Source organism: Mesoplodon densirostris, chromosome 17 (genome assembly GCF_025265405.1).
Source record: "Mesoplodon densirostris isolate mMesDen1 chromosome 17, mMesDen1 primary haplotype, whole genome shotgun sequence".
In the NCBI taxonomy this organism is placed as follows: domain Eukaryota; kingdom Metazoa; phylum Chordata; class Mammalia; order Artiodactyla; family Ziphiidae; genus Mesoplodon; species Mesoplodon densirostris.
This window is the reverse complement of record NC_082677.1, coordinates 30,929,499-31,217,856: the sequence shown is the minus strand read 5'-3', so window position 1 is coordinate 31,217,856 and position 288,358 is coordinate 30,929,499.

The window sequence follows — 288,358 nt, the reverse complement described above, 5'->3', positions numbered from 1 at the left end:
AGAGCATGAAGTTGTTTAAAATTCTCAAGTAGGTTTGCCTTGCTGTCATGGCAAAGGAGTGTGAAACCTTATCCTGTTTTAGAGAGAATATATCCCTTAAGCAGTGTATAAAAATAATTCTGGGTTCAACGGGATACTCATTTATATATTAAGTACATCTGTTTAGAATTAAGAATGAGATACCATTTCTAATATTGATTCCAACAGAGAAATATGTCTAAATTCAAAACATCCATATGTCACATGCTTCATGGCATAATGAGAAGTATGAGCATAGAATAGGGGATCTTCACACTTGACTCAAGCTCAGGTATCAGGAATTTCTAACAGATAGCAGAATATTTCAAGCACCTGTCTCAAAGCTGGTGAAAAATATAGAGACTATGCCCACTGAAGGTGATGGTGCACATTAACTTGACCTAAATGTGATGGGATAAAAGGCAAACCTACATTTATATTTTATAAATATTATTTTTTGGAGAATCACATCCTGGATGTCATTACATTTAAGCTGAAGGAAAGATTTTGCTGATTTAATTCAATATCTACCCTTTAGAACTGTCTAAAGAGCAAATGATAACCCCACATACTGGCATTTTATCCTCTGATGACAAAATATATAAACTAACTAGAAATGTAAGTCTTATTTTCTTCCTCTTCTAGCCTACCAAAGTGGTCAAAAGGGATTAGTACAACAGCAACAAATATAAAACAAGGAACTTTTGTAAGATAATTTATATTTATGAAGTTTTTTCACATATAAACTATTTTTTTTTTTTTTTTTTTTTTTTTTGCGGTACGTGGGTCTCTCACTCTTGTGGCCTCTCCCGTTGTGGAGCACAGGCTCCGGACGTGCAGGCTCAGTGGCCATGGCTCACGGGCCCAGCCGCTCCATGGCATGTGGGATCCTCCCGGACCGGTGCACGAACCTGTGTCCCCTGCATCGGCAGGCGGACTCTCAACCACTGCGCCACCACGGAAGCCCCACATATAAACTTTTGGCTTATCAAAAGAACTCCGTAAACCTGTTGGGGGGTGTCATGATTATTCTTCGCACTTTGAAGATAAGAAAATGGAATTATCATAAGTTACATAACTTGTAACTTAGTAATGAGTACAGTCAGAACTGTAATGAGTACAGGTTAGTAACGAGTATAGTCAGAACTCATTTTAAGCCTTCTGAGACCATTACAAAACCCTAATTTGTCTAGAAAAATAGAAAAATGAGATTTCTGAAAACCTCTAGATTATACAGTTTGGGAACATAGATTCTCATCTTTGTATGGACCTCATTAAAATTAATCAAGTGTTATTTCACCAAGTTCTTATTGTGAGAAGTCTGTCTCATGTGTTAATGCTGAGTACTTCCATAAAAAGAGCAATTCATTTACGCCTTATGTAATATAAAATCAGCTGCCTCTGAGATTTGTAAAATTAGAATACATAGTACTCCCAGTATGTTAAGGCTTTTAACATATGAGGAAAGAGAGCATCTATACTTTCCTGAAAGTATTTAACTATTCTTTAATCCCTAAAGGTTGGCCAATTAGGATTGCCAGTGAGAAAAGGGAACTATATATTGTGTATTCCAGGCCAACAGGCATTGTTTTTGTTGTCATTGTCAGTGAGTGAATGGAAGGCTGGAGGGTTAACTATTCTTGAGAAGGAAAAGCAAATGTCTCAGTAAGAAAAAACAGCCTCAATTCTTGTGGCTCTATTTTGTTAAGGTTAATCTGTCTCTTACCTTTTCTCTCTAGGTAAGTTGTATTCTCTAATTCTTTGCCATTCTCGAAATGAGGATTGGTTTATTTATATCTAATGCTAGCGATGCAACAGGCATAGCTCAGCAAAGTGCTAGAGGAAACAAGGCGTGATCTTCTCTGGCTTATGTAAATGGATGGTTTGACTCAGGCCATTACTACTGTGACATTAGTGACTACTTCAACAAGCCTCTGGAGGACAGAGTCTGAATTGTTCCTTCAAGAATTTACTTGGCACGAGCAATTTTCTGCATTCAAAATAGCTTGTCCTATTAATTGGATATTACCCAAAAGCTTCCTCTATTATAGAAAGAGTGTGATTTTCTCTTAATGTTAGATTTTTGTTCTAAACTGTATTTGCATAAACAGGGCTGGCTCTAGGAAATTGCTAATGAGCCTTTGGATACAGTCATCTGAATGTTTTCTAAATTTTCTTTGCTGACTTAGAAACCACATACTACCCAATTAAAGAAGTGTGCAAAACATGGCCCATAGACAAATTGCCCAATTCAGGTGGCACGTAGCTTGCTCAGACCTTGTTATTGGGAAAGAAAAACCGAAGAGAAAAAGAGACTAAGGGGTGAACTGCTCAGTAATCTTGTCATGCACCTCATGCCACACATTCATTAGAGCACCAGATATTTTAAAGCTGAACACGTAGATTGCTACTCACTCGTAGATACTGGTTAGTGAATGAGAATCCTTGCAGTCTCTGAAGTAGTTTGAGCAATGAAAAACTCCAGTGGGCTAAATGATTACAGATAAAGCAGAAGTTCATGGATTCAACATCATGCCCATGATCATTTGGATCTTTTTCACTTTATGATATCAGAGCCTTGGAAATAATTTTTGTGAGCATTTGTTAAGACATCTGAGTTCTCCAGACATGTTGTGACTTCTGCATTTAAAAATAGCTGAGCAATGTCTCCTGCAATATTTATGGCAAATGTGTGTTTAGAACGTTGATTATAAAAATGATTTTGTGGTATCTACTTCATCTCTAAAATCTCCTTGCAGTACCAGATAATATCATCTGATGGGAATTTGCCTGCATGCTCTACTATTGATTCCTTTGTTTCCCATAACTCTGGGTTTGTCTATAAATGGGAAATGAATACAAGGATTTATCATTCATGAGCTCCCCCACCTTACTGGAGATTTCAATGATTCCATCTCACTGACCTCTTTCTTTTTTCCTTCTGAGTTGAGAAAAATATTTTAAATGACATTAATTACATGAAATTATGTGCATATACATATATCAATTACATATATCAAATACATATATATATATTTATATACATATACACACATATATAATTCAGACCTGATGTAAGCATTTGTAGTGCTAACCCCCAACTCAATCCAAATTATATCAATTGTCCATCAGTGCATTTAGTAATTGGTAGATCAAAGCAATCATAATGATTGTCTGCAAACAATAAACAGTATGGCTTCCCTTGTGTGTAATAGCTGACAATCAGCCTAAGACACAACCAAGAAATAATTAAATTTAAGGGATTTGTAAGCAATTATTATCATAAGAAATTATTATTTACATAATATCACTAAAATCTTGATTAACAGTAGATTAGATATAAAAAGCAAAACATTAATGATCCCTAGTGGTGTGCAGTGTACCAAAAGGGATAAAGGTAATATGTGTGGCAAATGCTGATTAGACTAGAATCTAAGAATCTGAGTTCTAGTCCCTTCTCTGACACTACTTGCCCTGGGAATATCAGTGTATAATTTATCCACTGTGGATTTGGTTTCCTTAATGAGATTGAAATGCAGCAGCTGTAAATGTGGTGGCATCTTAGATACAGAATCTATTGTTCACAGCTTTAAAATTCTGTATAAAAATTTAAAAATTCCAACTACTATTTGATTGAAGTAATAAGACAAAGGGAATGCATAAATCCCAACATAAGCAAAGAGCTTGTTAATAATCACAGATATGCAGGAAGCTGTGGAGCTAGAGAACCTTGTGCAGGAAATGGGAGGGTGTTTTACAGTGAAACTCTGAGGGACCAAGCAGCAGCAGGTCCCAGAAAGAACTTACAAAAATATGCTCTCAAAGGTTAGTTACCCATCCTGAATTGTAAATGTCGGAGGTACAAGATGTTACAAGAAACTTTCTGCCCAGGAAATGTAGACGATGAAGACATGTGAAGTATGTTTCTGGTAGGTTTCCAGTGGAAGAGACTGGGGAGGAGTCCTGGGATAGAAAATATCAGAATTTTTAGTAAAATGACATGTCTTAAGTGCATATCACTTACCTTGGAGTCCAGCACGAGTTGGTTACAGTAGTCAGTGGAAACTTGGGCGGCACAGGCAGGGACAGAAGGCTTCCTGAACCTATCTGTCTTCAAAAAGACAAAATGAAAACCTATATAGGGGCCATATTTTGATAAGACATTTGTTCATCTAGGTAACAGAAGAGGCAGCCTTTGAGAAGGAAAACCTGGAGGGCAATCTTGGATGCCATCACCCTCACCACCAGCCAAGGAGAAAAATAAAAATAAACCAAACGGTGCAACTGGTTCAAAAAAGCCCGACTCCTTAAACTATTGGTAACTAAAAGGGATCCAGCACAACAATCCTATAATAAAAGTTGTTGGGAAGAGCAGTAAAACTTACTGAGAGAGGAAAAACACTGATTGGCAAATACGTTGTTGCATATTAGAAGAAAAATTTAACTGAGGATTCCACCATGAATTATACACAGGAAAGAAAAAGACAAAACTCAAATACAACAACTCAGGGAAGATATGGCTTGAACCTGAGAGAAGCAGTGTAAGGGGACTGGCAAAATTGTGACCTAGCAAAATTCAGGAAAGGAAATGAAGGAAACTCTTAAGAATAGATGAAATTGAGTGAAGCCCAAAAGAAGAGATGATGTGGGACACAGTGGAAAATATGGAGAAGAGAAATGAGGAACCCCCCCTCCCCAAAACAATACATGCACACAAACACACACACACAAACACACACACAAATAATCAAGGAGTAAAGGAAGAGTTAGAAAATGAGAGAAGACAGTGAAAAAAGAATGTATCACACCAATGAAACAGAATGAATGTTTCAAAATATAATAATAACAGGAACCCTTTAATCTACCTATTGAAAGTTCCACTGTATACCAGGGGAAATGAAATATAATGGTTAATAGTAAGATATATCCTAATAAAGTTATTGGAATTTTAAAATAAACATTTTGGCAGAAGAGGCAAAAAATCAAGTCACTTGTAAAGTGAAAAAAAAAAAAAAAGAAAAGAGAGCTTTTCCTCAGGCGACTCTAGCCAATTATTCAACTCTAAAAGACACTGGGTTCAAAATATTCTTAAGAAGATAAGGTTGAGCCAAAGATTTTATACCCAACCAAGATCTTTCAATTATAAAAGCCACAGAAAAATAGTTTTTATTTTATTTTTTCCCCCAAGAATCTCCTGAGGAATCTAATAGAGAATGAATTCAGCCTACCAAGAGTTAGGGTTGAAAATTTAGCCAAAGCCACAAGAGCAAGCAATAAATATATTGAACAATAAAACTAAGTTATAAAGGAAAATGTAGACCAGAGTGGCAAAATACAGTATAAACATGATTAAACAGCTAAAAATATTGAGAAGGGCATGAGGAGAAAAGTTGAGAACTTACAGGTTGCCTCATGTGTTACAGCTATAAGTCAAAGCATAACATAAACCTGACAAATCAATTAGTAGAAGTAGTAGCGTATTTGACTGTACACAGTTGAACACTAAGAAAGAGTATATCATAGTTCAAATCTTTGAATATAAGAGAATGATAGAGAAGAGAAGAAAAGGACAGAAAAATATTATTATTTTTCATAGGATGAAACTAATAGTTACTCTATACAGAAATACAGAACTAAGGCATGATATAAAGGTAATCTCTGGAACAATCACTGAAACTTTGTAAATATTAGAAAATGCAGCAAACAGGGAGAAAACAGAGAAAATACATTTAAAAAGGAAAAAAAATACCTGCAAACATAGATAAACATAAAATAATTAGCAAGAATTAAGATCAGACATATTCTTCCCATTAATACATGTAAGTGATTATAACTGATCTATTAAAGGAAATGAGAAAATACTTCAGTTTATATTACAAAGCAAAAACTAAAACTATGAAGTATAAAAGTGATTTACCAAAAACAATGTTATATAAATCTTGAAAAATTGAGCAACGTTGTTTCAAGTACATGCTTCCAGCTAAAAAGCAACAAAGATGACAAATAAAGGCACTTTATAACACACAATGAGGGAAATAATTTTGAAAATCTATATACCAGATTACATGACAGCAACTTGGTCAAACAAGAAATAAAGGAGGCAGAGGGAAAAATAACAAGAAATATGAAGCTTTAATAAATCTCTCTAATTTAAAAATAAATTATATGAGACAAAATAAATCAGAATATATAAAACCTTAGTACTATAATTTATAAAGATATCTGGTTAAGCTTTATTTAACCTCAGTATCCTATAAATCAGGAACACACTTTTTTTGAATTCCATGGGATAGGTATATAAAATAGATAATATATTGTGTGTGTGCGTGTGCGTGTGTGTGTGTGGAGAGAGATAGAGAGATTTTAAAGAATTTTCTCACGTGATTGTGGAGGCTGACATGAGCAAAATCTGCAGTAAATACGGGCAGGCTGCAGACCCAAGATGAGCAGATCTTGCAGCTTGAGTCCAAAGACATCGAAGGCAGAATTATCTCTTCCTCAGGGGATTCAGTCTGTTTTCACTTAAAGTCTTCAACTGATTGGATGAAGCCCACACATATTATGAAGGGGGATCTCAAAGTCTAGTTATTTAAATGCTAATCTCATCTAAAAAAATACCTCACAGCAAAACCTAGACTAGTGTTTGACCAAATATCTGGGGACTGTGGCCTAGCCAAGTTGACACATAAAATTAACCATTAAATTTAGATGTGTGTGTGTGTGTGTGTGTGTGTGTGTGTGTGTGTGTGAAGTATGAAATAAATGTTTTCTAATGCTACAAATTTTTTGGTAAATTCATTTGCTGATGTTACACCAGTCCATAAAAATAGGTACTTCAAAATATATTGACAGGTGTCTCTGTTGTTAGACTTGGTGACGTCTGTTCCTATTATCCCAGTATATTTCCCCTCCTTCTTCCTTTCAATATTAGAACCATTGCACTGCCAAGTTTAAATGGGTACATGGCTACTCACTTTAAAAACTAAATTATACAGTAACCCTTGTAGCTAGTTATCTCGAGGTCATTTAGTTTTTCCAATTAGATACAAATGGAAAGAGTGTATGCACCTTCCAATCTGCATCTTTAAAAATGCAGTTACTTACTGTTCCTGCTTTTTCTTCCTACTTTCCTCAGGCTGGATGCCAGAAGTGGGAGTGCCTCAACTAGAAACAGAAATTCCATGTGGAGATGGAAGCGAAATAAAATAGAAAGAACCAAGGTCTCAGAATAACCTCATGGTACAGAACTATCCCACTCTCTCCTAGATCAGCCAGATGCTTATGCAGAATATGAGTAAACTTCCTTGTCTAAACTATATCTGGAGTCTCTTTACTATTGTAGCGTAGTCTTTATTCGAGTAATAAACAGTACACTTTTTACAAAATTTCCATTTTACAAGTAACGCTGTGATGCATATGTCATAATTTTTTTCTGTATTTTTGATATTTAAGAACTTCTATTTATAAATTGCTTTTTGAAAAGATTGGATCCACATGTACTGCCACCTTCTGCTTATAATAATAGTGATATCATTGAAACCTAATTCCATGAGACTCCTTTATGACCTGAGAGAGATCAAAGCTATCTTCTCTTTGTGTTTAATCAGACTTTTTAAATACTCTATTCACTCTGCTTCTTTCCCTTAACTCTTAGAATTATTTAAGTATAGGAAATACCACTGAAGTTGAAAGGGCTGGAAAAGAAAAACTGCATTTGGTTTTCCTTCAGGGCTTAGAGGAAGAAAATAATCATCTTCATTGCACGGTATTTTTCATCTTTAACCTGACTTTCAGTAATTAAAACCTCTAATTACATTAATTAAAAGGCTACTCTAAGATTAATTGTATTTGGAGGGGAAAGTATTAAGGAAAATTTCTTTTGGATTTTCCTTTGACTTCAAATGTTTCTTACTGTCGACTCAGTTCAAATGGCCCTCCATGTGCTGCTCTGATTACACTGTTCTTTCTATTTCAGATGAAGGGAAGCTCAAAGTCCATCTGGAGCTTTTATCTTTAAACCTTCCACCCACCTCCTTCACCCTGTGTTGCTTTGACCTACAGTCAATTGGACAATTCTATTATTGTAAAAATGCCCTGTTGAGAATTTATAATTTAACCCTATTTTAATTTTGTTTATATGAATATTTTTCACAAGTTTTTAGAGACCAAGATTTCTGACAGCAGCCACGTTCCCACAAAAGTAACAGTGACTCAAGTGGTGAAGATGAATCCCCGGCAAGTGCTGATCACAGCATATCTTAGCTGGCGGCTTGGGGAGTTCCAAGCCTTCTTTCCCTTGGCCTGTATTGCTCTCAAGGAGCCAGCAGGTTCCCAGACATTTGCTCAGGCCCAAACTGTCATGACTGAGACAATTAATGTGGTAATGAGCGTCTGGCATCCAAAGTGTTATTTCCTGCAGGGTTTGTCACATATTTCAGAGAACATTGGGAGCAAGCAAAATTCTGCTTTGTCCCTTCCCATCCCCAAATTGTTGGCCCTTGAAAACCCCATACGTTAAATGCATACCAGGGGAACAGACGGACAAAATAGGGGGAGAAGGGAGCACTTGAAATTTCCGAGATGGAAGATGAGCTCGTGAAAGTGGGGTGATACCGAGAAAAGAGGTCAAAGGGACTGTTAAATATAATTGTTTTCTCTACTGCCAATTTCACAAACTAACATTTCTTTAATTCAGATTAACTCTAAATTTCAATACATATTTATGGGAGACTAACTTTCCTCCTGAGAATCAGAGGGTCTCACCTTTTCTGTACACATGAAACTGTATCATCACGTTGAAGAAGAGTGCACAAGACTGAGAACAGATCTCTGGCAAATTTCTGACACAAACTTACAGTTTTCTAGGCATCTATGTCTCTGTAACTGAACTCGATTTTAAGATAGGGAAGTGTTTCATTTAAATTGAGAGGTGAGAAAAGCTACGGAAGTTTCACTGCTATAAAATTTCCTGAAGCAAATCTGCAGGATGTATTTTCCTCTGATGGGGTTTCAGTGCCATGTGTAATAACTATTCTCTGAAACAAATATAGCAGACTCATCAATGTGATACATCTTTTAATTACTAAATTAACTAAACATTGATGATGGAAATCAGAAAATAATAGATAATGCTTGGGGAAGTGGTGTAGTTTGTTAGGGCCATTTTCATCCCTTTTTAGCATTTGGGATATTTTGTAATGAAGCTGAGAGTGTCCATGTCAGGTTTAATATTCTAAGGCTCTATGACCTGCATGACATAGCAGATTCTCCAAGAGTGGATAACTGTTCTCGTTAATAGGTATCTTCCCATTATGTATGACCCCATGGGACATCTGGGGTATCCACATGTACCGTTGGGAACACTTTCAGGAGAGTAGTGCTTTGTGAGTGGAGCTTCATAACTGCAATGCAGTGGCTGTGCAGATGGCCACATTTTCCTAAATCCATGCCCTTTTTCTAGCTCTACAGCCTAAGAAATCTGACATAATGTAACTGTCTCCATATGTGCCCACAGAGATGGAACCATTGTCTCTTGCTTAAAAGTCTGCATACCTGGGCTTCCCTGGTGGCGCGGTGGTTGAGAGTCCACCTGCCAATGCAGGGGACACGGGTTCGTGTCCCAGTCCGGAAAGATCCCACATGTCGTGGAGTGTCTGGTCCCATGAGCCATGGCCTCTAAGCCTGCGGGTCTGGAGCCTGTGCTCTGCAATGGGAGAGGCCACAACAGTGAGAGGTCCGCGTACCGCAAAAAACAAACAAACAAACAAACAAAAACATACCTTTCTCCATACCTATGGCCTGGACAATAACCCACAATATTTCACTCTCTACATCCCTTAGTCTCTTACACACAGACCTACAAGGAATACAGTATCACCATTTGAAAATAAATTTTTCTATACTATTCATAAAAATACAGTTAACTTACTGAGATGGTGAAAGGGAGAGAGAAAAAGAGCAAGAGCAAGAAAGATAGAATGGGGCGACATAGTAATAGTGTTTGGGTAATCTACTGTTGCCTAAAAGCTACCTCCCAACTGTGGCTTGAATATAGCACCATGCTCAGATCTCTCATCAGTGACAGACTGCTGGGGCCAGAATCATCATGTATCTTGTTATGGACTGGAAACATCAAACAGCTAGAGGATGGAACACCAGCCCTCCGTGGTCTCTCAAGCTCTATGTTATTTCTACAGCATGGTGGCTCAGGGACTTCTTCCATGACTACTCAGAGCTCAAAATACATGTGATCCAAAAGAGAGAGAGAGTCAGAAGGGAACTTTACCACAATGTATAAATTAGTCTTAGAAAGCACACAGCAACTTCCAATACATTCTATTTGTTAGAAGTGAGTTATTAAGGCCAATCCATATTGGGAGAGGATTAAACTCCACAAAAAGTAGGATGGGTTGTCAAAGAACTATCAGATGTATCTAAAAACCACCACAAATAAAAATGTCATTTATTTTCTATTTTTAACATTAATCCTCACAATAACAATACGTTAATGATAATATCTATACTTTTTCAGATGCTTAGTACATGCCAGGCATATTAAGGATATCATCTGCAATATATCCTCTAAAGTAGCTACACTAAATAAAAAAGTAGCTACATTATTATCCTCAATTTAAAGATGAAGACTGACATTTAGAGAGGTTCATAATGTGCCCATGGTCCTACTGCTGGTAGAGTTGAGAAATAATTTCTACCAGTACCTTCATACCCCAAAGGACTCTCTCTTCAGCAGTACCCTCTACCCACTACACCAACTTACATATCCTTTAACTTGATATTCTACATAATGTTGATACATGGGGCAGGCATCCTACATGATTTTGCTTGTTCTTTGGTTATATCATTTTACATCTTGTTAATCTAGAAATCAAATATTTACATTGAATGAAAATGCTGTTATGGATATAAGAGATGTCACTGCTGTTCGTGAGCTCATGACACACTCTCAGAGAAAGCAGTGGATAGTAAAAGAAATTAACTTGTAGAACCACTAATTTATGTTGACACAGAGTGAAACTGAAAATAAGGAGGTATCTGTAGCTGATAGGTAACACCTGGAAAAACTGCTGAGTGGTTCTCTCTTAATGGGAACATTCTGAAGTACTGTATGACAGATGACAGTATTGTCCACTATTATTGCCTCTTCTTCAGCAGGAGTTATTAAAAGAGCCTCTAAGCCAAGTTGCTTAAATCATCCATAACATTCATGTAAACACCCACCACAGTATAACCAGGTACATCATTCTGGGGAAGCACGACAACTGACTAGGGGCAAACAGTGTGTTAAAACTAGCCATGAATATATCTTGCATAATAATGTAAGAATCAAATATACTATATACCAGTCCTAGAGGTTTGAAATGATGTGTATGTGTACGATGATGACTTCATTTTAATGACTTATGCACTAATAAAGGATAATAAGAAAGATCAGTCATGGCACTTAAGCAATTCTTAAGTATTCTTCATTTTACTGTTTCATGATATTTTACCTTCAAGCTATAGAAAGTCAACTAAAGATTTTAAATCTAGTAATAAAGAACTATTCACAGTCAATTTTATATATACTTAAAGGATCTGAGAAGCTGAATATGAAAAACATACTCTGCACATTTTAGTCTAATATTATATTAACTACATTACATTTCCCACATGTTCTAATCTTTAAGGGTTACCACCTTCACTCTTAGATTTGAAAATTACCTGTACCTTCAATTCATAGATACTTAAAGATAGAGTGTTAGCTTTTGGTTATTAAAACATGAGTTTTGAAAAATTAGATTGACTTGGCATGAATGAGGGATTTTAAGCTAAGAATTCAATGGATAAACTCAGTCTTTGTTACTCAGTCTGTGATACTTAGGGCAAGTCTCTAAATCACTTAGTGGTTCGGGTTCACATTTAAAGATTGTACTATTAGAGATTGTATTTCAAATGTACTTTTCTCTAGAATGTCTTATACATGATATGCAAGCTTATCTTTGAATACTGGAGGAAGAAGAAGCATCATCACTCTGTAAATTGGGAAATGAGACATACTCAGTTTATATGACTTATCACAGAGACAGTTAATAAAACATTTCCTGGACGTCATTCTCCTCCCCCACCCCAACAAAAGTACATCTACTGACCCTCAATCTGGATTTCCGTTTATTAAATCATTTCCATTAATGGAAATCAGAAACACAATAGCAGGAATTGTTCCTCAGTGCACCAAGATTGACTCTTTTACTTTACCAAATATTCAAAGATGAAAATTAAGGATCTGTGTAGTTTGGGTAACACTTCTAGCAGGGGTGACATGTAAGCCTTCTTTACATCCATCCTTCTTCCACATAAGGAACACTTATTTTAGAGGCATTAGGGTTAGAATTAGACTACCAAGTTCTAATCACATGGGAAAAAATACCTAAAACTCGCCTTTATTCTTAGATACTCCACTATAAACATTATAACACCATTTATTTAACATTATAAAACTAAATTAGATACTCCACAAATTCAGGGTGAATACACTATTTCATCTTTTTTTTACCAGTTACTCCCTATACATTGACATGTCTTATTATCATAAACTTCACTTTTTGCAAGTAATACTTCCCACTCCAAAATTATCCATAGACTCAAAGGTCTTTTTTATTGTAACAGAAGTTAGAATTTTGCATCCAAAGTCCAAATGTCTCTTTCTTCAATTTTGCCACTGTGATCTAAACCAACATGATTTTTCTCTTGAAACAGTATCCTAAATTATTTACCTGAAGTCCCTCTTGTCTGTTCAACACAAAGCACCCACCATGATAGTTGTTTAATGTAAATCAGATCATATATTTCCACTTCTAAAAAAATTTCATGGCTTTCCATTGCACATGCAAGAAAATTCAAACTCCTTAGCATGGGCATAAGAGTCTCATTGTATGACCCTTGCCTACCTCTCCAAGTTCAGCCCCTACTACTCTTTGCTGATATACCATGAGTCAACAACATTAAACTTCTTTCTGTTCCTTCAATACCCCGATATTGTTTGTGTCTTTAGAACTTTTGAACTTAGTGCTTATTCTTGATAGAAACCTAGGTCCAAGAATGCTAAGTGTGGCTTCTTTATATCACTCAATATAATGTGCACACTTTCCTTCTCCACAAACCCAGCCATTTTCCACTATACTAGTTAATTTTTATATTGTTTTGACAGTTATCATTAAGATAAATTTTTGCTTCTCACTTATTTATTTCCCTATTACCTCTGTCCTTATTACTAGAATCTAAGTTCCTGAGAGTCAGTTTTCTAGATTTCTAGAATATGGAAAATTGTCTGGCACATAGTAGGCTTTTGTTAAATGTTTGATGAGTAAATCTTTAGTGAATTTTTAAATAAATTTGAGGCATAAGCTGCCTGATGAAAATCTACCTCCTTCACCACTGCTATTGCTTCATGTTGTCACTAAAGTTAGATGCAGGAGACCAGACAGGCAGACCAAGGACTACTGACTAAAACAAATGGCAAGAAAAGACCAATAAGTCCTCAAGAGTCAAGGTGCTGGAGGAACAAGGCATAGCTTGGGCTGCTGATGTTATAGGAGGAATAGTCTCCTCAGGACTCACTGAAGATGCTGGAAACTCTGCTAGGCCTGGGCTGTGAATAGTTTTCACGTTTTATCCTGATTAGGTAGAATTTTGCCACTAAAGTCTGTTTCTACCAGCTTTCCTAGGCATTGTATTGCTTCGCCTTAATTATTCTTTAAGCACTCACAGTGTTTGAGTGTGTGTATTATTTTAAAGGAGGAATTTGATCTTTCTGCTGAGTTTTTGCACCAGATGTGGCTTACTTCTTCAAAAGGACTCTCCTTCCTTCCTGCATGTCCAGCAGACAACTCCCATCATTTGACTTTCTGGACAAACATCTCTGATTTTTGTCAATACAAATATAGTTCTAAGCCACCAGAAACAACAAACAGCAGTAATAATAACAGCAGTTAATAACAAGAACTAACAGTTATGGCATGTTTAATATGTGCTTGACACTATACTGAACACTTAAACAATATGAAGTGATATTACTATTCCAATATTATAAATGGAGAAACTCTTTATCAGCCAAAGTGATATTTTTTAAATTGGAATTCTTACCATGTAACTTTCTAGCTTAGAACTCTTAGATAACTTTTCAGTGTTCTTGGAATAAAAGGAAAACTCCCTTAATACAGCCCCCAAATACCTACAGGTCCCATCTTTCCCTCTAGCTTCATCTCACATCCCAGCCCTCCTCACTCTCTGTATTCCAGACACATTGGCATCCTTCATGGTTAGCATGTTTCCTCATAACCTAGGGAACATTGCACAGGCTAGTCTCTTTCCTTGGAACCCTTTTTTCTTGCTCGCTTCTCAACTTTACAATTGCTTTTTTGAATATTTGATTAACGTCTGCTCCTCTCCATTTTTTCATCTTCATTATGAAATCATTTTTTAAAATACCTGAGAGTTTGGATATTTACATGATAGAAGAGTATGCCAATCTGTTTCATTCCAATTCCTGACCCCTGCCCCAACAGCTCCCAATGAGCCATATCTTTTACTAGTCTTTGCTAGTCATGATTTTGTGCAACCACTCCCCTTGGATTTGTAATCAATAATTATTTCAGAAGTAATACTGTCAAGTTCTGAGCCTAATATGTAAGAATGCCTGTTAACTTTACATTTGTCTTTTTATCCATGGTGGAAGCCATCCACCATGTAAGAAATATTAGTATCCTGAGACCACACATTACAAATCCAATCTAGACTAATAGAGACACTGCAGGGAGAAAAATCAAGACTCCTGCTTGAATAGCTCCGGCAGAGTTCCCATCTATCAGCCAGTACAACCTTGCCAGATGCTTGAATGAGGCCATTTTGAAAATGGATCTTCCAGCTCCATTTGAGCTTCATTTGCTGATGCCACATGCAGCATAGAAAACCTGTCTCTTCCACGTTGTGCCCAAATCAGAGAACTGTGGGCAAATAAGTATCTGTTGTTGCTTTAAGACTAAATTGTGGAGTGGTTTGTTACATAGTAATAGACAAACAAAGTGAAAAGGAAACATTATTAGTTGACAGCCCAAAAGGCATATGCTAAAGTTGAAGTGGGTAGTGGAGGAATCAGAAGTCATCTTGGCCTACACGGGGACTCATATTTTAGAAGTTTGTTTTGGAATAAGAAGAGACTTTGGAATATCTGCAAAACTGGTAAGAGAAAATTGAGAGTGAAAAGTCTTAAAACAAGTTTGCTAACATTAAAGATATATAACCTTTTGAGAAATTTTCTAAAGAAGATGCAATAAAGATTAAATATTTGAATTGTATTCTTTGGAAATGATTTCAAGCCAAGGATAGATAATGAAGAAAGAGCTTTAGGTTACTCTTAATAGAAATGTCCTTAGAGATGTTTCATTTCTAAAAAAAAAAAAAAAAATTTCCATAAAAAGGATAGGCAGTGTTATAGAATCATCACTTCATGCTGCTTACACACACATTTTATAGTGATTTTAAAATGAATTTATTCAATTTGAATAAATTATATTCTGAAAATATTGGTTTAAATTGGACTAGTGAGGTTCAAATAAATAGTTATGAATAGCTATGGATTTCAGATTATAAACTCAATTGTGCACAAAACATAACTCCATTTTCTGCATCTGAAATTAACTTTCTTTTATGAGCTCTCTTCCTTGGGATGGGAGAATTTGAACACTTTCAGTTCAGGGTCTATTCTACTCTGTATGCTGAGTTATGTCAGGGTTCCTTAGAAGTTCATACAGTAGCATTTTATGGGAATTTCTGTCAGTCACTCTTGAGTTCTTCATTTCTATATTTGCTAAGAATGTTTCAAGGATGACTCTCAATATTAGGATACAAAGAATCAATCTAGAAAAAGCTATCATCTCTGGAATCAATTGTCTTCAGGTTCAGATTCTGCAATTTCATTTCACTAGCTGTGTAACTTTGAGCACATCAAGCAAACACTTTGAACTCATTATCTTAAGTGGAAAAAGGGGAATAATTATACAACCCTCTTCTTAGGACTGTTGAAGGGATAAATATAAAATACATCTAAGAAATGTATTATACAGATATGGCCATAGTAAACTCCTAATGCATATTAGCCGTTGTGCTTCACGAAGGCGTCTCCTGAAGAGTTTTCATTTCCAAGGTATGAATAGTGTCTCCACAGAGCTCCGTTAGGCAGGGTGAAGGGAATTAGTCTCCTCCATATCACAGTGGAATGCAACCACTTATGGGTAGAATCATTGTATGCTTCCTCTTTTTTCTTACCCTTCTGGGAGACAAGAAAAACACATTTCCAATTAAAGCACACCAGAAAATGTTATAAACCAAATGTAATCACCAAAGTTGGAAATCTACCAGGAAACCCAGAAAAAAGAAAGAAAAATGGCAAGCTTCTATTACAGAGGAACTCTAAAAGGGACACTGATTTAGTTTATTTCAGTTCAATTAAAAATCATCTTTACCTATTGCATATCAACCACCTTGATATTCTATAATGTATAATGACAGAATAAAACTAAGCACAGAGTCCTTGTTCTCTTTGGGGAAATAATGCATATTCATAAAATAAATATAATGATCTTAATAAATAGCTGCATGGAGCACTTACTGTATACAAAATACTATCAATATTTTTGCTTATTTTCTTGTATTTAAACTTCACAAAACATCTATGAAATGAGAAATCTGGGGCACCAAGTGCTTAAGTGACTAGTTTAGTTTCATATACCTATAGAGTGGCAAAACTGAGATTTGGCTGAGGCACCTTAATACCAGAGCATTCTCTCTTCACCAATACACTGTGCTACTACCTTTATAATTGATCTAAACAAAAACTAAAAGCAAACATATAATACACGATATATATCTCTGTGTTAAAATACAGAGAAGGAAAATTTCCCATCATATAGGAATTGCAAAAAAGGCATTGAAGTATATTTCCATTTGATGAAGGCTTTGAAAGATGGGTATAAAGACAGGCTAAAAACATCAGTAAGAGTGGTTTAGGTAGGGGAGAGAATAGATGAGCAAAGTTATGGAAGAGGGAAAGTATAGGGTATGTCAGGAGATAAATGAAGTTGCCACTTTAGGAAGAGTCTAAGTTAAACAGGCAACACAGAAGGAGATGATTTTGCAGATAGCAATGGGAACCATAAAATGTCTATGTCTGAAGACTTGTTTTCTGTAGCTGATGGGTGGTGGACTGCAAATTGAAACATAGGATCTGTCAAATATAGAATGAAAATAATTGCCTAAATATTTACCTCCTTACCTATTATTTTCCCCCTAGACAGAAGGACTATAAAAAAGTAATAATAAAACATTTTTAAAGGTATCCAAACTTTTCTTCACATGAAATATCTTGTAGAAATAGTATGGAACTATATATAAAGGTAGAACTACCCTTTTTAACAGAGGAAGCAGGGGAAGGAGGTATAAATCTGCCCATCTGGCTAATCTTCTTCTTTCTGTTTTTTCTCTGAACACAAGGGCTCTGTGGAATGTATCTGAAAAGTATAATTGTTAACCTGTGACCAAAATTATGTAAAAACATAATAGTTTTACTCACTTTATCTATTATTTTATCTATTTTCTCTCATTCCTTCTATTTCATCTACTTTTACATTATTTTCTTGCTTTTTTTTTTTTCCTTTTATTTTTCTACTCTTGAACTGGTCACTATAGGCTATGGTCACTTAATTGCAATCATAGGCAAAACTGTTTGGGAAAGATCCTGATCCACTGGCCCCTCAGTGTTGGCTATTGATGCACCATGTTAAATGCTACCAGTACTAAATTAGAAGAGATATTTTTCCTATAATCTGTTCAGTTCTTCAGTGTAAAGGTGCTATTTCAGCATAAATATGTACTGGCTTACAGAACATGGTGCCAATGATGTCAGTCAAGCCTAAAATTCTGATTTTCCCTAGATCAGATTTGTATAGACAGGATGGACTTGTCAGATTAAATTAGAGCTTCTGGAACTTATTTTATTTGGTCATTCCATGTAAAAATGGTCTTAATATCATTTATTCCTTCATTAAACTTACATTTTCTGGGAGCTTACCTTGGGTATGAATTTTGTGCAAGACACTGGAGCACGATGATATATTTTTGTTGTCCCCTGACCTCTAGAATCCCATCTTGGAAACTCTAGCTATATTATATACATACTGCAGAGGCGGGGGGGGAGATATCCTAGCGCTTCAGAATCACTCAGTGTTGCTAACTGCAGCAGTTTTAAAGATCTTGGATGGATTGCATATGCTTGATATGGCAGCAGCAATTCATCTCCATTTTGAAGATAGACCATGGTAAACTGCTCTGACAGGCTTCCCTCATTTGGTTTATTTTTCTGAGATGCGTAAAATGTGGACTGAATACTGACTTATCTAAGAGTGATGTGGTACAAAAATATCTGCAATTTCTAAACACTTTATAGTGACTAAAGTTCCACATAATCATTAAACACTGTTAATATTAAGTACTTTATGTAAAATCATTCAAAATTACTGTAAATATTTAGACATCAGAGAAAGAGTATAAAGTTAGTACATTGACTTTTCACATTTTTCAATCAGAAAATAATTTCCCAACCTCTGTATTCTGTAGAAGAATCCAATTTAAAGAATTACAATAGTTTTTGAACAAAGATGAGTGGGTAATTAGAACATTCACATTTTCTAAGACAGAAAAGAACTAGTTTTGAACAATGAATTACATAATTGTGTTATATTTGAGAAGGATAACAGGTTGTTTTTAAATGGATTGTTGTCATTCCAAATTGCTGTTGAGACTGACTCAAATAAGAGCTTCCTAGTGTTATGAAATCGAATGCAGATTGGAACATATCCTTATAATTGCACAAAGCAAGGTACATCATTGGTCAGTTCAAATACAAATGCATATGTTTATTCTCATGAATAAAGTAAAAATTATAAAGTACTTGATGTGTGTTGATAGTAATAACCTTTTCCCTTTTTCTTATTGTCTCGTATTTATTGACTTTGAATAAAATAAGAGAAGAGAGGTTTCTTATTTCTCCATCTTTCTGTTGAACTACAAAATACTCTCACCAGAACTATTCTATAAAAACATTTATTTTTCCATTCAATTACCAAGCAATAGGCTAAATCTTATATTTTAGGAGTGAAAAAAAGCACTAGATATTAGTAATACAATCCACTAAGTTAAGAGAATATATGAAATATTTATGAGTCAGCAGATCACTGTGACAAATGAAATTGTTGGATCAACCCACAAATGGGCCATGCCAGTGAGCAGATAGATCCGACGAACATGTAAGAGTACTGTTAGGTGGTCCTTTCTCTTGGATGGTAGGCATAAACTATGTATTATATATGGAATTGACTCAAATAAAATATGCCAGTAGCTTCTTCCAGAGTAATTTCACATAAAAATGTACTTTATAAAACAAAGCAAAAAAAAAAAAAAAAAAGACAACAACAAAAGCAGGTGTTGCCCAGAGGGCCTCTCACATATTGCTATTTCCTTCTTGGCTTCATTACTAAAATTCCATACTGGCATTTCCTATTTATTTTTGAAGGTTCTAAGAAATAGTTAATGTTTCATGTGGTGTTTCCAGGAAAGCTATAATGAAGTCTACGGATTTATTTTGCATAAAAGTGTGGACTATTTAGAATAATTGAATTCAAATTCTGACCCTGACTTTTTAAAATTTTGGGTTCTTCAGCAAATGAGTTACAGAGAGTCAGGGTTTTCTTTTTTTTTTCCTCTTCCCTGTGTTTATTTATTTATTTATTTGTTTATTTATTTGCTTATTTAACATCTTTATTGGAGTATAATTACTTTACAATGGTGTGTTAGTTTCTGCTTTATAACAAAGTGAATCAGTTATACATATACATATGTCCCCATATCCCTTCCCTCTTACATCTCCCTCCATCCCACCCTCCCTATCCCACTGCTCTAGGTGTTCACAAAGTATCGAGCTGATCTCCCTGGGCTAAGTGGCTGCTTCCCACTAGCTATTTATTTTATGCTTGGTAGTGTATATATGTCCATGCCACTCTCTCACTTTGTCCCAGCTTACCCGTCCCCCTCCCCATATCCTCAAGTCCATTCCCTAGTAGGTATGCATCTTTATTCCCATCTTGCCACTAGGTTCTTAATGACCAGTTTTTTTTTGTTTTTTGTTTTTTTTAGATTCCATCTATGTGTGTTAACATATGGCATTTGTTTTTCTCTTTCTGACTTACTTCGCCCTGTATAACAGCCTCTAGACCCATCCACCTCACTACAAATAACTCAGTTTTTTTTTTCCTTTTTATGGCTGATATCCATTTTATGGCTATGATATCCATTGTATATATGTGCCGCATCTTCTTTATCAATTCATCTGCTGATGGACACTTTGGTAGCTTCCATATCCTGGCTATTGTAAATAGAGCTGCTGTGAACATTTTGGTACATGATTCTTTTTGAATTATGGTTTTCTCAGGGTATATGTCCAATAGTGGGATTGCTGGGTCGTATGGTAGTTCTAGTTTTAGTTTTTTAAGGAACGCCCATACATTTCTCCATAGTGGCTGTATCAATTTACATTCCCACCAACACTGCAAGAGGGTTCCCTTTTCTCCACACCCTCTCCAGAATTTATTGTTTGTAGATTTTTTGATGATGGTTATTCTGACCAGTGTGAGATTATATCTCATTGTAGTTTTGATTTGCATTTCTCTAATGATTAATGATGTTGAGCATTGTTTCATGTGTTTCTTAGCAATCTGTACATCTTCCTTGGAGAAATGTCTATTTAGGTTTTCTGCCCATTTTAGGATTGGGTTGTTTGTTTTTTTAAATATTGAGCTGCATGAGCTGCTTATAAATTTTGGAGATTAATCCTTTGTCAGTTGCTTCATTTGCAAATATTTTCTCCCATTCTGAGGGTTGTCTTTTCATGTTTTTTTATGGTTCCCTTTGTTGTGCAAAAGCTTTTAAGTTTCATAAGGTCCCTTTTTTTTTTATTTCCATTTCTCTAGGAGGTGGGTCAAAAAGGACCTTGCTGTGATTTACGTCATAGAGTGTTCTGCCTATGTTTTCCTCTAAGAGTTTGAAGTTGTCTGTCCTTACTTTTAGGTCTTTAAACCATTTTGAGTTTATTTTTGTGTATTGTGTTAGGGAGTGTTCTAATTTCATTCTTTTCCATCTAGCTGTAGAGTTTTCCAAGCAGCACTTATTGAAGAGGCTATCTTTTCTCCACTGTATATTCTTGTCTCCTTTATCAAACGTAAGGTGACCATATGTGTGTGGGTTTGTCTCTGGGCTTTCTATCCTGTTCCATGGTTCTATATTTCTGTTTCTTTGTCAGTACCATACTGTCTTCATTACTGTAGCTTTGTAGTATAGTCTGAAGAAAGGGAGCCTGACTCCTCCAGCTCCATTTTTCTTTCTCAAGATAGCTTTCTTTGGCTATTCTGGGTCTTTTGTGTTTCCATACATATTGTGAAATTTTTTGTTCTAGTTCTGGGAAAAATGCCAGTGGTAGTTTGATAGTGATTGCATTGCATCTGTAGATTGATTTGGGTAGTATAGTCGTTTTCACAATGTTGATTCTTCCAATCCAAGAACATGGTATATCTCTCCATCTATTTGTATCATCTCTAATTTCTTTCATCAGTGTCATAATTTTCTGCATACAGGTCTTTTGTCTGCTTAGGTAGGTTTATTCCTAGATATTTTATTCTTTTTTCAATGGTAAATGGGAGTGTTTTCTTAATTTCACTTTCAGATTTTTCATCACTACTGTGTAGGAATGCAAGAGATTACTATGCATTAATTTTGTATCCTGTTACTTTACCAAATTCATTGATTAGCTCTAGTAGTTTTCTGGTAGCAACTTTAGGATTCTCTATGTATACTATCATGTCATCAGCAAACAGTGACAGCTTTACTTCTTTTTTTTCCAAATTGGATTCCTTTTATTTCTTTTTCTTCTCTGATTGCTGTGGATAAAACTTCCAAAATTCTGTTGAATAATAGTGGTGAGAGTGGGCAACCTTGTCTTGTTCCTCATCTTAGTGGAAATGGTTTCAGGTTTTCACTATTGAGGACGATGTTGGCTGTGGGTTTGTCATATATGGACTTTATTATGTTGAGGAAAGTTCCCTCTATGCCTACTTTCTGGAGGGTTTTTCTAATAAATGGGTGTTGAATTCATCAAAAGCTTTCTCTGAATCTATTGAGATGATCATATGATTCTTGTCCTTCAATTTGTTAATATTATGTATCATGTTGATTGATTTGAGTATATTGAAGAAGCCTTGCATTCCTGGGATAAACTCCACTTAATCATAGTGTATGATCCTTTTAATGTACTGTTGGATTCTGTTTGTTAGTATTTTTTTGAGGATTTTTGAATCTATGTTCATCAGTGATATTGGCCTGTAGTTTTCTTTCCTTGGGACATCTTTGTCTGGTTTTGGTATCAGGGTGATAGTGGCCTCGTAGAACGAGTTTGGGAGTGTTCCTTCCTCTGAAATTGTTTGGAAGAGTTTGAGAAGGATGGGTGTTAACTCTTCTCTAAATGTTTGATAGAATTCGCCTGTGAAGCCATCTGGTCCTGGGCTTTTGTTTGTTGGAAGATTTTTTATCACAGTTTCAATTTTAGTGCTTGTGATTGGTCTATTCATATTTTCTATTTCTTCCTGATTCAGTCTTGGCAGGTTGTGCATTTCTAAGAATTTGTCCATTTCTTCCAGGTTGTCCATTTTATTGGCATAGAGTTGCTTGTAGTAATCTCTCATGATCTTTTGTATTTCTGCAGTGTCAGTTGTTACTTCTCCTTTTTCATTTCTAATTCTATTGATTTTTAGTCTTCTCCCTTTTTTTCTTGATGAGTCTGGCTAATGGTTTGTCTATTTTGTTTATCTTCTCAAAGAACCAGCTTTTAGTTTTATTGATCTTTCATATTGTTTCCTTCATTTCTCATCTGATCTTTATGATTTCTTTCCTTCTGCTAACTTTGGGTTTTATTTTTTGTTGTTGTTGTTGTTCTTCTTCTTCTTCTTTCTCTAATTGCTTTAGATGTAAGGTTAGGTTGTTTATTTTAGATGTTTCTTGTTTCTTAAGGTAGGATTGTATTGTTATAAACTTTCCTCTTAAAACTGCTTTTACTGCATCCCATAGGTTTTCAGTTGTCATGTTTTCCTTTTCACTTGTTTCTAGGTATTTTTTTTATTGCCTCTTTGATTTGTTCAGTGATCTCTTGTTTATTAAGTAGTGTGTTGTTTAGCCTCCATGTGTTTGTGTTTCTTACAGATTTTGTCCTGTAATTGATATCTAGTCTCATGGTGTTGTTGTTGGAAAAGATACTTGATACGATTTCAGTTTTCTTAAGTTTACCAAGGCTTGATTTGTGACCCAAGATATGATATATCCCAGAGAATATTCCATGAACACTTGAGAAGAATGTGTATTCTGTTGTTATTGCATGGAGTGTCTTATAAATATCAATTAAGTGTATCTTGTTTAATTTATCATTTAAAGCTTGTGTTTCCTTATTTATTTTCATTTTGGATGATTTCTCCATCGGTGAAAGTGGACTGTTAGAGTCCCCTACTAAGATTGTGTTACTGTTGATTTCCCCTTTTATGGCTGTTAGCATTTGCCTTATGTATTGAGGTTCTCCTATGTGGGGTGCATAAATATTTACCATTGTTATATCTTCTTCTTTTATTGATCCCTTGATCATTATTTAGTGTCCTTTGTTGTCTCTTATATTAGTCTTTGTTTTAAAGTCTATTTTGTCTGATATTAGAAGTGCTACTCCAGTTCTCTTTTGAGAGAACTGTCCTAGGTCCCTAGGTCTGATGTGGGTCTCTTGTAGACAGCATATATATGGGTCTTATTTTTGTATCCATTCAGCCAGTCTGTGTGTTTTCCTTGGAACATTTAATCCATTTACATTTAAGGTAATTATTATTATGTATGTTCCTATTACCTTATTCTTCATTGTTTTGGGTTTACTATTATAGGTATTTTCCTTCTTTTGTGTTTCCTACCTAGAGAATTTCCTTTTGCATTTGTTGTAAAGCTGGTTTGCTTGTGCTGAATCCTCTTAACTTTTGCTTGTCTGTAAAGGTTTTAATTTCTTCTTCAAATCTAAATGAGATCTTTGATGGGTAGAGTAATCTTGGTTGTAGGTTTTTCTTCTTCATCACCTTAATTATTTCCTGCCACTCCCTTCTGGCTTGCAGAGTTTCTGCTGATAGATCAGCTGTTAACCTTATGGGGAATTCCTTATGTGTTATTTGTTGTTTTTCCCTTGCTGCTTTTAATATTTTTTCTTTGTATTTAATTTTTGAGACTTTTATTAATATGTGTCTTGTCATGTTTCTCCTTGGATTTATCCTGTATGGGACTCTCTGTGCTTCCTGGACTTGAGTAACTATTACCTTTTCCATATTAGGGAAGTTTTCAACTATAGTCTCTTCAAATATTTTCTGAGTCCCTTTATTTTTCTCTTTTTCTTCTGGGACCCCTATAATTTGAATGTTGGTGCATTTAATGTTGTCCCAGAGGTCTCTGAGACTGTCCTCAATTCTTTTCACTCTTTTTTCTTTATTCTGCTCTGCAGTATTTACTTCCACTATTTTATCTTCCAGGTGACTTATCCGTTCCTCTGTCTCTGTTATTCTGCTATTGATCCCTTCTAGATAATTTTTTATTTCATTTATTGTGTTGTTCATCATTGTTTGTTTGCTCTTTAGTTCTTCTACGTCCTTGTTAAACTTTTCTTTATTTCCTCCAGGATATTTACAAGACTTTTGGATCATCTTTACTCTCATTATTCTGAATTCCCTTTCCGGAAGGCTGCCTATTTCCTCTTAATTTGTTTGGTCTGGTGTGATTTTGCCTTGCTCCTTCATCTGCTGTGTGTTTCTCTTTCTTCTCCTTTGGCTAAACTTATTGTATTTGGGTTCTCCTTTTCACAGGCTGCAGGTTTGTAGTTCCTGTTATTTTTTGGGTCTGTCCCCAGTGGCTAAGGTTGGTTCAGTGGCTTGTGTAGGGTTCCTGATGGAGGGTACTAGTGCCTGTGTTTTGGTGGATGAGGCAGGATCTTGTCTTTCTGGTGGGCAGGTCCACATCTGGTGGTGTGTTTTGGGGTGTCCTTGTCCTTATTATGATTTTAGGCAGCCTTTGTGCTAATGGATGGAGTTGTGTTCCTGTTGTGCTAGTTGTTTTGCATAAGGTGTCCTGCACTGTAGCTTGCTGGTCGTTGAGTGGAGCTGGGTATTGGTGTTGAGATGGAGATCTCTGGGAGATTTTCACCACTTGATATTACATGGAGCTGAGAGATCTCTTGTGGTCCAGTGTCCTGAACGTGGCTCTCCCACCTCAGTGGCACAGCCCTGATGCCTGGCTGGAGCACCAAGTGCCTGTCCTCCACACGGCTCAGAATAAAAAGGAGGAAAAAAGAAAGAAAGAAAGAAAGAAAGAAGAAGAGAAAATAAAATAAAATAAAATAATAAAGTTATTAAAATAAAAAATGAAAATATAATTATAAAGAAAAAATTAATTAATACAAAAAAAGAACCCTAGGAAAAATGGTAAAAGCAAATCTGTACAGACAAAATCACACAGAGAAGCACACACATACACACTCACAAAAATAGAAAAAGGGAAAAATATATATATTGTTGCCCTCAAAGTCCACCTCCTCAATTGGGGATGATTCATTTTCTATTCAGATATTCCACAGATGTACATCAAGTTGACTGTGGAGATTTATTCTGCTGCTCCTGAGGCTGCTGGGGGAGAAATTTCCCTTTCTCTTCTTTGTTTGCAGAGCTCCCGGGCTTCAGCTTTGGATTTGGACCTGCCTCTGTGTGTAGGTCACCTGAGGGCATCTGTTCTTCGTTCAGACAGGATGGGGTTTAAGAAGCAGCTGATTCGGGGTCTCTGACTCGCTCAAGCCAGGAGGAGGGAGATGTACGGTTGCAGGGTGAGTCTGTGGTGGCAGAAGCTAGCATGACGTTGTACCAGCCTAAGGCGTACTGGGCGTTCTCCCAGGGAAGTTGTCCATGGATGACGGGATGCTGGCAGTGGTGGGCTGCACAGGCTCCTGGGAGGGGAGGTATGGACAGTGGCCTGTGCTTGCTCACAGGCTTCCTGGTGGCGGCAGCAGCAGCCTTAGCATCTCATGCCCGTCTCTGGGGTCCACTCTGATAGCCATGGCTCACGCCCTCTCTGGAGCTCCTTTAAGCAGCGCTCTTAATCCCCTCTCCTCACGCACCAGGAAACAAAGAGGGAAGAAAACGTCTCTTACCTCTTAGGCATCTCCAGACTTTTTTCCGGACTCCCTCCTAGCTAGCCGTGGTGCACTAACCCCTTCAGGCTGTGTTCACGTCACCTACCCCAGTCCTCTCCCTGTGATCCGACAGAAGCCTGAACCTCAGCTTCCAGCCCCCTCCTGCCCTGGCAGGTGAGCAGACAAGCCTCTCAGGCTGGTGAGCACTGGTTGGCACTGATCCTCTGTGTGGAAATCTCTCCACTTTGCCCTCTGCACTCTCCTCCTTGTTGCTGCACTCTCCTCCACAGCTCTGAAGCTTCCCTCCTCCTCCACCTGCAGTCTCTGCCAGCAAAGGGCCTTCCTAGTGTGTGGAAACCTTTCCTCCTTCACAGCTGCCTCCCACTGGTGCAGGTCTCGTCCCTATTCTTTTGTCTCTGTTTATTCTTTTTTCTTTTGCCCTACCCAGGCACGTGGGGGAGTTTCTTGCCTTTTGGGAGGTCTGAGATCTTCTGTCAGTGCTCAGTAGGTGTTCTGTAGGAGTTGTTCTACATGTAGATGTATTTCTGATGCATTTGTGGGGAAGAAGGTGATCTCTGCATCTTACATTTCCACCATCTTGAAGCACCTCCCTTGTTTTCTTTTTGCTTAAAGCTTAAAGTAAATCACCAATAGAGTGAAAAGGCAACCTGGGAATGGGAGAAAATATTTGCATACATCAGTTAAAGGGTTAATATCTAAAGTATATAAGGAACTTCTACAACTCAGTAGAAAAAAAGCAAACAAAATCAAAAAAAATAAGACCTAATAACACCATTAAAAAGTGGGCTAAAAACTTGAATAGATATTTCTCTAACCCTTGTGCACTCTTGGTGGGAATACAGAATAATGCAGCTGCTATGGAAAACAATATGGACATTCCGCAAAAAAACTAAAAATAGAACTACCATATGATCCAGCAATCTCACTCCTTCATACTTTTGCAAAATAGCTAAAATCAGGATCTCAAATTGATATTTGTACACCAATGTTTATTGCAGCACAATTCACAGTAGCCAAAACATGGAAATATCCATCAATGGATGAAACAATAAAGAAAAATGTAGTAGATATATACAGTGGAATACTATTCAGCCTTAATAAAAAAGAAAAGAATATTCTGAAATATGTGAAAATGTGGAAAATCTTGAGGATATTATGCTAAATGAAACAAACCAGTCACAGAAGAATAAATATTGAAAATCCACTTATACGTTATATTTAAAATAGTCATGTTCATAGGATCAGAAGGTGAAATGTTGGTTGTCAGAGGTTGAGGGGAGGGAGAAATGAAAAAACTACTCTTCAAAGGGCATAAAGTCTCAATTATGTAAGATAAGTAAGTCCTAGAAGTCTACTGTAGGAGATTGTGCCTATAGTTACCATACTGTATTATACACTTAAAAATTTGTTGAGAGGGTAGATCTCATGTTAAGGGTTTCATCACAATAAAATAGCATTTAAACAAATAAAAAAATTTAAATGTCAATAATGCATATATTAATTTATTTATGAGATTGTGAGGTGCATTAATGAGAAAAAGAAATATTTGGTAAATTGTAAAATACTAGGGAAATTTTCACTTATATTTGGCAATGTAACTCAGTTGCCAGAGGCATGAGCTTTGGTCTCACACAAAACTAAGTTGAGGTGTCAGGGTCTGTGTATTAACAGAAATGTGGCAAGTTAATATCATTGAGATTCAGTTTCTCAATCTATAAAACGGGAAAAGTAATATGTACCTCACTGAGCCATTCTGATGGTTTAATGATAATGCACACAAAGCTTTTAACAAAAATATAAGAGAGGGATTCCCTGGTAGCACAGTGATTGAGAATCTGCCTACCAATGCAGGGGACATGGGTTCGAGCCCTGGTCTGAGAAGATCCCACATGCCGTGGAGCAACTAGTCCCATGAGCCACAACTACTGAGCCTGGGCATCTGGAGCCTGTGCTCCACAACAAGAGAGGCAGTGACAGTGAGAGGTGCATGCACCATGATGAAGAGTGACCCCCGCTCACCGCAACTAGAGAAAGCCCTCACACAGAAACGAGACCCAACACACCCAAAATTAAATAAACAAATTTGTAAAAAAATATAATGTAAGAGATGTAAAAGCCTTCAAAAATAGTAATGTTTGCTTCTCTAATTATATTAGTCTTATCACTGTTATTTTACCATTAAGGGCAGAATTAACAAAAATGATACTTTTAAAATGTCAAGTGACAAGTTAAAAAAATTCCAATTTTACTGAACTTGTGCTTTTCATTAGAGAAAAGAACATACTGTATTGTTGAGGGAGATTTTAACATTTTCTCCTCAACTGAAAATCAGTTGAGCCCTTTTAGGCACCCAGCCTGAGAAGCTCAGGTCAGGATTCTATGAATATCTCAAACATATTTTACCTGAATTTTCTACTTTTCCTTTTCTTTGAATTATGTTTTATTAGTGTTCAATTTATAAGATTGGAAGTTAGAATAAATGATTAAAACCCTCACTTAATGCCTGGGACATTATTAGAAAATAAGAACTGACAAAATAAGTGTTGGTGTTCTCCAGATGCTGAATGTTGAGGATGAATCATCTGTTCCAAGAAGATGGAACACCTGGATTAAGAGCATGGAGGTGGGGTGATGGTTGGAAACACTGGTGGGAGGATTCCTATCTGTAGCACCCTATGAAAAGTAAAGATCAGTTGGTTATACTCCTTTGAGGACAAGTAATTTGAGATTTCAGATGAGAATAATTGAAGGCTTATATTTCTGGTTGCTTATTGAAGAAGGTAAATGGTTTTGCCTGACTGGGAGAAGAAATGGAGGTATGATCTGATGAAAAGAGCAGCTTAACCTCCCTTTATGTGTAAATGCAAGAAGGTAAAACATTTTATTTCCTCCTCTTCACATCTTCTCCTACCTCTCTCCTTCCCTAATCCTGCTTCAAATTGAAGTTAGGATTACTAAAGGACATCTTTGAAACTCCTTGAAAGAATGTACATAAATATGCAGAGGAAATGCAAATGGGAGCTTGATCTTGGGTGTGGCTTTTTAGAAATTCATCTCCAACACCAGGGTGGCACTTCATCATTGCTCCCATCCTCTAAATTCAGCCCTCATGGTGCTTCCCATCTCTCCCAAGATCCTGAAAATATGAGCCTGCACAGGCCTGTGGCCAATCCAAGAAGATGTAGGAACTTGAGTATAAGCAGTGGACATCTCTCTGTTGTCAAAAAGAGGATCTCCACCCACATCAACTTAGAATGGAAGACCAATCTTCTACACCACTTTGAGGATCCTGGGTGGGTGAGTTGAATTTTTAAAAGCCACTGTTGAATTCTGACTCTGTATTTTGGAATATGTCATTTAAACTAGAATTGTGACTTGCATGCGTTTTGTGGTTTCCATATGGTTCTTGACAGCATAACAATAATAATAATTGGTCATGATAAATGAAAGGAATAGAGTTTGTATTTAGCCTCATAAAACTTTCTCTTTGGGAGGTATATTTCATGAACTATACTGCCTGTATTTATGTTTAAGACAGTGAATATTATCTGATTATAGTGCTCCCTAAAATTCTACAAGTCAGGCTGATCTCTATCATCAGCATTTCCCCTGAGATTTCAAGAGGCACAGACACTTCTTGCAATTTAGCCCCTGATCAAAAAGGTTATTAGTGAATTTTTTCTCAATGAAATATTTTATTTATATTCCAACTTTTCCCACAAGATTTAACTTTTTAAAGGCAGGTGTTCTCTAAAAGGAAAATAATTTATGTTAAACTCTGTAGAAAGTATTTCAATGTATAGACTTGATATGGTGGTTACAAGATGCATATTAGAATGAATAAAAATTATATGAGATAAAAGATATTAAACAACATTAATATGACATTAAAAGAAACATTAATACAACATTAAAAGAAAAAGTAGCATACCTTGGATGTTTAGTTTGAGCCAGAATTTCTGATATGCACTTTGTGGATGTTTTATCTTAGTCATTTAAGTCTAAATGGTAGATAATGTTGGCACCATGTTGTAGATATGGAAACAAGAATGTGAAATTAAGAGCATGATGAATTATAAAGCTAGAATTCAAACCCCAAAACTGTATGGCTCCAAGTGCATTGCTCTTTGTACCAATATTACTCACTTTTCTAGAAAGTTAGATATGAGCAAGAATACATCTGACACTAAACCCAGTAAACACATTAAAAATTATATACTAAGCTCAGTAAACACATTAAAAATTATATCCCTTTTTTTAAAAAAAAAGATAGTTTGCTTTTACTTCTGATATCATACTGATGACAAACTTTTATTTCTCCTTTACCACACAGGGATGTTATTCTAACAGTTAAAATTTTTGTTGCTAATAGGATCTGTGTGACTCTGGCACTGGTCTATCTAGTTCTGATGTGAAATTTCTTTGGAAATAATTCTAAGATTAGGAAAGTTATTAAGTCAATTTGTTCATAGACATTTTTCACCTTGAGTAATTTTGCAGTAGTAGACAACATGTTGGAATGGTAGATTTTAGGGCCTAATGATAAGATATTAAGGTTCAAAAGAATAGCTATAAGTAAAGAAAATATTTTTGTATGGGCTAAAGTAATCTATTGAGTATATTTGGGCTGTATGTCAAAGATGATAATTTCACCAGAGAATTATTGTATACAGAATTGAGAACTTATGATGTTAAATTACTTTTAATATTCATTCATTTTTTAAGAGACTATCCATAAAATGTGATGCTATTGAACATGCCTCTCAAAAACAAGTTTTATTTAACTGCATTTCTAATATTTTAATGAGCTTTACCACATTAGTCTCTGATATCAGTACTTATTACAACCATGCTTATGTATTATCTACTTTTTAGTTTGTTTTCTATGCAGGATCTTTCAAGTATTTTTAGAAACAGAGAACATGCTCTGTTTTGTTTTTCTCATTTAAAAGTCTTTCTAACACTACTGTGTCTACATTATGTGATTGGACTTTTAATAAATTATTACAAAGAAATACCTCAAGTAAAATTTTAGGTATATTTGCATTTTAACTCTGGAGAATATTTTCCTATGTTTAACTAACTTACAATAACCTATTGAAATTAGACCAATTTAACCCTTATCTGAGTGCTGGCTGAATTTTGGAGATTTTTCCTTCTATATGTCTGATAAATTTTTGTTTGTTTATTCAGGATTTAAAAGTATTTATTGAGTGTCTACTGTATGCTTACATGATAAGCAAACTGGCATATCCCTTCCATTTTTAGAATTTACAGACTAGTGGTAAATAAAGACATAAACCAAATTAATCTAAAAACTACTTAATTACAAACCTTGATAAGTGTATAGGAGCTCTAAGAACATTAAAAAACGAAACAAGACAATATAGAATGTCAGAGAAATATTCTATTAAATAATAAAATTTTTACTCTATGTTAACTGATAAGTAGAAATTTAGGAATAATTATAGTCTAAGTAGAACTTCCACTTTGGCTATAATGGACTAAGTTTTGGAGAAGAAATTATCTTTCCAATAATAACTAGAAACACTGGTTGTAATATCAAACAAAACAAGCAAAACCAAAAAAAAAAAAATGCCACCAAAATATCTTTTGAAAGTACCTGGGAGTTACTTAGGCAACCAGACCTTAGGGGAACACAATCAGAGAGACAAGACAATTCACCAAGGTGAAACTGATATTTGCTGATTTATAAATAGATGATGCCTGAGAATCTTGACAAAGCGTTTTGAAGTAGAACTTCCAGTAACACTGCTGAAAGAGTGCTGGGACACAAAATTTGGATTTCAGGGAAAGGATGGACCTTTGTATGCCCCAGGATGCAAGAAAAGAATCCGGACTTGCTAACTCCTAGGAGTGAACTATAATGGGACTAGACAAGATCTGAGTGTCTGAACACCTCCATCTGAGACAAGATTAAGATATAATGTGATCTGCCTTTAACCTAACTCTTTGTTAAAAGCAAAATTAAATTCTCTATAGAGAAGATACCATTATGTAGAGCATCAACAATTTCATTACAGAATTTATAGCATTCAGTCAAAAATGATCAAGAAACAAAACCAAGAGGAAACAGGCAATAGAAATAGGCCCATTGGGAGAAACCTTCAAGAAGACAGAAGAGTAAGACATGGAGACCACCTTCCTCCCCATGAATATATCAAAAATACATCTACACATGGTAAAACTCCTACAGAACACATACTGAACCCTGGCAGAAGACCTTAGACTTCCAAAAAGGCAAGAAAATCTTCACATAAATGGGTATGGCAAAAGAAAAAAAAAAAGAGACAAAGGAATAAGGATGGGACATGCACATCTGGGAGGGAGCTGTGAAGGAGGAAAGGTTTCTGCACTAGGAAGACCCCTCACTGGTGGGGATGGGGGGAGCTTCGGAGCATCAAAGGAGAGTACAGCAACAGGGGTGTGGAGGGCAAAGCACAGAGAATCTCACACAGAGGATCAGTGACCACCAGCACTCCCCAGCCTGAGATGCTTTTCTGCCCACCTGGGCAGGTGGAGGCTGGGTGCTGAGGCTCAGGCTTTGGAGATCAGACCCCAGGGAGAGGACTGGGGTTGGCTGCATGAAGACAGCCTGAGAGGCCTAGTGCGCCACAGCTGAGGGAGTCTTGGAAGAAGGTTGGGCCTGCCAGAGAGGCAAGGAACCACTGGTGTGGGTTACATGAATAGAAGGGCAGGCCCACCATAGGAACTTCTTGCTCTGTGCACTCACAGATGGCAGAGCACCACCTATATGAGCTCCAGGGATACATGCAAGCTACAGTTGTTATCTCAGATCCCAGAGGTGTGCATGATTGCTAACACTGCCACTGTTGCCACCAAGGATATTGTGAGCAAGCACAGGTCACTGCCCACACCTTCCTGGGAGCCTGTGCAGTCCAACATTGCCAAAGGTCCCACGATCCAGGCCCAATTTCCCTGGTAGAGCACAAGGCACACCTCAGGCTGTTACAACTTTCTTCTGGCCTCTGCCACGATAGGCACTACCCACACAGCCCAATTGTGACTGCCATATCCCTGTCTCTTCCCAGCCCAAGGGAGCAAGTGAGCCCTAATCAGCTGCTGCTTTTTCCCCCTCTTGCCTGGTCAGCGAACCAATGCCTGAGGGTGATCCACATGCAGAGATGGGACCAAAACCAAATCTGAACTGCAGGAGCAGTGCAACCAAAGGGAGATCTCTCCATGCAGCCTTAGGAGCAACAGATTACATATCCGCAATTAGCTTCGTGAACCCTGCATCTGTGGAATATCTGAATAGAAAATGAGTGTTCCCAAAATTGAGGCTGTGGACTTTGGGGACAACTGTGGAATTTGGGGGCAAGTACACATGGGAGTAAGGTCAAATCAGAGTCTGAGCTAGCCCCAGAGTGCCCACAGCAGGTCCAGAGGCCTACCTAGGGGTATTGGAGGAATCCTTGTGTAGGCAGGGATTGGATGTGGCTTGCTATGGGGACAAAGACACTGACAGCTAAGGCCACAGGAAAATACTATTATTATTACTATTTTTTAATGTTTTTCTCTGTTGTTCTTTTTTTATTTACTTTTTTCTTTTCTTCTTTTATGCTTTTATTTTTAATGTTTTTTCTATTTCTACTTTACTTTTTCATTATATTGCATCTTTTCATATTTTTGGTTTTTTCCTTGTTTTCCTTTGTTTTCACCTTTTTAACTATATTTTATACTTTTCTATTTTTACTTTATTTTTTTGTTGCCCTGTGTTTTTTCCTTTTGTTTTCTTCTTGCTTTTCTTTTATTTTTTTATCGTTTTTGTGTGTTTGTTTTATGTTTTCTTTGCCTATTTTAATTTGCTTTCTGCTTTTGATTTGATTTTTTGTTTTTGTTAGTTTAGTTTTTAGTGTTTGTTTTCAGTTTTGGTTTTGTTTGTTGCTCCCTTCTTTTTGTTTTCTTTTATTTTGTGTGTGTGTGTGTTTTTTGTGTGCTTGTCTGTGTAGTTTTGCTTTTACTATTTGTCTTGGGGTTTTGTTTGTCTGTTCATTTTCTTTTCTTTTCTTTCTTTTTTTTTTTTCTTTTTCTTCTGTGCTGTGTAGCTTGTGGGGTCTTTGTGCTCCAGCCAGAGGTTGGGTCTGAGCCTCTGAGGTGGGAGAGCCAAGTCCATGCCGTTGGACCACTAGAGAACTCCTGGCCACATGGAATATTAATTGCTGAGAGCTCTCCCAGAGGTCTCAGTCTTAACACTAAGACACAGCTCCACACAGTGGCCAGCAAACTCCAGTGCTGAACACCTCATGCCAAACAACTAGGAAGACAGGAACAAAACTCCACAGATTAACAGACAGGCTGCCTAAAGCCTAAGTTCACAAACATCCCAAAACTTAGCACCACAGGCAGCCCTGCCCATCAGAGGGACAAGATGCAGCTCCACCCACCAGAACACCGGCAGCAGTCCCCCCTAGCAGGAAACCTACCCAAGCCACTGGACCAACATCACTCACTGGGGACAGACACTAGAAATAAGAGGAACAACGACCCTGCAGCCTGTAGAAAGGAGATCCCAAACACAGTAAGTTAAACAAAATAAGAAGACAGAGAAATATGCTGCAGATGAAGGAGCAAGGTAAAAACTCACAAAACCAAATAGATGAAGAAGAAATAGGCAGTCAACCTGAAAAAGAATTCAGAGTAATGTTAGTAAAGATGATCCATAATCTCAGAAATAGAATGGAGAAAATACAAGAAAAGTTTAACAAAGACCTATGGAGAACAGTACAGAGGTTCCTTAAAAAATGAGAAATAGAATTGCCATATGACCCAGCAATCCCACTACTGGGCATATACCCAGAGAAAACCATAAGTCAAAAAGACACATGCACCCCAATGTTCATTGAAGCACTATCTACAATAGCCAGGTCATGGAAGCAACCTAAATGTCCAACAACAGATGAAAGGATAAAGAAGATATGGTACATATATTCAATGGAATATTACTCAGCCATAAAAATGAATGAAACTGGGTCATTTTTAGAGACATGGATGGACCTAGAGACTGTCATGAAGAGTGAAGTAAGTCAGAAAGAGAAAAACAATATTGTATATTAGTGTGTATATGTGGAATCTAGAAAAATGGTACAGAGCTCTCAGCAATTAATATTCCATGTGGCTGGGAGTTCTCTGGTGGTCCAATGGCATGGACTTGGCTCTCCCACCTCAGAAGCTCAGACCCAACCTCTGGCTGGAGCACAAAGACCCCGCAAGCTACCAGTTTGCAAGGCAGAAATAGAGACAAAGATGTAGAGAACAAACGTATGGACACTATGATGGGGAAAGGGGGGTTGGGATGAATTGGGAGATGGGAAATGACATATATACACTACTATACATGAAATACATAACTAATGACAATCTGCTGTATAGCACAAGGAACTCTATTTCACTTCACTGTACAGTAGAAACTAACACAACATTGTAAAATAACTATACCCCAATTTAAAAAAAAAAAAGGCCCATGGATGATTTAACTATCAAAGGAGTCAGACATTGTCATTAAAGTAACTGTAATCAATATCTTCAAGAAAATGAATGAAAAAATAGAGAACTTCACCAAAGATCAGGAATAGAGAAAAATAATAAATTGGATATACTAAAATTAAAAGATATAAAACGTCATTAGAATTGCAGTAAATGAGTTTAGTAATACATTAGACACTGATTTTTGAAAGGATTATTAAACCGGAAGATGTCAGCATTAAATATATTAAACCATAGAAACACAAACATGTTAAAAAAATTGAGAAAAGAGGCACAAAACAAAAGGTGACAAAATTGCACTCAAAATATATGAAGAACTTCTGCAAATCCATATTAATTTTAAAAAAGTTCAATAAAAATTTGGACAGAAAACAGCTGGGAAGTAATATGAATATTTTCATGTTTCAGAAAGTTAGAGGTTTTGGGGCAAAAAAACCTCCATTTTGGGTTAATGGATGGATCTTAAAAGTTAAAAAAATACCAGTAAGTAGTGAGGATTCCAGAAAGAATTAACTGCTCTAGGCATGTTATTTATATTTCAAAATAGGATAAAATCTGAAACTTTGGAAACCTTGTTTGTTTTACCTCCCTCTCCCAATATATATAAACATTTACTTATGCTCCAGAACATAAAACTCCAGACATCTCCCCTTTTTATTCTCAAATTGGAAGTGTTTACATTAAAGAGATTACATTCCCTTTTATCTCTCAGAAGAGGGTAGAAGCTGGACAGCATACATATAAGCTACATGAGGTTCCTAACTTCAGAGTTCCTTTCTTGTGACTTTAGAAACCCTCTTTATATTGAAGAGATAATAGCATTCACATTTTCACTGCAGCACTGTTCACAGTGGCTTAGATGTGGAAACAACCTAAATTCTTATAGAGGAAGGACTAGATAAAGAAAATGTGATATATACATAGAATGGAATACTATTCAGCCTTACCAAAGAAAGAAATTCTGCAATATGCATAAATGCCCATGGACCTTGAGGCCATTAGGTTTAGTTAAATAAGCCAGACACAGAAAGAAAAGTACTGCATGGTTCCACTTACATGAGGTATCTAAAATAATCAAATCTGTAAAATCAAAGACTAGAATGGTAGGAACCAGAGTCTGGTAAGGGGGAGGGCATTACTGGGAGTTATTAACAGGGATAAAGTTTTGGTTAAGTAAGAAGAATAAGTTCTAGAGATCTTCTGTACAACATTGTACCTATAGTCAACAATAATGTATTGTACAGTTAAAATTTGTGGAGGATAGATCTTATGTAAAGTGGTCTTATTACAATACAGTTAAGAAAACTAAGTAGACAAACAAATAAATAAATCAATCAATCTTTGTTGCAAAGAAAAAATAATAATAAAACCCCTTTGATGTACAAGCAGACCTGCCTGTCTGGCTCTTATTTGCATTGCTGTAGAAAATAATAGGGCATTGAGTACTGGTGCAGTTATTGCTGGAAGTAATAATAATCCTTCCCTGCTCCAGAAACCTCATATTTACTTTTAGAATAATATAAATAAATGTAGACATTAAAAACTTACTATAAAAAGCTATTTATAAAAGAGGATGTGCAAATGGCTAATAAACATATGAAAATATTCTCAGCCTCATTAAGCATAGGGCAGTGCAACTTGAAACTACAGTGAGGACAACTAACCTGGTGAAAATTAAAAAGACTGATGACATCAACTGTCCTGGTGATATTGTAGAATTATTGAAACACTCAAAACCATGGATAGGCATGTATGTTAGAATGGCCACTTTGAAAAGTTGTTTGGCAGTACCTAATAAAGTTGAACATTGGTGCATCTTAGATTGCTTGGTGTAGTACTAACAAAAACAAAATAAATGTACATGTAAAAATGGTCATTACCATTTGTAATATCCAAAATAGCCCTAGTCTAGAATCAATAAACAGTAGCGCCTTTACATAACCAACAAAATGCCAATAAATATGCAAAAGACATAAAGAAAAATAATCCTTACATCATTATTTATTTATAATCATTCCCAAATCGGAATAACTTAAATATCCAATAAAAATACACTGGATGCATACTGTTGTTGTCATACAATGGAAAACTACATAGCAATGAAAATCATGAACTAACACAGTTATGTGATTGTGTCTAGAAAACATAATGTTCATCAGAAGAAACAAAATGGCACCTTTCACATGATTTTATTTGCATTAATTTCAGAAATAAGCAAAACTAATCTGTGATGAAAGACGTCAGAATGATGCTTACCTTCAGTGAACCAAGGAATAGTTACTGGGAAAGAGTGAAAAGGTGATTCTAAACTTTTATTTATTAACTTTATTACACTGATGCATTTATTTTGTGACAGTCTATATATATGAGCACTTATAATTTCTGCTCTAGTGAATATTATACTTTACTTTTCAAAGCAGTTTATTTAGAGTAAGCACAATTTGGAATATCAAAATCTTACATTTTAGATAAAAATATTTTATTTCCAGCAATAAGGATGGACATAGAGATTATCATAAGTGAAGTAAATCAGACAAATACAAATATCATATGGTATCACTTATATGTGGAAGCTAAAAAAATGATACAAATGAACTTATTTACAAAACAGAAATAGACTCACAGACATTGAAAACAAACCATGGTTACCAAAGGGGAAAATGTGGGGAGGAATAAATTAGAAGTTTGGGATTAACAGATACACACTACTATATATAAAATAGATAACCAACAAAGGCATACCATATAGCACAGGGAACTATATTCGATACCTTGTAATAACCTATAATGGAAAAGAATCTGATAAAGAATATATATATATATATATATATATATATATATATATATATATATATATATATAAAACTGAAACAATTTGCTGTACACCTGAAACTAACACCACATTGTAAATGAACTATACTTCAATTTAAAAAAAAATAATAAGATGTTAGATTTATATTATTTTACCTCATTTTTATTGGAAGGAAAAGTTTTTCCAGCTTTCTGACCTTTAATGAGTTTAAGCATGTAAAATATAAAATGTTAAAACTATCTTATTCATTCCAAAAATGAAATGCTTGTTTCGAACAATTTTTTAAAACTGTAAAAAGTTGATTACAATTTAATCTTTAACTTTTGGTATGTGGACAAGATGAAGGGCTCTCCAGTGTTTTCTGGAAGCAGAGAAGGATTCAGGACATCAAGTAGTTTTTGGATTACAAATCTCATATTCTATTTTCACACCTCTTTAGGGCTTTGCTACAATTGGTTTTCTTGCATATCCTCTTTTTGAGAATGTAAGTGCATAGCAGAAATTATATATATATATATATATATTTTTTCAGACTCCCAACCACTGTGCCACCGGGGAAGCCCCAGGAATTATATTTCTTATATGATGTTAAATTCAAATGTTAAACAATGGAATTTAAGGCCTGTAACAGGACTACTGAAATGAGTTCCATGTATACGAGAGATACTTTTCTTATATTGACTCAATTAATTTGCCTCAAATCTCTCCTCTAATAAGTAATAGAACAAGAATTCTAACCCAGTTTGTCCAGCTCTGGAGCCCATACAAATATCACTGTGTTGCATCTAAACTCATTTAATTTTCAGCGTGAAACTTGTCAATTCCAAATATGAAAATCTTCATCTATAGACTTTTACAACAGTGGGTCTCATTTTAGGATAGACTGCAGCTCTTAGTCTGTATTAAAATGGATAAAAAAGGAATAGCTCCTACTACTACAGCAAGTGATATATTAAAAAGGTGTTACATAATGTTAGGGGAAAACATCAGTGAAGATCTCCTGAATACCACCCTCCCAGTCATATAAAACTACCAGCAAAAGAAAAAGTGTTCACCATAACTTTTCTTGAGCAACCAATGCATGCTACTCTTACTCTAAGATAAATGCTTATCAGGATAAAGGAGAATGAATAACCTAGACATTCCCTGTTTGAGGCATTTTATGTAGCTCTTTTTATTATGTACTTCTTCCTAAATCCATTAAAGAGTAACTCATTTCAACAAGTGCAGGGCTGTGACTAGTTTTCATGAAGATAAGGCAGCGTTTGTAATTAAATTTCACCAGAGACCCACCATCTTGCCCTAGGGAAAAAAATAAAAGAACTGACAACCCAGCCCTAAGCATATAATAAAAGGGTAGGAAAACAAATTCCTTCTTGATGGAATGGTGAACGGAGTTTCCTTATTGAAGCTTGGCTGAGGACATTTTCTTTCGCAAATATCACCAGTCTCTTAGCAATGTCAGCTCCTGTTCCCAGTATCCTTCAAGTCATTGAAGTTTCTGACATTGTGGCAAACATCAGAAAATAGAGCCAGTGGTAGTGGCTATTGCTTAAATTTGTTCTTTAAAAGGGAGAAAAATGGTATGCAAATCCCTTTGACCATATTCTGTCTCCAAATCTGTGGACCTTATATCTTAGCATAATTTTAAAAATTAAGGTGTCAACTGGGGATGGCACCTCTAAATTGGACAGACTTTAAATCTCACAGGAAGTGCAATGGCTTAGAAAAGATGGTAGGCAGCTGTCTTAGTTTATTCCACCTGCTATAACAGACATAAACTGAGTGCCTTATAAACTACAAACATTTACTTCTCATAGTCCTGGGGGTTGGAAATTCAAGATCATGGTGCCAGCAGATTCCTGTCTGGTGAGGACTTCCTGGTTCATGGACAGTCATCTTTTTGCTGTGTTCTCACATGACAGAAGAGGGCAAGAGATATTTCTGGAGTCTCTTTTATAAAGACACTAATCCCATTAAAGAGGGCTCTGCTCCCATTATGTATTCACCTTCCAGAGGCCCCACCACTTAATACCATGGCTTTGGGGGTTAAGGGTGTCAACATATGAATTTGGAGGGAGACTCTGACATTCAGACCATAGCGCCACATCTTCAGATTGTTCTCAAATCAGGAAATGACTCAGTGAAATGGAAGGCAAAATAAAGATACATAGCATTCAATGTGGGGTCAGAACCAGAGAGCTTAACACAAGAGGAGCCAAGTGTTGTGAATTGAGCTCTGTCCCTCCCAAAATATATGTTGAAGTCCTAATGTCCAATACCTATAAATATGAGCTTATTTGGAAATAGGGTCTTACAAATGTAATGGAGTTAGATGATATTGTATTTGACTAGGGTGGGCCCTAATATAATCTCATATGGTGTCCTTATAAGAACAGGAGAAAGAGACAGAGGCACATAGGGGAAAGATGACCAATGTTCATGAGAGGGACAGAAATAGAAGTGAAGTGGCCAAGGAACACCAAGGAATGAAAGCTGTCACCAAAAGCTAGCAAGAGACAGGGAAGGATTCTAGCCAGTCTCAGAGGAAATATAGCCCTGCTGACAATTTCAGACTTCCACCCTACAGAACCATAAGACCCATACATTTCTATTGTTTTAATCTACTCAGTTTGGGGTACTTTGTTAGGGCCGTCCTAGGAAACCAATATAGCACATGACCCACGTCATCAGCATAGATAGTCATCATGCAGGGAGCAACCCATACAGAGGTGGTGCAGGAAACACATTTTAAATACTGCCATCAGCTGAGATTGGGAACAATTTTTCATGTGACAATAGGTCTATGTAACATATTAAGATCTTTGGCTTAGAGGGTATAGACCCAATAAAACACCTGAAAACTTAGGTAAAAATGAAATCCAGGGGGCTTCCCTGGTGGCGCAGTGGTTGGGAGTCCGCCTGCCGATGCAGGGGACGCGGGTTCGTGCCCCGGTCTGGGAGGATCCCACATGCCGCGGAGTGGCTCGGCCCGTGAGCCATGGCCGCTGAGCCTGAGCGTCCGGAGCCTGTGCTCCGCAAGGGGAGAGGCCACAACAGTGAGAGGCCCGCATAGCACAAAAAAATAAAAAATAAAAAAATAAAAAAAATGAAATCCAGAATGGATACATGTTCCTCCACTGACTACGGGCTTTCATTTATTTCTTACAGTAGTATAGAAACACTAGAAATTAATATTAAATTCTCATTTTTACATCATTTACAGTATACCATATGTGTAAATGCCTTAGTTACTTGTATGGTAAAATATGTATTAGTCTCATTTTAGTATATGTGTTTAGTCACTGCCTAGAAATAAACAATATAGTTATATTACAATATTTTAAGGAATAGAAACTTTCCAAATATTAAAAAAAAATATGATGCCTTCACAGATTGTGTGGCCAATTTATATGTTGCCAAGATTCTATAGTCCACAATATGGGTTAACTGATGTAAATAGCAGACTGTAGGGAATATTTCTTGGCAGTGTTAATTTTGTTTGCATTTCAATGCTCCACATTACACCACAGATTAATTCTGAGTCTAGAAAATGTAAAATCCAAATTCACAAATGAAAATGTATAAAGCTAACTCATGGAATTAAATGGACCAAATAGAGTTCTGTGTTACTCTGTATGCACAGTGAAAAATAGGACTCAGTAAATATGGAGAATTTTAAAAAAATCTTCATATCTTTAAATTTTCACATTTTTCTACTCAATAATGACATTTACTAATTAAAAATGACACATTACTCATATATTCATCAGCCTAATTTGGTCTATACCATGTAAAAATAGGTTACGAGCAGATGTGACTAATAATCTACTGCCAAATATCAGTTGCATAGCAGAAAATGAAGAGATATTTGCCCTTCTGTCTCCCTCACATATATTTAATGTAAGCAAATTGTGGAATTTCTTAAAACACTATAGTAATGGATGCAAAATGAACATACAGATTGCACAGAACCAAATTTCAAATAAAACATTTACATTAAAACTGAAAATTTTATATAATATATCATGTTAACCTTAATCTATATATATACTATTTTTTTATTTGAAAGTAATGATCATCTTTATTTAGAAATACTCTAAAATATAATACAGGTTTATGTAGTAAATATTGTAGACTCAATACACTGTTGTCAGTGTGATAATAGTTATTACTGAGGTTAAGATATAAACTATATCATCTTAGAAGAAATATAAAACATCTTTTAAAAAGCTTTTATTAGAGAGATCTACCTATCATACATTGTATACATATATAACTATATTAATTAATTCATTACCTTTGAACAGTTTTGTATTATAGTCACAGGTTTAGTAGACAAATGTGTTAATCTCCTTTAAAGTTAACATTGGAGGACGTCTCTGGTGGTCTAGCAGCTAAGACTTCATGCCCCCAATTCCGGGGGCCTGGGTTCCATCTGGTCAGGGAACTCTATCCCACATGCCACCACTAAGAGTTTGAATGCCGCAACTAAAGAGCCAGCATGCTGCAATAAAGATACCACATGCTGCAACAATTAAGCCCTGGCCCAGCCAAATAAATAAATAAATAAATATTTTTAAAAGAGAAATATATGGTTAATATATATGATTAATATATGTAAGATTTTGCCATTGATTATTTTTCTATTTTCTGTTTCCCTAATCCATTTGACTCATAAGCAAAATCATCATCAATGAATCACTGAGTACCCCTAAGGACTTAGCAACATACTAGGTGTTTGATCATTGAACACTATAAAGAATATGCTTAGTTACCATTCAGTTGAAATGCTGAGTGGTCCATTAGGCAGAAATGAGTAATTCATCCATCAGAGCCATCCATGGTAAATGATCACTCTGACAGTTCATATGTTGAACATGAGAGCACTCATGAGAATATATGCACCGGATGATGTGATTCTAACTTTTCTGTTATTCCAAAAGTCTTCTCTTCAGTAAAGGGCTGTAAGTCAATCTTAAATCACTTGTGCTATCCTTAGCATATGCTGTAACTAATTCTGACCCACCCATTATATCTATAGAAAGGTATCTCAAGTGTTTTGATTTATAACATGAAGCCACTAAAACCGTACATAACATGTGAGTAATCTGGAATTTGAATCATTAAGGGAAGAAGCTATAAGGACATTAGTGACATTTACAGTATTTGAAATATCATAATTTGCACACTAATGAATAACAACATAGAAAATATGCCATAATATAAATTTTACTGTACCAAATCTTCTGTTACTCAAAAGCAACTGGATGTTAAATTATATTGAGTGAGATATCACCTGAAAATAAAAGAACTGGACACAATGACAGCCTTTATACATATTCATGACTAAATTATTCTTGTATTCATAACACTAAATATTAATAATTCTACATACTAAATAAAAATCTTTTATAGTTATATTAATTTGTACTATAAAAATATTCCAATTAATACTAAAAGTGAATACTACATACTAAAATATGTGTAAATACTAAGTAAATACTAAAAATGGATAATTTATATTGAGTTTAACACGTTCATCACATTGGAAACTACAGTGGACCCAGTTAACAATAGTGATGATTTTAATGAATATAAATAATAATGGTAACCCATGGAGTCTTCACCTCTATGTTTGAACACTTTGACAGTAGAGATTAGTGTGACATAGATTATTTGGAAAATAAAAATGTGTTAAAAAAAGGGAAGAACAAACAAATGAATGAAAATAAGTATAAAACCAAAAATAATTAATATCAGTTTATTAAAGTATATGAGCATTTTGTTGCATGTGATTGGAATTTATTTTTAAAAGTCAGGAATATTTGATTTGTACTCATTTAGGAGGGATGGGCAATAATTAGTAGTTCTGTTTGTTGCTTCATACTAGATCAAATATTAAATAGACTTACACTGAATTTATCTATATATCTACATACCACCTCTCTATATAAGCCTCTAATTTATATGTATTTAATATATATGTTGTATATTTAAAATATAAGATCTTAAATAATCACAATTTTTAATGGCTGCATAGAAAGAGAAAAATGTGTTAAGTGAGGGAAACACACAAAAAAAGAAAAAAAATGCAATATAAAATCCTCACAGAAATCTTATATGACTAATTAGAGATTTGTCTTCATAGGTTAAAAAATATGTAGCTATTTTTAAACTATTTTATGAACAGGATCATTTCTGGAAGAACTAATTCATTTACTTACTCACTCATTCAGTAAAGAAACCTAGTAATTATTGAGTATGTCCATGTGTCAGACAGTGGAATATAAGCTCCTTGAGGGCAAGAATTTTTGTTTTGTAACCTTAGAAAAGGGTCAGACACACAGTAGGTGTTTGATAGAAAAGGGTCAGACACATAGTAGGTGTTTGATAGGTATGTGTTAAGTGAGTGAATGAATGCTAAGTGCTAGCATATAATGATGAATAGATCATGAACAGCCAATGTCTTTCCAGTTTTCCAGTGCCGTGAGTGAAGTTCAATGATGTTCAAAATTACTATTATATATTTTTTGCAAAGTTCATAGACATCACCCAAAAGCACATCATATTTTGGTTCAGCAATATTAAAAATAAGTTAACCCAGATGCAAGATGTTAAACATCAGGGGCAAGAAAATGGAATTGCAAGAAGGGCCAGATTTTAAATGAGTGGTTTCCTTCCAAGAAGTCCCTTAATGTCTATGCAAAATAAAGGGATCTCCAGGCCTCCTGTCCCTCTCTTTATACTCCCTCTTCATTAGCAAGGTGTCTTCATACATGCGTCAAGTACAGGCTATTTAAGAAAGATCTTGACTATAAAAGTCAAGTGGATTTAAGCACAGATTGGCTGTTTATTCACCCCCAAAAAGATCCTCTAGGGAAAGATAAGGATTGATTCAATAACCCAGGAGAAAATTCAGTGGTAAGCATATCAGCTCTTCAGAGGTATTCCAGTAGTCAGATATTAGATCCACATTTTAGTGTGTTTATTGAAATGTTAGAAAGAATTATGGAGAAATTCAAAATAGTCAATTACATTAACATATAGAACATATAAAAAGTCAAAGAAACAGGAAGGTTTTTTGTTTACTTTTTAATGAAGTGTCCATGAAGTGGTGATTACAACCTTCAACCGTTTTATAAGGATTATGTTGCAAACTATAGGAACAAGTAATTGTCTATTTCTATCAAAAAATGAAAAAGAAGCACAGATATAATATGCATTACAGTTAATTTATTAAACGTTATAAATTTATTCACAGTGAAGATTTTAAAACTTATAAGGTTTTAAAATTTATAAGTGACTTATTTTGAAAAATGACAGTCTCTCATTGAAATATACTTGTGAATCATATATATTTTCTTCTTCCAGGTATGGATATAATTCTTCCCAAAACAGAGGAGTGGACCTGCTATATCATTGTAGATCAACACCCAGGCCACGGACCACTACTGGTCTGCAGCCTGTTAGGAACCAGGACGCACAGCAGGAGGTGCGCTGAGGGATAGAAAGAGAAGCTTCATGTGCCGCTCCCCATCGCTCGCATTACAGCCTGAATCATCCCCCACATCGCTCGCATTACCACCATCCCCCTCATAGCTCGCATTAACGCCTGAACCATCCCCCGCCATCTGTGGAAAAGTTGTCTTGCACGAAACCGGTCCCTGAGACCAAAAAAGTTGGGGACTGCTGCTGCAGGTCCTTTCTAAAATGAGACGTTATCATCTTAATACTCCCTCCATTAATTAATTACCTTCAGTTAGCTAAATATGCTCTTTGTTTCTCTTTTACTTACTCAACTATGAATGTTATCTTGCTGAATTTTGTATGTTTTTGTTAAGTTATCTAAATATTCAAAGGGAACAGTGAGCAGTAGCCAAAATGTAGTAACTCACGTAGGGTACCCAGGAACTGAGTAGTATTAAAATAGATCACTAGAATCCATACATTTTGAATTTCCAATTTCAATTCTAAAGTTCTTTATTTCTTAAGTCTGTTTTTTGGGACAATTTACAGGAAAAAAATACTTGTTAATAATTGGCTTTAAAATACTAATCATAAGAATTAAATGTCAATTTAGATTTTAAAATGAGCAATTCTTAGTCTCTGATTCCATAGTAATGCTCAGATGACATATTTGGAGGGACCTTTAAGGAAAGCGTGCCAGACAGCATTGTGGGGAAAGAAGGAAACATACCTACACAGAGCCATTTTAGCATCAGCATTATTGATTTCCATGTTAACTGAGCCCTTTGAGAGCTCTCCTTCAAAGCCATAAATCAGAGAAAGGTATACAAATCATCTAGATTCTTTCTAAATGAAAAGAAGATGTGATATGATTTAAAAGGGCAGGGTAGAGATGTATAAGCAGGATCCCTATGATTAATTCTCTAAAGTAAACTTTATTATTTAAGAGCTATTTGATGATAAAGAAGCTGATTTTTTTCCCAGCAGTGAGGATTAGATTTACATGGTGTCATAAATATTGACAACATTATGTTAGTCAAGCATTCTGATTTTTCTTTCTTTCTGAGAATTCTATAGAAATAGGATTATATAAACATTTTTAATATAGATGCACCCAGGACTTGGAATGATGGGACCAGTGACTCTATGACTATTAAGTTGTTTTCATGCTGTTAAATATTATGCGTAACAGTGGGATCTGAGGTACAAAAGGCTGTTTCAGGATCTCTTACTACAACTCTATTTTTCCTACAATTTGTACATAGATTAAACTTAATAGTTTTGATTCTTTTCCCATGTTCTGTAAAATATAAAGCTAATACATGAAAATGTTAAATGCATTTATTTTTTTAGAATTCTAACTAAAATCTAAAACTGAAGACAATAGCTTTAAATACCCACCCATTCTAAAAAAAAAAAAAAAAAAAAAAAAAGGTTTTCCAATAACTCCATGCCAGTATTTATTAACAGGTAGAAAAGCTGGTCAAAACAAAATCCATTCCAAAAGAATGATATGATAGAAGACTAGAAAAGTGAAAAAGATTCTTTCAAGTGAATGTTTAGAGTAGAATGGAGATTTCCTGTAGAATGGTGAGCCTGACCTCTCCCTGCCTGTCAGGATTTTGACTATGCCGTGGCATTGCAACTATGAGGTTTTGCACCATACAATACTTAGAGCAGATTGACGTGGGATTGATAGGGATTGGCACACACATGAACATAGAAAGTGATGCCTGTTTTCCTTTACCAGAAGTTTAAGACAGGAGTCTGGCTGGAGACACTCAGACAAAAATGCTATAAGAGAGATAACAGAAATTTTCCCATTTGCTGAGGTCAGGATGCATGAGGTGTTGTGGGGCTATCAGAGCCCAGCAGCTCATCCTGAGGAGACTGTTTTGGACTGCACAGGACAGGTGATCCAGCAAAGAAGAGGATTTGTCCCAGGGTCAGGAGAAGAATGGAACTCATGATGTAGCATGGGAGCACTTCTCCCATGAGGGAAAGAGTTAGTGTGATTACAACCAAGAGTGGATCTCTGCATTCCACAATGGCTCCCATGAAAGAATCAGACTTTGGATGCCTGTCATAATGGCAGCATGAGGCCAGTCGTTATCAGCTAACATAAAATTAGAAACAATCCTAAATCTGTCAATACTTAAACTGGTACTTGGTTCTATTCCACCAGTTACTTTTATTGTAGTCTACACTCATTTCTAAATGTTACATTTGAGATAGAACTATGGAAAACTTTAAGGTGTCTGAAAATCATGCTTCATAATGGTCAATGGAAAAAATATGGTGGCGAGGAAAAGAGAAATACAGATAATGGAAGGAGGGATGTGATGAACGTATTCAGATATTTAAAGTATTCTTATGTGGAAGACAGATTTTCTAAGTTCAAACTTAAAATCAATGGGTAAAAGATAAATGAGTGAAAGTTTTGGATAAATATAAATAAAATATCTAGTAAGAAAAAAGTCTGTTAAGGAATAACCTGTCAGGGAATTCCCTGGCAGTCCAGTGGTGGGGAATCCGTGCTGTCACTGCCGAGGGTTTGGGTTTGATCCCTGATCAGGGAACTAAAATCTCACAAGCAGCGCGGCATGGCAAAAGCAGAAGAAAAAAAAAAAGGAACAACCTGTTACACAAAATATTTTTCTCCCATCACTGGAATTATTGAATCCAAAACTAAATTATCATAGATGGAATTTGAAGAATGTAATTGACCACATGATTTTTAAAACATATACCTCAGTTTTCCAAGGATGTTCTAGCTTTCCCTTCATTTTCAAAAGGGTCCATATAATAAAATAAAAATATGGTCACAGTTTCTAAAAGGCCCTTTCCAAATCTAAGAGCTGTTAATGTATTCTTTGGATAAAAGTCACTGATCTTCTTTGAATTTCATTCTTCATATACAATAAGAGGATAATATACACCTAGTTTCCTTTTTGAGTTATTTTTGAATCAAAACTGATAGCATCTTAGGAAGGAATTTTAAAATATTACATACTTTACAAATTTATATCGTTTTGCATCTATTAGTTTCACTGTTTTAATCATTTCATAAAAAGGGTTTAAAGTCCATATATTTAGCAAAGTCCATGTATTTCCTGCAGCTGAATGACTTGAAAAATATCAATGCATCATGGGTGAGAATTTTGAGACACTCTCTCTCATTTAAGAACATATTTAGAGTTATTTATATATATATTTATACCTATATTATTCACCTGTGGCCAAGAAATTTAACAGAGCAAAATTAGTATTAAAATATTGATTGAGATTATGTTAAACTATACACGCTGGGTTGATTCTCTCCAAACTGTCAATTGAAGAACACTGAGTTTACATTAACCAAAGATGCAGAGAGCTATGTTTTGTTTCATTTGCTTAGTATTTGTACAATTTTCACTGAGCTTCCTAGAACAGTGACAATAGAGCTGTGATACTAGATTAACAGAAGAAACTGTTCTGATCTAATTTTACCATTTTATCCATATTCCAATCATTTCTTGAATTAAAAATAAAACTATCCAGCTCTACATTAACCACACACTCCTGGTTCACTTCTCTTACCTGATAAGAGGAATTAAGTACTCTCTTGTCAATCTGTAGAAACAGTAGTAGGCAGAACAAAGAAGACATTAATATTCTTGGGTCTACTAAAAAATAAAATAAAAAAGGTAACCATATGTCCTATTGGAAACAGTCTTGTTTTACAGCATTGTTCCAACATCCTGTCCCCTTACTACTCCTTTTGACTTACAGATGTATACTGATTAAGGATTAAGATGTTCAAAGAATATATTTCCTGGTCAATTTATAGGAAAGAAAGAAAAAACAAAACAAAACATTTAAACCAGTTGCAAAAGTTTATGTATAAAAATTAGTTTAATTAGTTTTTTTTTAACTTTGCTTTATGGATACTTTGAAAAGTTTCACCATATAAATCAACTAAACTTTTGGAAGGCAGATACATATTTATTTAGTCTGTACATGATATATCTTCCCAAAATAGTTTGATAGTTCCCTGAGAATAAGATCCATGTCTAAACCTCTCAACACATTTACATTTTCTAAATAAATTTTAAATCAATGAGTGAAGATGAAGGAAGAGTGAATGCAAATTCTATTAGAAATTTAGGAGTAAATCTGGAAAAAATCAGTCTCAGCTTCAGAAGAGTTGTCCATGGGTAAATTGCAATACATTATAATTAAGTATAAGAGTCATGACATTATTCAGAAATACATTCACAAAGCCATCTGAAATTATGTATGTCTCTAAAAATAGACTAAGTACTGACATAATTTGCTTTTCAGCTTAGCCTTTTTTGTGGAAACATCTTTGTTGTAATAAAAACTGAGATGATTGACCTGACCTGAGAGAAATAGCTTCTGTTCTAATGGATGTAAGGCAATGGCAAATAAGCATGAAAAGACAGGGGCAGTTTACAGACTGTCCCTCCTCTGAAAATATGAGATTAAAAAAAAAGAGTTGAAAAAAGAACATTTCAGAAGAAGCAAATGCCACTATTACAGTGTCTATTAAACACTGGAATTGTTTAACAGGGGGGAAATACTAATTAAGATTGCACTTCTACCAAGCAATATTTACTGTAGTTGAACGGGATGAGTTTTAAAGCAGCTCAATCTCATTTCCTTGTTAAGATTTTCATACAGAAACCCAGCGTTCTCGGATTTAATCAGACTCAGCTCCCTCGCTTTCCCCTCCCCTCAGGAGAGAAGAAGCACATTGGGTACTCCACGACCTCAAGAGATTATTGATCTATAAAAATGTTTTTGCCTTCCCACAACCTCCCAGCCTATGACAATAATTATGATGGCTGCTGCAGAGTTGTATTGCTGTTAAAAATGGCAATAATAATGATGGAATTAAATCCTCTTTCCTATGTATAAATGCAACACTTATTTCCATCCATTTTGGAGAGAATCCATTCTTTTCTAGCAGACATGTCTATTTATCATTCGTAAATACACTGTAAATCTTCTAATAATTAATAACTACTAGAGCTCAGTTCCTTAAAAAATGAATGTATATAAATTATGAATCACCTGTAACTGAATTCATTTTTCCCTTTCCTCAGCTGTGAAGCCAAAAGGAAAGGGAGAAGTTGTCAAATATGCATGTAATTAAAAAATGTGTTTCTCTTTTAAATATTTTTGTTGTTTAGGTTGGCTTTATTTTTTATTGGACTAGTTCCTTAGAACCATCACTTGACTCCCATTTTCAGAGGGTATATTTAGTTATGTTTGGTTTGTCAGGCACAGTTTTTTGTTTTAAATGTGAATTTCCTTTTATTATGAAATGGATACAGTTTATTTAGGAAAAAATTTAAAAGAATCAAAATAAATAAATATAATATTATACATAGCTACCATGTAGTTTTTGCAGTATATCCATCTAGAGTATTCTCTGCATGCATATCTACACATCTATACATCTGTATCACTATCAATATCAACATAGAGGTAGGTATGTTGGTGGGATTATACCATACACTGTATTTTTAATTGAGTTTTGTTTTAATTAAAACACATCCTTCACATTATTGCAAGTTGAAAGGTGTATTGTATTGTATACTTCATTGTTACTTAAAGACTTCAGGCTATTTTACTGAATAGGTAATTTAAGTAACCAAAGTTATAATTCATTCCATAGTTTGTTTGTCTTTAGTCACTAAAAAGTGGGCAGTAATATACCAAATAATGCATTTTTTACACTTTCCAACTTACATATTCTTAAATATTCATTGATATTTCTTCCTTCTTTTGTTCCTATGCTACTCTATATGTTAGCTACAATTTTCATCTTTTAAAGAAAACTGGGTTTCAAAATGGTTTAGCAGCTTGTCCAAAGTCACACAGCTAGTAACTGATTACAAGACTTGTTATCTGCTTTCAAAATTAAGATGTAGTTTCTGGCATTTGGCATAAAGTTTACAAATGGACAAAATTATGAGTGAGGAATAAGTGTATGAGCTCTAGAGGATCCTGGCTGAAAAAGTAGAAGTGTTGGTAAAGTTATTCTGAATTTGCCAAGAATCTGTAACTTGGTTTCTTTTTGGCTCAACTTTTAATTAATTAATTTATTTATTAAAAAAACATTTTTTAAATAGGGTATAGTTGTTTTACAATATTGTGTTAGTTTCTACAGTACACAGGAGTTCCCTGTGCTATACAGCAGGTTCTTATTAGTTATCTGTTTTATACATATTAGTGTATATATGTCAATCCCAATCTCCCAGTTCATCCCACCCACACACACACCCACTTTCCCTCCTTAGTGTCCATACATTTGTTCTCTATATCTATGTCTCTCTTGCAAACCAGTTCATCTGTACAATTTTTCTAGATTCCACATATATATATTAATATACAATGTGTGTTTTTCTCTTTCTGACTTACTTCACTCTGTATGACAGTCTGTAGACCCATCCATGTCTCTACAAATGACCCAATTTCACTCCTTTTTATGGCTGAGTAATATTCCATTGTATATATGTACCATATCTTCTTTATCCATTCATCTGTCAATGGACATTTAGGTTGCTTCCATAACCTGGCTATTGTAGATAGTGCTGCAATAAACATTGGGGTGCATGTGTCTTTTTTGAAATGGTTTTCTCTGGGTAGATGCCCAGTAGTGGGATTGCTGGATCATATGGTAATTCTATTTTTAATTGTTTAAGGAACCTCCATACTGTTCCCCATAGAGCTGTATCAATTTACATTCCCACCAACATAGCAAGGGAGTTCCCTTTTCTCCACACCCTCTCCAGCATTTGTTGTTTGTAGATTTTCTAATCATGCCCATTCTAACTGGTGTGAGGTGATATCTCATTGTAGTTTCGATTTGCATTTCTCTAATGATTAGTGATATTGAGCAGCTTGTCATGTGCCTCTTGGCCATCTTTATGTCTTCTTTGGAGAAATGTCTATTTAGGTCTTCTGCCCATTTTTGGATTGGGTTGCTTGTTTTTTAAAATATTGAGCTGCATGAGCTGTTCATATATTTTGGAGATTAATCCTTTGTCCATTCATTAGTTTGCAAATATTTTCTCCCATTCTGAGGGTTGTCTTTTTGTCTTCTTTATGGTTTCCTTTGCTGTGCAAAAGCTTTTAAGTTTCATTAGATCTCATTTGTTTACTTTTGTTTTTATTTCCATTACTCTAGGAGGTGGGTCAAATAAGATCTTACTGTGATTTATGTCAAAGAGTGTTGTCCCTCTCTGACTCAACTTTAGAGTGGAGAAAATTTTTTGTGAGTAATAACTATAAAGCTTAATTCTCAGGTGAATTTAAATGCATAATATACTACTTAAAAAACTGTACAATTCATTTGTTATTTATCTTTAACTTTACTTTGACAAAGTAGGAAAGTAAGACCAAAATTTTTAAATGCCAGTGTTCCCAACATTTCCCTGATAATATGTGTGCATTCTTAACATTATCCAGATAGTATGTGTGCAAGTATGGGATATCCATTACAATATTTGAAATATGTAATATTGATATATGAAAAAAGCACCAAAAAATGAAAAAGAAGGAAGAACACCATTAGTTTACTCCATCTCCTGTGTTAGGCTCAGCCATTTGAAGATATATGCTGTATAGTGGTCATTTAAACATGAAAATATGTCTCAGTTGTATTTTCATTTTCTTCACAATCAATGGAGTGTCTACACTCCACTCAAATTCTAATTCTGGGAAGAAGAGGAGGGGTAAGGTGTGCTTGTGTGGAGGCGGATGCTGCTTCAAACAGCAGTTACTAGAACACTTAATGCATCCATTAGCTTTTAATTCAGAAATGATAGACCTTTATCCAAAAAATATTTTCACTCTCTGCTTGATTATTCCAAAATCTTGAATGTAATAATTTTTGTGTTTCTATGTTAAGTGTGTCAGTGTGATAGCCGACTAAAGTTTAAACATCACTTAATCTGAGCTGAAATCTCAAACCTTTTTTTTTTACCAGCATGTTGTAGTACAGGAGAGGGATCAGATAGGAGGAAAATTTGACCCATACTGCAGAATTTAGCAGAAAGTGGATCAGAGGCTTCTGAACAGAGACAATCATTATAGCATGGCAGCAGTTTTCAATTTTTTTACCTTTGTTGTAATATATATATATATATATATATATATATATACCTTTATAGGTACCATATTAACAACAAAACTCTGACAATAAAAATATTTAAGTATTTGTATTGGGAGCCAGAAAGAGATGTCAATCTGAGGATACAGTATTCTAGGCTTCAACCAGATGCTGAGGGTAAAGCCCAGAGGCACATTGGGCCACAACAGCTTTACAGAGGGGAGGACACAGGACACATCCCTGTGGCCAGAGGCAAGGTTAAAGGAGCACACAGGGATTTAGCCAGGCCTGAAGTTGCATCCACCACTCTGAAGAAAGGCCTGCCTGTTTCCCCAGCAGACCGCCCTGGAGAAGGAACACGACTTTGCTTGGGGGATTGCCTTACTTAACACAATGAATGCAATCCTAGAGGCAGAGAATTTAGCTCAGTTTTGTCAGAGAAAAACTTTTTAGTGATAAGTGGATGAACTCACAGCTTTTAAGCAACTACTTCTAAAACAAGGTCAGGCAGAAGGATCAAGCTTCATCAAACAAGTAAGAAATACCCAGCAAGGAACTTCCTGAAATAGTGAATATAACTGAAACTAAAACCCAGAAAGTTCAGGTACAAAAGGAGATCTAACACAGAGAGAGTACCAAGTATTGCTAATGAGTAGGTTTATTACAAAATTACTGATTAGAAATATTTTCAGACGCTGGAAGGGAGCCTGAGTTGTTTCTGTGCATTCTTAGGTGTTTATCTGGAACAAAATTCATTGCCCTAAGTTATTTTTGCTAATTTTGAATACTGACACTAGGTTTTAACCTTAAAAATCAATCATAAGATTTTAGGTATAGATACTGAAAACAGTATAAGATTAACAGTGAAACCAAGCAGTAATCTGTGGGGCTCCTGGGCACATAAGCCTTTCTGTGTCCCCTTCACAGAGTTCCAAAGGACAGGTTCAAACAGTTGCTAATCAGGGAAAGGAAGGGATGTAGAGATAAGGGAGGAGCAGTCAAGAAACAATACTTCAGCCTTGGGACAGGGTCCTGGCCCCCGTCAAGGGTTATACATAACAATATCTTTGAGCTCTTTTGCAGCACTAAAAACTGCACCAAATAGAAGATGTTACCTACAATACTTAATGAAGCATTGTTCATTCCAGAGAAGGTTCACAGTTTGCCCATTATCACCTGATGCCAGATGATCTCTGGATTGAAGAATGAGGGTCCTTCATGAACCCTTAATCTTATCAACAACACTGCCCCTTTGAGGCATGAGAGAGATGGGCCCCCAGAGCAAATGGTTTGAGTTCGTTCCTTGTGGACCGATACTCCTAGATGGGAATAACAAGACAATTGAGAGAGGAGGCTGGGCCCTCTCCAGATAGAAAATAAGAGACCACATATTCCTCATTCTTGAAGTCAGGAGACCTCCCTGACTACACATGCACAGAAAGGCTCCTTGGAGGTCAAAAGTGGAGTGATGCTAAGTGATGGCAACTAATGCTCACTACCCATAAGCCTCTTCGGTAGAATCCATCTTGGCTAAAAGCCACGCACGCACACATGGGAAAATCCTGAGGTACACCAAATATGGACTCTGAACCAGGCAAATCAAAATGATTGGTCAAAGTAAACCTAGAAGAAATGCCCCATAAAAGTGATTCAAACTGCCATGAGGGCGTGACTCTTTCTTTGAGCCTACCTGTGTGTCTGTTTACACGTATTGTACTATTTTTTTCTCCTAATAAATACTTTACTTGTTTCACTACTTTACGTCTTTGTGGGAATTCTTTTTCTGCAAAGCCGTACGGCCAGGGCCTTGTCACTGACCACTGGTCTAGTGGCTAGGATTCAGTGCTCTTGCCACCACGACCCGACCTCAATCACTGGCCAGGAACTGAAACCCTGCTTCAAGCCACTGCAGGCCAAGGCCACCCAAGATCACTTTGACTATAAAACTCCTCACAACCCTCACCTCCTGGGTTGGGACACAAGTTTTGAGGGCATTAGCCTGCTGTGGCCCCTTTTGCTTGGCAAAGCAATAAACCTATTCTTTTCTACTTCACCCAAAACTTTGTCTGCAAGATTTAATTCAGTGTTGGGATACAGAAGATGGATTTGGCTTTGTTACTTTTAGTAAATTGGCATGGAATTTTTGATACATTCATAACTATGTAACTGCCTAAAATAATAGTAATGTTATCAAAATTTGGAATAAAGTTAACAATACTACATAAAGGTAGGGGCTAGTGAAAATAATCATTTAATCTGTAGAAATATGGTCCAGCTCTGAAGTCATATCTACAAAATTGTTCCAATTTGCATGCTTTTAATTTAGCATAACTTTGTTTGAGCTATAAACAGCCATGCAAAAAACAGTGATAAGTGAGGGTAGTACAACATAATTGTAAAACTAATTCCCAGAATGTGACCTTATTTAGAAGTAGGACCTTGCAGATGTAATCAAGTCAAAATGAGGTCATACTGAAGTAGTGCAAGCCCTAGTTCAATATGACTGGTGTTCTTCTAGAAACAGAAGAGACTCTGAGACACAGTCACATGATGGGAGAACACCTTGTGACAATTGTAGCAGAGATTAAATTGTTGCAGCTGCAAACTAAGGACAAAGATTTGCAAACAAAGATTACAAGCTAACCAAAACCACCAAAGAAGGAGAAAGACAAGAAAATATCCTCCCCTACAGGTTTCAGAGGGAGTATGACACTATAGACACCAGGGCTGATTTTGAACTGCTAGCCTCCAGATCTGTGAGACAATATATTTTGGTTGGTTTAAGCCACACAGCTTGTGATACTTTTTTATTGCGGCCCTAGGAAATTAATATACCTAACTTCTAAATAACCATCTCATCAAATTACAGGATAATGTGAAATATGCAAATAATTTAACAATATTCAATCTTATTAACTATGTACTTTTAGGATATAATTTACACACAAATAGAACAGTAATATTAAAATCTATCAATCCTGAGATTGATGAATGAAATTAATGTGATATTCATCAGAGTTCAACAGACTTTAAGGCTAGTGTCAAGACAATTTAGAAAATAAAAATTCTGAAATGAATCTTTACCTTAAAATATTATGATTTCTTCATGTATAGTGCTGGTTCTTCTTCATTTGTGCCTCTTGCATCCTTATCCACCCTTATTTATGATTAACTGGATATGATGAATATGATAAAGGACAGGGTTGCATGTGTTGTTGGGAACTGCACAACTGTAGCAAAGTAATTTTACATTACAGTAATTTTAGATTTGTATATGTTTTAAGACATTTTTTGTCCAAAGGACAATACAATTTCTCCAGAAAAATAGATCTGTTTTTTATTTATGTAAAAATACTAATAACAACTCACCAGAGCAGTGTTGTTTTCTAGGTTTTGATTTAGAGCTTATTTGGACCTGGAGAGAAAACACAGATGAAGGAGAGCCTAAAAAGTAAATTGAAAATCCTCTGTTTACCAAATCTACTGCATTCCATTAGCCCCCGTTCACCTATTTTCTTTGACTTAAACAAATTCAAGATTTCCAGTTCTTATCCTCCAGAGATCCTGCAGTGTCTGAAGAAAAAATAAGAGTGAAATTTAGATTGCTCTCATTCTCAGAGTTGCAAGGAAAATAAAAGATTTAAGACATCAAGTCTAAGCTACAAAATAAGGGAAAATATAATTGTTTAAAATTGCAGATCCTTAAGACAGTGTATGATGTCTGGGTCTTAGCTTATTGGGAAAGTCATAACATGAGACTTTACAATAATATTCATGGATTAAACCTTGCTCATCTTCTTGCCATTTTAACTCTGAGTATTTTTGATCATATGCATTTTGACTAAAGTTTATACAATATATACTTTAGAAACCTAAGAATCTTTTATTTATTTTAATTGGGTGAACAAATAAGGTTACCTTGAGTCAATTCAGGAAACATATTTTTTAAAAAACAGTGGGTTATAAATAGAACATAAACGATTTATTTGATAAAGAGAGATCACGTTTCTGGTTGGATTTTTTTTGTTTGTTTTGTTTTTTGTTTTTTGTTTTTTGTTTTTTTGTGGTACCCGGGCCTCTCACTGTTGTGGCCTCTCCCGTTGCGGAGCACAGGCTCCGGACGCGCAGGCTCAGCGGCCATGGCTCAGGGGCCCAGCCGCTCCGTGGCATGTGGGATCTTCCCGGACCAGGGCACGAACCCGCGTCCCCTGCATCGGCAGGCGGACTCTCAACCACTGCACCACCAGGGAAGCCCCTCTGGTTGGATTTTTAAATTAGGTTTAGAATAATTTATCAACAAGTTTATAGAAGCTAGATGTAAGAACGATGCCTGCCTCCTACCTTCAACTTTAGTTCTGGAGGTGCACAGCACAGGATTTAAGGGCAAGGACTTTAGCATCAGGCAGATTAGCTCTGTCACTCATTAACTGACCTCAAGCAAACCCAATCAGCCTCAGTTTGCTCATCTGTATATTTTATCTTCCTTATTGACTTTGTGTGGAACAAATGGGATAATACATATAAAGTGTATCTCATAGTAAGCTCTTGACATTGTTGTTATTATATTATTATGAAAGAAACAACTGTATACACAGAGTACAAAATCATTAAGCTCTCTAACACTGGGGGAATGATACTGACCCACTCTAATGATTCTCCTATTCCCTTTATAAAAATATCAAAAGTAATAATCATTGTATAGCATACAGTACTTGTAGCAGCAAGCATTTTCTAAATATTTGACCTACATTAACTCATTGAATCCTTATAGCTGTCCCATGTGGTAGCCATTAGTATTACCTCTGTTTTATAAATGGAAAACTGAGGCACAGAGAGGCTTAGAAACCTGCCTATGAATACACAGCAGAGCTGAATGTCGCTGCTGAGGAAGTCTGGCTTCATAATCTGTGGTCATAACCTTAAGCCGCAGTCCTGTCATTAAAATGTCCATCACTCTGTGGATTGCTATGAGATGTGCTTTTTTGTTCATTCATTTGATGTGAAGATTTCTATAAAGTTTAATTTCATACTTACATTCTTCTCTTTTACTAGTTAATGTACTTGTGTCTTGATAGTACTTAACCAATGTAGATCAGAGAGTTTGACCTTCAGCCAACTCAAAGAAAAATATTTGTCCACAAATCTGACTTTTAACTTTACTCTAAAAGCCTTTTTATTCACAGGAAAAGAGCTGAAAGAAGACACGAGAGTGTGGCATGTATGCTTATACAAGGGAGCCCTTATAGTTTAAACATTTATGCCTCTAACAAAGAGAGAAGACAGTGATTATAATTCACAAAAGAAAGTTGTTGGCACCTGGGATTCATAATAACTCTCAGGGTCAGACCACAAGCTCACAGAGGGAAAAATTATATAGAAAGGAGGAAGAACTTTTTTTTTCACCATATCATTTCCTGCATAGAGAGCTTTCCTATGAGATTTATGCAGAGTCATATCTGTAGCAAGAAGAAAAGGGTGCTCTGTCCTTAGAATCAAAGCCAAAAGAAGAATGAAGAATTGAATAGCAACAATAAGCTGTATCTTCTTATAGTCTTGTATGAAAAGGAAGTGAAAGTGTTTCTGACGTTCCCATTAAATGCAGTAAACTGTTTTAGGAAAAGGATTATATTGAAACCATTTCAACAGGCTTAAAGAAATAATTCTCAATTTCATTAAAACTTCAGAAGGTTAAAATGCGTTCACATTTTTCAACTTTATATTCAAAATTTTTTAAACAAGTACGGCATGGGTAGGAGTATTTTAACCGGTGTCTTTTGCTGCAGTCATCCAAAATCAATTCAATTTTCTTAAAAAACAAAAACAAAAACAATAACATCAAAAAAACCCTTGAACTTGTTCAGAGTATTTACTTGAATAGACAATTTTCACATAGTTCTTTACTCTCAGAATGTTATAACAACACTATATTTTCCTTTTTAGTGTATGTATATCCATTGTAAAAATTCAAACAGCTTTTAACAATATGAAGAAATAATATTAGCTGAATTCCTGTAACTCTATTAAGTAACCCTGTTAACATATTTACACATTCTACATCATCCTTATTCATCATTATAAAATCACATTTTCCTTATATATATAATCGCAGCTTAACAACATCTTAGCATCATAATTTTTAAGCAATTATATATTAAAGGAAATTGAAGTTGCTTTTAAGATTTCTCTTACTATAAACTAGGCTACACATAATATACTTATAAATATATCTTTTCACATGTTTCCAATTACTGCTTTTAGATACATGCTTGTAAATGAAAATAGTGTATTAGAGACCATTCATGTTTTAAGCTTTTTAATACATATTTCAAAATTATACTTCAAAGATGTATTAACATACATTTCCCCCAATAATATATGAGAATGCCACTTTTCAAATATCCTCATCAATACTGGAAATAGCCAAGGGGAAGCTCTTTTACCCATTCTTTGTATTTATTAAAAAGAAGTATCCGTAAATGTTCTGGACCTGTTGACCAACCCCTTATTCCATCCTACAGAGAAGCGAGTTTAGTTTGAAGCTAACAGTCATTGGTTCATCTTTCTTAATGGGAGAAGCTAAAGTTGGGGCAGGAGGTCCTTGATGGCTTGTACTGTCTATTAGTTAAATTAGAATTACATTTCTCAGAATCCCCTTGCCTGTTGATTCCAGGTTATTGTCCAACAAAGAATTTATGTGAGATTTTAAAACTAAAATCAGAATCCATTTCTTTAAGATCATGCAGTTGGAGGTAATGCCAGTGATCACAGAGGCACCTCTTATTTTCCTTTACCCTATGACCAGCTCTTCTTCCAAATTACTGGGCTTTCTGACTGAGAGAGTCATCACACCCTTCACAAAATATTTAGTTGTAGAACTACAAAAGAAACACCTTCTTTGCCAGCACCTCTTAATGGTCACACATTATTGGCTAGACATATTTGGTTTCTCAGATCAACTGGTTGGTGACTTCTCTGATAATTCAACCCTCCCTTTTGGATATTCAACTTCTCAGCTTTTTCCACAGTTGAGTAAGGTTTAATTTTTATAGTAAATCCCTTGTCTTATAACTCATCTGATAACTCTCTTCCCTGTGTAAACCCTGCCTGGTTCTTTCTTCTCCACATGGATTAGTGAGAGACAGTAACCTGGGAAAGTGTTGGTTCTCTACAAAATCAAACTTACTTTCCCAAGGCCTGGACCGGGGGAAAGGATTGACAATAAAGTTAGCAAGCTTGTTTCTGTTCTCATACAAAAGTATGTTCACCAGCCAGTTCCTTATCAGTAATAAAGGGGATGTTTGTTCTCCATCTGTGGGCTTTTAAATTATTTCAATTGCTAAAGAATGACGGTGAGAAAATAGGTGTTATCAATTGTCCCCTTCTTAATTACTTCAAGAGGTATCATGATTAATTGTTTTTTCATTTTACTGTTTTAATAAGCAAAATACACTATCATGAATTTAGAATTTACATTTATTTGAATAGTAATGAGATTGGATATTGTTTTCATTTGTTGACTCAGTGTTTGCAGTGTGATTTATCCTAAATGTTGGTTTAGGTGTTGTAGCCAGTGTTTAAACTATTTATTAATTTTCCTATTAATTTGACAAAATATTTGCTAATATTTCTCAAGTTGTTTTATAAATTTCTTTATTGTTTTATGCCAAATAAATAGGAAACAAATAGTAAAATAACAGACATAAAAACCCTCTGCACCTCACAGGACACCATTAAGAAAATCAAAATACATGTCACAGATTGGGAGAGAATATTTACCATCATATACCTTATAATAAGTCCTTGATAAAGAACTTACAGCCAGAAGATTAAAAAATGTTATTACTCAGTAATAAAGAGGCAAATATCCAGTTTTATCAATGAAAATATTTCAACAGAAAAAAATACATGAATGATCAATAAACAGACTATATGATGCTTGGCATCATTAGACATTAGGGAAAAGTAAATTTAAACCAAAATGATATACCACTTCACACCTACTAGAAAGGTCATACTCAAAATCAAAAATACAGACAGTAACAAGTGTTGGTGAGAATGTGGAGAAATTAGAATCTCATACACTATTGGTGGAAATGCAAAATAATGCAGTTACTTTGGAAAAAACTTGACAGCTTCTTAAAAAGTTAATATACATTTATCATGCAATCCAGCAATTCAGGGTATCTACCTAAGATAAATGAAAACATATGGTCACACGAGACATGTATATGATGTTCATAGCAGCATTATTCAAAATAGCCAAAAAAGTGTAAACAACTTAATTTCCATCACCAGATGAATGGCTAAACAAAACAGGGTATACTGATACAATGGGATACTGTTAACCAATACAAAAGTATGAAGTGTTAATACATAATAAAGCATGAGTAAAGTTTTAAGCAGTATGCCAAGTGAAAGCAACCAGGTGTAAGAAACCAAATATTATACAGTTCCATTTATATGAAATGTCCACAAAAGACATATCTGTAAAAACAGAAAGTAAATTAGTGATTGACTGGAGCTAGAAGTGAGAATTGTAACTACAAATAGGCATAATGGATCTTTTTTTTAAGGTCATGTAAATGTTCCAAATTACATTGTGTAGGTGGGTGCACATCTGTAAATTTACACAAAACCATCAATAGTACACCTAAAATGAGTGAATTGTATGGTATAAAAATTATACCTCGATAAAGCTGTTAAAAATAGATACACCAAAAAATTTAGTTAGTGTCATCTTTTTTGGGTCAATGGCTATAAACTTGATTGATTTTTACCTATGAAATACAAATTTATGAAATGGCTAGCTGATTTGTCTAAGAACACTAAAAAGGAAGGTCCAGCAAATCAATCTTGCTAACACATTGAGTACTTAATCTCCAGAGAACATCAGATCAAAATAGTAAATTATTATCAAATACTAGAATATTTAACTTTGTTTTTCATGTATTTTAAAATAAATTATAAAGCATTAAATGATTTTAATAAAAACTCATGTATTGAAACAAAGAGAGCTTTATTAAAATAAATTCCAACACTTAAAAAGCTGAATCCACAATTCTTCTTGTACACCACTGTGAAATGAGAACTCATGATTATTTTAGATAAAGGCCACTCAATGCACTGTAAATAAAGTATCAAACTTAAACTTTCTTTGACTGAAACTTCTTTTTTATTTTTTTAAATTTATTTTTATTTTATTTATTTATTTTTTTGCAGTACGCGGGCCTCTCACTGCTGTGGCCTCTCCCGTTGCGGAGCACAGGCTCCGGATGTGCAGGCTCAGTGGCCATGGCTCACGGGCCCAGCCGCTCCGCGGCATGTGGGATCTTCCCGGACCGGGGCACAAACCCGCATCCCCTGCATCGGCAGGCGGACTCTCAATCACTGCGCCACCAGGGAGGCCCTGAAACTTCTTTTTCTAAATGGCAAAGTTCTGTAGTGCACAGTCTAAGTCTTGGTCAGAAACTCTGAAAACATGCATCTTTGGGGATAAAATCATCATTTACAGATCCTGCTTCAGATCCAGGTTTCTTGATAGAGATCCAGGGGGAAAATAAGCAAGTCAAAGGAAGGAATAGAAGATGCAGAAGCCAGAGAGAGGGGATCAAAGTCCTTTCTTTATATATTTATTTTTAATCAATGATTGTCTTTGAGAAATGGTAGAGGAACCTGAATAACAGGATCTAGAGGAATAAATTGGAAACAATACAAAATAAATGCAGTTATAATAGACGCTCAGTGTGTTTCAGTATCTGTGTTATACAGTTTTCTGTTGTCTTCTCAGATTTTCTTTTTCTTTGTGTAGTTTCTTTATAGAGTTATTTATAGACATGTTCCTCTGTTTCCTTATTCAAATTCATTCTTGTCTTTCTCTCTCATTCAAAAGATAACAATAACATTTCCACTGTGATTTCCTAAAGCACTTTTATGGGCATCAGTGTGGCCTGATCTTCACAACAAGATGTGATGTAAGTGGGCAGATATAATTATTCTCATTTTCTACACAAGAAAAATAAGAGAGGTAATTTAGCAGGTAATGTCACACAACAGATAACTTATGAAGTTCAAACTTAAAACCAGATCTTAAAAACACAGGACTTAAAATGCAGTAATTTTTGTTTCATTTTATTTTACTGTTTGAACATTACTTTCACAAACAGTATGCCTTTCTCTTCGTTTCAAAATTTTGTGACCAGTTGTGGACACAACTGGTCACAAAATGGTCTCAGAACAAATTCGACCATGATTTTCACTGAAACTAATTGAGGATTATTTTAGAAAATGAAACATTTGTTTTAAACAGAAGTCCTCAATTGTTTCTGATATAAAGTGTATCGAGATCTACCACTGAATTGAGATTTTGAGGCATCAGATATTTTATCTAAAAAGTTTCCTTATTTTTCCATTTATTGAATATAAACAAGAATAAATATGTAGTTAATGTTCAAACTTCTAGTACCTTCAGAGTTCTACAAGATAGCACTTAATTTTTACATTTTTCTTAATTTTTTTATTTTTTTTAATTTAAAAAAGAACACAACATTTTTATTTTATTTGGAAAAAAATAATCGGTAAGAATTTATTATGCATTAACTTCATTTCCTTAACCCCAAACCCACTGCCAAAGCAAAACATACTAACACAGGGCCTTAAGCAATATATTTTCCCTCAGTTTCTGTAGTTGACTCACTTCCTAAACTTGAAGCAAGGGAAAACATTGCTACTCTGTGTTGCTGTTACTAAACTCAAACCCAGTGGGTTATATTGAGGAACATAGCTGAGTTATTTAAATAGAAAGCATATTATGCACCTAGAAAGCACCAAAGTATCATTAGAAACTTTAAGAGAATACTTTTTTCTTATTGGGATGTTTCAGCCATCAGACTAAAACTACTGTCAAGGTTAAATCTTTTATTTTCAAAGATTCCAATTATTTTGAATACCAAATGCTTTAATTATCTGAAAAAGGCTATTAATAAGCTCCATTCAACAAATCAAAAATCCCCATCAGTTTCTGCAGCATGCAAATCTTCTTTCTTTATGTTGTAAATGAGCACTCTCCTTAGACTACTTTTTCACTTCTTTTCATTTTTAACCTTAAGTGTCAAGAGGATGGACATTGTACCCTAAGTCAATGGATTTTCCAATCTAGGTTTGCTTTTTTATTTGAGCTGCATTTGCCTGAGCTCACAAAGAATGTGGGAAATTAATTCATGGTTTATCTTACTGCACAAAGAAAATAATATTTTATTCTTTTGAAAAGGAATTTTATTTTCTAAACATTCTTCTTAACCATCATAGGAACTGATTTCTAGGATCAGCTTTGTCACTCACTAGTTCTGAGATGAAGGAAGTGTCTTTCAATCATTTAAAAAATGGGAATTTTCCAATTAAATTCTCTTCTACCTCAAAAGTGTTTAATAATATATAATTATTCTAAAGCAAATATATTCTGGATAAATAGAGAGTGATTCCTATGATATACTAAAAGGTCTTGACAAATCCCCTAAAGAACTGTCCTATGAATAAAGTCTCAGAAAGTCCTGAAATCCCTTTTAATCCTGATCTTCTTATAAATGGAGTTTGTCCTATAATAAAATTTAAAAGTGTATCAAATTATTTGTATCTGAGTTCCATTTATATCTAGCATGAATTTCTTTTTTCATTATTTTACTAGAGAAGATGTTTTCAACCTTAGAACCTTGCTGGATGATAAAAAGAAGAAGTAAAAAAATATTAGACTATGGATATCAAAAAGAAGCTTCTCTTGAGCAATTTTGTCACAGATTAACACATTTCTCAACTAACATTTCTTAACTTTTATTTTTCAAAATACAAAAGAGGCATTAGAATATAGTGAAATAGATCATGATACATCATGCTTAGAAAATCAACTAAAAATTAAATCCATGAGTATTATTTATCAATTTCTTCCTTCAGCAGTTAGTTGTGGCCTTCAATGTATTGTTTTATTCTTCATGAAACACAAAGAAAAGTAGTATATGCACCAAAGCATAAGTTTTGTTTTCCTCTGTCATTATGCTTTGCATACAACAAATGTTATTAAGAATCATAAAATTATATAGCCATAGTATCGGGCTCAGTGACCTCCCATGAGACTGAATTCAACGTATTGACTTTATGAAGCATAGAGCAAAATTCTTTTTTTTTTCAAATTTGCAAGAGTTAGACTTCTATTTGAAGTAATCTACCTTGGTTAACTTCAAATCTGTATATTTGCCACTTAACCCAGAGCATAGAAAAATCAACAGTCATACTATATAATTCTGAGAACAAAATTTGATTCAGACATAACCAGAGATGATTTGCTGAATGATGCAAAATCATATACTTAATATTTATGAACAATTAGAAATTATGGAGGCAGATATACAAAACTGAATCATTTCTTTCTTATCTAGGCACCTGTATTTCTCACTTACAATATAGATAAAATGAGTATCCTTTTTCTTTCCATACTACTCTTGTAACCTGAATAAGAAAGAATATTCAGTGGGGAAGCTCCTAGCCAAATACTCATATCTTAATAGGCTGCCTTCCTGTTCCTGAGGCTTTTGGATACTAACAGATATTTAGTTGGGAAAGGTAGGGGGTAAGTGGTTTAATAATCTCTTTGCACCTTTGAAAGTTGAGAAAGACCCGCAGGAGAACACTAGTTATCCTCTCTAAATTGCATCTAAAGCAGCAGTGCTCACTACTGTGTCACAGGGACTATATCACAAATTATACACAAGTGAAGTGTGAGAATGCTAATTTAAATAAAATAACAGCAAATTCACTCATGGTTGTCCCTATGGTATTTTACTCACTTGCTTTTAGATACTGCAGCTCCTAAGCTAGAGGAAACAGAGAAACTTCATTTCTGTGGCTCTTAAAAAAATTCTTCTGTATATTATTTTATGTCATTCCAGAATATTTGCAATTAACTTATTTTAAACATTTCAAGTGTTGTAGGGTTTGGCTTGCATATAAATTAGAACTGTGCCAAACAACCTTCCGATATTGGCTATAGCAGCAAGTGGCCTCACTCTACAGATCGCTAAACTTATATGATGGCAGAAACTATCACATTAACCTCTCACCCTCATTTAGTTTTCCCACAATTCTATTCTTTATCTGTGAAACAAACAGTCATTGACTGTGGACCCTTTTATTGAAATTTTTGAAATAGGGTTAAGGAAATCAAATGAGATTGATGTATGAATCACTGCACCAGAGAAAATGAGGATCCCCTGGCAATATTTTTCTGGCCATCCTATCCACTACAGTTAGAGAAGGAAGTTGTGTATAATCCATAGAGCTCCTAGTTGTAACAATATCAATAACATTTAACAGCAATAGGACAACAGGTCCAAGTGTCAGTTATTTTTTCTGACATTACTCACAGAGACTTAAAAAGATGAATAAAGAATATAAGCAATTTCTCTTCTGAGGGTCTTTTTTGCCAGCTTTGAAGACATTATTAGATCAACATTATGTGGGTCATTTGGAAGAAAGTTGCTTAAAATGCAAACATATTGACTCTATAAAAGTAGAAAACTAAAGGGTACATTAATCTGATTATAACCATTATCTGGGTTGCTGATAACAATATTTGTCAAAGAGAATCTCAAGTACCTATATCACCTCCTTATAAAGTTACTTGTTGGAATATACTTCCAATGCAACTTAATATGGTTAAACTTACCCATAATAAGAGCATAATTTTGAAATTCAATTTGGAAATGCTCTATACTGGGTTTTTTCTGTGATTTTATTTCAAATGAAAACTATTAATTAACCATTAAAAACTCAATTTTGTATTTTATTAAAATGGACTCAAATTCTGCATTTGGGAGTAGCAAGTAAAATGTCAGCTTACATCTCTCTAAATACAGAAATCAATTCTATAATGTTCACTGATATCACACTTCATATGTATTAGCACATGGAGGTTTTATATCCAGCTAAGGCTGATTAATCATTTTGTATAAGAATCTCCTCCTGACATGGAGGAAGAGAACATTTCTGCAGAAGAATTTTGCTGGATACTTCATCAGACTTTGGATACAGCACACACACAGCTCATTTCTGAATCTGGAAGCCATGATAATAAAGGTAAATAGTAGAAAAAAAGAAATATTTAAAACTGCATTCTATTTTTAGGTTTAAGCTGGTTATGTTGTTTTGTTACCAGTTGCTAGAAGTGAATATAAAATCTGATGCTGAGTTTCCTAATTGTCAAAGAGAAAAAAGAACAAAGGAAAAAAGGAAAAGGAAGAATAACAATATGTGAGGGAAAGCGATGATCTTCCCTTTCTTCTTCTTTCCCAGAAGGGAATGTATTTAGAGGATTTTGATTGTTACAGTTGTCAAAAGCCTTTTCTTTTAACATCCTTAGATAAAGACAAAGGTATAACATTGCAACCAAACTTAGAGAAAGTGATTCCGTGAGAGGCTAAATTGATATGATATGATCATGTATATACATTGTGACTATTTGGCTTTATACTGTAATAAGATTTAGCTTGTCCTTTAAATTACCTTTTTAAGGTACAATTTCTTTTCACACAGCATTCAATATGAACCAATAGCAGACTGAAAATGATTCTTTAACCAGACTGGAAAGTTGACTCTATTATTGGTTAAGATCAAATCCATGAGCACTGGATGCCAGATAATAAGAGTAAGGTAGAAAATAAATCAGTGGAGGAGGAAGGCAAACAGAAGTAAGAGGAAAACAGGAGAAAAGATGAAACTATTTTGAATATAGGAAATAGAATAACCAGAGAAGAGGGAAAAAATCCAACCCTCCCCCCCACACACACACAAAAAAACACAGATCTTAGAGAGTTAGGAAAAGAATGTGAAATAGTCTTGTTTTAGGTAAATTACTTTGTACTAATTGCCATTTATAAAGTTAACAGCAAGAAGCTGGAGGGGTAGACTAATGTGTTAGCCAAAATTAATGCTGATTAATCATTTTGTATGAAAATCTTTTCCTGATGTGGCAGGAGATAACATCTATGCAAAACAACTAAATTGGATATTTCATCAGACAGCTCTGTTTAGTGATTAGCTCATTCTTCTTAGAACTGCCCATGGATATTGAATTGTCTCAAAATAGTTGCTTATTGTTGGGTCCTTATTGTTAGAAGTCATAAATGCTATTTTTGATGCTATTATATTATCTTTCCAATTACCAAGAAGAAATAACAACAAATGAAAAATGATAATTTGTCACTTGTAGACCATTAAACACAGACTATGCAAGCATTCTGCAGTTTAGGACAGCAGCTGAGGCCATTGTGGACTAGTTTTCTTTTATAAAATTGCCTTTTCTTCCTCACAGGCTTTGTGATAAAGGTTATCCTACTTTTCTTGATTTTACTTTTCAGTAAAACCTGCCCATTATTTATTAATATGCCTTGTGTTTCTCACTGTTATTTATTTTTCACCTTCCTCAGAATGTAACATTTTTAAAGTTAAAAACATTAGTTATATAGATACTTACTTTGGAAAAAAAATTGTTTACATAGGTTTTCAATTTAATGCTATTTGTTTATTTTTGCCTTTTTCAGTGTGGTAGTTCAGTAAATGTGTATTCAAGGCCTATCTTGTGCCAGGAACTGTGGATATAAGAAGTGGGCATGTCACAAACTCCCCCATTGAGCAATTTGTTTAGCAGGAAATGTGAACAAGTAAAATATGATTTCTGAGACTCAGGGCCAGTCCTTGGATGGGACAGTGGGAGTATGACACAAACACATCAAAATTAGGGTTAGAAGAGGGCTTGGAGATGATCTGGTTCTCTTTTGGTAAATGACAAATCTGAGGAGTGCAAAAGTTAAATGATTGGCTAGAAACTATATAAGATGTTTGTAAGTTGCCAATCGTTGAGAGTAGAACAAATAATTTTTTTGTTTCTGTTGTTTTGGCTGTGCAACATGAGGGATCTTAGTTCCTCCACCAGGGTTTGAACTGGTGCTCCCTGCAGTGGAAGCATAGAATCCTAACCACTGGACCGCCAAGGAATTCTGGAGAGTAGAACAAATAACTTTTGACCACAAAGCCAGTATGTTCTTTACAACAACACACAATTTGATTAAAAATTTGGAGAATTAATTCAACCCTTTAGGGTTCTAGTTCACACTTGGTTTCTTCATTTTTCTGTCCTGTTTCCCCCACTCCCATCTCTCTTACTTCCCTCTCTTTAAATATTTTCCTATTCGTTCATTTACTTACTTAGTTAGTTAGTCGTACAAGAAGTTATTGGGGGGGGGGGTGACTTAAAAAATCTGTAAACCACCAAACAGTTATCTTGAAAAATCAACTGATCCTTAAGTGTAGCATCTTGATGATTTAAGTTTAAATTAATCAGAAAAGTAAAGGTAAAGGGCCAGATTGGCATTCCCCTCTGCAACTGCCTCATCTCATCAGTGTGCAGAGCTCCAACTAATTGCAGCAAGAACTCCACATACAGAAGCAATGACTAGGGTGCCAGGTGCATATTAATTTTTCACATTTCCCCATTACATTTGTTTTTTTTTTAATTGAAGAGGGAAGTGCTTGGTTAAATAGTTCAAGACATCCAAAGAACACCAAACATAGCTGGGATCCCTAATTAATATATGTTTTACAGAGAGGTATGCTTGTAAGTTTGAAAGCATTGGGGAGTTTGATGGTATTTTTAAAATAAAATTTTAATTAAATTATTCTTAATTGAGCATACTGAAACTCCAGTAAAGGATGCCTATAAAGTACTCCTTGGGGTGTGGAGGAGATCCACAGAGGTGTGAAGAAATATGTGAACTGAGCTGAGCATCTTATTAATTCTCAAAGCATCCTGTGAAGTAGATGGAAAGCACAATGTGTAAGGCATAACTCACTGCACTAAAATGACCTTGGAGGGAATGTGAAAACCTTTGATGTCTGGGGACTAAAAGAAGCTTAACATGATTTCTTCCCACCAACCCACTTCCTCTCACCATGTTCTGCTGCATGAATTAAGCAGAATTCTAAGTATGGTGAGTTCCTACTCTCTTGGTTGATATGGCAGAAGCAGGTTTTTTAATAAAGACAGGTAAGATATATATTTTTTGTTCTTAGAGTAAATAATTCAACTTAGCATTTATTACTATGTTAAGGCACTAAGTGTGCCCTGGGGCATGAAAATGAGTAAATCTGAATTTCTTCTATGTCTCTGTCAACATGTCACACTTTTTAATCACAATTCCAAAAATATGCAAACACTGAACTTTTTTCAGTCCTTTCTTAATGTAATTTTCATTAAGACACATATAAATGGATGAGTTTTCACATAAGGTCAAGGGCTGTTCAGAACCAAGCTAGATGTCCAAGTGAAGATGGGAGACACAGAGGGAATTACTTTGCCTTTAAGGCACTTATGAACTGATGGATAGGAACAAAAAGAGACAAGAAGAGGTGAAATAAATAATTGCAGCCTACAGGAATTTAGAGAAAATATCAATCTGTGATATGGGTTAATCATGTAAGCTTCATGGACAAGATAGCATTGATATATGATGATCAGATTTTTAAGTCAATCTCAACTTTCATTCCACCATTATATGCCCTAAGCCTAATCTTCTTCTTCTTTTTTTTTAGCATATTTATTGGAATATAATTGCTTTACATTTTTGTGTTAGTTTCTGCTGTATAACAAAGTGAATCAGCTATACATACACATGTATCTCCATATCCCCTCCCTCTTGCCTCTCCCTCCTACCCTCCCTATATCACCCTTCTAGATGACCAAAAAGCACAGAGCTGATCTCCCTGTGCTATGCGGCTGCTTCCCACTAGCTATCTATTTTACATTTGGTAGTGTATATATGTCAGTGCCACCCTCTCACTTCTTCCCAACTTACCCTTCCCCCTCCCTGTGTCCTCAAGTCCATTCTCTACGTCTGTGTCTTTATTCCTGTCCTGCCCCTATATTCTTCAGAACCATTTTTTTTTCTATATTTCATATGTATGTGTTAGCATACAGTGTTTGTTTTTCTCTTTCTGACTTACTTCACTCTGTATGACAGACTGTAGGTCCATCCACTTCAATACAAATAACTCAATTTTGTTTCCTTTTATGGCTGACTAATATTCCATTGTATATATGTGCCACATCTTCTTTATCCATTCAACTGTCAATGGACACTTATGTTGCTAAGGTTGCTAAGCCTAATCTTCTTAACATTTATTCTTGGATTTTCACCCAAGTAACAATCACAAAATCTGACTTACTCATTTCAGGTGTCAAAACAAAATGGAATCACTAGGACCAGGTTTAGTGGCAACTTGCTGATGCCAGTAGGAAGAGTCAATTTTGCCTTCTAAACTTGTAGTAATTAGCATGAGGCTCAGTGTAGCTGTAAACATAAAACAGAAAGTTTGAAAAATTATGACTCCATTGCTCTTTCTAATTAATGAATATCATGAAAAGAAATTAATGGTAAACTACTGTTCTAAAATATATATAATGTAATCATTTCTCTCTTTTTTTTGAACTCTAAACTTCTTGAGAATAGCTTCAACCTTTATTATTTTGTCTAAGAACCTTGCATACTTATGAATGGTAAGTATTTGTTGAATAGGTAAATGAACATATTTTGTTGACTTTCTCTATAATATTAATTACCAGTCATAATAATACATTTTTGTGAACTATTTACGCCAACATATAAAAAGGCATATAAGAATATTTTTATTTGTAGAACAAATTTTAATTTAAGATTTATCAAAATATGTTTTTTTTTAAGTTTAGGGCTTTATCAAGTATATTAAAAAGTAAAATTTAACTTACCAAGTTTACTATACATAGTTTTCTGTCAAAATAGCCATTGCATAGAGAAAGCTGTCTGTACTGAATAGACAGTATCAATTATATATAATTGATATATAATAACCATTTGATTTATTATTTGTATTGTAATCCTATACAGATTATAGCAGTGGTCTTTTCTAAAATAAGTCATATTCATTTGAACATTTTCATTGAGAATGTAATAAAAATATTTTATGTTGAAACTCAGCCCCAAACTTCCACAAAACACAATACTATTTTCTTTACTAAATTACATCCTACTTATCTTTTCTTAGCCCCTATTTTCTTTTGTCTTATCTATAGGTTATGATCTTCCTATTCAAGGAAACCTCTAAAATTCATTGCTAAGTTCATAGATAGCCTTTAATATTATATCATGCTGAGATTTAGGAAGTTATTATTCCTTTTTTGTATTATGTTTTACTAAACAGCCTCTTGACCAAGTGTCTAGATATCATATGTTGGAAACATTTATGAATAAATATGGATAGATATCTGTTTTCTGAACTTGAGAAGTATAACTATCAACCTAAAATAAAAATGATCATCATAACAATAAAGGTAATGCTACTTTTTATTTGTATAGCATCATACCAAGCAAGCTATTTATAAGGGAATTTCAAAAATGAAGACAGAGAATAGGTAAGTCCAAAGAAGATGTCAATGAGAAAAGGAAAATTATATTTTGCAAAATGTCACATTAAATAAATTTTGAAAGGCTCCAGATTATACTATATAGTTTCCCAGACTGGTATTTCTCATTTACTTACCTCATGGAAAAGTCATGGGAATAATAGTATGCAATTTTGACATGTTTAAAATTTATAAGCAATATCAGAGTTGTGACATTCATTGCCTTTTTTATTACAGTAGATAAGAATGGACTATAGGTTATGACATTTCCTTTCAAAGAAAATTCTAAAAATCACTCTTAAGTGTGAAGATAACCTTCAATATCATATCACACTGGTTCTTTGGAGAGAATTATTCTCCCTCTTTTTTCTGCATGTTTCTCACATAACATACTTGTCAAGATGTCTAAGGAATACATGTTGCAGGATTATACCAATAGATATAGCTAAGTGGATATTCTTTGACTTTAGAAATAATAAAATCCAGACTAAAATAATGATGAATATAATAATAATCAAAACATTTCTGGTTTTGATTTGTAATAGCTAACTTATTTTAAGATATTTAAGACAGATGTAGAATCAGAATCTTTTTCACTGAAAGCTTTCATTTGGAACCAAGTTGATCAATTTATAAATCTTGATGAAGGAGATAAAATTAAAGGTGTACTTGAAGTGTAAGAGAGATATTCTGAATCACAAATAAGATATTGTTGTATTATCACTGGAGATGGGAATGAGTAAAACCACGAAAGAAGAACAAATTGTGTCATAAAATGAGTGATGAACAATAAACACAGAGAAATAAAACAGCATGAGATTCCTGTGAATGTAACAATAAAAATTTGAAACGTTATTAATCATGGCAACTAGGTCTAAGTGATATCTTTGGGCATAGAAATAAGGAAATACCTGGCAAGTAAATTTTTTATCCAGTTATCTCATGATAACAAGTACAGTACCTAATTTGGCCAAGTCAAGAATAAAAGTATATAAATGACCCCAGAATCCTCTCTATAAATTATAAGTAAGTATGCTAAATAATTATGTTATATCTAAGACAAATATTCTGCTTCATTGTTTTGAATTAATATAAGGGAAATAAGTTATAAATGTAAATATTTTAGTTGTGCAAAGTAGAAGTATCCTATATCAAGATACTGGAAGAGATATTAAAAAAAGAGAAAAAATAAAGGATTAGGAGTTGCCTAATGTTGTGACTAGAACTGACAGTACACTGTTGAATAAAAGTGGCTACAGTGAGCATCCTTGTTCCTGATCTTAAGAGGAAGAATCCATTTTTTCTCCATTAAGCATGATGTTAGCTAAGGGCTTTTTGAAGATATTCTTTATCAGGTTGAAGATGTTTCTTTCTCCTACCAATCATTAAGTGTTTTATTAATGGAAAAATGTTAGATTCTATCACATGCTTTTCCTACCAATATTGAAATGAGTGTGACTATTATGTTTTTTTCTATTAATATGATATACTACAGTGTTTGATTTTCATATGTGAACCATCCAAAATATTCTACATTTGTGGGATATTCCCACTTGGTCACATATTATAATCCTTTTCATGTATTAAATACTAGATTTGGTTTGTTAGTATGATGTTGAGAATTTTTTTATCCATATTCATAAGGGATATTGATCTACAGTTTTCCTTTTTTAAGATGTCTTTGTCTGGTTTTGGTATCAGATATAACAATGGAAAATTATTGGTCAAAAGATTTCCCTGGACCTGAAGATAAATATCATGGACCCTGCTGTCTTACTGAGATTCAGGACTTTCTCTTGGAGAGATCATTATCAGTTTATTCTGTGGGTTTGATTAACTGTTAGCATTCGGAAATGGTTGATTTTAGTGTTCTTTTCCATATTATTGTTGTTGTTTTAGAGGACAATGAGTTTATCAAGGTCCTTTCCTGTCATTCTGGAAGTCAGTCTTCTACATGCTCCATATGTTATACTTGCAGTTATCATTCTCTAGTTATCACTGGACCTGCCTAGAACTGTTAAAACCACTCATATTGCTCCTATCTTCTGAAGAGCTGCTGCCAGTCTACTCCAGGCCTATAGTCTACCACATCTCAGGACATATGATATGAAAGTCAAAAACACTATGAACCAGAGTAACAAATAGAAGCCAAATATTTTCACTTCTCATTACATCTATTTCTTGCATTTCCCTTTGCTAACCTCTATACTTTGAAGATCAGATTCACATCTCCATCCCTGTGAAATGTATTTCCCTCTTCCAATCAGAGTTATTCTCTCTATGATCATTTTGTTCAAATATTTACTGCAATGTTTATACCCTTGTACTGCATTTATTGACATCTATTCCTTCCTCCATACATCCGTATTCTCACTCTGCAATTAGAATACACAGTCATTCAAGGAACCAGCAAATTCTACAGGCTTATGTTTTTTGCCCCAATTTGGGAAATTTTCAGCCATTATTTTTTCAAATACTTCCTCTTTATCCCCAATACACACACACACTTATCCTCTCTTTTTGAAACTCTGATGGCACAAATGTTAAATCTTTTATTATATTCTAACATGTCTCTGAGGCTCTGTTAATTATTTTTTAGTCTATTTCCTCTTTGTTAGTTTAGATTGGGAAATTACTATTGTTCTCTTCAAGTTCACTGATTTTTTTTCCTCTGTCCTCTCCATTCTGCTGTTAAACATGTCCACTGAGTTACTTTAATTTCAGCTATCATAACTTATAGTTATAAAATGGCCATTTGGTTCATCTTTACATATTCTATTTCTTTGCTGAAGTTTTCTATTTTTCCATTTGTTTCAAAAATGTTTGTAATATTTGTCTAAACGTTTGTTATAAGTGCTTTAAAATTATTGTCCTATAATTCTAACATCTGCACCATCATGGTGTCTGATGGTTGTCTTTTTTCATCCAGGTTGAGATCTTCCTGGTTCATGGTACAATGAGTTATATTCAAATGAAACCTGAACATTTTCACTATTATAAAACTCTTGATCTTTTTAAAGTCTTGTGTTTTTGCTGGCTTCTTCTTGTATTGTCTGATGGGTAAAAGGTGGGGAGTGCTACCTTGTTACTGCCAGATGGGGTGGAAGTTTGGGCTCAGCCTCCTTTAACACTTAGAAATGAGGGACTCTTTGCAACAGCTGGGCTGGAGTATGAATTCAGGCGCTCCCACTAGGGCATCTGCTGATACTACCTTTGTCTAGGAGGGCAAGGGCTAGGGGAGAGGGGCACCTCTTCACTGCTTTACACTGGATTTCACTGACACTGGGGTTGGGAGTCTTTCTATTAAAGCTGGGGTGAAAGTTCTAGCTCCCCACTCAGTCTTCTCTGACATCAATGTGGCAGGCAAGGTGGGTCATCCTGCTACAGCCTGGTAAGTGTGGAAATCTAGGTTCACCATTTGGCCTTTGCTAGGGTGTAGCTGCAATTTGGTCTGTGGTGTTTGACTAGAGAAAAGTGGTTATCATCTAAAAAGTTTTCTGTCTTTCTTGGCTGCCTCTTTCCTGGTCTTTTGACCACAGAGAACAGGCTTTTCAGGGGGATTTTTGTTGACATCTGTTGGCTTTTTCAGGTTGCCAGCTTCTTCATGATTCAGTTCGGGATAAACGAAGTTACACAAAAATCTAGGGAACACACTACCATCATCCCTTGGGTCTTGAACTCCTTAGCTGGTCTGACTTAACCTCTCTAGCTTTCAGGGTAATCTTAAGTTTGTTTTACATATATTTTCCAGGACTTTCAGTTTTTCTTGGTGGGAGGTACAGAGAAAACTAGGTCTAAAATCCATCTTTCCAGATATGGAAGTTACCTCAAGATCTGTCCATCAATATTTTCTTAACATTTTACATAGTGACTCCCAGATCATAAATATTTGACAAATAGTTGTTAAATGAATGACTTAATAGCTAAGCTTCATGTCTGTTATTTTGGAAATTCCTGGTCTCAGTTTAACTCAATTCTGTTTCAGGAACACTTGAGGTTTTCAGGAAACAGAATTCCAGATGAATGGAGGTATCACTGAATTTTATAAGCTTTTATAGTTACTGTCATAATATTTTATTCAGGTAAAATATTTGATTGGGGAAAAAAAAGCTTTTTTTTTTTTTTTTTGCTGTTGTTGTTACCTTCATTTGCACTTGAAAATCCCCTAAAACACTTGACTCCTTAAACTTATTATTCTTTTTTTGTGCTGATTTACAACTTCTAAATAATTTAGATAATGTAACTTATAATTAAGAACATATTCACATATGAAAATTCTAATGACTATTGTTATGATCTTGTTATTTTTAATAACATTAGTACTGCTGGGCTGAAATTTCTTAAAGATCAGACTAATTTTAATAGCTCAGTGTTCTTTTTATAATTCTCTGAATCATTAATTTTGTTTACATTGTGTGGATGTTGGTTATTTTCTTTAATATTGTGGTGCTTATAGAATATGACATAAATACCTTAACACTTAACGATGAAATGAACAATTGTCATGTAGTGGGTCTGTAGTCCTGAGAACCAGAAATTGAATTTCTTTAAAAGACTTCTCCAGTGGAGATGCTTTGACAGGTTGAGACTTGATTGTGACTTTATTTCATCCCTCAGCTCCTGTAACTAGTTTTAGACTAATTTACACCTTTCAAATGTTATTCTTAGTGTTTCCATTGAACAAATCAATTAAACCAATTTCAGTTCAAGTAACCTTGCTTTCGACAGAAATCACTCACCAGAAAACCATGTGGTTACAGTGGTTATACTGAGCTTAAGGCAACAAAAAGAGCAATTATATATATTCAGGAGATATTAAGACCAAATAAACATTGTTACAGAAGGACATCTCTGTGAGGCATCATTAATATTGTAGTAAAGGGTAAGATACCAAATGGAACCCAGCCAGCACAAACATTAACACTACTTTTCTAACAATCTTAAAACAGTGGCATAACAATTATTTGAAAAAAATAAATAAATAATGGATGTTACAGGGTTGGCACATATATCTAGAGCTCCCAGTAGCACTATAGGTATTACCATCCCAATTTAAAAGAAATGAAACTCAAAAAAGTTAAAACAACTTTTCTGTCACATTGATAATAAATATTTTGATCTAGGCCCTATAGTTTTAGGTCTCTCAAATTCCAGAGTTTGTGTTTCTTCCATCATTCATCCTTCTTTGTCACATCTTAAAATTCAGAAGTCCTTATTGTTGAGAATCATGCTGCTTTTCTCAGATTCTGGGTCATGATCTTCTGTAAGTGATCTTAGCTCTCTAATCTCTTCCTTCACTAGTCAAAGGGTATACTATATTTCATCAAATCTAAGATGTCATCTACTGCAATATAAAAAGGTTTGAATGTGCCCTCAAGAAAGAAAATGTCTTGTCATTGAATTTATATAAACCATCAATTGTGGGATACAGTCAGATTTCATAAATATTAACATGTAAAAATATGTCTTGGGGTCAATAAAAAGTGATTGTTTCTTGTTTGGTGTCTGGCCTTATCACAACACTCTTTATGCAACCCTGTGCAGAGTAGTTCAGGAGAGAGTTTGAAGGAGGTGCCAGAAGACCATTTACTTGGTCTGAGGAAATTCTCCAACAGAAGCAGATATTCAGATTGTTATTTTGACATGATTGTCATGAAGATCATAAAAAATCTGTTTACAGGAAGCAGTGCTGCCTTAAGATCATAAGAGTTGTATCCCTGAGTCCTTCCTTGAATTTAGGTTTCCTCTACTCATCTGCCCCTCTTCATTGATTCCCATGCCTTTTGGGGTGGCAATACTCCCATTGACTTTTAAATTAAAACACAGTCCTACAATAAAATTTCCCATTTGAGTAGAATCATATGAATTCCTTCCCTACACTTAAATTCTCATTTGACAAGAATGAATCACTGAGAAAATTTCCTCCTTTGAAAATACAAAGTAGTATAAAGTTACAAGAAGATAATTTTTATGGCATGTCCTTGGTCTACCTGCAGCATACATGGTATTTTGTCAGGTCCCTCAAGACGGCTGCTCTCTTGCTCTCTCTACATCCACTGCCTGACCAGTGCCTACTTCACCTACACCCTACTCGCCTGACTGACCTTCCTACATACTTGTCCCAGGCACCAGCTGGTGATTTTTCTTAACTAAGGGACAGTGAGAGGCATACCCCTCTGCTAGATTTCCTGGTAATCAAAGAGCCAACCTGATGTAATTCCCACTGTAACTTGCAATCTCCCCTTTCCCCTGGGAGCAAAGACTGCTTCCATTTTCTGCCTATCGTCTGCCGCACATGGTAGGATGTTGCTCCAGGACCTTGCTTCAGATGTGTAAGATCCCCAATTCATTAAACCATTGATGTCTCTGTCCCTGACTCCGGGCTCTTTGTTTGAACTTGAAGCTGACCAAGCACAGGGCTTGTAGGTCTGAGAGATGCAGATCAACACATAGACAGTCCAGAGCAGACCAAACAGAGTTGCTATAAGTAAAACTGCAGTGTCCTTTTGGTGGCAAAATCCAGACTGTGAACTGTAAATATTTAATTAGTATCTGATCATGTTGTTGATGGAACTAAATACAGTGTTTTCTATATTTTTTAAGACCAGAGTAATCTTAATATATTCATTTATTATATACTTAGTGTAATGCTTTTGAAGATGTAGAGTCGAGGTCTCCCTGACTCCAGATCCCTCATTTTTAAATGTGATGCTATATTTTTTCATAAGGATATTTTTATGTCAAGATCTCCAACTCTGCTACGTGGGAATTAACATGTCCCAGGACATCAGGAAGACAAGGTAGTCAACATAAAGTAATTTAGGTTGGAACTTAGTATTTTTGAGGCAGAGGCAAGCTACTTTCTTATTCAGATCCAAAGACCCGTTTCAGACAGCTGCACATGGAAAGCTGTCTTCCATTTGTGATAAGAAGAATAAATAATATGTGTGCTCAGTGTAAGCTATGTGATATGCTTGCTGAAACATCAAACGATGGCATGAAGGTACTGGCTAAGATCCTCAGGTCTCCCTGGCTCTGGGCAAGCAAGTATTGGGCGGGAGTGTCTCTCACTGCTGACTCTTCTCACACTCACCACTGCCCCCAGGACAGGTGGCCCCTTCCCAGCCTTGACCTCCTCTGTCAGCAACGCCTTCCCCTCTTCTCATTCTGGCCTGAGGAGGGTAGTCCTGCTTTCTCTGAATTATCTGCCAAGCTCTTCCTATGATATTGTCCTTAATTCCAGTTTTCTTTTGACTCCAAAAGACCACTGTGACGAAGTTCCAAAAGCTGGGCACTGCCTTTCTCCTGAAATTGTAACAATCTTAATTCTCCAATATCCAAAGTGGATACCCTTGTTTATTAAGAAAACGTTCATAAGAAGGGAAGAATGAAAAATTTAAAAAGACACAAGATACTCTTTTAATAATTATCTTTCTACTTTCTCACTAGTGAATTTTGAGTTTCCAAAATTATCTGTAATCCTATCTAGGTGCTCTGTGCCCTAATCCCTTCCAAAATTGGAGTCATAAATAAAACTTCTACCTTGAATCCTATTAGAAATATGTAATCTTATTGCTCTTGAATCAGAGCAGTGATCAGAGGTCCCATCTCTTTGGAGATATTCAAATTCTTGGCTATCTTTGGGCATATCCTTTACCTCGAGAGGGTTCACAAAAACACCTAGGCCCAAGGTGAATATTCTACCCACCATTCCAAGTTATTAATATAACCTCTTCATCCTGACTATGGCTTGACTTCCCATTTTGCTCCTCAAGAGTAAGAGTCGGACTTCCCTGGTGGTGCAGTGGTTGAGAATCTGTCTGCCAATGCAGGGGACATGGGTTCGAACCCTGGTCTGGGAAGATCCCACACGCCATGGAGCAACTAGGCCCATGAGCCACAACTACTGAGCCTGCACGTCTGGAGCCTGTGCTCTGCAACAAGAGAGACCGCGTTAGTGAGAGGCCCGTGAACCACGATGAAGAGTGGCCCTCGCTTGCCGCAACTAGAGAAAGCCCTCACACAGAAATGAAGACCCAACAGAGCCCCCCCCCAAAAAAAAAAGACAGTCCCTACCACATTGCTTAACAGGCCTTAGCTAAACAGAATGCAGGATATATTTTCCTTTAAATGTCCTCCTAAACTAGTAGACATTTCCTTCAATTGTGTTTGAACAAAGATCACAGCAGTAGAGTCACTATTATCTGCTTTCATCTATGATTTTTTATTCATAGAATTGCTAAAATTAAACCCAAGAGTTAATTAAGAAGGACAATTAATTTCCAAAGGATAAAATAAAGAGGAAAAGTGTAATTCAAGAGCAATATATATATTTTTCTCTCTCCATGAATGAGACGTTCACTATGTTTGCAGTGGAACTGGATGAACTGCAGTCTTTCCAGGAAAGATATAGATAGCGTTATAACATGTAAAATTAAAAAAAAAGAACATGTGAGGGGTGAAGAAAATGGATGAAGGTAGTTAAAAGGCACAAACTTCCAGTTTTAAAATTATATAATTCCTGAGGATGTAATGTATGGTGACCATGATCATGTAATGCATGGTGACCATAGTTAATAATACATATAACTGATTCACTTTGCTGTACAGTAGAAACTAACACAACATTATAAAGCAGCTATATGCCAATAAAAATTAATAAAACAATAATTAATGTATATTTAGAAGTTGTTGAGAGAATAGCTCTTAAAGTTCTCATCACAAGAAAAAGAGATTTATAACATGTGGTGGTGGATGTTAATTAAACTTAGTGTGGGGACCATTCACAACACATACAAATATCACATCATTATTTTGTACACCTGAAACTAGCATAATGTTTTATGTCAATTATGCCTCAATTGAAAAATAAGTACATTATTATTGTGAGACAGTTCATTACTAATTAAGGGCATTATATCCAAATCTCAGAGTCCAAATGCATCGTTCATGAGAGTGGTATGAAAAAAAAAAACTCTCAAAATATGCAAAATGAGGAAATTATATTATAGATATACCTAATGACATGTATCTGTACACTATCCTAAATTCTAGATTTCTTGTAATATGGAGCCTATAGTTTTATATGTTAGACATGAGGATTAAGAGTTATCACCTATTGGTGGTTTTCAAGAAAAATTTTAAAAAGGCTTTCATAGAACTTTAAATTATGGAGTTTTATCAATTGAAATGATATCACAAGTATTTTAGAAACTCTGCTTCTTTCTAGGAATGGATTGGAAAAAAAATTATAATGAAATATTAACCTATTTAGGTTATTGTTTTTGACAAAACATAAACTAACACTTTAATGTACTAGACCTCTTAAAAGGGCAATGATGACATTGTCCTTGATGAAGACAGCCTTACCATTCCCCTCAGTTTAACTAAACTTTAAACAGGCTTCTTCTTGACTTTAGGTCCCTGACTGCCCTCTTCTTAGATTATTTACTTTAGAAAATTTATAAGTGAAAATTTTTTTCTGCCCGTTTGAGATACTTTAAAATACTTCTTGTCAGTTTTACAACACAAGAATGTTTTTCTTAAGGACCTGAGGGCTATTCTTCAAAATATAACCAGCAAGGAAGATAGTCTCCCTATTTCTAATTCTGTGGGTATGGGGAGACTAACTTAGATGGACACCTCACTCCAAGTTGTAAAACTACATAGCATCATGAAGATACAAGAAAGTTTATTTATCTTTTGAGTATAGTCAATTAGCAAATGAAGATGGTCTACAACCCCCCATTTCCACCTCAGTTCTTAAAAACTCTCCCACATTTTGTCTCAGCAGAGTTGAGCTCAGATTGATTTCTGGTCTCTCTATCACAATAACATTGAATAGAGTCTTCCTTGCCTGCTTAAATTTATCTGGTATGATTTTTACTTTGACATCCTTATGTAAGTTCTGGTTTTGCCCAAAATCCTTGAAATGAATTTGACATATAGTGGTACATCATAGAATGGTCACTGCCCTAAAAAAAATAATAATAATAATAATTAATTAATTAATTAACTCAAGATGGTTTGTAGATCTAAATGTGAAATGCACACTATAAAACTCCTAGAAGAACGTATAGGAGAAAATCTTTGTAAACTTGATTTTGGTGATAGTTTTGGTTTTTGTTGTTATTTTTTGTTTGTTTTGTTTTGTTTTAGATAAAACACCAAAAGCAGGATTCATAAAAGAAAACAAATCTATACATAAGTTTTTATGATATCATAGGAGAAGAGATACTTTCAGCTGAAATAATTTAAAAAATAAGGATACAAGATTTTTAGATTACATCTTGAAATGAATCAGTTTTATATACCCAGAGATTAGGCAGAAAAGGCAAATTCTCACAAAAAAAGTATGAAAAATTATCCCAGGTTTTCATATTCAATTCATCATATTTATATTGAAGATTTTTTGTCATTTAGTTTCTGCTGCTCCCAAAGTAATAAATTCAAAAATTTAGTAACATTTTGCTATGTCATACCCCCATGTGTTAAAATTCAAGGAATTGACCTAAATACCTGTATGGTAGAATTAGATGAATAAGACCATGTTCACTATGTTCATATTCTTAATGGCATCTCACATTTTAAAACATAACATCTTATATTAACCCTCATTTTTCTAGACTGCTTCATTCCATATCCTTGCCCACTGAACCATCTTTACTGTTATTTGTCTTTCTTGAGTATTATGAATATGTCAGACTTTAACTGTTTCCTGCTATCATTGGATATCAGAGCATTATCAAGGATTAAGATTCTTTGTTTATACCTAACAGAACCCTTAAAAAAAGAAAAAGGAATTTATCATAAGGGTACTAGGCTGTCTAATGAAGACAAAGATAGAATTACATATGGGCTTCAGGAAAATATTGAGGCAAAAATTAAAAAATCTTTATATACCAGGTAGTTTCCACTCTCCAGTATCACTACTCTGCTACACTCTCTCTCACTCTTTTTCTGCTTTTCATCCTTTTCTCTCTGGACTAATTTCTTCTACACCCCAATCTACAAGTCAGAATCACACCACCACATATATATCTCTGTGACCCCTCCAGACTTGGATAAGCCCTCTTGTTCTTATAACACTCATATCTCCCATCTCATACATAATTGTTAATTTATTACTAAACTTTTCCTACAGTCTCACTGAGGACTTCTGAGTTATTCGATACATAAGATGATTCATTTTCACAGTGGCAACCATAAATTTCATATCAAAGCCTAGTATGCATGATGTGAGATCTGATCTGAGAATGAACTGCATATTTGAAATTATGACTGGCCTCCAAGGTCTGGTTGATTTGGTCCCATATTATTTCACAATCTTGAAGTGTTATTTATTCCTTCGTTAATCACTAATCTTCCTCAATTTATTCTCTTATGTCTCACATATTTGTTAGGTCAGCTTCAGTTATCTAGTCTATGTTTAGTTTTTCTACAATGCCACTGAGTGTTGGGCTTGTCTTCCCCTTCTATATCTGTGCTTGTAATTGTGTTCTGCCTCTGACCTGAGGCTGGAGTGATCATTTTCTTTCTGTTATTTACTACTGTGTTGAGTGTACCATTAGCACTCAATAAATTACAGTAATAAAGATACAGCTCATCATCATAATTATCTTTACTCCCTTAGGCAGATATAGCAGGGAAAGAGAAACTTCAGAGAATGCTCTGTTTTCTACAATGCCCTCTAGAATGTGTGAGGACATTCTATAAAATCCCTCTAGAATGTTTTTAACTTTACTTTTCATCAAAACAATAACAGAATGGTGATTATTGAGACAGCATTCTTTGAAACACAGGAAAATGAGATAACATGGTCCAATTTCCCTTTGCAAACTCCTGAAACACTTACTGTCTTTATCATTTATGTGACATGTCATATTTCTCTTTCATTTTACTTACAAATAAGTTATTATCCCCTTAAGGAGAGGAATAAGGTTTGATTCCACTTCATAAAGCAATGACAGCCATTAGCAGATTCTAAGTAAACAATTACTGCAAATTTTGGATAAAAATAATAATAGGTTTTATGTTTATTGATTCCCTTATATGGGATAGCTCTTACATTTATGAGATCAGATAAACTGTGAGTTCCTAGTAGTTTGTGAACTCCTCAATTACACAGACATTTTCTTAATCATCTAGACATCTACAATAAATAACCCACAGACTGATGCAAAATACACACAAAATTTTAGACTAAAAGCAATCAAAAGTAAATTGAAGTTTTAATTGTAATGAAGTTTCGTTTAGTTTTCGTGTAACTTGTCTTATCCTCAAATCAAAAATGATTCCTGTGTCCTAAATATCTCTAAACAGCTTTCCTTTTCAATATTTGCACTATCCTTTGGGTCTATTCTCATGTAAAAACCACTCTTACTTTGAATCTCAAGCCATTGGATTACACTGCCAACTATACTTCCTGAATGAATTTATTACTATTAATAACTGGTCTAGCCTTCCATCAGTACTTTGCATCCAGCTTATTGACTTCTTTTTTATTTCAAGGTGTGTGGCACCATTTGGTCCTTTTAATACCTATGTGGAGAACCTCTCTTACATCTTAGCTTAAAAAGTAGTTTGATCCTAAACAACAAGAATTTGCTATAGCACAGGGGACTATATTCAGTATCTCATAATAACCTATAATGGAAAAGAATCAGAAAAAAAATACACACGTGAATCACTTTTTTGTACACTTGAAGCTAACACAATTTTCTAAATTAAATATACTTCAATGAAAAAAGGTATACTACTGGAATTGAAATGATCCATTCAATTCCAGTATTTTTCACCCTTGTGTGTTTAGCCACTGACTTTCCATAGCCATATCCTGAGGGTTAACATCTTTCTCCACCTCATACATATAAAATGCTAGTACCTCACTGTCTCATCAAATCACTTATCCCTTCTATCTCATGCTCTCAGATCATTAATACTTGTGCTGTAACCTCCTAAAAGTCTTTAACTTCTTGATCTTTCCCTTATCACACAGCCAGAGACCTCTGGCTTTATTTCCCTATTTTAAGCATCCCAAAATATGCTCATTGGAACTGCTCAATTAATTTAAACACTTGTGTTTATTTATTTATTTATTTTACCCAAAATACCTAATCCTAAAATTATTTATCTTCTTTTTCAATCAGTCTTATCTGCTATATCTAGTCTTTGAAGTTCCTTATCTTTGCAAATATAGCTTACATTATAAACTGATGATTTTAACTTCAGGTTAAACTTTAGTATTGCTTATCAATTTTTTTCTTGCCTGTTAACTATAATCTTTCTCCTTTCTGAAATTTCACAACTTTTCTTACAATCTTTACCCAACTTCCTGCTTTTTACTCTCATGATATTACTTTGCCACCTTCTATATTAAGAAATTTAAAATCTGTGTTATGCTTATGTAACACTTTGGAAATTTCCCTCATATGCACTGATCTATATCACATCCAACTACAATTCTTTCTCTCCAGGGTTAGGGGATAAGACTGCCACACTGTTAACCTTCATCTTATACTCTCTCAATGTCTTAGACTTTGTTTCATAATTTAGCTCTCCACCAATTCTTATATACTCAAATTTTCATTCCCTAATGCTGATAACTTCTTTTCAATTTCTACACAGAAATATAAGAAAATAAAAATTTTAAATACAGCATTTCCCTGTGGCATTGGCTCAACTTATTTTCTTCTCCTTTCAATTCCATTTCTGGAAAGAATAGTGATGAATCAGTCAATCTCTGTCTATCTGTTAACACACTATTACTGAAAACCTTTCTTATGTGAGGCTCTGTGCTGCACATGGGGATACTATGTTAAACAAGATAGAGCTGGTCCTACTGTCATGGCACTTCAAGCTCTATGTGCTCGCCTCCTATTCAGTCTTCAACCTATGTTAATTATGAATCTCTTCCAACCATTTCACTGAATCAACTTTGCTCTTGACCTCTTTATTACCAAAACAAGTAGGCTCTTCAGTACTTGTCTTCTTATCTGTTTCTCCTGTGCTTTAAGATATTTAGCTTTCATTTTAACTTTCTCCACTTTAAATGTATGTAACTCAAAACATACCTTGTTCTATTTCTGACTCTTTCTTCTCAATGTCTTTCAAGGCATTCTTGAGGTTTCTGGTACTGCCCTCATCCTACCTCTTTTCTCATAATCTTATGGCTTCAACTGTTAACTAACATCAGATTGCTGTATTAAAAATGTGAAAATTAAAGATACCCTTGGGTATCTCCAGACCACTTTAAATTCCTAATGCCTTCAGATAAACTCATTATATTTCTCGTCTTCTTGATCTCAGTTTGTTGTATCCCTTTCCTATTTATCAAACCTTGTTTATTTTTATTTCTAATTAAGATTTGTGTGTTGCATCCTCTCTACACATAGCGCAAATAGACTAGACAGAAAGTTATTTGAGTTGTCTCTTCACTTGTCTAGATTTGTGAACAGAATGTACTGGCTAAAACTCATATTTGACACTTTGTTTAATGTTCTTGTAACATAAATGAGCAGAGATATACATCATTAATCAAACATACTTTATTTTAGGCTATAGTTTTTATCATTTCTCCTAAACAAATTTCTAAGCAATCTAGGAAAAAAATTATGAAGGATGGCATAGAGCTTGATATTGAATAGTAATATATAAATACAATATACTCTTTTTTGGCATTCCTCTGAAGGCAAGTGGAAATCAGATTAGACATACTATGACATTTGAACTTACCCTAAAGGAAATGCTTGCCTTCATCTATTGTTCATGGACAAAAACCATAATTTCATCCTGAGCAAAATTTAAGAAAAATTTTTTTACTATGTCCCATAGTAGGCCCATATACCTTACTTGTTGCTTGGATTAATTATTGTATCCTGACCAAATTAAGTGACTTTTAAGTTCTTTATTACTCTAATTTTCAGTGATTCTGTGGAGCCAAAAATAACTTCTGTTCTGATTGTATGATCTATGCAGCTTATCTAATAAATTCAAATCATTCTTTTTTACTTCCTGAAAACATGCATGTTACAAACATAAAATTAGTGATTCAGAAGAGAGTATTACATCATTTAAATTTTAATTTTATTTCAGATAAAAGATTCTTAATTGGGGAAGGATTAACAGTTCTCTATAACTAGAACATTTAAACAAGTTATATAGTCTTATTAACTCACAAAAGGATGCATGAAAAATGTTAATAGCCTGGAAAATCCACCACAAGAATAATATCTTGAATTTAAAACTATCTGCAGTGAATTTTTGTGACCAAGTTACAAAACACTCAATCTAGGGACTTTTAATGGAAATGCAAAAAGACCTTTAAATACAAGAGCAAGAAAAGATACTGCTGTAATATAAAAAAGGATCCTTTTCCAACAAAAGGCTGAATATATGTCATTGTTATGAAAAATACTTTTCTTCTTAGTTATATTCAATCTGCAAATCATAAACTCATTCTTGCTAGCAAAAAGTGACCTGGATTTGATTTTGATGTTGATTTTTTTTCATGCTTCTCCTCATTCTACATCTGTTCTGACTCTTCCTTTCAATCATTCCCTTTATGATTGCTTAGCTTCATGCTTCCTATATTTTGTTAGACTAAAATGTAATGTACTCAAGGTTTATATTGACAGGCCTATGCAGCTAGTCAGCTCTGAAGCTAGCTTTTACCTCAAATGGGCAGGTAAGGGGAGGGTTGCAGAGGGTAAAGGCAAGCAGCAGAAAAAGGAGGCAGAGGGGAAGAAAAATGCTATTTATATCTCTGAAGTGACTAATGTTCCTTCTTGCACAAGTTATTTCAGGAGAGAATACCTCTCTTCAGATAAGTACTAACAGCTATGTCATCTGCAGAGCAAGATACCTACCTGTTTTAAGACACTTAACTGGGATTATTTTTAATGATGTAATATCATTCTTCTATTTAATTATATTCGGTCAAGTATCCTCTGGTCTGCTGGCTTCATTAGCTCCCATTTCCTCTGTTATTGGCTCACCTTGTGTTCTGCTGTCCACAAGTAAAGAATAGGCTTTGGGGAGGCATCTAGTCAGAAAACTTCTTCAATCTGAAGCTCTTTAGGGTGTGCCAAGTTGTTTGATCATCATATTAGCCGATGGAAAAAAGGATTAGGTTTTACTGAAGAGTTTTAGTTTTTAATATAATAGGTCTATAATAAAAGTATAATAAACGACTCTATGCACAGACAGAAAAGACTTTATTCTTATTCCTCTCATTAAGAACCTTCTTGGATTTCCAGGGACTGCTTGAGCAATAGAATACTAAATTCTGCCTGTTTATGTAAGCAGTAATTATATATTCTGGGTGGCAGAAAGCACTTGGCAGGGGTCTGAGGAAGTCTGTTAGTCATTTCATCATTTTATGCAACCTTGGTCTTGCTGACTGCACAGAGCACTAATAGGACAAGTTAATGGAGTTCATTCTGTCAAGAATGCTGCCAGTTAAAGAAGATGATTGCCATGTATGGAAAACCAGGCTCTCTAACTTCTTCTTAAAGATGTATAGAAATATTAAATCTGTTATCTGCCATAGAGGAAATGCATAAATTTTGCCAACCTAATATGAGCACAGGTGGACTTTAATATTTCAAAGTAGAAACTACAGAAGTTTTTGAAAGTCTGAGTGCAAAACCTATAGTAAAATATAGCTGCTTGATTTTTTTGTTAATGAATCGTACATCAACATGATAGTTTTTTTTTCCAGAAAGTCAAATTATCTCAAACAGAGAGATGAGAAACTCATATTTGATGAGCTGAATTTAAACCAAATTGTGCTGTTTAATAAGTAACAAGCAGCCTTGGATTGATATTGATAAAGATGTAAAAACCAAATGTTGTTTCCCAAGCTGAAAAATTGCATGTTATTCATGCTAAAATATGAAGCTGATTATAAGATTCAATGGTAGTCAGACTAAATTAATAGGAGTCCTTTAATAAAACTTCATTTTCTCAATAGTCCTGACAATTCAAGTAAATAAAAATTGAGAGGATATGTCAGTTCAGAAAATGAATTTAGCATCTTACTTAGTGCCTAAAATATTTCTCCAACTGATCAATAAAACTACTTAATTAAAATATTACTTTATGGCCTTCAAAGTTTCTGAAAGAATATGGATTCACACTTACATGAATATAATATATATAGTTGAAGCTAATCAAGAATGAAAGAGATGTGTGGATGTTATCAGCATAGACTAAAATTCCCAATTGTGATCTGCACAATATATCATTATTTGATTTTAACATTTCACTAAGTAAGACTAAAGCCTTTGGCTTTATTCCAGGTAGATAAAATCTAGTAGAAATTAGTTCCTGAAAGTAAAGTCTTGAGTTCTCAAACATTTTTAAGTGTGTGCTTTCTATTACAGTATTTTTAAAATGCTTTTCTACTCATACCTCTACCAGGTTAAAAAAAAAAAAAAGGATTTTTTTATTCATAAATTACATAAATACACTCCTTTACAAATATGTTTATACATTATAATACATGTACAACTTTAAAGATTGAAATGGATTCATTATAAAATTTGTTGTTGAAAGTACAGCTTTAAAACTAGACCTATTAGGATTTAAAAGCAGCAGTAATCATCTAAGAGAAGAAAGTAATTTCATGACCACAGTTTTGGTGTTTTCTCATAACATCCTTCAACATTCTAACTTGTGGGTCATTCTTCTGTCTCCAACTCAGTATAGATTAAATTTTAGATTCATCAATTTAGATACCAACATTTTAATAATTCATCTTTTAAATGAAGCATACATTAAGGACAATGATAATGGATTTGCATTGGGAGGATATGTAACTTATTTATGCAGTTAAGAAGTAAACCGTTCACTTCCGCTTCTGGATATGGGAGAGTATTCCATCAGAATAATCATCCTAACAAAAATGACTAAATGTCAAATCTATCACAAAGTCATTCTTCAAACAACATTGGAAAGCAGTCAAAATTTCCAGGAATTAAGGACCCAAGGAATTAAAGATCTCAGAGAGAAAGGGAGCATATTGAGTTTTATATTATTCAGTGTTTTTCCCCTGAAGGTGTTTGTTGATTCCTATACTAAATAGTATGAGAGGATAAGAACGTAAGCAGAAAAAAATAGCTAAGAGACTAAGAAGGTGAGTAAAGCTCTCATCAGTCTTACAGAAGTGGGTATTAAAATTTGGAATTCATGGCTTACCAAAGAAAGGATACTTTGGGTTTTCAGTTGAGTTCCCTGAAATGCTATACCCTACAAGTAGACCTAGAAATAGAGTAAGGAAAAAGAATGGTATTCACAAAAAGTTAAGCCAAGCCTTAAATAACTTCATCTTCTGTTTCATTAAGGTGATGTGACACCTCCCTAACTGTATCTCAGAAATTAAATTCTCTATGAGGCAAAAACAACATTATTGTCTCCAAAAAATATTTTAATAAATAATATCTAAATTTTAATCAAATATTAACAGGCATGCTAGGAGATAGGAAAAATGTTTGAAAATTCAGAGAAAAAGAGACCAAGAAAATTGAAACAGAGGTGTCCATGATATTGAATATATAGGATATAGATTTAGGAATAACTATGTATAAGTTCAGGAAAATAAGTTAAAAGACAAAGAATTTTACTAAAGATTTGAAATCTATGAAAAATAATTAAATGGAAATTCTAAAGTTGAAAGATATTATAACTAAAATTAAGAACTAAAATTTACTTTAAATTATATTAGGATATGCACATTATATATTGATAGAAGGATCATTGAATGGAAAGATAGAATAGTACATAATGTTGCATATGCATTGAGGTGAAAAGATGACTTCATGAGAGATTTTTATAACATGTGTAATGGGAGTGGCTAGTAGAGAAAATAAAGGGGGACATTTTTCAGGAGATATCAGACAATAGTTTCCCAAAGAGAAAGACTTCAATACACAGGTGAAGATGCTTGACAAACCTCAAAACTTTTACATTCAAAGAAAATCAAAGATATGGAGAAAGTCTTGAAAGCAGCCAGAAGAAAAAAGAAAACATACACAGTACCTTCAAAGGAGTAATAATAAAACTGGCAGCTGACTTTTTCACAGAGACAATATTAAACAGAATAAAACTGACATAATTAGATTGCTATGAAAAAAATAAGTAAGTCAATACCAGAATTAAATACCCAGCTAAAGTACATCTCCAAAATATATAGGGATTAAACATAATTTCAGAGAAAGAAAGACTGAGCACACTTCTCATTATCTGATTTTCACATAGAAAGACTCAAATATTGCTCTATGCATAAGGAAAATTATATAAGATGGAGGAACAGTAAAGCAGGAAAAACAAAGAAGAGTACATAAAAATTAATATCTGCTTAAAAATAAAAACTTTTCTTCTAAGCTCTTTGCATTACATGGGAAGTGGTGGAACTGGGTGAGTGAATAGACTCCAAAAATTATTGACACTTGCTTTCATCTTTAAAGTAGCTAACAGAATGATAAGTAAGGTAAACAACCTAAGAATGGAGGACTATATTAATCCAATATACTTGATTTATTTCTCTTCTGTCATATGATATAACTGTATTAGATTAGCTCTCTAAGCATAAACGACTAGAAAACTGGACAAAATGTGTCACACCACCATTTCTGTCGCTGGAAAAACACAATATTAAAATGTAATCCCTGAGAGAGGGAAATGAATGACATCAATCTTACAGTTGCTTTTGCTTTCTTCCTGGATGAACTTTCCAGAGCACAGCTCTAAGATGTAAGATTCAATTTGGAAAATCTGAGGTGTCTAGAATTTTGGGGGGTGAGTACTTAGATAATATAACTATGAGAGAAAGAGCTCAAGCATAAAGGTCCACTTGAGTCTTTGACTGACTAATAAATTTGATTTATATAAACTGAGATTCCTTAGGGCAACCAAACAACTGCCAGGTAATGAAAAACAGAGGATCTATAAAACAAATAACTTCTAGAGCTCTCACCGGAAAGGAGATATATGAGTTCCGACCAACCTGAGAGGAAAAAACATTCAGTAGACATCGTGGAAAGACCACAGTTTATAAGGAGGAACAAACAATATCTAGATAAGAGACTACTGGAGGGCCACCCTAACAAAGGTTTAAAAAACAGTCTTAAAAGAATCAATTTAATCCACAAGATAATTAATTGACATGCAGATAAAAGCTCAATACCTTTAAAGAAATGCAATGGAAAGCAGAGTATAAAACCATGAGCACAATATCTACCACCCAACAACAATGAATAGACATGTAAAGAAGTAAGAAAAGGAGACCTGAAACCAAGAGAAAAATCTGCTAATAAAAACGTGTCTAAAAAAGTTAGAAATGATGGGATTAGCACACAAACTTATTGGAAGGGCTATTATAAATGTATTTAAGAACCTACAAAAAACACACATAATTAAGAGAAAAAGGGGAAATATAAAAAAATAACCAATTTGAATATGTATAGATTTAAAAAAAACAATTTTTTTATTATTGAATTTATACACAAAATAGGCACTGAAGAGAAAGGATCAGTGAACTTGAAACCATAACAATAGAAACTCTTCAAACTGAAGCACAGAGAGAAAGAAAGCTGAAAATAACAATAAATGGAAAAAATACTTAGTGGTCTATAAAACTTTTTCCAAGAAATTGGAACCCAGATGTAATAGGAGTGTGCGTGACAAATGTTACAATGTAATAAGTAAAGTATTCCATATTAGATGAAAATTAGTACTATATAAATTAAACTGTCTCAACAAATATCCAAGGAGAATAAATACAAAAGAAACCATGACAAAACATATCACAAAAGCAATCTCTGTAAACCAAAAATAATTTTAAAAATGTTGAAAACATCCAGAAGAAAGAAAAGATACATCACATACTGGGAAACAAAGGTAAAATTTTTCACTATCCCATCAGAAATAATGTGTGTTTGAAGACAATGAAAGGAACACTTTAAAATGCTGAAAGAAACACAACCTACACTTGTATACCAAGAAAATACCTTCATATAAAAGAAACCATCATTTATATTAAAAAAATCATGAAAAATGAAAGCAAATCGAAGATATCATGACACAGATACTGAAAAAAATCACAATAAAATTTTCACAAGAAATGTAAAAGAAAATTATTCAAGCTTATAAAAAAAATTATACTAAAAACCACAACAGAAACAACAACAAAAACCCCCAACAAATCTATACAAAAAATAGAATGTGTGGGGTTGGCAAATATGCAGGTATTTTGTTTTTAAAGACTAACTGACTTTTAAAGTTAAAAACAATAGGAGGGGCTTCCCTGGTGGCACAGTGGTTGGGAGTCCACCTGCTGATGCAGGGGACGCGGGTTCGTGCCCCGGTCTGGGAGGATCCCACACGCTGCGGAGTGGCTGGGCCTGTGAACCATGGCTGCTGAGCCTGCATGTCCGGAGCCTTTGATCTGCAACGGGAGAGGCCACAACAGTGAGAGGTCCATGTACCACAAAAAAAAAAAAAAAAAAAAAAAGGAATATATTATGAAATCTATAGCATATGTAAATCTAAAAATCTGGGTGGTGGTATGGGGATATAAGTATCCATATAGGTGATTCAGTTTGTCATACAGCAGAAACTAACACAATATTGTAAAATGATTATACTCCAATAAAGATGTAAAAAAAATAAAAATCTGAAATATCATCAGAAAATAAGAATAGGGAAATAAGGAGTGTATTTTTTTGAGGATCTTACACAAAAGTGTGTAATATCTTTTGAAGGTAGATTATAAATTAAAAATGCATATATTATAAACCTTAGAGAAACCAACTAAACATAAAGAAAAATAAATAGTAATAAAACCAATAGATCAGATAAAATAGAATATTAATATAACCTAATAAAAGACAAGAAAGGAGAAAGAAACAAAGAAAAGTTGAAACAAGTGGAGAAAAAATAGAGGTTTGATGGAAAAAATAACATTTTCTTTAACCTTTCCAATTAAAATAAGTGTATAAAACACATCAACTAAGGGCCAATGTTGTCAGACTAGACTATTTTTATATATGTTTGCCAAGGAACATTTTAAAAATTGAAGTATGTTTGATTTACAATATTGTATTAATTTCTGCTGTACAGCAAATTGATTCAGTTATATATATATATATATACACACATTCTTTTTTTATATTCTTTTCCATCATGGTTATTCATAAGATATTGAATAATTTATCTGTGTTATCCAGTAGGACCTTCATTTTTTATCCATTCTATATATAATAGTTACAGCTGCTAACCCCAACCTCCCACTCCATCCTTCCCCCAACCCTCTCCTCCTTGGCAGCCACATGTCTGTTCTCTATGTCACTGAGTTTGTTCCTGTTTTGTGAATAGGTTCATTTGTGTCATATTTTAGATTCCATAGATAAGTGATATTATACGGTATTTGTCTTTGTCTGACTTACTTCATTTAGTATGATAATCTCTAGGTCTATCCATGTTACTGCAAATGGCATTATTTTGTTCTTTTTTATTGCCAAGTAGTATTCCATTGTATATATGTACCACATCTTCTTTATCCATTCATCTGTCAATGGACATTTATGTTGTTTCCATGTCTTGGCTATTGTGAACAGTGCAGCTATGAACATAGGAGTTCATGTGTCTTTTTGAATTAGAGTTTTCTCCGGGCATATGCCCAGGAGTGGGATTATAGGATCATATTGTAACTCTATTTTTAGTTTTCTGAGGAACATACATACTCTTCTCCATAGCAGCTGCACCAACTTACATTCCCACCAACAGTGTAGGAGGATTCCTTTTCCTCCACATCCTGCCCAGAATATGATATTTTTAGAGTTTTTAATGATAGCCATTTGTTAGACTAGATTTTTTTTAAAAAAGAGAGAGAGACAATTATATTTTCTCTTTAAAAAATAACCTTTGTAACTCTGTATGGTGACAGATATTAACTGCACTTATTGTGGTGATCTTTTTTTTTTTTTTTTCAGTACATGGACCTCTCACTGTTGTGGCCTCTCCCATTGCAGAGCACAGGCTCTGGACACACAGGCTCAGCAGCCATGGCTCACGGGCCTAGCCACTCTGCGGCATGTGGGATCTTCCAGGACTGGGGCATGAACCCATGTCCCCTGCATCAGCAGGCAGACTCTCAATCACTGCGCCACCAGGGAAGCCCTGTGGAGATCATTTTGCAATATATAATACAAACATCAAATCACTACATTTTACACATGAAGCTAATTTAATATTATGTCAATTATACTTACATTTAAAAAAGGAAGAAGAATGAGAAGAAATTAACCTTAAATACAAAGACAGAGAGAGATACAGAGTAACTAGATGGGGAAAAGTATAAAATGCCAATAAAAATTGTAAGAAAGCTGGTGTAGTGATATTCCTATCAGGCAACATACACGTAACAGAAAAGATGTCATTGAGAGACATTTATAATTACAAAATAGTCACTTTTTATAAAGACACACAGTACTCTACGTGTATATTCTTAATAACACAGCTCAAAAATACATGAAGCAAAATTGAGAACAAAGATGAGACATGGATGCACCCACAATTATTATTAGAGATTTTAAACTTCTCTCTGAGCAATTTATTGAAATATAAAAAGTCAGAAAATCATCATGACACAAGACACTAAAACAATAATATCAATCAATTTGACCTAATTGTTGCCTATGGAATGCTTAATTTTCCAAAGTGCAGACTACACAATTGTTTTCATATGCACATAAAAAATTTACAAAGACAGTCCAAATTTTGGATCACAAAACTTAGAAATCTGACAATATGCTTTTTTTTTCTTTTTTTTTTTTTTTTTTTTTTGTGGTACATGGGCCTCTCACTGCTGTGGCCTCTCCAGCTGCAGAGCACAGGTCCTGGACGCACAGTCTCAGTGACCGTGGCTCATGGGCCCAGCTGCTCCACGGCATGCGGGATCCTCCTGGACCAGGGCACGAACCATGTCCCCTGCATCAGCAGGTGGACCCTCAACCACTGCACCACTAGGGAAGCCCTGACAATACACTTTTAAGTAATTTGTGCATCTAAGAAGAAATCACAAGGAAAACAATAAAATATCTGAGCAATATAAAAGTGAAAAAAAGCTATATATTGAAATTTGTCAGATGCAGCCAAGCTGGCTTGGGGGTTAAATATAACGTTTAAAATATTTATAATAGAAAAATTAGAAAGTTCAAAAATCAGTGATCTAAAAATTAAAATTCATAAGATGAAAAAGTAGAGATATAAAATCTAAATGGTAGAAAAGAAGGGGATAAGAAAAATAATAGCAGAAGCCTTAAATTATATACAACATGTTGAAATCAATATATTGAACAACTTGGAGAAAATATATAATATTTTTTTGTAATCCAAACTACCAAAACTGCCACAAAAAGAAATAGAAAAATTAAATAGCCCTATATCTATTAAAGAAATTGAATTGGTAATTAACAACCTTACCTCCAGAAGTAGATGACTTTATTATTGAACTCTATAAAAAACGTGAAAGAAATAATTTCAAATTAATACAAACTTCTTTTGCAAATAGAGAATGAAGGAACACATATCAACTCATTTTATGAAGACAATGTTCGACCCATACTTAAACCTAACAAAGAAATAACAATTTTTTTAAAAAGAAATAAAACTGAAAAATAAAGTTTATGTGGCAATATTCATCATGAACATAGATGTAAAAGTCCTTAATAAAATTCTATCAAACCAAATCCATCTCAGCATACTATAAAAATGATAATGTATCAATATTTAGTGCAGTTAATCCTAGGTAGTCAAAGATTTGATCAATAAGTATAATTCATCACATAAACAAGATAAAGGAAAAAATGAAAAAAAAATTATCTCAAGTAGATGCAGAAGAACAATTTGACAAAATTCAAAAGCCATTCACAAAATGTCTTAGCAAACTAGGGATCAATAAGATTTCCTTCAACCTTAGAGGATTATTTATGAAAACTTCTTCAGTGACATAATACTTAATAGTGAAATACTGAATATTTCCTCCTTAAAATCAAGAAATGACAAGGTATCTATCCTCACTATTCATTTTCAACAGTTTTCCTGGTCAGTTCAATAAGACAAAGAACAAACACCATCACTTTCAAGAATAGAAAGTAAAAATTAACATTTTCTTTATTTTAGGATGACTGTATAATGTAATTTAAAAATCTTAAAAATTAAAAGAAAAAAAACAGAATTAATAAGAGAGTTTTACAACATCACAGGATAAAGGCTTTATATAAAAATCCATTGTATTCATTATATTAGCAAAAAAATTTGGAAAGTAAAATTTTAAAATGTGTAAAAATACAAGATATATAAGAATAGATTGAATAAAATATGTACAAAATCTGTAGACTGAAGAACTATACAATACTGTTAAGGAAACTTAAAAAAAAAACTTAATAGTAAAATCATATTCATGGATTAAAAGACTTAATATTGTTATTATGCAAAGTCTCCCAAATTGATCTCCACAGAGTCAAAGCAAGTTAAATAAAATTCCAGTAGACTTCTTCATATAATTTGACAAACTGGTAGCCAAAATTATATGAAAAAATAAATTACCTAAAATATATAGTTATTATTTTTAAGTCAGAGGACATACTCTTTAGTGTTAAGACTTACTGTATAGTTATGGTAATCAAGAAATCGAGCAACTAGCATAAGGACAAAATTATAGGTTAATGAAACAGAAAAAAATTGTCCAGAAATAGACTCTCCTATACATAGAAAAAATATGATTTATTGCATTTATAATTATATACATATATACTGTTTACTATATATATACAGTATACATACATATATGTATGTATACTGTATACATATAGTATATATTATACATAATATGTAAATATAAAGTATAATATATTCTATATATTATAATATATTATACTATATATAATATATAGTACATATATATTATATTATAATACATATACTATGTGTATAGTATATATATAAATATATGTATATTTTTAATTGATTTTCAACAGATGTGCCAAGTAAATTATTTGCAAAATGATAGTGGTAGAACAATTGAATATGTGTATCAAAAAATCCTAGAATTCTACTTCTCACTATATAGAAATTTAAACTTGATATTAGTCATAGACCTGTATATAAAAGCCAAAATAATAAACCTCCTAGAAGAAAATACAAGAAAGTCTATCTTTTAATTTGGGGTTAACAAAGACTTATACAAACAAAAATATAAATAACAAAAATCACAAGACTCTATTAAGAAAAAGACAAAAGGAAAAGAGTAAGAAAAATTTATACCTACATTCATGTATACATAAACATTCATATACATATGTGTGTGTGTATTTGAGCTTCATGTTTAAGCTTTTAAAAACTCAGTTATTTCACCTGATTTGTTAGCTTCAAAGAAGAGATCAGAATTTCCGATCGGCACAAAGAAGCGCAAGGTTAGTATGTCTTGTACTGACCATTGTGCCATATTATTGTTGGAGATGAACTGTAGCACCAGAATCCATTCTTCCTTGTCCATCCTGACCCAAATATATCACTAAACGTAATTGGTGTTAATTGGAATTTTTTTTTTAATAAAGCAAAACTGCTTCCTTGTGTCTTACATTTAACTTAAGGATAATAAGGTAAATAAAGTAACAGTTGGAATATACATATATGTATACATATGTGTATATATATATATATGTACACACACAGGTAAATATATATATATATATACATTTATATATATACATATATACAGGGGAAAAAAGAAGCCTATGAATACATTTCAAAAATACTCTTCAAAAATATTCCAGCTATTGCAAAAGTACTTATCAAGTGAGAAAGAAAACTTTAGTGAAACCTAAAAGGTGGTAAATTTATGGTGAATTTCCCTGTTGACTAATGACATTTAATATATTTTCATTAATGTGCAACTGCTATATCTTTTTTGGTGAACTGGTTAAATATTTTGTCCAATTTTTATTGTGCCATTTATCATTTTAATAATGAGATCTAGGAGATATTTATATATTTTGAATATAAATCCTTTGATATATATTATGTAACTTCATAGAGATGGAAACTTTACATATTTTAAAATAAGGATTTCCTCACTATGATAGAAAAAAGCCAGAAATTCTCAGGTGCATTCTACTATATTAATGGGGTTATGGCCAATGTTCTATTTAATGGTATGCTAAATGCCTCACAATAAGGAAGATGAGACAGAGAAAATTCTATTTGGAACCCTAAAAGAAAATAATAACTACAATCTTTTTTTGTCTAATAGATTTGAATCACTATTAATTTAATGTCTAGTGTTTTGAAGACTTGATAATAAGGAAGAGACTTTTGTAATGTAAAATATTTATGTTATTTGCTTCCCCTATACACATGATGCCAAGAGGTCAATGAATATCCTTAAGAGTCTGTGTGCTGGATGGTCTCTGTCCTTTCAAAATTACCCAAGGAGCAAAAGGAGATGAAGATTACAAAAATCAGACAACCCCATAGCTATGATATTACAACACAAAGAGAAATAATGATTCCATGTAGAGAAGTTGATGGTGAACCTTCAATAAATCTGTCACACTTGCTAAATGACCCACATTTGGACACCAGCTTGACAGCAGGCAATTCAAATGTGTGCTCAACAGAATTATAACTCAGTACTTACCATGATCTTTCACTATTGCTTGAAATTAGTCTAATCACAAATGTTAAAATTTCAAATTTCAAGAATTTGACATGCTTGTGAATATTATTCAAACTAGATTTTTTTTCTTGTTCCATTTCTTAAAAATAATTTTTACATGAGATCATCTAAAATAAGAATATAAAATAAGAATATCAGAAGTTATAGAATGGAATTTAGTCCACTACACCATTCTAAGTTTTAGGACTGATGAGTCTATTTAGAAGGGTTGAATATTAATAATAGTTTATTAAAACTAACTATGAAGGAAAAGATATTTGAATACTGCTATTGATTTAAAATCATGAGTGAGAAAGGGCAAAACTTTACATAATTGCCTTCATAGTGCTTATATTTTTACATTGTACTGTGCATATACTCTACACATTTCCAAAGGATGGGATTAGCATGCAGAAGATGAGAAACTTCCAAAAACATTGAATGTAAGGAAGCTACACTTCTTTGCCAAGAAGTTTTGAAATAGGATATCACTGAATATCATTTATGCTTTTTTATCTAAAAAAAAAGTACATTGATGATAACAAAGAACAACAGATTTGAAGATAAGTGGGGGTATCTCAGTCTATTATATCTTATTATCCTTATTCATTGTGAAGTATTTCAATAAAATTTTATCTCAAAGAGTAAAGGGAATAAAGGAAAAAGTAGACACGGGGAGGGGGAAGGGTAAGCTGGGACAAAGTGAGAGAGTGGCAAATAAAATTTTTTATGCAGAACCTAGTCATTTTGTATAGTGATGGCTTTCAGGAGCAGTAAATAGTACTCTGCACGATGGTCATTGCTAAGGAGACCGTTCTCTAGCTCTTGTTAAAAGTGAACATTACCCAGAAGCAGGGCCATGATTCACACGTAAATGAAATTGATTGGTCTTATTATATTTCCATAGCTTCATATTTGAAGAAGTAAATATATCTACATATGAAAAGCCACATAGAAATTCATAATGAATAACCCAGCATGAATAGCACATTTTTTCTTAAAAAGATTTTAAAATTCTTAATGATATTACACTTACATTGGCATTTTAAAAGTAATTTAACACTTGGAAACAGGTGACCGTCTACTTCTAACATATTGCAATCCTAAAGTTATTTCTTTCTTTTCTTACATTAAACCACCTTAGGTATTTTAACTTGAAAACCATGTAAATGGCCACCTAATCTCAAAACAGGTTACAAAAGCTTTTTATGAAAATCTTTTTAGATACATTGTTTTGAATAAGAAGAAAAACTCATAGAATTTTTAGTATCTGTGATATATCAGACTTTGTATTATTTTAGGTAATACAATTCCTCTGGGTATGTGAAGGTAAGACTTTGGCTTTCTGTAGAACTGCAGTAAAACTGGGTTCCACCATATATGATTTACCAGTCTATCTCATCTCTCAATGCTTCTGAAGGGAATTACATCTCGATGCATGCGGTGTAAAGCCACTACAAGTTTGTTAAAGCCTGTTACTCTCCAGTTACTCTCCACTTTACTGCTAATTTAATACAGAGAGGAAGGAAGATAAAGCCACAGTAAAATATTTTCCAGAGGTCTGTGCTCTTCCTTAAATGCTTCTTAAAAAAAATATTCCTAAGGAAGTAACTGCCTTATTTTTTACCAAAACAAAGGACAAAATTTAATTTCTTATAACAAACTGTTATTGTGATTGATGGAAACAATCCAGCATACAAAGGCAAAGGAGAGAAATATCTTTAATACTTATAAAGGATGCAAGTTTCAAAATTATGTAAGGACAACTGTCCAAAGCAGGAGATCCACAGCATTTTCCTTTTGCTATTTCATGTCCCAACAGAGATGTCCCATTTCCAAAGATGCTACCTGCCTAGGGTGAGGATTATATGGACCACCCCTAGATGATCCCATTTTACCAATATTAAATATTCTCAGAGAAATAGACCTTTACTCCTCCATGGCTATTCTCAACCATTTTATGAAGGATGCAGTCTCTTTAGTAATCTGATGGTGTTTTGTGTAGTGCAGTCAGAAGTGAAGAATGGGTCAGCTGTATTAGGGGACAGGAACATTTTCCTGAGACTATTCATGTCCAAGTCTTATCAGGTAGCAAGCTGGTAATTGCAAATTGCCAAAGAAACTACATAATCTTGTACCACATGGTATTTCTAGGCATCCCCAAACTCTGACCGGCCCAGGCTATTCCTAAGCTTCATGATATCCATACCTTTCAGAGAAGTCACTGATTCATATATGTATTTGTCTAGTCCCTCAAAATAAAATCAAAAAGAGAGAAGTAAAATACTCTTGGCACTTTCTTTTGACTTTATTTTTAAATTAATTTTTATTGGATTATAGTTGATTTACAATGTTGTATTAAGTTCTGCTGTACACCAAAGTGAATCAGCTATACATATTCATATATCCACTCTTTTTAAGATTCTTTTCCCATATAGGTCATTATAGAGTATTGAGTAGAGTTCCCTGTAAGTTCCTATTAGTTATCTATTTTATATATAATAGTGTGCATATGTCAATCCTAATCCCCCAGTTTATCCCTCCCTCCCTTTTCCCCCTTGGTAACCATAAATTTGTTTTCTACATCTGTGACTCTGTTTCTGTTTTGTAAATAGGTTCATTAGTACCATTTTTTTAGATTCCACATATAAGTGATATCATATAATATTTCTTTCCCTGTCTGACTTACTTGACTTTATTTTAATGAACTACATTTGAAATGGCTTATTTCAACAGAGGTATATATATTAAAAAAAAATTAAAGTTGCTACTCTTTTTAAAGTTTAGATCCAAAACAGATGAAGAAAGTCAGTATACCATATTTCATCAAATCTATGACTATTGCATGTAATGGTATGTCATTATTTTAATACAATTAAGAAACAAAGGGGCTTCCCTGGTGGCGCAGTAGTTGAGAGTCCACCTGCCGACGCAGGGGACACGGGTTCGTGCCCCGATCTGGGAAGATCCCACGTGCCATGGAGCGGCTGGGCCTGTGAACCGTGGCCGCTGAGATTGCACGTCCGGAGCCTGTGCTCCGCAATGGGAGAGGCCACAGCAGTGAGAGGCCTGCGTACCGCAAAAAACAAAAAGAAAGAAACAAAGAATAATGTTGACAATTAAACTATGGTTTGATGTCAGAGATATTAAGCTAAAAAATATGGATTTTTGACTTGAAGGAAAAAAAAGTATATCCTTAAGAGGTAACTTTAAAAATGAAAGTTCTTTTTCTACAGTCCATTATAACATAATAATAGTAATAATAATAACAATTTTCTGTGTGCTGTTAAAATTACATTTACCAACTAAATAGGTAACAGAATTAATATTTACAGCATGAGAACATTACATTTACAAAGGTTTCAGAGTTAATATTTTGAGACAAGACTTTATAGAATCCTACAGCCCAAGATTGGAGGTTTTACTATTTTTGTTTGTTTGTTTGTTTGTTTTCCTACAAATTACAACACACTTTGCTGGGGCCCAATAAGAAATTCAATGCTATATCTCTGCCAAGGTAGTAAATCTTAGTGTAAGACAAATGAAAATCAAAGTATTATCTTTATTAAGGAGACAAATGAAAATCAAAACAATATCTTTATTAAGGAGCTAATTATTGTAGAAATTGGTTTATATGTAAGAGTGGAATGGTCTTCTTCATATTAATCCCCAGAGTTAGATCATTCAACCAGCAGTGATGGGCTGACTGTGAAGAAGCTAGACAAGCAGAAAAGAACCATTTTAAGGTAGCCTCTCTCAAGAGGAAAGAGAAAATAAAATCTGAGCTATATGTGACCAATTTCTTCACCCAAATTTATTAATCACATTAAGTCACTTCACTTCACTTCACTCTCAGGGAGGAGTTGGTGGAAGGATGAACAGGGACCAAGAGTGTTACACTAATGAATGCATCTCTGCTGTAAGGAAACAGGCGGAGAGCGAGAGTGTTGACTCCCATCCCAACAATTCAACTAGAGTTTGTCTAAATATAATCTTATTTATGGGAATGTAGAACACTGTTAATGCTTCCTGGTTTAAAGTACTAAAAAAGATCTTCAATCACCAGAATGACTCAGACTCATGCACCCAAAAAGTTTTAACTCATACTTGATTAGTTTAAATGTATGGAACCCACATTGACTTTGGTTGCATCCTAGCATGGTACAACCTAGGTCATTTGAAGAATGTAGAATCTTAAGAGGAAGAGGGGAAGGATGGTATATAGCTTTTATTTGACAATGATAGGTGGGTGGTAGGGGTAGAGGTGGTGATAGATGGGAACATGTACCTAGGAAGAGATTTTAGGCACTCATGAACATAGTGAATTTTAATTTAGTTTTGGCTCTAATATCCGTAAAAACCAGTGAGTTAAAACAGAAAGGTAGCCTGCTGTTTTTAATGGTTTGTTGTTGTTGTTGTTGTTTTTGGTTTCAGAAGAGACTTCTGGGAAAGTACAACTCTAAAAACTTTAATAAATGTGCAACTATGAGTAATTTGTAATCTATTTTCATTTTTGTGCAGTTGATAATTGGAACACTTTAGAAAGTGGTTAAACACTGTATTTTAAGATAATACAGTATAGTAGAATTTAGAAATGGAAGAAATATGCTGATACTTTTGAATACTAGAAGTATTTTTTAAATGATATATTATCATTAGGACAATATAGGAACACAGGAAAATGCAGGACAGGAAAATTCAAAGAACAGTATACATATCATATCCGATCTCCCACAAATTTACCCAATCAACATCTGGCAAAGATAATTTCTGATATTTAATGTAAACACATGTTTATAGGAGGGGAGATTGATGATATTTTAAGAAAAATAGACTACCCTATACATATTATTTTAAAAGTATTAATTTCAATAAAATTTAACAACTACCACCATGGAAGTGTAAGGGAAGGAACTCTTGACTTTAAGTTAAATGTTTATTCACACATACACATACACTCAAAAATACTGTATTTTTAAAATGTCCCTCTAAAATTAGCTAGTGAAAATGGTGCCAATATCATCGTCTTTTAACTGTATATTTCAAATTAGACTGTAATTGTTGACTCCTTGTTTAAAAACATAAGACAATAATCACAGCCACATAATTACTCTTTCTCCTTTGTTACTTTACATTCTATTCTATTAAAAATAATTCCAATCATTTTTAGTCGTGTTTTATAATTAAATTGCTTCAGTGGGTCATTTAAGAGTCATTTAAACACAGCTTCTCCATTCCCAAGTTATTTAGACAGTCTCTTTGGTGGCTGTACTATTTGGTTATTTCCCATTTCACTTCACCCAAAACCTCCCTTCCCTCAAAACTCCCTTTCCCCAACCCTCTACCCATTTTTAAATTCCTTGTGCTTATGAATATTAACTTTGTGTTTCCTTTGTTTCTGAGCACAAGTGACCAATACATTTTCACCTCCAATCTGTGTCTATATATTTCAATACCTTCTGTTATTGTTTTTATGAAGGAATCTAATGTCATTCTGTATTTCTGCCCTGTGTACCTGTCTTTTTTTTGTTTTGTTTTAAGCCCTTGAAGTTCTGTAGCTTGACCAGAATGGTTGTGATTATTTTACTACAATGTCTTCCTCCCTTATACCTTGCATAACCATGGTGCTCCTTTGTGCCTGTGATCTCCTCATGCTGATCCACTTCTGCCTGATGCTTTTGTCAATCATATTTGTTCTCTTTTTGTGGCATTAAATGCCACTTTCATCCCTGTAATATCTTCAGTTTTAGTCTCTAGTTTCCCTCTCAGCTCTTCTAGATTGATTTATCCCCTTCCTTTGTCTTATAATCACTTCCTTGAACCTCCATTTCTCTTATATGAATGGTGAGTTCGTTTTGAAAGGTCATATTTTCCAGAATTTTTTGAGACTAAGACATAGTACTCATTTGAAAGCTCCCATCAGAACTCCTCTTGTTCTTTCCAATAATTTATTACTGTTCTTCAAGGGCCTTTTGCTTAAGATCATTTTCTCATTTTTCAGTACTTGTATATGTCTTACTGATGATTTATTTTTAAAGGAGACAGTGACTTGATGAAGAATAGACTGGGAAATGACAAAGAATGAATGGGCCTGTGCCAGACAGTAGCATTGATTTGGGTTGGTTGTCTTAGAGACTTTCTCACCAATGCTATTTCTTGTGCTCTTTATCCTGGACGTATGGGTCCAATTAGGTTTTGTTATAAAGTTATGTGTCTCCCAGTAACACGCCTTTGAGCCTGTGCCCTAGGTGTTGGGCTCTGTTGGGTTCTTTCAGCTGCAAGGCAAACTTATAGGAAAATACAAAGTTTGAGCACACATTTTATTTTAGATTCTCTTTTCTGGTTCTACTGTGGCAATCTGCTGGACCATCACAGAGATAGGACCCAAACCTAAGTCTGCTTGACTCATGCTAGGATTTTTTTACACTGTCCTCTGTATCTTTTTACCACGGACTCCAAAATTCTTTGAAAGTAAATCACATAGTAAACCTTCATTAACTAAAGTATTTGGGGGATGGAATATTGTGGTAAATTATATTTCAGTTTAACTGAGACAAACAGGAAACCCTTTGATTTCAAAATGTATTATTGAAAACTTTTTAAAAATGTATTAGTCAACTTCCTTGACCTTCATAGTACATTATACAAAAGGTCATTGATTCTTTTTTGGATGATTGAATGTTGTTTAGAATTACAATGTTCATATCATAAGGTGGGACTCTCAACATTGTGCATAGTGGATGTGGGTGATTGTGCTCAAATATTCTAAAAGTGTGTAATAAATATCATTAATTTGTAATATCAAACTTTTTTAGTGAGAGCTGTTTTCTATGGAGTTAGAGAGGCAAAATGTTCATCTATATATCAGTAAGAAATACAAATTTTATATAATGGTATAGGTATTATGTATAATTATATTTATTATATATTAAATATTATTTTAAGTACATAATTATCTACCTACATAGTTCTAGATATAAAACATATTTATATAATATGTATATTTATAATACATATTACAGGTAACATTATATATTTGCGATTGCTATTATATATATATTTACAATTTTATTTGTCATCACTTATCAATGTTTTAATGTAATATATTTTATTTTCTCCTCCTATTTTATTTTATTTATTTATTTATTTATTTATTTTTTGCGATATGCGGGCCTCTCACTGTTGCGGCCTCTCCCGTTGTGGAGCACAGGCTCCGGACACGCTGGCTCGGTGGCCATGGCTCAAGGGCCTAGCCGCTCCACGGCATGTGGAATCTTCCCGGACCAGACCGGGGCACAAACCCGTGTCCCCTGCAGCGGTAGGCGGACTCTCAACCACTGCGCCACCAGGGAAGCTCTCCTCTTGTATTTTAAAGTAACAAAGCAAGGCGTTGAGAAAACAGAAAGCTGAATCCTTCATGCTGAGTATTAGACAAACGTTTTGTGAATACTAGATAAACAGATATGATCAACTAAAATAAAACAAGGGACACGTCTTCTATGCCATGCATTATGCTAATGCACCCTGTCAAATAGCTAAAGTATGTTTCATAAAGAATTTTAAATTTCCTTTTTGACATAAGGATACCTGGATAAATTGTGAAAACTGAGCCAGTTTTACTGTAGTTTTCACAGCTAGACATTAAGAAATTTCTGAAAATTTGACTCCATTCCTCGTTTTTCCTTCACATGTTTAGTAACTTGTAAACACAACTGCACTCTGATAAACTGTGGTTTTCTTGTATTCTGACAGTATTTCAACTGATGGCTTTCACATCCTATTCCTTGATTTAAGAAGTTTTTACTCACATATACATTTTAGGTTATTTGAGAGCTCACAGGAAAAAAACGGACCAGTAAAAATATATGAAAACTCTCTCTTGCTCTTATCTTTCAAAAAGAAAGCTTGTGCTGAGTAGATGAATTAAAAGGAGATAGGGAAGCCCAGACTACAGTTTAACAGAAACCATTGATCTTTACAAATTAGACTGACAACAGAGATCCATTAAAGTCCCCAGTATAATGAAAAAAATTCCTTTCCTTTGGCCTTTCTTTTATCTTCACTCTTCCTAATTCTGATTCCTCTCTTCCATACTCTCCTGTCCTTCAGAAGAGACACTAAATGCTGATGAGGTAATGGCCGTTACACACCTCTTTGAATCTCATTTGAGAAATGACTCTGATTCCAAACATTAATTTTTGGTACCTATCTGAATAACAATAAGCTTGCTATAGTGTTGATTAAGCAGTGGAAAAGAAAAGAGGGGCTGCTCATTTAATACAGCTATGCCAGTTCAATGAAACCCATTATGACTTAAAACAGGATGCCCAAGACCACTTCTTATACCACTTAGCACAATACTTAGCATTTATCACTTTCTGCATTTCATTGTTTTTATTTATTTATTTGTTTGTTTGCTTGTTTGTTTTTTTTGTAAGGTAAGGGTCTTAAGGTTAGTAACCAGGTCATTCCAGGCCTCCTCAACTGAAACAAGTCTGAGTCACAGTGCCATCCATTTGCTTAGTCATTTGAGACCCGCTTTTTGGATATCATTAAGAAGGCAAGAATGTTTACGTATGCTGTTTAAATAAGTGGATTACTAAGGATAAGTAAGTAATAAAAATGGAGTAATGAATGTGATATAAGCTACAAAATGGAGAAAAGGCCTGCACTGCAAAAATACCACTCTATTCTCTAATTTCTATAGACAAAGTATGAAATCATTCTATCCCTGTCCTCTTCAAATATATTTTTTTCATCTATTATAGCACTTACCTGATTGTGTTGTAATCCATCTTGTCTTCAGAGTGAAACACAGGGACCTGAGAGGTAGAGGTCCTGTCTCATTCATGTTCATATTCTCAGTGCCTGTTTTAGTGCTTGCTAAGAGTGAAAGGTAAGTAATACAGGTGTCCCTGTGTGCATAGTTGTATATGTATTTATATTTATTCACAAACGTAGCAATAAATAGACAAAATCTTTTGGAAAAATAACATAGCATATCACACAACCTGTGTCTCACCTGTCTGACCCTGTCACAGAAAAGGAAATCTAGTTTCAAGAATCAGCAGTGTGTTTCTGGGCTCTGATTGGTACGAAGCTCAGCCCCATACAGTATCTCATTCACACAAGGTCATTCAGGGTGGTAGTCCACACATCACATATGAGCATTTGAGTCAGTGTGTCCTTGGTTTGCCAGTTGCCTCTTTCGCTTATGAGTTGTAATACTTTGAGGAAGACATTTAATTGCTCTAATTTGGGCTTTCTCCATACATTAATAAAATTATAAAGCCTACTCCTCGACGTGCTACGGGGGTCTTTACCAGAAAATGCATCTTGAACAGTTGGTAAAATATCTGGCATATAATAAACACTCAGTTAATATTAGCTTCTGCTGCTGCCAGCCAGACCTGAGTGGAATTTGCAATTCAAGGGTGAAGAATGTGGATCTGTCTGACCTTGCAATTACTGGAGAGAGGATTTATGGTAATTATAATAGGGACTAAGGAAGCACAAGGCAGCATTTCATTCTCTTTTCAGAGCCAAGTTAATACTCTAGGGCTCATGAGTTTCTCTAAGGAACAGAACCCCACAGATCTGCCCAGGAAATAGAAGTTTGGGAACTAAAACCTACGTCACTCCTGACTTTCAAAACTCGGCCTGATGTAAGTTATGTAATTGCATTTGGGAATTAGACCCTAATTTTTTTGTCTCTTTCTGGAAATTTTGGAATAGGATTAGAATATTCCAAGCCACAAATGTCTTATATATAATAGTATAAGACAAGTGTACTACATTTACCAATCCTGTGCCCATTTACAGCTTTGTACTTTTCTTCTATAAAAGAGAACAGATATGTTGCATTTTGTTTTTCTTTGTATTTCTTTCAGTTGGCTGAAAGCCATCAGGTGCTTTCATGACTCTTCTCTCATTTCTCTACAAGGCTATTCAGATTGTTCTATCTCCACTTCTTTTTGGAGACTGCACCCTTGGTCATTTTGGGAAGTCCTTCCTCAGCAATATGACTTCCTACATCACTTCTCATCAACAACCTTTCCCAACCTCTGAGCAGATTGTTAAAAAGGTAGTTAATAATCAATACCAAATATTGACCAAAGTTTCACAGGAATTTAGGAAGTTATGTAGAAATGCTTACACATAATTCTTCTCTGATAATGTAAACTACTGAAGTGCTCCCTTGAATTTGGCCTTTCTGTCTCTTTGCCAACCTTAAAGGGGAAAAAACAAAAGTCTGATGTTGCTCCTATTCCATGCCAAACATCTGAACACAAATGTGAAATTAGCTATACATGTAGATGTTTCTGCAATAACAAATTTTTAATTTCTGATTTCCAATTTGATATTAAGTCTAAAAACATGTAGAAATAAGCTAAGCTTTTCTTTCAGATTTTAGCACAAATTAAGATGAATGTATTTAGTTGGATTTTGGGATTGCTGATGGGAAGGATCTAACTTGATATTGTTAATGCAAAGGTTAGAACAATGATTTAATTTGTAGTCAATAGTTTGCTTTCTCTCCCAAAAGCCAGATAGTGAAATAATTTTTTAAATCATTTCAATGTCTAATTAGTTTCTAAGTATCTTCTCCCTAATAGTCTGCATCCAAATCAGAGTCTATACCACCATTTTTCAAGCAACTTCTAAACATTTAGTGTTGTATAAGCAGTTTTAAGAAAAAAAGTACTAGAGTGTCTGGAACAGGATTATATATGGTATTCTTCCCAATCTTACTTTTGGCTTAGAAATGAAGACAATAGAAGTTAATTCCAAAGGCATGTATCCTACAGAAACTTTAAAGTAGGAGTCTGAAAAGTAATTAGATGGCTCTTAAAACTTTCACTCAAATTGAAGTTATGAAAATATTATCCAGAGGGCAGAGATTTGCAGCACAGTGGGTGATGAAGATTTCCTTAGAGAGAGCTGTAATATGATGTTTGGTTTCCCACTCACCCCGACCGCCTGCAGAGTGGGAAGGTATAAGTGTTGCTTTCACTGTCCTTTCAAGCTGAGATGAGGGCTTCAAGGGAATACTTAATATGAGAGCTTAATATGTGGCCCTGATGTTTGAGATGGGTGGTGATGCAATGGACAGTGGTCTGAGTCAAAGCTGAGAAATGGGGAGTGTAACAGGCCCATAAGCTGCTATGGACAAGCTGAGAAAAAGCATATGCTTCTCAAGAAGCTGACACTACAATAGATTGGAAAGGTAAAGAATGAAGGCATGTTCCCACTGGCCACTTTCATGCCCAAAACACCAAAAATTCTGAATGAGCTTTACATTATTGCTTAGCAGAGAAAGGCTACAAGAATCTCTGACCTCACAGACACTGCAGTAAAGGCATGGATTGTGTTATTGGAGTACATATCAAAGGTATCAAGAGACTGAAAGAAAATGGTATCAGTGATAGGGAGGACCCTTTTCCACACGAATCAACTTTAAACAACTGTGAGGCCGACTGAGCACAAAGCCATCTTATAATAGTAGAAGTGCAGTACTTTTCTGACACCCTTTGCTTCTCTTGCTTGCTTTTCCACTCCCAAACAAAAGGGACCAACAAGTTGGGATAACATCTGAGAGAGAAGCAGTAGGTATAGACATCAACCAAGCCCCATGGTTGGCCTTAGGCTTCCTGAATAGAACAGACCCTTGCCAGGGAAGGGGGAAAAGATTAAAGTCAATTGGATGGAACCATGTACTTTCCATGGAGGACAGCTTGTTTATTGACTTAGCGTAATCATAGAACTCTTTATTACCTACGTGTGAATGGAAAAGTTATGGGCCTGTCTGTGATATCATCCAGAAGCAGGGGGGAAACTTCAACCCTGAATAAACATAAGGGAGATAAAATAAACTTACTTTATGATTACACCTAATGAGCCCTGCTTACACAATGTGCTGTTTAAACCCTCCATTGTTCTAACCAAAATAAATTATGCACTGCCCTTTGGATTATTTATTTTAAAAATTATGTATATAATGACTGTGTATAATGACTGGCAATCTGTAGGGTCATTCCAGGAGTTGGATAAACACAGCCTAATTTCCTTTCTACTACAGTTTCAAAATACTGGGAAGGAAAACATAGGCTAAATTGTTACATCCACCGGTGGTAACTACACTAAACTGATATTTTACCAGAAAGGATATGTACCCTTTCTGTTAGTTTCAGATTCCCTTCACTCTCTGGTCAGAATTTCTGGACAACATTATTTTCATATAACTATTTGAGACTATGCATTTTTTACACTATTTTAGGTATAAAATATACACAATACTTGTTTTATTGTCATTCCAAGTACATTCTCCTTAGAAGGTGAAAGTCAATTTTATTCTAGTGTCCCTATGTTGTCTTCCCATTGAGATACCTTTTCAGGTATCCCTTACAGAGGGTGTAAGAATTGGACATGTTATTTTTAGGAACAGAGAAAACATTTCTCCAAGGTAATGGGACACCATGAGGTGTGCTCTTGCATATTGCTTCCTTTCCTAATTAAACAGAATGTGAGAGGGAAAGTACGTTGACATTATTAAAGTAAATGACCCAATGCTTTAGTAATGAAGACATCTAGGCTGAAGTTTATTGTTTTAATTTTCATCCTGAGCAATTTCAGCCCTACAGAGTAAGCTACTCTAAGTGTCCTGACCTGTATTGTTTCCATTATGCTAACAGTGGAGCCCACTGACGTTATAAAAACAAAACTCTCTGTAAGAAGTTGTATTTTGGAATGAAGTGTTTTTTTTTTTTATGCAAGGTGTATTAATATTGGATATTTATTAAATCTAATCTTTAATAGGCTGTCATAAGTGGGGTTCTTCAGAGGGCAGAGATATCGAGAGACTAAAAGTTGCATAAATTATGTCCCATAAAAATATAGATGAGGCTCAGATGCCTTTGGATTAAATATTCATTACTGAATATTTACATAATGCATGTGAAAGTGCTTTTAAAATAAAAACTCTTTTTATATAAATGGAAACTATAGCCAGATTCTCCCACATTATACCTTGTAGAATACTTTAAAGCATTCTCTGGAGGCTTAGAGTGGAGAAATTCCTTCTATCACTACTACAAAGGAAGGAAAAGACTGATTGTTCTATACTGTCCAAATCTACCCTACTTAAATTGTTTTGGCAATCTAAAACTGTTCAAACTTTACTCAACCTTTAGCAGAAGGCTTAACTTTCTGTGGTTTATAAATATATGATTCTAAAAAAAGAAACAATTTTTGAACTTCCATTCTCCATCAAGAAGTATTACATGCTTGGCAGGTAAATTGCACATAATCATTTGAGTATGTAAGCAAGCATAAAGAGACCTGGATTTATACTCCAACTCCACTATTTACTAGTTGCATGATCTTGGACAAATAATTTTAAGTCTGTGCTTTATTGTTTTTCATCAGTTTTTATGAGTTTTTCTAACATCTACCTTGAAGGATTACTTGAGAATTAAATGAGATAGTGCAAGAAACATTCCCAGAATCTGATATACTCAGAAGGCTGAAAAATTACTTCCTCATACCTAAATAAATAATTAGCTCCATACTGAAAACAGCTAACTCTCAATTACTTATGTTAATCTATGGAAATCTCTATTCAGAGGAATAAAATAATATGAACATAATTTTCACACAGTTTTTTGATCTATTTTGATATTTTATAGTTCTAATATCTCACTATAGAATTTAGACATGAAAGGGTATCCCCCTTAAGAACTGAGTGGTTTAACTCTCTCATTTTAGGGATAAAAACTTTCAGACAGAGATAACAAATACAATTATACATTTAATCCAACTAGTTAGTGGTAGAATTGGGACTGCAGATCAAATCTCATTCTTTTTTTTTTTTTTTTTTTAAGGACACGTAACCTCACGGATCAGAACAAGAGTCTAAGGTCAAGGATCCACTGTTCCACTTGGCCTCATGTGGGTCATTTGTTTAACCTCTCTGAACCCATTTCTTCATCTATAAATTGTGAATAATAATGGCTCCTTCTAGGAGTGAAAAATAAATGAGGGTATATTAGGTTTCATTATTAAGTCATTTATATTACTGTCCTGCCCCTTTTTAAAAAAATTTTTTTTATTTAACAAATTTAATCAGTTATACATATACATATGTTCCCATATCCCTTCCCTTTTGCGTCTCCCTCCCACCCTCCCTATCCCACCCCTCCAGGCGGTCACAGAGCACCAAGCTGATCTCCCTGTGCTATGCGGCTGTTTCCCACTAGCTATCTACCTTACGTTTGGTAGTGTATATATGTCCATGCCGCTCTTTCGCTTTGTCACAGCTTACCCTTACCCTTACCCTTATCTCATTTTTTTTAATTTTAATTTTTTGCTGTTCTGTGAATTCATAGTACTTCAAATAAAATGATCAAACTCGTGTTCAAAATGAAGATCTTAATTTGAAGTAGCCCAAAAGATGCCTACCTTCAGTCACTATGGTGCTATTTATTGTTATACTTTCCCTGTGACAATCTCATTCCGTGTGTGTGCATAGTAATTGCTTACACTTGTCCAAAGCAGAATATAGGGATATCATTCAGGAATAATCCCAGTCAAAAGTCTGACTTAGTTTAGTCTAAACTTTGGGCTATTTAGGACAGTTGTGGATTAACAAAACACAAATATAACTGGCTAAGACCTGGAATAGTGATTGGATCAATTTACCATATAACAGATTGCATTGTTGACTTCAGGTGTTAGAGGAAGAGCAGGGATGTGGGCTGCTTTTGAGGCTGAGCACATAGGCACCATCTGAGCTTAATATCTTATAACTTCCTTCGGGGCAAATTAAATACTTTGTTGTAAAATTCCTTCTATTGTGACTCATAAGTAGATAAAACTAGCATATGATAAGAGTGAGCAGAGCTGCTGATAATGACATAAGTAATGATAAAGTAAGAAGAGCTAGTAATAATTTCTGCAAGATCTGGAACTAAGATTTGCTTTGAAAATTCATGTGTCCGTGAGGACATAATGTATAGCACATAGAATTCAACTCAACACACTGTAATAACCAAAAAAGAATATGTAAGACTGGTAAGAATCTGAAAAGTAATATATAGATGTCTCTGTGTAAGTGAATCAAGTTGCTGTACACCAGAAATAAACACAACGTTGTAAATCAGCTATACTCCACTATGAAAATAAAGTTAAATTACAAAAAAAAAAAAAAGAGAGGAAAAAAGAAAATTCATGTGGGTAATCATATAGGGAAGGAGCCTCACTTCCCATTTCCCTTTAACTGCACTTCTCTAATGGCACTTGTTTTCTACCTTGCACTGGAGTTATTTATGCACATCTTAACTCTGCTTATACCATAAACAGCTTGGGGACCAAACCCCTTTCTGCGTCCTTCTTATAATTCCCAAACACCTAGCTTATTATACTCTGAAGTAGGTATTTATCAAGTACAGGTTAAATGAATTAATACATTAATGTCATGATAATATTGAAGCTGTATCTTATATAATAGAAAGAGGAAATAATTGTAAAGAGCTGCAATCCTTCCTGGAGGAAAAGAAAATAGTAAATTGCAACAGTACAAGTTTCTCAAATAAAAGTAAAAGAAATAAGAATGATTGTCTCAGTGACTTAAAATATATTTACTTTAATATACCTTATTTTATAATTCTATAATTTAGTTGAATTATTTCCAATGAGATATTCATAAATGATACAGGAACTGTGTATTAGGAAAAAAAAAAGTTCAAGCCCTTTTGTATGTGACTAAGTTTATTGCATGATTTCTATACCTGCCTACCCATAACAGATACTAGGCTACATAGGCAATATCTATTTCCTCATCTTTCTTTTTAAAAGAATCTAAAACTTGTTGAGGGATCCACCCTGCTCCAAGGTACCCCAAGAGACTCAGAAAATGCTGACTTCGTGTACAGCTCCAGGAAAACGTCCTGATATGATGCTGTATTCCAGTCATGGTTTGCCATGATTGTCACCTGTGATGGGTTAGAATCTCACACCGAGGCAGTCAGTACATGAGTACTAGTGCCCTCCCTGAGAGACTGGTCCATCAGAGAGATTTTTGAAAGGATGTTTCCTCTCTTGCATCCCATCTTGTCTTTACTCCCTCCATCCCTCCCTCTTTCCCTCCCTTCTTCCACTCTCTCTCTTTCTTCTCTCTTCTTCCAACCCCCTTCTTTTCCCTCTCCCTCTTTTTCCTATTCCCAGTCCTTGCTCTTATTTTCCACTCTCCAGTTGAATATGTAAAAGGAAGTGAGCAGTGCAGCAGTTTGCAGATACCAACAACCTTTTCACCTCCACAGAGAGAACTAGCCCTGCATGAAGCTGAGGTTGAAGGTGACAGAGTTGAAAGATAAAAAGAATCTCGGTCATCCCTGAGACACTATATCTACTAACCCTGAACCCCACACTCCATATGGACTTCTACTTTCTTAAAATGATAAACGTACTTGTAGTTTAAGCCAGTTTGTCCCAATATTGTTGCAAACTAATTTTGATGTACTCCTAAACCTCAATCCACTACCACATTTTTAAATTTCCTTCCTTCCTCACTTATTTCTCTATACGTGTCATTATTATTCTCAGATAAAGAAACATGTCTAGCTTTATGATACTAAATGATTACCATTAAATACTGAAAATAACAAAGGAAAATAGTACAAATTCCAATGAAATACTAACAGCTGATTTTATAATGTGCATTTGTAGCGGCCATTTGAGTGAGTCTACATACTGGTTTTAAAGGACTTTCAATAATGTTTCCTGAAGCTGTGCAGACTTTTCACTTTTAACTCTTAATTTAATAAATGCATCTAAATATAAATCAAGCACTATACACTTCCAATTTAGCTGTTTGAATGGAACGAGAAGGTAGAGAGATGGAGCAGTCATGAGTAAGTGCTATAGAAAGCTGTAGTTGACTGTTGAAATTTAAAACAAATCAAGTGGGCAGGGGAACCTGAAAATAAATGGGAAGCTTAGAAATAGTTTTAAAGCAATAGCTACCCTAATAATGATTATGGTTAATTAGTGATCCAAGAGTACCACTCTCTCAGCAAGTAGTTCAAGTGCAGCCTTTCGGTTTCCACTAGTCCAGCAGTAATCAACTGAGCCAGCCTTCCCTGCACAGGGTGTTCTGCCTTGCACCAAAGTGCAGAGTATGGGAAGGTGACAGTTACATGCATCCATACTTCACGGTTCTTTGAGTACTGACTCAGACACAGGAAGGGAAAACTAAGACTTTTTCATTTTGATGACACATATACCATACAAAACACTCTCAACAGAAAGTAGCAACATGCTACTTTCTATACTTTTACCTCTGGCCATTGTGTCTTGAAAAAAAGGGCGAAAAAGCCATTTTAGATCTAAAATAATGCTTTCTCCTTTAGCACTGTGAAAGAAAGTAGGCTGCCTTCATTGTTCTTTTACTTGTATCTACTTGTAACCTGGGCAAATCTTTTAAAGCCTGTTTCTGAAGACAGAGAACCGTACTCTACTTACCTTACAGGAAAGTTTGTTAAGCAAAATTACATATATATATGTATATATGTATATATATATATATATTGTTTTTTCCAAACTGGAAAGCACTATATAGATACTACCAATTGGAGTCATCCTTATCATCAGATTATCAATTTCAAGCTAGAAAGAAATTAGGGTTATGTTACATCTTTGGAATTTATTATATGCCATGGGATTAATCACTGGATTTAAGGGCATATTCCACATAGAGAAGAAATCACTGTTAACATATGGCAATGTATAGTTCATATGTAAAATGGAGAACAGAAAATAGATTGTATTTTCTAAAAATGGCATAGCAATATTTCTGGTCCCACCTGCTCCTCCAAAACCTTGCACTTCCCACCAGGAGATGGACTGTCTTTCCCCTCTCCTTGAATATGGATGGGATTTGTGACTGCCTCAACCATAGAAGATGGTAGAGCCAGTGCTATGTGTCTTCTGAGGCTGGGTCATAAATAGGGACATCTCAGGATGTTTATCCACCCACCCCAGGCATCATGTGGAGAAGAAGCTCAGAGAGACCAACCCCAGTGAGGAAACCCTTGGAGAGGTCTGCTTGGAGAAGACCTGAGATCTCTCATCAGTATAGGCTACCAGATATTGAATAAACCAGCCCTCAGGTGATTACACTCCCCAACCTTCACATTAGCCAGCTGAGGACTAAACATTGTGGAGGAGAAACAAGTGGTCCCTACTTGTCCTGTCAGAATCGCTAACTTACTGAAACCATGAAAAATTGTTATTTTTGAAAATACACTGTGATTTTTTTATACAGCATTAAATAACTATATCTCATATAGAGAGTATCACACCAATATCAGCATCGCTTATTGTATTCATGCTTATAGAAACCTTTTAAAATTTTGAATATATATCAAAAGCAAGTGTAAAATATTTTATGTCAAGTATTTTTGAAAATATTATGAATATTTGACATGACAGAGGGTAATTTTAAGATTTTTTTCCTACTTCAAAGACTGTCATGGAATTTTAACAACCATGGGGAAGAGATACATTTATTAAAATGTATGCTTAGCACTTTTTCTAGAAATGGAACAAACTGTGTTCCATTCTTCCACTTCTTAAAGTAATAAGTTATGTTAAACTATAATAGAGGGTGGAGGAGAGAAATAGAGAAGATATGTAGACGGTAGGGAGAGGAGGAATGAGCCAGAGTTGTAAGTGGTGAGGAAGGGAGAACAAGACAGGAATAATCATAGAGAAGAAAAGGAAGAGACTCAGTAGATTCTAAGGTGACAATGTAGAGGAAGACACGTGAAGATGTTTAATACACCAACCCCATGCTTTTACTGCCCTTTGAAATTTGAAGGTACTATCCCAGGGTCCACAATTTTGCAGTGGCAAAATTGCAAGCTAGCCAACTCTCCAGCAAGTAGCCACAGCAACCTATCAGTGAGAAAATTATTCTTAAGGCTGGGTGCTCTCACCCCATGGAGCTTGAAGTCCCAGTTTGATGGAATTAATGCAAGAGCCAAATGGGGCCTATAGATGGAGGGCCACTATCTCTGATTTAACAGTAAGAACCATCCTAGGTCAATAATGAGTAACAAATGTTGTGGGCAATGTTATTTTTAATCATGCAATTATAATATACTTGTGACACAACAGACAACATTTGTTAAAAATAAACACATGGGGGCTTCCCTGGTGGCGCAGTGGTTGAGAGTCCACCTGCGGATGCAGGAGACATGGGTTCATACCCCAGTCCAGGAAGATCCCACATGCCGTGGAGCGGCTGGGCCTGCGAGCCATGGCCACTGAGCCTGCACGTCCGGAGCCTGTGCTCCGCAATGGGAGAGACCACAGCAGTGAGAGGCCCGCATACCGCAAAAAAACCCCAAAACAACAACAACAACAAAGAAACAAACAAAAAAAACACATGTAAGATTCATTTCTCTTAATTCTAATATAAATCTAAGCATAGAGTTTTCCAGCAACATGTTTATTTTTCTTTATAACAATTTAGAGGTCTGTTTTAGAGCACATCAGACCACCTAGGCTGATAGCTCAACTCTATTGCTTATCAGCTCAGTGACATTTGTTAAGGTGCTAAACTGCAGAGACTAATTTCACCTGTAAAATGGACAGAATTATAATATCTTCATTATCAGTCTGTTTGGAGGATTTAATGAGAGACTACATGGCATGTACTTAAAATGCCCAGCACAAAATAAGTGTTGAATAATATAGGCTCTCATTATTATTGTTAACATTTTTTTTTTTAAATTTAAGCTGCTTAGTGTCTGGTTTTAGCCAATTATCCTATGATTTTTTAGTTTTCAAATAGTGATCATTTGCTTTACAAATTATTCTTTTAAAAACAAAATGATTAGATAGCAAAAAAAAAGTTAATGTCCTAAAGTAGGAGCTCATTTCTAACACTCCAAAGAATTGAAAAACCCTAGAACAACCATCCATATTTGGCAAGTGAAATTTACATAATTAAATAGATTAAGTTAAAGGAAAGGTCTGCTTCCTTTTGAGGAATCCTTCAAGATTAAGGATTGTAAGTACAGGTTACAAGCGCCAGAAAATGCATCTATTTTGACCACCATTGCCTCCCTCTTGGATTTTCACAATTAAGGGTATTATTGATGGGAAAGGAGCTGAAATTTGTATGTACCAAAGTATTTCTCTGTTAATCATTTTAAGGGCACAAAATGAAGTTAACTTACAATGGCATGCATATAGAATAGCAAGTAATGTCTACATTAAAATGATTATAATGAATACCCATCAATTTAATAATGATTAGCTACTCGTTATACTGTATGTTCCTCAAATGTTTCAAGGGCAAAAAGAAATGAAGTTAAAACCACCTGCAAATTCTATTGCAAACTTTCAGATTTTATTTTTGTGCTAAAAGTAATGTATGGAGAGAGATTTTAGGGAAAACATTTTACTAGTAGTAGGACTTGGGGGTGTTTGTGGGGAGGTTGATAATCTAACATTAAAAAAGACAAATGCTGTCCTTAAAGAAACTTATAATTTAGTGTGGGAGATAATCACATAAAACATATGTGAGGGAGTGAATGAAAAGGAGTTGGAGAAAAGTGTGAGTTATATATAAAAATGCCCACCTGATGGGGCTTAAATAAGACATTTAGCTAAAATTTCTCTAGGTAAGCTGTAACACTGATGTTGTTAAGGCTCTTCTTGGATAGCGTTCCATTTTTAAATTGAAAATAATTCTGGGTGAGTAATTTTAAAATTCCATAACTAAGAAATTATAAGCATTATAATTACTGCAATTTAAAAAAAAAGGACAAGACAGAATTTATTGTAACATCCTGTATATTTTTTCTTGATGTCACTTTTGGCAAAACATCTAGCAATATCAGAATTTTTTAAATTAATTTTTTAAAGATTGGCCTTTCTTATTCTTAGATCTGTATTTCTTATCCTTAAGATTTTGTGTGTCAATAGAAAACAAACTTATAATTACCAAAGGGGAAAGGGGTGGGGAGGGATAAGATAGGAATTTGGGATTAACAGATACACACTACTATATATAAAATAGATAAACAAAAAGGACCTACCTTATAGCACAGGGAAGTATATTCAATATCTTGTCATAACCTATAATGGAAAATCATCTGAAAAAGAATATATAAATAAATATGTATAACTGAATCACTTTGTTGTACACCTGAAACATTGTAAATCAACTATACCTGAATTAAAAATTTTATCATTTTGAAACCCTGCAAATAAGTTATTAGAAATAAATATATTTTTTTCAAAGCCATAGCACTTGACAATGAATATGAATGAAAAGCATATTTTGGTAAAACAGTAAAAGCAAAAATTGTGAAAATATAGTGGATGATTACAAAAGGCTGTGACTTGAATACATAATTTTATAGATGCTAAGTACTCCAATACTATAAATCAAGCTTTCAATTAGCTGTTAGGGCTTATAAGGTGTGGTCCAAAGTGCCCTATACCCATCACCTCACAGGTTGATGTGAACAGAAGTATTTCATAAGAAAGAACTAATTGAAGCTGGAGACATTTTAGGAGTCATAAGATCCTGGGGAGATTTCTCCTGCCTTTCCTATCTTTTTTCATCAGCAACAATCCTCATGTCAAAAAAAAAGGGCATCCACGGGAACCCCTTATAGACATTGTGATGTCTTGTTTAGACACTATATAGCAGATGTTGTTGGTGCCCTGTCCATGTCCCCTTTACATTCCCACTTCAGGAATACTCACTGGATTTCCAAATGCCAGAACCTTAATTAGCTTGCCTGAGAGCTCTTTCTGTGCCTTAGATTTTGCTTTGCCACTTGCGTAGCAGGCAAAAGTGCCTGGGAATGAACACACCTCCCCATGAGCAGTGCTTGGGAATGACTGATAGGAGTTAGCGTATAAATATATTAACTTCAATGCCCTTTGGGTTGAATAGGTCTGAGGTATGGGTTTTACACTGACTCCTAGAGCTGATCCAGTGGGACGAAACTCATTCCTCAGAGCAGCAGCTGGCTCGATAAAACACCCTTTGTTTGCTGCTTTCTTTCATTGTGTCACATCCCACTGCCATACCTTCACCTCCTTAATCGTCTGTTTGCTTCCAAACCCATTTGAAGGCTGTTCATTAAGTATTTCAACCTGAAAAAGAGGCAGGGAAGTGACTGATTTACCCTTATCTTATTTAAGTGAAGGGATAAACACTTTCTAAAGAAAGCAGAGGTGTGAGAGAGAGAGGGCCAACCATGGACAAGCTGTATCACCCCAGTATTTATTATGTCAGCTTATGAAAATATATGTCACTTTACTGTGGTTCATAAATTGTGGACAAGGAAAGTTACCTGGTTTGAACAATCTTGGCAAAACCTAACCCAAAGTGACTTGCCCATCAGGTAAGAGAAAGAGATAAGTATGTTGAATTTGATAGAAAATTAAAGTGAATTAGATTATATTTGATTTTGAAAACTCTGAATGAGAACACAATTATATAGTTTTCATAATGGAAAGTTACTGGAAAGCTCTAAGATTTATCTAAATGTTAGTAAGAGTCTGGAAGGGAGATCTGATATAGCATAGTTGAAGCAAGTGGTGGGAGGCAAACAAAATTATTGTATGTTTGCCCCCTACCTAATTTCTTCACAACCCCTTGTGAATGAAAAATATTGCCTGCTATATCAGTAAACAAAAGATGTTGCAGCCATCAAGCCATCACATTATAGCTGCCCAAATGGTGAGCCCTGAGGGAACTCAGGATGGAGATAAATGGGCTACCCATTGCCAAGTCCTAGTCACTGTAGTCACTTCCAACTGTACACCCTGAGGGGACTCAGGATGGGAAAGAACAGGATACTCACCCCAGATAGCTGAGGCGCATATCAAAGGAATAATTTCAGTGAGGCCAGACCCTTGTATCTTCCCATACATAGAAAATAACTAAATTCCTCAACTTGAAATATCTGGTTTTCTTTAATTAACAGTAATCTTTTGGTGTTCGAGCTACCTGGTCTTTGTTGCAAAATCTCCTATATATCCTGGCTCCCCCCGTGTCTCTTTGGAGCAGTCCCTAAGAGTAATCTGAGAGTCCTGTCTCCCAAGCTTGAAGTCCTCAGAATGTCTGCCAAATAAAATATAACTCTCAACTTTTAGGTTGTGCATTTATTTCACTTGGCACCCTCTTTTACCCATGGAAGACATTGCTGATTAAACACATCTTTAAGTTCACCCTGGTGCTCTGAATGTCTCTCAATACCAGGGTCTGGAAGTCACTATCAATCAATCAGAGTTGGCATGCAGTCACAACACTAACCATGGGGAAAAATAATCTTAATTCCTTCACATCATATTTAAGTCTTTATCATCTGTCTCCAACTTATTTTGCAGTCTTATATTTTACCAAACTCTCCCATGCATACTAAAATTAAGCCATCACAATGTGTTTAGAGGTCCTCAAATAATTATGACTCACAACCTCCTAATTTAGAATCCATTTGTCATCTATTTTTTTTCTTGGAAAATTTCTATATGCAACCTTCAGTGGAGTTCAAATGCCACTACACCGCTAACGACTTTCTCAGTTAGAATTGATTTCCCTTTATTTCATATAAGTTTCATTAAATTTTAAACTGTATTTTAAAATTTAACCCATTTCATCTATGTCAGTCTTTCTTGTGCATTATAATTTACTTTAGGAATCAATTATATTTTACTCATTGTTCATCCCCGAGGCACCTGGCACAAGCTTTACATATTTTATCGAATCATGTTAAATTGATTTTAAAAATAATTGATCTTAGTTGTCCTTTGGACCTACTCAATATCTCCCCTCACAAGATAAGCTGTCCTACTCTTGCCCTGCCTAGTTTTATGTTCTTTGACTTATACAAGAAACTGATTATGGTATTTACTGACCCAAAGTGTATCAAGTGTAGACATTAAACCATAAGAATTAGTAGAGATTCTCAAGATTTCTAAATTAGAAGTTAAAATTTGCTCAACTAGACCTGGGTGTTCTAGCATTCATAAACACACATACACACACACACACACACGTTCACATACACAGATCAAAAATAACTATGTGTAGAAAAACATTTCAAAATTCACCCTGATGAGCAAAGAAGAAGTTGCTCTGATTTGTTCTGTTCATGCTGAGATTTATTTTGATTTAGTTTTCAGAGACTTTAAAAGCCTTTACATATTCATTAAGCTCCAAGAATTGCCTCTATAGAGTTTTGTTAACAAGTCTGAGCTCAGTCAGTTCCTTATTTTCCTCTGAGTGGTATGTTCCTGACATATTCTAAGACCTAAGTAAGTCAAGACATTTCTCAAGACTTAATTTCTTCATATGTAAATTGGTAGCTATAATAATCTCTATCAATTTACCTATTAATCCTAAAGAGCTACTATGGGGATCAAAACAGAAAGTAACACACACACACACACACACACACACGCAAAATTCCAAAAGTATACTCTTGTATAATATTGTACTCAGTATTATTAGTCTTCAGTAATTCAAATTCTAATTCTTAAAATGAGTTATCTAACTGAAGACATGATTAAACCATGAAATTTTCAGAGATTATTACACCTGGCCACAGGGGTGGGGGTAGTGTACCAAATGAAACATTTCTTAATCACTTAGGTAAAAAAAGATCTTTGGAAAACAATTAGAAATGCTGCCAAATTGCATGCTACCAGGCTAATATTTTGTGGATCATAAATTATCTTAGAAGGCTTTAGGCAAACTTAATTAGATTAAAAAAAATCCTCTACTAAGATTGGTTGATGCTTTAATTAGGTGGACGCAAAATAAAAAGTTTTACTAGATTTATCAGATTATTGCCTGAAATATTTCTCCCCTTTGACATTTTAAAAGGAAACCTCATGCTGAGGGTTTAACACCACCAAGGAGACTGGGGAAATCTTTATATTACCAGAATTTGAAGTACTAGCTCATCTTACTTCTCCCTGCATTTTTTTTCCATTCAAAACATCATTTCCAGTCATGCTGAAGAGACCCATTTGCTCTTGCAAATCATCTGAACTTGTCTATTCAGTTAATCCACAGAAAAATATGTAGCCTTGACAAATGTGGAGAGAGTGGAGATGGATGGAAGACATATTTAGGAAATAAAAATCAATACAACTTGGAATTGATTTCACATATCTGAGAGATGTCATGGGCAATTTAGATGGCTGGCTTATACAGCAGGAAGGGTGATGATAACTATTTACTGATTTGGAAAACAGAGTTACCAGGGTTGGAGTAGACAAACATCAGGAGAGATATGGGGTTGATTTTAGAATATTTTCTTTATGTCTAGCCTGAAGTTCCTAAATTGTATAATTGGAAAATCATTCACATATATTGAAATTAATCTGTGCCTTTTTTTTCTAACATGACACCCTCTGAAAAGTAAGAGTAACACAGGGTGATCTTAATAACTTAGACTGTGTGGGTGAATTTATCCAATTGTTATTCTATGGAGTAAGACGGTCCAGAACTTGTGAGAAATAAGAAAAAGACTGTAGAGTGGAGAGAAGATCACCAAAGGAAAAAAAAAAAAAACAAAAAACTACCTACTTCTAATATTCACCAAGACTGACTCTAGTGAAGCTATTAGAATTGGGTAATGTTCACATTTCTTAAAGTTGGACTCATCAGGATGTAAAGATTTAAATAAATGTAACAACTTTTCAAGGTGTGTGATTAGAAATAATTTACCTTAGATTTCCTCTCTGATCTACATACCATAAATTTTCTTGTTCACTATGTTCAAACAACCAAGTGGAGCTGGTCATTAACAAATTGAGCCTTCTGAAGTGTCTATTTCAAGCTCATGCTCATGATTTTGAATGAAAACCAATTATGTTCTCACATCTGTTACTCGCATCATCAGCTGTGGAATGTCAAGACCCACTTGCATATGGTGTGTATATATGAGAGCAGAGGTTCAGGGGTGAACTGTTCTTCTTAGCAAATGCTTTTGTCAATATCTATTGACACCCATCAGTTGATTCCTTTTTTCTTGGTAGGAGCTCATTTGTTTCTTGCAGGTATTTTGACAAAATCCTTCTCTACATTAGAGGATTTTAGAGGATTGTCATTCCTGAATTTTAAAGAGTTTGTTTATTGGATGGGGCAGGAGATTTAAGACATCATAATCCTTATGTAAAACATATATGCAAAAAAGTAGTTTAAGAAAACATAGGTAAATAAATGATAGTGAGAAGAATAAATCTTGTCTATAAATTATCCTGACAGACATAATTAAAGTTATAGTAGTATTTACATAAAAGTGAAAATTATAGTTTCATAAAAATAACATAAATTAAATTGCAAAATACAAACTGGTATCTAAAAACACACACAAATGTTTCCATTATTAACACCTAAGAATTTTTTTCTCTCTCACACAACACTAGGAATTAGTAATACTTTTAATCTTTTAAAAAAATTATCTACTAAAATTTATTTCATTTTGTTTCTTTATTTTGGTTATTGGACAAACTGAACTCTTAATGTTTCTGTGCCATTTGCACACTTTCTTCTATGATCTCCTATTGCTGTCTATTTTTTATTGATTTTTGTGAGTGTGTGATACATGAAAAAACAACTATTCAACTGTCAGTACATTTTAAGCTCAATTTTTTTTAAAACTTTGTTATTTTCCTGTGGACTTTGTTCATGGGATATAAATCTTTTTTATTCGATAGACTTTTTTTCCTTAATGAGGACAAATTTAATGAACTTCTTTGATATGAAGAAATAACCTCTGAATACTTGGTATCACTGAAAATACTTACAAATACTTTAAAGCCATATGAGTTTACTGATTTGAGAACATCTATATTTTATATTAGCATCCTCATCTTATCCTTTATATGATAGTTGAAACTATTTATTCTGCTCTCTCAAGGAAAGGTATTTACCAACTATGGTACTTTTTATTCAGTAGTTTGTTGAACTTTCATCCATTTAGTCTCCTGATAGCCTCAGCCAACACCTAATCCAGGCAATTTCCTGTTTTCCCACTGGCTGTTCAATTATATTTTAAACAAGGCTATCAGGCGTAATTCAGGTCATAGCTTAAACATACTGCAGGCAATTTTTCCATGTCCTTGGCATTTTTTGCTTACGAGTAATCACAACCAAGCACATTTTGTACATAATGTTCTAGTTCCCTTGATCTTTCTTATTCCTCTTAATATCTCTTTACTGGAAGCATGCTTTTTTTTTTTTTTTCTCCAGTGATTTCCAGATGATTCCTGATTCCTTCCAAATTACATAGAATTAAACATCATGCCCACTTTGGCTTTCAAACAGAGTAAAATGGTTATAATTAGCTAAAATTCATAAGTAAAACACATGGTACAAAAAAAAAAACAAGAAGGATGGTATTTACATGCACATTCATTCTGATTGAATCTTGGAATGAGATTCTTATATAGAGAATGCACAAAGTAAAGAAGAATCCAGCCTTCACATAAAGGAAACTTAGGGGCCCACATAGTCTTAACCGAAAGCTAAAAGACATTTTACAAAGTAGGATTTGAGATATGATATGGACCCAATACATTATTTTGGAGGAATTTCGTCTTTCTTAACACTATTTTTTTCTCATTCATTTATTTCTTCACTAGTGCCATTTTCACTTACTTATCTCAGATAATTCATCTTCAATCCTTTTTTCCTTCATTCAGTTTTATTACCATACAACTTCCAACACTCTTAAAATCTCTTCTTCATAGCCCATCATAACTAAATCAGAGTGTTTCATGTAACACTATTTTTCTTTATTTCAATATCCATTAAATCTACTTTTCCAAGTTTTCTGGAAACCAATTTTGAGGGATAGTTTAAAGTCCATAACAAAAACAAATAAGTTGTTCCCAGAGGCTGCGGGGGGGTTCTTTAATGCAAAAGAGTGAGATGTAAAGAACAAGAACTATTAGTAAGAGTAACCACAAATCTTGCAGCTTTAGTATAATTTAGCAGTCACAGGTGAGGAACACCTGGAGAGGTTTTTAACACACTCATTCCCCTGTCCCTTTCCAGACCATTTACATGAAGATGGTTTCTGGACATATGTATTAAAAAAAAATACCCAGATGACTTTAATGTGCAATTCCGTTTGAGAACCACTGCCTAATCATTGATTATATAAGTAACTAAACAGTTTAGAGTAGCTCAGCGAAATAGATATTCTTTGAGAATTTATTGTCCATGTATACATTTATCTCCTGATTCTAAAATATAAATATTCAGTTATAGGGAATTTCTTTACAGAAGTCATCAAGAAATTAGAGAAGAAAATTCAAAGGGAGAAAAATGTACCAAATAAGGCAATTAAATAAATCTTCTCCAATATTTGAAGTTGAATGTCATTGTTATCCACTTAAAGTTAAAGCTCAAAATAATTAAGATTCATCACATTGTAATCATGAAAAACTAACACCATGGCTTTATTGATGTTGCATTCAAAATTCTCTAACTCTAAATACACATTTGTATAATGTTAAGTTGTCCTCTAATTTCTTTAAAAATAATTTTCAATGATTCACAGCAAAATTTCATTTTTTTAGAGTAAAAAGTAAAATAATTTAAAAAAAGAAAATTACAGAGTAACAATCTTTAATACTATACAGGAGCTACTTTACAGTACAGATATTAAACTTTTATACACCTAAATTAAAATATGTACACACCACAGGACTGCACAGACTTAACGTGTGCATTTATATCTTTATCTATATCTGTATTTATACCTATATATCTATATCTAACTCGTTTCCAAACTTAATCAATGAAATGTCTCTTTTATATGAGGAGCATCATAAATTCCCCAAATTGCTGAAAATATTACTTTTTATATTATATTCAGATATCGAATTTTCCTATTGCTGGTAATTCCAAAAATGCCTGCATATAAATTAGTAAGATTATAGAGAAAAAGAGCACTGACTTTTAGCTTTCCTCTAATTCCAAATGGAGCACCCTTTTTCTATTACCTTTAGCTACTTATTTGGAGAAAATATGTTATAATTGTGCTCAAAGACCTTCTTACACAAAAACAGAAAAATGCAGATAGGAAATTCCAATGTATTCACCTTTACTTCAGAACAAAATTAACTAGCTCTGAGGACAACTATGCCTGAAAGATTCTTAGGATCCACACCTTTATAGGATTCTGTCCCTGCATCATTTTTTCCTTCTTACATTTCATGGTCTCTGGAGCCATGTTTTCAGATCCCATGGTCATGAGAATATACCTTTATGAATTTGTGACAATTTCCTGAACTAAGTATTTTGAAAGGAAATGGAAAAAAAAGAAAATCACTTGATCTTGTATGAGTGGACTGGGTTCAATAGAATTCAAACAGTAATTTTCTATAATACTAAATTTAAACGTTTTTCTGGCTGATATATCATGTGTCCCATATCTTCTCAGATCACTTTTTGGTATGAAACACTCATATTTAGATATGAGAGAGCCTAATCTGAACCAATTTCAAAACTTCATTTTCTTAGCCAACTTAAAGTAATTCCCACTCCCCCAAAGAGCCTAACACAATATTTTGCAGTTTGGCAGTGTGCAAGGGAAAACAGTCTGGCCTTTCACCATGTGAGCTCCACCTCCTTCTTCTGTTTGTTGATGGCTCTGGAATCTCTTTGGTTGAGACAAAGGAAGGGGGTGAATAGACAAAGAGGCTAATCCCTTTCTTGACTGGTGCTAATCTCTACTTTAAGTGATCAGCTGCTCACTCCCCCACTTAAAGTGACAATTTTATAGATTATTTGGAAATTTATTTCTCCCCTAATCCTGAGGAGGACCCCCTGTATCATTTTTGGGGGCAAAAAATGGGCATCCACTATCTGCCTCTTGCTTGCTGCTCTAACCAACATTACACCATCCAGCTTCGGTGGGTGGCTACCCCAGACAGCAAGACCCTTGAATTAGTCCTGTCAAGATGACTTGTATTAATCAGGGTTCTCCAGAAAAACAGAAAGAAAAAGAAACAGAGACAGACAGACAGAGAGAGACAAACAGAGGTAGGGAGAGAATCCTGTCTTTCTCCACCTTTTTATTCTATTCAGGATGATGCCCACCCACATTAGGGAGGATTGTTTTACTCAGTCCATTCTTTCAAGTGCTAACGTTTTTCTGGAGACACCCTCATTGACACACATGGATAATGTTTAACCAGATATCTGGGCATCCTGTTAGAACATCAAGTTAACCCTATTACATCCTCAGGCATCCTCTCCAGCCCATAGAAAATCCCACAACATCTGGAGCCTGGTTAACAGCTGTTTCAGCCCTTCCTCTAATCTGGTACCATGGCTTGCTCCAGCCTATTTTTCCCATCTAGATTTTTCTATGTAGAATCACACACCTGTCTCTGTGTCCTCCTCACTAAACTCTAGACAACACCATTCAAGTTCTTCCAACAAATATTACCATCCCCTGTTCTAGTCTTCGAACACTGAGCCTGCACAGCCTTATCCTTTAACTGGTAGTGTGATGGAAAATTAACTATTATGCAAAAAATCTCCTCAAAGAATTAGTTAATGACAAGATCATTTTGTTCAAATTCTAGATTAGGTGAATAAGGCAACCTAATGTAGAATACGTAGATACGTCTTGCCTAATTATTTTTTAGGGCTTTTTTTTTTTGATACTTTGCATTCTACAAGTCTTTGTAATAGTAGAAACTGTCCATGTAGGATTATCTCTAAGATGAAAATGAGTACTTAAAATAAATTACAATTTACAACAGTGTTAATTACTTTAGTGATATTGTGTTTTATATCACTAAAATTTGAAAGCTGACTTGACTTATTGGATGCCAGCAAACTTATATTATTAAACAGATATCAATAAAAATATGATATTTGGTGAGTACATAGTTATATTTATAGAGACAAACATTTATAACTCAACTGCAAACTGAGCCCTCATTTGTGACTTCTACATACTAACACAAAGAGACACCAGTCTATTTGTTGTTTTCCATAAATAACACAAAATCACTTCTTTTCATTTGTTTTTGAAGGAGGAGGAGTTCACATGACATAGTTGGTATGTTTTACACACATAAAGAAAGGCGTCAGTAAACTTCTTCTTCTCTCCAGTCTCCCCATCTCCTGTGATTTCTAACAACTCTATGTCCAATCTTCACTCCCCCAGTGGGGACTGTATGAAACAGCTTTAGTTTCTGTTTCCTGATTCCAGAGAATTTCCTGTTTCTGAGTCACTGTTGAGTTCTCATTGTGTCGAAGAAGAGTTATCCTTTAAGTAGACAAAGTATGAGTTTGCCTGTAATACTTGCAACTAAGGACAAATTAGCCGGCAAGCTTGGTCAAACTTTCCAGCAACATGAAATCAAAGATGAAAGAAACTTATCAATTGATGCTTTACATGCAAACAACCAGGAAATTCCTGATTTCCCAGAATTGACAATCCTGGGAAAAAATTAAAAAATAAAGCAAACACATACTTTATTATGGTCCCGGCAGCAAAACAGAGGGCTATCACAAAGTTCATCCTTCTTAAAAAAGGGGTCTGAAGGTATTGATAACATGTTTTTATAATAGATTTAAAGCTTATTAATTTATTATGAGAGCTGATTTTTCTCATTTAATACTTAAGTGGTTTGTTTAAAGAAGGCACTAGTTCTTCAAATAAACCATTTTGAAAGACACCTGAATAATTATCATTCCAATCCCAATTGTTCCCTTGAGACATTTTTTTATCAGATAAATTTAACTCTTGCCTCAAAATTATAAGCTATAACAAAACAAAAAGTCAAGTAGAAGACACACCTTAAATTGATTATACTTACCTAAGAATATGTTCTATAAGTGTGACATAAGGATTCTTGACATAGAAATGAAATATTACAGGAGGAATTCTAATACTATTCTATAACAGAAAATAATAAACCTCATCAGCAAAATCTAAGAATTGCTTAGGGGAAGGGAGAGGAAATATGTTGAAAAAGTGCAACTGTCTTTTCATTTCATTGAAGGCGTGAGGTGAGGGGTGTAGAGAGGAGAAGAAGTGTGGAATTAGAGTGTCTTGGTGAGGGAAACTTCTTTTGCATCGTAGTCATTTTAGAACTCTGAATGCTTTTTTTGGTTTTGTTTGTTTGTTTTTTTTTTGTTGTTGTTGTTTTTAACTTAAAAAACAAATACAACTCAGGTAGGACCTTAATGGACTGTCCATCTACTTCTGTACTAGGGACTGTACATTGATCAGTGACAACCAAACATTTCTCAGGGCTAAACTACTTTAGTTTTGTCCTTAACCATGATATCTATTCCATTAACAATATTCTTATTTCTTCTGGCAATTAAGTATTGCTACTGGTCTCTGTTGCCCCAGAATCTCAAAATCCACATTATAATAAGAGAGTTTTGTTCAGGGGTTGGGTCTTCAACTTGTATCCAATGCCCACAGAAGACCATCCTTATAGAAACTCTCAAGTTTGTGGGTACACTTCTCACAGATGTATGTTCAATGTCTTAGTGAAGGGACTATCCTACGGGCATTTTCAAGCTGATGGATAGGAGATGACTAAATAGGTTATGCAAAAATAACCCACTCCAACATTCCCATTCCTAAGTGTTTAGCATTCTTCTGGGCATCTAACCTTCATTTAATTGAGAACACCATTGATAATGTGTGCTGGTATTCAAGGTCAGCAGAAATTAGAACCATTCGTAGCTCCTCAAGATCATTTATTGAATCCAGAGACTCCAGTAAGTGTATACATAGTGAAACGTTTAGAACAATCTACAGTTGTATTTCTCGCTCCCTGGTTCTGCACTCATGGTATTCATCATTGTGTATGAAATATTCATCACTATGTATATTTCCAAGTTCAAGGTAGATATAAATAAGGGAATTCTTACAAATCTATTTGACATAAAAGTCTTGTTCTGGGTTTGATAGTATAATTGGCCCCTGAGATCTAAAGGGAGTATAATAGAGAAAATGACATGTGATAAGCAACTTTCCCTTGTAAGATACCTACCTCAGGGAAAGTCATTACAGAGATTTAAAGAAGACAAAGCAGCCTCACGAGATATGAAAGGAGAGGAAGTCCAAAGGATTCGGTGATTTTTTGAGTCATCCACTTTCTCTCACCTAACCACATTCCAGGTTTATGCTCCACTTTTCCACAGTAAACCCTTAATTTTCACATAGTGGCCTCATGAAATTCTGAATTCAACCACCCCAAATCAGCAATCCAGAGTTTCCTACCATGGATTTGATTTTCAGCTATATAATCCCTACAATTAAATGATGTAAAGATATTATTTTAAGGAAGTCTGGCCTTGCAGAAACCAAGAATTTTAAACTCTGAGCTTAATATGTCCTTTAAGTGCCTCAGCACTATTTGAAACATTTGGTCAACTAAGCGTTCTATATATATTTCTTGTATCTTTCTCAATGGTCTGTGCTAACAGCCATTCAGTCAGCCAAAACCTTGATTTCGATAAGCAAAGTGAAAATGTCCCGGGTGGCCACTGTAGTCAAGGACTTCTAAGTACCCACATTAGTACTATTCAGTCTGTTTGGGCTGCTAAAACAAAACACCACAGGCTGAGTATCTTATAAAAAATAGAAATTGATTTATCTCAGCTTTTGAGGCTGGAAGTCTGATGCTGGGGTGACAGCATGGTCAGGTGAGGGTCTTCTGGATTGCAGACCATCTTCACATGGCAGAAGAGTTTAGGGATCTCTCTAGGGTCACTTTTATAAGGGCATTAATACCATTCATAAGGTCTCCACCCTCATGAACTAATCCCTCCCCAAAGCCCCTGCCTTTTAATAGCATCATATTGGGTATTAGGATTTCAACGTATGAATACTAGGGGGACACATTCAGAACATAGCAAGTATAAATTGTATCCTTATGCCTCCAATCCAAACCAGTTGAAAAACTCAATTCTACACTCTCATTTACTTCTGGGTTCTTTGCATCCTGTCTTGTTAGCAATTACTGTGTTGCACAGAACTGTGAGGTGTGAGCAAGAAAACACTTTCTAGCCAGTTTAAACAGGAAATAATCTTATTAAAGAATAAGGAGTAGTTAATACATCTCGGGAAATGCTAGAGAGCCAGAGAGCAAAGTTATATAACCAAGGAATATGTCAACCACTGAGTAGTCTTTCTACTTGAAAACTACATTGTCACCACCTCTAAGCATCTATGATTTGCAGGACTGTGTTGCAGATTCACTTCTGCCCCCATTGACCAAACTGAGTACCACTGTGCTTTTAACATCAGTCTCCCTATAAGAACTCATTACTCCATTAACTACTTCTGAATCTCATTCTCATGAAGATGATTCTGACTGGTAGATTTCAAGTCACCTATGTGGTTTCTAGATGCAAGGGAATATGAGAAAGAAACTCCTTAAGTATTATTAAGCCTGTTTAAAGAAACTCCTTAAGTATTATTAAGCCTGTTTACAAAAACATACAGTAAGCATTACTGCAAATGGAAAAACTACTAAAACCATATTAATTAAATATAAGGAGAAAAACAGAGATAGGCATTATTGTTATTACATTTCAATGAAATTTTAATGGTGTCATTATGAAATTATTCGAATTTCATTTGATATAAGTCATATTCCAATTTGATTTTGATAAAAATCAAATTCAAAAAGATAAGGAAATGAAAGACAGTATAAACATTGTGGAAGAATAGATACAACATTTTTGTTGTTTTAATTGTGGATGTCATGATCATATAGCTAGAAAACTCAAAAGGCACCATTAAAAAAATTGCTACACTTAACAATAGACGATTTTGAAGTAGACATGGATACAAGGCAAATTGTAAAATTGGTGTTTTATTTTAGTCCATTCTTAGTCACAAAAAAACATGTGAAATATATAAGGATGAGTTTAATAAGAAATATGAAGGATCTATATGATAATACACAATCATATGTAGTATTGAAAACAAAATCTTAACAAATGAAAAGAAATCCCTGTTTTGGGAGGTGATGTTTTAATATGATGGAAATATCAGTTATGACTAAGAAATGTTTAATCTTATGACAATTCCAGCAGATATATGAAAAAGGAAAATGGTAGATTGCTTTACTACACATCATAAAACAGTATAGAGCCATTCTAATAAAATTTACCTGGTTATCAAACAGTAAAAAAATATGTAGCTTAAAGAAATAGGGAGTTTAAAAATATATTACAGAAAATGTGAGATTTTAATAAATAATAAAAAACAGTATTTCAGTTGAATGGAAAATAAAGCATGATTTATTCAATAAATGATGATGACAATTGACTATCATTCTGGAAAAGAAAGTTTGGCATCTATCTCACATAAGATACTAAATTCACTAGTAAACAGACTGTAAATTGAAACCATAATAAATTTATAGAAATAATTGTAGAAGACTATATGAAATTAAAAGTTTGGAGAGAAATTCTCAACCAAGGTAGGTTTTACGTACTTAACGTTTGTGTCTGCCCCCCCCAACCCCAATATCCAAATGTTGAAGCTCTAACCCTCTAATGTGATGATACTTGGAGGTGGGGGATTTGGGAGTAATTAGGTTTAGATTAGGCTATAAGGGTCGGGCCTCCTTGATGGAATTAATGTCTTTATATTGTGAGAAGAGAAAGAGACCAGAGCGCTTACTTTTTCCACCAGATGAAGAAGGTGGCCATCTGCAAACCATGAAGAGAGTCCACACCAGGTACTAAATCAGCTGGTACCTTGATCTTAGAACCCTTGGCTCCAGAACCATGAGAAATTTTAAGCCACTTATCATATTTTATTATAGAAGCCCAAGCATAGTAAGAAGGAAATTGGTACTGATAAGTGGGGTGCTGAGGTAACAAATACCTAAAAATATGGAAGTGGCTTTGGAAGTGAGTAGCGGCTAGAAGAGTTTTGAGATGCATGAAAGAAAAAATCAAGATTGCCATGCAGTCTAGTGAGAACTCAGGATGAAAAGAAGAGAGCTAGGGGGAAAGAACTTCTTAGAGAAAAATCTAAATAACATAAAAATAAATTTATACAAATATAGATGGCAAAGACCATTCTGGTAAGATCTCACATGAAAATGAGGAACTTGTTATTGGACAGTGGAGAAAAGGAAAAAAGGTAATCTTTGTTATAAAGGTTGAAGAACTTGGCTAGATTGTGTTCCTGTTCTAGTGCTTTATAGAAGGTAGAACTTGCAAGAGATGAAATTGGATATTTAACTGAGGAGATTTCTAAGCAAAGTGTTGATGGAGTGACTTGCTTTCTCATGGCTACTTTTAGTAAAATGTGAGAAGAGAGAAAGAAATGAATGAAAACATTGTTAAATAAAAAGGAAGTGGAACTTAAAGATTTGGAAAATTCTCAGCCTATCCATACAGCAAAAAATGAGTGTGTTTGGAAAAGAACACCAAAAGTTTGGCTTAAGGGTCATTTGATAAAGAGATTCATGTTGGTGTGAAACATGGATGTAGTCAGCCACACCAGCAGAAACATGACCAGTGATAATTGAATAGGATGGAAACTGGATGGAATGAAGGAAAACTGTCAGATTTATTTGACCCTGTATGACCAGTCCATAAAACTGGCTGCAAACATGCACTGGTTTTCAAGATATGGGAAGAATGACCCAGGAAGGCAATTTGGGAATCATTAGAACTGCCTCCTTGGTTTCAAATGGGGAATCATCCCCTCTGTTTCAACAGACCAGGCAGCAATCACCCCCAAGCCTTGAAGGCAGGCTCAGCCAGAGCTTTGGGGGTGGGGGTGAAGCCACTCAAAAGAAGCTGGGGTACAACACCCTTTTTACTCTCCCTACCCCCTCACACTCCATGTGGCAGAGCCACCCCTCATATTTGCAGGAACGTAACCACTGTCCAGCAGAGGTGGGACTACCACTTCAGTGAGTCAGGAAGGCAAAACATTGAATCAAGGAAGATTATTTTCAAGCCTCACTATCTACAGATATTTGCCTTGCTAGTTTTTGGACTTGCTTGGGGCCCATCACCCCTTTCTTCTGATGTCTGTGTTTTGAAATGGAAATGTGCATTCTGTGTCTGTCTACCATTATATTTTGGAAACACATAATTTGTCTGGTTTCACAGGTTCCCAACTAGAGAGGAATTTTGCCTCAGGATGAATTGCACCTCGAGTCTCACCTATATCTGATTTCAATAATATTTAGATGAAACTTTAGACTGTAGACTTTAAATTGATCCTAGAATGTGTTAGGATTTGGGGGCTGTTGTGATGGTATGAATATATTTTGCATGTGAAAAAGACATGCATTGTGGGGGACAAGGGGCAGAATGTTATGAACTGAACATATTTGTCTCCCTCAAATTTATATGTTGAAGCTCCCTAACCCCGAATATAATGCTATTTGGAGGTGGGAACTTTGGGAGGTAATTGGATTTAGATGAGGTTGTGAGTATGGGGTCCCATGATGGGATTAATGTCCTTATAAGATGAAGAAGAGGCTACAGCTCTATCTCTCTTTCTGTCTCTGCCATGAAGACACAGAGGAGATGGCCATCTGCAAGCCAGGAAGAGGGCTTTCACCACTAACTAAATCTGCAGGCAATTTGATGTAGGAAATCCCAGGCTCCAGAACTGAGAGAAATAAATGTCTGTTGTTTATGGCATTTTGTTATAGTAGCTCATAAAGATTAATACAGTAAGAAACTGAAAACTTATTTTTAAAGTCTAGAATTAATCAATTATAAAATATATTTTTTTAAATTGTATGGCAAAATACTCCAAGGAGAGACAATAGATGCTTAATTGATTTGGAAAAACTAATTAAAGGCAGAGACTAAGAGTAGTATTGCTCAAAACTTGTATGATATTATGAGAAGATGACAAATCAAACATCCCAATACTATAATGGGAAAAATATGAAAACATTTTTCTCAGAAAAGCAAGTTCATGTTGTCAAAAAACAGAAGAGAAAGTACAGAGAGAACTGAGGGGGAAGAGAGAAGGAGGGAAATAGAAAAGTTCAAACTCATTAGTAGTAATGAGAATGCAAATTAAGGTAACAATGTAATGACGATACATATCAGACTAAAAAAAATGTATAAAAACTGATATCACTCAGAGAATAAATGTTGATTAAAAAGTACTAACTTTGATTCTTGAAAGAAATATGAATTATTGATATCTTTATGGAAAGCGATTTGGAAACATTTACCAGAATCACAAATGTGCTTTCCCTTTGACCCAACAATTCTATTCATGCCAATCTATTCATAGAAATGAAGTTGTTTCACACAAGTGTGTTCCTTACCATTAGTATCTATTGTTATTGTGCTGCTCCCACCACATGAGTGGTTAAATACTTTGATATCACTTAGAATAAAAAATCAAACCTTAAGGATATATGTATAATAATGTTTAATGCAGCATGATTGGTAGTGTCAGAAAAAGAAAAGGAAATCATGTGAACCACCCCTCTGTAGAGGAGAGGTTAAATGAATCAGGGTATATATAAATCATAACATCCTATATAGGTATTAACAGGAGTGAATTATATATATAGATATAGGGAAATTTATGAATTTTTTTTCCTCTGAGAAAAGCAAGATAATGAAATGTATAGGTATTATGATAATGATTTTTAAAGGAAACATTCACTAAATAAAACATTGAATATATGCATAGATGTGTTTAATTGTATATGTGTGCATGTGAATATGTAGGTATGTGAGAGAGAGGACAGAGAAACAGAGATGGGGGAGAGAGTATTATATGATCATAGAGAAATAATTCAAATGAATATATAGAGTGAATGGTGGAATGGATTATGGGGGTGGCAAGCTGAAAGGAAAAAAATCAGAAGATTGAACTAAAAGTGGCAGTGTGATAATAATTTATATAATATTATAAATATGTACCTGTACAGGTAAGTTGTTAAAATAGACTTAGCAAACTTTTAGAGAGAAACTAATTCCAAGATACTCAAAAGTAAGTAGATGATGATGAACTGCAGATAGCAGATAAAAACTATTTTTAGGAAAAACTTTGACAAAGGCAGAAGAAAAGGAGTGGAGACTTAAAAGAGTATTAGTTTCAAAAAAAGTTATTTATGCTCTAAAGGGAGATTTGAGCTTATTTTCATTTAGAAAGAAATAAAATTATTTAGCTGAAAGGATAAGGGTAATGGTACAACAAATAGAACAATATTTACACACACGTATACACAGAGGAGAGAACGGCTTTTACGACACTTTAGTAAGTAAAAAGGGAATGAATCCTTTCTGTTAGATGAAAGCAAAAGAATAGAGGAAGAGTGATGATAAGGAAATATTCTGGGTGAGGAGAATACAGTAGGGTAGGGGAAGTTGCTGTTCTACTGTATGATTTTTCTGCTGTTTCCTTCAAAGCACAGCCTCGGAAGTGAATGGTTTTTTTCATTGTCCAGGGACGAAAATATTAGTGAGATAGAGACATTAGAAATATTGATGAGCAAATATGATTCTTTGAGTTTGATATCAGGCTTTGCCCACCTACTTGCCCGATCCTGCGTGGGATCACTGAGAAAGTGATATGCTATGATAAGTACTCCTCATCATTTAACTAGTTACAATGCTGGTGATTAAAACAAAGTCAGCCATCGTTCAAACTTATTGTAATTTCTGGATATCCATTTCAAATATAGATTTGTGATACAGTAAAAAAAATTCCAGAGTGCAATATATATTGAAATTCTACCAGGGAATTGAAGTCTAGATGTATATTTAAAAGCAGTAAAATGTTGCAATAATTAATTATGACTTCAAATACTGATAGTTCTATTTCCAAAATTATTAGTAATAAACTTAAAAGGAATTGAAAGTATGAAAATAGGCTGATAACCTGCACAAATATTAGGAACGAGCACATTAGCTCAATAACTTTCGGAAGGACATGGGATTCTTTTTGAAGCTAGTATACTAATTGGATGATATAATTTTTCTATATAGGAATTGCTTTGTATTACAAACATTAAAGAAAATAAACTTTCCTTAAATCAGATACTATGAAAGAGAAAAGACATTTTACTGCTTTGGTGATAATATTACCATGAGCGGTGTCCTGCCTCTGCTGAGTAAACCAGAAATATAATGTTTCACAACTGACCTCCGGTGAAGGAAAGCATATGTTTGGCATTGTAAACATTCAGTGTAGGAAAGACAGAGTCAATCTAGCAGCTAATAAATTTGAGAAATGATTGTTTCTCCATTATATCAATTTAAAAAAAAAATAATCAACTACTACAATGTTAATAATTGTTATATTTTGTATAACATCAAATTTATTCTTCAGTCTCTGTATAATGATGATACTGCTTGATGATGATATTTGTCTTCTGCCCGGGGTACATATGAATATGAATTTTGACACTCATCCATTCAGCATTAAACAAAATTTTCATTTTTATGTACATTTATCTTTAACTAAACGTTGACAATTAAATTAGGTGAACTAGCAATGGGTACAAATAGCTATGCACATTTTCTTTCTTGAAATTCCTTCCATTTCTGGGAGGAAGGATTAAGGTTAAGGGAGAGAAGTGAGAAGTCAATGAATGTGGATGAGCTCTTGTGAAGACAAAAAGTTTGGAAGAGCTACTCCAGGGAAGGCGAATATATCAACAAATATTGATAAAAGGATGTTTACCAACCAAAACCAAACAAACACACCTAAACATGCCTGGCTGGTATTTTTATGGATGAATTGCTCATGAGCTTGCAATCAGCAAAAAATCAAAATTATTTCATTTATTTATTTGAATATCTGCTTGCTTGATTTTCTAAATTTACATAAGCATGTAAAAAAGAAAGGTATAATATGTCACTATCACTATTTAATCAAATAATCTTGGAAGATGATAGGTAATGCAGAGAAAAGTAGATGTTAAAGCAGGAGGAATATAAGAACAGAATTAATTAATTTAATAAAGAGAAAATAAAATGCTGCTTGCAGCACACAGAAAACCCCAGAGAAAAAATAGATCCACATTTATGGCCAAGTGTGTGGAAAGTGGGTGAGGAACAGTTGCCATAAGGATTTTACTAGGGAAATTGCATGGCTGTCCATGTTTTCTATATTTGTTAAACCCCAAAGGTCACATTTGTTCATCCATTGAACATATTTTATTTATTCTCATCTTTATTCTAGGTGCCCAGTGCGAGCGTGCATTGTGTTGTTTTACTAGAAAATGTGGCATTTATCAGAATTTGTCTTCTATGATTGTTTTTTATTCCAAAATGGATAAAAGATAATTGTGATGATCATGAATCACTTAAATGAGAACATTTCTCGTATATTAAATTTCACAATGAAAATTCTTACTTATTTGTGTATAACATTTATTTTAATTATATATTTCTAGGTGTCCTAGTGTTATATTTAGAATTAAAAGTGAATATGCTCTTATTGCCTTCCAATCAATGAACAGGGCTAAACTCAACACCTCTGTCTTGTATTTCATATTCTTGAGATTTTTCAACTGCGTTAAAAATTTGAAATGTTGGATAGCCTTCATTATTCTAGTGAGATATCTGATAATCACTTATATGTTGTGGGCATGTGGTAAAAAGCAGGCAATAGTTTGTTTGGGCAGCAGATTCGCAAAATTATCTCTTAATAGCAAACCAACAAGATTTCAAAGAATTGCACTGAGTATAAATGAATAACTATATAACTGTATTGAAATATTATACTATATTTCACAAAAAAAATTGATTTCAATTTATTCCTTCCTTTGATTGCTTCTGTTAAGTATTCCTTTTTTTTAATTCAACAAACCTATGTGCTACTTCCTATAGGCTCAAGGACAAATATGACACTCAAATGAGGAAATAATAATAACAATAACAATAGTTGTAATCACTATGCTAGTGGTCTATAGAAGATCCAATGATAATCTCACAAGAGAGCTGGAACCCCAGGAAGGATTGTGAAAGGACATGACACACTTGGCAAATATGAATAAATAAATGAATTAATAGAATATTTAAATAATGAGTATCAGATGAAACTGATTCATATAACCATACTCACTATGTTTTCCCTAGATAAACTATATTAAATTGCAAAAGCTATTTTGCTCCCAGTTTGCTTGAAATCATCCCTTGAGCAGTTTGCTTGGATCTTGGATGAACTGAGGATAATAATTCATCTGGACCAGAACTTCAACCTAACCCCTCTCTATTCTTTTTAAAGAGAAACATTCTATTTTCCCATGCTGGAGACTATTTGCTTAAACTCAAAACCCTTACTTTTGAAAAAAAAAAAAAGTTGCAGCTCTACATATCTTGATCGAATAATATCAGTGAAATAAACTATTCTTTCTCTCATGAAATCTAGTAAAGTTCCACTGCATTTAAAGGACTTGAGGAGAAGAGAAAGATACATATTTCATGAAAAGCATAGGTACCAACATGAAGAAATTATATAAAATGTCTTAATTTACTAGTGTTTAGAATTTTAATATTTTTATTATAGAATGAATATTAGCCTGTATTGTATTGACGTTTTGCTTTAATTTTATCAAATCATCTTGGTTTTATTAGGAACTAACATGCTGCTCAATAATCTTTATGGACTATTAGGGATCATAGCATTTAGCACAGCTTTCAGTGTAAAACTAATGTTGCCATCAACTCTAATTAAGATGTCCTGTGTTGGGTAAGATGAAAGAAATTGTTTTGTTAAAAGAAAAAAAATCTCATTCTAAAGTTTCCTTTTCCCTCCCATTAGTAGAAAGATACAGGTATGATTAGATTTTTTGTTTATAATGAAAATAGATATAATGTAGAAAAATAAAATTATGCATTAAAAATAATTGGAAACAAAAGAAAAGAGAACGTGCAGTTCTTCTCATGCAACAATGTCTAGATCAATTGTTTAGAATCTAATTTAATTATCTTATAAAATGAGTCTAGTGGGATAGAAAATTTTAATCTAATGCTTAGCAAGGCCTTTAGAGTTGCTGTTACACAATTATTTTGACTTTTATTTCCCAGTGATGGGAAGTACCTCTGACTCTCATACAATCCCCTGTTACTGGATCATTTTATCTCTTCATGTACAATTCTACTTCATTCATTTTCCATTACATTCATCATATCTTAGCTAATATGACAATATTATTGAGCATATGGGGTTTGGATAAAAGAAATAAATATACATTGTATAATTTTAGCTGATATTTTAAAAGGGAATCTGCAAGCTTTTCTCTGGCTACATTAATATTTACAAGTTAGCAATAACATGCAGTTTCATTGGATTATTACCAAAGTTCTACACTGGTTGCCCAGGAACTATGTGACCATAATTTTTCGCATTTCAGAGGAATGGTCAATTTTTGCAAAATTTCTAATTGATCCCACTGAAATGTTAGGGACATGGTATCAAAATATCCTTAATTAGTTCTAACATCTTGCTTCTTAATATTTTTGGTTAGTGGCATAATATCTCTTGTTTCATACAATGGTATTCAGTCTAATTTCCAGTCCTTCCAAACACTTCAATCCACATATCTACCCTCTTCTTACTCTGAGCCCTTTTTCCAAAAACTTGTTTTCTGTATGAGTACTTTCCCTCAACTTCCAAGGCTTAATTAGGCACAGATTACCTCTTACCTGCTATCTTGGCTTCTGTCTCATTGGAATATTGCTACACTTCTTCATTCCCTCATACCCACCCTCATTTTTTTTTTCTGTAATTTGTCTGTTTTGATAATCTTGCCTCTATCCTGCTTCCTTCTTTGCCTTAATATGGGATAACATTAGGCTATCTATAATCAGATAAAAACTGGACTCTTTGCTTTAATAACATCTGCTTAACAGCTTTGGACATATTGACAGGGAGGAGATAATAGATCTTGAAGTTCAAAGGAGTTGAGTGAATAATATAAAAATGACTCCTATTACTTTGAGCCTGACTCATCAAACCACTGAAGAGGGCATTAGAGGAATTAAAATTAATGAGCATTCTCTTGTTTCCCTAGGAAGACACCTGAAAAGTCCCCAACTATTATGTATTACAAGTCATATCTTCAAAGCTAAATTCCTGGCTGCCTAGAAGGAGGCTGAATGTTTAATAGTGAGGTTAAGGATAAGTTAAAGAGCTTTTGTGGTGGTTGACATCTGTGGGTCACTACTTTCTTTAAGTTGAACACCCACACAACAGTGGGTAAAGTTTCACTCCCTTGAGGGTAACTCAGAAGTGACAGTAAGAAAGTCTCATGCATCATTTATAGCAGGTCTGAAGCCTCAGGAGGTTCTATTGGTCCACTTTCTTGTCCCAGCTATTAAATCCAGGTGAGTCAGTAACCCCACTGACACCCTGACCTGACCCTACCCTCTCAGTAGCTCCCTTGTCATCCAGCCTATACACAGTCAGAAAAAATTAGAGGGAACATTGACCATAGTGACCTGGCAGGATTGCTGTGGGGCAAAGGCCATACTAAAATACCCATGCAGCTGCAAGATATGAATAAATTACAAAGAGTTCAGAGAACATACACAAAAATGATAAAGCACTTTAAAAACAGAATTATGTAGAAAGACTAAAGGGATTTAAATTATTTAACCTTGTGGAGTAAAGGCTGAGGATTAATAGAATAATGATCTTCAAATAGTGAAGCAACTGTCCTTCATTTAGTTCCATTGCAATCAAGAGTACATCATTTTAACATCAGGGATAATTTAGAAAATTGGGTTCTACAATCTACTCTCTTGGAAAGGAGCACATGACTACTGCAGACACTTTAAATGTGATCTTTTGTAGTGCCTGGAAAATTATTTCCACCACTCTATCCCAGTACATACTCCAGAAGTTAAAACAGATTAAATCTGATTATCCAAAACTTATGTGTATGATTACACTGAGAATCACAGACTCCCCAAACACTAGCCTTATGACATGTGGGTACAAAGTGCCAGGGTACATCAACTTATAAGTCTTGAAGTTAATCATGGAGTTAGAAAAATGGAGCAAGTTTGGAAGCAATAAGTAGATGACTATTTTTAACTAGTTGTTAAATAGATCTTTAAAGATTTTAAAAATACAAAATGAATTAGAAAATGATCACCGCAATTCCTATTTCTAGTTACAAAAAAACATGTTTGGGATCTAAGTTATTTAAGTGTGTAGAACACTAATGAAGCAAACATCTGAAGTGCAGGTGAGACCTACAATCTGCTCTCATTTGGGGGAACATATGCTTTTGGTTGGACCAGCGTTTTCAAGGTTAATGGCTCCTTGTTATTGCTCTTTGTTTCAGCTTTGCTTTTCACTCCTAACTTGTAGGACAGCTTAAATGGTTGACTTGTTTAAAGTGCTTAATTACTCATGTGGTGTCTATTACCAATACAAACTGTCTACAGGATACACAGATAGCTATTGTGTCCTAGATGATGTTACAAGACTAAATGGGACCTGATTACTGTACATTGCTTTTCAATGCTGTTAATTTGCATGTTTGAATAAGACTGTTGGGACTCCATTTTACAGCTATTGCTCTTATGCACACTGCTTGGGATCACTTTGGGAAACAGTCTGTGACTGGCTTTTTCTATTCATCCGAATAGAGAGTTTGGGGTTGCTGACCTCATGGCCATAAAGCATGGTACCTATGGGTTTTGTGGCCCATTATTTATTGGATTGCTGCACTTGCTTTTTCTTTTTATTTCTTTTTTCCTCTTAGTGCTCAGTTTCTGCTTATGATTGAACATTCTTCTTAAATGTGAAAGCTACAATTAGTATATGATTGTTAATTGAGAAGTGCAGAAGGGTTCTAACAAAAAAAATTAAAATATTTATCTGGTGTGTTTATAGGTTTCTAACATTTCATCAATCTTAATAAAAATCAATGCTTTTTTCTTAAAAACTAGGTAAGCAAATGTTTTTTCGTTGCTTCAACCCAATGACTATTCAATCCATTCAGACTCTATGAGAAGTTGACAAGTTAACCCCTGAAAAAAAAAAAAAACTGAAACTTTGTGTTTGCATTACTCTTGCCAGTTAATTAAATTAAAAAAATAAATATTTGCCAATATGCAAACCTATGTTAAATGTAAAAATTAGCCAATATATTTAAAGTAACATGATGAACATTAAACTTGAGTTTAAGAGGATGAGTTGCCTTGAGTCAAAGAACCTTTCTAGGACCTCTCAGGTCAAACTTCTCTGCTTGTATTGTGTGCTCCATAAGGATTAGTAGACATGACCGAAAGGATTGTTTTGTACTTTCACCATTATGTATATTTGGACAGGTAGCAATAACAAATATTAATAATGAGCTATAGTATATATAGCAAAAAGACAAAGCCTAGATCATCTGATTATGAAAACAATTATTTGCCCTGAAAATATTTATATTAGAAGAGAAGAAATAAGCATAGAAGATCAAGCACTGGCCTAATGAGATGGAGTTTTAAGGTAGTAATCATACAAACACACACACATTCACAATAATCTCATACTGTGGCTAATTATACTCCCAGGCAATGGTTTCTAATTGTAGTCATATATAGGTATTTATTAAAATAGGAGTTTCTAGGCTCCACCTCTGGAAATAATTGATTCATTTATCCTTGGATAAGGCATATGTATCTATATTTCTTCAAAACTGTTTAAATGATTTTGATGATCAACCAAGAGTTTGCATATCTCTAGTCTAGAGAGCAAGTTTCAGTATAGTTACATAAAAGAGTTGGAGTATTCCACAGTCTCTGCATTTCATAGATAAACCACATAAAATTAGAAGGAGAAATGGAAAAATAGCAACAAAAGCAACAGAAATGCAGTTACTACATTCTTATTGAAGCAGTGTGAGCTGTTTAAGAACACTTCAGATATAAGGAAGCAATGGACAAAGGCAAGCCAGCCTGGGCTGCAGAGCCAGATAGGCATAGAAGAGACCAGAAGCCATAGCACAAATGAGAGAATCTGAGGCAATATCCATCACTACCCTTGTCCATAGACGTGGTCTTCTATAATGATTATATTGACTTCTAACTTTCATTCACTTTGTTGATCAAATAGATTCAAACATTCTGTAAACACCAGCATCCATTCTACTTAACACTATATTTGCATATGTATAGCAATGTAGAAACTATATACTAGCATCTAGGCATGTATTTGAAGAAATACCTTTTTAAAAAATGAATACAAGGGCTTCCCTGGTGGTGCAGTGGTTAAGAGTCCTCCTGCCAAGGCAGGGGACACGGGTTTGTGCCCCAGTCTGGGAAGATCTCACATGCTGCAGAGTGGCTGGGCCCGTGAGCCATGGCTGCTGAGCCTGCGCGTCTGGAGCCTGTGCTCCACAATGGGAGAGGCCACAACAGTGAGAGGCCCATGTACCACAAAAAAAAAAAAAAAATGAATACAAAACTTTTCTTGAGATTATCTTCCTAATTTTTCAAAATACTGCTCTTAAAAGTTAATCAAAGAACAGCTTTTTATATTAAGAAATTATATAATCCATTAAAAACTAAGAATAGAATATTTAGGAACCCAAATAAAATTAATGTGTTTTTTCACTCTCTCACTTATTAAAAAATGCAAAAATAAGTGAAAAATGAATGGTAACACATTACAAAAATATTTTGTAGTAATGCATAGTGATAATAAAATTCAAAATATATTTTCTCAAACTGGAATATTGTATTTTTTTTAAATAATAAATTTTGTTTTTGGGGGCAGTTTTAGATTTAAATAAAAATTTAACAGTAAGGACAGAGAGTTCTCATATACTTCCTCTTGTCCTGTGTACAATCACCACTACTATTAATGCTTGTCCCCATTATTAATTATTAGTGTAGTTTACTTGTTACAATTGATGAACTAACATTGAGTCATTATTAATAACTGAAAATCATAGTTTACATGAGTATTTACTCTTGTGTGGTACATTCTATAGGTTTTGAGAAATGTATAATAGTGCTTTTTTTACCTTTAATGTTTCAGTGTATCTCATAATGGAGGAAATCGAAACCAGAAAAGAAAAAGAAGTAAAATCAGGGAGTACTCTCAGGGGTGAAATTTTTTGAATTATTGGAGAAATGCTTACCTCACCGGATGTGCTGAAAAACCAAACTATCCATCACATTGCTCAACTTCTTTAAATATAAAAATGTCACTTTTTTCTGATTTTTCATGGTGTTCCATTGAAGCACCTATCATGACACCTGTACTTTATTGACCAATGTGAGTCAAGAAAGTTGCTTTTTCAAATAAAAGTACATTCTTTAAAAAAAGCTATAGCAGGAAAAAGATCATTGTACAAATAATCTTAGAAATCATTGTACATCTTAAACTCATCTATTTCCAAACATATTAAAATTATCAATATATTTTCTTCAAAATTTATCATGGCAGTGCATTAAAATATAATATTTATTTCTCTGGTCTTCAGCATACTTTAAAAAGAATTATCCAAAGATCAACACTCACTTTTCAAGCAAATTAACTTCTAGGAACACAAACTACATCAAGAGTTATACTGACTATATGTATGGTTTCCACATTATGCTATTTTGATGAGGTCATCAAACCCATTCTAATTTTAGGTGTAAAATATGTATCTGATTACTTATCTGGTATGCCTTGCTGAAAATCTTTTAAATTAATAGCACAATCCAGTGATTTAGCATCTCATGGGCCTTGTTAACTTTCTGTTGAGTCTTCTTGAACAAATCAGTTTTCCCTGAATTTCAAAAGAAAAATAACAATTTAATGAAAATGTTTTTTCTGAATTCCCTACTACATTTGTTTTTAAATTTTAACACTCTTCCTATTTGTCTTTAGCACTAGTACCATGACTCTAGTCATGAGAGTCAGAATAAAATCTGAATCAAATTTTCAGATGTTGGGCTTCCCTTTTGGCGCAGTGGTTGAGAGTCTGCCTGCCAATGCAGGGGACACGGGTTCATGCCCCGGGGTGGGAGAATCCCACATGACACGGAGTGGCTGGGCCTGTGAGCCATGGCCGCTGAGCCTGCATGTCCAGAGCCTGTGTTCCACAACGGGAGAGGCCACAGAGGTGAGAGAACCGTGTACCGCAAAAAAAAAAAATAAATAAATAAATAAATAAATAAATTTTCAGATGTTGAGTGATGCACGGCTTTACAAGAAAAGCAGAACTGACACATAAAGTTAGCCATGCGTGTTATGTGTGGGTTTTCAGAATTTCACCATGAGCATTCTTGTTCTACATTCAGATGAGTGACAGTAGGAAGCAAATAGAAAACATTGCATTATGGGTGAGGAGACATAACTACTATCTGACAGTCCTAATCACTTCTAAACTTCATGCAAATCACATTTTTTTTACATAAACTACAAGCCTATATGTAATCAACATTATAGTGCTAATAACCGATATGTACCATTGCTTGAATCTTCTGCTTTGACAGATACCCCCTACATTTTGAATGCCTTTGTACTTATAATTTTACTTAAGAAAGGACAAAAAGCCTGCAGCTCTACTTTAGAAGCTTTTTCAACACAGCATAATCAGTTAGATATAAATTTCAATGATTTCTACTCTGCTGCACAAAATTAGCTTTTTCTTCATTAAAAAAACAAACAAAAAAAATTAGATCATTCGGAACTGTTTGTAGAAATATTAACACATGCTCACAAAAAAATTCAATCATGGATAGTACCAAGATTGTTGATTCTGTGTGTAGTTGTCAGCTGGGTGATGGAATTACCATTGACTGGGTACAATTTTAACAGATGACACGATATTCTTCTTCTATACACAACTTTTCTAGTCAACAAGGAAATACAAAAATGTTTAATATAGATTATTCACTATTTAGTATATTTTTGTGCTCACTGTGTAGCAAAGCAAATTATAGAGTAGCTGGCATTTGTCAATAACATATTTCATCAGAGAGAAGCACTGAAAATGCGACAAATAGGTGTGTTGAGTAATCTTAGTTTAAATATTGAAACCAGTTCTTTTAGCCCCTGAAGTATATGTTGAAAGAAACAGGACCTTTCTGGACACAGCTGGGTATATTTAAAACAATGTCAGAATAATCTAAAGGTTAAGTTGCTTCTTTTAAATAAATGGAGATGAAGTCTAAAGGTAATAACAAGAGGTGTTTGAAGTAACATATATTTACACTACTGGGAAAGCGACATTGTCTCTCACACTTACTCTTCCTGTGTTTGATTATCTTTTTGACAAATCTCTTGTGGTACTCATTCCAGGAACAGAGGGGTTTACAGCAAAGCAATTGAAGAGCATGTAAGATATAGCTCACCCTAGTGCAACTCTTCCCTGTAAAGGAATCAATAGAAAATGTAATACAGAGCCACAGATGGTGGGCTGGGGTGGGTTGGTGGGTAACTCTGTGTGAACCATCAGTTGACCTGTCTGCAGAAAAGAAAGTTTATCACAAAGAGCATCAGAATTACTGGATGATACTGGTAATTTAAACAATAAATTTGGAAATGAATGCATTGGACTGATAAGGGTAAGTCAGATATACTGATAATGCAAATAAATAGATGGCAACACATGTAAAATGGCTGGTTACCTAAAATGTACATAATATTGCTTTTTTATATTATAAAAATGGTCCTGTTGTTGTGCATATCCAAATGATTTTAATACCATCTTTACCCTTTCCCTAATTAGAATTCCTTGATTTCAATAACACTTGTTTTATCATTTTTTTTTCCCTGAATTTCATTCAGATGAGTTTTCTTGCATTCCTGAAGTGAATGAACAGGGAAAAAATGTAGAACCTACATGAATGTTTGCAGATGGAATACTTGTGAGAAGCTATGACACGACTTTACCATAAAATCTAAGTTTCTCTTCTATGATTGACACTTCATGTGTGTGTTCCGTCTTTAAGTTTCTTGCCCTAAGGGATTGCCCATGGTCTCAGAAGCAACTAAAACCCTGACAAAGATACTGACTCATCATTTTAGAAAAAAATATTTACATGTTTAATAGACTATACTAACATTTAAAATAATTATATTAGAAAGTACATGTGGTAGGTATCTGATCTACATTCTACCTCAAATATAAAATACTATTTACATGCCTCTCCTCTCTCTTTCTTTCTCTCTCTCTCCATATATATATATATATATATATATACACACACACATCACACATACATATTAGTTTTGTGAACAAGAATATTAAGTTACTGAGATAAAGAAATGTCACTAGAAATATGAAATATATGATTAAAATGATTAAAATTAGTTTTATAGGTGTATATAAATAAAATATTTTGTACCAAAATGTTTATACTGAAAAATGTCTTTATATTATATGTGTATATAAGGTTCTCAAGTAAAGTAAGCTCAAATTAAGCTGTATCCTGTATGATTTCAAAGCAATTGGTTGAAAAGTTAATAGTGTCACTCAATTGGTTGTTTGGTTTAGCTGATAAAAAAAGTAGATTGACACTTTTGTTTGTTTAATTGACTGAATTAGTTTATTGTTTACATCATATTGATGACACGATGAATCATATTGATGCCATTAATCATATTGATGTCAACCATGAAAGAGTGGATTCTCTGTTCACAGTGGCTCTGGGGAAAGGAGTGACCATCAACTCACTAGATCAATTTCATGTCAAATGAATATGACAAGACTGCTGAGTGTATTAGATGGCTTATATCATCCCTAATCATTCTAGTTCTATAGATAATGTTAGAAGGAAAAATAATGGTGGGAAAAGACGGTAGGGCCAATTCTCATGTTAAAACACTAAAAACATTTGTCACATTGATTAGTTTATCTCACATGTAATTGGTTGTGTAAAGTAGAAACAGTAACAGAAATGTGTAATACTGAATACTTTTTACATGTACAGATGTAAACTGGAAGTAAACAGAAGTAAACTGGATGGAATGGGATTTAAATGGGAAATACTATATGTTGCTAAATTCAGCAATAATGACCATGTGAACTTCAGCCTTAGTTTCCCTATCTGTGTAAGGAAAACTATAATAGAGCAAGAAACTTGTCTCCCAGGGATATTTTGATTATCTAATGAATTAAAATCTATGAAATCACTTTATTAATTATAAAGCAGATTATAAATATGATGATGATGATTATGCCTGGTTCAATTGATATAGCTATAGATCCACATAGCCTTATTGAAAAGAATGAGTGCTTAATATTCTTAGAGATTTTTTAAGCCTTAGAAAACTGCTGATATGGATAAAATGATAACAGTTTGACAACCTGTGTTAGAAAATAGTTGTGTGTTTGAAACAATATTTAAACAACTGCCTAACAGTGAAAGTGCCATAGTCTATTAGGTAAATTAGCCTAATAGAGGATCCACATATTACATAATTAATGGGATCATGCTGGAAAGTTAGAGCACTGATAAATATTACATATTTATCTACTGTTGCTCTATATTTAGAGATGAAGGAATGAAAATTTTCATTTGTAAAAAAATTGCTGCCTTCTTTTAATGTAGGAGTATATTTGAATTTATTGTTAGAAATGTGTACTCATATTTATTTCTTCTAGTCTTTTTGTTTTGGTAAATTTTATTTGACTTTTCATTGATTATCTATTCAGATAAATGCCAGTTATATTTCACCTCTTCCCAAATGAAAGGCACATTTTTGATATCAGAGCATAGTGTCTTTTTTTTTGTATTATTTACAGTACAACCATGTCTAGATATTTTATGTCATAGAGTGCATCTATTCATTGGAATCTGTAAGTAATATTCTACAATACGAATGTCACTTAAGATCCTATACAAAAACAGATGAATGGGATAAAAGAAAGCGCTCTTGAGTAAACGAGAGGAACCTGGAGGATGACATAGCAGTCAAGGTCATATCTTCTGAAAGCCATAGTCTTACTCTCATTGAATTTATACACTACAGTGGGAGATATACACAACATTTTATTTTTCACTTGAATAAAAAACTTTAAGTATGTAATAATGTAGCATGTGATCAGCTAGGTAAAATATGAAAATCGTATGTATTATTTTAGTGATAAGAAAAAGTGGGCCTCCTCTTAGGTTGAACATAGGAATTTAAATTTCAGTAACAGTAAAAATAAATAAATAAATTAACTAAATAAATTTCAGTAAGAGTAAATATTTCAGGAGGGAAATTTGTCACTATGTACCAGAAGACTTGTAAAAGTGTCTTCCTGGGGCTTCCTTGGTGGCACAGTGGTTGAGAGTCCACCTGCCAATGCAGGGGACACGGGTTCATGCCCCTGTCTGGGAAGATCCCACATGGCGCGGAGTGGCTAGGCCCATGAGCCATGGCCACTGAGCCTGCACGTCCGGAGCCTGTGCTCTGCAATGGGAAAGGCCACAACAGTGAGAGGTCCGCATACCACAAAAAAAAAAAAAAAAAAAAAAGTGCCTTCCTTTGACTTGGCTGTGTACTTTAGGAATTTATCCTAAGGAAATTATCAAGGAAACATACAAATTGTGTAGATACAGATGTAGATATAGATATATCAGGATGTTCTTTGAAGCTTTATATATGAGCTAAATTTTGGGAACAACAAAAATTTCCAATAATAGGGGACCTGTTCAATACAGTAAATTGTTATATCTATAAATGGAATGTAGCCATAAAACATTTAAAACTTGACTTTGTGTATATATGGTAGGAGTGTGAGGCAGTATGGGGTGTGGAGAATGAGAGGAACAAATATTCCTTGTATTTTTCAAGAGAATAAAGCAGATTGAAAACATGTATTGTAATCCATTTTCATTTTATAAATTATCATTATGATCTGGGTTTATGGGATACATTAAGCTTTTTAAAGAATGACTCCTGCTAATTTATTATAGTAACACATTTATTAATTATTGAAAATGTCATGTTTAAAACTCAGCTATAATTCTGTCATTCCATGATAACCAGTTTTAACATTTAGGTGTTTAATTTCGCAGGTATTTACTAGACATGAAAATATGAGTAATATCCTATTTCTTTAAATTTTTGAAGTTGATACACTAAAGTCACTCTGTTTTGGGCTTCCCTAATGGCTCAGTTGTTGAGAATCCGCCTGCTAATGCAGGGGACACGGGTTCAAGCCCTGGTCCGGGAAGATCCCATGTGTTGTGGAGCAACTAAGCCCATGTGCCACAACTACTGAGCCTGCGTGCCACAACTATTGAAGCCCACGTGCCTAGAGCCTGTGCTCTGCAACAAGAGAAGCCATCCCAATGAGAAGCCCGTGCACCACAATGAAGAAGAGCCCCAGCTCGCCACAACTAGAGAAAGCCCGCATGCAGCAACGAAGACCCAAGGTAGCCAAAAATAAATAAATAAAACTAATAAATTTTTTAAAAGTCAGTCTGTTTTCAAATACCAACATAATTCAATGTGAATATCAGACTTTAAATACAAACAGAAATGCAAATGTCAGGAACCCTGTACTTTAAAAGCAGGTGGCGTTTATTGCCTCCTGTTTTTAAAACATCTTTCTATCTTCACTAACAACAAGGTGGGTGGGACAGCAAGCTGCTATATATTTAACACTATTCTTTAACTTTAAAGAGCTTATAATATGTATTTTTTTGATGACTAATCCCTAAGGTGATTCACTCTCAACTGCATAGAAACACTCAGCCTTATTTATAAAAGAAGTTGCTAGCTTAATCAAGATTATATTGTTGGCAGAGAACCAAAAGCCAAAAACAGATCTTTGTTTTCTTTTCAAAAGAAGGCATTGGCAGGATGACAATTTAACAAGTATGCAGCTGTAGGTGTAGTGACACCACCTTTAAAGCCATGTCTTCATAGAGCAATAGACTAAGCTAGTTTCAGTAAAACCACTTAGATAAAGTAAGCAGCTATATTCTATATTCAGATAAAGAAATATCTATATTATTATTTGTAGGCTTATATGAATATATGTTATACATTATGTAATTTACATAATTGGCTATAGTCAGACCTTTGAACAAGTTTTCTTAACCATAGTATTATTGACATTTTGGACCAGATACTCTGTTGTTGGGAGTAGGGACCTTCCCTATGCATAGTAAAATCTTGAGCAGCATTTTTGGCCTCTACCTGCATCACCCCAGTTTTGATAATCAAAAATGTCTCCAAATACTGCCAAATGTTCCTTTAGTGGGGCAAATATCACCGCTGGTTGAAAACCACTGCCTGAGAATATATCATGGAATTCTGTTTTTATCCTTCAATTGGGGCTATAGGAAGAAGGAATAGAGGCTATTTTTTTTTTTATATTTAAGAAAGAGATGTCATCTCCATATTCCTTATGAAGATGATGTGGTACTAGACCACAGACCTACTACCTATCTTGCCCCCAGAAATCTTTGTCAGGTCACAAGGACAAAGGTTCCATGTTGATGTTTAGTCTAACATCCAAGCTTTTACCCAAATACTTCTTGGCTGGGACCTTTCCTCTTTGCCTAGATGATCCTTGGGGGGACGTGGTTTCTGGATATGACCTGGATATATAGTATCCTCAGAGCTGATAATAACATGGCTTAAATTAACAGAGCTACTAATAACATAATTTTACTAACTGTCTACATAATATTTAAGTACTTCATTTGCTTCTTTATGAAAAAATATCCTGATTTTTTTCAGTTTTCATTTAACCATTTTTTGTCTACATTTTCTCAAAATATCAACTTCAGTTTTACCTGCATGTCATATTGCTCACACTTTTGACAGCATCATGAAAATTACCTCTTAACCAGCTACTGAAGATAAATTGATAATGCATTTATTGGAAATAAAGTATCCAATAATCTATCCCATGCACTAAGTAATTATTCTTTATACATTAGTTGTTTTGTGTAGTAAAGTTTATTTTCATCACTCATTCACTTGATAAATATTTTCATGGATGGCTATTCCTGAACACTACCTTCTCTGTGCTCAAGAACCCTTAATGAGGAGAGAGAAATTAGTATGAAAATAATGTTACAGTGAGAGTAGGTATAAATAACCATAAGATGTTATATTAGAGCACTTGAGAGGGACAGTTCATCCAGTATCAAGAGTTTTTCAAACAAATGAACCCTTCCTGTACTTATAACTCTATATTCAAATTTGAATCCTTAAACATAAAAATAACAGATTAAATTATTTTTCATATTCTGGACTTCAATACACACTATTAAAGACAATTCACAACTCATTTCTTTTCAGGAAATTTTACTCACAGGTTAAATCCCACTTTTCTTGTTTTGTTTTGTTTACTTTTTTTGTCTTTTTTTTTGTGACTGCTATTATGAATATAATTCCCAACAGATATTTTAGGAAATACATACATTTTATTCCCAGGAAATATTATGTCTCAATTGAAATAGTCAGTGTTGCATTATCATTAGCCTTTTATGATATCCATTAGAGTTTTTTGTCTGTGTCTTAAAACTATTTCCTGGGCAATTTTAATAAGTATTTTTCTATTTATTATGGTTGCTTGCTTGGGGATTTTCTAAACCATTGTGCCTGATCCAAGAACAGCACTCACTCTACTCAAAGTTGTTAGAAAAATAGACAATCAGATTGAGAAAAAGATATTTGGGGAAGACAGGAACAATAATAAGAACCTCTCAAAATCAAGGAAATAGTGTTTTTCAAATTTTGTTATTGTATATCAACTATTTTTTAATTAATGAAGCAGTACTTGAAATACTTAATTGCAGTAATAAAAAATTGTCAGAGGGCTTCCCTGGTGGCACAGTGGTTGAGAGTCTGCCTGCTGATGCAGGGGACATGGATGGGTTTTTTCCCTGGTCCAGGAAGATCCCACATGCTGTGGAGCGGCTGGGCCCGTGAGCCATGGCTGCTGAGCCTGAGCGTCCAGAGCCTGTGCTCCACAACAGGAGAGGCCACAGCAGTGAGAGGCCCGCGTACTGCAAAAAAAAAAAAAAAAAAAAAAAGTTGTCAGAGAAAATTTCATGTCTTCACTGAGTGTCTCAGATCTGACTCAATCAACAATATAATATGAATTCTTTTTCTATCTTAGATTATGTTACAGAATTTTGGGTATGAGAGTATAGCTAAAGTTTAAATTCCTACTTTTTTTCATGCTTCTTATTTTGTTGGATTCATGTGATCTTGGTTTTGTTTGTCTGGTTGATTGCTTAGTTGTTTTTTTTTTGTGTGTGTGTGTGTGCATTGATGCTGAATATTGCTGAGAATGATTTAGAGTTGTATTCTGGCATGAGGATAACAAGAATATCTAGTTCCAGAGAAGGTTAATAAAACTGAATTGTCTAGTGCTTCATATATTAGTATAACAACAAGTTATAAAAATAAAAATAACATAAGATGAACCCTAAGAGAAAGATGTCAAAAGGCTTTAAAACAACCTATAGAATGATGCCCTTAGTTATGTGTGTGTGGATGGTGAGAAGATGTGAATTTATTGCAATAAGGAGATATTTATAAAATCTTTGTTGGAAGCTTTCTCTTGGAAGCTAGACTTCAAGCTTTCCTTTGGGAAATTAGAGCCTAACTCAAGAAAAGTTGAATCTTCCAGATTTTTCAAATCAGACTGGATTTTGTGTTGACTATCTTACCCTTAAAACACCTAGAAAGCCTTAACTTCTGGAAGATAAAAGTTATACTTTTTATAATATTTTTCTAGATAAAAAAAGTTCCTTATTATCAGTTTGATAAGATTTCCTATTTGATTTGGTGTTCTGACAATATACTGTTATAGCAGAAAACAGTATTATTATTATTATTATGGTGGAAAGCAAAATACTGTCATTTTTACTTGTTTCAAGGTCTGTGCTAGTTTGGCTGTCACTTGAAAATTCATTACTTGATAATGACTAGAAAACCAGAAATAGTCTTATAAATGTGGGAAAAAGTTAAGAAACTGCTAAAAATATGCAGACACATAATAATTCAAAAAATAAACTCATTGGCTTTAAGTGGATTGGTTATCCTTCACATGTTATGTTTCAGTTTGTGAAGATAATTGCAAAGTAATGCACAAGCTAGTTTGAAGGTGCTGAGAAGTCATGGAAAATGGGAGAGGTGCCAGAAATTTGAAACTGATCAGAGAGGAAGGCATGTTTCAGAATTGATGGCCACAGATGTTCCTATGACAAAAAGTAATGATCTATTTATTAAGGAAAAAGAGTAAGCCCAGCCTCATTCTTTTATGATATTTCTGAATCAGAGCTGGGGGAAAACCTAGTAAACATATTATTTGTAGATCTGAGCAATACTTCACCAGAGTGCCACATCATATCATTTTGGAGGTGAAAAAAATGTGATTAAGTATGTAAACTTCTAAATGAAAGTGCATCTTGCACTATAGGAATTAGTGTCCTCTTAGATGACTGGTTTACTACTATGTCACAGTGCCATGCTTAGATCTGTCTCAAGAGATTCATTTATAGCTTGGATAAATATGTATTACAATGTGTGATTATCAAATATGCAAGTAATATAATGTGAAGAAAAAGGAATAGGTTAGGATGTGAATGAAAAAAGGTTTCAATAACTTTGTAGAAATAGATATAAATAATAACAAAGTGCTTTAGTTGTGCACAAAATGAGCAACTGTATCAATTCAGGGTCATTACTGTGGTGATTTGAAAATGACATGCATAAATTTGTTATTCATTCAAGCTTAAATTCATTCAAGAAGTTAAGCTTGACCTTCAGGATGGTGGAGGAGTAAGACGTGGAGATCACCTTCCTTCCCACAAATATGTCAGAAATACATCTACATGTGGAACAACTCTTACAGAACACTGCTGAACACTGGAAGAAGACCTCAGATTTCCCAAAAGGCAAGAAACTCCCCATGTACTTGGACGTGTGACTGACAGGGTCTTGGTGTTCTGCCTGGGGGTCAGGCCTGTGCCTCTGAGGTGGGAGAGCCAAGTTCAGGACATTGGTCCACCAGAGACCTCCCAGCTCCACATAATATCAAATGGTGAAAGCTCTCCAAGAGATTCCCATCTCAATGCTAAGACCCAGCTCCCCACAAAGACAAGCAAGCTACAGTGCTGAACACCCTACGGCAAACAACTATCAAGACAGGAACACAATCCCACCCATTAGCAGAGAGGGTGCCTAAATTTATAATAAAGTCACAGGCACCCACAAACACACCACAGGATGCTGCCCGCCAGAAAGAAAAGACCCAGTCTCATCCAGCAAAACACAGGCCCTAGTCCCCTCCACCAAGAAGCCTACACAACCAACTGAACCAACCATAGACACTGGGGGCAGACACCAAAAACAACAGGAACTATGAAACTGCAGCCTACAAAAAGGAGAGCACCAAAACAATAACTTAAACAAAATAAGAAGACAGAGAAACACACAGCAGACAAAGGAGTGAGGTAAAAATCCAACAGATCAAACGAATGAAGAGGACATATGCAGTCTACTTGAAAAAAGAATTCAGAGTAATGACAGTAAACGTGATCCCAAATTTTGGAAATAGAATGGAGACAATACAAGAAACGTTTAACAAGGACCTGGAAGAACTAAAAAGCAAACAATGATGAACAACAAAATAAATGAAATTAAAAATTCTCTAAAAGGAATCAATTGCAGAATAACTGAGGCAGAAGAAAGGAGAAGTAACCTGGAAGATAAAATAGTGGAAATAACTACTGCAGGGCAGAATAAAGAATGAAAACAATTGAGGACAGTTGTAGAGATCTCTGAGACAATATTAAACACACCAACATTCTAATTATAGGGGTCCCAGAAGAAGAAGAGAAAAAGAAAGAGACTGAGAAAATATTTGAAGAGATTATAGTTGAAAACTTCCCTAATATGGAAAAGGAAATAGTTAATCAAACCCAAGAATCACAGGGAGTCCCATACAGGATAAATCCAAAGAGAAACACGTCAAGACATATATTAATCAAACTATCAAAAATTAAATACAAAGAAAAAATATTAAAAGTAGCAAAGGAGAAACAACAAATAACATACAAGGGATTACCCATAAGGTTAGCAGCTGATCTTTCAGCAGAAATTCTGCAAGCTAGAAGGGAGTGACAGGACATATTTAAAGTGATGAAAAGGAAAAACCTACACCCAGATTACTATACCAAGCAAGGATCTGGTTCAGATTTGATAGAGAAATTAAAACCTTTACAGGCGAGCAAAAGCTAACAGAATTCAGCACCACCAAACCAGCTTTAAAACAAATGCAAAAGGAACTTCTCTAGGCAGGCAACACAAGAGAAGGAAAAGACCTACAATAACAAACCCAAAACAATTAAGAATATGGTAATAGGAACATACATAACAATAATTACCTTAAATGTAAATGGATGAAGTGCTCCAACCAAAAGATATACTAGCTGAATGGATACAAAAATAAACCAGTATATATGATGCCTACAAGAGATCCACTTCAGACCTAGGGACACATACAGACTAAAAGTGAGGGGATCAGAAAAGATATTCCATGAAAATAGAAATTAAAAGAAAGCTGGAGTAGCAATTCTCACATCAGACAAAATAGACTTTAAAATAAAGGCTATTAAAAGAGAAAAAGAAGGAAACTAAACAATGATCAAGGGATGAATCCAAGAAGAAGATAAAACAATTGTAATATTTATGCACTCAACATAGGAGCACCTCAATACATAAAGCAAATGATAACAGCCATAAAAGGGGAAATTGACAGGAACACAATCATAGGAGGGGACTTTAATACCCCACATTTACCAAAGGAAAGATCATCCAAAATGAAAATAAATTCAGAAACACAAGCTTTAAATTATACATTAAACAAAAATGGACTTAGTTGATATTTATAGGACATTCCATCCAAAAAGAACAGAATACACATTCTTCTCAAGTGCTCATGGAACATTCTCCAGGATAGATCATGCCTTGGATCAAAAATCAAGCCTTGGTAAATTTAAGAAAATTGAAATCATATCAAGTATCTTTTCCGAACACAACACTATGAGACTAGATATCAATTACAGGAAAAAAATCTGTAAAAAATACAAACACATGGAGGTTAAACAATACCTTGTTTAACAACCAACAGATCATTGAAGAAATCAAAGTGGAAATCAAAAAAATACCTAGAAACAAAAGACAGTGAAAACACGATGACCCAAAACCTATGGGATGCAGCAAAAGCTGTCCTAACAGGGAATATTATAACAATACAATCCTACCTCAAGAAACAAGAAACATCAAAAACAAACAACCTAACCTTGCACCTAAAGCATTTAGATAAAGAAGTAGAAGAAAAAAAAAAAACCCAAAGTGAACAGAAGGAAAGAAGTTATAAAGATCAAATCAGAAATAAACGAAAAAGAAATGAAGGAAACAATAGCAAAGATCAATAAAATTAAAAGCCACTTCTTTGAGAAGATAAACAAAATTGATAAACCATTAACCAGACTCATCAAGAAAAAAAAGGAGAAGACTCAAATCATTAGAATTAGAAACGAAAAAGGAGAAGTAACAACTGACATTGCAGAAATAAAAAGGATCATAAGAGATTACTACAAACAACTGTATGCCAATAAAATGGGCAACCTGGAAGAAATGCACCAATTCTTAGAAAAGCACAACCTTCCAAGACTGAATCAGGAAGAAATAGAAAATATAAACAGACCAACTACAAGCACTGAAATTGAGACTGTGATTAAAAATATTCCAGCAAACAGAAGCCCAGGATTAGATGGCTTCACAGGAGAATTCTAGCAAACATTCAGAGAAGAGCTAACACCTATCCTTCTTCCAAAATATAGCAGAGGGAGGAACACTCCCAAACTTATACTAAGAGGCCAGCATCACCCTGATACCAAAATCAGACAATGACGTCACAAGGAAAGAAAACTACAGGCCAATAGCATGGATGAATTTGGATGTAAAAATCCTCAACAAAATACTAGCAAACAGAATCCAACAGCACATTAAAAGGATATTACACCATGATGAAGTGGGATTTATCCCAGGAATGCAAGGATTCCTCAATATACACACATCAATCAATGTGATAAACCATATTTAACAAATTGAAGAAGAACCATATGATCATCTCAATAGATGCAGAAGAATCTTTGGACAAAACTTAATACCCATTTATGATAAAAACCCTCCAGAATAGGTATAGAAGGAATTTACCTCAACATAATAAAGGCCATATGTGACAAACCCACAGCCAACTTCATTTACAATGTTGAAAACTGAAACCATTTCCACTAAGATCAGGAAGAAGACAGGGTCATCCACTCTCACCACTATTATTCAACATAGTTTTGGAAGTTTTAGCCAGAGCAGTCAGAGAAGAAAAAGAAATAAAAGGTATCCAAATAGGAAAAGAAGAAGTAAAGCTGTCACTGTTTGCAGATGACTTTATTACTATACACAGAGAATCCTAAAAATGCTACCAGAAAACTGCTAGAGCTAATCAATGAATTTGGTAAAGTTGCAGGATACAAAATTAATGTACAGCAATCTCTTTCATTCCTATTCACTAATCATGAAATATCTAAAAGAGAAATTAAGGAAACACTACCATTTACCACTGAAACAAAAATAATAAAATACCTAGGAATAAACCTACCTAAGGAGACAAAAAATCCTTAATGCAGAAAACTATAAGACACTGATGAAAGAAATTAAAGATGATACAAACAGATGAATAGATATACCACATTCTTGGATTGGAAGAATCAACATTGTGCAAATGACTATACTACCCAAAGCACTCTACAGATTCAATGCAATCCTTATCAAACTACCACTGGCATTTTTCACAGAACTAGAATAAAAAGTTTCACAATTTGTATGGAAACACATAAGAACCCGAATAGCCAAAGCAACCTTGAGGAAGAAAAATGGAGCTGGAGGAATCAGGCTCCAGGACTTCAGACTATACTACAAAGCTACAGTAATCAAGACAGTATGGTACGGGCACAAAAACAGAAATGTAGATCAATGGAACAGGATTGAAAGCCCAGGGATAAACCCACGCACATATGGTCACCTTATCTTTGATAAAGGGGGCAAGAATATACAATGGGCTAAAGACATCCTCTTCAATAAGTGGTGCTGGGAAAACTGGACAGCTATAATTAAAAGAATGAAATTAGAACACTCCCTGACACCACACAGAAAAATAAACTCAAAATGGATTAAAGACCTAATGTATTGCCAGACACTAGAAAACTCTTAGAGGAAATCATAGGCAGAACACTCTATGACTTAAATCACAAGATCCTTTTTTTTTTTTTTTTTTTTTAATTTTTTATTTATTTATTTTTGCTGTGTTGGGTCTTTGTTTCTTGTGCGAGGGCTTTCTCTAGTTGTGGCAAGTGGGGGCCACTCCTCATCGCGGTGCGTGGGCCTCTCACTATCGCGGCCTCCCTTGTTGCGGAGCACAGGCTCCAGACGCACAGGCTCAGTAATTGTGGCTCACAGGGCCAGCTGCTCCCTGGCATGTGGGATCTTCCCAGACCAGGGCTCAAACCCGTGTGTCCTGCATTGGCAGGCGGATTCTCAACCACTGCGCCACCAGGGAAGCCCCACAAGATCCTTTTTGACTCTCCTCCTAGAGGAATGGAAATAAAAACAAAAATAAACAAATGGGACCTAATGAAACTTAAAAGCTTTTGCAAAACAAAGTAAACCATAAACAAGACAAAAAGGAAACCCTCAGAATGGGAGAAATTATTTGCAAATGAAGCAACTGACAAAGGATTAATCTCCAAAATTTACAAGCAGCTCATGCAGCTCAATATCAAAAAACCAAACATCCCAATCCAAAAATGGGCAGAAGACCTAAAGAGACATTTCTCCAAAGAAGATATACAGATTGCCAACAAACATATGAAAGAATGCTCAACATCACTAATCATTAGAGAAATGCAAATCAAAACTCCAATGAGGTATCAACTCACACCAGTTAGAATGGCCATGATCAAAAAATTCTACAAATAATAAATGCTGGAAAGGGTGTGGAGAAAAGGGAACCCTCTTGCACTGTTGGTGAGAATGTAAATTGATGTAGCCACTATGGAGAACAGTACGGAGGTTCCTTAAAAAACTAAAAATAGAACTACCATATAACCCAGCAATCCCACTACTGGGCATATACCCTGAGAAAATCATAATTCAAAAAGAGTCATGTGGGCTTCCCTGGTGGCGCAGTGGTTGAGAGTCTGCCTGCCGATGCAGGGGACGCGGGTTCGTGCCCCGGTCTGGGAGGATCCCGCATGCCGCGGGGTGGCTGGGCTTGTGAGCCATGGCCGCTGAGCCCGCGAGCCATGGTCACGGAGCCTGCGTGTCCGGAGCCTGTGCTCCGCAACGGGAGAGGCCACAACAGTGAGAGGCCTGCGTACCGCAAAAAAAAAAAAAAAAAAAAAAAAGAGTCATGTACCACAATATTCATTGTAGCTCTATTTACAGTAGCCAGGACATGGAAGCAACCTAAGTGTCCACTGACAGATGAATGGATAACGATGTGGCACATATATACAATGGAATATTACTCAGTCATAAAAAAATGAAATTCAGTTATTTATAGTGAGGTGGATGGACCTAGAGACTGTCATACAGAGTGAAGTAAGTCAGAAAGAGAAAAACAAATACCATGTGCTAACACATATTTATGGAATCTAAGAAAAAAAAAAAAAAGAAGGTTCTGATGAACCTAGGAGCAAGACAGGAATAAAGACGTAGAGAATGGACTTGAGGACATGGGGAGGGGGAAGGGTAAACTGGGACGAAGTGAGAGAGTGACATGGACTTATATATACTACCAAATGTAAAATAGATAGCTAGTGGGAAGCAGTTGCATAATACAGGGAGATAAGCTTGGTGTTTTGTGACCACCTAGAAGGGTGGGGTAGGTAGTGTGGGAGGGAGACACCAGAGGGAGGATATATGGTGATATATGCATATGTATAGCTGATTCACTTTGTTATAAAGCAGAAACTAACACACCATTGTAAAGCAATTATACTCCAATAAAGATGTTTAAAAAAAAATTAAGCTTAATTCCCCTACTAGATCTCTCACCTTTAGAAATTATGTGATACAGTAATATGTTGTCATTTTATAATAATGTCTTTCATAACATACATTGTTTTTACAAGCTTGGTTTTAAGAGTAATTTTATATGCAGTAATAGAAAATTAATATAGTAGCTATGCTACTTAGCATCAGGATGTATGAATTATAAAATATGGTTGTAGGGACCTTAAAGTTAATATATCCCAGACTGATTTAGCAGACAAAGAATACATAGGATGATAGTAATACCTTGCTCATTGTTCAGTTTTGAATGCCCAGCTGAACAAAGAAAAGGGCTATCTGGGTAAATGTTCCTAGAAAGAGTTTGGGATGCTTAGCCTTGTGAAAAAAAAGTCTGGTAGGCATAGTAGAATGGTTAATTGTTTTAAATATTTGAAAGACCAGCATGTGGAAAATCAATAATTTTTTCTTCCCACCTTCCAGAGCTATTCACAGAATGAGCTGCATCAGTTGGAGGTGCTCGAACATATGCTGAGTCAGCCTGTGTTGTAGACATATTTGAATTAGATAATCTCTAAAATCACTTTCAGAACTTAGATTCTATGATATAATCACATATATTGTGGGTTTTCTTAACTCTGGCTGTACACTGGAAATACCTAGGGAGGGTTAAAGAAAAATGCAAATGCTCATGTTGACCATAGACCTGAGTCAGAATATCTGGTGATAAGGTTTGGTCATCCATATTTTTTAAAACTCCTTCTTTACTCTTATATGTAGTCAGAGTTAAAAGTATATTTATTTTTTGACTTTCTAATTTACAGAAATAATATTTTATATATTTCATCATAAAAATAAGATTTTCACTACCAAATATAATTATATATATTTAAAGAACAGAAAAGGTGCCTAATTTGAGTAAAGTGATTAGTGTAAGTGTTGTGTTGCCATCAAATTCATTAAGTTATTTATGAAAACAAATGATTTTTAATAGTCTTTTGTTAGCCTGTTAGAAAATAAATTCAGAAGCCAGGTGTGGATAACAATAATAATAAATAATAGCTAATTTTTATTGAGCAATTACCATGTGATTGACAAGGTAATAGGGATATAATAATCTATAATTACTTATCTAAATTATACAACAGTCCTATGAGTTAGGTATTATTGTTAGGTTCATCATTTTATGTCATGTAATGACATGCATTCTATACCATTACATTCTTATTATATTTATTGTATTCATATATTCATTCATTTATTCAATTATTATAGTCATTGATAATACATAATTTTTATAATATATAGCATATATATGTACATATATATATATATAATTTAATAATAATTATTATTATTTTTGTGGTACATGGGCCTCTCACTGTTGTGGCCTCTCCCGTTGCAGAGCACAGGCTCCGGACGCGCAGGCTCAGCGGCCATGGCTCACGGGCCCAGCCGCTCCGCGGCACGTGGGATCCTCCTGGACCGGGGCACGAACCCATGTCCCCTGCATCGGCAGGAGGTCTCTCAACCACTGCATCACCAGGGAAGCCCTATATATTATATATTTACCAAAAGACATATTAGGACATTTGTCTAAGGTCATTCAAACAGTAACTTGTATGGCAGCTCTTTGGATCCAGGCACTCCAACCCCTAGAATTCTCACTCTTGACAATTATATTTAAGTGATTCATGAATGACAGAGCAGTATCATTTTTGTAAGAGTTTCCTGCATTTTTCTTCATTCCATCAGCCAAAGACAAGTCTGTATTTGTCCAGTAATTTTCTCTGCACTTTTACTTCCTGAAGAAATACTATGGGTTCCTAAGGAAGCAGCTGGATCAACTTAAGGAATTAAGGAATGGAAAGAAGAGGGAGAAAAGCAGAGGACAAGGGGCCTATGTCTGGAAAGTGAGGGCTCCAGAGCATATTGAGGGTGTAAAGGACTTGAGAAGAAAGGCAAAGAGATATTACCTAACGTTACAGGGAATTATAAATGAGGTCCTCATTGATAGAAAGAATTCAATTGTACTGTGTTTCCCAGGGCTTTTACACTCCTCTTTCTCTCTTTTCCTCTGGATGGTAAGCTTCTTGACAATGTCTTGTTCATCTTTGATTCTGCCAAAGACTCAAAGAATGTATATCAGATTGGGCTTGTCTCAGGTTGCAATATGTTTAGAACAATATAGTAATTACAGTATCACTGCATCCTTAAAAGATGTTGAGGTTACTGCCTAGACAACCTGGAGAGAAAAGGTAAGGAAAATTATATACACTTAGGCTAGAGGAAACAAGGAGTGAAAGATTCTTTTTAGCATATCGTTATCATATTAATGCCATTTTCAGTAGCAGTTAAATCCCCAATTCCAAAGTGTGAAAATACAATTTTTTATTCATTGCACTTGAGTATAAAAACTAATTTTTAGTTTTGCAATTTCTTACATGAATTTTTTTAAAACCCCCAAATCTCTAATCCTAATTTTAAAACATAAGATTGAAGTCAGTTTTTTCATAGTAGTTCATTATTAATTAACTTGTGAACACAGTATTGCTACTGTTATTTGATTATTGTACATTTATACAGCAGTTTTTATCAGTAGGCCAAATTAACACATATTTTGAAAGTATTTATTAGCTATTCTGAGAATTGAATGAGTCACTTTAAGTTACAAATAATAAATCAGAGCCATTATTATTATTGTATCATTGGATGGTAGTGCTATTCTTACTATCGTGGATAATAATGATTCATAGAGTATGTTTCCATCTCAAAATGAGAGCTTATATCCATGTATAATCATCAAGATCTAGTCTATGCCTCTTCATGAACTGCTTTAGAAATAGCTGTGTCTGGAAGATTCATTTGTGGCTAATGTGATTGGCAGAACTCTAGAAATACAAGCCACTTTATTTGTAGAGCATTTGTCACAGGCTGCCACGAATTGAATACACAGAATCTGATGGTCAATTCCAATTCTACTTAGGTTGTATAGATATGGATGTAAAGCGATGTTAGGTCATTGTGGCTGACACAAAGCATAAAAAGCAGAGCCTTCAAGGAGTTATTCTGAATTGAAAGTGACATAAAATAATAAGAAAACAATTCTAGGCAAAATGAATAGTAGCAATAAGAAACATGAAAGAAGAGAGAAAGGAAAAGGGAAAGACAAATGGTTGATTTTTGGAGGGGAGGGAAAATAGGCTTATCCTGAGTGGGTAGGAAAGTTTGGAAAAGAGTATCCTAACCTAACCAACAAGTTAAGATATTTACCCAGCTCTGGATTATTCAGATAGATATTTTAGCAATCACAACCTAAATGCATAATTGCAATTATCAATATTTTTGCTAGTCAATTTCATTCATTAAGCCTATACATTAAAAATAAAACAACAGTTAAGATATAGTCATTTGAGAAAGATACTAAGAACTAGATAAGGATAGTACTTGTACAGGCATGCAAATGAATGTACATTTTCTCCAACAAGTCTTAGGTTTCCATGTCCATATGTTTAGCTTTAAAACTTAGGTCCCTTGGTGTGACAAAGAATGTTTATGTTGCATCTGGGTGCAAGAAGTAATGTCTAGAAGATATTATTTATAAGACTGGAGTACTAGGATTCCTGGGATATCCTGGTTTTGCAGATAAGGCACAATTATTAAAAACCAGAGCTATGTTTTTAAATCCAGGATTCGGGGGGCACTCTAGCTAACAAGCACAATGTCCCTACAGGGTCAAAGTTTCTGCTGAGTTGTTAATGCTCTATTCCTTCTAAGAGTTTCTCAAAATAAACTTCTAGCCTAGAAACATATGCTTAGATCTGACAAATTTTGCTCTCAGATATCGACACCCGTTAGTCCCATTGTTCAGCTTCCCTCAGCAATTCTGAGGTTCAAACATGCATGTAGATTGTGTCTTGCTTTTTCTACACCATTCTTTGGAATTTCTGCCAAGGGATAGTTATGGGTGAGTCATGATTACAGGCCTATTAAGTTTCTTAGTATGGGAGACTACATCATTAGATTAATTGTAACACAGCCCTTCTAAGATAAAAACAAATTTTTAGCAACTCTGTTTTACTTCTAAATACTGATTGACAGTAAAAATGGTGATAATGGCTTCTTACCAAGTTGAACTTATCCATATAACATGAAAAAATCATCTCATTATAATACTTTCACCAAATTTTTAAAAATCTACCAGAGAGGCACAGTTATTTGGCTGTTTGCCATTTGTTTTTATTTTATTTTCTTTTGGTCCTTTTTCTGTACGTGTTACCTCATCTCTCCTCCAACCCGTAGGACTGCTCTCAGGAACCTCTGAATCTACAATTTCTGTCAAATGACCCTCTTCAGCCTGTTTTAGCCAGTCTCCTAAAAATCCTTAGAAAAATTATCTTCAGAGAAACAGCTAGAATAGTGTTTAACCAAATATCTAGGTTCCATGGTATAGCCAAGCTGACACATAAAATAAGCCATCCAACTTTGTTCCAGCTATTTGAAAATTATGTCTCTTTGAATTACTGTAAGTTGAAGAATAATAGTGAGATGTAATGGCAAAACGAACTAAACAAACAACAAAATGCAGAAAGATGTTTGTCTGGAACATTACCTAAAATCTATTTCAATCCAGAACTTTTTTTTTTCTTTAGTGTCAACAAAATAAAATTTGAATATTGTATAGAAACGATAAGTACAGAAGTTAAAGGGCAACTTTCAAGCTACAAGTATGAGACAAACATGGTAATCCAAGGTGAAAATACAAAAAGCACTAACTTCAGTTGACATTTTTTTGAACTATAAAAATAATGTAGTAAAATGACAGAGTCTCAAACCCCTTCCTTTAATCTCAAGTCTTTGTTCAAATTTTCAGTCTTGCCTGCAATGGCTCCCTATTTAAAAGTCTAACCTACCTGTCCTCTCTTATAGCATTTCTTAATCCCTCCTCCCTGCTATGATTTTTTTCTCCCTCACACTTATAATCTCTTGACATACTGTATAATTTATTTATCTGTATTGTTTACTGTCTGTATTCCTCAGTATAAAACAAATTCAAAGAGGGCTGATGTCATTGCACATTTTCTTCACTGATATATCCCTTGTATCTAGAACAGTGTACATAGAATATACTTAATAAATGTTTATTGAATAAATGAACATATACATTATCTGAACAACATCCATCCAACCATATCATGTCACTTTCTACATTTCCAATTGGAAAATCAAATTCCATTTCCTCTCATGACTTACAAAGTCATTCATGAATTGCTTCCACTTTTCTCAAGTATTTTATCTCACACTACTCTTCCCTCCCAACTAGACTGACTTTCTTTCTGTTTCTCACTTATGCCAAATTTGCTCATGCCTGGGGGCCTTTGTTAAAGCTGGTCCCACTGTCTGCAATACTCTCCAAACAAGTTTTGATCTTTGCCAACATGGTTTTGTTATTCAGATCTTGGCTGAAATGTTACCTCTTTAGCAAAACGTTTTCTGCCTACCCAGTCTAAAAAAGCCACCCTGTTACTTGACAGAACTGTATCCTATTTTAATTATTTACATGCAATTCATCATTAACTGATTTTTTTCAGCTTGTCTTCGTTCTATTTTCTGTCTTCTTTCACTAGCGTGCAAGCCTAGCAAGCACAACGATCTAGTCAGTGATTTTCTCTTTTGCATCCCCAATGTCTTGAACAGTTTTGACACATAGTACATGCTCAATAAATATTTATGACATACATTAATATATCTGACACTTAAAATTTTAATACAGTGACCATTTCAATACATTCTCACTCTTCAATTAATTATTCTAATTAGGTAAATTAGCAGATTTTTCAGTGATAACTCTTTAATAAGAATTATAAGAATATAAACAAATTTAACTGACATATTACTGGAAACAGCTACTTCTACATTCTGGCCACCCTGATCTGCTCAGGGATATAAAGTATTATACAAACAACAAAAGATAAAATCATTATTGGGGTCTGTCTTTGTAATGTGATCAAAAGGAGTACAAATCACTTCAACTTCACAACACATTTCAGAAGGGTCTAAGCAGGTTTTAGGTTTTGCAGCTTCTCCCCATGGTCCATGTTTCTTCCAGGTGAGAACACATTTCCACACTTGTCTTTGTCCAGATCTAAAATTAGGTGCCAGGATTTCAATACTCCTTTTCTGCATTGTTGGGATGTCCTCCCTATTTGTTGCCCAATCCAAGACCAGGTATATTTCAGCTAGAAAGTTTTTTAAAAAGAGTTACATGATGTGTCAGTAATCTTTCTTATCAAAAATGCTAAACAGAGGCAGGAGATGCTTTTAATATAAGGCAGTGATTTCAGAGAACCAAGAAACTGGCTATACAAATATCATAAGTAAAGGCTACACAATAGAAAAAAAATGTTGTAGGGAAGCATGAAATAGCACCAACAGAATTGCCATAGTCTTTTTGCATAGGTAGGACACAAGTTGGGGCATTTAGTTAATTATTTATAAAAGAAGTACAATTACAATTAGTTTTAGAGAATGGATAGAACTTGTAACTCAATTCATATGGTATAGTAAATAGTAAGTACATGCTAAATGCAATGAGATTAGAAAGTAGATATATTAAATTGACTTTGAATGACAGTTGAAGGAGCTTGGATATTTGAAATATCCAATGAATCACAATGAAATATGTTTAAAAAAAGGAAGTGAAGTGAAATTAAATCAGTCAACAGTAATGGGAGTTATCTGTTATAGAATATGTGATGTTTGGAAACCATATTAATTAATTATAAATAGAATCTGTTTGGGAGAAACTATGCCACTAAAGTAATGCTGGCTTTTAGAGAACAACAAAAATGAAAGAAAAAAAATAGAAAAAGGATAATGGGGAAGATAAAGGACTCATAAGAGTGTTATATACAATTCTAATGAACTGTAGACAAATCTTGTATAGCCAGCCAGCTGGACAATGAAGCAAATGACCTCATAACAGTAAGCAAATTTTATGATCTGCAATAAATGTGATAGTTTTCTCAGTAATTAAAAAAATATACAACTGATAATATTGACACTCATTACCTTAAACTTGATTGTGCTTTTCATCTCTTGAAATAGAAAGTAAATTTTTAAGAGTTACTTACTCATCCTCTTACTAAAGTAAATAAAACACCCATTTTAGTGTCACTAACAAGAATTTAATTTTCTCTCATAATTTTAAGGAACTTTGCCATAAGACCTCAAGTGTGTTTTAATAAAGGATGGATTAGCAATTTATTGAAATTATATCAAAGTTACAAATTGTGATTAACATAAGCCTTTGATCTCTGAAATTATAGTCACGATTCATATTTTTTCTCTTTGCATCCAAAGATGTTGCTTTGTTTTGTTTTCTAAAGTCTATCTGAACTGCTTTGATGTAGAAATATGCCAGATCCACAGAAATATAAAAATAAATGGTAGAAATGTGCATAGGGCTCATAAAAGATAGGAGTTATTCAAAAAATACAAAACCCTTCACCGCTTCTTGATTGAGAGGCTACCCAGAAAACAGACGCAAAGGGATTTCATGGCCCTAATTCATTTGGAATTCTAAGAAATACAACTGGGTGTGAGAATAAAGCTGAATGTGGCAAAGTTGTAGAGAAAGAGAAAGGTGTACTTGGGAATTAAGGATGATTGAAGCACTTGTTTTATAAGAACAGACAATGAGTCCTAACTAGACCGAAACATCTACAGGGGAAATGAGAAATGAGCTGGCTGATGGCACAACCCCAGTGTCATATTCAGGAGAGATTCTGATGCAATTTTCAGAGGACAAAGTCTTGTTTAGATTATCTGTCAATTCTTCTACCTGAGGAAGAGCCTGCTAGGAGATTTAGCTGTTGATTTTGATATCCATCTTCATTCATTCATTCATTCAGTTGATAAATATTTATTCAAAGCTTGTGAAGTGTGCTGAACAAAGCATAAATAAATCAATGCCTTCATGAAGCATGCATTTGAGTGGGGTGTAAAGACAAAGAACATGTTACGTAAAAACAGTAGATTACCTAATTGCAGGCACTAAAAGAAAATTAAAGCAGGAAGGGAAATATGTAATGTAAAGTGTATGAGGAAATTTGAAATTTTAGATAAGAGTCCAGGGAAGGCCTCACTGAGAGGGAAATTTCTGTTTAAACTTGAAGGAAGTAAAGGAGTTAGCCATGTAGATATCTGCAGGAAGGACATTATAGGCAGAGGAAAAAACAATTGCATATTCTCTATTCATTTAATCCTTAGGTATTTTTATTATATATATTTTACCAATGAAGAAACTCAGGCTTAGATAAATAAGTAAATTTCCTAAGCTCTAAAACCTAGTTCAGGACATAGCCAAGATCTAAACCTCAAAAAACTTTAAATCCATAGTAGAGTTCTTATTATAAAATAATATAATTTTAATATAATTTTGTCCTTTCTACTTGTTCTTTTCTCTTTCCAAACATTAGGTCAGATTACCCTATAATGGTGGTATGTTTTCCTTTCTTTTTGTTACTGTCTCAAGTTGCTATCCTTTAAATTTTTTCTTTACTAGTTATAAAATATTAGTTTATTACTTTGTTCCTTCTCTTGATGAAGTAGATTTTCTCTTTTGTCTCCAGCTCATTACTGTACCTTCCAAACTTGGTTCCTTGAAATCTGACTTCTCTTCTTAGAAAGATACACAACACCTTTCACATATCAAATACAACAGTCTTTTCTGAGGCTTTATCTTCCTTGATATCATTAAAGTAATAACTAAGAGCACATGACCCCTGGCATTGGAAATATCTAAGTTTGAATCATGGGTCTGTCATTTCCAAGCTAGGATAGAAAAAGTGATGCCTAATCCTCTGATACACATTCTTCTTCTTAGTCATAATTGGCTTATTAATACTACCTCTGTATGTTTATTATCATCACTCAGTAAAGCTTAGTAAATATAGATATGAAGAACTACATATTTCCCCCTTTGAAACTCCTCTTTGACACACATTTGTTAAGTTCTTCACTGAAAAGTCTACCAACTTTTCTGATTCTTCTTCCTTCGACACTACCTGTACTTGAGTCATGGCAAAAGCTCTGTCCTTGGACTGATTTGTATCCCTTCTGAAAAAGTTTTACACTCTGTGATATCATTCACTATCAAAGCCCCGACTGTCACCTTTATGCAGAGGACTTCCAAATCAGCTCCCGTCATATATCTTCTCTCTGAAGTGTCAAGCCCATATTCCCAAATGCCTCCTAAACATCTTCACTTGAGTTTTATGCCAACAAATCAAAATCACAATCTACAGATAAACATGAGAAAAAATCAAGACTCTTCCCTCCAAATCAGTGCCTTTTCTTGCTCTTCAAATTGCAATTTTTTTTTTTTTTTTTTTTTTTTGCAGTACGCAGGCCTCTCACTGTTGTGACCTCTCCAGTTGCGGAGCACAGGCTCTGGATGCGCAGGCTCAGCGGCCATGGCTCATGGGCCCAGCCACTCCGTGGCATGTGGGATCCTCCCGGACCGGGACATGAACCCGTGTCCCCTGCATCGGCAGGCAGACTCTCAACCACTGCGCCACCAGGGAAGCCCCAAATTGCATATTTTTAATGCTACTTTTCTACCTCTCACTAAAGTTTGAAATATTGATGCTCTCTTTCATCTGACACTGCCATTATCTATCTAATCTAATCATGGATGTTTAATATTAAAACTGCAAAGGAAATGGGAGATTTATTATTCTATTGCTTATCACAGGTGAGTAAATATACAGCAGATATGCAGCTAGATGCAGGGAGTCAGAATGAGAACCAAGGTTTCCACACTCATAGGCCACAGTTGTCTCCTGTGTAGAACCCTGAATCTGTTGCCAGTTTTAGATAGTTTTTTTCCCAGACTGTCTGCTAACTATCAATTTCATTAATGCTACCCTACTCATGGTGTCCTTACTTGTAGTATCTCTATCACTGTCAAACTAGTTTCATTTTGAAATATGTACTGAGTAAGGAAAGTTTCTTAATATACATCAGCCCTGCTCAGAAAAATGTTCACTATATCTATATTTCATAATGATTAATGAAGCTCATTTTTATTGAGTCTTAGGTACGAGGAACTATAATACACATACCCTACAACCATAATCCTATTTAATCTTTACAACAAACTGTGATATTCTTGATGAGATCCCTTTCACACACTCACAGAAAATTAATGCAACCCATATTTGCCTAGTTTATAAACTGCAGAACTGGAATGTGATGGTTTGTCTGACACCAAAGCTCTTTCAAAGGTGAAAACCTTCTGCCTTTCCAAATTTGTCTACTGAGTGTATATTCAGCCTGAATCCACTGTTCATGAAATAGATTCAATTCTTTAATTCATTTATGTGTTTTGATATGATATTACCTGGAATGCCTCCCTTGCCTTTGACAGATACATCTTTCCAAATCTACTAACTTTTGAGAGTCATCAACGTAACTAGGTCACAGTATCTTTTAGATTTTAAACTCCTGTGGTTAAGTTTTCATCAACCAAAGCATGGTGGTCAGTCCTTTATACATAAGTACTTGCATATAAACTACTAAAATAGGCATACAGTGTCAACCAAACCACCTGATAGTCTTGAAAGTAATTGGAAGAAAATTTTGAGAAAAGAAGAAGGAAACAAAGCAAAAGCAGAATGTTATGATTTACTAAATGAAGCATGTGAGGTCAAGTAGCATCGGTAAGGGTTAAGTCTCAATAATATTACTTGAGCACCTGGTAGACACTAAGTAATGTGAGGAATAGATGGCAAAGTGGAGAAGACATAGTTCTTACTCTTGCTAAGCTCACAGTATAATATAAATAAAAGACACACACAACCTGAATAGATCAACCTAAACAAGGTTAAATGCTAAAATTATGCACTGGGTAAGGAAACTTGTGAATTCCTTTGGCCATGTATTGCTCCCCAGAGCTATTTACTTTCCAAAGCAGGTGAGAGTTCTTCCTATGGCTATACAACTTCTTAACCTAGATATTTCATTATACCCTTCTCTTAGGCTATGATTTATTAATAACTACAGCCTATCCTTTAGGAAACTCTGACACCTGCATAAACAACTAGATATTGCCTCATATTTATAGATGCATGCTTGAAAGTTTAGGTGTAGCACTATGAGAACTGGTTACTTTATCTTTTCAGTTAAGTAATTATATGTATCCTTACCTTTCAAAGTATTATTTATTGGCTTCCTCAGATACAATGGTGTTCCAAAAGTCTATATATCATATAGTTGTATATTCTCTAACTATTCCTCTTTGATTTAGTTAGGGGCTGCCACATACTGTAATGTTACTTCAGGATAACAGGGTGCAGTTCTTTTCCATTAATAACAAAAGCAATTACTCAAATAGAGGCACAGTATCTTCATTCTGCCTCTGTTCTGTTACCCAAATTATAGCTCCAGTTTAATGAGAAACTGCCGGTCTCAAAAATTGTTAGCTTATTGTAGTTAAACCTGTTTGATTATGCCATAATTGTGATTTATGTATTTTTATGAATTTCAGTTATTTTAAGACTGCAAGAATATGGTTCATATGTTTTGAAGAAGGAATCAAGCTGTTAATTCTTTAATGAACTCTAAGAGTTAGGGAAATTTCTCACTCTTAGCCTTCAGCACTGCTTCTTTCACGTAAGTTTGGTTGTCAAATAATATATTTTTAGACTTTTGTTTTCACCATGCATCCCTGTTCTTAGGACATTGCCATGTTGAAGATATTGTCTTTCATTCAGAACCTGAGTGAATACGCATTTCCCTGATTCCGAGTAGTTTTGTCTTCCTTGTGTGTGCTTTTTCCATTGTAGACTCATAAAACACAACTGATCACTTTTAGCATTATTTCTTTCAATTCTCTCTCCAACAATGACTCCTTGACAGAAGTGACCATGTCTGTGCCATTACTTTGTACAATTGGATGAATGAATGAAGCTTTTTAATAATCTCTCAACACTACTAGCTGTACTGGAATCTCATATATCACATTTTATCCATCCTCCTCATCCTTTTCCTATGTTGAACTTCTTTTAACATATTTCTCTTTCTAGCATTTTCTCCCTCAATTCCTACCTTCTTTCCCACCTAATTTTCCATTTTATTCTTTTCTTAAACTTTCATCTTTCTTTTTCTTTTTCCCTTAATATACTAACAACCCTGCTAATTTATAAGCCTTAAGATTCTTTACGGCACATATGGATAAATGTATCCATGTGACTACAGCTCAGCTCTCTGATGTTTATATGTCAAGTATTCTTTAGGCTATGCTGTAATCCCTCATGTTGGCTCAAGCTAAGTAATTGAAATATTAGTTGCTTTCAAACTAATAACTAGGTTTCAGGCCCTTTGTTGGGATTTTTGCTTAGGAAGTAAAACTTCCTCCTTATAATTCAGCCCTTGGCATTAGTCATGCTCCAAAACAGAAGGATCAGTGAGAACCATAGTAATGCTACTCCACTTCTTAGCATCACTTTCAAATTCTTGCTGAAAAATCCTACCTGTCAATTGATATAGCCTTGTATATAAGCAACAGTCTGGGTTCAATAAATTCCTTTATCTGGAGATTTGGACAAACTGGTGACACTCCTTGAAAGCAATCTGTGGAAGAAGTTATAATAGAAGCCCATTCTCAGCTTCCTCTACTTTCCTGTAAAGTCTTCTGAGTTCTGTCACCATAACCCAGAGGTCCTCTCACTTTATAGTAACATATAATAATTAGAGACACTTTAAGTTTTATGTTTATTTCAATAAAAATGATTGATCTGCCTTAGAATACATTTCTGATCAAAGCTGGAATGAAGAAAAACAATAAATCTCTCAATTTTGTAGGAGTTGAATATGTATGGAGGGTAGGGAGGAGTCAAGTAGAGTCATGTTCACAGCATGAAGTTAGAAAACTATAGTTCTTATTAGGATATACTATATCCTGGTCAAAAGAAACACAGTTATTTACTAATTCAAAGTTCTTGTTGCTTATTCAGTAATGATTAAAATTTATTTTCTGATGGTGATTCCTCACGTTGGAGCTGTAACAAGAAGAGAAGAGAAAAAAAATTGATTGAATATTATAAATCAATTTTTGTTGCAAACTGCTTACTAATATTCTTCATTACAATGGAGTAGAATATACACTAAATGATGTAAGTAAATTTTATTGTAAATTTTATTGAATAACAATGGTAAACACTGTAACTGCATGATCTGGCTTCTAGCTTACACCATATCATGGCTGTATGCTTATGTGTAATAATCATTACCTTCATATAAGTTTATAATAAATATCTTTGCTTTTGAATCACTTACCAAATTGCATGTTATAACTATATCATCTCTACATCATCTTTCCAAGTGTTTTTCTTACTTTGTTCTTGTTTCTACTTTGTAAAATTTGACTGGTAAATTATAAAAGATATAGTCAATATCTAGGCCCACATCTGATTTATCAATGCTACTACCATAGGAAAAGGGTAAATGCATTACCATAGTCTAAACATTGTATTAAAGTGACATGATGAGATTGAACACAACACTGCTGAAGGGAGAGGAAAATTTCATATTTATATCTACTTCATTCAAGGAAATTTAAGGAAAAAAATGAACAAATATGGAGATAGGACATGATTAAATTTGGAATAGACCATTTTCTAACTAAGATTTTTAAAATTTCCTTAACCTTATGATAAAAGCACTGGCACCATTCAGATCTTTGTTAACTAATCCTAACTGCTTATTCTCTGAATGTTACCATATCCGGCAATTGACTTTTATTTTTTATTCATTTTTATGAACATTCACTTTCATTAAAGTATGGTAGACATACAATATTGGTTTCAGGTGTATAACATGGTGGTTTGAAATTTATATATGTTACAAAATGATCCCCACAATAAGTCTAGTAACCATCTGTCTCTACTCAAAGTTATTATAATATTGTTGACTATACACCTTATGCTGTGTATTACATACCCATGATTTATTTCTTCTATAAGGAGTGGAGGTTTGTACCTCTTAATCTCCTTCACCTATTTTGTCCATTCTCCCAATCTGCTCCCATCTGACAACCACCACTTTGTTCCCTGCATCTATAAGCCTGTTTTGTTTTGTTTTGTTTGTTCATTTATTCTGTTTTTTACATTCCACATATAATTGAAATTGTACAGAATTTGTCTTTCTCTATCTGACTTACTTCCCTTGCTATAACTTACTTACCATCCATATTGTTACAAATGGCATTATTTTATTCTTTTTTATGGCTGAGTAATATTCCATTGTGTACAAATACCACATCTTCATTATCCATTCATCTGCTGATGGACCTTTGGGTTTCTTCCATGTCTTAGCCTATTGTAAATAACACTGCAATGATCATAGGGATGCATATATCTCTTTGAATTAGTGTTTTCATTTTCTTCATATAGACACCCAGGAATGGAATTGCTGGATTAGTATCATAGCTATATTTTTAATTTTTTGAGGAACCACTAACATTTTCCATAGTGACTGCACAAATACAGATTCCCATCAATCGTGTACAAGCATTCCTTTTTCTCCACAACCTGGCTAACACTTGCTATTTGTCGTTACTTTGATGACATTCTGACAAGTAAGAGGTATTATCTCATTGTGGTATTGATTTGCATTTCCCTGATAATTAGTGATATTGAGACCCTTTTAATGAATCTGTTGGTCATCTCTATGTTTCCTTTGGAAAAATGTCTATTCAGGTCCTTGACTCATTTTTTAATCTGATTGATTTTTTGTTGTTGTTGTTATTGAGTTGCTTGAGATTTTTAATATATTTTAGATATTAAGACTTTTTCAGATATATCATTTACAAATATATTTTCCCATTAAGTAGTTTGCTTTTTTTTGTTGTTGATGGTTTCCTTTACTGTGCAAAAGGGTTTTAGTGGATGTAGTCCCATTTATTTTTGTTGTCATTGTTGTTGTTGTTTACTTTTGTTGCCCTTGCCTGAGGAGGCAGATCCAAAAAGATATTGCCTAGACAAATATCAAGGGTTTATTGTCTATGTTTTCTTATAGGAGTTTCATGGTTTCAGGTCTTACATTTAAGTTTTTAATCCATTCTGAATTTATTTCTGTATATGATATAAGAAAGTGGTCCAGTTTCATTTTTTGCATGTATCTGTCCAGTTTTTCCATCACTGTTAGTTGAAGAGACTGTCTTCTCCCCACTTTATAATCTTGCCTCTTTATTCATTGATTGACTATATAAGCATGAGTTTATTTCTGGGCTTTCTATTCTGTTCCATTGATCTATGTGTCTGTTTTTGTGCCAGTGCCGTACTTTTTTGATTATTAAAACTTTGTAGTATAGTTTAAAATCAGGGAGTGTGACACCTACAGTTATGTTATTCTTTCTTAAAACTCCTTTGGCTCTTCAGGGTCTTTTGTGTATCCATTCAAATTTTAGAAGTATTTCCTCTAGTTCTGTGAAAAATATCATTGGTATTTTGATATGGATTGAATTGGACCTGTATATTGCTTTGGGTAACATAGACATTTTAATAATATTAATACTTCCAATCCATGAGCACTGTATATATTTCAATTTATTTGTGTTTTCTTCAATTTCTTTAATCAACATCTTACAGTGTTCAGAGTAGAGGTCTTTCACCTTCTTGGTTAAATTTATTCCTGGGTATTTTATTCTTTTTTGCTGCAATTGTAAATGGGATTATTTTCTTCATTTACCTTTCTGATAGCTTGTAATTAGTGTATAGAAATGCAATATATTTCTGTATCTTATATTCTGAAATTACTGAATTTATATACTAGTTCTAATACTTTTTGGTGGAGTCTTTATGGTTTGCTATATATGCTGTCATCTGAGAATAGAGATAGTTTTACTTCTTCCTTTCCAATTTGGATAACTTTTGTTTTTATTTCTTTTCTGAAGCTGTGGCTATGTCTTCCAGTACTATGTAAATAAAAGTGATGAGAGTGGGCATACTTGCCTTGCTCCTGATCTTAGAGGAAAAGCTTTCAGCATTTCTCCATAGAGGATAATGATAGCTGTGTGTGTGTCATATATGGCCTTTATTAGTAGAAGTGTATTCCCTTTATGCCCACTTAGTTGAGAGTGTTAATCATAAATAAATGTTGGATTTTGTCAAATGCTATTTCTGCATCTACTGAGATGATTATATGATTTTTACCTTTCCTCTTGTTAGTATGCTGTATTATGTTGATTAATGTGTGAATATTGAAACATTCTTGCATCCCTGTGATAAATCCCATTTGATCATGGTGTATGGTCCTGTCAATATATTGCTGAATTTAGTTTACTAGTATTTTGTTAAGGATTTTCATGTATATGTTCATTAGGGATATTGCCCTATATATATTTTTTTGTCTTGATCCACTTTTGGTGTCAGGGTAGTGCTGGCCTTGTAGAACAAATTTGGGAGTAATCTTCTTCAATATTTTTAGAATAGTTTGAGGAAGGTAGGTATTATCTCTTCTTTAAATGTTTGGTAGAATTCACCTGTGAAGCCATCTGGTCCTGAGTTTTATTTGTTGGTTTTTTTTTTTGTTACTGATTCAATTTCACTACTAGTAACCAGCCTGTTCAGATTTTCTATTTATTTCTGATTCAGTCTTGCAAAATTTTTTCTAGGAATTTATCAATTTTTCTAAACTGTCCAGTCTTTTGGTGTATAATTGTTCATAGTGATCTTTTATGATCCTTTGTATTACATTTCTGTGATATTGGTTGTAGCTTCTCCACTTTCATTCTTGATTTTATATTTTGGACCCTGTCTTATTTTCCTGAGTCTAGCTAAAAGTTTATCAATTTGTTTATCTTTTCAAAGAACAAGCTCTTAATTTTATTGATCTTTTCTCCTTTATTTATTCTTTATTTTTTTCCTCTATGATCTTTATTATTTCTTTCTTTTACTAACTTTGGACTTTGTTTTTCTTTTCTAGTTCCTGTAGATGTAATGTAAAATTGCTTATTTTAGACATTTCTTGTTTCCTGAGGTAGGCCTGTATCACTATAAGCTTCCCCCTTAGAACTGCTTTTGCTATATATCTCATAGATTTTGTAATGCTGTGTTTCTGTTTTCATTTGTTTTGAGGTAATTTTTATTTGCTCTTTGATTTTTTGGTTGACACATTGGCTGTTTAACAGCATGTGGTTTAGCCTCCACATGTTTGTTTTTTTTCCATTTTTCTTCTTGTAATTGATTTCTAGTTTCCTACCACTGTGGTCAGTAAAGATGTTCAATATAATTTTGATCTTCTTAAGTTTATTGAGAATTGTTTTATTGATTAGCATGTGATCTATCTTGGAGAATGTTCCACATACATTTGAAAAGAATGTGTATTCTACTGTTTTTGAATGTATTGTTTGTATATATCTATTAAGTTCATTTGGCATAATACATTGTTTAAGGCCAATGTTTTCTTATTGATTTTCTGTTTGGGTGATCTCTTCATAGATGTATATTGGGTGTTAAAGTCCTCTTCTCTAACGTGTTACTGTTTAGTTTTCCTTTAATGTCTGTTAAAACTTACTTTATATATTTAGATGTTCCTAAGTGTTATATCCTATTCTTGGCTTAATTCTTTCATCATTATGTAATGTCCTTCTTTGTTTATTGCTGCAGTTTTTGTTTTAAAGTTTATCTTGTTTTTTATAAGTATTGATACTCCATCTTTTTTTTTTAAATTTCCATTTGTGTACAATATCTTTTTCCTTTGTATCACATTTAGTTGACAGTTGACTTTTGGAATTTGCTGTCATGTAGAAAAAATGTTGTTTATATTGTAGCTGGAGATTTGAATAAGAAACTATTAAAAAAGTAATACTTGGATGAATTTAAATATATATATATATATATATATATATATATATATATATATATATATATATATATATATATATATATATATATATAATATATCCAGGAGAATAAAAGATTTTCTAAGATTCCCTAATAAAGGGAGTCACATACATGAATGCTTAGAGATAAAGAAGTACATTAGGATTAAAACTAGAAATGAGACTAAATAGGCAGGGTTAGATTATAAAAACATATTTCGAACTATATGTAAGGATATTAGATTTTATCTTGAAGATAATTTTAGTATTTTAACATGAAATTTATTGAAATATTTTAAGCAAAAAAAAAAAGACATGTCTATATTTCCATTTTAGATGAGGTCATCTGTCAGGACAATGCAAAAGGGGCTATACTGATAGGGCAAGCAGGCGGCTATCACAACGTTGAAGGTGAAAATGGACAAACTTTTAAAACAAGTAGTTGGATTGAAATCAGGGGGAGATATCTAAAGTGTGGGTTGTGGGAAGCCTGGATGAAAATAAAGAATTTGTGGAGAATGTTTTCTAAAAGATAAATGGAACAACAAATTTTCTAGTTGCTATGCACTGGACAAAAAAAAAAAATGGAGTAGATGGGTTTGAAAAGAAAAAGAGGTACTATGAATTCAGCTTGGGAAGTTTCAGGTTTTCTAACTGTATTTATGTGACTGTAAGCTAATTCTCTACTTAAATGTTAATTATACAAGTACCATATATTTACAAAATGCTTCCTGCAGCTGCCTCTTAATGTTTGGGGAATATTGTATTTCTCTGCTGGTCTAGTGAAAGGCTTCCTTTTAAGTCTTTTGTGGAAAGAGAACAACATCTAGGCAAACTGCTCCCTGAAAGGGTTGTCATTACTGCTCAGAAATTCTTGGTTATATTATAATATTTTAAGTTTTTCTGTGATATAGTAGGTAAGAGCACACATTCTGGATTTCAATTGACTTAGGTCCTAATCCCAATTTTTAGATCTAGAAGCTGTGTGGACTATACCAAGTCTTACACTTTCTTTTCCTCACTTTACTCACCCACTATATAAATAAAGAAAATGAAAAAAAATAGTAATAGTTCCTACCTTGTAAATTGTGTTATGTGTGAAGTGAGCTCTCAACAAACATTAAGTATTATAAATTTTACCACCTGTAACTAAAACCTCCACTCATTCTTTTCCTTGGATTTTGGAATTAGGTATCAATCCCCAATATATATAGTTACACACTAATAGATAAATTAAGAACTTCTAATTAGCTTGCTAAAATTATGACTATGTAAAATCAATTGTTGAATTTTGAGATTAAGTCTTCCAGCATGATTCTGAAGTAAAGATGAGGAATAAAAAAATAAATGATGAGTGCTGTAAAAGTGAATCTCTTTTACCCATGGGGATCGTTACAAGTTCAGGATTTTAAAAGTTTAGCAATCTTGCTGAGATAAATTTAGAGAATAAATTAGTAAGTGCAAATTTCATAGATTGTTACTGGTTGCTGGAAATCAACCCCTAAGGTAAGATCATTAATTCTTGAAACTCACAGTGCCCATGCATTACAATCTGACTTTGATTTCATTGATCTGGTGTATGACCTGGAATCTGATTTTGATTTCATTGGTCTAAAGTGTGACCTGGGCAGTGGGATTTTTTTTTAAGCTTAATCATTAGAATTTTATTTTTTTTCCCCTTTCTCAACTGACTGTGCAACTCTTTGATTGTCAGATCTCTAAAATAGGTAGTTGGATTTAATCTTTTTTGGAGGGTGACAATGAAGGGCATTGAAAATTTTTAATGTCCTTGGAGATATGAATGACAGCCAGCTTTGAAAACCATTGCTCTAAAGTGATTATTTCACATCCTCCCAATCTTAATTCCTGCTATAGAGTTTCCCAATCAATTGTAAACACAGAAAATACTGGACTTCACTCAATTTTTTATTAGTAGTATTATACATTTTCTAAATAACAGCAGCAAATATAAATCCTAGATCATGACTAGGATTTTATTGTCCTTTACTCAAATTGGTATAAAGGGTTGGAAAACAATAGGAAAGATCTAAGATAGTCTAATCCTGCTACTTTAATTAAAATCGAGTTTCTAAATCATTGAAATAAGTTCCAAAAGCAAAAAAAAGTAGCACTTTTATTTATTATACACTATATATTAATGCTGTTTATATTTTATACATTCTTCCAAAGTCACACTAACATCGTTGAGAATTTTCTCTTTTTTTAACAACTATTTTTGCTCTCATTTTCCATATATTTTAGGATTTCAGCTTTTGTATATGAATCAGTCTTTAATTCATGAGTGCTAGATAGAATAAAGCATTTACCTCAGGTGGATTTGAAAATTATATTAAACAGATAAGAGAATATGTAGTATTTTACATAGAATAAATATTTTATGGCATTTATAAAAGCATTTTAAATAGCTGGAAATAATAATATGTAATATTGTAGTTTGTAAATATGTGTGCATGTTGGCCTATGGAATTGTGGAAATAGAATAATGTAAGTTGCATTTATTTAATAAATTTTACTGTGAATCAGCTGTAGATAAAAATCTGTTTCAGGCACTGAGGGGAAACAGGAAAAGTTAAGGCAAACTGCCAAACCACTTATAATCCACATAAGAAGATTAATTATGTACCCCAAAGAACATCTCAATTATTGATTACCTACTTTTTACTTATTCACTATTTTATACATTTTACTTATTTTAGACATTGGTTGTCATACTTTAGCTCAAAACAGTTTAAAGTATCTGCTGTAGGCAAATTAATGACCCCACAGAGATATTCACATTCTTATATCCAGGAACTATGAATATATTGTGTTACAAGGAAAAGGGGAATTAAGGCTGCAGATGGAATTAAGGTTGGTAATCAGCGGACCTTGAGAAGGGGAAATTATATTGGATTATCCAGTGAGTCTAATGTAATGTAATCATGAGAGCCCTTGTAATGTGAATTACATTACAAGTGAGGGAGGCCGGAGAATCAAAGTCAGAGTGAGGTCTCTTTCTGACCATCACTGGTTCTGAAAATGGAAGAGGTATTTGCAAAGAGTGAGGGCAGGAACAGCCTTTCAAATCTGGATAAAACACAAAAATGGATTCTTCCCACAGCTTTCAGAAAGGAACACTGCACTTCTAACACCTTGATATTACTTCAGTGAGACACATTCTGACCTCCAGAATGGTAAGATAATAAATATGTGCTCTTTTAAGCAACCCCGTTTGTGTTAGTTATAGCAACAAAAGAAAATTAATAAGTAGCTTGGAGTATTTTAAGAAATATACTTAGATTTAAAAAATTGGAAGTATGTAGCAAATATGGTGTAGATGGAAATTAAAAAGTAATATGGTTCCAGGAATAAGGTTAATACAGTAATGAAAACCTAAAAATCTAGAAATCAGAGAAGGAAATATGTTCAGCTACAAAATTAAAATGTCTATATGGAAAAAACAAAAGGATAATTCAAGCTAGAAATATATCTTATAAAACTGTCATAAACAAATGTTTTTCCACAATTAGTTTGGTGGAATGCCAGTACCATTAGATGCTTTGTACAACATAAGTTCTGCAATCAATGCTGCATTCCATCTAACATGGCTTGGAGAAATGTTGATAAGAATTTTTTATAGTATATTTATATCAGGATTTCCAAAAGTTATTAGACATTTGTTATTAACATTTATTATCTCATAGAATTAGTGTTATATCACAAACTATATTTTAGGAAATGTGGTAGAGATAATTAGTGCTCTGGTTACTCAGAAAAATAGAAGAATGATTTCCTGATACTGTCAGAGAAGTCTTCATCTTCATCACATAAACATGATAGAGGTGCTGGGGTCTGTGAGATGAGGAGCAGGATGGACTTTAAAAACTGGATCAATGTGAGCAGGAATGTCAAAGTGGAAAAATGCAATGTGTGTCACAGTGATACTATGTAGACTTGATTAGGGGAATCAAGAGAGATAAAGAAGTATGCAAGTTGTAAAGAAAGTGAGCTGCCACCTCTGTAGGGAACCTGAATACAAAGATATGGAGTCTGGAAATTATTCTGTTGATACAGGGGTTGGAAACTTGATGATGTTCAAACAGGGTAGTAAATTGCCCAAATCCTTGCCTTAAAAAGACTAGACTGGCATTTTTATGCAGGATGATGGTTTAGAATTGAGAGAATCTGCAGGGTGGGAGCAAATTCTGAACAACCTATTCAAGGTATGAAATAATAAGACTTTTGACTAAGATAGAGACAGAGGAAATAAGTAGCAAATCCGAGAGATATAGAAGAATAAAAATAATCAACAGACATTTTCATTTAAGTAGATGAAAACAACTATTGGGGGAAAATTTGGCAATATAACTAAGCTGCATGTGCATGGATACTCTACCACCTAGAAATAACATTTATACTATCCTTCTGCTCAGCTCCACAAAATGATCCACACGTTTTTATTATTTCATCTAATCAGTATACTTATTCATTGGTCTGTTCATGTAACAAGTACTACTTGAATTCATTGTGTCCCATTTACTATGATGAGCCTGGGGATACAAGAAACATGATTAAATGTTCATTGTATGTATGCCCATCATTTATTTTCTTTTGAAAAGGAACTTGTCAGTTATTCAGTCTGACAATATATTTTGATTTAAAAAGACACTAACTTTGTGGGGAGCAGGACAAAGGTTGCAAAATCTGTAACTCTCTGTAGCTTTATTTGCTTTTTCATTTTTCCCTTCAATCAGTTTATTTTTTAAGTTAATATTCCTGAATACTTGCTACTTGCCATGGATGTGTAGATTATAATGGTCTATTGTGTGTGTGTGTATGTTGTGTAAATGTGTGTTGCATGCGTATTGTTTCTGTTAAGCCTGTGTGTTGTTTGTGTGAGCATTATATGTGTGAGAGTGAGTGTATGAACCTGTGTGTGGATAACTTGGAGATGGAGGTCTGTATTGTTCGACTGATGTGCTTGTTATGAACCTCCAAGACTTTGTTAATGACATGGATCAGTGAAGCAGGCCCTTTTTTTGTTTGTTTGTTTGAAAGTTAATAGTTATCATATGGCTCCTCTTCCTCTACAAGTATTGTTTTCCCAAATAAATGCATAGTAATGAAAAGGAGAATATTCAACATTAATAAATCATCTTTATAGCAGAAATGTTGTGGCCTTTGTATTCTTCATTCCTGAGGTATAGAAATGTGATTAACATTTCCAGCTGAAACAGCATGCAGTGTTAGGACTGTTTAGATTACTAGCTTCTGAAAAATCTTATAGAAAACACATTGAAAGACACTGCAATACCACTTTTCCATGATATTTATAGTTTTCTAACAAAATATAGAATCTAAATGTCACTGATGGAAAAACCATAATGTCATTATAATATTTTACATTTCTAAATACTCAATTTTTTTAAATACTATTTTTTAGAGTAGTTTTAGATTCACAGCAAAATTGAGAAGATACAGAGTTTTCCCAAACACTCTAAACACATATAGCCTCTCCCATTATCAACATTCCCCACCAGAGTGGTACACTTGTTACAATTAATGAACTTACACTGACACAGCATAATCACCCAAAGTCCAGCATTCATATTAGTGTTCACACTTGGTGTAGTACTTTCTCTGGGTTTAGACAAATGTATAGTGACATGAATCTATCATTATAGTCTCACACAAAGTGTTTTCACTGCCTTAAAAATCCTCTGTGCTCCACTTATTCTTACTTTCCCCCACCTCAACCTCTAAAAACCACTACATTTTTTTGTTATCTCCATAGATTTGCCTTTTCCAGAATATCATATAGTAGAAGTCATACACTATGTAAATTTTTCAGATTGGCTTCTTTCCCTTAATGATATGCATTCAAGTTTCCTCCATGTCTTTTCATGGCTTGATAGCTCATTTCATTTTAGTGCTGAATAATATTCCATTGTCTGATGGATCACAGTTTACTTATCCATTCACCTACTGAAGGGCATCTCAGTTGCTTCTAAGTTTGGGCAAGTATGACTAAACTGCTATAAACATCCATATGCAGGTTTTTTTGTGGATATAAGTTTTGAACTCTTCTGAGTAAATGCCAAGGCATGTGATGGGTGGATCTTATGGTAAGAGAATATTTAGTTTTGTAAAAATTGTCTTCCAAACTGTCTTCAAAAAGTGACTATATCATTTTGCATTCCCATCAGCAATGAATGAGAGTTCCTGTTGCTCCACATCCTGTCCCTCATTTGGAGTTGTCAGGGTTCCAAAATTTGGCTGTTCTGTTAGATGTGTAGTGGTATCTCATTGCTGTTTTCATGAGAATTGCCCTAAGGACATATAATGTGAAGCATCTTTTCATGTGTTTATTTGCCATCTGTTTATCTTTGGTGAGAAGTCAGTTAAGCACTTTGGTTCATTTTTAAATTGTGTTGTTTTCTTATTCTTGAGTTTTTTGAGTTATTTGTCGATTTTGAGTAACATTTCCTTATCAGATGTGTCTTTTACAAACATTTTTTCCCAGTCTGTGGCTTGTCTTCTTATTCTCTTGATGTCTTTTGCAGAGTACAAGTTTCTAATTTTAAGGAACTCCAGCTTATCAAATTTTTATTTCATGGATCATGACTTTGGTACTGTATCTAAAAGGTCATTTCCAAGGTCATCTAGGTTTTCACCTATGCTATCTCTTGGAGCTTTACAGTTCTTGGTTTACATTTTGGTCTATCATCCATTTTGAGTTAATTAGTTAATTATTGTGAAAAGTATACAATATATGTCTAGATTCATTTTTTTTGAATCTGAGTGTCCAGTTATTCAGTACGATTTGTTGAAAAGACTATCTTTGCTCCATTGTATTACCTTTACTCCTTTGTCAAATATCAGTTGACTATATTTATGTGGCTCTATTTCCATGTTCTATATACTGTACCATTGATCTATTTGTCTATTCTTTAGCCAATAACACACTCTCTTGCTTAGTGTTGGTTTATTAAATTTTCAATATAATTTTTCACCCCATGATCAGGACATAGTTTCCTATCAATTAAATCCTACAGGCTGGTAAATGAGGAATATTGTATAAAGTCACCTAGAGAAAGAGTCAAATTCTACAATTAGTAATGCAGTGAGCCACCTCTTTAACCTCAAGCTCTCAGTTAAAGAGGTTTTACAGGTCTGGGTATATCATGGAATATGTGTATGTATGTGCTTCTGTGGGTGTTTGTGCATGTGTGTGAGTTGTGGTCCAGTACATCATTTATAGGATGCTAAAGCATTCTGTGCAACTTTGTCAAGGCTACACCAATACTACTTGATCAACGTGGATGTGTTTTCCTTTATTATAATCTGCTTGAATTTTGGGATCATTAAAATTTAGGGAAGCATTTTTTCTTTGCTTATAATTAGATCAAGCATGATATTTGTTTATACCTGTTAAAATAGAGGACAATTTTGGAAATTTATTTTCAGTATTTTTCCATATAAAATATGGGTGAATATTAAATCTAAAATACACTTGTAGTTGGTATTTACTAAGTGTTATTTAAATTTAAGACTATTATAACTTTTCTCTTTAACATTTAATATTTCTTCACTTATTATATCAATATTATTTGTAGTGAAAAACAAATTCAAAAAGGGCTATCAATTTATTTTTCATACCTGTCATAGCTGGTTCAGTATCATTACTATCCCATTAATTTACCAAATATAGATTCTGTCCCAGACCCAAGATGGGGCTTTGGTAACAGTATTCAAAGAACTATCAAAGAAACGTAATTGATTCTCATTTTTTGCTAGGCTGGCAAACGAATGCGAATTGCTGTTTCTTTTATCCAAAGTCAAAACTAGAATGCAAGAGAAACTGATTTTTTTAAAGTATCCATTTTATTGTGATCAAATTTCCATCTAATAAAATGCAAACTTTTTTTTTCATGTTCTCAAACACTTTAACTTTTTTTAAATGTTTTGTTTTGTTTTGTTTTGTTTTGTTTGTACACAGGCCTCTCACTGCTGTGGCCTCTCCCACCACAGAGCACAGGCTCCGGACACGCAGGCCCAGCAGCCATGGCACACGGGCACAGCTGCTCTGCAGAACACGGGATCCTCCCAGACCAGGGCAGGAACCCGCGTCCCCTGCATCGACAGGCAGACTCCCAACCACTGCACCACCAAGGAAGCCCCTAAAATGGTATTTTTTAATTGAATATATTTGAAATATAACTGTGTAAATTTAAGGTGTACAGCATGTTGCTTTGATACATTTATGTATCATAATATGATTACCTTGTAGGGGTATTTTTCACATTACATGATTTTAGTAAAACATTATAGTCTATTTAATCATGCTGTGAAAATGCAAACATTTAAATGTACAGTTTGATAATTTTATAAACAAATACATACATTGTTACTACTCTAATCATGTTATGGAAAATTCCCTCATGGTCCTTTGCAGGCAGTCTATGCACCACTTCTTACCCATGCCACAGGATTTCTATCACTATGGATTTGTTTTGACTGTTGTAGATCTTCAATACAGGGAATCACATGGTATTTATATTTTTGTCTGGCTTCTTTCACTCAGCATATTGTTTCATGGATTCACCCATGGTTAGGTATTTATCAGCAGTTTGTTCTTTTATTTTGGTGAATAGTATACTCCTTAAATTAATATAATAAAATGTATTTATCAATTAACTAGTTGATGGATGTTATTTTGTTTTTGATTTTTAATTCACAAATAAAACTTCTATGAGCATTCCTAGTGTTGACATGTATTTTTCAGTTTTGTGTAAATACCCAGGAGTGAAACTGCTAGGCTATGTTGTAAATATATACTTAAATTTATAAGAAATGGTTAAACTATTTTCAGAAGTGGTTGTTTCATTTTACAATACCACCAATTGCTTCACATCCTAACCAACACTTGATATTGTCAGTCTTATTTTTTAATCCATTCTAGTGGGTGTGAGATAGTATCTCATTGTTATTTTCATTGGCACTCCCTGATGACCAGAGGTCCCCAACCCCCGGACCGAGGACCAGTATCGGTCTGCCACCTGTTAGGACCTGGGCCGCACAGCAGGAGGTGAGTGGCAGGAGAGCAAGTGAAGCTTCATCTGCCACTCCCCATCGCTCCCATTACAGCCTGAACCATCCCCCCACTTCCCTGCCATACATGGAAAAATTGTCTTCCAAGAAACCTTTCCTTGGTGACAAAAATGTTGGGGACTGCTGTTGATAACTAATTATGTTGATTGTCTTCATTGTATGTTGGTGATTTGTATATCATTTTTTGTGAGATATCGGTTCATGGCTTTACCTTGATTCTTTCATCTCGAGTTGATTTATGTCTGTCCTTAGACCAATAGAAGAGCTTCTCAGTGTTTGCATAATTACTATCTGCATTATTTAAACAATGTATACATATATGTTTATATGGCATATGCATGTACATGTTTACATATATTTAAATATACATATATATGGCATGGGACAAACATGCTTACATACGATTATATGATTTAAAAATGATTGATCACTGTTAAACAAATTTGCTTACTGCAGAAATTATCCTTGTTTGTAATACACTAATTGGGTTGTGAAATTGAGATGGGTATATAATTTATGTTCTCCAACTTGTTTTAAAGTAGTATTTTTTCAAGTATTCATCTTCATATGTGGTTCATAATCTGAGCAAAACTAAAAGTTCAATATAATTAAACAAAAAAAACTTGTTTCTTTTGGTACAGTCTACATCTTCATAAACTGTAAAATCTTGGAAAGGAAGGCACCTAGGAGAACATGCAATCAAATTTCCTCATTTAACTGCTGAGGTCACTGAGAATGAGATACAATAAGAATTGCCCCAAATTACACAGTAATAGCAGAACCAAAAGTGTAAGTAATTTTGTAATGTTTACTGGTAAGTTCTATAATCAATGCATTAGTGCTTTGTTATTAAACATCTTTTGTAGTTTGCTTATTAATCATGTGTATTAACTTCTACCCCTGACCAAAAGTTTCCAGATGGCAGGAATGGGGTCATTCACTTTTTTATGTTGTCACGAAATTGAATTAATCCCAGGCACAGAAAAAGCACTTAGTAAAAACTTGTGCATTGATTGTTGGAGGCACGTGAGAACAAGGCTGGCAACATTTTTAGAGTGTTCAGTAGCAGCTGCAGTGCCTATAGCTGAGGAATACTATCATAGGAACCACCGACCTGAGGCTATTTCCTTATTAGAGGCTGCTTCACTGGTATCAAAACTGTGTCGTATTCAGTTCTCTCATGCTCTTGTTTAGTGACAACTCTACTTAATTTCTAAGAGTGTGATTTCTTCTGCCAATATTTGAAATCTGTTATCAGCCATTCATCTTATAAAGTGCACTCGGATATTGACTCAGGGATTTCCAGTAGCTGGATGGAGCTTTGCGTTCTTCTGGTCTCACAAAGAAAACCTCATCTAGAGAAGAGTAAATAAATGCAAAGTTGTATCTCTTGTAATATACTCTAATGATCTGCTGGACCATGTACTGCAAGAGGAGATGTGCATAACTTATTGGAAGAGGAAACATTTTGTATTCCAATTATTTATTTGTCTTTGTATTCTGTGTAAGATTTAATTTTCTCATTTGCATTTGCCATTGCCTTTGACATCTTCATCACCTTCATCATTCACAGTCCTGATTTTGATAAGTCGAAAATGGTGAAGTACATGAAAGATGAGCTGATTTTTATTTTACTCACATTTTTATTATGTATGCATTTATGGCTTGTATTTGTTCTGAATTGTTATCTCAGTAACTGAAAGTTCCCAGGCTTCACCAGCCCATGGGTACAAATGGGGTCAATTTAATAAGATATCACTTTCTCATAAGCCCCTACCTATGGAAAGACAGTATCTCAGATTCACATTTAAGATTTCTTTCCTGCTTGAAATGTCTGTGTTCATCTCATGGTATTGCTCACCAGCTTTCTTTCATCAGTCGCAGTTGCTTCTTATGTTACTGACTCTCGTTGATCGTTCTATGCTCTTTTTAGATGCTTGCTCTGCCCGGGCTGCACTGCCACACTGGTACCATTGTGAAATAAAATTCATACTTTATGGCAAGACAAGAAAAATTTAAACATAAAAATTCTTCTCTGTCTTTTGACCTCCTCTCTCCCTCCACTGTGCATTATGTATCTGCATTAGGCATTGACCAAACCTCTCCCATCAGCAGGAATACCTGTTTAACCAAAAAGAGCATCATTCTCCCAGCATGAACAAGACAACCACCAGGAATTCCCTGGTGGGCCAGTGGTTAGGACTCGGTGCTCTCACTGCCAGGGGCCCGGGTTCAATCTTTGGTCGAGGAACTAAGATCCAAAAATCCATGCTGCATGGGCAAAAACAAAACAAACAAACAAAAAACAATGTTATCCTTAAAAGATAACATTCTTCCTTGATATTGTAAGGTGTCACATGACCCACCACGATGCCACTTCGATCTGGATTATGTAAATTGTCAATAATTTGTCTTTTGATGTACAGCTCTCTGTCTCAAAACACTTATATAATCTGTGTCTTTACTTCTAATGAGTGGAATATTTCTCAGAGCTTTCTGAGATGCTCTTCCTGGATTATAATCCTCAAATTTGGCTCAAAAAAGTTTTCTTATTCATTCTTAGATTGACTGATTAATTTTCCATTGACGTGACTCTGCCCAAAGCTCTCCTCCACACTTCACAATGGTTATCACTGTAGTTATTTCTAGCACTGTCACAACACGGGGTAGGATGGCAGCTGAAGCTACTGAAGACCATCATTTGCTGCTACTGCTTCTATAATCTCTATAGTTGAATTGTCTCTTCCACTCTACTAGGAGGTTATGACAAAGCTTCTCTCATTAACCAAATTTTAGCCAGGTTTCTCTGAGCCCTCAACTCAACTAAGCTTCATACTGGGTGTCCTCTTCTGTCCTTGTAAAGTCTAGTTTTAGCAAGAATCATTTTACATCACTTTAGAGAGAATCTTTCCAACCTTGGTATCTAATTAAATTCCTCATCCCTCATCATTCCCCTGTTGATGCATGACCACCCTGATCTGCCTTCAACAATAATCCTGGTAGGTCAGTTTAACAAGAATCCCCCTACCATTTAACCTCTATCCAATGACCTGTTGGCTATAAATCCTCATTTTTCCTTGTTGTATTTGGAGTTGAGCTCAATTTCTCTTTCTTATGGTGATAGTCCTGAACCTATCATAGTAGTTCCGAATAAAGTCTTCCTTAGTATTTTATCATGTCAGAATACTATTATTATTTAACAGTTAACACTCCCTCATAGGTTTACTGTGGTGGTGGCGTGTTAGTTTTTTAAGTGACAGGGCAACCCAGTTGAATTCTGTGGTCCAGAAAGAAACCAGAAAGTGACCCAGAAAGTTCACCATGATCATAAGCATACTCTAAATAATTCATGGAGCAAGGATAGTTTTCCTAATATTTATCTCTTAATAACCTTATTAAAAGGTTATATTTATCAATACATATCTCCACTACTGGAACCAAGCATCTACAAATCTCCAGAAATAATTTCCTCTCAGTTTAGATGAATCTCTAAGATGGAACTCTGAAATTCCAAGACAGGGAAGATAATGAGAAATACATGTGCAGTGTTGAACCAAACTTCCCAACCAATGAATGCATGCATACAGGCAAACACACTCATATACATGATTCCCTAAAAACTAAAGCACTATTGTACATACACATTAAAATATACATGTTTATATATTCATATATGATTTTTATATATTTGTATGTATATACAATAGTCCTGTAGTCTTTCTGGAATCAATGTTGGGTATAGTACATGGTATTTGCTTGCTTTACTGTATTCACTTTCATTTCATGAAGGGACTCACACAAATATTATTCAAAACAGTAAAGCATTTAAAATTACACTAAGGTAGAATCAGGTATTTGTGCAGTCTTTTTTTTTTTTTTTTCAGTACGCAGGCCTCTCGCTGTTGTGGCCTCTCCCGTTGCAGAGTACAGGCTCCAGATGCTCAGGCTCAGTGGCCATGGCTCATGGGCCCAGCTGCTCCACAACATGTGGGATCTTCCTGGACTGGGGCACGAACCCGTGTCCCCTGCATTGGCAGGAGGGCTCTCAACCACTGCGCCACCAGGGAAGCCCCTGTGCAGTCTTAATAGAGCAGGAAAGCAGCATGAAGTGAACAAAGGGCTGCACAGCAGGAAATTTATGCTAGTAAATAAGCAATTCACACTTGTTAACTACTGTTAATAGAATGAGATACAACACCAAGTTTTCTATCTAAATACAATACTAGTTTTGGGAGGTTTTCTTTCTTTTTAAAAAAAATTGGCATCTTAAACTTTTTTTGCAAACATAATTTGTGAATTAAATGACTCAGTCTATGGAATAATATAAAAAGATGCCTAGACAAGGAAAATGTGGCAAGAAGAAATGCAAAGATGTAAAACACTAAACAAAATATACCATTATATTCCAAAAAGAATTAAGAGAAAAAGAAAAAAAATCAGGATCAAATTAGTTTAGATGCCCCTACCCCTGCAAAAAAAGTGCAGAACCATCAGTAATTTACTGGTTATAGGTCATTATAATGAAATACAGGAGATATTCTCTTTCCTTGTTATAATGGAATTTGTCATTACTGAGTCAATGGCTAGTAAGGCATACCCAGTCCTCAGCTGCCAGAGAAGCACATGTAGCTAAAAATAAAACTCTCAATGCTTATTTAACAAGTGAAACAAAGTCCTGGAACTCAACGGGGTAAATGTTTGTTCTAATGATATTTCATCTGCAGTGTTGAACTAAAATTCTTTATGGAGGATTGCATGGTGAAACTACAAGAAAGGGAACGCAAAACTTCTGACTCTGAGCACTACCCATCTCATGTGCCTCTTTGGTACTTTCATTGGGGTATTTAGTTTTCTTTGAAGTATTACTCAGTCCAGATATTTGCATGAACGTTTAAAACTGAACGTTGTTCACAAAGACCAAAAAGTTCGAAGAGCAAAGTAGAATGGAACTATGAAGACATAAGAGGTGAGGCTAAGAGTGCAGAAACAAATTGTTGAAGATAAAGTGAGGCGTATTAAATTGTTTAAGAGTTTATTTGAGCATTTATTGATTTGAATTAGGCAACGTTAACCCAGAAGTGGTTAGGAGTGCTCCACCAACAGGAGCTCAAGGAGAAGCTGAGAAAAAAAGTAGAAGCAAAGTAAGGAAATTATTGATTGACTATAGCTTTAAGCTGGTTAGTTCTGCTTAAAAGTTGGCTGTTTCTGATTGGTGTCCTTAAGTTTTGACTTTCTAACCTTGAGGCATTTATAGGTTTGGATTTTGGTTTGATTTTTGGCAACAAGGACATTAGAAAACCTCAGTCAAATGGCTTCTTTGTTTCATCAATTTAACAGTATTTAACCAGGTTCCTAGTTTTCTTTAAAAGGCATTTTATATTTGGCATTATTTTCCCATTTATTTATGAAACAGATTGTATGGTGCAATGCATTTCATGATTAAGCAGGCACAGCCTTTCATTCAAGAGGTCTCACCATAAGGATAGCAATCACAACAGAAGACAGGAGATGAGAAGTATAAAACAAAGGTTACTCACCACCCAGTTCTACAAGGGTTAAGTCATCGGCCACTGCAGTCACTGACCAACTATGCACCCTGAGAGGAATTCAGGATGAAAACAAGATGAGGCACTCTGTGCTTTGGAAAATCCGGCCCCTTAGATAGTTAGATGTATATCTCAGGAAGAATTTTAATGAACCTAGGTTTTTGCATTTTCTCATATATAAGAAAAGCACTAAAATCATTAACTGAGAAATTTGTTCCTTGTGACCAGCAGTAACATTTTACTGAGATGTATGCTTGACTGCACATATTCCCTAGCCAAATTTTTATATATACTGAATTCTTCCCAACCTCCACAGACTAGTCCACTTAGAGCTACTGAGAAGCTGTTTCCCAGGCTACAGTCCTCAGTAAGACCCTGAGTTTAAGTAAAACTTAAACTCACAGCTCTTATGTTGTGTGGTTTTCTTTAAGTCAACAGGATCATAGTGAGAAGTTGTCTCCTTCTCTACCAAGAATATTCAATTCCCAAGGATGGGTGGGTCCTCCTCTCATTTTTCAACACTAGCTATGGCCTAGAAGAACCAGATGACTCTATCATAGTTTTCTAGATGATTCTCCTCTGTTGAGGAGTTCCATACTCACTCGGATAATTTGCTCTTCCTAAAAGAGCATCAGTTTCATCATTTCATAAATTTACATTTCTCCAATACATGCAAGAAAATATGAACCCTTGACTAAGCACTCAAGGCTAAGGTCAATAGACACAACCACCCTACTTTATTCACATTATACCCTTTGTAGAAGTTTCTTCCTGCTGTTCTCTTCTCCTTACTTTGCCCACATTAATTCTGTGCCCTCCACCCTTCCCCCAATCCTGCACTGTGACTTTGAACAGTTCCACCCTGAAATGATTCCTTTTCCAAAGGAAAAATATTTTGTTTTCTGAAATACTATTGTTTACTGTTGTTGTGAACTCCTACGTTTAATTATTTTAGACAAGACTCAATACTCTTACAAAAATGAAGGAAAACGAAGGTATTGTGAAGATGAATCTCATGACCAATATATGTCTTCAAATCAGCATGATTATTTTGTTCTAAAACTGGTCTTGTGTATTTTGAATACCTTTGTGGATTTTTTTTACTTTTATCCTAGCCTCTATGTTTCTAAATTCTCAGAGAATATAACAAAGATATAGGGTATCTCTGTTTGCTTGAAAATGAGGAGTTTTTAACGATAGGAGACTCTCACAGCTAAAACTGGAAAGACCCCAGGCAAATGGGAACAATTTATTCACCATATAAAGATCTCAAATATAAAAGAGTAATATATAATATAAAGTGACATAGTAACAGTAAAATAAAATCAACACATTTTTAGTATCTGCTAAGCACATATTTATGCATTCTGCTAAATGAATTTCTGGTCCCACATTCTTATGGCCCTATATTATGACCACATAGCCCTTTACTTTTTAATGTTAGGTTATTTGATTAATGCTAATAACTTTGGGATAACAGTCTTTAGGGATTCATGGAAGAGGTTTAGTAAAATCCTGACAAACCATGTGTAAGAAACAATATGTTAGGAAATATAACTAATATTGACACTAAGTATATCAAAGGTAAGTTATTATTTAATTAATAATGTTTTTATAGTGTCAGTCATAGCACTGTGGTAAAGAGTGGGTACACTTGTTAGACTGTATCTATTTAAATATTGTCTTTGTCATTCAAAACCTTAGTTTTATCTTTTTAAAATATTTTTTCCAGCTTTATTGAGGTATAATTAACAAATTAAAATGTATATATATTATATATATATATATATATATATATTATACAATGTGATGGTTTGATATATGTATACATTGTGAAATAATTACCACAATGAGGCTAATTAATGCATTCATCACCTCATTTAGTTATCTGTTTTTATGTGTATGGTGAGAACACTTAAGTTCTATTCTCTTAGCAACTATCAAGTATATGATACATTATATTAACCATAACCATCATGCTGTATATTAGCTCTCTAGAACATAGTAATCTTATAACTGAAAATATGTACCCTTTGACCTGCACATCCCCATTTTCCTCACCCTCGGTCCCTGGAAACACCAGTCTGCTCTCTGCTTCTATGAGTTCAACATTTTTGGATTCCACATATAAGTGAGATTGTACAATATTTGTCTTTCTGTGACTGGCTTATTTCACAAATATAATATTCTACAGGTTCATCCATGTTGTCACAAATGGCAGATTTCTTTCTCTTTTCTGGCTGAATAATATTTCACTATATAACAAGACGATTAAATTAGGAGACCACCTCTTCTTTTCACTGCTTGGCTTTGTAAAACAGTCTCAAAAGCACAACTTGCCAGAAAGAGAGGTGAACACTTGTGTATATAGTAAGTGATTTAGACATTAGCCATGGGATGGAGGGGGACAGGTGTCTGTCAATGAAACATTCCACTGTGGGCTGTACCAATGAATGTGCCCTAACATAGATTGAAGAAATTCGAAGAAACTGGAAAAAAATAAGAATTTTTTTTGGAAATTGAAAAATAAAAAGTTCCTACAAGAGAGGCACATAAAAAGCAAACAAAAAAGAAAAACAATAAAAGCATTTAAAAGGAGGGAAAAAGAGATAACAACAAGGGAAGAAGCCATTAGAAAGAAAACTAATCAAAATACTATGACAAAAGCTCTATTTCTTATTCTATTTTTTTTGGTTTGTTTTCTTCTTTGCATCTCTCAATATTTTTTACATATTTATTGGAGTATAATTGCAATGGTGTGTTAGTTTCCACTTTATAACAAAGTGAATCAGTTATACATATACATATGTTCCTATATCTCTTCCCTCTTGCATATCCCTCCCTCCCACCCTCCCTATCCCATCCCTATAAGTGGTTACAAAGCACTGAGCTGATCTCCCTGTGCTATGTGGCTGCTTCCCACTAGCTATCTATTTTACCTTTGGTAGTGTAAATATGTCCATGCCACTCTCTCACTTTGTCACAGCTTACCCTTCCCTTTCTGCATATCCTCAAGTCCATTCTCTTGTAGGTCTGTATCTTTATTCCCGTCTTACCCCTAGGTTCTTCATGACTTTTTTTTTCTTAGATTCCATATATATGTGTTAGCATACAGTATTTGTCTTTCTCTTTCTGACTTGCTTCACTCTGTATGACAGACACTACTTCCATGCACCTCACTAAAAATAACTCAATTCCGTTTCCTTTTATGGCTGAGTAATATTCCATTGTATATATGTGCCACATCTTCTTTATCTATTCATCCAATAATGGACACATAGGTTGTTTCCAACTCCTGGCTAATGTAAATAGAGCTAAAATGAACATTTTTGTACATGACTCTTTTTGAATTATGGTTTTATCAGGGTATATGCCCAGTAGTGGGATTGCAGGGTCACATGGTAGTTCTATTTGTAGTTTTTTAAGGAACCTCCATACTGTTCTCCATAGTGGCTGTACCAATTCACATTCCCACCAGCAGTGCAAGAGTGTTCCCTTTTCTCCACACCCTCTCCAACATTTATTGTTTCTATATTTTTTGATGATGGCCACTCTGACTGGTGTGTGATGATATCTCATTGTAGTTTTGATTTGCATTTCTCTAATGATTAATGATGTTGAGCATTCTTTCATGTGTTTGTTGGCAGTCTGTATATCTTCTTTGGAGAAATGTCTATTTATGTCTTCTGCCCATTTTTGGATTGGGTTGTTTGTTTTTTTGCTATTGAGCTGCATGAGCTTCTTATAAATTTTGGAGATTAATCCTTTGTCAGTTGCTTCATTTGCAAATATTTTCTCCCATTCTGAGGGTTGTCTTTTGGTATCATTTATGGTTTCTTTTGTTGTGTAAAAACTTTGAAGTTTCATTAGGTGCCATTTGTTTATTTTTGTTTTTATTTCCATTTCTCTAGGAGGTGGGTCAAAAATGATCTTGCTGTGATTTATGTCATAGAATGTTCTGCCTATGGTTTCCTCTAAGAGTTTGATAGTTTCTGGTCTTACATTTAGGTCTTTAATCCATTTTGAGCTTATTTTTGTGTATGGTGTTAGGGAGTGATCTAATCTCATACTTCATGTACCTGTCCAGTTTTCCCAGCACCACTTATTTAAGAGGCTGTCCTTTCTCCACTGTACATTCCTGCCTCCTTTATCAAAGATAAGTTGACCATATGTGCATGGGTTTATCTCTGGGCTTTAAATCCTGTTCCATTGATCTATATTTCTGTTTTTGTGCCAGGAGCATACTTTCTCGATTTTTGTAGCTTTGTAGTATAGTCTGAAGTCTGGGAGCCTGATTCCTCCAGCTCCATTTTTCGTCCTCAAGATTTATTTGGCTATTCGGGGTCTTTTGTGTTCCCATACAAATTGTGCATTTGTTGTTGTTGTTGTTCTAGCTCTGTGAAAAATGCCAATAGTTGTTTGATAGGGATTACATTGAATCTATAGATTGCTTTGGGTAGTAGAGTCATTTTCACAATGTTGATACTTCCAATCCAAGAACATGGCATATCTCTCCATCTATTTGTATCATCTTTAATTTCTTTCATCAGTGTCTTATAATTTTCTGCAAACAGGTCTTTTGTCTCCTTCAGTAGGTTTATTCTTAGATATTTAGTTCTTTTTGTTGCAGTGTTAACTGGTAGTGTTTTCTTGATTTAACTTTCAGATTTTTCATCATTAGTGTACAGGATTGCCAGAGATTTCTGTGCATTAATTTTCTATCCTGCTACTTTATCAAATTCATTGATTATCTCTTGTCGTTTTCTGGTAGCATCTTTAGGATTCTCTATGTATAGTATCATGTCATCTGCAAAGAGTGACAGCTTTACTTCTTCTTTCCTGATTTGGATTCCTTTTATTTCCTTTTCTTCTCGGATTGCTGTGGCTAAAATTTCTAAAACTATGTTGAATAAGAGTGGTGAGAGGGGGTAACCTTTCCTTTTTCCTGATCTTCGTGGAAATGCTTTCAGTTTTTAACCATTGAGGACGATGTTGGCTGTGGGTTTGTCATATATGGCCTTTATTATGTTGAGGAAAGTTCCCTCTATGCCTACTTTCTGCAGGGTTTTTATCATAAATCAGTGTTGAATTCTGTCGAAAGCTTTATCTGCATCTATTGTAATGATCATATGGTTTTTCTCTTTCAATTTGTTAATATGGTGTATCACATTGATTAATTTGCATATATTGAAGAATCCTTGCATTCCTGGAAGAAACCCCACTTGATCATGGTGTATGATCCTTTTAATGTGCTGTTGGATTCTGTTTGCTTGTATTTTATTGAGTATTTTTTCATCTATGTTCATCAGTGATATAGACCTCTAGTTTTCTTTCTTTATAACAACCTTTTCTGGTTTTGGTATCACGGTGATGGTGGCCTTGTAGAATGAGTTTGGGGGTGTTCCTCCTTCTGCTATGTTTTGGAGGAGTTTGAGAAGAATAGGTGTTAACTCTTCTCTAATTGTTTGATAGAATTCGCCTATGAAGCCATCTGGTCCTGGGCATTTTTTTTTTTTGGAAGATTTTTAATCACAGTTTCAATTTCAGTACTTGTGATTGGTCTATTCATATTTTCTATTTCTTCCTGATTCAATCTTGGCAGGTTGTGAATTTTTAAGAATATGTGCCTTCTTCCAGGTTGTCCATTTTATTGGCATAGAGTTGCTTGTAGTAATCTCTAATGATCTTTTGTATTTCTGCAGTGTCAGTTGTTACTTCTCCTTTTTCATTTCTAATTCTATTGATCTGAGTCTTCTCCCTTTTTTTCTTGATGAGTCTGGCTAATGGTTTATCAATTTTGTTTATCTTCTCAAAGAACCAGCTTTTAGTTTGGTTGATCTTTGCTATCATTTCCTCCATTTCTTTTTTATTTATTTTGGATCTGATATTTATGATTTCTTTCCTTCTGCTAACTTTTTTTTTCTTCTTTCTCTAATTGCTTTAGGTTCAGGGTCAGTTTGTTTTTTCGAGATGTTTCCTGTTTCTTAAGGTAGGATTGTATTGTTATAAACTTCCCTCTTAGAACTGCTTTTGCTGCATCCCATGGGTTTTGTGTCATCGTGTCTCCACTGTCATTTTTTTCTATGTATTTTTTGATTACCTCTTTGATTTCTTCAGTGATCATTTCATTATTAAGTAGTGTATTGTTTAGCTTCCATGTGTTTGTATTTTTTACAGATCTTTTCCTGTAATTGATAAGTAGTCTCATAGTGTTGTGGTCAGAAAAGATACTTGATACAATTTCAGTTTTCTTAAATTTACCAAGGCTTGATTTGTGACCCAAGATATGATCTATCCTGGAGAATGTTCCATGAGCACTTGAGAAAAATGTGTATTCTGTTGTTTTTGGATGGAATGTCCTATAAATATCAAGTTAGTCCATCTTGTTTAATGTATCATTTAAAACTTGTGTTTCCTTATTTATTTTCATTTTGGATGATCTGTCCATTGGTGACAGTGGGGTGCTAAAGTCCCCTACTATGAATATGTTACTGTTGATTTCCCCTTTTATGGCTGTTAGTATTTGCCTTATGTATTGAGGTTCTCCTATGTTGGGTACATAAATATTTACAATTGTTATATCTTCTTCTTGGATTGATCCCTGGATCATGATGTAGTGTCCTTCATTGTCTCTTCTAATAGTCTTTATTTTAGATTTGATTTTGTCTGATATGAGAATTGCTACTCCAGCTTTCTTTTGGTTTCCATTTGCATGGAATATCTTTTTCCATCCTCTTACTTTCAGTCTGTATGTGTCTGTAGGTCTGAAGTGGGTCTCTTGTAGACAGCATATATATGTTTCTTGTTTTTTTATCCATTCAGCCAGCCTGTGCCTTTTGTTGGGAACATTTAAGCCATTTACATTTAAGGTAATTATCAATATGCATGTTCCTATTCCCATTTTCTTAATTGTTTTGGGTTTGTTTCTGTATGTCTTTTCCTTCTCTTGTGTTTCTTGCCTAGAGAAATTCCTTTAGCATTTGTTGTAAAACCGGTTTGTTGTTGCTGAACTCTCTCAGCTTTTGCTTGTATGTTAAGGTTTTAATTTCTCTGTGAAATCTGAATGAGATCCTTGCTGGGTAGAGTAATCTTGGTTTTAGGTTTTTCTCCTTCATCACTTTAAATATGTACTGCCAGTCTCTTCTGCCTTGCAGAGTTTCTGCTGAAAGATCAGCTGTTAACCTTATGGGGATTCCCTTGTGTGTTATTTGTTGTTTTTCCCTTGTTTCTTTTAATATGTTTTCTTTGTATTAATTTTTGACAGTTTGATTAGTATGTGTCTTGGTGTGCTTCTCCTTGGATTTATCCTGTATGGGACTCTCTGTGCTTCCTGGAGTTAACTATGTCCTTTCCCATATAAAGTAATTTTCAACTATAATATCTTCAAATATTTTCTCAGTCACTTTCTTTTTCTCTTCTTCTTCTGGAATCCGTATAATTCGAAGTTTGGTGCATTTAATGTTGTCCCAGAGGTCTCTGAGACTGTCCTCAGTTCTTTTCATTTTTTTTTCTTTATTCTGCTCTGCAGTAATTATTTCCAACATTTTATCTTCCACGTCACTTTGCTCTTCTTCTGCCTCAGTTTTTCTCCTATTGATCCCATCTAGAGTATTTTTAATTTTATTTTTTGTGTTTTTCATTGTTACTTGTTTCATCTTTAGTTCTTCTAGGTCCTTTTTAAATGTTTCTTGCATTTTCTCTATTCTATTTCCAACATTTTGGATCATCTGTACTATCGTTATTCTGAATTTTTTATCAGGTAGACTGCCTATTTCCTGTTCATTTGTTAGGTCTGGTGAGTGTTTATCTTGCTCCTTCACCTGCTGTGTGTTTTTCTTTCCTCTCAGTTTGTTTATCTTACAGTGTTTGGGGTCTCCTTTTTGAAGGCTGCATGTTCGTAGGTCCCGTTGTTTTTGGTGTCTGTCCCCAGTGGCTAAAGTTGGTTCAGTGGGTTGTGTAGGCTTCCTGGTGGAGGGGACTAGTGACTGTGTTCTAGGAGAGGAGGATGGATCTTGTCTTTCTGGTGGGCATGTCCACGTCTGGTGGTGTGTTTTGGGGTGTCTGTGGACTTATTAGGATTTTAGTCAGCCTCTCTGATGATGAGTGGTGTTGTGTTCCTGTCTTGCTAGTTGTTTGGCATTGGGTGCCCAGCACTGTAGCTTGCTGGTCATTGAGTGAAGCTGTGTGCTGGTGTTGTGATGGACATCTCTGGGAGATTTTCACCATTTGATATTAAGTGGAGCTGGGAGGTCTCTTGTGGACCAGTGTCCTGAAGTTGGCTCTCCCAACTCAGTACAACACTGATTCCTGGTTGCAGCACCAGGAGCCTTTCATCCACACAACTCAGAATAAAATGAGAAAAATTAGAAAGAAAGAAAGAATGAAAGAGGAGAAAATAAAATAAGGTTATTAGAAAAGAAAAAAAATATTAAGAAAAAAATTTTAAGAAAAAAAAATAATAATGGATAGACAGAACCCTAGGAAAAATGGTGAAAACAAAGCTCTACAGACAAACTCTCACACAGAAGCATACACATACAGACTCACAAAAAGAGGAAAAGGGGAAAAAATAATAAATCTTGCTCTCAAAGTCCACATCTTCAATTTGGGATGATTTGTTGTCTATTCATGTATTCCACAGATGCAGGGTACATCAAGTTTATTGTGGAGGTTTAATCCACTGCTCCTGAGGCTTCTGGGAGAGATTTCCCTTTCTCTTCTTTGTTCGCACAGCTCCCGGGGCTCAGCTTTGGAGTTGGCCCCGCCTCTGCGTGTAGGTCATCAGAGGGCATCTGTTCTTCGTTCAGACAGGACGGTGTTAAAGGAGCAGCTCACTCGGGGGCTCTGGCTCATTCAGGCCAGGGGGAGATTCTGGTGTGGATACCGGTCGAGCCTGAGGTGACAGAGTCCATCGTGACATTGCACCAGCCTGAGGCATGCCATGCGTTGTCCAGGGGAAGTTGTTCCTGGATCCCAGGTCCCTGGCAGTGGCGTCTGCACAGGCTCCCCAGAAGGGGGTTGTGGATAGTGACCTGCGCTCACACACAGGTTTCTTAGTGGTAGCAGCAGCAGCCTTAGTGTTTCCTGCCCATCTCTGTGGTCTGCACTGTTAGCTGCGGCTCACGCCTGTCTCTGGAGCTCCTTTAAGCAGTGCTCTTAATCCCCTCTCCTCATGCACCAGGAAACAAAGAAGGAAGAAAAGGTCTCTTCCCTCTTTGGCAGCTCCAGACTTTTTCCCGGACTCCCTCCAGGCTAGTTGTTGCGCACTAGTCCCCTGCAGGCTGTGTTCATGCTGCCAAACCCAGTCCTCTCCCTGCGCTCCGACTGAAGCCTGGCCTCAGCTCCCAGCCCCACCCACCCTGGCTGGTGATCAGACAAGCCTCTTGGGCTGGTGAGTGCAGGTCGGCACCGATTCTCTGTGTGGGAATCTCTCCACTTTCCCCTCTGCACCCATGTTGCTGTGCTCTCCTCCGCAGCTCCAAAGTTTACCCCCTCCACCACCCACAGTTTCCGCCCACAAAGGGGCTTCCTAGTGTGTGGAAACCTTTCCTCCTTCACAGCTCTCTGCCACTGGTGCAGGTCTCATCCCTGTTCTTTTGTCTCTGTTTATTCTTTTTTCTTTTTCCCTATCCAGGTACGTGGGGGAGTTTATTGCTTTTTGGGAGGTCTGAGGTCTTCTGTCAGCATTCAGTAGGTGTTCTGTAGGAGTTGTTCCACATGTAGACGTATTTCTGATGCATCTGTGGGGAGGAAGGTGATCTCCAAGTCTTATTCTTCCGCTATCTTCCCCTTCTCTCCCAAAAGCTCTATTTCTACATAGAATATAGGAAGGTGAGGGAGAACACTCTGTAAAAAACAGAAACATCAAGTAATTCTCAATGTCATAACTTTTCACAAGCCCATCCAAGAGCTGAGGTTGCAAGAAAACTGAGGGAAATGAGTTCCAAAGAGTGGCAAACCTCACAGAGAGAGATGGGACATATGAGGTTTCACCTTTGCCAGAGTATGGGAAAATTGGTATCTCCATTAAAAAGTGGTAAAGAAAAGTCAGCTACAACTTTAACAATTTTCTGAAGACTGTGGACTAGTGTGACAATTACGATAAACTAGGAACCTCGTATAAAGAGGAGATTGAGCTCACTTGCAAGTTTTTAATCCCATTACTGGGTGCTTACAAAAAGATTGGGAACTGGGCAGGAGAATGAGACCTACACAACAGTGAGGAAATTTAGGAGAGAGTCAGCTACTGCTGTGAGAGGGCTTAAAACCCATTTTTCCAGACCCTTCCCTCTTAAGAAACAAGAACCTTAAACTGCTGGGTTAGGGACAGGAAATATTCCTATCTGGAGGTAGGCACAGGCTAAAATCCGCTGCTTCTGGAGGAAGGAGGAAAATGGTCTTTACCCATGGGGAGACATAAAAAAGCTTCATGTCTCAGGATACTGCTGTGGAGCAAAGAAATAAACTGTTCTTGTAGGTGAAGGGGAGGAGAGTTTGGACACAGTTTGGTGCCCAGAAGGAAGGAGCAGTTTGCTGATGAAAACCATACCTCTGAGGGCTAGACTCCCTGGGCTTACTGATGACTATAGACCAGAATTGAAAGCCCCCAGTGCTTCTGACCTAGATACGCTAGTTGTAAGCATTAGCATCAATGGTGAAGGAAGGGCATGACCAGGAAAATGATCCCTTCAACTCAGGGAGACTGTTAAACTGATCAGTTTTCTTATTTCTGAGTTTTGCAGCCTATGGAAACTTGTAAACTCAGTTCATCTGTTTCCTTTTCTCAGTGCTCTCTGCCCTGTTCTATCTCTTGTTGAATATTAGAAAACCTTTTTTTTTTTTTTTGTGGTACATGGGCCTCTCACTGTTGTGGCCTCTCCCATTGTGGAACACAGGCTCTGGAGATGCAGGCTCATTGGCCATGGTTCATGGGCCCAGCCGCTATGCGGCATGTGGGGTCTTCCCGGACCGGTGCATGAACCCATGTCACCTGCATCAGCAGGCGGGCTCTCAAACACTGCACCACCAGGGAAGCCCTAGGAAACATTTTCATTACATTTGGTCTAATGATTTTTTATGGTGAGGGGTAAAATATATCCCAATAATTCCATTATGGCTAGAAGTAGAAATCAAATTGCTTTTCTGTGTAATTACTCTTTCTTTTTTCTTTTTTCTTTTTTGGTTTGGGGAACGGGTGTGCTCAATTTGGTACTGACCTAAAAGTATGGGTCAATATGTTGCAGAAAAAAACATGCCTGGAGCCAGAGGGGATAATAAAAACAGGGCAAAGATCATTTGGAAGTATATTGTTTCTAATGGAATTAGGAATTTGAAGCACTCTTATGTGATCTCAAGGGTAGGATTAAATTCAACTTGGATTAAATATGTATCATTTATCTATCTATCTACTGTCTATCTATCTATCTAGCTAGCTAGCTAGATATGTACCTACCTATCTACTATCTATCCATCCAATCATCTATCTTTCTATTTGTATATATGTATTTCACATAAGTGACAAGCATATTACAATCTGCACTCCAAAAATTAAGATGATATTATCATTACACATAACTAGGAGACAGTTCAAATAATTTTAACAAAGATACCAAAATAGTTAAAAATTGAAGTGTAATATAAAAGCTTATATCGATTCATGTAATATATAATAATGGCAATCTAGAATCTAAATTTATATAATAATTTAAGTAATTCTAATAACACTCAATTTCTCCCATATATGTCAAGTAGAAGTAGAACTTTGAGGCTGGAATTAACTAGATGATTGTCCAAGTTTCTCTTTCTCTTTTTTTTCTTTGGCATATTGATACAGTCAAAAGTTTGACTTATTAGATTGCTATCCAAGAAACTAATCCAGGAAAAATAGCTGTTTAAAATGTAATTTATTAAATCTGCTATAACATAACTGCAGATCATATTTCTAGCATAATTCCTAAGGTGAACAGAGTGATGCAAACAAAATCCAGGGCCAGCTTTATGGGTTAGTGTCCTGTATATATGGTCACATAGAGCCCCATGCTAAGTTTTTGCTCTACTTTGCCATTTTGAAATTCTTAATAACTTCTGAACAAGGTACCCCATATTTTCAATTTTTTACTGATTCCCACAAATTGTATATCCCTTCCTTACTAATCTGAAGGGTTCCCTTTGTGTAGACCCAGGCTATTGAATTCAGTAAGGCAAGAAAGCATTGCTGCATACACTAGAAATGGAAAATGTTCTAGGTAGTGAGTATGTGATTTTGCTTCAATACTTAGAACCTTGATTCTCATAACTAATTAGATGTCAAAGATGGTAGATTAAAATAATATTCTGACTGACCTGAGTTCAATATTTTCCAGGACTGGTCTTGTTAAAATTTGGTGATAAATTTGTGGAGCTTCACTGGAACACAACAGGGTTTACTTCAAAACAGATATTGTTAATTTATATTTTAAAGCCAAGGTGTTTCCATTTACACAGGCTAAAAAAAGTGTTAATTACATAATTTATGTGGAAAGTTTTATTGCCACTGTCCATTAGATGCAGAGATGTTGACAGTACACAAGGACCAATCTGAGGCTTGTTAGAGAATGAATACAAACAGAAACTAAATGTAACTTAATCACACCATGAAGATTCTCCACTAAAGCTAAAGAGAGACTGAGGGGTAAGTATAAATATCTGGAATGGTAGGTAATTGAGATGAATGGAAAACTCTTTTTTTACTAGTAGCAAAAATTAATTCTATTTTGTGTGCATGCATTTTTTTAAGTAACATTTTCTTCTCTTTTCTTTATTCTCTTTGTACCATGATTTTCAATTTTCTCCACTGACATAGATCTCTTTTCTTTTATTTCAAGACCAATTTTCTTTTAAATAGAGTTTCTTAAAAGTAATTATGTACATTTCATAATTGAGGATGATTTTCTAGGGATCTAGATAATGTACTATTTGTGTTTTTCTCTGATGGGAAGGAGAAGGATATATTTGCCTACAATATCCTAGCCATCTTTGCATATTTAATAGTATTTCATAATCAGCCCAAGAACCCAACTCTGAACAATTTTATATATATTCTTACTAGATGTTTTTGTTGTTTATATACCACAAAGAGATTGTGCCTATTTAAACATTGTTTGAAGACATACCTGGGACTTATTTGGCATCAATTGGTAATTTGCTTATTTTATTTATTTCCTCATATCTATTGAGTGATCAATATTATCCCTATGTAGATTTCATATACATGGTTCAATGTGACAGTATAATCAATATTTTAGAAATGAATACATTAAACTTTGGGGAGATTGCCTTTCATTTATATACAAGGAAACCTAAGGAATTATTTAACTTTACAAAGTTTTCAGTAGCAGAATAAAGACTTAGACTTGCATCTTCCTAACTTCAAACCTATGCCTTTTCAACACTGTTATAAGAGAAGTAGAGGTAGTTGGTCCATAATGAGATAATTGGAAGGCTACTGAATTAAAGCCTCAAAGTGGTCAAGTTTAATATTTAGAGTCAGTAGAATGGAAAGAAAATGAGTTTGCATCATAAAAATTCATGGAGACAGAGTACTTATAAATATATCTTTTCATGAAACTGTTCACAATTGGATATGTTTGTTACATAAGAAATCTATCTATGTATCTATGTATCTATCTGTCTATCTGAAATCACACTAGACATATATTCTCAGATGAATGATGTACTTAAAACAGTGTAGCTACAATCTAGTCCTTTTTGATAGCCATAATGAACTAACTTGGGTATTTCTCAACCAATTCTAGGGAAGTTTGATAAAATCTGAGGTCATATTATAACATAGAGGTTAAAATATCATCCTCTTGGATTGGACCACCTGGTTTCAAACTCTGTTTCATTATTTGCAAGTTATTTGAGCAAGTAACTTAATCTCTCTAACTTAGGTTTCCTCACGAACAATGGGCTTTCTAATGGTAATTTTTGTGAGCATAAAAGTGATCTAGTAGGGCTTCCCTGGTGGCGCAGTGGTTGAGAGTCTGCCTGCTGATGCAGGGGACACGGGTTCGTGCCCCGGTTTGGGAGGATCCCACATGCCACGGAGCGGCTGGGCCCGTGAGCCATGGCTGCTGAGCCTGTGCATCCGGAGCCTGTGCTCTGCAACGGGAGAGGCCACAACAGTGAGAGGCCCACGTACCGCAAAAAAAAAAAAAAAAAAAAAAAGAAAACGTGATCTAGTAAAAAGCACTATCTAGAACATAGGATGAACTCTACATATGTTAGATGCTATGATCAAAAAATGTTTCAAATTCTTAAAATTTCTAGTCATATTCTGGAAATTTTAAAACAATTTAACCAAAAGAGAGTTGGGATATATTCTAATTACTAAATTATTGCAAATCACCTGAAATAGTCATAATAAATATAGTTGAGTCACAAAAGTGGATAGATAAAAATTAAGTACAATGGTGGAAGATCTAGATACTCTTTACAGTTAAATCATGTAGCTTGAATAGGAACAGCCCATGGAAGAGAATATGGAAAATGAAAACTTATTTTCTGTGCCAGTAAAACCCTCACTGTATGTAGGTCTCAGAGAGCTAATGTAATTCATGTGCATTTTCTATATGTCTGCTTCTCTGCCAAGGACATCCTCAGTCAACATTTCGGTGTGGAAGAAAAATTTTCACAACAATTAGGCATAGACCTTCTTAAGTTACATGCCTTATTATTTTGAATTTCCTCTGCAAAACTACTAAAATATTTCAGCTATAATAGAGTCCCTATGTGCTTCTTTGTTCCTTTTAAAATCTCTAGAATTAATTGATATCAGCTAATTTTTTTAAAAAAGCTTTTTTAAGGAAGAAATGAATTATTCATAGAATAATTGTTTTTTAGTTTAATTACCTGTAATACTGAAAATGCATTATAATGTGTAATTATATTTTTCCAACATAATTACTAAGTATAATGACAATGTATAATTCTTTATGAGATTGCATGAAGAAAATTGAACTACTCATGCATAATATTATAATAGTTAAACTATTTTATTCCAAAGATTATTACAATTTGTTGTTTTAAATAGACAGTCTGATCATTTCACAGATGGAAAAAAATGATTTTCTGTTTAGGGTGAATGAGATAGCACTTTGAAAAGGAAAACATTTAGAAATTTCATTATCATGGTGTACTTCAAACTCATGAGTTTTTATTGATACTATGAGATACTATGATATGATTTATACAGAGCAAAATTTGGTTTACATTGAAAGACATGATATAAAATGTTTTGGTGAAGTAAAACTTCCCTATACAAATCGACTACACTAAATGAAAATAAAATAAAATTAAATTACATTCTTCCAGGACCAAAGTACATGTTAGTGTTACATAAAGACTTTGAAAAAATAGTATCTCCTGTTTTTGGTCATTAAATCTTCTTCACTAAGTGATTGTTTTTGTAAATTCAGCTATACCAAATTATTCAAAACCCTCCAGTCCTATTTTATGGGTAGTTAACAAACCAGGAAATCTGAGCCATTCTAATATTGGTGAGGCTTATAAGTAAGAAACAGTTACTCTTCCCCCCAAAATCAAAAGAACATCATCTCAACAGTAATCTCAAATTCATATTTTCCATGTAACACAGTCCAACTGTGTCTAAAGATGAACTGCTTTGGATTGTTTCATTTCATTTATTCTACATAATAAAAGTACAAATTCAAATATATCTCAAAAGATAATTTTGGTTTAATAAACATCTTGATAATATGAACTTTTTCACACATGTGCCAGAGAACTACTAAATTATATGTCAGGGACACTGTCCACAATTCCATCAAAAATGCAGTTTTCTGGGTTTTTGGGGAGTTTTGTTTGTTTACAAGAAAAAAAACAGTTCATTTCAGATGTATTAGAAGTACACAGTTAAAAATAGGTCGGTATAAATGGCTTGGAAGGAATCTAAATCACATCACGCATGAAAAGCACAGAACACAGAAATAATGTAAGAACATCAATTTTCTCTTCTTTTAGGCAAATCTATTTCCAGATTTATCTAAATGCCAAACTTGAACATTTGAGATGATTGGGCATAGTTTTATTTGGATCTTTGATTTTGGGTTCATTTCTTTTTGTTAGCATACAACAACAAAATATCTCATAGACAATGGATATTGGTTTGTGGAAAACAGTAACAATACTACTGAAATTTTTGTTCAAGTGAGGGCTTTTATTGGTTATTTGGATTTATTTGAAATAATATACAAACAGTGTTGAAAAACTGAATGAAATTCCATGAAGGACTTGTTGGAGATTGCACCCATAGAATTAAGAAATTGACACAAAGGGGCTTCCCTGGTGGCTCAGTGGTTGAGAGTCTGCCTGCCGATGCAGGGGACACAGGTTCGTGCCCCGGTCTGAGAAGATCCCACATGCTGTGGAGCGGCTGGAACCGTGAGCCATGACCGCTAAGCCTGTGCATCCGGAGCCTGTGCTCCACAATGGGAGAGGCCACAACAGTGAGAGGTCCACATACCACAAAAAAAAAAATAATAATAATAAATAAATAAAAGAAATTGGCACAAAATAATTCAGAAAGTGGTTAAATCTTTATGTAAAATTCGAAAGCTGCTATTAGAGCAAAATATTCTCATAAATAAACAAATAAAATAGCTCTTTCGATATTTGAGGTGAAATTAATATCAATCACTGGAAAAATATGGTGATTACACTGGCCAGCACTGAAAAAGAAAAAGAGAAAACTTACATAAATTATTCTTTCTCTGGGAAAAAAAAAAAGATTTGCAGAGATTTTTTTTAGGCAATAATTTAACCATTAATCAGGCTTATATTTCACAAATATTTGTTTTTCTTTTTATTATGGTCATTTAAAAACCTAGAGCTAAATATAACATCACAGAATATTATAATTTGGTAATATTGTAGCTAATGTGTAGATAACTGAACAAGTTAATCTATATTTAATATATATCTATGAACTCAAATTACCTAGTTCCATTGGCTACCCAATGGTGAAGATAATTGAGTAAATACAAAGTTGAGATTGTGTTTAGCCTCTATAAAATGTGATTGTGTCATGTTAGACATTTAAGAAGTGTGCCAAGGAAAGAACTCCCTGGAAGTATGCCTGGTGACAGATTAGAAGGGATCAAGGTTAAAGGAGTAGTTGGAAATGATGCTTACATGTGATTCAGGTTGCAAATGAAAGGAATTATAAGAAAAAGATTTTGTTAAGAAGTAGATGGGAAAAAAAAAACTTCAGACGAGGCATTGAAGTTTCAAATTTTTATAGAATGTAAGAAGCAAGGAAGAGAGTATTTAATAATGTACCTAGAGAATTAAAAAAAATATTGTTCCTTCTGTGTACATTCAAATGTCATTAGTGTTTTCCAAACTAAGAATGTGAAATGAAGTATTTGGGAATTAATATAATTTGTATTAAAAATGGTGTTTCAAAATAAGTTGCTTTTCAAAAATTCAATATGCTGTACCCTGGCTAAATTTGAGTTTGTCTCTACTTAAACATATAACCACTGACTCATCCTTACCATACACCTTTCTATCACTTCATATGTTATAAAGAAGCAGTGGTCTTTTCAATGGGCTACTTGAAATCTAACATATTTGGAGAAAGTGCTAATAATAGTTTGCCTGAGTAGCGATTAAGCTTATAAATATATTTTAATTAAAATACAATTGATAAAGATGTGATATATGACTCAAAGAACTATTAATTACAGTATTGAAAAATTGAGACTATATTAGTGACTTATATACATTAATTTGTATAAAATAGATAACTAATAAGCACCACAATTTCTAAGCATGGCTTGGATAGCTGAGAGATTACTTTTCATTTCAAATATGGAAGTTAATGTTTTAATAAAACAAAAGAAAACAAAAGCTTTATATAGTTCTAGAATATGGAGAAAATGATCAAAATGATGTTTTTTTAAATTTTTCTTTATGGATTTAATTGCAATTGAATTGCTCTGGTTTTGCTTTTGAGTTTTCCTTTGTTTCTGGATAGAACAATCTTACACATTACAATAAAGTTTGCAATGGAAAGCTTGTCCTGCACAGTCACATGTTCACAAAGCAGTGTCCCCCTGAAAGCACGATACTTTCTGCTCTTCTTGCTACTAAAGACCTGTCAAAAGTATCAACACCTTGGCACAATTCTTGAATCAGGCCCCCATGGCAATGTAAATGTCCTCAGTAGTGAGTGAGACTAAGAACATGCACATTAATATTTTGTAGCTAGGGTGACCCAGGGAAGGGTTTAACTCTCTGGTGCCTTATGAGTGTTAAGTTGGAGTCTTCTTCACCCAGTATGCTTCCTGCTTCCTGACTGGGTCTTGGTTAGGCCTGCTGTTTGACTGAGACACTTTGGGAAGCCAGCCTGGCCAGTTCCACTCTGTATAGTTTAGTGTTTGTCACTAAGTAAAAAATTTGACTAACAGATCTGAATAGTTTGCCTGAATTTCTAGTGTTTCTGATTTTGACTTTAGTTCTCCATCAGTAGAGGAGCCAAGCCCTAAACTGCAAACACTTTGAGTGAAGACATGTTCTCACTGCATTATTTCTTCCAAGCCCTTTTCTCCAAAGCCCGAACCAGTTTTTAATGTAATGTTAAGTGCTTCGGTTATTCTTTACCCAGAATGTTGATTTACTTATAATGAAAAGAATGGCAACTTTATATAAATTTTGGGGCCTTAATAACGGTGGTGATGAATCTTTGTGAACTTCACAGAAATGAATGGATTTTGTTTTCCCAAGAAGAGAAGACCAGACTGTTTTAACACAGGATCCCATGTATTTGCTGTGCACAGGACAGTTACAGGAAGAAGAAAAACTGGATTTGCTTGTTCACATCTAGATTTTTGATGCAACAGTAGTTTTTATGAACTAGCAACATGATGAAAGAAGGTTTCTATTTTTCATTCATTTAGCTCTATATTTAGGAAGATAATAAATGTTTCATGATTTTTCATATTCACCTAATACCTTTAAGAGCCTGTAATTAACACCACTTTTGTTCAAAAAGAAGTCAGGGATTTTACTGTTAGTTCCTGTCTAAGAGTTTTAAATTAACATATGTTAAGCATTTCATTAAGTAGAATAAAACTATAATAAGTGTGAATGAGCAAACATTTATTTTGAGAGTTCTTGAACATTTTACGTCCCTGACTACTGATTTTCCTTCCTTCACCTACTCAAGTCTGTCTCCCTACCATTCTCTATGAGAAGCATTCTACCATTTATCATAACAGATCTTTCTAGACTGCTGTTGTATTGTAGAAGTCAGAAAAAAAAAAAAAAAAAAAAGAGAGGGAGACCTATGTAGATAAGGGAGGAAATGGGAAAATACAGAAGAAATAAAGCATTGGGGCTACATCTAGGTGGAATATATTGAGGAACATTTTTTTAAGAAAGAAAAAATTTAAAAAAAGGTAGGACTACAAAGTATACAAAGAGGTGTCATCCTGAACTCTATAACCTCTCCACACTGTATGCTGTTTAAATAACACAAATAAATTTTAACATTTCTCGAACTGCTGGATTATGTTTGACAAAAAAAAAATCACTCTAGGGTTAGATTAGGTGAATTATAGCTTTAAAATATTTAAATGATTCTTAGGTAAGCATACGACAAATTAACATGTGCATTTATTTCTTTGATTTCTCAAAATCCCATTCAATGACATTAAATACATTTTTTTAAACAGTATTAACCTACAGGGATGAGATGATAGGAAGAAGAGAAAACAGAGATGACATAGCATGTTGTGGAGGAAGAAATGATTCTGGTAATGCAAGTTTTGGAGGATTATGGTGAGTTGGATTTTGTAAATTTGCTATCAATTATGAATGTATTTCATCATTCCCAGCTGTGTACAAAGAGGATTTTCAAAAGTAAGCTAAATTATGCTTTTAAAATTAGTCAAAAAGAAAATAATAGTGTAATAGCAGGTCAACTCAGAAGTAACATGAATAAATAAAAGGAGCATACAAAGTGCTGCAGTAAAGCTTTGTACACTTGTTATAAATACACCAAAATATGATTTTTGGAATTGCAACATTGCTAAGGTTATAAAAACTTGTTCAGAGAAACAAACCAAATAAAAATGAATTTTAAAAAATAGAAAACATAAACATAGAAAATATTTTCCAGATAGTGAGGACTTCTTTACTTCACCACACATTATAGCAAATTTCCAAATATTTTTTTCCACTAATACAATTGATTTCCTTAATATCTACTTTATCTTATAGGTGTGGAAATTCTTTACATTTTTTATTATGAAAAGTAAAAATAATGACTGGTTTTGTTTATTTTGTATATTTCTACATAAGCATAGTCACATTTTCTCATTCTTCATCATTTTTATATTACCATACAGGAAAAAAAAATTATAACAGGAACATCAGTAGATTTTAAATTGTTGAACAATACTAATGATTTTTCTTGAACAACGCAGAGTATAAGTATAACTTGATCAAACAACTGAATACAAAATGTTTAAGTTTTCCTGATGGCTCCTACGAAATCACCTAGGAGATTTAAACAAACTTCAAATATTTCTTGGATGTTATGAGAAAGTCAGTGACTACATTTTAAAAGATTATTTACTACTATGGCAATTTCAATTTAAAGGAATTATCACCTATTTGTTTAAAGAAAATTAAATTCCTACACTTTTCAAGTGATAAAGAAAAGTAGAAAAAAGAATGCTTAAACTCATGCAAACCCCAACTGCCTAGAAGTAAGCACTATAGAAAACAAAGATAGACTCCAACAAGTTCTATGCATTTTTAACATGAAAATTGAGATCATACTTAAAATGCTATTCTAATAAATAATTTTACAGTAATTTAACAAAAGATAAATAACATTTTTATTTTTTTTCAAATAATATTAATTGCTAAATTACATTCCTAAATTTAAGTATTACCTAAACACACACACACACACACACACACACACAGAATTTGGTATATTATATCCATAAACCTTTACAGGAACACCAGTAGGGTATATATTTATCTCTTTTTTTCACCTCCACCCATTTATATTCATTACACTTATTTTTGCTTTTATGGTTTTCAGTGTTCTTTTGTACTTTCCTCTGTCCTGTATACTATGTCTCTGAAGTGTTTCAGGAATACTTACTCTATTCTGTAATCACTTCTCTAATATAATTTCAGACATGATTACTTATTCTGTTTAATAAAATAAGCATATCTGTAATGTGCTGATATTTTTATTTTTATTTATTCATTTTCCCTGAGGTTAGCTTCTGAGTCTCCTCTATTTCTATCTAGTACTTGAAGCCATGTAGTTTTTCTGTGTATACTTTAAAAAACAAACAAACAAAACAAAACTATGTTGACTATAATTTACTTGAGAGTATAGAGAATTATTTATCTGAGATCATCCCATATTTCCTTGAGTAATTATTTTCCTGCTATGTATTCTAGCTGTCTTCTCTTTGTGTTCACTTCCTCCTTCTCCCCCTGCATTTATTCATATTTCCCATGAATTGCTTTGTTGAATAGTGTTTATGAGTGGAAAAACTACCATATAGATTTTGACAAATGAGCTGGAGCCATCAGCATTTCTAATTTTTGTCTGTTGTCTCTACATCTACCTTAGAGTGTGTGTATATATATATATATATATATATATATATATATATATATATATATACACACATACATATGTATGTATACATATAACATATATATGTACATAGCTATCACCTCAGTTTTTCAAACAACTTAAGTTCCTCCTTGGCCATTGACCTTCTTATAATCACTGTATTCTTCCCTCCCCCACCTCCAGCAATGTCCCAGAGTGAGATTATAGTAAAGAATTAAAACTACAATGAGGTATCACCTCACACCAGTCAGAATGACCATCATCAAAAAATATCTACAAACAGCAAATGCTGGAGAAGGTGTGGAGAAAAGGGAACCTCATGCATTGTTCATGGGAATTTAAACTGATACAGCCACTATGGAGAACAATATGGAGATTCCTTAAAAAACTAAAAATAGAACTACCATATGACCCAGCAATCACATTACTGGGCATATGCCCTGAGAAAACCATAATTCAAAAAAACACAGGCACCCCAGTGTTCATTACAGCACTATTTACAATAATCAGGACATGGAAGCAACCGAAATGTCCATCAATAGAGGAATGGATAAAGAAGATGTAGTATATATATACAATGGAATATTACTCAGCCATAAAAAGAAGAGAAACTGGGTCACTTGTAGAGACATGGATGGACCTAAAGACTGTCATACAGAGTGAAGTAAGTCAGAAAGAGAAAAACAAATATCGTATATTAACACAAAGATGTGGAATCTGAAAAAAATTGGTATAGATTATCTTATTTACAAAGCAGAAATAGAGACACAGACATAGAGAACAAACATATGAATACCAAGGGGGAAGGGGGGTGGAATGAATTGGGAGATTGGGATTGACAGGTATACACTATTAATGCTATGTATAAAATAGGTAACTAACGAGAACCTACTGTAAAGCACAGGGAACACTACTTAGTGCTCTGTGGTGACCTAAATGAGAAGGAAATCCAAAAAAGAGGGGATATATGTATACGTATAGCTGATTCACTTTGCTGTACAGTATAAACTAACAAAGTAATGTAAAGCAACTCTACTCCAATTAAAAAAGAAAATACAGCCTAGTAACTCAGCCTAAAACAAAACAAAACAAAAAACTAGACCATTTACTTGCAATCTCTAGAAATATTTGCAGGTCTTTAATCGTCCCTCTCACTTGGTGCAGGCTTCACAAGTTTGGAAGATATGTTTTATAATCTTCACTATATTTTTGTTTAATATGAAGGTTTTCTTGTATTTTTCATTGATTTGTTTAAAGAATAAAAGTAGATTTTAAAAGCCTATATGAAAAGATTTCCCAGCAATTAGATTAATTCAGAAATTCTATAGATAATTTAACTTGGGCATGTAGAAATTACATAGTATTAAAACAATCTTCTCTAAGAGACTTAACAGCAAAGATATTAATAGTGCATAATGCAAATTGCTCTTCTTATTCTTTTAGCCATCTTAGAATAATTTCCTTCTTTTTTGAGACAAATACTAATTGATTATCTCTATTTGCCATGAACCAAACTAACTGCTGTGTAAGTCACAAAGATGAATGAGGCAGAGATCCTAAACTCTAGGGACTGAAAATGTCCTTGTAGGGAAATTATTGGTTTGCATATGTCTATGGAGGGAATGTTATGTTTTTAGCTTAAGAAAAAATAAGAATATTTATCATGAGTCATTTTGCTTATGGCTTTAGCTTAAGGAAAAGAGAGAACTTATATCACAAATAGTGTCACTAGTGACATAGGCAGATATAAAACAGAGTAAATCAGGATAGAATGGTAACTTGAAAAAACAGTAAAGACACAACAATAAGATATTTATATGTACTAGAAACATATAAGTGTGGTAAGACCCAGTACCTACTAGAGGCGTGTCATATAAGAGGAAATCAGACCAATAGAACCACAGTGAGATAAGTGCACAAGAATGTGAACTTGACACGTGAGTGACAGGGTGTAATGAGATTTGGAGGGATCCCCAGGATAGTTACATTGCAAGATAAGTAAAATTAACACTTACAGGTAACTGGAAATAATAGCCAGACGTGCATCACACTTATTCAATCAAAAAACATGTGGAACCTGCATAAAAATGGACTCCAATAAGTGTTTCAACGTTATGTCAAATTTCAAAAGATATTTGTCAACCTCTCTAAAGAAAGTAAAGAGAACCAGAAACCTTGCAAAAATAAAGGAATTTAATTAATAAATTACTACAATGTTTATTAAAATTCTTCCTCTTGCTCTCTCAGTGCTTAAGATGGATATCCTTTTCACTTTCTCTTGACTCCCCAAACCTTCCTGCAGGTTCCCATGATATGTGGGATTTGTCTCCCCCTCCTTGTTTCTTGATTTCATACATTCTCCTTTTCTGCTGTGGGTGCCTCTCTGCAATGGAAATTGTACTTGTTCTAGAAACTCTGGTACTTTGCTTAGTTTATTACCATTTTTTTTTTTTTAGTAAGATAAAGTGCAGGACAGTCTGCAGCATCAAAGACATCTTAGCAGCTGAAGGAGAAAAGTATTTCAATGGTAGTGGTCCTATCACAAAAGTAAACAGTGTTTCTAAAACTGGTTTCTTAAAACCAGGTTTTCAATGATGCCTTTTTAGTTTGACCAAAATCTTAATATGTGCACACTCTGAATTATTTGATTATATGTTAACCAAATATTGGCCTGCGCTTACATCCACTATTTTCATTTGTGCTCACTGTGTTCATTGTTCATGGCTAATTTTCATAGCATAATGAGAAAGGAAGAGAAGTGATCTTAAATGCAACTGACTCTTTCTCACCACCCAGAAGCTAAACAATGCATCTTCAGGGCCCTCAAATTATTCAAAACTGGGAAATATTGGTGTAATCAGTTTTTGCTATTCATCTGAGTAGTGTTTTAGAAGTTATTAATGATTAGAATATTGATTTCAATTTTGAATATTAAAAATGCTTAATGTCGGGGGCTTCCCTGGTGGTGCAGTGGTTGAGAGTCCACCTGCCAATGCAGGGGACACAGGATCATGGCCCGGTCCGGGAGGATCCCACATGCCATGGAGCAGCTAGGCCCATGAGCCACGGCTGCTGAGCCTGTGTATTTGGAGCCTGTGCTCCGCAACGGGAGAGACCACAACATTGAGAGGCCCACTTACTGCAAAAAAAAACGAAAAAAACAAAAAAAAACAAAAAAAACAAAACAAATGCTTAATGTCACTAGCATATTTTCTCGTTAAATGGGATACATAACGAGAAGAATTAAAACAGTGTGTATGCCCATGTATGTGTGTAGAACTACCAGTATCCATGTGTGGTAATGCTCAAACTTTCCTTCAAACTGCTCTAAAATTCCTCCAGTATTTTAATATTTTCACCTTTTTTATCCTTTTTTCCCCATTCCTACTTAAGCTATACTTTTGCTTAAGTTAAGAGTGGTCTGCTTACTATACACGTGGCTTTGTTCTCCTCTTCCTTCCTCTTATCAAGTGTTTTCTATTTGCCTAAAATAACCTTTCTCACTCTTCTCCACCAAAACAAAACAAATCAAAATAAAACCAGTGATTATGTCTATGCTTCTTCTTCTTCCTTTGTTACCATTTAATCTCTATGAAAGATTTTGAATGGCATCTGATTTGGATCACAATCAGGAATATATAAGAGAACAGGGGTCTTCAAGATATGCAAAAACACAATAAAATAAAAAGGAAAAAAGAAAATATAGCATGGCCTCTTAGCTTATCAAGTATTTGTCTGAAGTCCACTCACTTTAATTGATCTCATTCAAACAGGAGACTACTGACTCAGAACTGTATGCACAGTTAAGTTTATTGATTTAAAAAGATTGGTTGTCTGGTTTGTTGCACCCGACAGCAGATTAGAAGGAACTTCCCTGATAGCTTAACACATTGAGCTATAATGAAAAAGTAACAGATAAGAGAGGTGGATCACCAATTAGAAATAAATCTGTGTAATGCAAATACTCTTAAATGTTTTACAAACTCCTGAGAGCATCATTCTCTAGACCCTGATACCAAAATAATGTTAATAATGATAATTAAGATATAAACAAAAGGTACTTATAACAATAATGTTAATATCTTATTTAGAACATAAAAAGCATAATAAATACAGAATTATAAAATCATGTACAGTACTTGGGTAGATCATAATATAACCTAGAGCAGCTACTTCTTTATCATTTCTGACACCTTACCTTTTCTTGAATACTTCACAAGTCAGCTTATTCCATTATTGGGCAAGTCCAAATTAATAGAAAATTATTCTTCATACTCAATTGAGCCTTGCTTCTCTCTAACAAAATAATTAATCCTAGGTCTTTTTTTAAAACAACTCTGAAAATATGTGCTTTCTTTTCTAAATGACAGTATTTTTAATGCTTAAAATAGTTATGTCTGATTTAAGAAGTATATTTCTTTAGTAGAGTTCATTAGTTTCCATAATAATTATTCTAAACATGTGCCTTCAGTTGTTCCTATCACATATTTCCCAGATTTATCATCCTAGTTATCTTCTTCTGCATAAATTCTAGAGTTTAAGATCCTTTTTTTTTTCACATATTTATTGGAGTATAATTGCTTTACAATGGTGTGCTAGTTTCTGCTTTATAACAAAGTGAATCAGTTATCCATATACATATGTTCCCATATCTCTTCCCTCTTGCGCCTCACTCCCTCCCACCCTCCCTAGCCCACCCCTCTAGGTGGTCACAAAGTACCGAGCTGATCTCCCTGTGCTATGCAGCTGCTTCCCACTAACTATCTATTTTACCTTTGGTAGTGTATATATGTCCATGCCACTCTCTTGCTTTGTCAGAGCTTACCCTTCCCCCTCCGCATATCCTCAAGTCCATTCTCTAGTAGGTCTGTATCTTTATTCCTGTCTTACCCCTATGTTCTTCATGACGTTTATTTTTTTTCTTAAATTCCATATATATGTGTTAGCATACGGTATTTGTCTTTCTCTTTCTGACTTACTTCACTCTGTATGATAGACTCTAGGTCCATCCACCTCATTACAAATAGCTCAATTTCATTACTTTTTATGGCTGAGTAATATTCCATTATATATATGTGCCATATCTTATTTATCCATTCATCGGATAATGGGCACTTAGGTTGTTTCCATCTCCTGGCTATTGTAAATAGAGCTGCAATGAACATTTTGGTACATGACTCTTTTTGAATTATGGTTTTCTCAGGGTATATGCCCAGTAGTGGGATTGCTGGGTCACAGGGTAGTTCTATTTGTAGTTTTTTAAGGAACCTCCATACTGTTCTCCATAGTGACTGTACCAATTCACATTCCTACCAGCAGTGTAAGAGTGTTCCCTTTTCTCCACATCCTCTTCAGCATTTATTGTTTCTAGATTTTTTGATGATGGCCATTCTGACCAGTGTGAGATGATATCTAATTGTAGTTTTGGTTTGCATTTCTCTAATGATTAATGATGTTGAGAATTCTTTCATGTGTTTGTTGGAAGTCTGTATATCTTCTTTGGAGTCTGTAAGTCTTCTTTGTGTTGTTTGTGGGTTTTTTTGTTGTTGTTATTGAGCTGCATGAGCTGTTTGTAAATTTTGGAGATTAATCCTTTGTCAGTTGCTTCATTTGCAAATATTTTCTCCCATTCTGAGGGTTGTCTTTTGGTCTTTTTTATAGTTTCCTTTGCTGTGTAAAAGCTTTGAAGTTTCATTAGGTCCCATTTGTTTATTTTTGTTTTTATTTCCATTTCTCTGGGAAGGATCGCTTTTTAAAATGTAACTTAAAGTAATCTCAGTAATACAGATTTCATTGGAAAAAGGATTAATAGTTATTCATTTAAGTTTATCAAGTAATATCATTTTTACTTGTTAACACAATTACATTTTTTATATATTTATATATTTAAAAAGACTGACTTTTTTGGACAGAATCTATGTTTTATTCATTTTAAAGTACTTGGCATATAGTAGACACTTGAAAATATTGTTTGGGGAATGTGTGAATAAATGAACCATCTAAAAATATGTTAGTTCATTTTAGTAGTTTTATTCCATTATTAAAATTTTTATCCCATCCATGAAATTTTTAATGTAGTTTTCAAATGTTTTGAAGTTAATTCTGTTCTCTTTGATTTTGAATTTGTGAAATTTATTTTTAATCAAAATACAAGTCTACATTTGTTCTTGATTAAATTTTGATAGATTTCAAAATTATTGAGATTCCATATAACCCTGATTTGTCATCAGTTTTATAAAGATGACTTGCCAGATAGTATTTTTAGTAATATACAGATTTCTTCTCCATTACTCTATTGATTGGTTAAGTAAACGTTGAATATATTTGTCTATCAAATCTATAAATCATCTTCCTAAGTAGATTGAAGGTCTTTAAATGTTGAGAATGAGTTATCCATTGTATATGTCTTAATCACTGCATAAATATAGACCACACATGCTGAACTAAATTCAGTTGTATGGTTTGCATAGTATGTATTTATTTTCAGCAAAAGATTAATCACTTAACATGTATCATACATTTAAGAATACATAATTTATACCTTCAAATAAGATGGATTTTTCAGATACAAGAGGAATATAAAGGATAATAATTTATCCACTAATAGTTATAACTTTGTGGGGTGAAGATTATTTACTGAATTAATCTATGAAGTTTCTATTCAGCTTTATTTCTCAGAGTCTGAAAAAGCCTTGAAATTGCCAACAATTATTGCTGCATATTTTCTCTTAAACTAGGGTGGATTTGATAGACATTTTGGTCTAATTTGAAAGTATATGGGTGAATGAATACATTGCTATTTACAGGTAAGTGAAATTCTGTATTTCACATTAAGAAATATTTCTTTCTATGTGAAATATTTCTCTGAACTCAACTTGATCCTGCTATGATAATGTGTAAATTGGTTATGCTCCCATTAATGCCTTCCTTCTTAACCAAATCTACATACTTAACTCTGATGGAATGTTATTAATGCAATGCTTTGAGACTATTAAGCTAACATCTTAATACCTAACACTTAATGAAACTTTACTTTAAGACACTATTGTAAATGTTTGTTCAGACTTCAGACATAGAGAAAATAGACTTCAAATTGTCTTTCAAAATACTCCACAGGAAAGTATTCTCTGAGATCACAGGACATTAAAGGTTTCCTGGGAAACTAAACAGTCTCCATACTGATGTGCCCGTGGTGTCTGTTATCCAATGACCTCTCCCTAATGAGGGGAGGAGCTAAGAACAAAGAAGGAAAGAAGATAACAGCTGGACCAGATAAGAGAGAATGGGAAAAGACAAAGCTGTTGACAACAGAATTGGAAACCCTTGAAGCAGTCTGTATCTATGTTCAGGCTAATCATATTCTGTAGAAATACTTTCCTGTTCCTAACCTAGAAAATAAACAAAATTTCCACCTCCATCTTCAATCTTTTGCCTTCTGTCCACTCTTAGAGAAGAGCAGTCATAACAGCTTTTATTCTCTGAGCCATCCACAATCTCCATTCAGTTCTTTTTTTTTTCATGTTGTGATTTTACAGAGTATCATTATTCTGACAAATAAATGGCCACCCATTCATGCAATCATGAATACCTGCCATCTGCCAGAGTTCTAAGATCCTAGATACCTATACCTGTATTCATAATTTGACTTTTCAAAAATCACTCATTTGGGAATCAATGTGCATTTAATTAAACAAATGAAAAGTATAAAAATTAATTGAACAAGTACCAAAATGACAAAGACACCATCAGATTATAAATTTTATAAGATGTATAAAATTTTCTATGAGATTTCATATTGAAACATAAAATGTCTATTAAGGAATACATACTTGAGCCAGGTATTAGAGTTCAGTAATAATTTCAATTGGAAAAGATTGGGAATAAGGAAAAGGCACTAATTATAAATCAGTTTTACCAGAGCCTAAGTTACATACAATGGAAAATTATAAGATAAAATTACAAAAGTTGGATTGTAATCACATTATAACATTTCTTAAATTCTTGGTGGAGGGGTTCTTAGTTAATTCTGCAGGAAATGAGAAAATATAATGAGGAACATTTTCTCAGAAAAATCCCCATAATACCAGGACCTATTGTTCCACTCACAAAATTGCATAAGGATCCCATATCAGGTCTAGGGTGTCAGGGTATTCTCATTATGATTGAGGACTATTATATGGGAAGATATAAGTAATTTAAAAGTAAATATGAAAAGTTTTTTATGTTATTTAAAAGATAGAGGAAATCAAATATAAATAAATATTGATAAAACATATAAAATGGCAGCAGGAAAGGAATTTGGCTAAATAAATAACAATATGAAAGTTCTCTTAAGGGGACTGAGTGAAGAAAAGAAAAGTGAGGATGGAGGTTCTGAGAAAGATGGGGATAATTGATTTCCTCTCTCTTTACCCCTTTCCCTCCAACATCTATGTGTCAGGAACTCAGATGACCTGGGAGAGAGTGAGCAGAGATATCAGGTGTTAGAGTTACCAATTAAAGTAACAAGACAAAAATGAGAGTTAAGCCTTTCCTCACTTACTGCCATGGTATAAGCAAGAGACTGAAACAGAAATAAGCATCAGTCTGCCTGTTCCCTTTTCCCCGTGGGAAAAGCACACCAGGGGAGGGTGGGGTGGGTCAGTGCAGAAGAGAGCGTCCTCTCACTGTTGAGGGAATCCAGGACAAAAGTCTCTGACAGTTTTATGGGTCCTAAGGTGGAAGGAGGGAGATGTGGGAGAGTTAGGAGTGGAAAATTACTGGGTACTGAGCCAGAGGAGGAAAGTATCTTCGTTTTCCCCTCCTCTCCAACCAACGCCCATCATAAGGAGGTCCAACAGAGGAGCCTGGAGAGGACTACTGTTAAAGGCCTCAGATGAAGAGACCTTGCAATGAAGGCTCCTAGGGTAGTAATACAGTATGCGAAGGGCGTGACCAGCATGGGGTCTGAATCCTTGATCACAACTCCTCCTTGAAACTAATGTGTTGTTTGTACACCAAGTCTGCTGTGGGGAGGGCAGTTTCTCCCACGAGGTCTGCCAGTTAAGTTCTCTGTAATTGTCTATGATCGAGTCTGAATAATCACAGCTACTGCTTAAAAAATCAATCAGACTGCTTAAAAACTCCTCACTATGTCATGCAATGAGGGAGAGAAAATACTTTGATCAAATTATTCAAGGTTAGGGCACCTCCAGGGACTCAAAGGCCTGCCATCTGCTTTTCTAATGAACAAGCCCAACTGCCCAATGACTTAAGTTTCCTTCTTTAAACAACCACATAAACATATACACACACACAACTACACAACATGCCACCCCACACTCTTTCCTCCTGCCCATTTCTTCTTCCCAGTTTTCAAAGTACAGAGATTTGAATAGAAATGAGATTTTAATAAAACTACTTTTGTGGGAGGCATACACCTATTTTAAGGTTCTATTCCTTCTTGGTTTTCTTCTAGATAAGAGCTTTGTTAAAACAAAGAAATATGAGGACTCTAATTAGTTGACCAGATTCCCTTTTTAAAACCAATCACCAACTTTCTGTGTTATAACATCAGAGAAAAGGGTTTATCTTCTTGAATGAAAATTTGTAATATGTTTCTGAATGGATTGAGATAGATATTTGAAGCACCTATCAATTAAGGGGCTACATCAATGGTCAGGGATAGGTAAAGAATAGTTGAAATAAGTTTGCTTTAGTTGAAAGGAGAAAGACAAGACATATGAAAATAATGTATCAAAGGTTATTCAATAGGGTTTGATATCCACTGGATATGAAGGAGCAAAGAATAGAAGATACCTTTATGTGGGAGAGAAATGTTGCCAAAAATAACTAGGAGAAATCACTCCTTCAACAAAAACAGAAAAACAAAAGATGTTTACTTGTGGAAAGAGACTTTTTTCTATTAAAGTATGTTTGATTTACAATATTATACTAGTTTCAGATATACAAAATAGTGATTTTTATAGATTATTCTCCATTTAAAGTTATTATAAAATATTGGTTATATTCCCTGTGCTATACAACACACTTCCATATCTAATTTATTTTATACCTAGTAGTTTATATCTCTTAGTCCCTTACTCCTATTTGCCCCTCCACCATCCCTCTCCCCACTGGTAACTATAAGTTTGTTCTCTGTGAAGCTCTTTCTGTTTTATTATATTCATATTTTTTTATTTTTTAGATTCCAAATATAAATGAAAATATATATTTTTTCCTTCCAGTATTTGCCTTTCTCTGTCTGATTTATTTCACTAAACATAATATCCTCTAGTTTGAAAATGGTAAAATTTCATACTTTCTTATGGCTGAGTAATATCCCATTTTATATGTAAACAATAGAGTCCTTATCCATTCATCTGTTGATGGACACTGAGGTTGCTTTTATGTCTTGGCAACTGTAAATAACACTGCTATGAATATTGGAGTGCATGTATGTTTTCGAATTAGTGTTTTCATTTTCTTCAGATATATATCCAGGACTTAAATTGCTGGATTGTATGTTAGTTTTGTCTTTTGTCTTTTGAGGAACCTCTATACTGTTTTCCATAGTGGTGACAACAACTGACATTCCCACCAGTGGGGAACTAGGGTTCCCTTTTACCCACATCCTTACCAACATTTATTATTTGTTGTCTTTTTAATAATAGCTATTCTGACAGATGTGAGGTGATACCTCATAGTGGTTTTTACTTACATTTCTCTGATGATCAAATCAGGAAGAAATAGAAAACCTCAACAGATTTATGACTGGCAAAGAGATTGAGTAAATAGTCAACAATCTCCCAACAAAAAGCATCCAGGACCAGAGGACTTCATGGCTGAATTCCACCAAATATATAAAGAAGACTTAACATCAATCTTTCTCAATTTTTTCCCCAAAAGTTGAAGAGGCATGAACATTTCCAAATTTATTTTATGGACCATGTATTACCTTTATATCAAAGACAGAAAAAAGACATAACAAGAAAACTGTTGGCCAATATTTCTGATGAATATAGATGCAAAATCCTCAACAAAATACAGGAAAATCAAATTCAACAGCACATTAAAATGCTCAAAAAACATGACCAAATGGGATTTGTCCCTGGGATACAAGAATGGCTCAATATTCAAAAATTGGTCAATGTGATATGCCACATTAACAGAAGGAAAGATAAAAATCACATGATCATCATAAAAGATACAGAGAAGGCATTTGATAAAATTCAGTACTCTTTCCTGATAAAAATACTCAACAAACTAGGAATAGAAAGATATTAACATTATACTCAATGGTGAAAACTGAAGTATTGCCTCTAAGATAATGCACCAAATGTCCATCAGTGGATGAATGAATAAAGAAAATGCAGTATATACATTCAATGGAATATTATTCAGCCATAACAAAGAAGGAAATCTTGTCATATGCTACAGAATTGTTGAGCCTTGAGGAAATTATGCTAAATGAAATAGGCAAGGAATAGAATGATAACCTGCACCTATATGGTGCACTTAATATAGTAAAATTCATAGGAGTAAAAAGTAGAATGGAGATTACCCAGGGCTGAAGGGTGAGGGAAATGAGGAGTTGCTGTTCAAAGGATATTGAGTATCAGTAATTCAGGATGAAAAAGTGTTGGAGATTTGCTGTACAACATTGTACTGATACTTGACAATACTGTATGATGCACTTAAAAAAGTAAGTATAGGGACTGCCCTGGCAGTCCAGTGGTTAAGATTTTGCCTTCCAATGTAGGGAGTGAGGGTTCAATCTCTGCTCAGGGAGCTAAGATCCCACATGTCTTATGGCCCAAAAAACCAAAACATAAAACAGAAGCAGTATTGTAACAAATTCAATATAGACTTTTAAAATGGTCCACATCAAAAAAAAATCTAAAAAAAAATTAATTAAAAAATTAAGTATATATTATATGTTTTTTTCTATAATAAAAAAAAATTTGCATAGATACAGAAGAGTAAAAATGACACAAAAAGCTTCTCTTTACAATTAACCAAATATTTAGTTTTTATTTTTCTAATTATTTTAAAGAAAGACTTTATTATTGTACTTGTTATTGTACCTACAAGGTAACTGTGGCCTTAGCAAAGGCAACTGTGACAGTTTCTGACAAGTAAGGAATTTCCCCTTCCCTTTGTCACTCTAAGAGCCATATGGAAATCAGAGAACATGGTTCTATAGTATCATACCTCACCTTCATCCCAGTCTAAAGGAAACAACTACCTCAAAGTTTTTCAAAGACTGTTTTTGTCCTCCAAAGCATTAATATTAGTTTCCAGGGAAGTTCTGGCATCTCAGATTCATGAACTGGAAGGCCGTATTTTTTTAAAGACCTTATTATTATTTTTTAAATAGTTTTAGATTCACAGCAATATTAAGGGAAAGGTACAGAAATTCCCCATTTACTCCCTGACTCCACACATACATACCCTCTCCCATTATCAACAACTGCCACAAGATGGTACTTTTGTTAAAATTGATAAACCTACATTAACACATATTTATCACCCAAAGTCCATAATTTATATTAGAGTTCATTCTTGGTGCTGTGCATTCTATGGGTTCAGACAAATGACATGTATCCACCATTATATTATCACAGAGAGTATTTTCACTGCTGTAAAAATCCTCTTTACTCCACTTTTTCATCCCTTTCTCACCCACACCTGTGGCAACTACTGATCTTTTTACTGTCTCCATAGTTTTGCCTTTTCTGGCATGTCATATCATTGGAATCATACAGTAAATAACATTTTTGGATTTGCTTTCTTCACTTAATGTGCACTTAAATTTCTTACATGTCTTTTAGTGACTCTACAACTAATTTCCTTTTATTGTTGAATAATAGTCCATTGTCTTCATGTACCACAGTTTGTCTATTCTAATACAGAGGACAGCTTGGTTGTTTCGAAGTTTGGGTAATTATAAATAAAGCTGTTATAAACATTCCTGTGAAGGATTTTGTGTAGACAAATTAGATTGCTGCATGGTAAGAGTATGTTAATTTTGTAAGAAACTGCCAAGCTGTCTTTCAAAATGGCTGTACCATTTTGTATTCTTACCAGCAAGGAATAGAGTTCCTGTTGCTCCAAATGCTTTAAAGAGCCACTTTTGAATATAAGTCTCAATTAATTAAACAAGTAAACTGTTAGAGTCATTCTCACTTGCTTACACATTAAATTCCAAGTCCAGGCTGATTGTCTGACCCAGTCTTATATTTAATTGTCTTGGGTCTAATGTCTCTAAAACCTATTTCCACACTAGAATGCTGTTGAAACAAACTCTCAAGATCCTATAATTCTTGGAATAATCTACCTCCTCCTAGGGCTGACATTGTAATTTTCCTCTGAACGGTGCCAAGATTAACCTTCATTAAGGGATTTGAGGCAATGATAGGTGGTGGGACATCTCGAGTTGAACTGGCAAATACTGTGAGTCAGTGGATCACCTGCTCCTGATGAAATCCTTGAAAGGTCATTATGTCAGAGAAGACTGTTTCTTCAGAAAGGAAGAAGGGATTGCTTTCAGATGCATGGAATGTTCAAGATGATTTGTAGCTTAATCTTAGTCTATTTCTGGCCTAATGTCCCAAATACAAGTCTCAGTCTCTTAATTCTTCAATATCAATATCATAACCTTAGCATATGAACTTCAGTGAAGTTATGCCTTTATCATTACAACTTTGCTACACTCAACATCAGGTTTGTCATTTCATATTCAGCCATTTCTGCCTACCTGTTTCAAGAAGAGATTATACTTTACAATGCTGCCATGAATGCTTTCTACTTCCACCCTTGTCTTGGATTGGGAGTTTGAGGTCTTAAAGTTTTTTCTTTTTATATGCTTCCCAATAGTCAGAAAGAGCTAGCACACACTACAGTCTTTGTAGCAGTTTTGATATTATAGCAAATAAAGGCAAGTTAGCCACCGAAATTCTGGCTTCTAGTTGTGACCCCATTTTTCCCTACTACTGGTAATAACTTGAATAATTGTGATTATACATCTCAAAGATTACTAATGAGCCATTTTTCTCAAGCAAGGAGGTTGCATTGAATTCATCATATGTAATAGAATTGTGAGTAATTCAAGGTATGAATTTTATCTTGAAAGACAATTTCTTGGGGCTAGTGATATTAGCCCTGCCTCTATTAGTCAGTGGTCCAACAAGAAAGAAATCTAGAATACATGGAAATATTTTTTTTAATAAAGAAGACTACCTAAAAAATTATGAGCTACCTAGAGTATTGTGTTTTTCTAATTCTACCATATCACCATGCCCATGATGTCTGATAGTCCCATTTTTTTGTGTGTGATGCTAAAATTAATCAGTGATTTCAGGTGTTGCTTGACTGATTTATCTATTATAACATCCACCTTCATACTGTCATTGATTCTTCTGTTATAAAGTTCCACATCAAACTTTCAACTGATGGTTATAGTAGCCATAGAGGAACATGGTCTCATTATTTCCTGAAGAGTGGTAAAATGGTGGTTCTCTAATTATATTATTTGTTTTGCATTTAATAGCTATGGTAAATTACTGATGATCTGAAGCAGAAATTTCCCAGACCAACTACTTGGATACAGCAGATACAATCAGTAAATGTAGAACAAGACAAATCCTTGATTCTTTTTCTTAATTTATTAATTCTTAAAAGTAATAAGTTGGTGTCTTAACAATCAACAATGGAGAGTGTCATTATAAACTCATTGATCTTTTATATACTTGATATGTTTCAATCTATTACACTCATTAATCTTTTTTATGCTCAAATTATTTATCTTTAGGTCCTTCAAATTTGTTTCTTTACCCCTTAGACGGAATACTAGGGTATTAGTTTCCTTTGCTTTTAGGCACAACAATATGTCTCAAGCTTATCTTGTATATTCCCTGCCCAGATCTGGAATCAGATCATTCTCAAAGAAGTCTTAGTTCATTTCATGGTAAATAATATTTACAAACCACAATCTGGACACTACTGATGTTCATTCTTATTTACTTATCATTGCTTTATAACTACTTAGTTGAAAGAGCTGGAAATTTGTTATTTTTTGTTTTGTTTTTGTTTTCAGAAAGAAAAAAATGAACTATGAGTACATGGTGATGTTTCTAATTCAAGTTAAAGATCATATGATTTTTACTTAATTTCTTTGATTTTATATTTGCATTTTTTTTTACAAACGTTGAAAAATTTGTTTCCTAATGACCTTAATGTAATTCTTTATTTGGTTTTTAATACAATATCAACTTAAGATTTCTTTGTGTTTTTTTTTTTTCTTAGAATGATTCTAACTAGATATATGCTATCCAAATGTCATGGTTAATAATCAATAGACTTAAATCTTCCTTGTGTGAATATGTCACCAACTGGATATATGTGTGGGTAAATTTGTTTTGTCTTTTAAAGTAGTTTTTAAAACTACTATTATGGATTGGATTGATTTTTTTAAGTCATTTTAATTAGGTAAATAACTATTTGGTTCCCAAGTTAAAATGATAAAATTGCGAGGTTTACCTTCCATTCTTATCACCATCCTCATGCTTTCTTTTTTCTCTCTATTGGCATTAATTTTTCATTTTCCTTTTATTATTTTAAAAATATGTTTACATATATACAAACACACACATAACACACATATTCTTCCATATACAGAATTTATTACACAAGGTTTACATTATATATATGCATATATATTCTGCTGAAACTTGATTTTTTTTTTGACTTAACAATATGTCCTGAAGACTACTACAGAAGAGTGGAGAGCTCTTCCATATTACTTTTCTCATACATTTCTTTGTAAGTAATAAATGCAGTTCATTTGGACTTTCCCCGATTATGGGGTGTCTGGGCTGTTTCAAGTCTTTTGCAATTACAAATATAATAAATAATCTTGTGATTGTGTCACTTCATGCTTTTCTCATACGTTTTTGGGAGAGATTCCTACAAGTATAACTTCTGGGTCAAGGGGTCAACATTTATGCAATAATACTTCTCCCACTGGTTGCATCAGTATTCATTACCACTAGCATTATATGAAAGTGAATGTTTTCCTTTACCAACATCTCCTCAAATATCTGCAGAAACTAAGTAGGAAAATAGAAAATGTAAGTTAATTTTGTGGGCCTTGACTTACCTGTGTGTCCTTGAGAGTCAGTTGTACTTCTTTTGTTTGTTCCTGTTGTATTTGAACATTGTGCATTATTTGTTATTCTGTTCTGTGCTTTTTCCTTCTCATACTTTCATATCATTCTAAATGAAAGACCATGTTGATTAATCTAAGCAATTGTCTTAGTTGTCATTTTGTAGAACCATTTAATCAATAGACTTCCTAGATGAAAATGAGGTATACCTATGTGCTTTGTGTATGTGGGTGAGACTCTCAATTGGAAAGAATTAACAGTAGGGGAATGGTAGAGGAACAAGCTAGCAGGCCCACTCTTGCTTCCCCCACCCCAAGGCAAAATATAAAGGCCTTGCTCTATGATCCTGACAGTCACACTGGAAACTCAAGTTATATTGCAGCTTATACTTATTATGCTGTTATAGAGAGCATTCCTCAAGTTTTGGTATGAATAAAAGAAATAAAGCAGATGCAACTGTTTTGCTTTTGAGGGAAGAGGTGGTCAGTATAGAAATTCCATAAGCAGAGTCAATTTTATTAATAATCATTTACTTCTAAACAGTTTTTTTTAAACAGATTTCTGCTGCCTTTCTCTCCTGCTTTTGTTACCTGCTGACTAGAAAGGTAGAGGCGCTCTCTATTCTCAGCCTCCATATTTATCTGCTAAAATGAAAATTCTGCCATGTATCTCCAAGATTTGTGTAGATTTGTCAAAACTTTTAATAGACTGCCCTGCTCCAATTTCCTAGTTACTGATCTCTTTAACTCTGTAAGCATTTACTATTATTTAAATGAGATTTGATGATGGAGCAGAGTTAACCAAAAGTGTTCAGGCTTTACTTGATAGATTAATGAAAATAATCCAGTTCATGTAGAATAAGACAGGATTATTAAATTTTATCCTCTATCTAGTCATTCCCAAGCTTAGACATTTTTTATGGTACCAATATTCTCAAGATTATGCACTGTAATTATACAAGGCAGAACATCAGAAGTCTCTAGACTTATTAACTTATATTTATGAAGCACCTAGGCTGAAAATGTTCACACATTATTATATTTCCACTTTTAATATTTAATTTTTTAAAACAGTTTTACATTTAAAGAAAAAGTGAGAAGATAGTACAGAGTTTCCATATGTCCTGCATCCAGTTCTTATTATTATCATCTTATTTTAGTATGGTATTTTGATACAATTATAAAATAATATCAATACATTATTATTAACTGAAGTCATTTCTTTATTCATATTCTTTTGGTTTTTAACTAATGTCATTTTTTCTGTTCTAGAGTCCTATTCAAGATACCACATTACATTTAGTTATCATGTCTCTTTAGGCCCCTCTTTATTGTAGCAATTTCTCAGACTTTCCTCATTTTTGATGACTTGGACAGCTTTGAGGAGTAACAGTCAAGCATTTTGTAGGATCTCCACTATTGGAATTTGGTTGATGTCCTTCTCATGATAAAACTGAGGCTACAGGCGTTAGGGAAAAAAGCTACAAGGTAAAGCACCATTTTCATCATATGATATCATGTCTAAATCTTATTAACCGATTTCTGACAGTTGATATATACTAAGGCAGTGTTGTCAGACTTATTCACTGTAAAGTCTTTTTTTTTTTTCTTTTCCTCCTTTCTCTACTATATTCTTTGGAAGTCCCTATGTGCAGACCTCAGTAAGGTAAGGAACCTCTCTCTCCTTGAGGGTGAGGTAGCAACATAAATGCATGGAGGATTTATCCCTTCTCTTCCATCTATTAATTTATTCAAACCTTAGTTTTTATCAGAATGGACTCATTGATATGTATTTTATACTTTGGATTATAATCCAGTGCCATTTTTTAAAATGTTATTGCTCAAAACCTTCAGCTTTTTCTGTTGATACCTATTTCAGATGGCTCATGTGCTCCCTTGACATACCCTCATCCACGTGCTTTTTTTTTTTTAGCACTTTCTTACTTTATGGCACTACAAAATCCTGCACACTCTTGTATGTTTCTTACCCCAGCCTAGAATCAGAAGCTACTCCAAGGGCTCCTGGTTCCTTTTGCTGGAAATGATATTAGTAACGAAGGTCTGGGTGCTTGTTGTGCTTGTTGCTACTGGGTTGTCATTTTCTTTAAGACTTCTGAGATAGTAGAACAAATCACTGTATGACAAATCATTTTTTATTTGATTGTAGAAATCTGTATCTATGTGAGATGAATTTAAATATTTCTGATTAAAATTTCTTATAACCAGTTCTAGAAAGGTATTTTTGTTACAACTGACACAAATATACCTTTACTTTGGGACTCTCGTTTGGTATACAATAGTGTGAGGTCAGTTTGATGATATATTTCTAAATTCATAGCTGAGTTGTTACACAGTTATATTCATTCTAGCTTCATAAAGTGCTGTCATAAACCACCATTATCTGTTTCTTGTTCTATAAGTCCTTCAAAGGACTTTTCCCAAAACTGTAAAATTTGACTTGGCCAAAGAGGTCTTATTCAAAATCATGAAAAACAAAGGATTTTATTAAAAAATTAGAATCATAGGTGTTTAAAAGTGAAATTGAAATGCAACTTAGATATCTAGATTTCCATTGTTTCTATTTAAGTTAATTGTTAACTGATTAATTACTGTTTCCAAAAAAAAACACAAAAAGCTATTAGAATGAGGAATGTGTAATCAAACTCATGCTTCTGATGGTATCTATAGAAAACATAACTTAAAATGGTTATTGCTGAATTTCAGTGACCCAATTTGTTACATAATATACATGATAAATATTAGATTCTAAGTCATCAAGGACTCCATTTTCCAGAAAATGTGGAATTTTAGAGTTTCTTAATTGCTTCAGGTATATGTGTTTAAAAAATTTTTTTTTTGTTCAATATAGATGATATACTATAGAAGTTGAAAATGATAAACAATTCTTAATCTGTACTTTTGTTTGTACAGGTTAAGTTAAAAGACAGGACTGTCTTGAATATCTGCTTATGAGGTTACAAGGACACTGAAATCATTTTAATCCAATATCCTTAAAATGTCTCCCTTATTCTTATAGGATGCATGTAGTACACATCCATTTAGCACTTGTGTGATAGACACATAATGATCGTGATCACCAGTTCAGATAATTCTTTGCAAGTTGTCAAATCTTGCTGAAAAGGCATACCCTGGAGAAGTGACTTTTTTGCTTGTTTTGCACTTCGCTGACTTCGACAGGGATTTTCTAGAAGTTGTAATGGCTCTTCTAATCGACAATCAAGAGCACATTTCTTACTGCTTTGATTCTCTTTGTGGATTGATAAATGCTGTGAAATATGGTAGTATACTGATGTGAAGTCAGTTAATGTGAAGTGAACGTGAGCTAATGACTTACTAAGCACTACAGGGTGGCAGTAGACTTCATTTTTTAATATCAGTTCTTTACTGCTTCACTTTATCCTCTTCTGGAAAGGTTTTTAATCTTTCCAGCTCAATCAACATATGATTTACCTGACATATGATACATGACTTGGTTGTAATGGGCCATTTTTGATGGGAAGAGGTGGTTACCATTTGTTAAATGATTCTCTTGGCTCCTGGAAAAGTTAATAATGTTTCCCCAAAGCACCTCACCTCCTTCAAATGAATCATTTAAATAGAGAAACTATCTCAATGATTATCAACACTAGGCCTCACACTTTACAAAACAGACAAAGATACCAAATTATTTGGTTATCTATACAAAATCTCTAGAAGGAAATCTTATGACAGACCTGTCGTAAAGTAATTTAAAATATTGAATTCTAAACATGGTACAGAATGATTCTTGTTTAATAGTATTTTTTGAAAGGAATGTCTTCTGCATAGTAAACATTTTTATGATAAGTTTTTAGGTCTAAAAGTAGCTTTAATTTGTAAATATTCATAATCTATAATTACTAATTGTTCTTATCTCCTTTTCCGTAAGTATATTCTTTAATCCCTATTCTCTCAGTAGGAATCCAAAATGCTAAATTGATTTTTTTCCCAAAGGTTTACTTTCATCAATAATACAATTAGGGATAAAGCTCACAAATACAGGGAGTAACTTGGTTACTTAAACTTGATACATAATTATCCATGCAGAAATGCACACACAGACAGAATTACATGCATAAGAAAATATATACAGCTGATTGAATTTTTCTTTCTTTCTCTCTTTCTTCCTTTCTTTCTCTCTCCCTCTTTCTTTTTTCTTTCTTTCTTTCATTCTTTCTTTTCTTTTCTTCCTTCTTTCCTTCATTCCTTCCATCTATCTACCCATATCCATCTATCTTTACTGTATATATTATATTACAGATACTGTATGGCGATGCATAGTAAATATTAATGTGGTTTTTTCAAAGTAAAACATGTTAATTTTTACATACCAAAAGTCTAAATATCATTTGCAGTAAATCAGGCATGACTTCTGCTTGGTTATAAAAGAATAGAAGGTGTTTCACTGGAACAAAAAGCTCCGCCATCAACTAAATCAAACAATGAATATAATGTGACAGGTTGAAGTAAACCTATATCAGAAATTATTTTAAATTCCATAATATAAATGTGAGAACCACTTGTTATTATTATAGTAATTGTTTATATTCTGAATTTCATTTTCCCCTTTTCACTATAAAAGGAAAAGGCAGTCCAAAACCAGAAAAAAAAATCAATTTAGTGCTTTTCTCTAGAGTGCAGTTCGCTGCATTTACATGATCTAATTTAATCTCATAACATTCTATGAGGTAGAAAATGTTATTGCCATTAGCAGATGAGAAAACTATACTGGGTAAAATTTAAATCAATAGTCTAAAGACACATAAATAGCAAAAATGTGCTCTAATCGTGTTAACACCATCTTTGACCTCAATTATTATCTTATTATAAATATTGTTGACACTCATGCAAAAACAGGGGTATAGTGACATAAAATATTCTGACTATTTAAGTAATGAAAGGTGCATAGAGTTTTCTCAAGCAGTTATGAAACATGTTAGCTATAACTGATTTTTTAACCAAAATATTTTCATATTGCATGCCTCAACTCTTCTTTAACAGAAAAAGAAAAATCAAAAATAAGACCATACCAGAATGAGGTGGAGCAGTAGTAAAGAATCAGCCTGCCAATACAGGTGACACGGGTTCGAGCCCTGGTCCAGGAAGATCCCATATGCCACTGAGCAACTAAACTCATGCACCACAACTACTGAGCCTGCACTCTAGAGCCTGTGAACCACAACTACTGAAGTCTGCACACCTAGAGCCCATGCTCTGCAACAAGAGAAGCCACTGCAATGAGAAGCTCATGAACCACAATGAAGAGTAGACCATGTTCACTGCAACTAGAGAAAGCCCTTGTGCAGCAACTAAGACCCAATGCAACCAAAAATAAACAAATAAATTTATATTAAAAAAACCCCACACCATATTAATATAATTGCATTATAGTAATAATATTACATAATTATTTATTAAAATCAAAATCAGGGGTTATAATTACATTGCATTTTCTCAACAGATCTGGGAGCTAAAGATTTGTGAGCAGGCAAAGATACCTCTATGTTTTAAGGCTGTGTTAAAATATGAGTCTTCCATTTATTTTCAACAGTTAATGCTAGGTCAACTGTATAACTAGATCTGGAGAAAACACTATTTTCTTTCTATGGGGCAACAGAGAAATTGTGTGTTTTCTATAATCAAAGAGAAATCAATAATTTTTAATAGGCATTAATTATGTTTTAACATTTACATTACATTTTCCCCTAAGATACAATTGTAATTCTTGTTAAGTAAAAGCACATCAAAGATAGCAACCACTGAATACAATTACACCCAACTAGACGACGGAAGCATTGTACGATTTTGTTTCTGTTTTCTTTTCAACAAACTTTTTTTTTAAGAATATATTTGGATTTCCAAAGTGTTGTCAAGTTGTGAAGTACAGAAAGTTTACATATACCCCATACCCAGTTTCTTATCATTAATATCTTAAGTTAGTATATTACCTTTGTCACAACTCATGGATTTATATTAATAAATTATTATTAAGTAAAATACATAGTTTATTCAAATTTCCTTAGTTTTTAACCTAATATGCTTTTTCTGTTATTGTATCCTAGAGGATACCATATTACATTTAATCCTTATGTCTACGACTTTGATAATTTTGACTCTCCCCCCAAGCCCACTAACTGTAAATTTCTCTTCACATTCGGATATAGAACAAATAGACATAGATATGTATCCCAGTGCATCATTTATTTGCCAAAACAATTGCATCACATCTAGCAAGGTGATCTCCTAAGTTATCCCAGTAGCTATGTACTTTCATCAGAGTTCTGTTTATTTTCATCCCTTGTTGCTGTAATACTGATAAATGAATAAAGTCCAGCAAAGTCTGTCTTCAAACACTTGCATTATCTTCACTAGAAGGTAAAACATTACATATATGAACAAAAGTGTCTTGGGTGTTGGCATGAGGTAAAATAAGTGAAATAATATTTATTATTATATGTGCAAATTGGTAGATTGTTTCAGAAATTTCAACATACATTTTATGGGAGAAGGAGATTTTTGAAAAATAACAGTTGTTGATGAAAATTAAAGATTAAATTTTCAATTAGCTTGGTTATTTTTGAGCATTTCTTCAGATTATTTGGTCCAGGTGATTGTCCTGCCTCCAATAACTAAGACTTATTTTAATACAGCATTTTGCTTTTGTCAAGGATTAATCTCTCTTGCTGAAAAAAAATCAAGATAGCCTAATTTCTCTCAATTAATTCTGTAATTTGTTACTTAATTTGTCATCTGAGATTCTTTCTTTGTAATTGTTTTGTTCATGGGAATTCCAGTGACTCTAATGAGTATGTCATATGTCATGTCTAACTTGATTGGACATCAGATTGGCAGTACATAATGTTGTTAAACAAAAGTCATATACTTTTGCTCTAAAACTCTGATTCTTTTATTGACTCAGCATGTTTTAATAAAATTGAAGTGAAAAGCAGAAATATGTAGTGACTAATAATGTATTTCCAAACCTCACATGCCATTGTAATTTTACAAATTGGATTCTTTATAATCAGCCTGATTCTTTCCATCACCTCTCTTAATGAATCTCACCTAACGCTCAGTAGTCCAGAGAAGATGAGAATTCCCATTCAGATGAAACAAACTCTGAACAAGAACTGAGGAAACCTGCTTGGAAGAGTGAAGACTGGTGCTTAGATAACTTTCGGCTATCTATTGACTTTGAGCAACTTGAAATCTCTGTTCCTTCATTTATAAAATGTGCTTGATACATATCTTTGAAGGTGTTAATAATTACAAATTATATATGTAAAGTACATCTTTGAGATGTGATAAGCATTCAAAAGTAAATATTATTTATTATATTATTTTAGAATATATTAGAATACATTGTTACTCTACTAATACAATGGTGCTGTAACTATTAAATATACTCTTTAATGTCAGTATGCACTAACTCAATAAGTATTTACTAAGCACTTTCTACATACCAGGTGCTAAGTTCTGGGGATTTACCAATGAACAAAACATAAAAATCTCTGTTTTCCTAGGGCTTATGACCTAGCAAGAGTGAAATCTGAATGAGGGATGGATAGTGAAGGAGGAGTGAGGGATACAGATAACACGTAGGTGGGTGGTAAATAAATGCTATATGATAACAATATATAAAAATATCTAGGTTGTCACATAAATATAAAATAATGTTATATGAAAAAATATATCAGGGAAAGGGACTAGGAAATGCTTGGTGAGAACAGTGTACAAATTTAAATGAGATGTGAGGACTCAGAGAGCTGTTCTCTAACATTACAACATATTCATTTATTATTCATTTATTCATTTGTTCATTCCTATTTTTCTACTGCTTTATTTTAAAAAAAATAAAACTTCAGAATAGTTGAAAAAATAGTAGAATGAATATCTTCACAATCTTCACCTAGAATCCTCAATTCTTAACACTATGGCACATTTGCTCTCCCATAAAACTGTTTGGCTTTTGTTTGTTGGTATAGGATATCACAAGATGTTTCATTATCTCTTGCTACACTAAAGATTTTTAGTTGCTTAAAACAATAATGATTTATTATTTCATGTGACTCTGTTGGTCTGAGATTTGGGCAAAGCTCAGCTTGTTGGTACATTTGCTGTACATGGTGCTGGTTGTGTTCACTCATGGCTGCATTCAGCTGGGAGTTTAGCTGAGACTGGAATATACAAAATGGCCTCTCGTGTCATAGGGCCTTTCTCCATGTGGTCATTATTTATTTGGGAGTGTAGCCTGAACTTTCTTATAGCAGTTGGGATCCAAGAGCAAAGGCAGAAGGTTCTTGGCTGAAGAAACTGAAATTCAAGCCTAAAGCCTTACCTGGGAATGGATACTGCCTCGAATCTGCTCCAGTCTAATGTTCAGAACAATTCACAAGATCAACCTAGGTTCAGGGAAACGGAGTAGACTACATTTCATGATGGAAGGAGGGGCAAAAGATTTGTGTCCATTTATATTCTATTACATCAAGGATTAGTCATTGTATTAAGTTGTACTTCACTTTATTCAGCTTTAATCTAGAACAGTGATTTTTTTTCTTTTCATTTTTAGTCAATGTATTTCAATCAATTGTATTCATTATTCTTCCTGATGCTCAAATGATCTCAAAATTGGCTAGTAAGTGCTCCCTTGACTTCTATGTCCATTAAATATATGGTTAAATATATGTAATTTATAAATGCTAAAAAAGGTGTTCTGTGCATGTCCTGTATTGTTTTTTTTTCTTTTTTAAAGCATTGAACATACACACACACACACACACACACACACATATACACATCAGGTTTTCATATTATGTGAATACTAACTTTTTTTTTATTTGTAGACAAAGACAATGACAAAGTTTTTATATGTATGGATATATTTTTATCTTCTTGTTATTTCTGTTTTTGACTACATATTAATTTTATTCTATTCATGGTTGGACAGATGAAAAGTACAGTATTATGACTTCTCAGCAATTTTATTTCTCAGCAACTTAAAAATAAATTCTGTATTTAAATTATTCATGTATTTCATTGACCTTTATGAAAAACATATATATATATATATATATATATATATATATATATATATATTTGATATTTCTATTAATAATTACATTAGCAGCAAGGCCAGAAATGTTTTTTAGGAGAGAAAGCAAATTTACAAACTTGAAAATGAGCTCATACAATCATTTCATTCTTTAAAATCTTGTATATTTGGGATAGCCTTATACAATGCATATCTTACTTCTCTGTGTTACATAGAAGATTTTGTTCTAATATAACCACAATTAATTTTGAGCATTTAGTCTAAGAAGAACTAGAAGGTAATACTGATTAATCACAACTGGTATATTTGACACATTTTTCAATAAATATTAAAAAACTCACAAACTCAACCATCCATCCCCTTTTGTTTGGATACCTATAAAGAATGAAGGGTTAAAATGAGTCTTAAATCTCCTAGATATATCTCAAGGTAATATAGCTATCTGAATATAATAAAGACATCTCACAGAAATGAAGATTCAAATGAAAATAAGAGGAATTGAATTTTCCTTTCTTGTTGTTCTTATGGAAAACTCTTTGTTTTCATCTTTCTTTCTTTCTTTCTTTCTTTTTCTTTCTTTCTTTCTTTGTTTCCTTCCTTCCTTTCTTCTTCCATCTCCTTTCTTTCTTTCTTTCTTTCTTTCTTTCTTTCTATTTCTTTCTTTCTCTCTTTCTCTCTTTCTTTCTTTTTTAAATAAGCACTGCTTATTTGATGGTGGTTATTGAAAAAGCTTCCATTAATATAGTCCCTCAGTCACCTGCCTTTAGATTGCAGGTGAGTACCAAGTGTAGCAACCAAAGTTATCAATGTGCACATCAAAATAAATTTCAAAAGGATTGAATACTCAATGTTCAAAGAAAGAAAAAAAAAAGGAAGGAAGGAGGGAAGGAAGGAAGGAAGGAAGAAAGAAAGGAAGGAAAGGACCAAGGGGAACCTAACATTCCCCTCAGCTTGCTTAAACTTTAGAGAGCCTCCTTCCTTACTCTAGACCACTGATATTTCTTTTCTTAGAGTATTTTCTTTAGAAAACTTTAAATTGTAATTCCTCCCTCTGCTCCTTTGAGATGTAAATCTTTTAAAAGGCCTCTTGCCAGCTTTACTGTTCATGATTCTTTCTAAAGACCTTGGAACCATCCCTTTGAAATGTAATCATCAAGGAAGATCGTGGCTATATCTCCCAGATTCTGTGGTGGGGTAGGAGCCTAACTTACTTTGACACCTTGATCCAAGTTGTAAAACTATCTCCTGTCATGAAAGTAAGAAAAACGTTTACCTTTGTTTTGGGTAAGGATGATTAGCAAATGCAGACAGCCCAGTATCCTCCCATCCCAGCTCTTAAACACACTTCATCTGTTTGTTTCAGTGGAGATGATCATCTCTTCCCTATCACAGTAGCCTTGAATAAAGTCAGCCTTGTTTTTTAACCTTGGCAGGTACAACTTTTACTTTGGCATTTGGAAGGAAGTAGAAAGGAAAGGAAGAGACAGAGAGAGAGAATAAAATAAAAATCTTTCCTTTTTGGACATGGGAAAATTTTTGCTAAGTATGAATTAAAGTTCTGAAGCAAAAAAAAACAGAAGTTTGAAATACTTCAACACATAGAATTATTTTGTATGATAATAAGCAAACAAACAAACAAATGTAAGCTATATTACAAACCAAAGTGGTGAAAAATTTGCACTTCATATCACAGACAGAAGACAAATATCCCTAACATAAAAAGAACTCCTAAAAATCAAAAAGACCCCAACATGACAGAAAAATTGGTAAAAGGAACAAATACTCACATCACATTAGAAAAACATTTAAAAAACATACATATGAGAAAGTGCTCAATATTTTCCATAATAACAAAAATGCAAAATAAAATTCTATTAAGATACTTTTATACACCTATTAATTTTTTTAAGTATCCAAACTTTGCAGCATACTCTATTGTCATTCTCTTTCGTTGTGTGTTTGTCTATATTTCCTTTGATACAATTTTTTTGAGCATGTAAAACAAACATAAATTATCAAATTCAGTACTGTGTAACAAAGATTGCTATGAGAGTTCTCAATTCTGTCTCTGCCCCCTATATTTTTCTCTTCCCACTTCCATTGCAAGCATTTGTATTCATTTTTATTTACCCTTCCAGCTTTTCTTTTAACAAATATGTATGTATATAAGTCTATGTACATATACACATCCCCCCTCCCTCTTTTTTTGCAGAAAAAGTAGCACAAAATATTTGTTGCTCTGCACATTTTCCTATTCCCTTTACAATCTTACCTGTAGAACATTCCAAGTCACTGTAGAGATTTTTAAGTTTTGCCATATGTTGAACCATGCATTTATCAACTAGTCCTACATTTACCCACATTTGGATTGTTTCCAAACTTCTATAATTACAAATTATACCACAATAAATAATCAAATGCAATAACTTTTTCATAATTTTGGTAATGTTTCCTAGAGGTGGGCTTGCTGTGTGAAAAGTTAAATGCATGTATTATTTTTCTAAAAACTTCTAAATTCCTCTTTATCAGGATTGTACCATTTTTTACTCTGACTGGCAATGTATTGGAGAGCTTGTCTCCCTCTTAGCCTCCACCAACATAGTATATCGTCAAACATTTCCATTTGGGCCCATCTGTTAGATGGTGAGTGGCATCTCTGAGTAGTTTTAATTTGTATTGCTCCTATTATAAGTGAGGTTCACCTCAAGCTGCCCAGCTTTCACATCAATTCTTAGATGAAGAATCCTTCTCATTCACTGAGAGAATAAACAAAATAGGATGATAATTTCCTCCATCTTAACACCTCCTTATATTTGTGCATATACACTCTACTTACACACTCTACCTTTGGAGAGTGCCGACAATGGCCTATTATTCTAATCTTAAAAGCAAACAAACAAACAAAAAATTCCTTTCTTGACCCTATTACCCCTTCTAGGTATATCCTTACTTTTCTGCATTATAAAATAACTTTAAAAAATATTGTGTACATTCCCTATCTTCACTTCCTCTCTCTCTGAAGTCTGCTCTTGTCCCTTCACTAGACCTGATCTTGTCAATGTTCCCAATGTCATCCATGTTGCTAAATCCAAAAATCAATCTGACGCCTTTCCTGTTTGACCTATCAGCATTTTTTGACATAATTGATCACACCCTCTCCTTGAAACACTGTCTTTGTTTCCAAGAAAGCATGACTTACTTATTTTCCTTTTTAGAAGATGTTCTTTTTTCACCTCCAGAGATGATATTTTTCTCAACTCTTAATTCTTAATTCTGAAGTGTTCTAAGGCTCAGTCTTTGAACTTCTTCCATTCTCTCCTGACTTTGGGGGATCTCATCGTTTTAGGGCTTTGAAAACTAGCTCTATGATGATTAGTTACCAAGAGAAGCAGTAAGCAAGGCTAACAGACAAACAGACTCTGGCTATACATTACTATCCATTAGTCCTTGAAACAAATAGTTAACTTTGTGTCTCAGTTTCCTTATTGTAAAATGTTGATAATAATATTACTTTTCTAATAGGAAATTTGTATGAAATAAATATAATAGCAAAAACAGTTCCTGGCATCTAATCAGTGCAATATAAGCATTAATTCATACTATTCCTATAGTTTCAGGGTAATTCTCTCCTCCCAAAATGGCAGATTAGTGTATTTAGTTGCTTTTTGAACACCTACACTTTGTTATTTTATTCCAAACTTAACATATACAGAGTACTCTTGATTTTATGCCTCAAACCTATCCTTGCAGTCTTTCCCTTTTCTCACAGAATTCCCTAAAGGAGAATTCTATTCTTTCAGGTGAACAAGACTTCCTCTCACATTCCAAATGTGATATGTCAGCAAATCCTTTTGAATTTGCCTTCAAACTGAATCAACAACCTGGCCATTTCTTACCACCTCCGTTGTTACCACTCTAGTTGGAAAGAGCTTATCCCTTATCTGGATTCTTGCTCTTGACTGATCTCTCTGCTTCTGCCTTGACACTCTTTAACATATGTTTCCACACAGCAGCCAGAGTGACTGAGAATATATATGATCTCTTCTTCTGTTTAAAATACTCCCATGTGTTCCCAACTCAAAAAGTCAAACTCATTATCATGGCTCACAAGATCACAGAGACTATGCTGCCACGTGCCTGACTCCTCACTCTATGACTCCCCCCAACCCCACTGCAGCCTGACCCGACGTTCTGCCTCAGAGTATTTTTTTCTTGTTAGTCTCTCTGGCATGCTCCCTCCATAGACGTCAACATGGTCTTACTTTCTCATTTTCTTAAATTCTTTACTCAGAAATCAGCTTAATGAAGAGGTCTTCCCTCATCATGCTATTTAACATTGAGTTCCCTCCTCTACCACCTCTGTACTTCTATCTCTAATACTTGTTTTATGTCTTTCATTAGCACTTTTAGCATCTTATATATTTTACTGATTTTTGTCATCTGTTTTATGTCTTCCTCTTACTAGAATGTAGATTCCATGGGGACTTCTAATTTTCTCCCATTTTTAAATTCTCTGTATCAGAACAGTGCCTGGCACAAAGACACATAAATATTAACTGAACAAATTAATGAATTAAGTAGACCATTGATTGCAAAAATTATAGTTTTTGTTGACCTTTATATATTTGAAAGGCAATTCTCCAGAAAAAAATCAAAGAAAGGTATACAGAATTTGTTCATATTCATATTTAATAAATTAAACAGAGAAAAGGAAATAAAAGGGTATTTCAATCTCTGTCTATATACTACATATATAATTATACACATATTGTAATTGTATGTGTCTTAATTTGCATGTGTTTATGATTGAAAATTATAAAATATTGTGTCTAAATAACTCAAAAGTAAGTCAAAAACAATCATTCCATACAGAAACCACTGTTGATATTTTAGCATGTACTTCCAATATAGTATATATATATATATATATATTAGGGAAATTTTAAATATTTATAAATGCATCAATCCTCATTGTAATTAAATAATATATCCCATTTTGGCAGACATTGTGCTAGACACTTCCACAACTTATTTCATACTTATCCATCTTTTACACACAAAAAACTATAGTTCCTTAAAAAGCTTAAAATAAAATTACCATATGACCCAGCAATCCCACTACTGTGTATATACCCAGAGAAAAACCATAATTCAAAAAGACACATGCATCCAATGTTCAATGCAGCACTAATTATAATAGCCAGGTCATGGAAGCAACCTAAATGCCCATCGACAAATGAATAGATAAAGAAGATGTAGTACATATATACAATAGAATATTACTCAGACATAAAAAGGAACAAAATTGGGTCATTTGTAGAGACATGTATTGACCTAGAGACTGTCATACAGAGTGAAGTAAGTCAGAAACAGAAAAAGAAATATCGTATATTAATGCATATATGTGGAACCTAGAAATATGGCACTGATGAACCAGTTTGCGAGGCAGAAATAGAGACACAGATGTACAGAACAAATGTATGGACCTCAAGGCGGGAAAGCAGGGGGATGGTGGTGCTGGGATGAATTCAGAGATTGAGATTGACATATATACACTAATATGTATAAAATAGATAACTAATAAGAACCTGCTGTATAAAAAGTAAAGTAAAATAATTGTTTTTAAAAACCCAAACCTATACTTTATCACCTTCTTGAATTTAGATGAGGCCAAGTGATTAGGTCTGTTCAGTGAAATAACAGCAGAAAAAAATGAACTTCAGGTTCATGATGAAGAAAGGAAATGCCATTCGGATTCCCCTGCCTTGGGCTTTATGGAGTTGATGCAGCCACAACAGAAGTAATCTGGATCTCTGAGTCAGCATGTGGAGAGCAGATGCTCAGTGTTGCCCAGCCTGCTGTAGGGTCTCCAGAGAGTGAGAAATAAATTTATGTTAGTTTACTAAGAATTGCAGGTTGCTTGTTTTTTCCCTTGTTATTCCTTTCTGACTAACACACGTATGATGGCATTTCCCCAAATTTCTAGTTGTTTTCCTACATAATTATCTTAACTCTCACATGTCATTCTCTCATAGATTCTTTAAATCAAAAAGTTAATAAGGTAATAAAAACAAATGATGAAACTTACCAGTTTAAGCTATTTGTTTCTGGTTTGCTTAACAGTTTGTTCTTACACTAGAGAAGTTATTAGCTCTCATTTTAAATTCTGATCTATTGCCCCTTGTATGAAGTATATTTTGGATATTCAGATAGAATGTAAAATATTTATTCCACCTTTCTATGTGACAATATTGAGAGATCTCCTTGGGTATAAAGTAGCACTCTCACTTTCTTTCCCAACTAAAGGAATGTATGCTAATTTGGAACAATCATTATTAATGGCCACAGTGATCCACTTGCAAAGAGGATTATGGCTTGGCTAAATCAATTTCTTCTTCTACCTTAATTTGATGTAGATTCTTTCCAATGAGGCAAGATATTTCTAGCATTATAGTACAAAATCAACAGAAAAGGAGATGAAGTAAAAAAGCCAAAGAGATGTACTAGACCAGGGTTAAGGTAGTGGTTTTGAAGGACGTAAAGTATGACTGAAGTGTAAGCTTAGCTGTGCTGAATAAAGAAAGTTATTGGGGAAGAAAGGCAAAAAAAAAATTATTTATATACACATATTTTTGCATCTCCACTTCCCACTGGTGGAATTTGATTAATTCAAGTAAATAATTATTTTGAAATTAATTTTGACTTCCTGATTAGATCCTTTGATCAAGATAGTGATCTGAGATCTGGCTACATTTCATATAATATGAGTCTCCTACGCCTTTTCTTCTATTAATGGTTCAAACCAATTTTTTTATGATCTGTTGCTTTGTTTCATTTGTCTTGCTCAAAATAATTTTGTAAGTACATTTGCAATTTCCCAAATTAACCTTAATTTTCTCTTTATTTTTCTCAAACTCCCATTTTCTATTTCAAATTATACCCATAGATAGAAAATGAATCAGATAATTATCACCTAGAATTCTAAAATTCATCGTCAGAAAGCAGACATTCTGATAACTGTTTCGATCCTATGCTTACTGTATAGTGAAAAAAAGCTGTTTTCAGTATATTAAATGGCACTGTTGAAGTTTTAGAGTTGTGGTTCTGTTATCTAGAGAGAAAATAGTTTGAAATTACTAAAATTCAATTATTAAAGCATATCAAGTTTGTCATAAACAGTTCAAACAAATTCAGTTTGCTTTCATAAATTTGATTCTAGTTTTGATCAAATAAAAATGTGACACTACTTTACCAGGGATCATAAAAATGTAAACCAGTTTTGTCTTCAGAAAATCTCTCAGAGACAGTTAAAAGATACCTTAGTGAAACACAATTTATATTGTATCTTAATTTTATAGTCTAAAGGGAGAAGTTGACATACAGATTATATGATTAACTATCTCCACTTCCAGAGTAGTTCAATATTTTCTTTCTCAAAGGAATAAAGCTTTTCTCTTACTGCCTCACCCTAGGAAAATAGTAATAAACACTATTACACTTGCCAAAACATAACACACATGTCTGTAGTTCTATCACACCAAGTAGACAATGTACAAAACAAATGAGAGATAAAAATATAAAGATGCATGTACTAAACCAGCTTTTAAACAAATGCAAATAAATTCAAAAATCTAAAACTGTTTTCATTAGTAAAATTGGTAATAGTTAAGAAAAAACAATTCCTGTTTTAGTAAGAATGTAGGAAAATTTAAAAACCTCAGGCAGTTAGTACAAGGGCAAATTTTTAGAATTTTCAAAAATGTGTTTAAATATAACAAAAAAATCATTTTTGCAGATGTATTGACTCAGAAATTCTACATGGAGAAATTTATCCTCAGAGTAAATAATTATGTATTGTAGAAATATTCTGAAGCTAGGATGCTTATCACAGTTGTTTATTATCAGGAATGTTTGAAAAAAAAACTAAATAGGTTTAAACAAAAACCAAGAAAAAATAATCATTAAAATATAAAAGAATATATTCATATGATGTAAGACCTTACTTTATTAATGTTACATTGTAGAGGAATATTTTCTCTCTTGGAAAGACTTTCCTATTAAATCAAAGAATAAGCCATAATGTTATTATTGCTTGTATGGAGATATATGTATACACATACAGACACACACATACACACACACACACACACAAAGAGAGATTGTATAAATATGAAGTTTATATGATCTATTATTGATAAGATTATCTCTGGTGTTTACATTATGAGTTATTTTAATTTTCTTTTTTTAGTGTTTATCTTGATTTTCTATGATTGCAGGTTAATTGGAGCCTTTGCTCCAAGTCATCCTCATCACTCCATGGCTTAAACTCATGGAAAAGCTACCATTTTGAGTGGTTCTGTTCCCCATTGCATTAACAGAGAAAAAGATTACATGGAAAATTATTGCAATGGCTCTTCAAGGTATACCCAGAAGTTAGACATGGCCAAGACAGGTCTCACAGCCATTGCTAACTTTAAAGGACATGGAGATGAGCCATTCTATCCTGCATTTGCTTACAAGAATGAACACTGGAGGTACTGAGAACAGCATTTGGCATATGGCTGCTTTGATTTAAAGAAATTGAGAGCATATAAATAAAAGTTTATCTTACCTTCTTGATGAGAACTGTCTTCCTTGTGGAACTACACAGAAGTTAGCTGTTTCCTATCCAAATAATAGATTTTCTTGTGGACTAGATAAATAATGTCTCCAACAACATGGAAGGAGAGAGACAAGACTTCAGAAGGACACATGGCATCTGAATGCATTGGAAAGAGAATATTTTCCCAACAAAGAAGCTAGTGATGTAAGGAAAAATGTGCTCATGTTCAAGATGTAGAACTCAAAGCAGCTGAGGTGAATATAAGAACTCAATGACAATGGAAGAACTATAGGTGGTAAAGAGTGTGTGGTACACAGATATCAAAGGATAGGGCAGAAGAAGAAGAAGAACATTTTAAAGGGAAGAAATAAAAAAAATAGGAGATCAATTGGTTCTTGAATATTTGAGCAGGCACCACAAATCTAGAAATAATAGTAATAAATATCTAATCAATCATGGAGTGTATAAGAGGGTTCCAACATATCCTACCATTGACAATAGTTTTACAAAAGGTGAGATAAATTTAGCCAGTAGAATAAATAACAAAAAATAGAACCTCACACAATGGGCAAATGAAACAGATTTAGACACCAAATTAACTCATAGATAAGAGAGGAAAATATCAAATCACCTGAGAGTTTACTTACACCTATAATTCATATTGATATATTTAATTTGACTACTTAGTATACTTTTATACATGATGGGTCCATAAATTAACCTAATGGGTTCTTTGTCTTTAAAAATCCAGTGTAAGTAGCTTACTTTAACATAGTTTTTAAGAAAAAGATCAGTGAACCTAGATGAATTCAGCTGATCCTAGAGTAAGACCATCCTTCACGCCTAAAATTCTCCTATCCACCAGTCAAAGAAAGCTCAGAACTAAGTCCTAACTGAAGCTGTTTGACTTAACTTACATGAAGTTCATTCTCATGGAGAGATGCGTAAGAAATGTAGCTAATGTGAATTCCTTTTGGAAATTAATTATTTTTGTGGCTAATTATTTGTCTCCTGGAAAGACTGCAGGCAGTTTTGAGTGCCATGTGGCTCCCACAGGGAAACATTTATTAGGGACAAGGACACAAGATGATAATGACATGCAGGCATCAGTCCTAGAAATGCAGTGTTTCAGATACATGGTCTAATATGGTTGGCAGTAAAAATATCAATGTTTTTATGTGGAAAGAAAATTGGGAAAGTTAGACTATTTTGATGTTACTAAAAAGAGTCTCAGGCTGGTATTGAGTAATATGATGATTATGGCTAAAATATTATTAGGAATTATAATGCCATCTAAATAGAACAGTCACTCCAAATTCACCACTTGGAAAGACTGTATTTATCTAATTAGAAATTTTAAGGCTTTATTCACACAATAAAAACATGAAATGCATGAATAAGACTGTTAATCATGATATATTTTAGCTTCTGAGAGACTTTAGCAGGAATGAGGACACCAAGGAAAGTGTTAAATTCAAATTAAGGTAATTAAGAGTTACAAAGAAAAAAAAAGAGTTACAAAGGATTACTTATTTTTGCACTTTATTAAAGTTACAGTCTTCGAGTGCCTAAATCCCTCCTTGGAATATTACTTTATATTTTCTGGATGTTCTCTTAACTCTTGTTGGTCATTGTTACTAAAACAGCATAGCAAAGAGTCAATTTTCTAAAAACTGTCCATTAGAATGCTTAAAAAACAGTAGTTTTTTTTTAAACCAGTTGACTTTCTACTAAAAGACAGTACAGTTAACATATTTTAAAGGAAAAAATAGTTCTCAATGTTTAATATTTCACTAGTCAGGAAAAGCACAAACTATCACTGATGAACCTATATGTTGGTCACTATTATACAATAGTGGTCAAAGAGTTGTTTGTTTGTTTTTACTAGCCACTTAATGCACTCTGGTGTTGCTGAGTTTCTTGTATCAGAACTATTGGGCATTTTTTTTTGCCAACTATATGCTATTAGTGTAGAACAACGTCATTGAGTGATGCTCAACTGTTGCTTTTTCTGGTTTACAGGGTATGTAATCAGTAACCTCATAAACTGGTGGGTCTTTTTTGTTGTTGTTGTTGTTGGTTTTTTTTTTTGTGGTATGCGGGCCTCTCACTGTTGTGGCCTCTCCCTTTGCGGAGCACAGGCTCCGGACGTGCAGGCTCAGCAGCCATGGCTCACGGGCACAGCCGCTCCGCGGCATGTGGGATCTTCCTGGACCGGGGCACAAACCTGTGTCCCCTGTGTTGGCAGGCAGACTCTCAACTACTGCACCAACAGGGAAGCCCTAAACTGGTGTTTTTGAATAACACTTTCAGAGATACTCAATAATTTGGAGACTCAATCAAGAGAGCACTACAAGATATTCAATATATTTTTCAACATCTGAGAGTTGAAACCCAGCACCGATTATTCAGAAAGATAGAGTACTTATTGATGAAAAGACAAGGAGGTCACAAGAAAAATTTTATCTAAAAGTGTCTATATCCTTTAGTAGCTCTTTAAAGGAAATATGAAGACTTTTCTAGTCTCAGTTTGCTCAAATATACCCCCACCCTCACGCTGCAAACTCTCAATTCCAAACCCAAAGAAAATATACAGATGGAAAATAAACATATAAAATACTTAACATCACATGTCATTAGAAATTGTAAATTAAAGCAATGAGATACCACTATACTACACACCTATTAGAAAGGTTAAAATCTAAAACAATGACAACACCAAATGCTGGTGAGGAAGTGAAACAACAGGAATTCTCATTCATTGTTGGTGGAAATGCAAAATGGTACAGCCACTTTAGATGATAGTTTGTTAGTTATGTACAGAGCTAAAGATAATCTTACCATACAATCCAGCAATCACATTCCTAAGTATTTACTCAAATGAGCTGAAAACATGTCCACTTAAAATTATGCATGCAAATATTTATAGTAGCTCTATTCATAATTGGCCAAATTTGAAAACAACCAAGATATCCTTCTATAGGTGAATGGGTAAATAAACTGAGGCATAGTCATACAATGGGATATTATTTAATGATAAAAATAAATAAGATATCAAGCCATAGAAAGGCACAGAGGAAACTTAAATGTATATTGCTAAGGGAAAGAAGTACATCTGAAAAAGCTGCATGCCATATGATTCCTATTACATGACTTTCAGAAAAGGAAAATCTTCAGAGACAGTAAATAGATCAGTGCTTGCCAGGGGTCTGAGAAGAGTGGGAGGGTGTTGCATAAGCACAGGAGATTTTTATGGTGGTGAAATTATTATTTATGATACTGTTATGTTGGATGCATACCATTATACTGTCATCAAAATCCATAAAATGTACAATACAAAAATTGTACCCTATTACAAATCTTGGACTTTAGTTAATAACATATTGATTCATCAATTGTGATAAATATACCACACGAATGCAAGTTGTCAATAATAGAGGAAACTGTTAGGGAATGGCAGGTAGTTGGAGGAGCAGAGGGATATTTGGGAACTCTGTAGTTTCTGCTTAATTTTTCTGTAAATCTAAAACTGCTCAAAAATATAAAGTCAATTAATTTAACAAATTCACTTTGAGTATTTTGAATTAAGGATGAAACTCTTAGGGAGATAAGCTCATCAGATTCTACAGCCCAGATACATTCCTGCTACTCTTGGGTAAGTTATTTCATCACTTTTTCCCTCAGTTTTCTACCTGCAAAATGGAGTAATAATAATACCTACCACATAATGTTGTTGAGGATTACAACCAGAACAGTGATAGTATACAATAAATTTATTATTTTTGTACAATCACTATCCATGAGAGACTGTGAAACTGAAGTAGAACAGGAGGGTAGTATGGCTATGGGGAGAAACTTGCCACAGATATGAGATTCTATGGCCAGAAAGTACAATCCTGGTTTCTAAGGAAGGTCCCCACAGTGAAATGTTGTTTGTAAACATTGCTCTATAATTGGTTAATTTCTCACATGGACATGTCTATTTGTTTCTTTCATGTAGTGTCTGTAAAGACTATCGATTCACTCAATTAATTTTGGGAAGCCCATGAAGTAATAGTAACTACTAGAATTTACTCAGCATTTTTTTCTTTGTCAGGCACTGTTCTAAAAGTTTTACACCTTAATTAATTCTTACATAAAAATTAGATAGATATGGCTATTCTTTTAATTTCACAGAAGTGTAACTGAGGTTAGTTGATTTAACTTGCTCATGGTCACACAGCAAATAAGTAAAAACAGAAATTTTAACCTAAGCAGCCTGATTCTAAAATCTGATTTTTTTTTTTTTTTTTTTTTTGTGGTACACAGGCCTCTAACTGCTCTGGCCTCTCCCGTTGTGGAGCACTGGCTCCGGACGCACAAGCTTAGCAACCATGTCTCACGGGCCCAGCCGCTCCACAGCATGTGGGATCTTCCCGGACTGGGGCACGAATCCGTGTCCCCTGCATCAGCATGCGGACTCTCAACCACTGCACCACCAGGGAAGCCCTAAAATCTGTAATTTTTACCAGCATGTTATGTTGACACCTTTATAATATATATGTTCTATATATGCATTTTTGTTTGCTTGTTTCCTGTTCTACCATAAGATTTTAACCTTACTCCATACTTATTAATTTTGTGTCCTTAAGCAATTTTATTGGCCTCCTTGGGGACAATGATATTAACAACATCACAGGGTTTTGTAAGGATTAATGACCTAATACATGTAAAGGGCTTTGAAAAGTGCTTGAGATAGAGAAAGGACATAATACATGTTACCTTTGTTATATTTTCATTATTACTCAATTGTTTAGTTATCATCTCAATACACCTTTATTACTGACTATACCAATAACAACCTTTAAAATTTTATATCTTTATTATATATATCAAAATATTTTGTATATATGCACAATATTTGATGTCTTACAGCCATTAACAATCTCTACTTTACATAGAAATGGGTCTATGATCATTAGCAATAAGGTTTTGAATAGAGAAGTTCTATCATCAGAGACGAGTAAATGATAACACTGAATTTGGCATAGCGCCTGGTCCATAGTAGGCTCTCGATAAATATTTGATGAACTAATAAATAAATAGCACTCAGTGCAATAGTACCTTACCAGAGAACAAACATAGGAAATGACAGTACCAACTCTAATACCATGGTTAACCACAAGCACAGGAGGAAGTTCAGCCCAACTGAACAAACATCATATACTTAGATCTAATACACGTAGTAAATTCATACATCTTGCAGGGGTCCAAAGAAGTTCCTAGGGAAAAAATGGTGGAAGAGTCAAAAAGAAGGTAAAACTTAGATTAAATTTGACAGGTTAATAGAATTTACTGAGGAGCAAGTTGTTCCATTCATTGTCATGTGCCTTACAAATAAAAGCATCACCAAATAGTGCTAGAATTAGTATATACTGAGTAATGATTAAATATCCTTTCTTTCTATATTATGATCTATTTAATATATTACATAAAGCTCATGTAGATAAATGTAAATTCATAAATACCTGACAAAGTTTTACTCAACCACTGCTGCAATAATGCTGTCTAACAAACCACTGCAAATTTCAGTGGCTTAGAATTCTCTTCCATTTACTAGATGGGATGCTTCCTGATTCATGAATCATTGAATAAAGCCAATTATATTTTCAATTAAAAGAAAAAAAAATGATTGGCTTAAACAACACTCCTTTCTTCTGCTCCCCTGACTAGAGAACAATTTTGGTTAAGCTCATCTAGGCTGCATTCTGCTGGTAGCTCTACCTCAAGCTGTGAGCAAACAGGCTTGTCTCTAAGGTCTGGGTTGGATTTAGACCTGCTCTGATTTTCTCTCATCCCTCTTAGCCCAGTGTCAACTGAGGAAATGCTTCTCATGGAGAATGATAGGAAGTCAAGAGGTCAATCCAAAGACCTCTGTTTCTGTTAGAGACAATAACTTGCCTTAGGTCAAAGTAAGTCAGTCATGTGGCCAAATTCAAGTACAATGGCACACTGAAATGTCCTTCACTCTCTTCAGTGCACCAAAAGAAGTTGACCTTCAATCCAATAATCATAAGTGCATCTATATTGCCATTTTGAAGAATAAAAATGAAAGAAACCATCAGTCTTCCTTAGGAAAGAATGATCAACTCTGAATTAGCAATAAGCAAAACACATTTAGTCAACTAAGAAAAAAATAGAGGGTTGGAGAAATTGGAGTCCCAGAAGTAAGCCAAATGTTTTACTCTAGGAAGCACATTTGGGACACTGTCTGTTCTGGGAGTAGAAACATGTAAGAATTATAACAGGAGGTCAGAGTATCAGGCAAAGAAAACTGGACTAGTAATGAGTTGGGCTCCAATATCATGGCAACACAATCCAGAACTTGGGATTCTTCCTAAACAGAAATGTGCACCCCTTCTCTTAAATTATAGTTACCTATTTGAACATAGCTTGTAATGTCAAAAATCACTGCTGTTTGCTTTGTAACAATGTAATTTTATTTCATGTGGTAGGCAAAACTCTGAGATGACATACACTTATTTATAATCTCCCTGTGTGTGTGGTGGAACCTATAACTTGCTTCTAACCATCTAAACATGGCAAAAGTGAAGGGATTTTGATAATGTAATCAAAGTCTCTAATTGGTTTACTTTAGGTGAATCAAAGTGAGATTATCTTGGGTGGGTCTGTCCTAATGGGCTCTTAATAGAGAGTCTAAAAGAGTCTAAAAGCAAAACACCAGAGAGTCTCCTCCCCCTCCCTTCTCTTTCTTTCTCTGTGTGTTTGTCGGTGTGTGTCTGTGTTTGGCTGCTAGCTTTGAAGAAGCAATATACAATGAGATATAATAAATTCTGCCAACAGCATGAGGGAGCTTGGAGAGAGATCCTTCCCTAGTTGTGCCTTCAGATGAGAACACAGCTTGCCTGACACTTTGAGTGCAGACCTGCTGAGAGCCTGAGCAGTGGACCCAGCCAGGCTGTACTCCTTACTCATGGAAACTGTGAGTAAAAACTGTGTGTTGTTTTAAGCTCCTGAGTTTGTAATAGTTTCTCATGCAGCAAAAGAACAGTTTATACATTACATGAAAATAAATCAACATGACACTATCATGTCTCAATAAGCATTTAGTAATGGGCACCTGATTAAAGGAACCATTCATTCCATTGGGGGATCACACACATGAAAGGAGACCCAAGTCCACAATTTCAGAGTAAAGCCTGGATGGTTGTTCTGTCTACCTGGTGAAGCTACTTGATCTTTTCAAAAATGCACTTAGTAAGATCCCTTTACATATCAGTATTAATATGATTAATACTCAAAATGACATAAGACAAGCATTATCCTTTGCTTAAGTGCAAATTGATTTGTATTATCACCTTCAACAAGGACCTCCTTATACTGTTTATGTTGTATATGTAATGTTGACACAATGTAATAAAATAATCTTATTTTAATGTACATCAGATATACTGAGAGGAAAAAGTTGAAGGGCTGAATATTGTTGTGTTTCTACTACCAACATCACCCCACTCTTCCATTAGTTCTAAATGTCATGTCACTGGTCAGATTTCATGGAAAGCAGACACTGAGACAAAATGTGGATGCAGGAAGAGTCTTGTAGAGTGCTCTTGTGATCAAAACCTGTAGGAGAAGAGGAATCAGGATGGATGGGGCAGAGCAGTTTTGCAATGTAATGTCAACAGAAACCTCTGCTGCTCCCATGGTAAACTCTAAAGCTGAGATGACACTTTAGAGATGTCCTAAGCTGGGGCCAAGTGTCCAACCTCTGTCTCCCCTACAGAGACCATTCATTGGATACTGGCCACACAGGGAAGGCCATCAGCTGAGGGCTGACATCTGGCAGCACATATAGTAGCTGGAGAAGAAGTCCTTCAGTCCTATAGGGGACGGAAGGAGCATTACCACATTTGTGATATATCATTCAATATTTGATTATCTTTTAGATTAAATACATTAAGCTGAGAATGGTGAGTAAATACATTAAGCTGGGAATGGTGAGTACAAGGTAAATCAGTGATTTTGTTTTCTAAAACTAAGGCAAAACGACTATTTTTTTCTTCTCTTTTCCTTTGATTTTCCCATTGATAAAATGAGGATAATAGGAGATATGCCACTGATTGACCTCATGGTTATGTTCTTTGAATTTAAAAAAGAAAGAAAGAAAGAAAAATGCTAACAGACCAAAAAACTAATGTTTTTTGAAGAAAACATAATAAATCTGAATTATGCAGAAATTAACAGTCATACATTGCTATTAAAATGACATTTTAAAATGGCAGACTTAACTTCTTGCAAACCAATTTACAATTGGAAATTAACTCCTTTGCGAATTTGTAACATCAGGGTTCTAGCTAAATCCTGGACAGCCTTGCATTTCTGAATACCGTTACTGATCTCTGGACACTGAGTGAAAGAAAATGCAGTGGCAGCCACGAAACGTGTAGTGTAGCAGTCGCAGTGCAAGTGATCAAGAGCCTTGTCTTTCACCTTGAGCCTTATACTTCTGTCCTGCAAGGTTTAGCACCTCACCTCCAGACTCAGTAAAGTCCCAAGTGACAATGAATTGACATCATAAACACACCTCCAAATTTAACAAGGGAGAAAAAAAGGAGGAAAACTGGGGGGAAAAATTGATCAGCAACTTTTGAGTTAAGTTGAAAGAACAAGGAAAATTTTAATGAAATCATTTTAAAAGGTCATTAAGAAAAGAAACAAAACAAAACACAACTCTCTTGTAACTGAAGATCAGTCTGTCGGGGTAGAGCTCAGTTGTGACCAGATAAAGTACTATCATACTTTACCTTAATGAACTCTGCTGACAAGTCTTGTATGACAAATTTTGTGCTCTCAGCAACTTCAAATCTATGAGATTTGGAGCCCTATTTAAAGCCGTATCTGGCCCTGTCATGTCTGTGTGACAAGTTCTCACAGTCCTCATCTGGGTCACTAAATGGAGATCCCATGATAGAGAAAGTTGACATCCCATCCATCTTGCTTTGCATGAGTGCACATCTGTCAGGCAAACTACATAACAATGTTAGTTTTATATGCTCTCCAGAAATGCAGCCATGAATTGGTTTCCAGTAGCCTGAACAGAAGCAAACTGAAAGCATCAATTTAGAAGTGCATTGTTCCCCTACACTGGAAAAAAAAGGGAAAAAATGCCAGCAATCACTTCAACCCTATATCATACGATACTTCAAAGCTTTTGTATACCTCTTTTTTTTTTATTTAAGGAAACGTTAATTGTTTTCCCTTGTTTGAAATAAGGAAAAAACGTATCATGGAAATAAAAAAAATATATTTAAGAGTAAGTGGTAAAAACAGTTCTTTGTGTAGTTAATTAAATTGTATTAACATTTCACTTCCATTGCTCAAAGGAAAAAATATATATATTGCCAACAGTTAAAACAGAAAAGACTTCATCTTAGAGTTGTGGCAGTCTTTGTGCAATGATTTGTTTTCTTCTATTTTTTTTTATCTTTGCCTTATTTGTAACATGGCTTATTTGATTTTCTTTAATGCAATGTTTAAAAAACAAAACAAAACAAACCTCTGTAATCTCAGTGTTTTCTCAGAATATTTGAAACATCTCACAGTAAGTGTAAAAGTTGAATCTCTAGGACTCCATAAAACATTTTGTAGTTTTAATAAAATTATATTGCTCTAAGTAATTCCTAAATGGTATGTAAAGCAAATTAAAGGTGGCATTGTCATCTATACAACAGAAGTGAGTCATGCACATATTTTTTTTAAAAAAGTATCAAGAAGATCGCAAAGTCTGATGTGTTACTTCATCATTATGGTACCCAAGGGAAGCCAGAAGAAAGTGCCTAGACCCTTATGAAGCCTGGAAATCACAGAGTATAACCAAGGTAGGCTCAACTACAAGTGCTTATTAAAGATGAGCTTAGAATAGATTGTAAAGTTACTGGCCTCAAATACCAATAAAAAGAATAATGACTGAAAATGATAGAATGATAAGCTACACTTTACTATTACAAAAAAAATAAAGTAACTACTGTATCAAAAAGGACAGGGTTGAAATGCCTAAGACTTTGAAATGTCTTTTAGGAATAATATCTTTTCCCCCAAGATTTTCTCCAACATACATTTTATTATAATCCTTCCTGACCTCTTGTCCATTAAGGTGCTGGTATCTGCAGAGGAAATTTCATAGAAAGTATCCCCCTGAAATGAAGGAACAACTTACTTTTGTCCTTCACGGATATAAACTATATTGAAAACAATTTTATGTTGCTCAGCAGCATTTAATACACCAAAATAAAACCCCACTCTTCATCTGCCTCTTAAAAGCAACACAATTGAATTTCTTAACATGGTTTCTCATATCTATTTAGTTTAGATTAAATGTAAATTAAAGCGTAATCTTTCTGTAATCTGATCACAGGTTCCAACAAATAGAATAACTAGGGGCAGGACATGAAATAGAAAATTCCATATTGTTCTAAGCGTGTTCATATCTAGACTCTGAAACAGAAAGTCCCCAGTGGTTTCCAGTGCCAGCCTTTCATCTTCCAAAACATACGGTATCTCTGAGTGAACTCCCTCTGAACTCCACTTGTCAAAGTAATGGCAAAATAGCAACATCACATAAACAAAACAAGAGGCTGCATTGCTGCTATTGTTAGCATCATTAAAAATTAAGTATGGCTGATTTGAGCAAATATTTAAAGCTGACAATTCCATTCTTTGCAATGGTTTCCCTCTAACACGGAGAGTTGTTTTTAAAATATTCTTCAAGCAGTAAGGTTTCTCTTTTGATAAACCGTAGTTTATTCTCTTTGTCCTATGGTTATAGTTCCATTTTACTTCACAGACCATTTTGTCTATGAGACTTGGGATTTCCTTTAACATATCACATTAAATAATAACAACATAAAATCTCATAAAATACAAAAACTAACATTATTTCTTTACAAAATATCTGTTAGAAGTTATATGTGTATTAAAAGTACTTAGATACATAAAAATTGTTTACATAAAACTCCTAATTAGATTCTGAAATATTAAGAATATCATATCGAATTTAGCTTAATATTGAAACAAGCATTCTGTAAAAAAGCATATTGGAAATACCTGAAAAAGCCTATCTTTCAGAGGTTAGTTTTGAGGTTCTCTTGCTTATAATGTGGTTTGCAGTACCTCCATGTTTATAGCCCTATTACTGGTCCTGTTTTCTGAAGAAAAATTAAACTTAATCACTTCTGACAAATTAGAACAAGGACTCCATGTCAAGTTTTATGTATTCTACTCTCTCTATCTCCGTTAAATATGGATAGTTTATTCTTACTATGCTATAAATATCAGTAAAGTTAAAATGTTAGGATCCTGGAGGCATTTGCAGTTTGCAATTAAAAAAAAAAGCCTGCAGTCAGTGGCATGAAAAGTACAGTCACGAAATCTTAATTTATATGTTCATTGTCAAAACTGGGGTGATTTTGTGGCCTCCCAACAAATATCTGCATAGTCATGTGATTGGGCCTTGTGTTCTTTTGGCCAATATAGAAAGAAAAATATAATATAGAAAGAAAAATTCTCAAATAAACACAGATTTTATAAGTGATGGATATATAACTGACACTAAAGTGATGAGAGACTATATATGTTTTTTCTTAGAATATTATTTTTCTTTTTTTTTGAAGCTTTAAATATGCCATATATTTTTTTAAATTTTTTATTTTATATTGGAGTATATTTGATTAACAATGTTGTGTTAGTTTCTGGTGTACAGTAAAGTGATTCAGTTATACATACACATGTATCTAGTCTTTCTCAAATTCTTCTCCAATTTAGGTTGTTACATAATATTGAACAGAGTTCCCTGTGCTGTACAGTAGGTCCTTGTTGGTTATCCATTTTAAATACAGCAGTGTGTACCTGTCAGTCCCAAACTCCCTATCAGTCCCCCTCTCCCTTCACCCCTGGTAACCCATAAGTTGGCTGAATGGGTACAAAAACAAGACCCATATATATGCTGTCTACAAGCGACTCACTTCTGACCTAGGGACACATACAGACTGAAATTGAGGGGATGGAAAAATATATTCCATACAAATGGAAATCAAAAGAAAGCTGCAGTAGCAATACTCATATCAGACAAAACAGACTTTTAGATAAAGACTGTTATAAGAGACAAAGAAGGACACTACATAATGATCAAGGGATCAATCCAAGAAGAAGATATAACAATTGTAAATATTTATGCACCCAACATAGGAGCATCTCAGTACCTAAGGCAAATATTTTTCAATCAAATATATGCCTTTGCTTCACATTCTATTCTCCAGTGTTCTACAGGTCATAAATTACACCCTGCTTTTTCCCTTTTTGTTTTTGCACATCCCTTTTCCTCTCTTTGGAATTTTCTTCCTCTACATTTATTCTGATAAAACCCTGCTCATACTTCATTTCACAGGTTAGATTTCACTTTTGTTAGGAAGCCATTGACAGACCCACCTAAGAGCAAGGAAGGTGCTATCTCCTGTGCCCCGAGGACAGAGGATCCTTCTCCTACCTGAACACATTCACACAATGTCATTTGAGGACGAAGACACCATTGATTGTATTCATTGCTGTCATATTCTCAGCACACGATACTGTGTCTGGCATATGGTGGGTTATTTACTGACTGAATAAGTACTATTCTAGGCATCTATAGTCCCGTATTTTATCACTCTCTCCTTTGTGCTACATGCTCTAGTCATTTGGAGACACCTGTCATCCATCAGTGTTCTGTGCTCTCTCCTATCTGCAGGCCTTAATTCCTTTGCCCAGCATTTCCATCCATTTTTCAACTCTTGCCCTGCAATCTGGCTACTTCTTACTACCCTTCAGAATTCAACTCAGCTATCACTTTATCTCGGAAGCTTGTCATAATTTTTCATCAACCCATTGTTGACAAGGATGCTTGTCTCAGTGTCTTCTTGCTATCCTCAATCAAACATCATAGAGATAATAGTATATTGGAATAATGCAAAATTTCTGACTCCCCAACTTGATTGACGTTCTTACAGGCAAAGGTGCTAACTTACTTCTCTATGTTCCCTACTGTAATCAATGCATGGAAGAAGTTCAAATACTTAGAAGAAGTTCAAAGGGATTTCCTTGGATTTAAAAAGTCTTGAGTCCAGCCTCCAAAATTTACTTCTTACTGTATAAGATTATATATTTGTCAGATGACAATATTTCCAAACTTTATTTTTGTTGTTGTTGAAATGAGAAAGATAATACTGATGGGTCTGTAGATAAGCATCTCCTCTCCCCTGACATCATGCTTCCCTGTGGATAGATTTCATCTGGAGCGGCAAGGTTCATCTCTGCGCACCCCTCACTCACTCATCCCCATGGAGGAAGTGACCTATCTGGGTGATAATTGTAGGGTTATGTTTATTTCACCAGTCTTACTCCTGCTGACATGTATGCTCCACACTTCAGTATGAGACTGTGTAGGTAAGGTTGTGTGCTTCACAAGTAAAGAGTGAGCAACCCCTTTAGTCCCAGGACTAAATCTACATTCACCAATAGGCTTTCTTCCTTATAACAACAAAAAAAAATTATCTTCATCTTTTTACCAACATGTGACAACTCTTCAGAAAATGATATTATCACTGAATTAGCAGTACAACAAATTTGGGGTGGGGGATAATACTTTTGAAAAAAAATGAGGTTGCAAGGTTGAGCAGATGGGACACATTTACTATGACTCAGACCTGAGATCATTTCTGCAAATCCCAAGAAAGTCCATTAAGGGAGTCACACATCAGACAGAAATGTCTAGCCCTTTGCTCAGGCATGGCTGATGTCTGCTCTGCAGAGTGCCAACTTGGTTCCAAAGCAGAAGCACATGCAGGCCTGAATCAGCCAATACTTGGGACTGGCATCTAGCAAGATTTCTCATAGCTGGGCAGTGTGCAGCCTGTGCTGGCTTGAAACAGGCTTTGAGTAGTGCATTTGTGTTTCTCCCACAACATTTCCCTTCAGTTCTTGTCTGTGAACTATAGGTTCTATGAACCTATAATCAGGTATTATTTTTTCATTCACTGCTTTATCTCCAGTTTCTTTAAAAGTGTCAAGTATGAGTAGGAGTCAGGGAAATGTTTGTTGAGTGAATGAATGAATTTGTCTGATTTCTATATCCATCTCTCATTTTATTCCAAATGTTGACAAAGACAAAGGATGTGATTTACTGGATTTGCTCGAATTCTACCATGTACATGGCTTATCTCTTAGTATTCTGGAAGGACCATATTCAATAAAATATTTTACTTTATATTAAAATTTTCAAAGCCTTGCACAAATGTCCAAAATAAATACTATTAATTTTATTGCCATTTTAAATTTACTTTCTGTTCTTTCTTTTTTTTTTTTTTGCTTTTTTAAATTGGGATATAATTGACCTATCATATTGTATTAGTTTTAGTTGTATAACATAGTGGTTTTATATATGTATATGTTGTGAAATTATTACTACAATAAGTTTAGTTAACATCCATCACCTCACATAGTTACAAACTTTTTTCTTGTGATGAGAACTTTTAAGATCTTCTCTCCTAGCAACTTTCAAATATACAATCCAGGATTGTTAACTAGAGTCATCATGCTATACACTAGATCCTTGGGACTTATTTATTTCCTTTTGTTTTCATATTAATTGCTGCTTTTAATTCACATCATCTAGTTTAAAGAGTGCCTATTTTTGTTTTCATTTTATTCCTCACAACCCTAACACTTCATACTCATTTATTATTACTTCCAAAAGAAAATAGTGGCAGTGCTACATGAAGAAAGATAGATTAAATTCAAATTAGGAATTATTTTCTAGAAAAACTTATATAAAATATTTTTGTATGAAAATTTTGAAACCAGTAGCTGTAGTGTAATGTGAAAAATGTAAATTTGTCACTGATAGTCAAAATGAACTCTCTGTCTTCCACTTAGAACACACGATACTTACTATTCTTCTATTCTTTCTAAGAGGCATCAAAAACCTCATTGGATTCAGCCTTGACTGCTGGACACTTTTTCAACTGGTGATCATTCTGGGTAATCTAAGTTACCACAACCATGACCTTGCTTACCTATGACTTCCTTTGCAGAAAATTTAGACTTTTTCAGTTACCCCCTATGCCTCATCTCTTTCTTAAATATCTCCCACTCATACTATCTAAATATATATAGAGACCCTAGGAAAACATGACATAAAAAGTACTAATTGCAGAAACATTTTAGGAATATTTAATCTGTGGATCATCCTGAATTCATTCCTTTTCTGTATTTTCAAATTTAATTCTCACAACACTCGCATGAGCTCGGTATATAATTAATAGTCCCTTGATTTTACAAAACAGAGAAAAATAAAGGAAAAGGAATAGCAAATATCCCAGACTACACAGCTACCAGGAAGAGGAGTGAATATATATAAACAGAAGCAAAATGACCCCAGAGTCCACCTTCCTCATCAGAATGCTAGACTGCCAAGCTAGGTATTACTGTTTTTGTTTTGGTTTGGTTTGGTTTTAATATAGCACTAATTAGGTCACCTGCTCTAAAACTTTTAATATCTCTTAATTTTAAGTAAAAAATGCATTAACCTGACATTCAAATTGGTCTACAGGGGTACGAACTTACTTTTTCATTTTATCTTCTATCCACTCTTCTCACTCACATTTTTCTTGACTACCCAAATAGTCAACTAACCATCTCACTCCTATATCTTAATGTCACTTGTTACTTTTATCAGCTATATATCCTTTTACCAGTCAAATTTTATCCATCTTTCAAAAATGAATTTAAAAAAATATAAATTCGTCTTAATTCTTTTTCCAAGGTGCTCCTGTGATACATGTACTTTTATTACATGCATTGCACATCCTGTCATATAATGATGGATACCCAAGTTCTATTTTAGAATGTAAACTCGGTCCTTACTTGAAAGAAGGTTGTGCCATAGTCAGATTCTTAATTCTCACAGCTGTCGGCACAGTGACTTTTACATAGAATGTCTCATAAATTATTACTGAATTGATAGAAATGGAAAATTAATGCCATTGGGACCAATAAGGAAAGGATACACTGAGAATGAAGTTATAGTTGATTATTTTGTTAACTATATTCTCTACCTGATTTGAAATTAAATGTTCACTTAATTTGTTATATATGCATATATTGCTTTCTAAATAAAATGTGTTTAGAATTTTCACTCTAATTCTATAAAGCTGCCTTTACAAAAGAGCAGAAGGAATTATTGGCATGGTACTCTTTGCATTTTTTAGCATCAACTTTAGATATTACTTACCTCTACAAAAAGAAAAGGGCTGGCACCATATAAAAAACTCAAATCTGCTGTCATAACTATTGTCATAGGTCCCTTTCTTGCTTCAAAATGGCAGCAGAAAAGCTGTGCGTAAAACAGAATCCCGAAACGTGGGAGCTTGCCCAGGAGCCCCATTGTCCTTTCTGTCAGACTAAAAATGAAACAAAAGGCAGCACAGGCAGTTGGCTAAAGATCTGACTGCCAAGAGTAATAAATAAAATGTTTAATGGTATGTCTTTTTCAAATGAGAATGTCTTGATACTCCACAAAAGAGACGTTAATTCTGACATACAATGAATTGGGTATAGTAGCAGCAAGTTTCTTGATAGATGTGAAGAATTAAATTCAGTTCTCAGATAATAAGTGTTAGAAAATATGTGGAAAGACATGGTGCAAGAGGGGAAACTAGCCTTTGTTTCCAAAATGTGCCCAGTGTTGTTCCAAATCTAATTTAAAATTTAGCATTGAAGGATAAGAGGACTGATGTGCTAAAGTAGAAGAAACATAGGTTTGAAACCTGAGAGATGTGGATTAGAATCCTGGTTCTGGCATTTCATAATTGGGAGATATTGTCTTAACACTCTACTTTCTATACTTAAGTTTCTTAATTTGTAAAATGAAGATAATATTGAACATCTTGTACATATGCTATAGCTATTGGAGATAGTCCTGATGTCTGAAATATAGATGTTTGTCAAATGATAGCTACTTCTGTTAATAGTATTATTGCCATATATGTAAAGTATCAGTAAGAATAATAGCAAAAGACATAAAAATTCTGAAATATATCTCATGGAAATGGAGCAGAGAGTTTAGGATCCCACTAAAATTTCCCTCCAAGTTGAAAATAAGCAGTGCCATCTTCTTTCCTCTGGTCCTCAGAGGCTCACTCTCTGCTGAGTGGAATTATGCCCTCAATATAAAAATTGAAGTAAGAGAACAAAAACATACAAATAGGAGATAAATAAACACTTTGAGAGGAGTCAAATTTCCTTTTTTCCTAGTTATTTCTAATTTCTCATCCTTTGAGATAATTACCTATTAGTGTCCACGTCACTAAGAAGCCACAATGGTTATTATAACAAAGGAGAATGGCAACTGTCTTTCCAGTTCTAATTTTAATCTGGGATAAAGCCGAATACCTGCCTATACTTATTAGCTTTTATTTTCAACAAATCACCCTGTAGCATATTCATTAATTCACTTTTCTTTCTACTAGCATCTACCAAGTATATTCTACATGCAAGTTGCTGTATTTTATATCGACTTGGGTTTTGTTCTTAAGAAACCAAAATGTTCATCTGAAAGAAGGGGGTAAGGTGGGGGAGGAGCAACTTGTCCAGAACCAGTTTAGGCTTCTGTAAAACAGATATAGGGGGAATTTTTTTTTCTGGATATGTTAACACAAAAGTTAAGCATTTGATCTGCCCTCCATTTGATATAGATGATTCCACTGGAATTCATGTGCTAAATCAGAGTTTTTAATTCATACCTCCAATTTCTGTCAAAAAATGATGTGGAAAGCATAAAATAGACTGCTACAGATAATACATTTAATATACATGAGGAGAGACTCTATATGATTTCCAATCAACCAACCCAGATATGGTTCATATCAAAGAATTGGGAGAACTTGCAGAAGTGCCCACAAAACCACTACTGATGTTATTTGTGGAACCCGGGAGAACAAAAGGGTCACTGGACAATTGAAAACTATCAAACATTACTACTTGCAAGAAACTACAATTTCAGGCATAGATGTTTCAATAGCTGTTTTGTAAATCTTTAGACATAAAAACATTGACCATTAGCTAGCAACATATATTCACAAAGAAGAGAAGCCAACTCACAGTTTTTCTTTCAAAATCCTACACTTTAACAACATTTTAGGTGAGGTGAACCTGGATTTTATCAAATGGTTTGACAAAATCTCTCTTCATTAAAATATTTTGAGAAGGTTGTGGAGATGGGTCCAAGGACTGGTTGTACAAATAGGTAGTTTTAAGTGTACATGAGCTAGTGAGGAAATTTCTAAGTAGAGTCTGTAAGTTTATGTCTTCAGTGCTGCTTGTTCAAAATTTTGAATTACATAAATTTGAAAGGTGTAACTAATAAATTCTATATTAGAATCAATATCACAATAGTTAAACAGTAAATTAAATCTAGCATAATAGAAGTTACTGGGTGACTCTAAATTAATACATTTAGTGACATAAACCAAACTGTGTCTGTATGTGTCTGTTGCAAAGTCAAACAAAGTTGAAAAGAATAGTATATATTATAAAGTTAAATCTTTCACTTAATAAAAATATTTCCTGGTGATTAATGATTAGCTAGCTCTTAGTTTACTAGAGAAGATCTTTCCTCTACAAATAGTATTTGGATCCCTTCAATCTAAAGTTGTGTAGGGAAGTAAAATTGATCATAACATCATAAAATGTAGTAATCACATAAAGTGAGGAATCCCTTATAATATCACTTATAAAATTATCCCTAAACAACTATTTCTGGCATAACATTAACTTTTACATTAAACTAAGATTCTTGTTGATTTTCAAATACTTTAAAAATTGATTACACATTGAAATATATTGGAAATTGAATCTAAAATTAAATGCAAGTATTTCAAAAGATGCAGGATTTCACACACACACACACATACACACAAGACAAAAGGAATGATGGAGAATATTTAGATTGCATACAAAGCCTTTACAAATGAGGATCAGAAAGTTTAAACCAGTCAACTTTTAAAGCAGCAACATTAAAAAATTATATATATAATATTCTGAACACTTCTAAAGAGAATGACTTGACTATCAAAGAATTAAGAAAGGAGACTGGAGTAATTGATGGAGTGTACTACCGTCTCAGGAATGATCCTCTTCATGATCTTGTTGCCAAAGTCGAACATGAGTTGAAAACTATCATGTTGTTCTATTCTAACTTTGTTAGAAAAATTACATACACACCCAAAATGTACCAACACTTGATTCATTCTAAATTAGCTCATAATTTCTGCAATTTAAAATTTGTTTTTTGTTTTTTTTACAACTTTATTGGATTATAATTGCTTCACAATGGTGTGTTAGTTTCTGCTTTATAACAAAGTGAATCAGTTATATGTATACATCTGTTCCCATATCCCTTCCCTCTTGCGTCTCCCTCCCTCCCACACTCCCTATCCCACTCCTCCAGGCGGTCACAAATCACCGATCTGTTCTCCCTGTGCTATGTGGCGGCTTCCCAATGTCCACTTTGGTAATTTTAGTTTTAAGATAAGCTCCCAAAAAACTTTTTTTCTCACACTTTACTATGAATTTTTTTCACTCTTTACTATGAAATGTTTTTGCCTTTTTTAGAGTGGTGTTATTTTGACTGCACTTTTCTGACACTAGTTATAATTAGTGGGACTCTAGTCTGCTACCTACAGAGAAACCTCATTTTTCAACAGATCAGATTTGTATACTTTATTACCTATTCATTCATTAATGTATTCAAAAATATTTGTTGGATTACTTCCATGGGGTAGACTTATTTGCAAAAGCTGAGGTAGAGCAGTGAATAATATAGATACAAATCTCTCTCCTCATACATTTCATATATTGAGTTAACATCTTATCTAATTCCTTTTGTATCTTCTGTCCATTCTACCTTTTGTAGAAATACTTAAATCATCTCTGCAACATAATAGGCTTTCAAAAATTTGAAAGCAGTTGTCATGGTTCCCTTTAATCTTCTTTTCTTCCTTTTAGAAATATCCAGGTCCTTTAATCGTATTTTGTTTGACATTGTTTTAAAGCCCATCACCAACCATTGACTTCACAGGAGGCACCATGATTTCTACATGATTTCCCCATCAATCTTTTCATCCTTCTCTAGTGCCCTCCTATTGTCAGAGATGTTTTGAAAATATAGCTTATCAAAAGTAAATTTGATAGATATACAATAACCCCAAGTAGAATAGAGAGTAAATATTATAGCCCTGTCCAGACATTATCTATCCCTCTGTACAGCCAAAAATTGTGTTCACATGTTTTTCAAAGACACATCAGTACTTAGGGCCAAATTAAGATTTTATTCATCTAACTCACTCACGGTGGTTTAGTTGTAGGTGTTGCAAAGCCAGTTATTTTCAATCCTGTATTTCTTTATTTGAGTTGAGGTTTTTAGCACTGTGGCACTTCATATTTATCCCAGTTAAATTTCATCCTGTTGATTTCAGCCTATTGTTTTAGTTTTTGAACGTGATGTTTATGGATAATTCTGTCCCAATAATATTTGTAATGTTCTCCTGTTTTATGTCACCTACAAATTTAAGGATCAGATTTTCCTCTCTCCATCTAATTCAAAAATAATAATGATGAACATGACCCAAGCATAGGTCCCTGTGGCACACCGCTAGAGATTGCTATTGCCTAATTATTTACATGAGGATGGTAACCAGGTGTAAATTTCCCTTTCTCTCCTGTTACCTAATTTATATTCCACAAGTTTACAATCAAGCAATCATGAATGCATTTATAATGCTTTTCTGGAACCAGAATACATAATAGCTAAAATATGCCCACTAATTTCCCCCAGAAGAATTGTGTAGCTCCTTTCCCCAGGCACTTATTACACTTTTTATGTACCTACAATATAATGCCTACTCGAATTATATGAGTCATTTGTTTGCACAGCAGGTCATAGAGTGGTACTCAATATTTATTTGTTGAATGAGTAAATGACTGGTAGGTAAGTTTGTGTTAACTTCCTAGTCAAGGACCCTAACAGAAAATGACATAGGACTGATGTCTTGTACATACTGGATGACTGTTGACAAACTTAAAGTCTTAGCTAACAGGATATAATATATTGAGATCATCACATGACTGTAAGTTGTACAGATGACAGGAATTTCTACTTGCATTTAGAGCTGGAGAAACCAGAGTAACTAAAAATTATGACTGCTCCATTGTCTATGAAAAAGCAATTTAAAATAGTACTCACACGTCCTACTTTATAGTAATGTTCCACTCAAATCAAGGGCACATCTGTCAAATCAGAGGAGCTGCCTGAGGGTATATCATGTTTTGCCAATGCAAATTAACATAGCAGTTTAGAATTAATGTTTTTTGTTACAGGATTTCTTTTGTTTGCTAATTTTTAATAATGGTGTATGCAACTATTTTTATCATTAAATATTTACCATATATCAGCTACATAGTAGGTATTCTGCTATGTATACATAGCACTGTGTAGGGTCTGTAAGAGACATTAAATACAAGCTATTTAATTTGTTGTTTGTAATACATAGATGTACTAAACATTTCCCCTCGCTCTTGAGAACTCACCATCTATTTTGGGAAGATGCATGCATGGGAAAATTAAATAGGTACATGATTAAGTTTAACCAGTAGTTTATAATGTAACAATAATGGTATTTTTTTAAATTAATTAATGATTCAGCATATATTTAATGAATGGATACTATGTATTAGTTATGAAATTACTCCACTGAGCAAAACAGTGATGAATCCTGCACTCTTATCACTTTATGACTTAATAGCAGCTACATTGTAGACATTTAAAGAGGAGACATTTGGTTGGGTCGTCTGGTCAGTAGAAGATTCATAAGGATGTTGAACATGCACTGCATTTTAAAAACTGTGTAGTCACAGAATAGAAGGAAGCTCAATTCCAGGCTAGAGAGTAATTGACTTTGCCTATGGAAGAAAAATAATGACAAAAATAAATGCTATTTCTTAAGAGATGCTGTGATGGGTTTTTCCCTTCTTTTTGTTCAATCCTCCAGATACATGAAATGAAAAAGATAATGATACAGATTACGATTGGGAGAGGCTGAAGCTTGTGCTTGGAAGGATGAGGACAAAACTGTCTTCTGATTAAATGTCTTAGCATCCTTTGAAAAAGTAAAATATTTACTACTCTATTACATGGATAATTTATTTTAAGTTCAAAACCTGAACATCTCATTTATACCCTCTGAATCTAAATGTCAAACCTGGTGTGAAGACTAAAACACAACCTAAAGAGAGAAAACTCTCATACTAAAAGCTTCCAACTCACCTAGAAAAGACCACTGCAGTGCATTTTCAATGCTGCCTGTCATTCACTTTGCAAATTACAGGTCTTCCCCTGAACATTGATGATCCATCACTGCCATGACAACAAAAGCGCTGCCTTAGCAACACTCACTGATGGTGAGAGAATGACACACTGCTTATAAATACTGAAGTTGGGAGATTAGTGTAAATTCTATACAAAGCAACATAATGAATCACACTTTGGAAATGCAATTGTAGTGTGTCAATTTATTTGTGCAAAAATGCATTCCAAACTTTCTTGTATTAAATTTTCATGTATTTAAATTTATCTACTTCATTGAGTTCAAAAGAAATGCTTATACATATATAGACTTTTAGTTTTTACTTAGTAATTTTTTAATTTGATGATACATCACTTATTTTTAATTAGAATTAAGAAAATTAAATGTGAAGTGCAGAAACTTCTCAATTTAAGCAACATAGTTTGAACAACGTTTTAAAAATGGCAGCTTCACTGGATGAAAAATTAGAAATATTTTGCAACCACCATTTTTTAATCATTTCATAGATAAAATTTAAATTTTCTTGTGACTTTAAATTTATGTTTTAAAATTATATTTGTTTATTAATTATGTTAGCATTTTCTGAGAAAATAAAGGAGAGTTTTACAACTATGTATTTGAGAAAAGAAAACCACTTCATGTGGGCCTCTTAAAAAATGTATTGTAAGGCTAAAACACATATATCTCATTTTAGTTTTAGATTGCATAAATTAAAAGGAATATGTGAGTGAAATATAAAATATGTAACTACCCATAATTTCTTGAATTATTTATAAATTTCCAATTGTCACCAGTTAAACATCTTAAAGTTGCTTGTGAGTATCATGAGTAATTGGAAATGTTGATCCTTACAAGACTCAGCTTAAAACAGTAGTGGCTTTGGGGTCCCACCCTAGAGGAATAGTTTTATTTGTCTATACTACTCATTGATGTACTAATCTTGCAACATTATATATTATCTCTTTAATGTGTCTCTTTTTATTTTTTTCAATAAGCTTGAGAATAAAATGATTATCTTTGTTCATTTGATCTTTCTATGGTGCTTAGAGCATTGCTGAGCACATCATAGGTATTGAATATATATTAACCAAATTCAATTGAAGCTGATAGAGAATAGTCCTTACTAGTTCATAATTTATGGTTAATATAGCTTTGAGAATACGTGTTAGGTCTTAGTACAAAGTCCTTTGTATCATCAGAACCACTCTATTGGCAGATACCTTAGCTCTTTGAGAACAATCTCCCTTTCAGTTTGTCTGCCATAAAATTCTCATCAATCATTGATTCAGCTTATATTTGGACACCTGCCTTTATGACTTTACAAAAACTCCTTCAGGTTATCCATTCTACACTAAAGATAACATTGTTAGAAACTCATTAGAATATTTACTTGTTTACCAGAAGCTTTTGTCTTAATTCCTCTAGGCTTAATAATGCATCATATATAGATATTTTTCAACAGTAATAATTTAGAATTTTCTACAGAGGGGTACCCAGCTAGTTAATGAATAAAGATTCAGAAGTGAGTAAAAAAGTGTCTCAACTCTGAAGAATCCACAGTAAATAAAATGAAAATACCATATTTTACTTATATGTGTGAATGTGTATACACACACACACACACACACATATATATATATACATATTCATACATATGTTCATATGTATATGCACACATATATTTCTCAGGTTATAAAATATTAATATGTTACTTATATGTTATATATTACTTATATGTTAATAGTAAAAAACAGAAACTTGCTCATGATTGAATAATTACTTAGTGGCAGACTTGGGACTCCAGTTCATGTTGTCCTCCTCCATAAAACTGACCACAATATATCAGAAATGTCTAATCATGAAAAAAAAATCCCGTTGAGGGACAGTCTACAAAATGCCTGAGCAATAACCCTCAAAGTTGTCCATGTCATTGAAAACAAGGTAAGTCTGAGAAAATTAAACCAGTCAAGAGGAGGTTATGGGGGCATGAGAATGAAATGTAATGAAGTATCCTAGATGGGATCATGGAACAGACAAGAGACATTAAGGGAAAACTGAAGACATCTGAATGAAGTGTAGGTTTAGTTAATAATAATGTATCAATTATGGCTCATTAGTTGTGACAAATGTACTGTACTAAAGTAAAATGTTAATAATGGGGGAAACTGAGTGTGAGATATTTGGAAACTCTTTGTACTTTCTTCACAATAGTTCTGTGAATCTAAAACTGTAGTAGAATAAGTTTATTTAAAAAATGCAAGTTGCAGCATAATATTTATAATTGGCCTCACATTTAGGTCTTTAATCCATTTTGAGTTTATTTTTGTGTATGGTGTCAGGGAGTGTCCTAACTTCATTCTTTTACATGTAGGTGACCAGTTTTCCCAGCACCACTTAGAGAAGAGGTTGTCTTTTCTCCACTGTATATTCTTGCCTCCTTAATCAAAAAAAAAAAAAAAAAAAAAAGGTTGACAATATGTGCCTGGGTTTATCTCTGGGCTTTCTATCCTGTTCCTTTCATCTATATTTCAGTTTTCTGTGCCAGTACTTGTGTTGATTACTGTAGCTTTGTAGTATAGTCTGAAGTTCAGGAGGCTGATTCATCCAGCTCCATTTTTCTTTCTTAAGATTGCTTTGGGTATTCGGGGTCGTTTGTGTTTCCATACAAATAGTGAAAAATTTTGTTATAGTTCTGTGAAAAATGCCATTGGTAGTTTGATAGGAATTGCATTGAATGTGTAGATTGCTTTGGGTAGTATAGTCATTTTCACAATGTTGATTCTTCCAATCCAAGAACATGGTATATCTCACCATCTGTTTGTATCATCTTTAATTTCCTTCATCAGTTTTTTATAGGTTTCTGAATACAGGTCTTTGTCTCCATAGGTAGGTTTATTTTTAGCTATTTTATTCTTTTTTGTTGAAATGATAAATGGAAGTATTTTTAAATTTCTCTTTCAGATTTGTCATCATTATTGTATAGGAATGCAAGAGATTTCTGTGCATTAATTTTTTATCCTGCTACTTTACCAAATTCATTGATTAACTCTAGTAGGTTTCTGGCAGAGTCTTTGGGATTCTCTATGCATAGCATCATATCATCTGGAAACAGTGAAAAGTTTACTTCTTCTTTTCTGATTTGGATTCATTTTATTTATTTTTCTTCTCTGATTTCTGTGGCTAAAACTTCCAAAACTATGTTGAGTAATAGTGGTGAGAGTGGACAACCTTGTCTTGTTCCAGATCTTAGTGGAAATAGTTTCAGTTCTTCACCATTGAGAATGATGTTGGGTATTGTTTGGTCATATATGACCTTTACTATGTTGAGGTAAGTTCCCTGTATGCCTACTTTCTGGAGGGTTTTTATTATAAATTAGTGTTGAATTTTGTTGAAAGCTTTTTCTGCATCTATTGAGATGATCATATGGGTTTTATTCTTCAATTTGTTAATATGGTGTATCACATTCTTTGATTTGTGTAGGTTGAAGAATCTTTGCATTCCTGGGACAGACCCCACTTGATCATGGTGTATGATCCTTTTAATGTACTGTAGGATTCTCTTGGCTAGTGTTTGATTGAGGATTTTTGCATCTATGTTCATCCATGATATTGGCCTGTAGTTTTCTTTCCTTGTGACATTTTTGTCTGGTTTTGGTATCAGGGTGATGGTGGTCTCATAGAATGAGTTTGGGAGTGTTCCTCCATCTGCTAAATTATGGAAGAAGGATAAGTGTTAGCTCTTCTCTAAATGTTTGATAGAATTCGCCTGTGAAGCCATCTGGTCCTGGGCTTTTGTTTGTTGGAAGATTTTTAATCACAGTCTCAACTTCAGGGCTTGTGATTGGTCTGTTTATATTTTCTATTTCTTCCTGGTTCAGTCTCGGAAGGTTGTGCTTGTCTAAGAATTTGTCCATTTCTTCTAGGTTTTTCATTTTATTGGCATAGAGTTGCTTGTAGTAATCTCTCATGATCCTTTGCATTTCTGCAGTGTCGGTTGTTACTTCTCCTTTTTCATTTCTAATTGTATTGATTTGAGTCTTCTTCCTTTTTTTCTTGATAATTCTGGCTAATGGTTTATCAATTTTTTTATCTTCTCAAACAACGAGCTTTTAGTTTTATTGACCTTTGCTCTTGTTTTCCTCATTGCTTTTTCATTTATTTCTGATCTGATTTTTATGATTTCTTACCTTCTGCTAACTGGGATTTTTGTTGTTGTTGTTGTTGTTGTTCTTCTTCTTCTTCTTCTTCTTTCTCTAATTGCTTTAGGTGTAAGGTTAGTTTGTTCATTTGAGATTTTTCTTGCTTCTTGAGGTAAGATTTTATTGCTATAAACCTCCCTCTTAGAACGGTTTTTGCTGCATCCCATAGGTTTTGGGTCATCGTGTTTTCATTGTCATTTGTTTCTAGGTATTTTTTTATTTCCTTTCTGATTTTTCAGTGATCTCTTGGTTATTACCTAGTGTACTGTTTAGCCTCCAAGTGTTTATATTTCTAACAGACTTTTTCCTGTCATTGTTATCTAGTCTCATAGCATTGTGGTTAGAAAAGATACTTCATACGATATCAGTTTTCTTAAATTTACCAAGCCTTGAGTTGTGACCCAGAATATGATCTATCCTGGAGAATGTTCCATGAGCAACTGTGAAGAAAGTGTATTCTGTTGTTTTTGGATGGAATGTCCTATAAAATAATTAAGTCTATCTTGTTTAATGCATAATTTAAAGCTTTTGTTTCCATATTTATTTTCATTTTGGATGATCTCTCCATTGGTGAAAGTGGGGTGTTAAAGTCCCCTACTATGATTGTGTTAGTGTTGATTTCCCCTTTTATGGCTGTTGGCATTTGCCTTATGTATTGAGGTGCTCCTATGTTGAGTGCATAAATATTTACAGTTGTTATATCTTCTTGGATTGATCCCTTGATCATTATGTGGTGTCCTTCATGGTCTCTTGTAATAGTCTTTATTTTAAAGTCTATTTTGTCTGGTATGTGAATTGCAACTCCAACTTTCTTTTGATTTCCATTTGCATGGAATATCTTTTTCCATCACCTCACTTTCAGTCTGTATGTGTCATCAGGTCTGAAGTGCTTCTCTTGTAGACAGCATATATATGTGTCTTGTTTTTGTATCCATTCAGCCAGCCTATGTCTTTTGGTTGGAGCATTTTATCCATTTACATTTAAGGTAATTATCGATATGTATGTTCCTATTACCATTTTCTTAATTGTTTTGAGTTTGTTATTGTAGGTCTTTTCCTTCTCTTGTGTTTCCTGCCTAAAGAAGTTCCTCTACCATTTGTTGTAAAGCTGGTTTGGTGGTGTTGAATTCTCTTAGCCTTTGCTTGTCTGTAAAGATTTTAATTTCTCTTTCATATCTGAATGAGATCCTTGCTGGGTCAAATTATCTTGGTTGTAGGTTTTTCCCTTTCATCATTTTATTTATTTTATTTATTTATTTATTTATTTTTGCTTTATAGCAAATTTAATCAGTTATACATATACTTATGTTTCCATATCCCCTCCCTTTTGCATCTCCCTCCCACCCTCCCCATCCCACCCCTCCAGGCGGTCACAAAGCACCAAGCTGATCTCCCTGTGCTATGCGGCTGTTTCCCACTAGCTATCTACCTTACGTTTGGTACTCTATATATGTCCATGCCGCTCTTTCATTTTGTCACAGCTTACCCTTCCCCCTCCCCATATCCTCAAGTCCATTCTCTAGTAGATCTGTGTCTTTATTCCTGTCTTACCCCTATGTTCTTCATGACATTTTTTTTTCTTAAATTCCATATATATGTGTTAGCATACAGTATTTGTCTTTCTCTTTCTGACTTACTTCACTCTGTATGACAGACTCTAGGTCTATCCACCTCATTACAAATAGCTCAATTTCATTTCTTTTTATGGCTGAGTAATATTCTATTGTATATATGTGCCACATCTTCTTTATCCATTCATCCGATGATGGACACTTAGGTTGTTTCCATCTCCGGGCTAATGTAAATAAGGCTGCTATGAAATTTTGGTACATGACACTTTTTGAATTATGGTTTTCACAGGGTATATGCCTAGTAGTGGGATTGCTGGGTCATATGGTAGTTCTAACTGTAGTTTGTTAAGGAACCTCCATACCATTCTCCATAGTGGCTGTACCAATTCACATTCCCACCAGCAGTGCAAGAGTGTTCCCTTTTTTCCACACCCTCTCCAGCATTTATTGTTTCTAGATTTTTTGATGATGGCCATTCTGACTGGTGTGAGATGATATCTCATTGTAGTTTTGATTTGCATTTCTCAAATGAGTAAAGATGTTGAGCATCCTTTCATGTGTTTGTTGGCAGTCTGTATATCTTCTGTGGAGAAATGTCTATTATGGTCTTCTGCCCATTTTTGGATCGGGTTGTTTGTTTTTTTGTTATTGAGCTGCATGAGCTGCTTATAAATTTTGGAGATTAATCCTTTGTCAGTTGCTTCATTTGCAAATATTTTCTCCCATTCTGAGGGTTGTCTTTTGGTCTTGTTTATGGTTTCCTTTGCTGTGCAAAAGCTTTGAAGTTTCATTAGGTCCCATGTGTTTATTTTTGTCTTTATTTCCATTTCTCTAGGAGGTGGGTCAAAAAGGATCTTGCTGTGATTTATGTCATAGAGTGTTCTGCCTATGTTTTCCTCTAAGAGTTTGATAGTGTCTGGCCTTACATTTAGGTCTTTAATCCATTTTGAGCTTATTTTTGTGTATGGTGTTAGGGAGTGATCTAATCTCATACTTTTACGTGTCCTTATCCAGTTTTCCCAGCACCACTTATTGAAGAGACTGTCCTTTCTCCACTATACATTCCTGCCTCCTTTATCAAAGATAAGGTGACCATATGTCCGTGGGTTTAACTCAGGGCTTTCTATCCTGTTCCATTGATCTATCTTTCTGTTTTTGTGCCAGTACCATACTGTCTTGATTACTGTAGCTTTGTAGTATAGTCTGAAGTCAGGAGGCCTGATTTCTCCAGCTCCATTTATTGTTCTCAAGATTGCTTTGGCTATTCGGGGTCCTTTGTGTTTCCATACAAATTGTGCAATTTTTTGTTCTAGTTCTGTGAAAAATGTCAGTGGTAGTTTGATAGGGATTGCATTGAATCTGTAGATTGCTTTGGGTAGTAGAGTCATTTTCACAATGTTGATTCTTCCAATCCAAGAACATGGTACATCTCTCCATCTATTTGTATCATCTTTAATTTCTTTCATCAGTGTCTTATAATTTTCTGCATACAGGTCTTTTGTCTCCTTAGGTAGGTTTATTCCTAGATATTTTATTCTTTTTGTTGCAATGGTAAATGGGAGTGTTTCCTTGATTTCACTTTCAGATTTTTCATCATTAGTATATAGGAATGCCAGAGATTTCTGTGCATTAATTTTGTATCCTGCACCTTTACCAAATTCATTGATTAACTCTAGTAGTTTTCTGGTAGCATCTTTAGGATTCTCTATGTATAGTATCATGTCATCTGCAAACAGTGACAGCTTTACTTCTTCTTTTCCCATTTGGATTCCTTTTATTTCCTTTTCTTCTCTGATTGCTGTGGCTAAAACTTCCGAAACTAGGTTGAATAAGAGTGGTGAGAGTGGGCAACCTTGTCTTGTTCCTGATCTTAGTGGAAATGGTTTCAGTTTTTCAACATTGAGGACGATGCTGGCTGTGGGTTTGTCATATATGGCCTTTATTATGTTGAGGAAAGTTCCCTCTATGCCTACTTTCTGCAGGGTTTTTATCATAAATGGGTGTTGAATTTTGTCGAAAGCTTTCTCTGCATCTATTGAGATGATCATATGGTTTTTCTCCTTCAATTTGTTAATATTGTGTATCACGTTGATTGATTTGCGTATATTGAAGAATCCTTGCATTGCTGGAATAAACCCCACTTGATCATGGTGTATGATCCTTTTAATGTGCTGTTGTATTCTGTTTGCTAGTATTTTGTTGAGGATTTTTGCATCTGTGTTCATCAGTGATATTGGCCTGTAGTTTTCTTTCTTTGTGACATCCTTGTCTGGTTTTGGTATCAAGGTGATGGTGGCCTCGTAGAATGAGTTTGGGAGTGTTCCTCCCTCTGCTATATTTTGGAAGAGTTTGAGAAGGATAGGTGTTAGCTCTTCTCTAAATGCTTGATAGAATTCACCTGTGAAGCCATCTGGTCCTGGGCTTTTGTTTGTTGGAAGTTTTTTTATCGCAGTTTTAATTTCAGTGCTTGTGATTGGTCTGTTCATATTTTCTATTTCTTCCTGATTCAGTCTTGGCAGGTTGTGCATTTCTATGAATTTGTCCATTTCTTCCAGGTTGTCCATTTTATTGGCATAGAGTTGCTTATAGTAATCTCTCATGATCTTTTGTATTTCTGCAGTGTCAGTTGTTACTTCTCCTTTTTCATTTCTAATTCTATTGATTTGAGTCTTCTCCCTTTTTTTCTTGATGAGTCTGGCTAATGGTTTATCAATTTTGTTTATCTTCTCAAAGAACCAGGTTTTAGTTTTATTGATCTTTGCTATCATTTCCTTCATTTCTTTTTCATTTATTTCTGATCTGATTTTTATGATTTCTTTCCTTCTGCTAACTTTGGGATGTTTTTGTTCTTCTTTCTCTAATTGCTTTAGGTGCAAGGTTAGGTTGTTTATTCGAGATGTTTCCTGTTTCTTAATGTGGGATTGTATTGCTATAAACTTCCCTCTTAGAACTGCTTTTGCTGCATCCTATAGGTTTTGGGTCGTCGTGTCTCCATTGTCATTTGTTTCTAGGTATTTTTTAATTTCCTCTTTGATTTCTTCAGTGATCACTTCGTTATTAAGTAGTGTATTGTTTAGCCTCCATGTGTTTGTATTTTTTACAGCTCTTTTCCTGTAATTGATGTCTAGTCTCATAGCATTGTGGTCGGAAATGATACTTGATACAATTTCAATTTTCTTAAATTTACCAAGGCTTGACTTGTGACCCAAGATATGATCTATCCTGGAGAATGTTCCATGAGCACTTGAGAAAAATATGTATTCTGTTGTTTTTGGATGTAATGTCCTATAAATATTAATGAAGTCCATCTTGTTTAATGTATCATTTAAAGCTTATGTTTCCTTATTTATTTTCATTTTGGATGATCTGTCCATTGGTGAAAGTGGGGTGTTAAAGTCCCCTACTATGAGTGTGTTACTGTCGATTTCTCCTTTTATGGCTGTTAGTATTTGCCTTATGTATTGAGGTGCTCCTATATTTGGTGCATAAATATTTACAATTGTTATATCTTCTTCTTGGATCAATCCCTTGATCATTTTGTAGTGTCCTTCTTTGTCTCTTCTAGTAGTCTTTATTTTAAAGTCTATTTTGTCTGATATGAGAATTGCTACTCCAGCTTTCTTTTGGTTTCCATTTGCATGGAATATCTTTTTCCATCCCCTTACTTTCAGTCTGTATGTGTCTCTAGGTCTGAAGTGGGTCTCTTGTAGACAGCATATATATGGGTCTTGTTTTTGTATCCATTCAGCCAATCTGTATCTTTTGGTGGGAGCATTTAGTCCATTTACATTTAAGGTAATTATCGATATGTATGTTCCTATTCCCATTTTCTTAATTGTTTTGGGTTCGTTATTGTAGGTCTTTTACTTCTGTTGTGTTTCTTGCCTAGAGAAGTTCCTTTAGCATTTGTTGTAAAGCTGGTTTGGTGGTGCTGAACTCTCTCAGCTTTTGCTTGTCTGTAAACATTTTAATTTCTCCATCAAATCTGAATGAGATCCTTGCTGAGTAGAGTAATCTTGGATGCAGGTTTTTCTCCTTCATCACTTTAATTATGTCCTGCCACTCCCTTCTGGCTTGTAGAGTTTCTGCTGAGAGATCAGCTGTTATCCTGATGGGGATTCCCTTGTGTGTTATTTGTTGTTTTTGCCTTGCTGCTTTTAATACGATTTCTGTGTGTTTAATTTTTGACAGTTTGATTAATATGTGTCTTGGCGTATTTCTCGTTGGATTTATTCTGTATGGGGCTCTCTGTGCCTCCTGGACTTGATTAACTATTTCCTTTCCCATATTGGGGAAGTTTTCAACTATAATCTCTTCAAATATTTTCTCAGTCCCTTTCTTTTTCTCTTCTTCTTCTGGAACCCCTATAATTCGAATGTTGGTGCGTTTAATGTTGTCCCAGAGGTCTCTGAGACTGTCCTCTGTTCTTTTCATTCTTTTTTCTTTATTTTGCTCTGCAGTGGTTATTTCCACTATTTTACCTTCCACCTCACTTATCCGTTCTTGTGCCTCAGTTATTCTGCTATTGATCCCATCTAGAGTATTTTTTATTTCATGTATTGTGTTTTTAATCGATGCTTGATTCATCTTGAGTTCTTCTAGGTCCTTGTTAACTGTTTCTTGCATTTTGTCTATTCTATTTCCAAGATTTTGGATCTGGGAAATAGAATCTTGGATCATCTTTACCATCATTATTCTGAATTCTTTTTCAGATAGACTGCCTATTACCTCTTCATTTGTTAGGTCTGGTGGGTTTTTATCTTGCTCCTTCTCCTGCTGTGTGTTTTTCTGTCTTCTCATTTTGCTTATGTTACTGTGTTTGGGGTCTCCTTTTTGCAGGCTGCAGGTTCGTAGTTCCCGTTGTTTTTGGTGTCTGTCCCCAGTGGCTAAGGTTGGTTTAGTGGGTTGTGTAGGCTTCCTGGTGGAGGGGACTACTGCCTGTGTTCTGGTGGATGAGGTTGGATCTTGTATTTCTGGTGGGCAGGTCCACGTCTGGTGGTGTGTTTTGGGGTGTCTGCAGACTTTTTATGATTTTAGGCCACCTCTCTGCTAATGGGTGGTGTTGTGTTCCTGTCTTGCTAGTTGTTTGGCTTAGGGTGTCTAGCACTGTAGCTTGCTGGTCGTTGAGTGAAGCTGGGTGCTGGTGTTGAGATGGAGATCTCTGGGAGATTTTTGCCGTTTGATATTATGTGGAGCTGGGAGGTCTCTTGTGGACCAGTGTCCTGAAGTTGTCTCTCCCACCTCAGAGGCACAGCACTGACTCCGGGCTCCTCAATTTGGGATGATGTGTTGTCTATTCATGTATTCCACAGATGCAGGGTACATCAAGTTGATTGTGGAGCTTTAATCCACTGCCTCTGAGGCTGCTGGGAGAGGTTTCCCTTTCTCTTCTTTGTTCTCACAACTACAGGGTCTCAGCTTTGGATTTGGCCCCTCCTCTGCATGTAGGTCACCAGAGGGCGTCTGTTCTTCGCTCAGACAGGATAGGGTTAAAGGAGCAGCCTCTTCGGGGACTCTGGCTCACTCAGGCCGGGCGG